The sequence below is a fragment of the Monodelphis domestica genome, chromosome 3 (assembly GCF_027887165.1).
Source record: "Monodelphis domestica isolate mMonDom1 chromosome 3, mMonDom1.pri, whole genome shotgun sequence".
Lineage (NCBI taxonomy): Eukaryota > Metazoa > Chordata > Mammalia > Didelphimorphia > Didelphidae > Monodelphis > Monodelphis domestica.
In genome coordinates this window covers 495,675,892-495,964,249 of record NC_077229.1, presented here as the reverse complement: position 1 = coordinate 495,964,249, position 288,358 = coordinate 495,675,892, and the positions used below count along the sequence as shown (strand labels likewise).

The 288,358-nt window shown below is 38.4% G+C and overlaps 5 protein-coding genes, 2 long non-coding RNA genes and 1 pseudogene across 10 annotated transcripts; 7 read left to right on the top strand and 1 right to left on the bottom strand.

Moving 5' to 3' along the window:
• The first annotated feature begins 24,845 nt into the window (after positions 1–24,845).
• On the top strand, positions 24,846–25,802 carry LOC130458133 (60S ribosomal protein L32-like; annotated as a pseudogene).
• A 24,424-nt stretch (positions 25,803–50,226) lies between these two features.
• On the top strand, positions 50,227–106,536 carry SLC30A5 (solute carrier family 30 member 5). The gene is made up of 16 exons (XM_007486415.3): positions 50,227–50,707; positions 68,265–68,387; positions 69,816–69,882; positions 72,698–72,783; positions 73,928–74,015; positions 79,711–79,798; positions 82,501–82,577; positions 84,528–84,698; positions 85,324–85,612; positions 86,008–86,216; positions 89,369–89,526; positions 91,045–91,174; positions 98,044–98,275; positions 101,062–101,288; positions 101,948–102,076; positions 105,843–106,536. The coding sequence occupies exons 1-16, from the start codon at positions 50,634–50,636 to the stop codon at positions 106,011–106,013; spliced, it is 2,319 nt and encodes a 772-aa protein (XP_007486477.2). The 5' UTR covers positions 50,227–50,633; the 3' UTR covers positions 106,014–106,536.
• Positions 106,537–125,464: 18,928 nt separating this feature from the next.
• Positions 125,465–134,145, top strand: LOC103103375 (uncharacterized). Its single transcript, XR_463825.2, has 3 exons — positions 125,465–125,673; positions 128,266–128,442; positions 133,698–134,145. It is a non-coding gene; the product is annotated as an uncharacterized LOC103103375 (long non-coding RNA).
• A 563-nt stretch (positions 134,146–134,708) lies between these two features.
• Positions 134,709–143,880, top strand: CCNB1 (cyclin B1). The gene is made up of 9 exons (XM_001367252.4): positions 134,709–135,334; positions 136,110–136,280; positions 136,368–136,481; positions 138,926–139,108; positions 139,421–139,579; positions 140,966–141,202; positions 142,707–142,847; positions 143,323–143,433; positions 143,657–143,880. Exons 1-9 carry the CDS (start codon positions 135,314–135,316, stop codon positions 143,762–143,764), a joined length of 1,245 nt encoding a protein of 414 aa, XP_001367289.1. The 5' UTR covers positions 134,709–135,313; the 3' UTR covers positions 143,765–143,880.
• A 13,190-nt stretch (positions 143,881–157,070) lies between these two features.
• CENPH (centromere protein H) lies at positions 157,071–180,301 on the top strand. Its single transcript, XM_007486417.3, has 9 exons — positions 157,071–158,375; positions 160,685–160,740; positions 161,979–162,027; positions 163,302–163,373; positions 164,415–164,471; positions 166,556–166,619; positions 171,454–171,505; positions 174,656–174,819; positions 178,975–180,301. Exons 1-9 carry the CDS (start codon positions 157,165–157,167, stop codon positions 179,065–179,067), a joined length of 1,818 nt encoding a protein of 605 aa, XP_007486479.2. The 5' UTR covers positions 157,071–157,164; the 3' UTR covers positions 179,068–180,301.
• Positions 180,302–185,233: 4,932 nt separating this feature from the next.
• Positions 185,234–200,593, top strand: MRPS36 (mitochondrial ribosomal protein S36). 2 transcript variants are annotated; one of them, XM_007486416.3, is made up of 4 exons: positions 185,234–185,360; positions 195,922–195,985; positions 199,607–199,794; positions 199,879–200,593. In XM_007486416.3, the coding sequence occupies exons 1-4, from the start codon at positions 185,322–185,324 to the stop codon at positions 199,894–199,896; spliced, it is 309 nt and encodes a 102-aa protein (XP_007486478.1). In that variant the 5' UTR covers positions 185,234–185,321; the 3' UTR covers positions 199,897–200,593. The 2 variants fall into 2 exon arrangements, with proteins under 2 accessions (XP_007486478.1, XP_056680801.1); XM_056824823.1 differs by having other exon boundaries at positions 199,607–200,593.
• Positions 196,156–205,182, bottom strand: LOC103103838 (uncharacterized). The gene is made up of 3 exons (XR_001628493.2): positions 204,956–205,182; positions 202,018–202,169; positions 196,156–196,949 (listed from the first exon to the last, which is right to left on the bottom strand). It is a non-coding gene; the product is annotated as an uncharacterized LOC103103838 (long non-coding RNA).
• A 50-nt stretch (positions 205,183–205,232) lies between these two features.
• CDK7 (cyclin dependent kinase 7) lies at positions 205,233–240,393 on the top strand. Of its 3 annotated transcripts, none has more exons than XM_001367303.3 (12): positions 205,233–205,459; positions 205,706–205,765; positions 213,858–213,891; positions 217,627–217,694; positions 218,273–218,341; positions 218,755–218,865; positions 221,814–221,932; positions 225,390–225,489; positions 226,750–226,836; positions 232,766–232,915; positions 235,149–235,296; positions 240,243–240,393. In XM_001367303.3, exons 1-12 carry the CDS (start codon positions 205,394–205,396, stop codon positions 240,269–240,271), a joined length of 1,041 nt encoding a protein of 346 aa, XP_001367340.1. In that variant the 5' UTR covers positions 205,233–205,393; the 3' UTR covers positions 240,272–240,393. The 3 variants fall into 3 exon arrangements, with proteins under 3 accessions (XP_001367340.1, XP_056680799.1, XP_056680800.1); XM_056824821.1 differs by lacking the exon at positions 205,233–205,459 and adding an exon at positions 213,331–213,436; XM_056824822.1 differs by lacking the exons at positions 205,233–205,459; positions 213,858–213,891 and having other exon boundaries at positions 205,716–205,765.
• Positions 240,394–288,358: the final 47,965 nt, after the last annotated feature.

The window sequence follows — 288,358 nt, the reverse complement described above, 5'->3', positions numbered from 1 at the left end:
AAAGCATAATATTTTTCACTTTATTGTGTTTTTATTTGGGCTTTTGGTTTTAGATGAATATCCTCTCTTAAAACAGTGACCAATATGGAATTAAGCTTTGCATGATAATACATATATAACCTAGATCAAATTGCTCACCATCTCCAGGAGGAAGGAAATAGACAATTTGAATTTTATAATTTCAGAAAATGTGTATTGAAATGCATATTTTTAATCATTCAACAAATTAAAAAAAAATCTGCTCTTTGGTTTCCTGTACTGGTGCATTATCTGTATCATAAGCCTAACTATAGGTATACCCCAATGTTCTGCCTCATTTTTTCTTCTCTCTCTCTCTCTCTCTCTCTTTCTCTCTCTCTCTCTCTCTCTCTCTCTCTCTCTCTCTCTCTCTCTCTCTCTCTCTCTCTCTCTTTCTCTCTCTCTCTCTCTCTCTCTCTCTCTTTCTCTCTTGATCCCATGTGCTTTACTATCATCTTTTTTCAGATGATCCATAACTTTCAGATCCATGTAGCCAACCCAAATTCATCTCCTGAGCTCTCTCCCATTCCATAAGTATCTCAAACTCAACACATCCAATAGAGTATTTACTATTTTTCCAAAAAAATCTTCTCAATCACCTAAATTAGCCATTTCTATCAAGGACATCATCAACCTTCTAGTCTTTCAGATTTATAACATCAACATTATCCTTGATTCCTTATTCTCAGTCACTCTGAGTACCTAATCAGTTGACAAATCCTAAATCCTCTCCATTCATGTAGTCACTCTTCAAGACTTCAACCCCTAGCTTCTAGACTATTGGTCTGAAGGTCTCTCTACCTCAAATCTTTTCCCACTCCATTCCATTCCCCATAGAGTTACTATCGTTTTGTTTTGTTTCTAACTCTTGCCTTCCATCTTAGAATCAATACTGTGTATTGGCTCCAAGGCAGAAGAGTGGAAAGAACTAGGCAATAGGAGTTAAGTGACTTGCCCAGGGTCACATAGCTAGGAAGTATAGACCTCCCATCTCTAAACCTGACTCTCAATCCACTGAACCACCTCAATGCCCCCTACAGTGTTTTTTTCATAAACAAGGATCTGACCATGTCATTCCCCTACTGTAAAGATTATATTAGAAAATAAGTATAGTTTTATTAGTTTAGAGATAAGAAGTAAAGCGGCTGGCTTGAGAAAAGAACTGGAGTTTGAAGCAGAACTGAGAGAGCATGTTAATTTCAACTGCTGCCAGTTATAAACATTTTTCTGTGTCAGTTACTCTCTCTGGCAGAGTTGGTCTTTGGGAGTTAGTCTCTGGCAGTTGGCAGAGACACACTCAGAGACTCTCATGGCTCATCTTTGCCTCTGTCTGAGGGAAAGATCTGAAGGAGCTCAGTGTTTTCCTTTTCCAACTTGGAAAACACTATTAAATAACTATTATGATTTTTAGAGATTGTTTAACTCTGAGAAGACCAAAGAAAAACCTGGTCTTTGGTTTGGACTCTGAGTCTCTTAAGACTCAGAGTCCTAACTTGATTCTTGTTGAGACTCAACCAGTTGACCTTTGCTCTTTCATAATTTGAAGGCAAGTTTAAGAATTATAAGGATAATAGAGGTAGTTTTTATTTAGATAGTATAATTTTGGGTTAGTCAGATCAGGGAGGAGTAGTGTAGCCTATGAAACACAGATGAACCAGGGAGTTTATTTGGGTGGATTTAGAATCCCTTAGAATTAGAAATCCTTCTTTATCCTTATATATTTCAATAATTTTTTTAATAATAAGAGTCTCTTTAGAGTCCTTGAACCTGGCCCAGAAGGGAAGTTCACATTTGAGTTTCACTTCATCACTGAGGATACTTTTGATTACATCTATGAAAAGTATCTGAACAGTTTTGAACCTGTATTGAACAGTTTTTCCATCTAAATATTTTATTTTTATAACTTGCCAATTTATTTTTACACTACTCAATGAACTCCAGTGGCTCCCAGACTCCCAAACTTCAGCCAAACTAGCCTTTTCTCTTCTCCTCATATACATAGTACTTTATTTCCCCCTACCTTTTTACTGATCATCCCCATGTTTGAAATGTCCCCTTTTCCTAATCTAAGCCCCATAAAATTCCTCTCTTCCTTCAACACACTGCTTAAGTCCCACTTTCTACCATCATGTAGACTTTCTTGGTCCCTACCCCCCAGCTGCTAATGGCCTCCCTCTTTAATTATCTTGTTAAGATAGATGTATTTAATATTATTATTCTACCCTGTGGAATGCATTTTTATATATGTCCTTCCACATGTACATGAGGTCTCCCCTCATCTTTAAAGCATCTTTAAAACCTTTTAGGTTTCTCTAAAAAAATGTTAACAAAGAGATATTTTCTCCAGTCTCAAACCCTTTCTAGACTTTTTCCTTTAGGCCTAAAAATGGGTTGAGATTAAGAATCAAAGTTTTCTCTAGTTCTATCCTTGCCTGCCCCATCCCCTGAAGCAATTGATTTGCAAATGACCCACCCAATGGAATCATTTCCTCTGTTACTCAGAAGGAATTTGTATTGGTGGTACTAATGGAAGGAAGAAATCCTTTTCTTTCAATCCTTGAGAGGGTAATGATCCTGGAAGAAAGAAGTAGTGACTACTCTTCTGAAACATTGTTTTATTATATTTTTCCTAATCAGTATTTCTTAAATGTTACCTCTAAGCATCTTGAGGTTATTGTTGTTGTTTTTCTTCTTACCATCAAGAGGTCCAAAATGACATCATTGGGGTCAATGTATGTCTGACTACCACTGATCAGACCAATACCATCTTAGAAGGCTCTACCTCTGGTCAGGCACAAATAGTCTAAATAAACATTTGTAGTGGAGATATCTCTAAATTTGGCCCATCACATATTTATTTTGAGCTACTACAATTCTACTTTACCCCTAGAGCACAGTACCTTCTTTAAAGTGGGAATACTGTTGGTCTTGTGGCAATGGCTTCCATGTCTCACAATCAATACCAAAGTTCTTCAAAGAGATCTTGAGAATATCCTTGTTTCACTTCTTTTGATCTCCATGTAAGCCCTTGCCTTGTGTGAGTTCTCTATAAAATATCTTTTAGGCAAATGTATGTTTGGCATTCAAATCACCAGTCCATCAGAGATGCACTCCAGTAAAATTTGAATGTTTTGCAGTTCAGCTCAAGAAATGACCTAAGTGTCTGGTATCTTATCTTCCCAGAAGCTCTTCAGAATCTTCCTGAGGCAATTAAAAAAAATAAATTATATGTTCTGGCTTGGAGCTACAGACTATCCAGATTTCACAGGCAAGCAATAATGAGGTCAACACAGCAGCTCTTTAGACCTTCAGTTTGTAAGCAGTCTAATACCTCTTCTCTTCCACACTTTCCTTTGGAGTTTCCCAAACACTGAGGTAACTCTGGCAGTGTGTATGCAAACCTCCTCATCTATGTATACATCCCTGGAAAGTATACTGACAAAGTAAGTGAACCTATCCCCAGCATTCAAAATTTTTCCGTTTGCTATAATCAACAGCTCCATGTTTGGATGGTGCAGTACTAGTTGGTAGAGAACCTCTGCATTCTTGGTATGAATTGTTAAGTTACACAAGTGGCAGATAATCAATTCATATTCTGTTGCATCTCAGCCTCGAGGCTGCATGTTGATGTAGAAAGAAGTAAAAGGACATAGTCGTTTGGACCATGCCAATTTGGATATTTTTCTCTTGACTCTAGAATGATAATTTGGTAAAAATTGTTTCTTGCAGACATGATCAAGATGCTGAGTTTAGTTTTAATACCTTTTCTTCAACAACAAGGAGTTTGGGATTGTCTCATTTGTACAGAAAAAAAAAATAGCCTAAAGCAAAATCTCAATGAAATAAGGAAGTAGTGCTACTCTTCAACTATAGATGGAGTAGTATCATTTGAGAGACGCCAGGAAAGTCCTACAATTCCCAAGAAATAAGGAAATAAGTCCCCTGCCTGCTGATTAATGTCTGGAATTTTACAATTACATAGAGCTTTATTCCTTTAGATTATCATCTTGTACTTGAAATTCTCATTAGTCATTTATATGGTACTATAAATCCCTTGTTGAGAGCAACTCTTAAATGTGAGTAGATGGTAGGAGAGGGAATGGAAAAAGCATAGAAAACTAGCCAGTGTCTAAGAGAGGGAAGAGAGAGAAAAACACTTCAACAAGTAGGATGAATACTCTGAAGAAAAATTTGATCTCTATAATTTCATTAAAGGCCATAATGGATGAGATAACTTTTACCAGCAATAGATCTCTTTAATAGGAAGTAAATTTTCTCATTCGGTTTAGCAAGCGGAAAAAAGCCATTTGTAAGGCAACTCTATTCTCCGACTTTCACAAATCAAAGATTTTTAGGGCTTTGCCGGGCAGGGTTGTTCTGTATTGTTACAACAAAGTTTCCCTGTCTTGACTAGGTTGGAAACAGGATCTACTTGCAGACCCAATCTCACTACTCATCATCTCAGAAGTTTTGATCTGACCAATTTCCAACCCATCAGTTTACCCCTCCTTAGGCAACCTGGTGCACCTCCATTCCTGAGGGTTCACCATTTTGATGCTTTTCTTAGGGATGATACCTGAATGCCTTAGCCCTTTGCAGCTATGAATTTTAAAACTATTCCACCCTAATCAGACCATTCTTTAGAAGATCTGATTTAGCTATTTCCTGATCAATAACAATGGAGATACTTGAAATAACAGAATCAGGTCTTGGAAACTCCACATTCTCCACCCTACTCAGTTTAACAAGATTTTGAAAGGTCTGCATCAAATTCAAGATTTAATTATCTGAGGAGATGGTCTTCAACAGACATGTGCAGAAAAAAGGACAGACCTCTGGGCTGTCCTAAGTCAAGCTAAGTCCTCATTGGTACAGATGAGACCCAGAAAAGTGATGTAAAAATGTCCATATAAGGAACGTCAGTTTCTGCCTCTTTTTCTTTCCCTGGAGAGCTACTCTGGCTGGCAGAGTGCTAAATCTTCTGACATCTTCGAGTGTTGGGTGGTGAGTTTTGCACTGGAGCTGATTTCAGGTTCAGGCATCTTAGCTAAGCCTCTTTGGAGGTCAGGCTGATTCTTTCCTCCTTCACACTCAAAACCTTACTTTCTAGATCTCCTATCTTCCTGTCCAGTACTAGCCCCTTCCTTCCTCCTTCTTCTTAAAATCTTCTCTACTATATCAATTAAATCACCATAAAATTTGGCAACTGACTTGGGTATTTTATTATTTGGGATTTCCCTTGGTGACCACTTAAATTTAGATTTTTTTCAGTCTCAACCATAATTTCACTCTTTACCCAGCTCAGAATTCAAGAGATCTGCCAGTTTTGGGCTCCGTGGGTATCTAGGAGTACAGGCATATGCCACCATAACTGACTCATGCACCAAGGTCTTAACTTTCTTAGACCACCACAAATTTTAAGGCAAGCTGAGTCTTGAAGGTGCTCAATAACATCATACCATGTGTTCCATAAATGGAACCAATAGAATGTAGCGCCATTCATTAGGCTTCCAATTTAATCCTTCCTGACCAAACTTCTTTGTAAATTTATGATCCATGGAGTAATCCAGGCAGAAAACATTTAAACTGCAGAGAAGCAGCTCCTCCTTCTTTTTGAACATTTTTTTAGCTAAAGGAGTGGCTTTTGGTATAATGCCCCAAAATGGAAATATAAACATTCTGACTCATGAGATAGGCAATATGAAAGGGATTTTTTCAAAGGAATGCAATTCTCCATCCAAAGAGCAAGATATTTATCAAGATCTGGAAATGTTGGACGCTTCCTATTTCCAAATATATCCAGGCGCGAGGCATGAATTCGGTATCATATTCGGTAAGGAGATGTACATATCTACTTCCCTTTAATAGACTCCAAGGTGCAATTCCCGCAAGCGCTCTGTAGATGGCACTGCGGTATAAGAAGATGGAGCAAGACAAAGGCTCCTATGCTTCCTTAGGATGATCTCATCCCCGCTACCCTCCAAGGTCTTTTAATAGTTTCCAAATACGGGTAGGACTTTTTTCACCAAAAGAACTTGTTTAAAATGAAGGATTTCAATGGATTGTGAATTTTGATAAGATAGCACCTAGCTTAAGAGTGTAAAAACAAGCGCTCCTTCCGCCATTTGGGGAACAATTCCAGGCTGTGCCCCGAGGAAGGGGAAGAGTGCCAGATCTGCAGTCATGTGAGATTCCTCTCAACCCAATATCAGCTCAATAGGCATTGAGGCATTCTCTCTCACTAATGGCTCTAAATTTTGCATTAGACAAGAAAGGCATATTAAAGTGTCCCATTAACTTCATGAGCTGACATTTTCATTCTTTTGTCGATGGAGATGCAATCAAAGGGAAAATCACTGAGCCATTTTTTAATATAAATCTAATGCATATCGAGAAATGAGGTTGGAAAATGGATTTTTCACTGATAAGATAGTAAGAAAAATAAGCCATATGTGGTTGTTCTGCCATGTCTGATCCTTCATGACGCCATGGACACCAATACTTTCCATGCAGTTTTCTTGGCAAAGGTCGTTTGCCCAGTTACTTCTCTGGTGGATTAAGGCAAAGCAGAGGGGAAGTGACTTGCCCAGGGTCACACAGCAGGTAAGTCTCTGAAGCCAGATTTGAACTCAGGTCTCCCTAACCCTAGGTCCAGTGTTCTAGCCACTGAGATACCTAGCTATTCTCCACTATTTATCTATTCCTGGAGATCTTTGGAAGCTTGATGTTGGATGGGACAGTCCATAGCTAAATAAGAATCTTCTCTGATTCATTTTATAAATCTAATGTTTGATGAATTCTAAGTCTAAGAGCAGAAGTACATATAATCCAGAACTAAGCAGACCCACATGATAATGAGATTTCAAGTGATCAGCTTATCCTGAGTGGGGCATGATATTGTCCAGAATCCAATCTAAGCAGAGCTGTTGATAGAAAGTAAAGAATGGAAGGCAGCTTGGTGGCTCAGTGGATTGAGAGCCAGGACTAGAGATGGGAGGTTCAAATCTGGCCTCAGACACTTCCTAGCTGTGTGACCCTGGGCAAGTCACTTAACCCCCATTTGTCTAGCCTTTACCTCCTTTTTTACCTTGGAACATTTACACAGTATACAGAGAAGGTAAGAATTTTTTTAAAAAGTAAAAAATAAAGGCCAGTGGATTAAGAGCTTGGCCTGGAGCCCAAAAATCCTGGGTTCAAATTTGGCTTCAGACAATTCCTAGAGGTTGACTCTGGGCAAGTCACTTAATTGGGGGTCCCCAAACTACAGCCTGCAGACCACATGCAGCCCCCTAAGGCCATTTATCCAGCCCCTATCCCACTTCCAGAAGGGGCATACTGTGCTCCTGGAGTATTGTATGTGGCAGAACCACAAAGCATGGCATCACTCACATACAGTACTACTTCTGGTGACATAATCCTTTGCAAGACCCTTTAGAGTGAAGCCTCGCACAAAGGATTATGTGGCTGCACGATGGAAGACAGCAGCATGGTGAGCAGTGATCTGGGGGAGGGGATTCCACACTGTGTATACTGCTGCCCAGTGTAGTGGTGGCGGTGATGGGCCTGTGCAAGGTGTGACGGGCCCATCCCAGCCAGTGCTGCAGCCTCCACTATCCCAGACAGTGCTATACAGTGTCACAGGCTTAGCATCTCCTCCAGCACTGTATACAGGCATCGAATAGCAGTGATCTGGCCTGTGACATCAGCAATGGGCCTCTACTGTGAGAAGCCCACCACTGCCACTGGGTGTTTTATAAGACATCCCCTGTTTTGGGGGGGGGTCAAATTAATATAAGACAGTGTCTTATTTTTGGGGAAACACAGTAGAACAATGGCCCTCCTACTCCCCCAAATGGACAACCTAATGGGCCCTATTATAGGGGCCATTATGTTGTCAGTTTGTTCATTTAAATTTACTTGTTCTTTATTTTAAATATTGTATTTGTTCCCATTTTGTTTTGTTTTGTTTTTTACTTTAAAGTAAGATATGTGCAGTGTGCATAGGGATTTCTTCATAGTTGGTTTTTTTTTATAGTTCAGCCCTCCAATGGTCTGAGGGACAGTGAACTGGCCCTTTGTATAAAAAGTTTGGGGACCCCTTCACTTAATCCTGTTTGTCTAAAGGAACATGAATAGGCAATTTTCAGATAAAGAAATCAAAACTATTAATAAGCACATGAAAAAGTGCTCTAAATCTCTAATAATCAGAGAAATGCAAATCAAAACAACTCTGAGGTATCACCTCACACCTAGCAGATTGGCTAACATGACAGCTATGGAAAGTAATGAATGCTGGAGGGGATGTGGCAGAGTCGGACATTAACGCATTGCTGGTGGAGTTGTGAATTGATCCAACCATTCTGGAGGGCAATTTGGAACTATGCCCAAAGGGCGCTAAAAGACTGTCTGCCCTTTGATCCAGCCATAACACTGCTAGGTTTGTACCCCAAAGAGATAATAAGGAAAAAGACCTGTACAAGAATATTCATAGCTGCGTTCTTTGTGGTGGCCAAAAATTGGAAAATGAGGGGATGCCCTTCAATTGGGGAATGGCTGAACAAATTGTGGTATATGTTGGTGATGGAATACTATTGTGCTCAAAGGAATAATAAACTGGAGGAATTCCATGGGGACTGGAACAATCTCCAAGAATTTATGCAGAGCAAAAGGAGCAGAACTCAGAGGGATCTATGAGAAAGAACACTATCCACATCCAGAGGAATAACTGTGGGAGTAGAAACACAGAAGAAAAACAATTGCTTGATCATATAGGTCAATGGGGATATGATTGGGGATGTAAACTCTTAAAATATGGAAATAGGTTTTTATCAAGGACACACATAAAAACCCAGTGGAATTGCGGGTCAGCTATGGGAGGGGGGGAGGGTGTGGAAAGGAAAGCTGAAGCAAGTTTTGGACTTTCTGCCAATCAGGTGGAACAAACATTAGTTGGAATGTAGGAGATAAGATATTGACAAGAATGACAGTTGGTGGGGGGAGGGGCAACTGGGAGTGGCAGTTGGTCTCCTGAGGCTTTCTTGCTTCCTGGCCCTTGGACTGGAAGGAGCCTCTCTCCCTGTATCTGGATAGAAGTGCCTCTATTCCTGAATTTCCCAACTGTGTGTTCTATCTACATTCCTGTGATCATGTTCATTGAACAAAAGGACTTAAGGGAAGCAGTTTGAACTGTAAGGCCTGTTTTAGGGGCATCAGCCCAAATAGACAGGCCCAACCAGCTCTGAAGGTCAGAAATTTTCTTCCTCTTGCTATCTACTGCTAAGACTTTGAACTTAAGAAAGCTAGCACAGATTAGCATAGACAGGAATAAAAGAAACCCTCCACCAGCCTGCTGAAGCCTGACCTCAGCTCAAAAGCTGAGAAAGACTCAAACCACATCTAGGGAAATCCCAATTCCCTCTTCCTTGATACCTCCCCAATCCAAACTTGTTATTAAAATTTATTTTTATTTAACTAACCGCAGTCAGATAAGAAGACTATCATTTCAGGGGACATAGAGGGAGCTGAACCTCAGGACAGCCATTCAACTAAAAACAGTCCTTTTCAGACCCCTAATAGGAGACTAAGTCTGGGGGGAGGCCAGTCCCTCAGAAGGGTCCATGCTTACCTGCTCCAGGGTATCTTCAACATCAATCCATAGAGAAAGCAGCAAGCTGGTTTTATTTCTCTTCCAGAAGAGGGCATCCATTTGCAACAGAGATGTCATTCTGTTGGGAGACACCTGCTGAACTTGAAGCAGGTGTTTAAGTATAGTTTCCAAAGTAGGGATTTTCTTTGTGCACCAGAGGGGCTCACAATCTAACAACCAATCCTGTCCTCCTCCTCACTCATAATCACCCTCATAAGCCCAATTCCCACTCTCTTCCTTCCTCGAGGACACCTGGTTCTGTTGCAGAGCAAACTTAGCCTACATGGCAGGGTGGGAGGGGGATTGTACCTATTCTATGTGGAGCTAGGGATTTTCTGCCCTAGTGTTTTCTGGCCTATTCCATGTGGCATGTGTAAAAGAAGAGAAGAAAAGAAAAAGAAATGGAGGGGAAGTGTGGTTAGTACTTTCTTCCCTGTTCTAGCTGGTGCACCCAGCATGAGTCCCCTTCAATACAGTAATATAATATAAGCTATGGCCCTTGGTGCCAGGAAGGCCAGTTACGTTAGATTTCATTCTCCTAGGGCCATGATGGCAAGCTTATGATATGGGTGCCAGCAAGGGCACACAGAGTCTTCTCTGTGGGAACACCTGCTATCACCCTCCAGAGTCACCCTCCAGAGTTCATAACTAGAAAGACAGAGAGACTTAGGCCAGAGTTGTGCCCTCCCCCTTCAATCTAGGTAGAACAGTGAACAGAATGTGGGACTTAAAATCAGGAAGACTTGAGGCCAAATACTACCCCAGACACTAAGCTCCCTGATCCTCAGTTTCTTTATCTATAAAATAAGAAGAGGAGGAAGGTAATAACCATTTATATAGTCCCTACTATCTGCCAAGCACTTTGTGCCAAACACTTTTTATAAATTTTATCTCATTTTATCCTGAAAGGTAGGTTTGGTTATTATCCCTCCTTTTCTTTAATCCTTATTTTCTGTCATAGTAACAACTCTAAGACAGAGGGGCAAGGGCTAGGTAATTGAGGTTAAGTGACTTGCTCAGGGTCACACAGCTAGAAAATATCTGAGGCCAGATTTAAACCCAGGTCCTCCGAACTCTCAATCTGTCTCTTTATCCACTGTGCCACCTATCTATCCCCTATCATTCCCATTTTATAACTGAAGAACCTGAGACAGAGGTTAAATAACTTGCCCAGGATCACACAGCTAATAAGTGTTTGAGTAAAGATTTGAACTCAGGTCTCCCTGACTCCAGGTCTCATGTTCTATCCATTGTGCCATCCAACTGCTTCTAATATACTTATAACAACTACCACATAGGGTTGTTATGGGAATAAAATGAAATAATAAATATACAACACTTGAGACAGACCTAGTGTCCAGGCCCAAAAAGATGACATTCCTCTGTACTGGCCTATGGTCAGACAACATTTGGAGTATTAAATTCCATTGTAAGTGCCACATTTTTAAAAAGATATTTTTTTTATTTTTATCTTCATTTTATTAACAAATGTCTACATAAGTTTTCCAAAGTTATATGATCCATATTGTCTCCCTCCTCCTCCCAGAGCTGACAAAGCAATTCAATCTGGGTTATACATGTATTATCATGCAAAATTTGTTTCCATATTATTCATTTTTGTAAGTGAATAATCTTATAAAACCAAAACCCCAAATCATATACCCACATAATCAAGTGATAAATCATGTTTTCATCTGCATTTCTACTCCCACAGTTCTTTCTCTAGATGTGGATAGCATTCTTTGTCATAAGTACCTCAGTATTGTCCTGGATCGTTATGTTGCTGTTAGAAGCTAAGTCAATCACATTTTATCATTCCACAATAATGCTGTTACTGTAGACAATGTTCTCCTGATTCTGCTTATTTCTCTCTGCATCAGTTCATGAAGCTCTTTCCAACTCTCTCTGAAATCATCCCATTCATCATTCCTTTATAGCACAATAGTATTCCATCATGACCAGATACCACAATTTGTTCAGCCATTCCCCAATTGAGAGGCATCCCTTTAGTTTCCAATTTTTGTCACCACAAAAAGCATAGCTATAAATAGAAAAAAAGATATTCTTAAGCTGACCACTGTGAGAGAGTCAAATCCAGAGACTTTTGGAAATGGAAAATCCTGGAGAAAATGCAAAGATTCCAGCAGCAGCAGGGGGGATGAGCTGAGAAGATTTGGAATCTTGGGAAAGGAACAACCCAGAAGGAGTCAGTTGGTCTGCTCTCTCTTGACTGGAGACCTCCTGAGAAGGTCAATATCTGACTGGATCCCAAAATCTCAGAAATCTTTCTTTCCCTGAACCTGATCATCATCCTCCCAACCCAGCAAGTAGACAGAGAATTGGAGAGAAAAGGAGTTCACAAGATTTATCCCAATCTCCTTTTAACCTGAACTTGAGGACACCTGCTGTGTGGAGTCAAAAGCCAGGGTTCAACACTCTGAACCTCTCAGGAACTCAGGCCACCAAACCTTGGTTAACTAACTTTGAGGGGAAGAGTTAGCTAGCTAGGGATCTCTTTTCCCTCTTCCCTCCTGACCCCAATTTACCAGCCATTCAACCTTATCCTTCATCCCTGTTGTTTAGAATAAACTTATTAACAAACTTAACTGACTCAAGACTAAGGGAAGAGCAATTACAACTGAGGAGGGAAGAGAGAAGTGATCTCTTCCCCAGATAAAAGAAGCTTGCCATTTAGAAGGAGCCAAACAGTGGGGAGTGAACAGGCAGGCTTAGTGAGGAGCCATAACTAAAGAGGACTGGAAGAGAGGAACAACAGACTCACCCTCCTTCTGCAAAACCAACATCAACTCCTCCTCCTTTTGTTCTGGCCTTGAGGGAGAGAATATTCCACTTCTCCCTCTCCTCTCTCCCCACATAAAAAAACCCCTCTATTCACTGTCCTGAGGAGGGGGATCAAGATGGTAAATGACCTCTTAAACATGCATGTAAGACATGGCTAGTGTGCACTCTTTATGGTGGCAAAAAACTGGAAAATGAAGGGGTGACCAATTGATTGGGGAATGGCTGAAGAAATTGTGGTATCTGATGGTGATAGAATATTATGGGGCTGAAATAAACTGGAGGAATTCCATGTGAAATGGAATGACCTTCAGGAACTGATGCAGAGTGAAAGGAGAAGAACTAAGAGAACATCATACACAGAGATGGATACACTCTGGTACAATCAAATGTAATGGACTTCTCTACTAGCAGCAATGCAATGATCTAGGACAATTCTGAGGGACTTATGAGAAAGAATGCTATCCACATTCAGAGGAAGAACTGTGGGAGGAGAAATGCAGAAGAAAAACATATGATCGATCACATGGTTCGATGGGGATGTGATTGGGGTTTTGGCATTAAAGGATCCCTCTACTGCAAAAAAGAATAACATGGAAATAGGTTTTGAACAAGGATACATGTATAACCCAGTGGAATTGTTTGTCAGCTCCAAGAGGGAGGAGGGAGTAGGGGAGGAAAAGACCATATAACCATGGGAAAATATTCTAAATTAATTAATTTTTTTTAAAAAGACTTGGCTAATGAACTGGGGACATTTAGCCTGGAGAAGAGAGCTCTCTTAGAGAAAACAATTCAGCTTCAAGTATTTAAAGGGTTATGAGAGGTGGAGGGTTAATTAGTCTAGTTCCATTTAACCCCAATGAGCAAAACTAGTAGAAGTGGGTAAAAATTACAGATAAAGAGAGATTTGGGCTTAATTTAAGTTTAAAAATTATTTTATTTAAATTTTTAAAATTTATCTCAATTTAATTTAATTTAAAATTTTTTAATTTTTAAAATGTCCGAATTTTTAAATTTAAGTTTTAAAAAATTCCTAACAGAGCTACTCAAACATGGAATGAACTACCTCCAGTGAGTGTGTTTCCCTTCCTTGGGGATCTTCAAACAAGAGATAGATGACTACTTATTGAATTTATTTCGGGGAGATTTTGGTCAGGTCAAGATTAGCCTAGATGGTCACTGAATTCTCTTATAATTCCAAGATTACATGATATTCAATGTCCAATTGGTTTCAGGGGGAAAAAAGGCCTATGCTGTACAGTCTTAATGGCCCTGTAAGAAGGTGAGATCCTCTTTAGAAAAGAGACTGACAACTTACAATAAAAATAATCAAACTGGCCATACCTTTGATTCAGTCATCCCTCTAATAACTATGCTTTGGTTTATGTTTTTTTTAACTCTTTCCTTCCATCTTAGAATCAATACTATGTATCTGAGTATCTGAGGCCAAATTTGAACCCATGACCTCCCATTTCTAGGTCTGGCTCCCATCCACTGAGCTTCCTAGCTGCCATATAACTATGGTTTGAAAGACAATGATTAGAAGAAGGGTAGTGAAGTGGGAAGATATATCTATACAAAGATGATGAATTTTTTTGTTTAAAATTGTGAAAAACTAGAAATAAAATACATGTCAAATGATTGGGGGATGGCTAAATTGTGGCATATTGATGTAATAGAATATTGTTTTTCTATAAAAATGTAAATATGGAAAGATCTATAATACAGTGATATAGGGAGAAGAAAACAGAAGTAGATTAAAGACTGACTACAAATATATAAAGAAAATAGCACCAAAATCCATAAGAAAGAGATCAAATAAAATGTCATTTTTATTATTTTGTTCACATTTACCCATATAGTTCTATTTTTCTAGCAAACAATAAATGTTTTGGAATTTAACATTTCATGTATCATATTCCTTATCTATTTCATTTCTATGATTGCTTATCTTTGACCCAGTCATGAAGATCATAATCTTAAAATTATTCAAAAGCAGTCGTCTACAGCATCTTTCTGAAGAGTGCTCACACAACTTTCAATTTAAAATCTCCACTAATGGAGAGCTCATTACATGCCTAGAGAACCCATTTCACCTTTGGACAATTCTAACTATTAGGAAAGCTTTTTTCTTAAATTGAGCTAAAATCTGCTTCAGCAGCTTCCATCCACCTCCTAGTTCTTAAACCTGCAAAACAAGTCTAATCCTATTTCCTCATGGCAAACTTTAAAATACTTGAAGTCAGCTTTCATATTGCTATTGTTTTCTCTTTCCAAAGCATCCCCAGTTCCTATATGGCACAGTTTCTGGGCCCCTTAGAATCCTGACACTCCCACTTCTCGATGCACTCTTTTATCAATGTCCCTCCTAAAATGTGGCACCAAACCTGAATACCATATTCCATATGTAGTTTGAGGAGAGCAGGGTACAAAAGGACTGTCAGCTCCCTCATACAAGATACTGTGACTTTATTAATCCAGCCTAAGGATCCCTTTAGCCTTTTTGCTTATCCTGATTATACTCTTTGTGCATGTTGAGCTCAATATCTTATACATCATCAGGTCTTTTATACTATTATCTAGCTACATCCCACCCACTTATCCTATTCTGGGCAATTGTTGTTGTTTTTTTAATCCAAGCACAGAACTTCCTTGTTGTTCAGTCATTTTTCATTAGTGTCTGACTTTTCATGACTCCAGTTGGTTTCCTTGGCAAAAATACTAGAGTGGTTTGCCATTTCCTTCTCCAGTTCATTTTACAGATAAGGAAACTGAGGCAAACAGGATGAAGTAAGTTGCCCAAGATCACACATCTAGTAAATGTCTGAGGCAAGATCTGAACTCATAAAGATTTTACATTTAACCTCATTAAATTCTATCTTATTTCACTGATCTAACCAATCAAGATCTTTTTGATCCTGATACAATCCATCCTTTGTGCTAACTCTTGATGAAGACTGATTGGACTTGGTTCTTCCCTGAGATTGGGATCTGGAAACTGGGGAAGAACATATTGACAGTCAGAATGACTGATGAATACATCAGGTGGAATCACTAGGCACCAAAAAAATTCCATCAACCTGCTGAGCTTTCTTATGTGAGTTATTATTCGTCTATTAAAGGATAAGATTTCTAATCCTGAACTGATGCATTTTGTAAAGCACATCTCAGTCAATCAATTAGTAAGGATTTATTTCTCAGTGATGAGGAAATATACTCTCTGGTAAGTAGGCTTCTCACAACCAGTTTGCATTCCTGTACAGAGCTAACCATTCCTCAGGTAGATCTTATTCCTTATTTTTTCTTCTGAGAATTATTTAAAATCTTTATTTCTTGTTCTGTTCATCTAAACATCTTATACTTTTTTTTTAACACCCTTACCTTCCGTCTTGGAGTCAATACTGTGTATTGGCTCCAAGGCAGAAGAGTGGTAAGGGCTAGGCAATGGGGGTCAAGTGACTTGCCCAGGGTCACACAGACATCTTATACTTTTTAAGTATTCATCCATTTCATTTACATTATCAGTCTTATTGGCACATAGTTGGAAACATTGTCTCTAATAATTTTCTTTATTTCTTCTTTGTTGTTAATTCACCTTTTCTTAGTTGGTTCTTATTTGAGCCATAATATATTCAGGGTTAGAGAAAAACACTAGAACCCAGGGTAGAAACTGCCAGATATTTCATTGGATTCTTTGATTTTTCTTTTTAATCAAGAAATTGTCTTTGAATATAACCAATGCTTCTTTTCCTGGAATTTATTATCAAACCATAAGGGTCATCCTTCCTAGTTTTGGGCCATCATCAGTTTTGATAAGCATCTCGGCTTTATCCAAGTCTACAAGACAAATGTTGAACAATAGAGTCAAAGATATATCCCTTGGACACAACTCCAGGGCTGACATTGACTCCAAAATCACCACTCTATTAGCCTAATCATCTAACATATTCCAAATTCATTTAATTATGCTACCTCCCAGTATACTGTATATCTCTCTGATCTTGTCACTAGGAATATCATGACCAACTTTGCCAAGTGCCTTATGGAAATCTAGGAAAGCCTGTCCGTAGCATTTCCTGATCTACCAATCAGGTAGTTCAAGGATGTTTTCTTTTATAGATGAGAATATTCTTTTTACCAAAACAGATAACAATCTCCCTGCATTTTTGAGGTCAAAAAAAATTATGACCAGTCTTCTTGTATCACCAGTCCACTAACTCCATTTTTAAAAGGAAATGAGCTTAGCTTTGGCTTGAAAACTAAAGAAAAGGAAAGGAATAAAAGTTGATAAACTGATGAAAGATCATGCTGAGTAAGGATGTGTTTGATATTGCTACTCCTGTAGACTTAAAAGCAATAGGAAAAGCTGCTCCTCAGGATGGTCAGAGCTTAAAGTTTTACTCAGTTTGTTCTGAGTCCTAAATGTGGTTCAATCAAATGCAATCAAAATTTGTTGTTGTTCTTCAATCATTTGAGCTGTGTCCAACTGTTTATAATCCCATTTGGGGTTTTCTTGGCAAAGATACTAGAGTGGTTTGCTATTTCTTTGACTAGCTCATTTCACAGATGAGGAACTGAGGCAGCCAGGGTTAAGTGACTTACCCAAGATCACACAGCTAGTATGTGTCTGAGACCAGATTTAAATTCATGAGGATGAGACTCAGTACTCTACCTACTATACCACCTAGCTGCCCCCATGGTTTGAAATACCTTAAGTTAAAATAAAGGAAACTCAAAATGGATATGGAAACAATACTAACAGTCATGATATATTTTTAAAAATTAGAAGAGAACCAGATAATCATACCTATTATAGATATGGATTAGGGGAAAATTATTAAGCAAAAAAGAAAGATGGAATAAAATAATAATCATTTTGGTTACATCAAATCAAAAAACTTTTGCTTTAATAAAAATCAGTGCAGGGGGCAGCTGGATGGCTCAGTGGATTGAGAGCCAGGCCTGTAGACAAGAGGTCCTTGGTTCAAATCTGACCTCTGCAATAGTTATAGGGATTGTTTAGGATTACAGGGGGTAAGGAAGGTTTTGTAACAGGGAATGGAGGAGTTGAAGGGAGAGAGGGAATATGGCTGCCGGTGAGGTAAAAGGAGAGAAATGTCCCTGCTGAGAAGCTATCTTTGAAAATTTGGGTTCCTGAGAAATGGGTGACCTCTGATAGCCTGAGGGGATGTCTTCTCTATTGATTGATGTTGGAGATACCCTGAGCAGGTAAGCACAGACCCCCCTGAGGGACATGCCTTTCCCCAGACCAAGATTTCCCAGCAGAGGTCCAATAAGGACTGTTTAGGGTTGAATGGCTGTCCTAAGGTTCACCTCCCTCTATGTCCCTTGAAATGATAATCCTCTTACCTCACTGCAGTTATTTAAATAAAGATGAATTTAATAATAAGTTTGGATTGGGAGGTATCATGGAAGAGGGAAGAGGGGTTCCCTAGATTGGATTTGAGTCTCTCTCAGCTTCTGAGCTGAGGTCAGGCCTCAGCAGGATGGTGGAGGGTTTCTATTATTCCTATCTATGCTCATCTGTACTAGCTTTCTTAAGTTCAAAGTCTTTAGCAGTAGACAGTAAGAGGAAGAAAAGGTTCTGACTTTCAGAGCTGATTGGGCCTGTCTCTTTAGACTGATGCCCTAAAGACCCTAAAGTTCAAACTGCTTCCATTAAGTCCTTTTGTTCGATGACACAATCACAGGAATCCATATAGAGCACACAGTTGGGAAAAGTCCATGAATAGAGGAACTCCTATCCCAAGACAGGGAGAGAGACTCCTTCCTGTCCAAAGGCTAAGAAAAAGAGTACTCTTCAAGAGAAACTGTCACTCTTCAAATTCCCCTCCCACCACCAACTGTCATTCTTGTCAATATCTTCTCTCTAACATTCCAACTGCTATTTGTTCCACCTGAGAGGCAGACAGTCCAGAATTTGCTTCAGTTTTCCTTTCCACACCTCAGACACTTCCTAGCTATATTACCCTGGGCAAATCACCCCCATTGTCTAGCCCTTACCACTCTTATACCTTGGCACCACAGTATTGATTCTAAGACAGAAGGTAAGGATTTAATTTTTAAAAATCAGTGCAATGAAGAAAAATCTGTCAAGCAAATATTTGGGTACAGTTGGTGGCTCAGTGGATTGAGAGTCAAGACTAGCAATGGGAGGTCCCAGTTTCAGATCTGGTCTCTGATACTTCCTAGTTATGTGATCCTAGGCAAGTCACTTAACCTCCATTGTCTAGCCCTTACTGCTCTTCTGTCTTAGAACCATAACACAGTATGAATTCTAAGGCAGAAGGTAAGGGTTTTTTAAATAAATTAATAATAATAATAGTATTTATTATCCAAAATATCTAGACAAATAATACAAAAATAAATAACCAAGAGCTATTTCCCAATAGATAAGTGGTAAAAAAAATATGAACAATAGTTCTCAAAAGAATTTCAAGCTATCGTATAACTATTACATGACATAACATATTGTAGCATTGTGAATTTCAAAACTACTCCACCCTATTCAGACCATTCTTTAGAAGATCTGATTTAGCTATTTCCTGATCAATAACACTGGAGATACTTGGAATAACAGAATCAGATCTTGGAAACTATATTCTCCACCCTACTCAGTGTAACAAGATTAGGAAGGGCTGCAGCAACTCAAGATTTAATTATTTGAGAATATGGCCTTCAACAGACATGTGCAAAAAAGGACAGACCTCTGGGCGGTCCTAGGTCAAGCTAGAGCCACCATTGGCACATGTGAGATGCAGGAAGTGAGATAGAAAACAGCCTCTGGAGTTCTCAGGACTTCCTGGGAGGAGGGCTAGAGTCAGTTCGAGGCTGGTGCTTGGAGCTGGAGGAGCCCTGCAGACTGCTTTCCTTCAGATTGGTCACATCACATGAGTGATAAGGACTGATCCCTTTCCCTGCCTTGGCTATCCAAGGCCTTAAAGCCCTATTTGGCTCAGCCTGAGCCAGAGTGGGTCTGAGTTAAACTTTTTTCCTTCTCTCCCTTTTCTTTCTCTCTCTCTCTCTCTCTCTCTCTCTCTCTCTCTCTCTCTCTCTCTCTCTCTCTCTCTCTCTCTCGTTCTCTCTCTCCCTCTAATACTTTCTTCCTCCTGTTGTAATTAAAACACCATAAAAAATTTGGCAGCTGACTTGAGTGTTTCATTTAGGAATTACATAAGTGAATTCCTTGGCGACCTTAAATTAATATATATCAGTCTTTTAAAGTGATTTCAATATCACTGCATATAGCTATCATATGAAAGATTGCCTCAAATAGCCAATAATAAGAGAAATGCAAATAAAAACAAGCCAAAAAAATCTGAAATTTCATCTTTTACCCACCAAAATGGCAAAGATATGTAATAATAGTGGTTTTTAGGATAATAATAAAGGCCCTTTGCACTATCTTTGATGGTGTTTTAGTGGAGTTCACAAGGAATTTATGGAGAAGGTACTAAGTGTGGAGAAGAGTAGGGGTGTAGATGGATTGGATCCTACTCTCCTTTTACCTCCCTTGAGTGAGGCTGATGATAGCTGTTGCACAGGTAAATTGGGGTTCTCTGATAAGAATGGGTGATGGAAAGTTGAAGAAAGGTCTCTCCAAAAAAACAAACCCTGGAGTAACCTCAGTTTCCCTGGCACAGAGAGGATCCAGAGACAAGCCTCAGTTGAGGCCTTGTCTCAGTGGGGGAGAGTCTCGATGGCTCTCTGTTGAATCTTGACTCAGATACCCTCTCAAGTTCAAATCAAGGTGCTTGACAAATATGTCTGCGGTTGAGCTAATTATTGATGAAACCAAAGGCATGTTGGGAGATGGGAAGTGGGAACTGGTATCACTAATTATTTTCCTAATACAATCCTTTGCCTAGGCAGCTTTTTATAGCCGACCTGAGTTTCTCCAACCTGATTCCCAACTAAATTATCCTTTATTTCTATATAAGATATCTAAATATCTCTAGTCTAAGGAAATTATAAAGCAAGTGCAAGAGGGCTGGAGGGGAAAGAGAGCCAGGCTTCCCTTCAGTGAATCCATGGCCCCTCCCCTTCCGGGTTTGAGGGATCTGCTCCTCAGTAAGGATGTTGTTAGAGATGTCAGTTAGATAATAGCTCTACAAAAGAAACTTGGATGTAGAAACAGAATAAATCTCCTGACTCTTGGTGAGACTCTCAGCTCGGAAAACATGTTCTGCTTGGTCAAGGTCTCAGCTCAAAAAGCCAAAAATACCATATGGATCTTTCCCAAGTCTGACACCTTTCCCATGTTACTTTGCTCTCCAACCAATGTTCTCTGCCACTCAAGCCCCTCATGCAAAATTCCAATTTCCTCTCTTGCACTTGATGATTACAGATAGCAAAAGAGAGGAATAGTCAGTTTTGGTGGAGTGGTAGAAAGATACGTACCTAAGTAAACTGGGGTAAAGTCAATCATTCTGTAAAGTAATTCAGAATTATTCTTTTTTTTAAGTATGTAAATGTCTATATCCTTTTAACAAGAGATCCTACTAAAGGCAACAAGAAGACCAAAAATAGAAAGGAAAGTTCCATATGCCCCAAAATATTCATAGCAACACTTGATAGTAAAGGACTGGCTAAATTATGTGAATGTGATTGAATATTACTGAACTGATTTATATGATTTATATGAACTAATGAATAGTGTAGTAAACAGAACCAGGAAACAATATACACAATGACTACAAGATAAATGGAAAGTGTAACAACAATAGCAAAAAGAAACAGAACACTGTTTAATTACAATGATGAAGCTTGTCCTCCAAGAAGAGATGGAGAGATTATATTTCCCCCCTTCTTTGCAGAGATGGGTCATTATAGGTATGGAACTTATGCTAATGTATTGGTTAGTCTTTGTGAACTTTTTTCTCCTTTCTTCTCTTTCTTTTTTTAATTTTTTGTTATAATGGATAGATTTCTGCAGAAGGGCGTGATATATTTGGAAATAAAGGGAACATAAAAACAAAAATAAATAAAATTCTGACCTTAAAAACACAAAATGTAGCTATCCCTTCAGAATAAAGTATCCAGAATAAAGGTTCAATTTTTTTAAAGTCTTACAACAGAAAAGCCAAGCATAGCTGTGATTTGGTGAACCTGCCCTACTCCACCCACTCCCTCAAAAAAACTTTCATTTGGGGCAAAAGGAATTCCTTTGCTTACAATTAGCATCTGTGTAAAAGCTGCTGCTTTTAATATTCATATTTTTGCCTTGTTCAGAACACAAAGGCTCATTTGCTATCAATTTGGGAAAATAACCAAGTTTTAAATTTAAGTAATGTCTTTTTGATGCCTCGTTGACTGCTAAAACCCTGAAGTTAGTCAGTATTTTGTCATTCTCAGAGGAGAAGAAAGAAGAGGAGAAACCACCCCGAAACCGACAATATGTCAGAATTCTGTGGCTTCAATATCACTTTAATGTGGGTACATTATGAAATTGGCATTTTATTACACTTGATCAAATCCACATCTTATGGGTATGGGGCTTGAATCTGTTCCCTAGAGCCTGATAATTCCTGGTTGATGGACAATACAAAGTTTCTGAACTTTGGAGATTCAACCCCAACTTTGAATAATCACCCCGGCTTTGCTTCAGTTAGCATCGATGTAAAGAGGCAGGGCCTCCGGAAAACGTGACTACCTCCCTCTTCTGCAAAATTCAGGGCCACCTTCTTTAAGGAGGCTTTCCGGATCCCACCAACCGCTCAGGCCCTTCCCCACCCCCCTAAAAAGGAATTACCTACATTCCTTTTGCATTTGTTTAGATAATGAGGCCCTTCCCACGTCATGGAGCAAACACGGATACTCTCTATCTGATTCCAGTGGACCATGTGGGAGCTGTAGGAGGCCAGTTTCTTGCCAGGTATGACTAATTGCTGAGAGTCCCTGACTGACTGCTGAGCTGGAACAGCTAATGGCACAGAGTGCTATACCTGGTAAAGAAGAGGATCCTTCTGGCTGGTGACCCTCTTCCATGCAGTTCTCCAGGTAAAAAGATATGATTTCAGCAAAGGTTAGGGGAAGGGTGGTCCCTGTCTTCCTCAAGAAAATAACAGGGAAGACTGCTGCTCCCCAGGTGGAGTCTTGACTCAACTGGCTGGTCCTGTACCAGGGCCTCTGACTACCTTTGCTTCTCTTACATGTTTCCTTCCTTTAGCCTGGATCTTGTGAATTAATGAAAAAGCATTTGAGCACTTCTTATGGGTCAAGTATTATGCTAAATACTAGGGATAAAAATACAAGCTAAAAAGATCTTATCCTCAAGGAATTCCTATTCTAATGGAGGAAGACGACATAGAAAAATGAGCTCCTTCACCATGGGTTATTCATCCTTTTTTTTCTTACTTTTTTTTAAACCTTTGCCTTCGATTTAGAATCAATACTAAGTATTGGTTCCAAGGCAAAAGAAATGAGCAGTTGGGATTAAGTGACTTGCCCAGGGTCACCTGGCTAGGAAGTGTCTGAGGCCATATTTGAACCCAGGACCTCCCAATTCCAAACCTGGCTCTGTATCCACTGTGCCACCTATCTCCCCCTCATCCTTTGTTTTCTTAAAGGACCAATGTCCTCATGATTAGAGATGTCTTTTTTTTTTTAACCCTTACCTTCCATTTTAGAATCTATACTAAGTACTGGTTCCAAGGCAGAAGAGTAGTAAGGGCTAGGCAATGGGGGTTAAGTGACTTGCCCAGAGTCACACAGCTAGGAAATATATGAGGCCAGATTTGAACCCAGGTCCTCTAGGCCTAGATCTCAATACACTGAGTCACTCAGCTGCCCCCTAGGGATGTCTTGATTCACTTGTGAATTGGATTTAAATGAGCCAGAATTGCACAAAGTCATGGGTCTCATTCTTTCTTACAGTCATTGAAGTCTAGGATAAGATAGAATCAGGATGACTGGTCAGGGCCCAGGATACAGTGGATATCCTTGGCATCTTCACTGTTGGACCAAGCTCTACAAGCTCCTGGTCATTGGAACAAATTGTTCTTGTCCATCCATCCTACCAGGACAAGTCTTCACATCTTTGTGGTAGACATTCCCCTATTTCATGAATTGGTTTGAGGTCTATCAGTTACCCTTACCTGTCTGCAGAGATGGTTTATCAGAGTTTGGCCACTGCACATGATACAGTTTCTTGGAGCAACAGGTAAGAGTTAAGTGGAAGGTAGACACCAAGGCAGATAAAGCTTGCCAAGCCCTCAAACCAGAAATGCTAGTCCTACCTAAACACCTCATAGGAGAAGGGGAAATGCTAACTATCACATAGTTTAGGAATGGCTGGAAAGTAATGTGGATGGCTGGTTCTAGGCAAAATAAGGTGAAAACTCACCTATTAGAGCTAAACAATTTAAGAGTAGGTGAAATCCAGGTAGATAACAAAGGGCTGGAGAGACTGCAATTGCAACAACTGGCATCATTTCCTTCCCTGGTACCTTTGCAGAAAGCAGAAAGAATGACTGTGTGAGAGTGGCAGGAATGAGCTACCACCGAAGAAAGAGTCATCATTGAAAAGAGTCCAATGGGAAACATCAAGCTTGACCAGTACTGATGTGAAATGGCTAATTAGCAGCATTGTCAAAATTGTTTTATGTCCCACTAGGCTTTGAATATCCATCTCCCAGCTAACTGTACTAGGAGTAATCAGTCAAGATAACCAAATCCTATTTAAATAGTTCTCTCTGTGTGTGTGTGTGTGTGTGTACATACATATGCTGGTTCTTGTACTTAGCATTACTTTTTGTATAAAACTAAGAATAAATTACCTATGCCCAATTGGGAACATTTCAGACTAAAGTCAAAGGTAGACTTGTCCCTGAAGAAGTCAGGGTGTGGTTTTGAAGAGCCAGTAAATGTGAGAAGGGGCATCTGCTCTCCCTACTGAAAAGTCAAGCTTCTACAGAGCTGAACATAGGCAGACTGCAAAATCAAGGTAAAAGACAGGATTGGTGCAGGTCACCAGTCCTGGAACCTCACTTAAGCAATCGCCTCTAGCCTCTATCTAGAGTTGCATTTGCACATGCTGTCTACACCAATAGAAGGTATGCTTCTTGAAGGCAGGGACTTCTTTATTTTTGTTTGTATATCCCCAGTGCCTAGCATGCAGTAAGTGCCCAATAAATGCTTGTTGATTGATTGAGCACTTTCAAGAAAGACATTGCCCCTTCATTATCCAAACCTAACCCAACAAGACTAGTATTTCCAAGAAAAATTAAAATGGGGAAATGACACCCACAGGATCCTTTCATGAACTTTTTTGAAATATAGTCATCTCTCTCTCTCTCTCTCTCTCTCTCTCTCTCTCTCTCTCTCTCTCTTTCTTTCTCTCTCTCCCTCTCTGTGCAACATGCTCACCCTTAAACCGCTCAAGGATCCTCGAATAGTCAAAAAGAAAACCAAAAAGTTCATCCTAGACTATTCAAGCAAAATTGGTAAGGAATCAAGAGGCACTGACTATAGATTACAAAGACAATTCAAGAACCAGATCTTTTGATCCTGAACAACCCAGAGGGATCTACAAGAAAGAAGACTATCCACATTCAGAGGGAAAACTATGGGAGTAGAAACACAGAAGAAAAACAACTGCTTGAATACATGGGTGGAAGGGATATGATTGGGGATATAGACTCTAAATGAACATCCTAATGCAAACACCAAACATGGAAATGGGTTCTAATCAAGGACACATGTAAAACCCAGGGGAATTGCATGTTTGCTACAGGAAGGATTGGGGGGAGGGATAGAATATGATTCTTGTAACCAAGGAATAATGTTCTAAATTGACTAAATAAAATGTTTTAAAAAGAAACAGATCTTTTTTTTGTTATTTATTTTAAACCCTTACCTTCTACCTTATAATCAATATTATATATTGATTCCAAAACAGAAGAGTGGTAAGGGATAGGTAAGGGTGGGGGGTTAAGTGACTTGCCTAGGGTCACACAGCTAGGAAGTGTCTGAGGTGAGGCCAGATTTGGATCCAGGACCTCCCATCTCTAGGCCTGGCTCTCAATTCTCTGAGCTATCCAGCTGCCCCCAAAGAGCCAGATCTTAATACCCAATATTGGCAATGGAAGCAAAAAGAAAACAAAGCACATGCTACCCAGTGGATTCAGGATATTGTTGATAGACAATGTCAAAGAGCTAGAAGTCCTCCTGGTATGCAAAAAAATTCTGATCATGCAGAGATTGCTCACAATATCTCCCCTAGAATTGCAAAGTGATTGTTCAGAGAACAACTCAATTGGCCATGAAGCTCATTAATCCAAATGCTAGGCTAAAGACAAGTAAAACAGAGTGGTAAAGTACTTCAGATATTTTTATTTATGTTGAATAAAACTTTAAACTACAAAAAAGGAAAGTAATGCAGTCATTTACTTCTTTTCATATGTTATAGAGAACATATCCTTGTAAGCAATACAAAGGAGATCTGCTATATTAAAATCTGTTATAGGAAAGGTTTTAGGGAAAGGTTTCAGGGAAGGATGACAAAAGATAACACTAATAACATAAATAACAGAGGTATATTTAATTAAAAGGATAAAGGGAATTGAAGGGGATTCCAGGAAGTCCTACTTCTATTAACCCACCCAGGTACTAAACTTAATTAAACCGTAGCTTAACTAAAACTAAACTACAAGGGGTTAGTAATGTCCACAGGGCCAGATTCTCACAAACTCCAGTTGGTTGGGTCAGACAGCAGACTCGAGATGTAGTGTCCTCACAAGGTCCAAAAAGGGTTCTCACCAATCACAACGTCCACCAATGTGAAGGGGAACACTCCCTCAACCCTATTGATAATCCAAAGTCCTTGGCAGCTCCTCAGTTGGTTCTTCAGGGAGACCACTAGACACACCTTCAAGTCTGACCAGCTTGAGAGAAAAGGCCTCTTCAATGCCCTTAGAATCCTGACCTGGTCCGTGGAATTTTGATCTTGCACCATCCCAGGCTGCCAGCCTGCATTGCTATGCCCAGCTGGAAATCCTTTCCTACAGATCTCAGTGAAGAGCCTCAATTTAGGGTGGGGTGAATTATGAGAGGATGAGGAGAGGAGAGTGGAAGGAAAGAAATAAACATTCATTGCCTATTAGTACAAGTGCTTTACTAATATCTCATATGATCCTCACAACAACCCTGGGAAGGGGGTAGCATTATGATCTCCATTTTATAGTTGAGGAAACTGAGGCAGACAGAGGCTAAGTGACTTACCCAAGGTCACATAACTAGTAGTGCCTGATGTCAAATTTGAACACAAGGCTTTCTGACTCAAAGTCCAGTGCTCTCCCCAATGTATCACCTAACTGCCTTTACTGAAGAGAGATGGGAAAGTTTGGAATAGCTGCTCAGGAGAACAGTAAATCAATTAGGGAAGAACAGGATTTCCTTGCTGCTCTGAGAGCCCCCTTGAGTTTGATAGAATAAATACTCAGTTGTCCCAGCCACCATTGTTTGTATTTTCTCCAGCTCTATTCAGCAACCGTAAATTAAAGCAAAGGATATGACTGGTGAATGCAATCTAGGGTTGGAGTTCGCCAAGGTGTGGTCATCAATAGCTCAAGGAGGCAAAGAATAAAACAATACAAGACAACATAGACTTGAACTGGTTTACCAAGGAAGAGACAGGGAAGGGAGGAAAGTGACTTGCTTGATCATAGAGTGTCAACCTCGTGCCTAACTAGCAATCCCGAAAACCCCTTAACTTTTTCTTTTTTTTCTTTCTTTAAGGAAACCCCTTAACCTTCTGATGGAATTTTGGAATCAGCATCCCCACGGATTGTAACAGTAATTATAAGGTAGATTCCTAGATCCTGGTTTAAGTTTTGTTTTTATTATTTTTAAAACCTTTGTCGAACTTGGAGCTGAATGGTTCACAGCTGACCACCAGTTAAGTTTTGAGATTATTTGACATTGTGACATAACAGTTTGTCAAAGAATAAAAGGATAAAAAAATCTCTGTGAATAAGCATTGATTCAATGCATTTTAAAGTTAAGCATAGCATGCATATGATCAGGATGCAAGGTAAAGTCACCAGGACAAATGAAATGGCAGCTCAGATGCAGTAGAACCATCAACAAATCAGTATCTAGCAATTACTAAACACTCATTAAGTGGGAGGCATTATGCTAAGCACTGGGGATGTACAAAGAAAGGCAAACACAGTCCCTACACTCAAAGACTTGGGGGTAACAAAGTGGCATAGTAGAAAGAGCACTAGGCCTAGAGTCAGGAAGACCTGAGTTCAAATGTGACCTTCGACACTTATTAGTTATATGATTCTGAGAAAATCACTTAACCCCTGTTTGCTACTATTTCCTTATCTATATAATAGGATTAATAATAAATAATAATAATAAACTTTTGAAGGTTGTTATGAGGTTCAAATTACATAATTAATAAAAATTAAAAAGTGCTTAGGGGGACACCTGGGTAGTTCAGTGGATTGAGAGCCAGGCCTAGAGACAGGAGGTCCTAAGTTCAAATCTGGTCTCAGATACTTCCTAGCTGTGTGACCCTGGACAAGTCACTTGACCCCCAAGCCCTTACCACTCTTCTGTCTCAGAGTCAATACACAGTATTGATTCCAAGACGGAAAGTAAGGGCTTTAAAAAAAAAAAAGTGCTTAGCACATTGCCTGGCACATAGTAAACACTATGTAACTTTTTTCCAACAATTCAGTCTCTAATGTTTATAATCACTAATGCTAATAAACAGTACATTTTCTACCTCCATACTTTTACATATGTAATTCTCCTATGCCTGGGTAATGATGGGGAGTAGGAAAGAGAGAACTGTTGGGGGTGAATGGAATGTTGAGGATCTACAGTTGCATGAGGCAAGAACGACAGTTGGGAACCGAACAAGCACTTCTGGGAAATTCTCCTGAGGAGAGGGTTCTTGAGGGCTGAGACACAGAAGGGAGTGGAAGGAGGAACTCTTTCTCCGAGCCATTCAAATCCTAATATGGAGGGTTCCTGTTTAAACATTGCTGGTTCCTGTTAAGAAACCTAATTTCTTCAAAGACATTCATTTCCATGAATTATTGAGATACTGGACTCTAAATCAGTGAGTAGTTTTCTTTCCCCTTTTTTTTCTACCTCTCCCCTGGGTATGAGAAAAGCTTGTACTTCAGTAATTAGTTTTATTTAGAAAAGAGATTTAGGGCAACCAGAACCCCTCTACCCTCCACTCTTTGCCCCAATCAACAATTAAATCAAACAAGCTGTCAGATAGTGAATTCAATCTCGTTTATTTATATCTAGAGAGTAAGCCCATTGGCAGACTCCATCTTGTTGCCTGTTTTCATGAAGACACAAGGGGGAGACTTGTGAGCACCCTAAAGCAGTGCATAGCTGAATAGGGGTCCCTCAGACCTCTCCTTGTAGAGAAGACTTCCCCACTGCCTTTGAGGGCCAGCAGGACCATCAAGGGGCAAGTCTTCACTGAGGGAGAGATCTCCATTTTGTCTCCCTCAAGTAATTCAGGGACTCAGGGAGGGAGTAGTGAGGGAAGCCATTTTCATCAACCCTTTCCTCACTGCCCTCAACCCTCTGTTCTCAATCTAAAGTGTGTGAGTTCCCCTCCCCCCCCCAAATTATACCTGGAATGCTTTATTCTTCTTGCAATCTCTAGTTCTCTTCAGTACTAAGCCCAAGAATAGCCTTTTGCAAGAGACCTTTCCAGAGACCCTTATTGTTAGTGCCCCTAACATATGGCTCTCTATCCACTGAGCCACCTGGCTGTCCCCCAAAACATTTTTATTAAGTACTTACTGTGTGCCAGGCACTCTGCCAAACCTTGGAGATATAAGGACAAAAATGAAAAACAGTCCCTTATTTATTTAAATAAATAAATAAAATAAATTTAGATAAATATATATGTTGGGGGACAGCTAGGTGGCTCAGTGGATAGAGAGCCAGGTCTAGAGATGGGAGGTCCAAGGGTTCAAATCTGACCTCAGACCCTACTAGCTTTGAGTCACTTAATCCCCATTGTCTAGCCCTTAGTGCCATTCTTCCTTAGAATCAATACTTAGTATCATTCTAAAACAGATGGCAAGGGTTTTAAAAGAAAAAAAAAGGTTGATGAGTTGAATTGATTTGAATCCTGGGTAGTCTTCACTTTGTCTTACTTACTCATGAGATGTTAAATAGTACTTGAAGGACATTTTGCAAGTTAGACTATGAATGATATACAGTAAATCTTTTATTTTGTTTTATCCCTAAATGATTTTCTATCATATTTTCCATAGTGCTTGATTCAAACATCTTCTCATCTTCTATCCAATTTCCTACCCCACCCCCTCTCTCAGGCAAGAACATTGTCCTATTCTGTGTATTGTTCCCAAGGCAGAAGAGCAGGAAGGGTTTGGCAATGGGGCTTAAGTGTCACAGAACAAGGAAGTATCTGAGGTTAGATTTGAATGTATTGTAAAAGGGTTATTGACCCTTATTAGTTATTGGTATACTGATGATACCAATTGTTGTTGTATCTGGGGTGAACAGGTTCTCAAATTTGACCATTGAAAAAATATGGCCACCAGGTAGTTGTAGAAAAGCCTTTTTCAGGCCAGTTATAAAAAAAAATCTTATTTATTATAACTATTAAATAATTATATAAAGGGAAAGTAAAAGAAAGTAAAAAAAAAGTATATATAAAAGATTCCCTATTAACTAATTATTCTATATAAATTTCCCACCAAATCTTTCCCTTATGGGAATTCTTAGATGATTACCAAATGGCAATCTTTCTTATGTGACTAACTAAATTATAATTCTATCTTACTAAACCTATTTCCAAAAACAAAATACTAGCTTAACCTTATAGAGATCCTCCTTTCCCTCCAGCCAAAGATCAGCTCTGATAATCTGAGTTGGAAGTTGTTTCTCCAAGCAGCTGTTCTCTGATAGGCCCAGAGGAATTACTGAGTAGCAGCTCAGGAAGCTCTCCTGCTCTCTGATCCAAAGAGCTCTTCAATTTTAGACCAGATTTAGATGTAAATCTTCCACAAACTCTCCAAGGCTGATTTGAGAGGAAAGTCAGGAACACCCCTCTCAGTCTCTCTCCCAGAAGAAGCAGAGCTGCTGTTACTCAACTGACTTCCTCAAGCACCCTCCAAAATTCTCTATCTCTGACCTCTTTAGTGTTCCTCTTAAAGCATCCTCGTACCTCGAATCTCTTCTTTAAACTCTCTATCTGACTACACTGTATTTCTAACTAAGCTAATTACCCCCTACATCACAATTATTACAAATGCATGGTCTCCCATCTCTAGGACTCTAGGCCTGGCTCTCAACCCACTAAGCCACATAGCTTTTCCCTTTGTCCCATTCTTTATTTAAAAAACAAGGGCCTTCCATTATCAGCTCTGGCATGGAATGTGACAGCCAAAAAATCTAATGAGGTCCTGGGCTGCTTCCAGAATAAAGAAATGATGACAGTTCCTCTGATATCTGCCCTAGTCAGACCACTTCTCAAATATTAAGTTCTTGGTGACCCAGTTTTAAAAGACCATTGATAAGCTATAGAGTAACCAGAGGAGGGTAAACAAGATGGTAAAGGGCCTTGAGGCCATGTTAGATGAGGACCAGTTGAAGGAACCGGAAATCTTTATTTTGGAGAATAGACTCAAAGGCTAACTACTAGTTGGGCTTCAAGGATTTGAAGGACTGTCCTTTGGAAGAGGGATTGGATTTGTTCTGTTTGGCCCCATAAGGCCACACTAGGAAAGACAGAGGAAATTACAAAGAGGAAAATTAGAATTTGATTTCAGGAAAAAACTTTCTAGCAATTAGAGTGGTCTAAAAGAGAGTGGGCTGCCTAGGCAAGGAATGGGTTTGTCCTCTTTGAAACTCTCTTATCAGAAGCATTCCCTTTGGAAAGAGGTAGACTAAGTGGCTACTGAGTTTCTTTCCAGTTTTGAAATTCTGTGATTCTCCCCTCTTCTACACCTGAAATCATCCCTCATTTTGTCCTCCTTTGCATCTCTGCTGCAGAGGTGCCCTTTCTCTTTACTAAAGCTAATGCTTCTTCTTGTGCTTTTGATCCTCTCCCTTCCTCTCCCCATTGATTCAAACATGTTTCTCTTCAATAATGCCTTCTCTAATATTTTCAGGATTTTAATTTAAATTATTTTACCCTGAACTTGTAAACATGATCATTTCTATACACAAATGTGACACCCCTTCTGAATCACTCGACCATCTTGCACTCACACTCATAATTGGCATCCCAGTAGGATCAATTTCTTAGAAAAAGCCTTCTTTACTAATTTGCCTCTACTTGTCTGTTGGGAAGGAATGTAACCCTGATAATGTAAATAATCTGATAAGATTTGAATAATTTTGATTCACAACAACTTGTTCAGGACTGCCTGTAATGAAATATGGCTTAGAGTTTGAACAACAATAACAAAGTAAGAAAAATGTAAAGTAGAATTCTGAGGATACGTTTTTTCCAGGGTTGTTCTCTCTAGTGCTAGCTGGCATCTCAGAACCATACTCTCAAGTTTAAATCTGTAACAGCTAGGTGTTTCAGTGGATAGAGGACTTTCTGTGATAGTTATTAAACTTGAGATCCTATTTTCAGGACCATACCTCTAAGTGAGAAAGTGATGGAGAACTTGTTAGGATTTATTTTTTCTTTATATATATATATTTTTTTGTTTTCCCCCAATTATATGTAAAAAACAATTTTTTAAAGTTTGTTTTTAAATCTTTGAGTTTCAAACTCTTTTCTTCCTTCTCACTGTCATTCCCTCCACTCCTCATCCCTCCCAAAGACAGTAAGAAATCTGATATAGATTTTACAAGTGCAATCACATAAAATGTTTTTCTATATTAGTCCTTTTGTAGAAGAGATCTCAAATTTTTTAAAAAGTGAAATGTAGTATGTTTTGGTCTGCATTCAGAATCTATCAGTTCTTTCTCTGTGTAGAGATGACCTTTGTCATCATTAGTCTCTGGGATTATCTTACTGTATTGTTCACTGTATTGTTGAGAACTAAGTCATTCACAGTTGTTCATCAAAAAATACTGCTGTCACTGTGTACAATGTTCATCTGATTCTGCTAACTTCACTTTGCATCAGTTTAGGTAAGTCTTTCCAGATTATTCTAAAATCATCCTGTTTGTCATTTCTTATTGCACAACAGTATTCCATCATAATCATATATCACAATGTGTCCAGTCATTCCTCAATTGATGGACAACCTTTTAATGTCCAATTCTTTGCTATCACAAAAAAGAACTGCAATATTTTTGCATAAAGGTCCTTTTCCCTTTTTTTAAAACTCTCTTTAGGATACAGAGACAGAGGTATTATTGCTGGATCAAAGGGTATGTACACTTTTCTTTTTATTTTAAAATTTTTATTTAATTAATTAATTTTGCATATTTTCCCATGGTTACATGAGTCATGTTCTTTTTTTTTTTTTGAAATTTTTATTTAAGTAATCAATTTAGAATACTTTTCCATGGTTACAAGAATCATGTTCTTCCCCTTCCATAACCAACCCGCAATTCCACTGGGTTTTACATGTGTCCTTGATCAAAACTTATTTTTACATTGTTAATGTGTGCACTAGGGTGATCATTTAGAGTCTACATCCCCAATCATATCCCCTTTGACCCATGTAATCAAGCAGTTGTTTTTCTTTTGTGTTTCTACTCCCACAGTTTTTCCTCTGAAAGTGGATAGTGTTCTTTCTCATAGATCCCTCAGAATTGACCTGGATACTAGCATTGCTGCTAGTAGAGAAGTCCATTACTTTCGATTGTGCCACAGTGTATCAGTCTCTGTGTACAATGTTTTCCTGGTTCTGCTCCTTTCGCTCTGCATCACTTCCTGGAGGTTGTTCCAGTCTCCATGGAATTCCTCCACTTTATTATTCCTTTTAGCACAACAATCCATCACCAACATATACCACAACTTGTTCAGCTATTCCCCAAGTGAAGGGCATCCCCTCATTTTCCAATTTTTTGCCACCACAAAGAGCGCAGCTATGAATATTCTTGTACGAGTCTTTTTCCTTATTATCTCTTTGGGGTATAAACCCAGTCGTGCTATGGCTGGATCAAAGGGCAGACAGTCTTTTATAGCCCTTTGTGCACAGTTTCAAATTGCCCTCCAGAGTGGATGGATCAATTCACAACTCCACCAGCAATGGGTATGCATGCTTTTAAAGTCATTTGGGAATAGATATAAATTGCTCTCCAGGATGGCTGGATCAGATCACAATTCCACCAAAAGTGGATTAGTGTCCCAATTTTCCCACATCCCCTCCAACATTTATCATTTTTCTTTTCTGTCATATTGGCCAGTCTGATAGGTGTGAAGTGGTACCTTTGAGGTGTTTTAATTTGCATTTCTCTAATCAAGAGTGATTTAGAGCATTTTTCCATATGACTACTGATGGTTTTGATTTCTTCATCTAAAAACTGTCTGTTCATATCCTTTGACCATTTATAAATTGAAGAATAACTTGTATTTTTATAAATTTGACTCAGTTCCAATATATTTGAGAAATGAGACTTTTATAAAAGATACTTGTTGTAAAATTTTTTTCCCAGCTTTCTGCTTTTCTTCTAGTCGTTTCTCTCATCTTCACTTATCCTTAGATCTAACAGGTAAGCTGCTCTATGCTCCCCTAATTTGCTTATGATATCATCTTTTATATGTAAATCATCTATCCATGTTGACCTTATCTTGGCATGTGGTATGAGATGTTGGTTTGTTCCCGGTCTCTGCCATATGATTTTCCAATTATCCCAACAGCATTTTGTCAAATAGTGAATTTCTTGTCCCAAAACTTGGACATTTTGACTTGTCATACACTAAATTACTGGTCATTTGTTAATAGATATTGTGTACCTAATCTATTCCATTGATCCACCACTCTATTTCTTAATACCAGATTATTTTGATGATAACCACTTTATAATAGAGTTTGAGATTTAGTACTACTAGACTACCTTCCTTCACCTTTTTAATTCATTGTTTCCCTTGATATTCTTGACCCTTTTTTCTTCCAGATGAATTTTATTATTTTTCCTAGCTCTAGAAAATAATTTTTGGACAGTTTGGTATGGCACTTAATAAGTAAATTAATTTAGGTGATATTGTCATTTTTATTATATTTGCTCAGCCTGCCCATGAGTAACTAGTGTTTTCCCAATTATTTAGATCTGACTTTGTGTGAACAGTATTTTGTAATTGAAATCATAGTTTCTGGGCTTATCTTGGTAGGCAGAATCCAAATATTTCATATTATCTACTGTTAATTTATATGGAATTTTTTTCTATCTCTTGCTGCTGGACTTTGTGCATAACATATAAAAATGATGATTATTTATATGAGGTTACTTTATATCCTGTAATTTTGCTAAAATTATTATTTCAACTAATTTTTAACTGATTCTCTAAATATATCACCACATCATCTGCAGAATGATAATTCTGTTTCTTTGTTGCCTATCCTAATTCCTTCAATTTCTTTTGCTTTGCAATAGCTAATTGCAATAGCTAGCATTTCTAGTACAATATTGAATAATAATGGTGATAATGGGCACCCTCTTTCACTCCTGATCTCATTGGGAAGGTTCATAGCTCATTTCCATTACAGATAATGTTTGCTGATGGTCTTAGATCTACATCTAATAAAATAAGCATATAATTTTTGTTGCTTTTTTGTTGATAGGGTCAATTATGCTAATTGTTTGACTAATATTGAACCAGCCCTCTATTTCTGGTATAAATACCTCCTGGTCATAGTGAATGATCCTTGTGATATATTGCTATAATCTCCTTGCTGGTATTTTATTCAAAAATTTTGCATCAATATTCATTAGTAAGATTGGTCTGTAGTTTTCTGTTTTTGTTCTTCCAATATCATTTGGTGGGGGACTTCTTTGCCTATTTTTCCAAATGGTTCATATAATATTGGGGTTGTTCTTTAAATGTTTGTTAGAATTCACTTGTGAAGGATTCATTTCTGGCGGGAACTACATTTCTGTAGTGTTCAGTGATTAGGCCTCCATTTCTTTCCATTGAGATTTTGTGGTTTTCCTTGTAAGATAGCATCCTAGGCATTGTCCAGAATAATATTTTGAGTTTCCAACATAAAACTGATGATCAGGTAGTGGGTGCCCTCCCCAATATGAGAATTTGAAATTCACATTGAGTCTGGATTCAATGCTAGAAGACTCTGACTGCAAAGAAGGGAGGTCAATCTCTTTTGCTATCTGTCACATTATGTATGCCTCCACTACAGAGTTCCACTCTGCAAAGCTCTCTTAAATAAAGCTTAGGTATGGCTCATGGCTAGGGTTTATTAATATGATACTTTCTAAAAAATTATTCCCCTTACAAAGTAATAGAAATCAGGTGTAGAATATCTATTTCCTTCTTTCAACACAAAAGAAATTCTTAAAACACAAAGATTCTTAAGAGGAATAAACATATCCTTGAAAGCTACAACTCATCACTGCACTCTTCTGGGAGAGTAGAAAGACTATCAGGAGATTTGTGGGATTGCTAAGTAAATATTTCATATTCACCACAAGTCTGTACTGTACACAAGCAGCATATCTTCTGGCTTGCCAGGTATACATGGTTCATACATGGTTTTGGTCTTCTCCTCTTAGAAGAACATAGTTTCAGGGGACACTGTTTAATAAACTATCATCAAACTCATGAGGCTGCATCAAGTTTTCAGATTTAGATATTCAGATTTAGAAAATCCTAAAAAGTCAACGAAAAATTAGTTGAACAAATAACTTTAGAAAAGTTGCAAGATATAAAATAAACCCACATAAATCATCAGAATTTCTATATATTACCAACAAAGCCCAGATAGCTATTTAGTCACCTTTGCTTAGGAAAACAAACACAAGAAATACTGAGCAACTTGAGATCCAGTTCATCTAGCTTCCATGTGTTCATGGAAGCTATGCCTGCCTTTGGGAAAGAAAGGGGAGAGAAAGCCCATCTCCACCCCCACCTCCCTATCGCCTCACTGGAAGTTTATGGGAGAGCATACTTCAAAGAGACAAAGAAAGAAAAGACAGTCCCATGTCCCTTCCTTTTAAAGACTAATGAGTAGGTAGGTAGTTCTTCCTGGTGCGATGGCCAGTTCTCTTTGACATAGTCCCCAATTTCAGAAGTCTTTTAAGGGATTGCACTGTCACCTGAAGACTCAAGTCACTGGAGACCAAAAAAAGATTGCTACATTTATGCCAAGGTCACATCCTTCAGCAAAGAGTCGGAACACATGTGCCCCACCAGCAGAAGTCGGGGAACAATAAGTAAAACCAGTTTGACTGGAATATAGAGAACATAAGTTGAAATAATGTGAAATCACTCTGGAAAGATGGGTTGGCGCCAGGTTTCAAAGGCTTTTAAATGCCAATCAGAAGAGTTTGTCATTTATCCTAGAGACAATGGAAAGCCAATGACATTTTTCAAGTGAGGGAATGGCTTAAGGGAAACTAACTAGGAAGCTCTTGAAGAGATGATGAGTTCTGAACTGAAGTGATGACTGTGTGAATATATGAGATGTCATGAAAGTAGAATTAGCAAGACTTGACAACTCATTGGCTATAGAGGAGTGAAAGCTAAGAGTTGAGGATAACTCTCAGTTTTGAACCTGGGACTGGAATAATAGTGGTGCCTTCAGTAGAATTAGGGAAGTTCAAAGGTGAGGTGGGTTTAGGGAGAAAGGAAATTAGTTGTTTTGTACACAGATTGGGGTTTGGCAAGGAGCAAGCCAAAAGAGGATGCGGGGCAAGAGATTTGAGAGTTGAGGACAAGTTTTATGTCTTACATATGTATGGAATATTGGTGTATTATTTTCCATGTATTTTTGGTTAACAGTAGTAACAATATTAGATCAATATCCCTAAAATTCCAAGTACAGGTTAAGTTTAAATCATTATCTTAATTAGATATAACTTCACTCTCCCTTTACCCTTACCCTTTCCAGTCTTTCACATAAACCTCTTCTTGGGACTCTATTACACAGATGGAAGGTATTGTATTAGTTTCCCATAAATTAGGGAATTCGGTTGTATCTTTGGGTGTCTGACGTAAGCACAATGTCCCTGTCCTTTGCTGCGATAAGCAATAAAGTCACATATGTCTACATGTTATCCTGGCCTCTCTGATTATTTGAGTGATTAAAGGGAATACATCTTGCTACATCAAGACTCTCCCAAATTCCCACTTCAGACACATACATACACATACACATATGTATACATAGAAAAACATATATCTGCCTACATATGCATATTTTCTCCCTTATTAGTAAGATCCTTAAGGATAGAGACTGTTTTGCTTTTATCTTTGTAACCTCAGCATTGAGCTCAGTGCCTGGCATATGGTATAGACTTATCTAAGAAATCATTGTTGATTGATTAAGTATATACATGAACTAGTTTGACTAATGGGCCAAGATTGGGAAGAGAGGAAAGTGAGATTAGAGCAAGGGTAATGGCCCAAGAAAGGGTTTAGAAGGAATGAGGCACAAGAAGAGATAAAAGAATCAACATAGGAGAATTCTGAAACATGAAAGTGGGACACCTATGAGCGATGGTATGGTTATGGTTATGGTCGTCCTTGTATATGGCTGAGGTGGAGAGAATATGTAGACCATCAGAGCTGAGGAAGTTGATGAAATGGAAGACCAGGGTTTTTGAGGAGATATAAATATATATTAAAGCCTTCCAATAAAAAGGTTGCATTGAAAAGGAAGACTACAGGCCTAGAGATGGGAGGTCGTAGGTTCAAATCTGGCCTCAGACACTTCCCAGCTGTGTGACCCTGGGCAAGTCACTTAGCCCCCATTGCCTAGCTCTTACCACTCTCCTGCCTTGGAGCCAATACACAGTATTGATTCCAAGACAGAAGGTAAGGGTTTAAAAAAGAGAGAGTGAGAAAGAAAAGGAAGACTAAGTCTGGTTGGAAAAAAGAAGAATGACCTGAGGTTTGGTAAATAAGTGCTATGGATGGGATGATATATTTACATAGCATGGTATTAAAAGGAAGAGAGGTTGCTAACTGGGCCCCCTGAAGCTGTGTTTTGTTTTTCATTGCCCAAAGTCTACATCTTTACAGTTATTTTCTGCCTCCTTTCTCTAACTTTGCTTCTCTCCTCCTCAAAGACTGTCTCCCAATCCAAAATGGTGGATTATTTTTCAAGAGACCACCAAACCTACCTAGGGTAGAACTAAGGTTATATTCAAATATACCATAATTCCCTAAAAGACTAAGCTTTATTTCCCTACTATAATGTTCTGCATACAGTAGAGCCTTGATAAAGGTTGTTGAATTGTATACATCTGATTCCCTCCTAGATCTAAGATGGTATATTGACCCTTAGATAAGGTTGGTAATATAACAAGATTGTTGTAGCTGCCTCTCCTTGGCCCAAGGGGCAAGATGGCTACCCTCAAGCCTGGAGCTCTGAGAAACACAGATCTGCCTTCTTGATCTGGAACAACAGATTTATCAAAGGTGAAAATTAGTATTTGGGTAAGGAATGGAGGGTTAAGGAAGTCCCTAGGTTAGTAAATTTCTATCTATCCCAGAAACCTCTGACCTGCAAGGGTCTCTTCAGCCTCCAACAAAGTTGGAGCTACTCTGTCTTCCTCTCTGTCAAATTACCCCAAAATTTCTAACTAACTGTCCTAACCATGAGCCCATCCAAATTAGTCTTTGACAAGGTTGCTGATCAAGCAGCTGGATCAGGAGTCAGGTGACAGGAGTGGTCTAGTCACCAAGTAGTCCCAGATGACACTGCAGAGGTAAATTAGCAGCTCAACTCAGTTAAGTTGGTATCTTCTCTTCTGAGGAGTTCAATAGATGTGAATATAATAAGGAACTTGCTGGCTGTCATCTTGAAGGGATGACCAGGAACCAAATAGGAGATTTGAAAGGATCACAAGCTAGGTAAGGAGAGCCAAGTCCAGAAGCTGTGTCTCTCTCACTGCTTCCACGCTCTCTCCTCCCAGGCTGACAGTTTTACCAGCACGGTACACATTCAGAATTCCAAGAGTCCCCTCTACATTCTGTCCTCTGCAATCCAGCAAAACTCTTGCATCTTCACTCTGCCAATTTTATTCATTCCTTCTTTCATAAAGTATAAACTTGAAAACAAGGACCCTATTGTTGTCTATCCTTGTATCACTGGGGTCTGCTGACAATTCATCACATATAGTTCTTACCTGATGAATATAATTGAATTGAGGTGCAGAAAGAGGAATGAATTAACTCTGGTGGGACAAACAGGAAAAGGTATATCTTATAAGGCTTTAATACAGCTTCACTGAAACTTGCTCTGGATCTGTTTTCATTCAAAATAGATTCATAACTAAGAAAAGGTCTGATGCTCCTAGCCATTTTTTTTTTTGCATCTTGGAATTTCTAACCTACTGAAAGTCAACACAGAGTTGATTATATTATCATCATCTGAGAAGCATCATGGAATGCTAGGCTTAGATCTGAAAGATCTAGATTCAAGTCCTGCCTCTGATACAGCTAAGGCAGCTAAATGGCCTAGGTTGTCAGAAAGTTCACTGGACATTTAAGGACTAGAAGGATTTTGTTTTAAATCAGAGCCAGGAACCAGAAAGCAAGTTCTAGAACTTCATAAATGCCTGTTTTTGTTTTTTTATTTTGTACTTGCATCACAGTGTCAAATTCTTTTTGACCCTATTTTAGGTTTTCTTGGCAAAAATACTGACATGGTTTGGTTTTCCATTTCTTTCTCCAACTCACCTGACAGATGAGGAAACTGAGGCAAAATGAGTTAAGTGACTAGCTAGAGTCTGAGGCTGGAATTGAACTCAGGAAGATGAGTCTTCTGGATTCCAAGTCCTATGTTCCATTGTGATAGAGGCTGGCACTAGAGAAAAAGTGCCAGTCTGAAGAGTGTATGAAATCGATCACCTTGATGGGGGAGGGGCCCCAGAAAGTGCATTTCCTGAGGGGAGAAGACTCTGGCTGGAGAGCAGTGAGGGTCTCTTGGTCTTGAGACCTCGAAGAGAGAAGGTGGATAAAGACTTTCTCCTGAGGGTTACCCACTTTTCCTGCTGGTGACTGGAAATCTTTCCCCCCAACACTTCCCAATTGAAGGGACTTTCTGAAGAAAAACCTGAGCAGACTTTACCTCAGCTCCTGTTGCCCAGGGATGAGTCAACCTGACTTTCTCTCAAGGGGCTCAGGCTGCCAAGGCCTGAGTTCCCCCCAAACTTGAGGAGGGAGGAAAAGGGTTTAGATAGAGACAGGGACCCCTTTTCCCCACTTTCTTTTTCCCATTCTTCCCTGCCTGTTATTTCTTTTGTATTACCTGATTGGGTTAACATTAAAGTTATCTGTTCCCCAAGCTGAGTGTGAGTGAACGGATCAAAGGGAGACCTTTTGGGTCTCAAGTAGTGGAGGGGAGACAAGAGGGACAAGAGCGAATTGAGGACAGCAGCATTGGCTAAGGAGGGAAGGCAGAAGGGGAAAAAATCTTCAAAGCCCCTCTCCTCTCTCTGAGCCAACCGGTTACAGCTGCTGTCTCCCCTGAACCCCGCTTTGTGGGAAAAAGGGGGTTCTCTCTCCATACCAAAAGGCCCAAGCCTCCCTTTAGGACTACATCCCTTCTTTCTTTTTATTTTTTTAAAACACTTGGTACCCCAGATTTAAAAGGATCCCATTTATTTAAAAAAAAAATTTAGTGACTAACTGTCATCAACTGCCATCAACTGTCAGTTGTGAAGTTTGTCAATTACAACTCCTGAGGCAAGCAGCCTTTGTCACTCACTCTGACTAGCAGTTTCCACACAGGATCAAAAACATCTTGATTCCTTGGGGGGGGGGGGGTTGAAAAGAGAACAAGTCAGTTACCAACTGCCACTCTGGTCAGTTACAATACTGAGGAAGAGAGGCTATTGTAAAAGGGAGCCTCTACTAGGGCTGTCAGTGAGATAGGATCGAGCCATCTTGGATCCTATCTAGCTAGAAGCAAAGCTTGTGGGGACTACAACCATTTTCTAACTGTTAACTCCTGACAGTTAAGAGCCTAGAAAACATCTACTGGGAAACATTTTACAACTGATACTTTGGTTGACTGTGCTAGGAATAATTGCCATTTATTGGGGCTACTGTATCATTTATAATACAGTGTCAGGGATGATAGAAAATGTTCTGGAGACATTAATTAATATGACTATGGAATGGACACAGTTGACAATGAATTATCTAGATGTGAATTACCTCTGCTAAATCATACTCTAAGTCTATGTTGTGTTCATGGTAGTGACTAACATCTTAAAGAATATCAAAGCTGGTGCCAACCTGATCTTCCCAAAGAAAACTGTACATGCTCTAGTCATTGATAAAAGATTAGAGGCATTATTTGGTCAGATCCCTCTTATAACTGAGATGTACCAGGATTACATGCAGAGAAAGCAAGGCATGGGGAAGGGAACCAACAAGGAGACTGGGGATGTGACAGGACAGACTAATAAGGATGATGTAGTTACTAATACTAATACTGGGACACTATTAGGTGCAGTATGGGGAAATGACCTTGCCAATAACATACAGGCACCAATGAATGCATCTGCTAACAATCTTGCAAATGCATCAAAGACTCAAAAGATGATGCCTTTGCGTGATGTAGCTAAGGTCACTGATAACTCTGGCATTTTACATGCAAAGGTTCATAAGTCATTCACCACCCATGACTTAGAGTCTTTACATAAACATATGCCTAAATTTTTATTAGAGCTGCATCTCACAATTAAAGAACTGAAAAGAGCATTTCATCTCTATGAACCAGATTTTGAGGATGTAGAAATTCTTTTATTTGAACTTTTTGTACCCCAGGAACATAAAAGTTTTATTGAACAAACTAGAAAAGATTCTTCTCTCACAAGCTGGCCAGAAGTTTTTGAGGATCTGGATTTTTCTAATCCAAGATCAATGGCTTATCTAAGAAAATGCCGTGAGGATCTATTGCAGGGAATGAAGCAGTTGTCAGAAAGACCCAATGCATGGGGAAAATTTGACAGATTATCCCAAGAAAAACATGAACATCCAAGCTCATTTATTGATCACCTTATTGAAAAAACTGAGGGACTGTTAGATTTTAGCCCTGATTCAAAAAAAACAGAAGTACACGTGAGGAGACAATTTCTCAAGGGCTGTGATAAGCACTTGAGGGATTTCTTCAGGAACTATTGCCCTAAGTTTGACACCATCTCACTTAATGAACTTAGAGACATTGCCACCTATCTTCATGATAACTAAGTAGATCAAGATAAAGAAAAGAACGAACTAAAGAAAAAGCTCTAAGAGACCTCTGAAATATTAAGGCAGAAAGAATTAGAGGAGGTTAAGAACCTAGCTACAATTCAGACATTTAACAGACAAACCACACAGTATAGACAGACACCCCAAAGTCAACAGAGGGTGCAAAAAGATACCAGGACTTGCTTTTTGTGTTCTTGTCAAGGACACATAGTAAGAAACTGCCCAATGAAATATCACTATGAACAGGGCCAAAACAATAGAGATGGGAAAGGTCAAAATGAATATTATCAGGGGAAAGTATATAATAACAAAAACTATGGGAGACAGGACTCTAATAGCAAGCAGTGTTGCTCTCACTGCAGACTTAGAGAACAGGAGACTCCAGAACTGAAATCTATGGAAGCAGCAATAGCTTCTGGAGCAAAACCCCATTATTCAGAAATTGTGGTGAGAAATAAGCATTATACTGCATGATGCCAGGACCTAGCATTATCTAGTAAAAAAGAGATTAATTTGGAGGGTACCCCAGCGTGGAAACATGAGGGCATAAGCATAAAGGGGAAAAAAGGAAGATGGTAGAAAGGAAAATGAAAACTTTAAAATTTTAGTGGTGGAGAAACATATAGTTGGGCAAGATGCCAAGGGAAGCAACTTAAGTACAAAACAAAAAGCTATAATTGAGATGGAGAGTGAAATTGTACAGATAATAGCAGACATGAAGCATGACATTTCTGATTCACAATACATGAGTACACAAAACTGCATGGAGAAAAGCAAGGAACAGATTAAATCCTTTTTGGAAAATTTTTTAGCTTGCAGAATGGATCTAGACAGTAGAAAATCAAATGGAGCTAACAAATCTTTCAAACAGCAACTTAAGTATGCAGACCATTCTGACAAGATAGCTAAATGAGACACTGTTACAAGAGACTTTGGAGTTGATACATTTATACACCTAAGAGGGGAAAGAAAGGAAACTGAGGGGAGAACTAACTTAAATCCAAAAGCCAAAGACTTTTACCAATGAAATCCTGTAACACTCAAAGATAGTAGTCCTGGGGATGGGTTTAGCACAGATCAATACCAAACTTCCAATGATTTTCTATTTCCTGAACCAGAGACTGCAAAACAATGTATGGAAGTGGGAACAGAAGAGTCTTTGATAGTGAAACCTCATCCAAGCAGTTCTCAAACTGAAATTAATATAAACACAAACCTTTCCTCTGAGCAAGCTGTCAGCTCACAGATAGCAGTGGTCCAAAGTGATACAGAGCTAGTTAATAATAGTGGACTGAATGGGGTTGGAATACCTGAAGAGGGGATGGTAGATGGCACTATAACATCTACAAAACCTGAAACATCTACTTGTTATACAAGTGCATTACAAACCCTGGGGCAAGAAAGTAAAAATGATAATAGGAAATCTGTGCATGTAAACGCCATAATAGCTAATTTACAAAAAATTCCAGAACCATATCTTGGGACAGAAGTGGGAGAACAAAAGCACAAACCTCTCACTGATATAAGGGAAAGTGGATCTGTATTGAAGTCATTCCCAGAAGATACCACCATAGAGGGAATGGTTTCTTTGTCAATAGATTCACAACAGGGATTAGATTCACAAGAACCTGATCCAAAAGATATGGTAGAACCTGTGTACTCCAGTAACATGATAGCAGATCTGCAGGAAGCAGTAAACCCACAAGAATCAAATTTGTCACCACAGAACTCAGAATTAGAGCATATTACTGGTCAACAGCTGGAAAAAGAATTGGGAAATATAGAAATCACTGAAATAGGGTCAGACCGAGAAACAAAACCTGATTTAACAACACCTGTCACAGAATTACATCTGGTCACTGAACGAAAGCTAATGAAAGACCTGGAGAGTACAGAAATCAGTGACCAAGAGTCAGACTCAGACCCAAATGATATAATACCAAATGGTACAATAATCATTGAACAAAATGGTGATGAAGAACAGGAACTTTATGAGTACATTAAACTTTATGATAAAGCTCATAAAGATTTAGATGCATGGGACACAAATTGGCATAGTGTACACCTGAATTCAGAACAAACAAGCTTTTCTGATTCTGATTCTGATTCTGATTCAGCAATTGAAAACATGGGTAACTCATTATCAGTATAGGAAATACTGTATATTACAGGAGTCAGTAGTTTTGAAGAATTTTGTAAGAAATATGACTTAGGGGGGCAGCTGGGTAGCACAGTGGATTGAGAACCAGTCCTAGAGACGGGAGGTCCTAGGTTCAAATCTGGCTTCAGCCACTTCCCAGCTGTGTGACCCTGGGCAAGTCACTTGACCCCCATTGCCTAGCCCTTACCACTCTTCTGCCTTGGAGCCAATACACAGTATTGACTCCAAGACGGAAGGTAAGGGTTTTATTAAAAAAAAGAAAGAAAGAAAGAAATATGACTTAGGGGACAGTGACACTGAATTGGAAGTAATATGATAGAGAACTTGGTACCAGGACTGGTTTGAGTTCTATAGGGTAGCAAACAACACAAAACCTTATAAGAACCCAGGCTAGTACTAGGCATAAGATCTGACACATGATCCACAAAGAAACCTTATTCAAATCAGGAAAATCCCTAAGCCCATAATGACAAGCCCTGGCTGAAAAAAAAAAAAAACTTAGACAAGTCCATGAACCCCAGTAAATGTAGATGAAAAACATCCAGGATGCTATTGGAGCATCTTACCCAAACAAAAATTATTACATGAAACTGAAATAGAATAATGCCCAAGACAGATAGTATAAATTTGGGTTAGTTAGATTAAGAAGGATTAGTGTAGCCTGTGAAACACAGGAGAAGTGGTTCCTTGCAGAACCTGGGAGTTTATTTGGGTGGATTTAGAATCTCTTAGAATTATTAAACCTATATATGAATTTCAATCTCAAGTCTAGACTAAAATATCCTTAACCTCTACAATCAACCACATAGGAATAGAATAATTGCCTTACTATCACACATTAAGAAAGATACCTACATTCATTACATAAAAAAAAAATCTCACTTGCACACATGAGAATGGTACAAACATCCTGTATACAGTTTCACTCACATGCATCAAAATGTTCACTCTTACATGCACGCACACATTAATCTTACACACACGCATGATCCTATAGTTCTGGATACCTGAGATCATCTTTCAAGGTGAGACGACAGGCAAGTAAGTATCCTGTAAAGGAGAAGACACCCCAGACCTGTGACAAACTTCAAGCAACACCAAAGGATGGAAGATACCTGGACAACTGAAAAGAACTTTGAATCAAAGACACCATGGGGAATGAGCTTCAGGAAAATGGGTCATGTAAGATTAATCATCGATCATATTAACTTCACATATAGGAAGTACATCCACATATATATTGGAATAAATATGCATCCACCACGACATATTTAGAACAAGAACAAATTTCACATTGACATTAGGGACTGTGCCATAAATAAGGACAGCCCATAAATTGTATATTTGTAAATAAATCTCTACTACCTAAAGATATATATGTATATATGTATTTAAATAATATGTGGCATATGTAAATGTATAAAAATAGCAGATGTATATATATGTGTATATATATATATATATATATATATAGCATAATAATGATCTAATCCAGTAATATAGATAGAAAGGAGAGTTAAAATACTAACTGTTAATAGACAGGGACAGAGTAGCTTCGGGTAGAAAAAGGAATATTATAACTAGAGAGGTAAAGTAGGGACAGAATAAATCAAATTTCATTAGATACAAGTTAATATATATGTATATATCTATAAATGTTGTGAATTGTTACATTGGAATTAGAATTATATAAGGCATAGGATACTTCAATTTTACTTAAGATTTAAATTTTATATTAATTACAATATGAATGACTTTTGTATTAAGAAATTGTTATATTGTACAAATTTTGTTGGTACATAATCCTAACCCTCTTCCTACAACTAAGTCTTAGCATAAGATAGGAACTTAGATTAGCAAATAGACAGATTGGGATAAGATTTATTATTTTGGGAGGGGGGAGGTTAGATGGGAACAATAAGTAGCATAGATAGATTAGAATAGACATAGAAGATAAGTACCTGGCATGGGCCAGGGTGGCACCACGTGAACAACAGGAAATGGAGGATTTATGATAGAGGCTGGCACTAGAGAAAAAGTGCCAGTCTGAAGAGTGTATGAAATTGATCACCTCGATGGGGGAGGGGCCCCAAAAAGTGCATTTCCTGAGGGGAGAAGACTCTGACTGAGAGAGCAGTGAGGGTCTCTTGGTCTTGAGACCTCGAAGAGAGAAGGTGGATAAAGACTTTCTCCTGAGGGTTACCCACTTTTCCTGCTGGTGACTGGAAATCTTTTCCCCCAACACTTCCCAATTGAAGGGACCTTCTGAAGAAAAATCTGAGCAGACTTTACCTCAGCTCCTGTTGCCCAGGGATGAGTCAACCTGACTTTCTCTCAAGGGGCTCAGGCTGCCAAGGCCTGAGTTCCCCCCAAACTTGAGGAGGGAGGAAAAGGATTTAGATAGAGACAGGGACCCCTTTTCCCCACTTTCTTTTTCCCATTCTTCCCTGCCTGTTATTTCTTTTGTATTACCTGATTGGGTTAACATTAAAGTTATCTGTTCCCCAAGCTGAGTGTGAGTGAATGGATCAAGGGGAGACCTTTTGGGTCTCGAGTAGTGGAGGGGGGACAAGAGGGACAAGAGTGAATTGAGGACAGTAGCGTTGGCTAAGGAGGGAAGGCAGAAGGGGAAAAATCTTCAAAGCCCCTCTCCTCTCTCTGAGCCAACCGGTTACAGCTGCTGTCTCCCCTGAACCCCGCTTTGTGGGAAAAGGGGGGTTCTCCTCTCTTCCCCTCTCTCCATACCGAAAGGCCCAAGCCTCCCTATAGGACTACATCCCTTCTTTCTTTTTATTTTTTTTAAACACTATCCATTGAACCACTCCTAATAAATTCTTAGCTATGTGGCTGAAGGGGTTGGAATAGAGGAGACAGAACGTTTCTTCTCCTTTCTTCCGGCAGCTTCTAGGTTGAACCCTCCCACTTTTGAATTTCAGAAATTTGTCCAGGGCTTAGCAAGTAAAATCCCCTAGACATATGGCTAATTTGTTTGCTAAACCTGGACTCAATCTGACAGGGATTCAAACTTCTTAAAGGCATCAGGAAGATTACACTTGTTAAGACATTAAAATCTTGCTATGTGTGACTTTATTCTAAGACTACATCAAATGATATGAGTTTGGGGTAGGGAATTGAAGGGAAAGGGGAAGAATCACATCCTATACTCTTCTCCCTATTAAGCATTTTCTGTGCCCTGGAAATCAGCTGAATGATTACATGAGGGTTCTACAGAGCATGCACTGATGTTCCTAGTCTGCTTCTAACCAATTAATACGGGTGACTTGGCACTTGAGTCCTTTGGAGGTGACAAACTTCTTGGATGCTTTCAGTGATATGATGGGTCAGTATTAAAACACTTGTTTCTTTGATATGGCAAAGAAACCCTGAATGGTTCCTTGCTCATCTCTCATCTCAACACATTGACAGGGGATGAGGTACTGCTCATATTTAAAGGAGAATCAACTTCCAGCTCACTTCCTTCAACTCTCCAGGTTATATCATATAAATCCAAAACTTCCAGTATAAGTTAGGGAGATGCTGGCTTTTGTGGTTGCATCATGGCAACCCTGTCCATTTGGCAGCTAGAGTAGCAGACTAAACTAGTGAGATTACAACTGCATTCTTTGGTTACCTTTTCTGCTTTTTGTGGCCAAACATCAACCCCAAGATAGATGTTTCCAGGCTTGGAGATAACCTTGTGAAGAGCTCCTGAGGTCCATTTTTGTCTCTGGGGTGATGTAAACTGGTGGCCAGGAGAGTTTCTTTCTCAGAGAAGATGACTGGGAGTAGTTTGGATAGTACAGAAGCTGTGTAAAATGTGACCATGACTTGGGGGGTCTTGAACACTGCCCTATTTTCTGATGAGATTTAAGGATCAAATATTCCAGAAAGCATCAAAGCACTTAAATTACTGGATTCTGTTTTAAGTTGTGTTGCCAACAAATGTTATAAGTTTGTTTGGTTTTTTAATCAAGCAATTTGTGTGTGTGTGGAGGAAATAAATACTTGTCCCCAAAATGACTCAAATTGCACATTGAGTAACTTTTTAACTGTACCTTTTTGGGAAGGTCCTAGGCATAAACCAATTTAAGCTTACAAAAATGTGTTCTCAAGGCACTGGGTTATAGGTTTAACAAATCTCAGAGTTGGAGAGAAAAGGGGCCTTCAAGTTTCGGTTTTATCTTCAATCCAGCCAAGTCAGTATGTTTGTTTACTTTGTCCTACCAGCACCCATTTGTTAATTTCTACCTCTATTTTTTTGTTATTTCTCCTATCTGAAATGTTCTTCTACATCCTTCCACCTTTTTGTGTACAGAACTTCATTCAAGATTCAGGTCCATTTTTCTCTTCCCCAAAGGAAGGACAAGAAGGCATGGAGAAAAAGAAGTCACTGTGCAAATATGATGCAATAAATTCACCATCCCAGGTTAGAAGATTACTTGGTAGGGATAACAGAAAGGGAGAAGGGTTCTATTTAATTATAACTTGGATTAGATGGTTTCTAAAGTGTAACTAGATATCTCAGTGATTAGAGTGCTGGACCTGGAATCATATCTCAGTTATTAGCTTCATGTCTCTTGGTTAAATCACTTAATCTTTATCAGTTTCCATCTCCTCAACTGTAAAATGGGGATAATAAAAGTATGTTCCTCCCAGGGTTGTTCTAAAGACCAAATAGTATAATAATTGTAAAGCACTTAGCACAGTGCCTGACACATAGTAAGTGCTTTATAAATATTAGCAATTAACATTATTTTAGAAATACTAGCTATCATCATCACTATAAAGATAATAATTGTCATCATTATTATAGAAATATTGTCTATTATTATTATAGAAATACTAGCTGTTATCATCACCATCATCATTTTTGTAAATATTGGCAATTATTATTGTTATTATTAGAAATACTATCATCATAAAATACTAGCTATTATCAGTATTGTCATCACCATCATCATTATTTTATAAATATTAGCAATTGTTATTATCGCTAGTATTACGGAAATAGCTATTATTATCATTACAGAAATATGAGCTACTATTATTAAAATTATCATTATTATTAATTTGAAGGTCCTTCCAACTCAGAGATGTGATTGCATACAGTTGCTCTGCAGTCATCACGTCATCAACCAACCATCCACCCATTTTTCCCGGTTATTTGCTCACACTGGGTCTTTACTAGAACAGAAGAGGGAAATAAGGAGAGGGGCGGGGCGGGAAGCGCAGGTAGCGCTACATCTCCTCCAAAGAGTAGGAGCCCGAAGGAGAAGAGGAAAGGTTGAAGGAGAGGGAAGTGGGTGGCCCTTGGCGCAGGCGCACTGAAAGGAAGCCGCCCCGGCCCCGGCCGGATGACGTGGCTTGGCAACGTTCACGCCGCTGCGGCCGCCCCCGGGGTAACCCCGCGCTTCCCGAGCCAGAGCCGCTTCCTCAGCGGGAGCTTGAACCCGAGCCGGAGCCAGAGCTGAATCCTGAGCCTCCCGCTCGCGGCCTAGTGAGGCCGGACTCCGAGGACGCGCGTGGGAAAGGCCTGTGAAGCCTGCGTCTCTAGCGAGGCTAGAGGCCCGCTGCCATGGACAAGTGAAAGACCGGGCCCGGCGGCGGCGGGAGATGTGGAGAGGCCGCGGCGGGGCCGGCGACGGCGGCGGCCGCGGCGGCTCCTGAGACCCTCCGGGATGGAGGAGAAATACAGCAGCCACGCGCTCTCCGGCGGCGGGAGCCTCGGGCCCGTGGACGTGCCCAGCGCTAGGTAAGTGCGACCCGCCCGCGTTCACCCTGCCTGCAGCGGAGTCCCCAGGAGGACTCTTCCCCAGATCTCGACGTCTTCATCCGGGAAAACCTGGTGTTAACCACACCAAACGCCTCTACTTTCCCACCTTCTGCCTCCCCCTTCCCCGCGCCCCCCCCCCCCCCAACCAAACCGGCCTTAGCGCTGTGCATCCCAGCTGTGCGAACCATGTTTCACTTTCTCCTGGTCGAGATTTATTATTTTTTAATTACTTTAGCACAAAATTATTCATTCCATACCAGTTTCCCACTTGATCTCCCCCTCCGTTTCCAGATTTTTGACTCCTCAAAAAAAAATAAATAAATAAAAGCTCTACATGTTGGATCCTTTTCCTCTTCCTTTGATCTATTTGGGTTAAAGACCTAATTGTGGTATTGCAGAGTCAAAGGGTATGCACAGGGTAATAACTTTTGGGGAGTAGGGCCAAATTGCTTTCCAGGTGAGTTAGACTTATTCGCAATTCCAGTAATAATGCATTAAGGGACTCTTTTCTCAAGCCTTTCCCCCACCCACCTCTGGCGTTTCTCATTTACCTTTTGGGGAGTCAGTTTTGTCCAAGCAGAGATTTATCCTAAATACTGCCAGGGCAAATCCACCTGTTTGGAGATTTATTCCTGAAATACTGTAAAATATTTCCGCACTTACATATCAAACTGTTATATAGACAAATGTTTATATAATGTAATTAATCCTCATATAACTTCTCTTTAAGAGAGATTTGGGGGAAGGTATGATTATCTTCATTCAGATGTAGGGACCATAGTAAAAAAAGATGAATTGAATTCCCCAAGGCCATAAAACCAGGACAGTTTTGGCAACAATTCATTAGCTATATTCATATGATTATATGGTGAAGGTAGTTTGGGGTTGAACCCCATTTATATCGAACTCTTGCCAAAAAAAAAAAAAAACCTTTGCATAATTCTCTAGTAGTACAACGAATTGCTCCATCAAGGCCCTTATTTCTGTGCATCCTTGTGGTATAGATGTGATCCAAAGTTTTCAAGAGCTGGGATAGCTATGTGCAAATTCTATTAAGTCCTCTTAAATTTGAATAGGGGTTGGGGACCAACTTTGATTCTGTCAGAAGAACTGTGTAGCTAATTTGAGAGCTACCAGGTGGTGAGTAGGGGAAGGGATGGCACAAAACAACTCATGAAGATAGCTATGACATTTTTGACAATGATTTTTTTTAATTATCTCTACTTCATGAGATTTTTAATTCAGTAAGGATTTTATAACTTTATTTTTGAAAAAAGCAGTACAACTGTAAGATAAATAAATAATATAGTATGCTAAATACCCAATATTTACCAAGTAATCAATAACAAATCACCTGCTTAAGGTGTATATTTAAGCTGTAAGGTTGCCAAGAGATGGAATCTATGCAGTTATAGAACTTATGAAACTACTAAGAAATTGGAAGATTAAAAGTTAGAGAGGGACACAAAAGAGTGATTATAAAAAGATAAGAAGAGAACTAGGAGTATCTTTAAGTCTGAAGTCAGAAAAGAACAGAGCAGAAATTACTATTAGAGGCAGAATTTGCAGAGAAGTCCGTAAGGGCAGGGAAAGACCATTGGATTTAATGAGAAGAAGATTGTTCCCAACCTGAAAGTTGGATTTGGAAGAGTGATTAAGATAGAGATATGGCAAGGGATTGAGTTGTAGGGACACTGAGAAGATAGAGGCATCAAGAATAAAGACAATTTTTTCCCAGAAATATAGTAAAGAAGAGAAGGCTAGGATTAAGGAATTGGGCTCTCTGACATGCTAGCTTGGTATGAAGGACTGTAAGGACATACCACCCCCACTAATATTCCTCTCAGAAATCCTGCTATATAAAGCCCACAAGCTGAAATCTCAATATTTCTATAAGTCTATAGTCTCGTAAGGGACTTTGAAATCTGCCTCACTTACTCTTCGGTTTGAAGAAATCCCTGGCTTTCCCACCAGAGATTCTAATTGGCCACAACATATTTGGGACTGTAGAAGTCAAGCATAGAATTCTTGATATCACAGGGGAATGGACTTGGAGGAGGGGGAACAACTCAACTATCTTCCCATCAGATTGAGAAGTATTGAACCTGGTAGATAGTTTAGAGGGGACCATTAATGTGCCATTCTCTTTTTTCTGCCTTTCACTTCCTGGTTTTCTTTGTTCCACCATGTCTTTTTCTTCTTCCAAGTCATTCCAAACTGTGCTGCCTGCACACAGGTTATCCTTATCCCTTTTCCACTAAAACCTGGACTCTTCCCCAAAACTCTAGGCTCTGATCCACCTATTAATTCTCATTCTATCTTGCCTAGAACTAGTCTATTACATTGTATCCTAACCATCTCCAAACCATGATACTTCCTACATTCACCTGCCTCCCATTCTACTGTATTAGCCTGAATATAGTGTGACCCAAAATGTATCTTTGAAAGTTGCATTTGTACTATATTTGAGCACTTCCAGCTTTGAAATCATACATTGTGTATTGTGCACCTCAGCATAGGTAAAAAACATGGCTACCTCCTGGGGCAGATGGAAAATGCCAACCAAACACCTGTTTGTTTTGATACTCCGTCAAATGTCACCATTAATACTAAAGGCACTAAATCAGTGTTGATTAAAACTACCGGAAATGAGAAAACTAGAATGACAATGGTGCTTGCAGAAACAGCTGACAAGCAAAAACTGACTCCTTACATAATTTTAAGGCGTAAAACATTACCTAAGGAAAAGTTACCATCGAGAGTAATCTTTCATAGGCAGGAAAAGGAATGGCTGAATGAAGAACTTATGTTAGATTGGGCGAATGTGGTCTGGGATAGATGTCCTGGTGTGTTACTGTGTCAAAGGAAATGCTTGTACTTGACCCATTCAAGAGCCAGCTGACTGAAAATGTGAAGAAGAGAATTGCTGAAATGCACAAGGACCTAGTTGTTATTCTGGGAGGAATGATGTCATAATTACAAGTATTAAATGTAGTAATTAATAAACAAGTCAAAGATCATTTGAGGAAAGAATATAACAAGTGGATGTTGGCCAGAATCCATGCATTTACTCCATCAGGAAAAATAAAGAAATTGATAGTCTGTATTAGGGAACTGGATCAAAACCACTTGGGACAAAATCTCCACTGAGTCCATTGTGCTTGGATTTTTTAAATGTTTTATATCAAACAGTATGAATGGTAGTGAAGATGGTGTTTTGTGGGAAGAAGAGGGTGATGGCAATGACTCAAATGATGTTTCCACTTTGGGAGATGAGGAATGAAAACATGATTAAATATTAGAAGGTAGTGTCTCACAAGTGTCTATAAAAGTAATACATATTAATTATTATTAAATATTAATTGAAAGTGTTGGCATTAAAACTTCTTTAACTTGTTTTAGGGACCTTGAAAAAACTTCAAATATAAAGTGCCTAGCGATTCAGTAGTTAAGAGAATGTTATAATTTAAAAGAAGAAAATAAAATGGGTGTTTCCTCTTTCTGAGTTAGCTTTCAAAATGCTTGGGGTCACACTATATTTAGGAGAGTATTATATTGGGGCTAATACAGTAGTAGTTCCTTTAATATATTGTCTCCCATTGGAATGTTACAACTATGAGGGTAGCGACTATATTGTTTTTATTTGTATTCCAGTGCTTAGAACAGTGTGTTGTGCATATAAGGTATTCAGTAAGTGCTTAGTTTGTCCACTTACCTAGCACTTTACCATGGGAGAGACACTGCTGAGTGCTGAGGGCACAAACACAAGCAAGCAAAAACAGTTCCTGCCTTTAAGGAACTTCTATACTAATGAAGGTGGCTGTTGTGAAGGTGAACTCCAGAGAATAATTTGAACTAGAAGTGAAGAAATGATGGTCCTGGCTAAGGAGTCACCATCATCTGGAACATGGTCCTCAGGACAGATGTTTCTTCAAGATAGAAAGAGGTGAGTGCTAAGAAGGTAAAGAAGTAAAGGGAGTGAGTTAAGTCAGGAATAAATATTTAATTAGTGGCCTTTGTTTCTATTTTGATTTGGTTCTACTGCCATACTTGGATCCCTTTGTAAAGGATAATTTTAGCGTTGTGACCTAAACTATATTAATTATTTGGTTGCCATGGATATCCCCCAAAAAATACCCATCAGCTGGAAATTTATGGTGATTTAATTAATATAGTGGAAAGAAATTTAAGAAGAAGGGAGAAGTAAAGGGTATAGGATTTCTCCCACCTAGCTTGTGCCAGGCGGGAAGATTAGTGGCTCTTGAAGGTAAGGTTTTGGAGAGTAAAAGAGGAAGGAATCAGCCTGAACTCCAAGAGGGCTCAGCCAAGATGCCTGAACCCGAATTAGCTCAAGGGCAAACTCACCGCCAAAACCCAGACAAATAGCTGCCACCATGCCAAGATGTCAGAATGCTTAGCACGCTGCCAGCCAGAGACACCTCTCCAGAAAAAGAGACCAAAGAGAGGAAGTGATGTGCCCTATATAGACGGTTTTACATCACTTTCCTGCGTCTTATCTGTACCAATGATAGCTTAGCTTGACTTAGGGACAGCCCGGGGGTCTGTCCGCTGTTTCTGCACATGTCTGTTGAAGGCCATTTTCTCAGATACTTAATTCTTGAGTATGGTGCAGACATTCCTGACCTTGTTAAACTAAGAAGGGTGGAGAAATGTAGAGTTCCCAAGACTTGATTCTGTTAGACCAGGTATCTCCATTGTCACTAATCAGGAAATATCTAAATCAATAGACCGGTCTGAGTAGGGTGGGGTAGTTTTAAAATTCACACCTTTATGATGCTGAGTATCTTTGAGAAGGCAACCTGGTACAGTGAGAAAAGCACTGGATTTGAAGTTAGAGTGATTGAGTCAAAGGACCTGTATTTGAATTACATCTCTGATACTTTACCTGTATGACCTTGAGCAAGTTGCTGTTCCTCTTTAAAAAAAAAAAAGCAACCTTATATTGGTTCTAAGGCTGTCTCATGTTCCATTGCATTGGTAGATGACGGTTCCTTACCAGGAGCGATGTGAATAAAAATCATAGGTCCATCCTCTCCCAAAATACTCCCAAATTCTTCTGATGTTATTACATGGATCAAAGTAGACATATGGATCATTAGTCTTTTTAGGATAATATTAAAGTCCAATAATTTTCCATGCCTTTGCCATCTTCTACTCTTAAAGGATAAATAACTCAAAACACTTCCAGAATTGTCACCTCCAGCATGAACCTGCACTGACTTGATCTTACCTGTTTTCCCTAGCTTCATTTTCTTCAGTACCATTTCTGTGTCCTTATACAGAACATCCAAGTCTGTCAGTTTATTGACAGCTCCCCTGCCTTTGATGAAGACAAATGTTACATAAATTGGGGTTGGGGGAGCATGAGGGACATAGGTAGGTAGCTCAGTGTATTGAGAACCAGGCCTAGAGACAGGAGGGCCTGGGTTCAAATATGGCCTCAAACATTTCCTAGCTATTTACCCTGGGCAAGTAACTTAGCCCCCATTGCCTAACCCTTACTGCACTTTTGCCTTGGAACTAATACACAGTATTGATGGCAGGTAAGGGTTTTAAAAAATAAAAATAAATTTCAATGGATATTTTACATGTTTTGTCTTCTTCCCATTTTATCTTTAAATGACCTTAAGATGGCTTGCTTAGTTGAATCTCAGCTTTCTGTAAACTTTTTTCACCTACTACTTTTATTGTTTATAAATCAGTACTATTCATAATCTTCTGCCATTCTTTATATTTTACACATGAATTGATCTTCTAAACTGCCTTTGGATTTCCTATCCTTCCACTTGGCAAGTAGATCATGTTTACTGTTAGAGATGGTTTCTAGGCTCTTCTGGTCTCCTTGTTAATGGCTATTGATGTGTGTCCATGAAACTTCTTTAGGAAATGATTACAGTTGGCATTTATATCTGTTCCTCCAGTCATTTTCTACTTTCTGTGTGGTATTAATAACTAATTTAAATAAGTCATGTTTTAGTTAGATGTCATATCTTTTTATTCATTTGTATGTTTTGATCTTTGTCCCTAGAAAGTTAATAGTTAAGCCATATATAGATGGCTTATTCAAGGATGATTCCCATATGAGTAATAAGTAATTTTTTTAAAAAATCAAGACCTAAAATACGGGACATGGATGTGTTATCTCATTGAGTTCCCTTTAGCAATGCAGAATGCAACCTATCTATGGCGTCTCCCTCCAACTCTTGTCCATATTCTTTCATTTTATCAGTTCATCAAATATGTTGAGCACTTTCTCTACTTTCTTCTAACATTTCAAAGGTGCCAGTGGAGTAGGCAGGCTGGCTATCATCCCTTGTTCTTGCCATGTGACCAACCCATCGTTTCTTTATCTTGGCATATTTTATACCTTCAGAATTTTTCATTGTTTATACATTGCAACCCACTGGCAACCACCACATGCATCTCTATTACCTTCTGTTCAATACTCAGTTTTATTATTTAGACACATCTTTCTGCCATTTAACAGCACCAGGAGAATGTTTAGTATTAGAAAGATTGACCTTTGCTTTCATAGGAAACTTGGGAGCATTGCAGTTTCTTAAAATCAATTTAACTCATTCTTTCTTCCTTTCCCATTCAATTCTGGGCCCAATTTGTCAATCTGTACTTTCTATCCTATATATACATACTGATGAACAAATTTTGTAAGCTGTCCACCCAAATGGTGTTGAAATCTGGATAATAGACATTCTCCCTTCACTTAGTCTTTCTTTTGTGGCTGGACAGGCCAAACTCCTTTAAGGAGCTTTGTTTGGGGGGGAAGGGGATTTCTCCTGCTATTTATTATCAAAAGGACATTGAACTCCAGGAGTATTTTTACTGTCATGTTTTCAATAGAATCTTGAATGAATTTGATGTCTGGATGAGGGACACCTTGTAAAAGAACCTGTAAGGTGGAATTTGTTTTGCAAAATCAAGTTATCTTTCATGATCAGCAAGCAGAACACATAACAAGATCTTAAATTTTTTTATATCTTTTAGTTGTTAAATATTGATACAAATATTCCCCATAAATACACTCATTAAGGATGTTTTCATGTGTGGATGGCTTTTAAAAATAATTAATATAAATAAGAGTAGGCATATAAGTTGGTTATTTGTGATATTTGCTGAGCTTTTTGTTGTTGTTGTCATTGTTATTAATATGGTCTGAGACTTGTTTGTTGTCTTTCTCTCATTCAGATATATTTTATTCCTTAATACTCTCAAAACTGTCACCTCCAGCACAAAACTCCTATGTTTATCCTTCATCTATTGCAGATGATATCCCCATCATTGTTGTCTTTTGTGCCATTTCTGACTCCTATGAGTATTCTCAGTACTACAATTTTAGGGTCTAAGTTCATGGGGGAGAAAATAATTTATTAAAATGGTTTTTTTTTAATCTTTTCCATTTTTATTCTGTTTATATAGCCTTTTCATTGCCCTTGAGTTTTAATTTGTTTGGTTAGATATCGGGCCGACAAGTTTTCTTTAAACAAATTTCAACCCTACATTTCTTCTTTCTGTTCTGTGAGATAATATTGCTTATAATTGTCCCATTCTCCTTGTTCCTAAGATATTACAGACAAGTTTATATTCTATTTTGTTGTTGCCTTTGGCAGCCATCCCTGGGGTTTGATAAAAAATAGATAGATCATTAGAACAGATAAGACATGGAAGAATCAGAAACCATGCAACTCAGATAAACTAGTGTTTTATAAATCTGAAAACATAAATTGCTTAGGAAAGAACCTGATAAAAACTGTTGGGAAAACTGGAAAGCAGAATGGTAGAAATTAGGCTTAGACAAATACCTTACTCCATATTTCACAAAACACTACAAATGGACATATAGTCTTAATGTTAAAGATCAGACCATTTTTAAAAAATTAGAAAAGAAATGCATCATCTATCTTTTGTAACCCAGTCAGATCAGTATTTATTAAGCACCTGCCATGTACAAGACATAGTGCTAAGCCTTGGGGGTACAGAGAAAGGCAGAAAACAGTCCCTACCCCCCAAGGAGCATAAACTAGTCTAATAGAGGAAGAAGACACAGAAAAATAAGCTAGAGATGGGGCAGCATGTACCTGCCTTTAGGGTATGAGGGGAAAATTCAAAAGCTATCGGATTGGGAAATGAAGAGGTGGCTGGCCTAGGTACCTTCCTTAAATGAAAGTTCTGGGCTCTCTCCAAGTAAAAGGGGTGGAAAGACCCCAGGAGCAAAGGAGGGTACTAGAGGTGGGTTCCAGAGCTGAAATGATCTTGCAGGATGGCGTGGTTCCTGGGACATAACAGAAGTCCAGAGGATTGAGCTAGGTGAGAAATGAAGCTATGGGTAGAAATGTAGAAGAAATGATTACCAAAATAGATAGTTTTACAAAGCTTCAACAGGTTTTGAAAATAATCATAAAAAGTAAAGTAGACAACTTTGATTGCATCTAACTAAAATGCTTCTACACAAACAATGCACAATCAAATTCCTCTGTAAGAGTTTGGTATTCAAGGTATATAAACAGTTTTATTTGCATATATACACTTGAAAAAGCCAGTAAATAGTCAAAGGATATGGACAAATAGTTTAAGAGATTTACAAGCTATTAACTATATAAAAATGTTCTAAATCATTAATAATAAAAGAAATGCAAATCAAAACAACCCTGAGGAAAAATGAGTGGGAACATAGGAATACTAGAACTTTGTTGTAGTTATATATTATATAGTTGTTTTAGAAAGCTGTTTGGATAAATAAAGTGACTAAAATGTTCATACCCTTTGAGAGATTCCTCTACTAGCCTGAAATAGGCCACTGATAAGAAGAAAGCCCTCATATACACTAAGATATTTATAGTAGCATTTATTGTAATAGTAATATTGGGGTTGAACAATTCGTGGTACACAATTACACTATGCTAAGCACTGAGGATACAAAGAATGACCCCAAAACAGTCCCTGCTGTTATGGAGCTCACACTCTAATGAGACAACATGCAATTATGTATAAACAAGCTGTATTCACTATAAATTGGAAATAACCCATAGATGGAAGGTACTAGCATTAGGAGCTTCAGAAAAGGCTTCCCATATATGGTATGTTTTTAACTGGGACTTGAAGGAAACCAGAAATTGGAAATTCCAACATTCCAGGCAAATGTCTGAAGTTGGGAGTTGGAGGATCCCTTGCAAAGGAGCAGCCAGGAGGCCATTGTCACTGGATCAGAAAGTACATGGTAGGATGTAAGGTGTAAAAAAGACTAAAAAGGTAGATGTGAGCCTGGTTATGAAGCACTTTGTACTATGAACAAGATTTTAGATTTGATCCTGGAGGTGACAGGGAACTATTTCATTGAATGACTAGGCCAGACCTGTGCTTTAAGAAGATCATTCTGATAGTTAAGTGGAGAATGGACAGGAGTGGGGAGAGATTGGGAGCAAACGGACCAACCTACATACTGCTGCAGTAGTCTAGGCCTGATACAATGAGGGCCTGAACCAGAGTGGTAGCAGTGTTCGGAGAGAAGGGCGTGTATGCAAGAGGTATTACCAATCTAAAGGTTTTGGCAACAGATTGGGGCAGGGGGGAGATCCAAGATGACACCTAAATTTTTATCCTGGGCCCCTTAAGAGTAATAGAGAAGTTAGAAAAGAAGAGAGTTTGGGGGTAGAGGTGATAAGTTCGGTTTTGACCATACTGAGTTTAAGGTGTCTACAAAATATCCAGTTTGAAATGTCCCAAAGGCAGTTGAAGATGCTACTGTAGATGTTAGGAGAGAGTGTAGGGTTGCGTTAGTGATGTGAGAACCATCACAGAGTATCATAATTGAGTCCATGGAAGCTGAAGAGATCACGAAGTGAAATAATATAGAAGAGGCCCCTGGCCTGAACCCTGTGCAACACCCATGGTTAACACCCATTACCTGGATGGAGAATCCAGCAAAGAAGATGGAATGGGAGTGGACGGATAGGTAGGAAGATATCTGGGAGATCACTGTGTCGTGGAAACCTAGAGAAAAGAATATCAAAGAGATAAGAGGGTGAACAACGGTGTTAGAGGCTGCAGAGACGGCAAGAAGGTGAGACTGTAGTCTCTCGGTGACCGAGAATGACGATTGTCTTTGTGCAGTTTCATCTACGGTGTACCCTCGTGTGGCTTTGCAGTCCAAAGGCTGAGGCGCAGAGTTTATGGCACATGGGGCCTGGGACGCCAGTTGTTACGGGAGGTGCGGCTGTGGCCTGGTGTCAGCGTTCACCCGCAGCGGCAAGACGTTGACATCGTTCATCTTCAAAGGTAATGACGGCGCCATGGTTAATGTGGGCTCGCCAGCTGCTTCTGTCAGTGAGTTCTAGTTGCTTTGGTGTAATGCCAGCCCACTTCAAGTTGGACTTGAGCTGATCCTTGAATCTTTTCTTTGGTCGGCCTTGTTTCCTGAGTCCAGCTGACAGTTCACCGTAGAATACCTGTCTTGGTATTCGCTGTGGGTCCATGCGGATGACGTGTCCAGACCATCGTAGCTGGGCTTTGAGGACCAGGACTTCGATGCTGGTGGAGTTGGCTCTGTCGAGGACTTCCTGGTTGTTGATTCGGTCCTGCCATCGGATCCTCATGATTGACCGGAGAGAGCGTTGGTGGAATTGCTCCAGCTGTTTCATGTGCTTCCGGTACAGTGTCCATGTCTCGCAACTGTACAGGAGCGAGCTGAGGACCACTGTGTTGTACACTTTGAGCTTCGTCGCAGTGCTTACACCGCTGTGTTGGAGAACTTTGCAGCGCAGCCACCCAAGTGCCTGGCTGGCCTTTTGGATCCTGGCATTAATCTCGGGGTCTAAGGACCCATCGTTGGAGATGGTGCTGCCCAGGTACTTGAAAGTGTTGACGTTAGAAAGCTGCGTGCCGTCGATTGTAATGCACGGCTGGTTCGTTGGCCTTCCTGGTGCAGGTTAGAACAGCACCTCTGTTTTGCTGAGGCTGATAGTCAGGCCAAACAGTTTTGTTGCGGTGGAGAACCTGTCCACAATGGTTTGGAGATGATTTTCTTGGTGGGCCATGAGAGCACAGTCATCTGCAAAGAGAGCTTCCAGGATGAGTCTCTCTGTTGTCTTTGTTTTTGCAGTCAGGCGGCGAAGGTCGAATAGTGAGCCATCCAGTCGGTATTTGATATAGACGCCCAGGTCTAGATCCATCACAGCATGTCGTAATACTTGGGTGAAAAATAGGTTGAATAGCACCGGAGCGAGGACACAGCCTTGTTTCACGCCATTGGAGATGTTGAAGCGATCAGAAGTCTCTCCACCAGATAGGACTTCCCCGTCATGTCAACATGAAAGAGCTGGATCAGTTTGACGAATTTTGCTGAGCAACCGAGTTTGCTGAGGATCACCCACAATGCGTCCCTGTTCACTGTGTCGAATGCCTTTGTCAGGTCTATGAAGACAATGTAGAGACTTAGGTTCTGCTCAAGGCATTTTTCCTGCATTTGCCTCACCGTGAAGACCATGTCGATGGTGCTGCAATCTGGTCAGAAGCCACATTGTGATTCAGGCAGGTTCTGCTCTGAAACAGATGACAGGAGTCTGTTGAGTATACACGGGCGAGGATCTTTCCAGCAGTGGAGAGTAGTGAGATGCCTCTGTAGTTGTCACAGGCTGCTCATGAGCCTTTGTTCTTGTATAGGGCTACGATGAAGGCATCTCTGAGTTCTGGGGGCATGTCTTCCTCTTCCCATATGCTGGTCAGCACTATGTGGAATGCCTGGAGCGCCTTTCCATTTAAGGCCTTGTACACCTCGGTTGGGATCCCGTCTTTACCGGGTGCCTTGCCTGCACTCATTTGTTTAATGGCTTTTTGGACTTCCTCTATTGAAGGAGGGACGTCAAGTTGTTCAATGGTGCGGTTTTGGGGGATCTGGTCAAGGGCGCTTTGTGGTCGACTGAGGAGGGTAGGTTGAAGAGCTGGCTGAGGTGTTCTTTCCACCTGTTGCTGATGCCTTTTTTATCTTTTATGAGAGTGTCACCGTCAGAGGATAGCAAGGGAGTGGTGGTGGGTTTTAATGGCCCATAGACAGTCTTGAGGGCACTGAAAAATTGTAGTTTTTTGTATCAGCAAAGCGCTGGATTTCTTCTGCCTTTTTTTCCCACCATCGGTCTTGCATCTTCCTGATCTCACACTGCGTCATGGCTTGGAGAGACTTGAATCTGTTGTAAAATGCGCGAACTGTCTGGGCGCGTTTTGGATGGCGAGCCACAATGCGTATCTGAAGAGTCGCTCTAACCAATTGGTGGTCTGTCCAGCATTCAGCTCCCCTCATGGCTCTGGTGATCTTTACATCCTGGATGTCTCGCCGGCGTACCATGATGTAGTCAATGAGATGCCACTGTTTCGATCGTGGGTGCATCCACGTTGTTTTATATTTGTTCGCCATTCTGAACACAGTGTTCGTGATGGTGAGTTCGAACTCTGAGCATTTGCTGAGTAGCAGTAGGCTGTTGTTGTTCATTTTGCCCACGCCGTGTTTGCCGAGCACTCCTTTCCATTTTTCATGGTCCTGGCCAACATGGGCGTTGAAGTCTCCCAGTAGTATCAGCTTGTCATTTGTGGGCACTGAGTGCAGGACGGCACTCAGGTCAGAGTAGAACTGCTCGATGGTCTCCTCTGTGCTGGTCAGTGTTGGGGCATATGTGCTGATGATTGTGGCACACCGGTCTTTGCTGAGAGGCAAACGGATCTTCATGAGCCTCTCGCTGATGCCCACAGGCAAGTCTGGCAGCTGTTTGAGCAAACTGGTCTTGATGGCCAGGCCAACACTGTAGATTCTGTCTTCATTTGAGGCTCTACCTTTCCAGAAGAAGGTGTATCCAGTGTTGGGTTCGCTGAGTGATCCCTCTTCTGGTAAGCGTGTTTCGCTTAGGGCTGCGATGTCGATGTTATATCGCGCCAGTTCTTTACTGATTAGAGCTGTTCTTCTCTCAGGTCTTGGGGTGTTCTCTCTGTCAAGTAATGTCCTGATGTTCCATGCTCCTAGTAGGAGTTTCTTTGTATTTTTTCTTTGATTTCGACCGCTTAAAGGGATGACCAGCCAGCCGCGGTGTGCTGACCAGGTGTATGTAGGGCAAGCAATGTTTGGGACACCTTTTCTAGTCCCCTCCCTTGATTAGGGTGAGCAGTGCAGGATATAACAATTAAAGAGAACCCTTTAGAGGGAGTTGTTTCAGTTGAATGATTAGATCTGAAGCCAAGAATGTGAAGAATTAAGAAGTGAATGAAAGGAAAGGAGATAGGTGCATTTTTTGTAAATGGCCTCTTGGTGAGGTTAGCCACAAAATTGGAACAATAGTTAGTAGGGATGGACACATCAGGTGATGGTTTGGTTTGGTTTGGTTTTTAAGAAAAGTAGAGACATGAGCTTGATCTTAGGCATCAGGGAAGCAGGCAGGAAGTGATTGATGTTTAAAGAGTAGGAGTGATAATGGGGACTGTCTGCTGGAAATATGATGGAAGGAGACCCCTTAGGGCATAAAGAGTTTTCCTTGGCAAGGAGAAAGGTTTACCTTTATGTGAGACAGGGTCAAAGGAAAACATAGCAGTGGCAAAAGGCAATTTTTTTTTTCAGTAAAATATGAGGCAAAATTCTTAAGCTGAAAAGGTGTATGGGGAGAGGGAAGAGAGGGAAAAGGTTTGGAAGAGTTGCTAAAGTTAAATCCTCCAGAACTATACTACTTAGTCAAAGTAAACTTTTCTTGGCCATAAGACTCTGAGGACTTGTTGGCCTACATCTTCAAAGGATCAAACAAAACCTGGGCATGCCAAGGTTGTTTTCATATGATCTCATCAGGCCAGCTGTACATTCACCATTTGCAATGAACCCAGTTTCTTCTGCATGGGTTTCAGCTTCCCTAGATAACTACATGAGCCTAAAGCATTTATTCCTGCAATAGAAGTCTTCAAAATTGTTAATTGCTTTAATATTCTAATATACCAAACAACATTCCTTCCAATATCATGACCAGTATTCTATTATAATTGATAGCTTTATAATTTACTACACTTTACTAATTGAGTCTAACTTTTTCTAGAAATCATAGTTGCCATTACTTACCTAAAGGATTATATGTGATCACTTGGTTTATGATCAATAATCATAAATATCAATAATATAAAACAATTTTAAACAATTTTCCTTTCAGGTGCTCTAAGGCACTTTGGGGAAAGAATGGAAAATTACAGTAACAAATAAAAAAAGTAACAGTAGCATAAGTTACAAAGTTTCCTATAACTCAGTCTTAGTCTTCCATAACAACTAAAGGATACTTACTCATTTGTGTAGGCCAATTTAAGAAGGAACACATAAAGTAGACCTTTCCTTACTCAGATTAGCAAATCAGAATGTTTCCCTTCTTTGAAGAAATAGGAGACTATCAGTGAAATGTTCTGTACTTTCAGATGTGGCATATGTGGCATATGGCATCATTTAGTTTTTTTCTTTATAAAACAAGAATGATGTCTGGGAATGGGGAACAAGCATATTCAGAAATTACTGTTATATAAAAGTAAACAAAAGCCTCAACAAATTTTTCCTTGAAAAAACAAAATGTCCTTCCCTAACATACTGCCAAACCACCCTGATATAATTTGATCATCTCTGTAGTAACTTAATCACTTAAGTAACCTGTCTTGGTACTTTCAGTATCTCTGACCTATAGTTGCCAATACATGGCCTTTACTATTCTGGAATCATGTCTAATTTTTCTGCTTCCCTGTGTTCACAAGGCAATGTATTTCTCAGGAAACTCCTTGAGAAAAAAAGCTTCTATTTGGCTTCCCATGGTCATTGTTACTATTCATTTGTTTTAGTAGTGTCCAACTCTTTATGAGCCCATTTGGGGTTTTCTTGGCACAGATACTGGAATGATTTGCCATTTCCTTCTCCAGCTCATTTTTCAGATGAAGAAACAATGGACAAACAGGGTTTAAGTGACTTGCCCAGGGTCACACAGCTGGTAAATGTATGGATTCTGATTCGAAGTCATGAATATGGGGGCTGAGTCAAGATGGCAGCTTAGAAACAGTGAAAGTCAAGTCCTCTATGAAAACCCTTCCACACCTGTCAAAAACAAAACTCTTTGAGGGGGATAAAAAAAACAAATACAAAACAGGACAGAGCCGAGGGACCCTCCTGCTGGATTCAACTTAAAAGGTATGCAGAGAAAGTTGAATTTGGGGTTTAATGAAAAGAAAGACAGAAGGTTCTGGGACCCTTCCCCTACCTACTGTGCTGAGATTCAAGTGGTTGCTGTGATCTCCAGCCCAGAGGGAGTACCTTGCTACCACAGATAGGCAAGGCTCAGGACTCTGACCACAGCTGGCAAGGAGGAAGCTGGAGGAGAGGGGGAAGATAGGTCAGCTTGGTCACAACCTTCAGCCATTACTCTCCATCTTGGGCCTCTGCCTCTGGAGGTTTTGGCCTTAGGGTACATCCAGCTCTGCAGATCAGATCAGCCCAGCTTTATCCTTTCTATCAATAGTACAGATTAAAAGCCTTCAGAGGGCAGGGAAGTCCAATCTCCAATACCCCTCCCCCACCTACTGCACTGAGACCCGCCATAAGAATCCAACTGACTGGGATCCCAGGGTTAGAAGGCTGCAACCTCAGCAGAGTACCTTGGTACCACAGTGGGAAGCTCACAACTCTGACCTGGCAGCTGGCAGGGAGGTGGCTGGCAGAGAAGAAGAGGAGGAGGAGGGTAACTACCTTCAGACTCCACACCTTCACCTTCCACTGACAGCTGGGAAAAATCTAGTCTCAGGGTTCATTAATACAACAGGTCAGCTTCATTATACTAATCCAGTTAATCAGCAGAGCAGAGAAGTCCCTTCAGGACAGAATAGCCCAAACCCATAGATCCAGCAGATAAACAGAGGAGCAAGAATACAGCCAATGACTGGGGGAAAGAAGGGGAAAAAACAACAAAAAGAAAAAAATTACAATCAACAGTTTCTATCCAAGTAATGAACAAAGAACAAATGGAACAGAGGACCAAGGAACACCAAGCAAAAACAGAACAAAAGGAAAAGGATGACCAAAAAGCCAAGGATGAAATCTGACCTTTAAAAATCAGAATCCAGAAGGTAATGAACTTCTCCATTAGGGTCAATGCAATGTCCCTGAACAATCTGCAGGGATATAAAAAACACTATCCACAAGCAGAGGATAAACTGTGGGAGTAAAAACGCCAAGGAAAAGCGACTGCTTGACTACAGGGGTGGAGGGGATATGACTGAAGTGAGACTCTAAATGAACACTCTAATACAAATACCAACAACACAGAAATGGATTCAAATCAAGAACACATGTGATACTCAGTGGAATCATGCATCGGCTATGAGAGTGGGGGGAGGGGGGAGGAAAAGAAAATGATCTTTGTTTCCAGTGAATAATGTTTGGAAATGACCAAAAAAATAATGTTTAAAAAAAAATTAGAATCCACAGGGCAGCTGGGTGACTCAATGGATTGAGAGCCAGGCCTAGAGATGAGAGGTCCTAGGTTCAAATCTGATCTCAGATACTTCCTAGCTATGTGACCCTGGGCAAGTCACTTAACCCCCATTGCCTAGCCCTTACCACCAATACAGAGAATTCATTCTAAGGTGGAAGGTAAGGGTTTAAAAAAAAAATTAGAATCCAGCAACTAGAAGCAAATGACTTCACAAGGCAGCAGGAATATATGAAACTAAATCAAAAGAACAAAGTCGTGAATATGAATCTTCCCTGACTCCAAGTCCAACAGTCTATCCACGATGTCACCTAGCTGCCCTTTTTTGTATCATGTTACATATAAATGCATAAGGGACAATTTAATTTTGTTCAGCTATTTGACCCTGAACTCAATGCCTGGAGACTACTGTTTCTTTTTTTATTGTTCTTGCTGCACTCTGTATGTCTACCTGTAATATCCTCTTTGCATCTTTCCGATTTTCAGCTTTTAATTTTGTTATAAGTTTAAAAGTCTGATACAAGTCATTAAAAAAATATGTGTAAAGAGTAAATGGATTTTGAATTCATGGCCTAGGGGACTTCTTTGTGATTAAAGTGAATAAAATATATGACTGCTTAAAGACCTGTTTTGCTCATTTGTTCTCACCTGTATGTGCTGGATCACTTAATCAAAAGGCATTTTTTAAGTGCCTTGATGTACCTGCTAAACAGTAAAACTACAAAGACATAAATAAAAGTCTCTTCTATTAAAGGGATTACATTCTATCCAATAAGTATGGTATCTCTAATCCCTTTTTTATAATGGGAAGGAGTTGGGGATTTTGCTTTTGAAAATTAATGTTTTTGAAATATTTCAAAGGATGCTAAGATGTAATAGGTACATTTTGAATACATCAGAAAAATATGAGATTACAACTACTGATAAAATGCCTTTGTTTTTTGTTGATTTCTCACATCTGTTATTCTAAAACTGCTAATAATTTTAATAAAACTAAAACTTATGTATTCCTCTTTCGTTTTCAGATTCACTAAATACATTGTATTGCTATGTTTCACTAAGTTTCTAAAGGCTTTGGGACTTTTTGAATCATATGATCTCTTGAAAGTAGTTCACATTGTACAGTTCATCTTTATATTAAAACTTGGGTAAGTTTTCAGAATTTTCTCCAAGTTTTTTATTTTATTTTTCACCTTGATAAAAGTTATATTTTCATGCATTATCTTTATTAGATTCAGAATAAACTATGTTATTCATCTAGCAAAACTGTTAAATACCTCTTTAAAAAGTAATTGACAAAGTTCAAAAAGTCTTATACCTAAATTAATATTAGATTGAGAAATCCCTTCCTCCCCCTTCCAAAAAAGAAAAACTCTTATTTTTTGTTTAAAGAAAAGAGTTATTTTACCAAAAGTCTTGCCAAAATGATCATCATTTTGTGCCATCATACAAATGCCAAGTCTCTTAATGTTATTGATGATAGAATTCATAGAAAATACCTTTGCTAGGGGGCCGGATAGTAAGATTTTTTTAGACATAACCAATATAAGAACTTATTTTTCTTGAAATAAAAAAGCATATGTATTATAATTATATATTTATAACAAATCATATGTTATTATGTTATATATTTATTATGTCTTATGGATATAAATAGAAATAATGGTAACTCAAAAAAAAGAAAATAATATAAATCCATTTTATCATTTCCCAGGAAAGAAACCAATCTAATTATACTATTTACATGGAAATTATGTCAATCTGGAAATCTAGAGAACCCCAGTTTATTTAGTTAGGAGGTAGAAACCCCAGGTTTTTACCTTGTCACAGGAGAGTTTCCCCCTGAGGGAAGTTCCTACTTCACCAGGCAATGGACAATCTGCTTCAGGTGGGAGATAAACCCCATCCAAGGTAAAGTGACTGGCAGCTACAGGCAGTGCGTCAGTGTCACCAGCTAAAGTTCCCAAGTTCGATCCTCAGAAGGAGGGTGTGATAAACTGGGAAAGGCTTCTGGAGACTAGAAGAGTCACTGGACTTTGAATGGAATTTATCTCCCACCTGAAGCAGATTGTCCATTGTCTGGTGAAGTAGGACCTTCCTTCAGGGGGAAACTCTCCTGTGACAAGGTCAAAACCTGGGGTTTCTACCTCCCAACTAAATAAATTGGGGATCTCTAGATTTCCAAGTTGACAGTATAATTATATCTCTTTATAGATTCATTCTGTATTTTAATTGAATCACTGTATTATTCTCAGAGTATCTCTGCCTTAATTAAATAATAGATTCCTATGTTCATTCCTACCTTCTGTTATATGCAGACTATAATGCATGAATTGATTTAGATTCTATTTGTTAAGAGTTGAGTACAAAATATATTTATAAAGTAGTGGCTGATTAAACTAGTGACTTCAATATCTTATAAACTGATTTTTAAAGCTATTCCAAAAAATAAAATGCAAAAATATTTTGAGTAATAATTGATTTGTTTTTGCTTTTTTTGTTTAAAACCTATTCTAATTTTTTAATGATACCTATTATATTTACTGTGCTAATATTTTTGTATTTGATTCAACTAGGTCTGCATTTTTCATGGTTTTGTTTCAAAAGCCATTTTCCTCTGGGAAAACTATTACAAAACACCAGGTGAGTTGCTTGCAAAATCATTTACTCTTGGCTATAAGGACAAAGGTGCTGGGAAAAGTAAAAGAAATAAGAAATGGGATAAATACAAATATGAAAAGGAATATAAAAGTTTAATAAGATATACAAACCAGTTTATTCTCTTTCAGTTGCAGTATTTACAAGTTTTATTATTTTATTATTTATTTTTATTTTATTATATATAATAAAATATATTTTTATTATTATATTACAAAATATACATTTGACATTTTAGAACCCATCATACAATGTCTTTAAACATCTCTTTCTTCATTGGGATATAGCTAGGTGGCAAGCATTGGGCTTGGAATCAGGAAGACTCATCTTCATGAGTTCAGGTCCAACCTCAGACACTTAATCAGAGGACACTCTTGGCCTCGGTTTCTCATCTATAAAATAAGCTAGAACAGAAAAAAATGGCAAACCACTGTGGTATCTTTGCCAAGAAAACCCCAAGATGGGGTCATAAAGAATTGAGCACAACTTCAAAAACAACTATAAGTGAAGCAATTATCTTTTGGGAGAAGCAGCAGATAGAGCACCAAACTTGGAGTCAGGAAGACCTGAGTTCAAATCCAGCTCTCCGGTGCTTGCTTTCTCTCTTTTTTTTTTCTTTTCAATTACATATAGAAACAATTTTTAGCGATTTTTATCTGACATTTTGCGATTCAGATATTCTCCCTGCCCACTCTGCAAGGCGCTAAATAGTGTGATATAGGTTATACTAGTGTTGTCAGACACTTTCTAGTTGTGTGACCCTGGGCAAGACACTTAACCCTGTTGGTCTCACTTTCCTCATCTGTAAAGTGAGCTAGAGAAGGAAATAGCAAACCATTCCAGTATCTTTGCCAAGAAAACCCCAAATGGAGTCATGAAGAGTCAGACATGAATGAAAAAGAACAAAATTTTCATTGTATTCTGGTGGGAAAATCTAGTTTTAAATCCTAGTTCTTCTGCCTTCTACTACCTATGTAACTTAGGGCAAAGAACTATCTGGACTTTTTTTTTTTTAATTTTTCAAACAAGAGCAGCCTTTTCTCTCCCTTCCCCTTCTCCTACCCCCTTGCCCCCCACCCAAAACCTCTGTTACAAACATATCCAGTCAAGAAAATAAAGTCTCAGTGAGAGGTCTGAGTTTATCACCTCCCTCATGAGTCCTGAGGGATTGTACTTGATCAGAGTTCCCAGGCTGTGTGTTTGTGTTTGTCTATGTCCATCCATGTATGTATTTGATTTAGTCAGCTCTGCAAGTTACTTACCTGAGTGTGGGTCTGAGCAAGAGTATTCTTTTTCTGGACTCCACCCTATCAGCCAGTGGGAAAACTCTATTGGCTTAGAATGGCAGAGTTGTACGTGTGTAAAAGTTAAATTTAGTCTCTACTGATAAAAATATTATAATTTATGAGATTTATTAAGATTATTAGAAATCAAGGAAATAAGAAAATACAAAATAAGAAAAGCACGTGCCTAGGACTGATTAGCCCATTCACAATTCACTTACATCATGTTGCAATCTCTGAGTAGAGGAAGAGAGCTCTTGAGAGGCAGAGAGCCCTTTAAATAATAAATTGTGATCTCGTCCAGGTGGAGACTCAGGTGAGATTATAGGGAATTCTGGGAAGTACCAAGGACTTCTGGGGATTGAAGTCTGGGGTTCAAATCTCCATTTTTTTACAGTGCCCTTTGGTCTGAGATTTCTGCCCTGCTTGTTTTTCCTTTGCTGGCTGGGCTACTTTGTTCTTAAGGTTTGGGATACCACAGTGCTGCTGCTGATTTCTAAACTTCCTCCATTCTCAGTCCAGGCCCTCCTCACCAGCAAATTCCACTTCCCTCTGTAGATTCTCTTCTCACTCTACCCAGAATCTATGACCCAGAACTGGATGGTTCACAACAAAGATGCTAGTTCATATCTGTCCCCATTACAGTAACTTAGTATTGGTCTGACAGTGCTCCAGGTTCAGTTTGGAATCTTATTGCCTTAATGAAAAGCTTTTCCCTCGGTGCTTATGGACTTCATTTAAATAATAATAACTGTAACAGTAATAACTGACCTTTATATAGTGCTTACTATATATACCAGGCATGATGCTAAGCATTTACAATTATTATCTCATTTGAGCCTCACAACAACTGTGGAAGGTGCCATTATCCTATTTTATTTTATAGGATACTGAGGCAAACATCAGATAAGGAATTTACCCAGATTCACACAACTAATAAATGCCTGTGGCTGGATCTGAACTCAGATATTATGACTCAGAGCCCAATGTGCTTGTGGAACAAGCTCTAAATTCTACTAGAATGTATAGGTACAGAATGTCTACAGCCTAGCATAGATGTTTCCAATTTTTGTTCAACATGTATTTAAGATCATTACCGAAATTCTTTCTCCCCTTCCTCTCTCTTTTTTCTCTTCCTCTCTATCCTCTCTCCTATATCCCACCCCCACTTTGGATACATTTGGACTAACATGGTAATCACTAGAAAAGAAAGAAGTCCTTAAAAGTAGAATATTAAATGTTAACACACTTAACATTTGAAGATCATGGAAGTTTTAACCATTCAAAATTCATAAGTATTCAAAAGAAAACTTTTGATCTCTAACCAGAAATTATAAAAATGAGGCAATATAGAACTCTAAAATATACTTAACTAAACAGATGAACCTAATATTTTTATTTTCCTGTGAAAATGTTATATTTTACCCATTTTAACTTTTTCACTACTCATTATTTTCCTGTAGATATTGTATTATCTTCATTTCTATAACTAAAAATATTATCACTTCTTTTTACAGTGGATCAAAATATTTAAACATGCTGTTGCTGGGTGTATCATTTCACTTTTATGGTTTTTTGGCCTCACTCTCTGTGGACCATTAAGGTAAATATAGATTTTTTTTTTTTTACAATTTTATTACATTAAGCAACATTGCTTGTTGCTTGTTTTGTATTTCAGTTTTATTCATCAGTTTGATGTCAAACAATGATAAAGAAGTTTAGCTTTATATAAAAAGTCCTAACACTTCTTGCACTAAGTTCAGTAACCACACAAAGATTTTTTAATTGGCACACAGTATTTAAGACCTTGTTGAAAGCAAATGAATCAAGGACCCCCAGACTTCAGTTTATATGGTAAGGAAATTATTCCTCATTTTTCAAATATTCTCAATTCAATATTCAAATTCCTCAAATTTAAACCATGCTTGATGGAGGAATAAAATAAAGGAGAGAAAAAGAAATCAAAGATTAACTCCTGAGTCTTTATTGCATTTTCTTTCACTTCCTTAAAGGGATACATGCAAATTATCAAAAAATTAACTGGAAGCTAAGTTTTTTGTTTTGTTTTTTAAGAAACAGCAACAAAAAAAATTTAAGTGCACAGAAAAAGATCATGAAAAGGAATGGCTACTGTTCTAAAAAATTAATATACTTTTTTCCTCTTATCAAATGTAAATAGTTGGGAGTTTCAAGTTTTATGATTTTATTCCTCATATTTGTTTATTTGAGCATCCATATTTGGGTTGTTTGTTTGGTTTTTTTAAGCCTTACCTTCTGACTTGAGAATCAGTACTCAATATGGATGCTAAGACTGGGTGGGTAAGGTGGTAAAAGCTGGACAGTTAAGGTTAAGTGACTTACCCGGGGTCACACAGCTAGGAAGTATCTGAGGCCAGATTTGAACCCAGGTCCTCTCAACTCCAGGCCTATATTATAAAATAATATAGCAACTTATGTTAAATGGTTTCTTATTCTCAAATAGAAACAAAATGATATTATTACCATGAAGCCTTTGGGGTCTAAGCACAAATTCCATTGTTTGTAGAAAGAAAATTAGTGAATAATTAAGAATCTGCTTTACTAATTATTTCTATATGGTTTCTATAATTTTGAGAAGTTCCTTTTTCACATCAATTTATGAAAGCCAAAGAAAACAACCTGATCTCTTTTCTCAGTTTACCTCAATTCCTGTGTGTGGAAGTAGTATAAAAAGCCGTTTGAATTGCTACCTCTTTTTGTTTTCTTAGGACTTTGCTGCTCTTTGAACACAGTGACATTGTTGTCATCTCACTACTAACTGTTTTGTTCACTAGTTCTGGAGGAGGACCAGCAAAGGTATTTTCCCCCCAGTTATCCCTTAATCTAAAATTGAAATCCTAAGTGTTCGTTTTCTCATTCAAAAGAGTAAAATAGATGCAATTGTCTTTTCACCATCTAGAAAAACTGTAGCTAATTTATTAATGGTTTAAGTAATAATAAGTGATATACATTTTACTGTCACTATTACAAATCTCTTGCTTCATATTTTTTAATTATCTTTTCCAGTTTCCATATTCTTTCCCTCTACCCTTCTCCCATTTAATGAGAAAGCAAAATATATGGTACCTATTAAAATCATGCAAAATATATTTCTATATTAGCCATGTTCAAAAAATTACGAGAAAAGTAGAGAAAGTGAAAAGAATTTTGCATCTCCGAAACCTCCGAATCCATCAGTTCTTTATCTGGAGTTGGATAGCATATAGCATTTTATGTCTTGAGTCCTTTAGAGGTCATTATGTGCTACCAAAGTTGCTAAATCTTTCACTGTTAAATGTCTTTATAATATTGCTGTTACTGTGAAGGTTGCATCATTTCATACAGATCTTCCAGGTTTTTCCGAAAAAACCAATCTGCTTCATTTATTGCTGTTTTTTAGGTGTGTCAGACTCATTTTGGGATTTTCTTGGCAATGATACTTTATGACTTACCATTTCCTTCTCCAGCTCATTTTACCCATGAGGAAACTGAGGCAAACAAGGTTAAGTGATTTGCCCAGGGTTGTTTGAACTTGGGTCTTTCTGACTTCAGGTCTAGTGCTCTATCCACTTAGCCACTCAGCTGCCCTCATCATATTCTGCAACTTTGCTAAAGTTGTTATTCGCTCATCATTTTCTACAGCATAAAATTATTCTTTCACATTTGAATATCATAAATTGTTCAGCCATTCCTCAATTGATGGGCATGCCTCAGTTTATAAAGACAGTTCGTGTTTGAAAAATATTTGATAGCTTTAATACTTCAAACAAAGCTATTCAATATACAAGCAACTTTCTGCTTTCTAACAGTCTATCATTTGAATGTTTATTCTTCATAATAGATATTATTCCCCCCATTTCACTGACTTCCCAGCTCCAATAGGATCGTATTGTTAATTGTCATAATTTTGACTGCAGAGATCCTAAAATACCTTCTGAATCATAAAAGAAATTAAATAATTTGTATATCATTCACATTGTCTCCTTAGATTTTATTATTTTTTTAAATTGTCACTATTCAATCCATTTCTTTGGTGTATGTGGGTAATTCCACTGTTATACCTCACCTCCACTGTTATACCTCACCCTGTCAAATTTAAATCTATCAATAATCTGGAGGCTTTCTCTTTAACATCTCAGGGTTTACAGATGAATTATTAAGGCTTTTGATTTGTTGCTTCTCAGTCCTATTACTTGTTCAATTCATCTCCCTCTCTAATCCTGTCCTGTATTGTGTCCTTTAGGCCACTTCTTGCTAACAGCTCATCAGATGCTACATAGTCAGCTTAAACCAACCTTGTATCTTTTTGTTGACCCTTGGGTTACTTTTTATTTTTAGTAGTTATGAGATGATCATGTTCCATCATTTTCATCCACTTAGTATTTTTTTCTTATTCATATGGATCCATGATCTCATTAATGTGGATATTCCCTCCAGCAATGCCGATCACAAACCATGTCTTCTTTCTCATTCCCTGGTTCTCTGATCAGTCTTCCATAAGAAAGTCACCCAGTGTGCTACAGGCTCCCTCGGAGTCCATCAGTGTTAAGTTTGTATTCTTACAGACTCAGGCCATCTGTAAAGGATTTGATTTAATATCCAAGACAACCATAAAGCAATATTGTTGGGATCATTTTGAAACTAAGATGTTCAATTTATTATATTGTCAAATGAGAAAATAGGCTGTGTATAATGGATATTCATGGTTTCAAATGCAGTCCTCTTTTTTCGTGGAAAGGAAACTAAAACAAGTTCTGGACTTTCTGCCACTGTGTTGGAATAAGCAACAGTGGGAATATTAGAGAGAGATAAGAAAGTGACAAGACTAATAGTTGGTGGGGGAAGGGGCACCTGGGAGTGGCAGTTGGTCTTGTGACTAGCACTTCCTTCCTGACATTGGAAGTGGGAGGAGTTTTGACTTCTTCATCTCTGGATAGAAGTTCCTCTGTTTTCTTCAGCTTGAAGAGACAAACCCAACCAGCTCTTCAGGTCAGAACTTTCTTGTTGCTTGCTGTCTACTGCTAAGATTTTGAAATTAAGAAAACTAGCACAGATATAGCATAGACAGGAATAAGAGAAACCCTCCACCAGCCTGTGAGGCCTGGCCTCAGCTCCAAAGCTGAGAAAGACTCCCATTTTATCTAGGGAAATTCCTCTTCCTTGATACCTCTATAATCCAAACTGGTTATTAAAATTTTTATTTGAATATCGCAATCAGATAAGAGGACTATCTTTTCAAGGGGCATAGAGGGAGCTGAACCTCAGAATAGTCACTCAACTACAAATGGTCCTTATCAGACCCCTGCTGGGCAACCAAAGTCTGGGGAAAGGCTTGTGCCTCAGGAGGGTCTGTGTTTTCCTGCTCTGGGGCATCTTCAGCATCAATCCATAGAGAAGACATTCCCACAGGCTATTATAAGTGGCCCATTTCTCAGGAACCCCATTTTGTTCAAAACTAGCCTCTCGGCAGGGGGCATCTCTCTCCTTTTCCCTCACTGGCAGCCATATTCCCTCTCTCCTTTCAACTCCTCCATTCTCTGCTACAAACCTTCTGTATTCCCTATTCTTCTTATCCACCCATCTTTCCCTATAAATATTACATTTTTCAGTGTACATGGAAATCTTTGATTGTCTAGTGTTTTTCAAGTACAGAATAAACAAAACAAATGTTATTTAAAAAAAAATAAAACATGGGGGCAGCTGGGTAGCTCAGTGGATTGAGAACCAGGCCTAGAGACGGGAGGTCCTAGGTTCAAATCCGGCCTCAGCCACTTCCTAGCTGTGTGACCCTGGGCAAGTCACTTGACCCCCATTGCCTAGCCCTTACCAAGACAGAAGGTAAGGGTTAAAAAAAAAACAGTATTGTTGAAAATCTGGAAAAAATATCAACATTACCAGTTAGTTACCAGTTAACATTAGTGTTAAAAGCTTAGCTATTTTTACAGTAGCTTTTGGGGGATCATTGAAATCACTGTGCAATTTCCTAAATGCAATTCAGACCAATGTCTTCCTCCCTGATTCTGAGTCTCGATTATTGCCTATCTTTGATTAGAGATAGATATATTGATAAACTAGCTATGAGCTACCAATCCAGCTGCATGAGAAATTGTGTGCAATAGGCACTTGTTACCAACTTTATTTTTCATTCTAGACAGTTATGACTCCTTCACACTTTCACTGAGGAAAAATTTTAAATATATTCTGAGACTCAGTGGAAATTGGCTGAGGGTCATTCACAAATAACAGCATTTGGAAAATGTCACCATTAATTAAGACTTGAAGTTTTATTTGGACATTACAAAAGATGTCTTCTGACAGTGTCCTTAAGTGAATACACTTCTCCTTAATACCTTATTTGGTGTTATCCAGGATGTTACTGAACAAAGTACATATCCTATTTTATGGTATGTTATTTGGCTGAGAAAAAATCCTGTTGAGTTCTTCATTTTCATCCTTTGCAATGGTCATTGATGTACAGGATGAAGTGATCTTCATATTAGTCTATTTATTTGCATTGATTGCAGGCATTACAAATTTGGTAAAATTTTAAGTTGTGTGTGTATATATGTGATAATTCTTATTCATATTAGTCAGATGAATCCATTTCCTATTTTTGTTAGAATCCAATTTCTAGAACAATCATGACTTAGTAATTGATCTTATGGTGCAACTCTGACTGTAGGCAGCCTTTTATAGTGAGTAGAATGTTAGGCTTGGAGTCAAGAAGAGTTCAATTCTAATCTGCCTCTAACACTTAGTGGCTTTTTGATCATAGACAAATTACTTCAGCTCTCTGAGGCTCAGTTTCATTAGCTGTAAAATGAAGATAGTATCTATAGTACTTAAAGAGTTACATGGTTCCAAGGAGATACTGCACATTAAGTGCTTGGCAAATTATAAAGCATTCAAGAAATGTCTGTTTATAATTAACTCAGCTGGTCCTCTGACAAGCACAGTTCTTTGCTAGCCCTATAATTTTGAAGTCTTTACATCTTGCTAATGCTTACAGTCCTCATGGCTCTGCTTCTAACTTTCTGGGCTTTGCCACCATGCATCATTTGCTACCTCACCTTGCAGTTTCCCTTAGTGCCTGGGACCTCCCTATCTTGTAATATCCATCCACCTCTGCACTCTTATGAACCTAGAATATCTCCCTCCTCTTTCTCCATTAACTTCTTCTAAGACCTACATTTTGCACAGGGGCCCGGCCCAGCCAGCTCTTGACTGCACTTTGGACTTCTAAACTTTAACGCTATGCCCTCATGGGGGTGTTCCCGTCTCCCCACCTTTTCAGCTCCTTTTTTTTTTTTAAACTCCTTTTGCTTGATTTTGTTTCTCTAACACATAGCACAGTACCTAGCACATAGTAAAGATTTAAATGCATCTTGCTTGGTCTTGCCTTTGCATCCTTAACAAGGGTACCTTCTTGTCAAAATCAATCTCTGGAACAGGAATTGAGTAGAGGATCTGGAATAAGAGGCTGAATTATCACTAGTTTTACCTGCTTTACCTCCTAACAGTTGATTAAAATTGAATTTGCAACTTGGTGAGCTATGTGTTTCTTAGATCCAGGCTTTATATATATATAAAATAAAAGTTTATTTAACTAAAAGGAGGAGGGAAGGGAAGGGAATCAGGGACTACCTTACTTCTAACCCCACCAAAAATATTAAAACCCTAAACTTTCTAAAATTATCCTAAACTAACTAATTAAAAGAGTAATTAAAGTTAGAGGGGGATTTGTAGACAACAGGGGCCCAAAGAAATCTCACAACCAAGAGTCCTTCTTTGCTCCAGATAGCAGTCCCAGAAAGATGTCACCAGCACTAGCAAAAATCCACTTTCTCTGTAGCATCAGCAGTAGGAACAGGAAGAAATATCAAGACAGCCAAAGGAAAGGAACCACTGGTTTTCTGCGTCCACCCCAGAAATAACAGACAGTTTATCCTGACAGCAAGGGAGAAACAGCTTCTCCTTCCTATGGAGTTTACCAACTGTCAACAACTTCCTCAGTCTCCAGTCCCAGCTCCTTGGAGTTCTGAGTAGAATGTTGGTCCTATTATTGCCCTGTGGGTTCTCTTTGCTTCTTGCTTTTGGCAACTTGCTTCTTGCTTTTTGCAAAGCTAATCCTTTACAACACTACTTGACAGTCTTTACCAGGTTTGGTAGGATTTCCAATTATCAGCTGTATACCAACTAGAAATTTTTGCTTACTCTCATTAAAGTATAATAATATAATGCCATGGCAATAAGGAAAAGAAAATTTATGTTTTTCAATATTATGTTTTAAATGTTTTCAAAATATTCTTCAGGACACAATTAGACCATTTGCTTTTATATATTAGTATTGAAGATATAATTTTAGGTCATCATATACTTATTTTCTTTTCAAATATGAATTTTCTTTAGAAATTTGAGAATCTATAATTTGTGTGTCTTCAGAATAATTTTACCATTAAATTTGATAATCTTGGAGAGTCTTCTAAGACCAGATAATCTTATTTCTTTTCAGACAAGAGGAGCTGCTTTTTTCATCATTGCTGTGATCTGTTTATTGTTTTTTGATAATGATGATCTTATGGCTAAAATTGCAGAACACCGTATCCTTTTGTAAAAGAGCAAAATCAAAGCTAGATATTTTTAATACTACAGCAACAGTAGAGTGGCAGTGAAAAAGGAAAAGTGGAATGTGATTAAATAGCACTTGTCATATTCAAAAATAGAAAAGAATAAAATTGTTGAAGATTTAAAGTTGTTTAATAAAAGTAATAGGTTTATTTTAAAACGGTAATTTTCCAGAATTACAGAGAACCTTCCATATTAGCTATATATTCTGAAATTTGGTGGTGGGGAGGTTGAAATATGAAATTCTATTCTCAAATAATAAAAGGTGATAGATCTACATCTAACAAGAAATACACCACTAGACCCTCTTAAATTAGGATGACAAACAACATGTCTTCAATTCAGCAAGCCTATATTAAGTGTCTAGGATACTCTAAGAGTTGATGTAAACAGTAAACACAAAAGCTACACAGTTCTTTCCCTGAAGAAGTTTGTATTTCATGAGGAAGGATGGAGATATGTAAAAATGGGGCAGCTAGATAACATGGGGGATAGAGTACTAGGCCTTGAGTGGGAAGGACCTGGGTTCAAATGTGACCTTGGGCAAGTCACTTAATCCCCATTGCCTAGTCCTTGCCACTATTGTGTCTTAGAATTGATACTGTGATAGAAAATAAAGGTGGTGGGTTTTGTGTTTTTTTTTTTTTTTTAGATATCTAAAGGCAATGTACAAAATAACTTCCTGGGGGAGAAAATAGGAATCATGATGTGGTACAGTGTAGAGAGTGCTAAATTTTGAGTGAGAAAACCTGGGTACAATGCGACTTTTGCCTTGAGCAAGTTACTTAATCTCTTTGGCCTTCTGTTTCTCAACTGCAAAGTGAGAAGGTTCCATCTCTAAATATGTAACCCTTTGGGTTTGATTTGATAGTAGTTGGGATGCTTTATGCCTTTTTCTTCCCACGTATCCAGGAATACTTTGCATATTATAGGTATTCATATTTGGTCATTGGTTGAAGTTGAATGCATAGCTACATGTCAACACCCATAAAATGGATTACCATTTTGGCAAATGTTAGAAGGATTTGTGAAAATTTAATCGTGTAAGGGGTAAAAATTATGGCTGAACTGAATATTTGGGAGTTTGGTCACTAGGGATTTAATTGCTAAATCCCAATGAATTACTCAAGTCAGATATGGCTTTTATAGTAGTTTATTTGTAAATAGAGAGAAGAAATTAAGGAAATGAAAGAGCGACAGAGAGACAGACACAGATTGGTCTGAACCAGGCAGGAGTTCAGAGGCTCCAGCAGGAGGGGGGGCCCAGAGGATGAAACTTAATAAGGCTTCCAGCTATGTGGCCTCCTCCAAGATGAGGGACCTCTCCAGAAGCTAGTGTCTCCAGAAAGCCAAGGAAGAGGAGTCAGCCTTTTCATTTCACATGTCAGTCTGAGGTCTCAAGCCTGAGCTCCTCCATGGTCAAGTTCCAAGCAAAGACCTCACAGGAAGGGATCACAAAATTTAAAAGCAGTTCCTTGTGTCACCTCCTGTGCCTTCCTTCCACCTTAATGTTTACCAGTGGTGGTTTAAACTTGGCTCTGGACTGCCCAGGGGGCAGTCAGTTTTTTCTGATTTGTCATTTACACATGGGTCATAGACCATACACACACACACACACACACACACACACACACACACACACACACACACACACACACACACACACACACACACACTCACACTTACACTCACACTCATACTCAATTCTTAAGTGGGGGAAGTATACATTCCTAAAATTCTAAAGAATAAGTAGGGTGGAGTTAATCTCAATTTCACAATAGTTAGTAAATCTTGAATTAATGAGTATTATAATACTCTAATATATATTATATATATATAATATAATAAATACTCTACTATAATAATCTGCTAAAGAGAAGGTTCTTAAAAAAATATTCATCTGGAATGTGGTTATAATCTCTGCTTCTAGGGAGGCTGAGCCTAGTAAAAGGCTTAAACTGGAGAGTTCTTAGCTAAAGTAGAGCTAAAGCCAGTCGGGTGTCTACACAAACCGAACCCCCCAGAAGTTGGAGGCCACCAGCCTGTCTAAGGAGGAGTTAGCCCCCTTAATTTAAAAGTTGAGCAGATCAATGCTTCTGGGCCAATCCGCTGTGAGATCTAACCCATGAAGGAACTCTGTCCTTTCGGCCAAGGCAAGATAAGGAGATCTGGGGGGAGGGCGGGAGTAAACTCAAAATGTTTGTATTTGTTGTAAGAACAATTAAACCGATTCTCAGTGTATAAAAATTGGAATAGTCCTAAAGATTGTATGTCACTTAGTTGTTTTCCCTTTAGTATCAGTGTCGTAGATGATAATTAAATTACAAGGATATTTTAAAACAGTACCAAAAACCTGGTTTGATCCATAATGTCATTGAGCTAACATATACCAAAGTTGCCTATTCGTGGACTGGCCTTGGAGCCAAAAAGCCTGACTTCTAGTGTTGATTGCCATGATTTCTTAGATGCCATGAACTCTCCGTATCTTTGGTACTTCAAGATCTTTCTGAATCTGAGGAGAGGAGACTTTATCTCTAGCAGTTTACTTGGAGAGAAGGAATAATATATCTTCTCTGTTTCAGTTCCCACCAGCTAAGAAAGTATTAGAGCTATCACTAGTAATGAATAAAATATAGTTTGAAGCTGTATCTCATTTTCTTTAACCTGACTTCTTTAGCTGAAGGACATCATGACAGTGCTCTGACCCATATGCTTTACACAGTCATCGCTTTCTTAGGTGTTGCAGATCACAAGGTATGACATTTTCCTTATACCTGAAATACTGGAATTTTTTTAAGATTATGATCTATGAAATGAGTTCATGTATATAAAATTGTCAATATCCAGAATGTACCCTGCCTTTTAGGAATTCAACACTTGTTTAAATGGATTTCTTTAATAGTCAGGGACTTAGGCAATTTGATATTTATTTCTTTTGGACAACTTGAGATTATCTTTTTCTTCATATTTCTCTTTTTTCCCTCCTAAATACCTTACCTGAGACTAGTTATTTCTTTACCTATAAAAGTTAATTGGATGGGGGCAGCTGGGTGGCTCAGTGGATTGAGAGCCAGTCCTAGAGATGGGAGGTCCTAGGTTCAAATCTGGTCTCACACACTTCCCAGCTGTGTGACCCTGGGCAAGTCACTTGACCCCCATTGCCTAGCCCTTACCACTCTTCTGCCTTAGAACCAGTACACAGTATTGATTCTAAGATGGAAGCTAAGGATTTTTTTTTAAAAAGTTAATCAGATAATCTTGAAAATGATAAAGCAAGTTATGTGTTGAACAGAGCCCAGTTTGATTAGGCATATTTTTTTGTTTACAAGTCAAGTTTGAAGAAGATAAATTGATGCTATGTTATTAAGAGGATAAATAGCCCTAATTCTATATAAGAAAAATCATTCCACTTAGATTTTTCAAAATGAAATTCTTTTATTATAAGTGCTATGACAATTTTTAAAAATAAAGGCAATCTGCTAAGTAAAATGAAACTCAGGGGAAGCTGGGTGGTTCAGTGGATTGAGAGTCAGGCCTAGAGACGGGAGGTCCTAGGTTCAAATCTGGCCTCCGACACTTCCTAGCTGGGTGACCTTGGGCAAGTCACTTGACCCCCATTGCCTAGCCCTTACTACTCTTCTGCCTTGGAGCCAATACACCGTAAGGTAAGGGAGAGAGGGAGGGAGATGGATGGATGGATAGATAGATAGATAGATAGATAGATAGATAGATAGATAGATAGATAGATAGATAGATAGATAGATAGATAGATAGATAGATAGATGGCTGGATGGATGGATAGATGGATAGATGGATAGGCAGGCAGGCAGGCAGATAGAGAGAGAGAGATGGATAGATAGATAGATAGATAGATAGATAGATAGATAGATAGATAGATAGATAGATGCATAGATGGATAGATAGGCAGGCAGAGAAAGAGAGATGGATAGATAGATAGATGGATAGATAGATAGGCAGGCAGAGAGATGGATGGATGGATAGGCAGGCAGAGAGATAGATGGATAGATAGATAGATAAATAGATAGATAGATAGATAGATAGATAGATAGATAGATAGATAGATAGATAGATAGATGGATGGATGGATGGATAGATGGATAGGCAGGCAGGCAGATAGAGAGAGAGAGATGGATAGATAGATAGATAGATAGATAGATAGATAGATAGATAGATGCATAGATGGATAGATAGGCAGGCAGAGAAAGAGAGATGGATAGATAGATAGATGGATAGATAGATAGGCAGGCAGAGAGATGGATGGATGGATAGGCAGGCAGAGAGATAGATGGATAGATAGATAGATAGATAGATAGATAGATAGATAGATAGATAGATAGATAGATAGATAGATAGATAGATAGATAGATAGATAGATAGATAGATGGATGGATGGATGGATAGGCAGGCAGATAGATAGAGAGAGAGATGGATGGATAGATAGATGGATGGATAGATAGATAGATGGATAGATAGATAGGCAGGCAGAGAGAGAGAGATGGATAGATAGATGGATAGATAGATAGATAGATAGATAGATGAAATGGAACTCAGAGCATTTTCTTCTAAGCAATAGATTTGGGGATGGCATTAAAGTTTACAAGAACAGTTTACCATTTCCTTCAAATATAATTTATTATATATGTAAGCACTGGATCCTTGAAATTTTTATTATTTTATTACCAGGGTGGAGTATTATTGCTCGTGTTGGCCTTATGCTGTAAGGTTGGCTTTCATACAGCTTCCAGAAAGCTCTCTTTAGATGTGGGTGGAGCCAAACGTCTTCAAGCCTTATCTCATCTTGTTTCTGTGCTTCTTTTTTGCCCATGGGTCATCATCCTTTCTGTGACAACTGAGGTAATAACAAAAAATATTTTAGCAGTAATTGAAAAACTGAATTACTCTTCACTTATAAATTTGTCGTTTTAACTATATCCAAATAGCTTAAACTTTGCCTCTCTAGATGTTCATATATAGAGACTTAGAAAGTGCTGTGTATGTATATATATATATATATATATATATATATATATATATATATATATATATATATATATATATATATATATATATGTTCTCATCTGTTTACATAATATTCTCTATATATGTCCAAAATGATTGAATCCTTATTTGATTTTGGGCCTTTTAGCATCATCTTCTTTCAGGTGGTAGAATTCTATTTTCTAGAAATAGAATTTGACACTATATTTAAAAAATGCATTGAGAATCAAAGATAGTACTTATCTCTCATTCTTTTGGCCTAGGAGATTGTGGGATATATTTAAATTGTGAGTTTGAAAACAACTAGTAATGTGATTTTGGGTAGAAATGTGCAAAATGCATTACATCTTAACATTCATATCTGTGTCTTCCTGCTTGAACCAAAGGATGTTAAGATATTATACACAAAGAACTGTTAGCACATTTTAAAATGCCTGCATAATATATCCTCATTTGTAATAATTTAATTTCTTTTTTCTAGAGTAAAGTAGAATCTTGGTCCGCTCTCATCATGCCTTTCACAACAGTTATTTTTTTTGTTGTGGTCTTGGATTTCTATGTGGATTCAATCTGTTCCGTCAAAATGGAAGTTTCCAAGAGTGCCCGCTATGTATCTTTTCTTATTTGCATTAGCGCTCTGCTTTTTGGAAATTTTTGGACCCATCCAATAACTGACCAACTTCGAGCTATGAATAAACCAGCACATCAGGAGAGCACTGAACATGTCCTTTCTGGAGGAGTGGTAGTGAGTGCTGTATTCTTCATTTTGTGTAAGCATTTTGTTTTGTTCCTTAATTTTCTACCCATTTAAGATGAGAAAGATTCATTTGTAATTGAGAAAACTAGAGAAGAAAATACCAATTAAAAGTATAAAATCAAAATTAGGAACTGCTATGAAGTATTGATTTTTGTTCTATTTGCACCATTAAGTGATTTTTATATAATACTATTTTGCTTTGTAGTTTTATTGATTGTGGCGATCACCTTATTTTATACCAAATTTTTGAAGTTTTTATTATTCTCATTTAATGTTACCTATTCACTTTGATATGCTTTGACCTTTTGAAAATTTTAATGGGGGAAATTACAATGATTTTAAAAAGCATAATATTTCACTAAAAACTGAAAAAAAAATTATTCTAAGCTATTTTGTTTTTCCTTGTAGCTGCTAACATCCTAGCTTCTCCCTCTAAGAGAGGACAGAAGGGTACTCTTGTTGGCTATTCTCCTGAAGGAACTCCTCTGTATAACTTCATGGGTGATGCTTTACAACACAGCTCTCAGTCGGTCCCTAGGTTTATTAAAGAATCACTGAAGCAGATACTTGAGGAGAGTGATTCTAGACACATCTTTTACTTCTTGTGCCTGAATTTGGTAAGATTTTTAAGTAGAATGCTCTAACTAATATTAACAGCTTTTAACATAAGTTCTTATTTAATTGCCAGTTTTAACACATTTACAACTTCAAAAAGAAAAATTGTATAATATAAGCTTGATGTTAGAATTTAGTATATCTAAAGTTTTCTTTAAACCCAATTTGACATTTCTAGTTAAAGTGACTTTTAAAAAATACTTTAAAATTTCTTATCACTAAAAAAAGTTTCCAAACAGTTGAAGAGCATAAAGAAGATTTCAGGGGATATATTCAACTCACTTACAGGGATATTCCTCAAGATTTTTTGGAAATACCTATTTAGAATGTTAATTATAAATTGATTTGTTTTAAAAGTTTACAAATTATGTGCATGTGTGGATGCACATGGGTAAATCTATTTGTATGTGCACCTATATAATTATGTGTAATGTATGCCAGGGTGTGTATACATATATGTATAGTATTGTTGGATAAATTTATGAGCCTATATTGAACATTTACTATATGCAAAGCATTGTGATAAACCCTGAAAATATAAAGAAAATATACCCCCAAAATTATTTTTTATCTTCAAAAAAGTTATTGCACATGGTAGCTATTCTTTATTTTTATTAGTTTTTAAAACACTTACCTTCTGTCTTTTTTTTTTTAATCTTCTGTCTTAAGTAGTAGTTCCAAGACCAAAGAGCAGTAAGGGCTAGGCAATGGAAGTTAAGTGACTTGCCCAAGGTCACATAGCTAGGAAATGTCAATGACTAAATATGAACCCAGAACCTCCTGGCTCTCTAGCCACTGAGCCATCTAGCTGCCCCTGTAGCTATTCTTTAAAAGCAGTCCCTGTGAACTATTATTTCTTTGTATTTAATTGGCCTGATCCTAAATTATATAGAATTGTTTAAGTTCACAATTAGAAAACACTTGAAGCTAAGTATATTGGAAAACCAGAATACCTTTGTTAGGCACTTAAAATTGTTATGGCCTTAGAAAGATCACTTCTCTGAACCTCTTTTTGCTCAACTGTAAAATGTAGTGGATTTTGTGAAAAAGGGAATTAGACTTAATATGTATGTTAGTATGTGCCTTGCCACAGTTGAAAAACTAGTTAGTGATGAATGTTTATAAACAAAATATGTTTCTCTTGGAATTTTATGTACTCTTATGTTGCCAAATAAATAAAGTATAAATTATGCAGCCCTAGGAATAATTGGCACTTTTATAGCACTCTTAAGATTGGAAAGAGCTTTATGTTAACCCAATTCCGCATTTTAGTGTTCCGTCTTCAGAATTTCTGTCAACTTTCACTTATTCAGATGAGTGCTAGAGGTTAGAAGTTGTGAGTTTGTGAGTTTTATTCATTTAATATTTTTAATGCCGTTCAATTAAGCAAGTACATCTAGAAACAGAATATTTTAAAATATATCCTTTTGGAGTAGTTTAGAATATATGAAAAGTTATTCTGCTGTGGAGGCTAAACATTCACTGTTTTTCATTACTTGCTAAAGAAACCTTTTACTCATTATATAGACATCATCAGAAATAGTGAGTCAGCATGTATAGAGGATGGTTGGATGGTTTTCCTCTTTAGGGGTTCTCTGTATCGATCAAATCAAAGGTCTAGTCCTAATCCCTGGACCTTATGTGGTCTACGTGATGGGATTCGTTTAGTTCCGAGTTGCCCAACTTTGTGCCTTGACCTGATAGATGCTGAGTGAATAATGTATGCCCTTAGGATCATCTTTTTTTTTTTAACCCTTACCTTCCGTCGGGGAGTCAATGCTGTGTATTGGCTCCAAGGCAGAAGAGTGGTGAGGGCTAGGCAATGGGGGTCAAGTGACTTGCCCAGGGTCACACAGCTAGAAAGTGTCTGAGGTCAGATTTGAACCCGGGACCTCCCGTCTCTAGGCCTGACTCTCTATCCACTGAGCCACCCAGCTGCCCCCTGATCATCTCCATTCAAAATACAGCTCAGGTACCATTGAGTCATTTAGATCTTTTCCTTAAACTGAATGAGTGGATTATATAATTATTTCTGTTGCCTATGAGACTGGCTTAATAACAGTCAAATCACTGTATAAGCCCATTGATTTGTATGTTTCCTCTAATGATGGAATTCAGAACTCTCCTACCTGTCCTGGGCAGTTTCCAGGCGTGTCCGTCCATCAGTTCAACACAGGGGACCTTCCCAACTTACAAAGGGCCTAGCCTCCTTTTTCTCAACTGAAGCAAAGATGGTGGAACTCTGGGGCAGTCTACCTATTTGGTACACTTCTCCCCCTGTGATGAACCCAGTTCTTTTTTTGACCCCTCACCGTCTGTCTTAGAATCGATACACGTGTCCGTGCCTAGGCAGAAGAAAGGGGGGCTAAGGCAATTGGGGTGGCGTGACTTGCCCAGGGTCACACAGCTAGGGGCTCCCCACTCCAGACCTGGCTCTATCCACTGAGCCAGCTAGCGGCTCCATCCCACCCCCCAGCTCCTTTGCCAGTTCTAGATGAACGGTCACTCCTGGGTCCTGTGTTCCAGTCTGTCCACCGCCGGCCATTCCGTATCATGGCATAGCTTTCGCCCTCCTTCAGCAGCACGGGGCATCTGGGCCTTGTTTAGAAGGAGGAGCTTTGTTTCGGGAGATCTCTGGGTGTCGCCGTTCCCGAGTGTAACCGCTGGAAGAGATAGCGATATGCAAATGCTGTTTGGAGAGAGGAACCGTGAAAGCCTCGTGGGTAGGACCAAGAAGGAGGAGCCGCGTTCGAGTCCCCCTTCGGCACGTAGGGCTGGCGAGGCTCTGGGGTCCTGGGTGGCTCTCGCGCCTCTAAACGGCGGCAGAGGGTCGGCACCTCGGAGCTCTCCGAGCCTGCCAAGCCACAAGCCCGGCCTGTTTGAGCCCAGCCGCCAGCCCGTGCTGTCGCCCCTGTTTCACCGCGAGGCCCTGGGGATGGTGGTTGCTTGCCCAGCCCCCACTCGGGTCAGGGGTGAGGCGGGCGGCCCGGGGGGCAGCCAGGCCTGGAAACAAGGTTCTGGGTCCCCCCGTGGCCTCGGGCCCTTCCAGCCAGGCGAGCCTCGTGTCTCGGGCCGGCCCGGCCTGGACGCTGAGGGGCAGCGCACTCCAAGGCACCTCGCCGAGTGGGCGTCTCACCGGCATTGTTGTTGGCAGGTCTTCACCTTCGTGGAGTTGTTCTACGGCGTGCTGACCAACAGCCTGGGCCTGATCTCGGACGGGTTTCACATGCTCTTCGACTGCTCCGCTCTAGTGATGGGGCTTTTTGCAGCGCTCGTAAGCAGGTGGAAAGCGACCCGCATCTTCTCCTATGGGTAAGTGCCCTGAGCAGCGCCGTCAGTGCTGTTGCGTGCACACGGCCCGTCGTTGGGCTCAGATACAAGATCCATCAGGGCAAGCGGCGTCCTCAGCCGTGCTCCGCAGTGGCCGTGTTTTCAGAGAGCTTCCTTTAGTGTACGTGGGCCGGTCGCTCTGCTCCGGCTTTTAAACGCGGCCCTATCAAGAAAGGGCGTCGGGGTGACTTCACGGGCGCCTAAGGAAGGGTTTTAAAAGAGTCAAGTGACAAATAACTGTTGTGATGGGGAAACATGCTTCATTCCCTGCGGCTGAGACTTTATTGCCGTGTTTTCTGGGAACGTTCTGTCCTGACAACCGAACATGAGGGGCCCCCCAGGAGGACCTCCTCGTAATGTTGGTGGTTCCCTCTTAGTTATACAGAATTCGTATCCATATAAAGTATGGAATCACATGAAAAATCAATTCTCACATGAACTATGTGAGGCAGAATTGGGACTGTTACGGCTATTGGGAGAGAACGTTAACAATTATGACGGAAGGCGGCCAGACCACTATAGTGCCACCATTTTACTTTATTCCTTTCAGTGCTAAAATCTTTATCAGCCTATAAAGCTGAAAACATCTCAGTCTGTCTTTCCACCTCATCTTAGTTATTATCTGGAAACGTGAGGATCGCTCTGGGTGACTTCTGGCTTAGAGGTCACCTAAGGAAAGTGAAACGGTACCAAGTGCTGTATGTTTGGCATGGGGATAAGCCCTCTGCAGGGTAATAGCATTTCTACCTAGATTGCAACTCGGCGTGTCATATCTTTTGACACCTCAGACTCAGCATGTCTGCTGAAACCCTGCCCGGGTCCTCGTCACAGCCCTGTCTGCTTCTTTTCAAAGCTTCTCCAAGTGCCTCGGCCGTGGGCAGAAGGAGCCTTAGAGACGCAGCATATTGTCCATTTGTCAGAAAGGGGGCCAGGGGATGAAGAAGCAAATCCTCCGTGCTCAGGAGATGATGAGCTTACCGCTGCTTCAGAATCTCCCTTGGGGATCCTTGGGACTGGGGCTAAAACGAATTAGATATAGCTTATGATAAGGATGCTGCGTTTATGAATGAATATATCATCTTAAATGCTAGTCATCAAACGTTTACAATTGTCTTCATTTTTTTTAGCTAATCTTAATAGGTGCACAGTATGAATCCATGCATGCAATACGTTTTAGACGCCAATATGCACATCAGTGTTATAAGATGATGCTATTCTTGATATACAGAAAAATTTTCAAAATTTGAATATTTTGAATAGGAGAGAAAATGGGCGAGGTATTTTAAATTCTTTTTTCTCATTAATTATAAACTACAGAAATTTGTACAAACCTAGCATTCTCCGTGTTAGTTTCTGTATTTGTCCCAATAAGAATATTCTTGTTAAAGCCCTAAAGCAAAAGTACATTCAAATGTATTGCCAGTTGTTTACATTATTTAAGTTATTTTATGTATTTTTAGTCATTTCCTTTATATTAAAAAATGTACTATTCTCTTTCAGATATGGCAGAATAGAAATTCTCTCTGGTTTCATTAATGGACTTTTTCTAATGGTAATAGCTTTTTTCTTGTTTGTGGAGTCAGTGGCTAGATTGATAGATCCTCCAGAATTAGACACATACATGTTAGCGGTAAGTGGTTTAATTTACAACTGAATTCCTACCTGAATAATTGTAAGAATACTTTTTCATGCTAAAACCAAAAATTAACAGTCATTGGAATGAGAATAGTGTTTTTATTGATTTAATTTTCTATGTTAGCATATATTCGTAACTTTTAAAAGTAATCTTTCTTTGCTAAAATATTTTAGCTGACAAAATAGAATAAATTGATCTGTTTTAAGCACTTTATTCTCCTGACTTATTAAATCTCTAGTTTAAATATATATTTTCAGTTTAATGCTTTAATCTATAATTTAATGTGAGTGAGTATTCACCAGTCCCCAGGAAATAATTTTTTGTCCTTGCTCACAAGTTTTCTTTTTTCTTTGTTTTTTTAAATCCTTTTCTTCTTTCTTAGTATCAATTCTAAGACAGAAGAGGAGCAGCAAAGGTGAGACAATAAGGATTAAATGACTATCCCAGAGGCGCACAGCCAGGAAGAGTCTGAGATTTGAACCCCAGTCCTCCCAACTCCAGGCCTAGAGCTCTATCCACAGTGCTTCCTCTCTGCCCCCATAAGTTTTCTAAAGGGAGTCAAACCAAAGACCTATCAGCTTTTCTATGGATCTTTAGAATATTTTATGCTCACCCAATGCTTTTTCTTACTAAATCATCCGAGGAATGAGAATTAAAGAGTTTGAGTGATATGGCAGGAATTTACTACTCTTGGTTTTTCAGGTACAGTGGGTTTCATGATTTGTGTAGCCATATAGCACCCCTAGAAAAATGTCTAAGTTAAAAAGATGAGAGTTTTGTTTTCTAAAAAAGCTTCATGTCATTGAAAGTTCTGCATAATTTCCTAAATATATCCAGCCCAAGCTCTTCCTTCACTTTAATTCTAGTTCCATTTCATTTTGATCTGGAGGATCTATCCACTTTTAGCATTAGATCATCCAGTTGAATGTCATAATCTAGAAAGAATGTATTCTTTCCTTGATTCTTTTTCCTTGTTGATTCCTAAATAGATCTCCTCTAAGTAACTTGCACTCTCATTATGAGGGGTCCTGTTTTATTCTTGGCATTGATGTAGTTAGTACTCTCATCAGCATATGAGTGCAGTGAGAGAACCATGTCATTTTATAGGGATTCGTTCTTCCATCTTGATCTTGCATGACCCTGGACATGCAATTATATTACTCTCTTTTGATATAATCAAAAGATAATTGAACAAAGGCATCTTTTTGAGCCTATCAAGGAATTTTGTATGACTTTAACATATCCGTGCCTTCCTAGAAGAGAATATTTAAGGCTGCATTTTAATTCTCTTGTAATCAACAAACAATAAACAGTGGAGTCTTGTATTCTCTGTACCTTTCAGTCAGTTATGTGACTTTGTAGATGTGGTGTAAAATCTGCCTTTTCCTTCTTTAGATTTTCATCTAGGAGACCTTATTCTCCCAGAGATTTTAGAAAGATGAAAAAGTAGACATAGACGGGTTAGTCGTACATGATAACTTTTCTAAGTCCTTTATCGTTTCCAGGACAGATTTCTTCTGCATATACTTGCTCAGATTCAGCTACTCTTCCTATTTTTATCTCGAGTTCCGTTTCTACTCCAAGTGTTATAGTGCAAATGTAGTGGGTTCCATTCCCACTGCTGCCATCATCTATCATAATTTGCCAGTTATAGAAACATTTTGCATCTACTTATTTTTCTCCAAGTTTAATCTGTAGATGCTTTTGGAATGATTGAAGTTGAATCTCATGCCAGCCTTACTGCAGATTTATCTTCCCCTCTTAACTCTTTTTCACCATTTTGTAAAGTAATACTTTGTGATCTACCAGCCTTATCTACAGTGTTTTGCAAATGAGCCCTTATTTTATCCTTGGCTACCAAGCCTTTCTACTTGATGATTAGATCAGTTTTTGCTGCCTTAGATAATTTCTGGCCTTCTCACTACAGCAACAAATTTCCAAACCTTAAAATTCTCTTATGAATGGTGACCCTGAGCAAGTTAGTCTTAGGTACCTCTAAGAATCTAAACTGTAAAACTGTTGTTGGTCTGTATTAGTAGAGGGAGTTTTCTAATCAAGAGGAACCTACTCACTAAGAAATTACAGGTCCCATTTTAACAAATGATGAGTTTTTATTCAGTGTCAGTATCTTCTTCATGTGGTAATAAGTGTCTCTTTGTCTTTTTCATTATAAAAACATGGGCATCTATTTCAGTTTATATCTATTTGTCATCTTTCCATTTTCATCTCTAGATGATAAGCTACTGAATTGATCTGGCTTAGTTAGATCTCATTCTATGCTTTCTGTAAACTGTACTAATTTGATATTGATTTTGACATAGGTAAGACACTGACTGAATTGACTCACTACTGATGGCAGACTGCTTAAAGCTGATTCTGAAATGACTCTCATGTCTGTAATAAATGATTTACTTTTTATTATAATATAGTCCACTTGGAGCTTTTTGGTAGTGATATTCATTGACCATAAATTGGCCAAACCTGCCAGAGCTTGTACTCTGCTGGCAAAGCCTGCAAGAAACTGTGGGGTCACCAGCCCGGCATAACTAAGCATGAGAACAAGACTTTTGTGGAAAATAGCCTAACCCTGAATCAGAAGGCCTAAATTCAAACCACAGTTTTGCTAATTACTATAGCAAGTCATTTGTAAAATGAAGGAGTTAAAATAGAGAATCCATACGATCCTTTATACGCCTAAGTCCTATGTTGTTAAGTGCCTAATAAATTTTTAGAAAAATATTGTGTGGTGATCCTTTTTTTGAGAAAAAAGACATTCTAGATACTTTGGCTCTCATTGCCTTAATTCTTTCAATTATCTTACTACATACAATACCTTTTTTAACTTATTTAAAAGGGAAACCTCTTGCCTTTCTTCTCACTTTCTGGGAGCCCACTAGGAAGCCCCTGGGTAGGAGAGATCCTGCTCTATAACTACTTCTTGACTGTTGATTTAGAATAGCAGCTGATGGGGAAGAAAGAAAATTAGTGTAGCCCTCGTATAGATGAGTACCTCCTTACATGTGGGCTTTATCTCTCCTCTTTCTCTGATGAACATTTATTGTCCCCATCTCTTGGAGGTGGGAAAAAAGAAAGTTGTTTTTTGTTTTTTTTTTAATTTTTTGAATGATACCAAAGCGTGCTAAATGCACTGTAGGTTCCTTGTTGGTTTTTTTAGCATTCCAGGTAACCATTTCAGTTCTCATCTAGTTAATAATTAATACTTGGGCAACAAATGGTAGTAGGGTTTTGTTGTTGTTGTTGTTGTTTATCAACCCCTGATACTGGATTTGATGCCCCTGGAAGATATTCTAAAACCTAATGCAGTCTAATAATAGTTTGAGACCTGATACAACATGTGTTAAGTGACAGTCAGGAGCTAGGAATTTAATTTTTCTTATGAATAAGATTCTTTGATGAGCTGTCCTTTACTGAAGACAAAAATGACCTGTGTAACACATTTCTATGACCATATTTTTTTGTTCACTGAAATTGCAAATCACAGTGGCAATGCCAAGTAGGCTTATCAACAAAATGGGGGCCAAAGCACCAGTGACACTCTAGAATTCTGCTATTGCCTTTATTATTTTGACCAAGTCAGTTAAGTTCTATTTCTTAATATATAAAATAGGACCTTTATGGTCCAATCCAGTTCTGCAATCTGTGATCCTATTCTTTTCTGATGTTTTCATGAAACCCTAAAAGCAAAGGTAGTAATCTAATAATTTTTGGTCTTTATTCTCCTGAAATGTAGAATGTAGTCTGAAAAACCATATGGCTCAGATTATCAAATTGAATATAGTGTATTTCTGCCTGACATACATCTTAAAACAGCACCTTCTAAAAATGTACTATGCAAAGCAACAACTTATTCATTTTAGTGGCCATTTATGTGCCCTGTGAAATGATGTTAAAATTAAATCATATTTTAGAGGATTGTTGGAATCTGATACATTCCAGAGCACACTGGGGTGAAAGGACACAAATATGACAAAGGCTAGCCAGAAAATAATTTTTAAACTTTTCCCCACAGCCTGTTAGAAGTTAATATTAGAAGAATTTAGTATATATTCAACATGTTACTGATGACTTTCTTCAACTTACTGCATTCTAACTTCCTTATCTCTTATTACAACTTTCTCCTTGTCTATTCTATTCACCATGTGTCCTCTCATTTATATAATCTAAATAATTCAAGTAGATTTTGTCACACAATTCCTGATTACAAGTGTTAACCAAAGTTAACTTGTAGTCAGGAAGACCTTAGTTCAAATCCAACCTCAAATATTTACCAACTGTGTGGCCCTGAACAAGTCACTTAACCCTGTTTGCCTCAATTTCTTCATCTGTAAAATGAGATAGACAAGGAAATGGCAAAGCACTCCAGTGTCTTTGCCAAGGAAATCCCAAATGGGGTCACAAAAAGTTAGACACAACTGAAATGACTAAACAACAAACACCAGAATGCTGGGAGACTGAGTGTTTAGCTTAATAATTTACTCTTTTTTTCCCCCCAGGATTAATTTAAAAACTTTTATCTTTTGTTGAAAGTCTTTTTTTTTTAATGTAGTATACCATGTTTTTCCTCCTATAGGAACTATAATAAGTATAATTTAATCTTTTTTGATTGAAGGCTTTTTAATGTTTCATAGTAATCATTCTGAATGTCAATTATAAAATATTTTAGTATAATTTAATGTACCATAAATACAGGCCAAAAAATGGTCCTAATGTGTACTATCATACAGTGGTGGGTTTCTTACTTTCGTTTTTTATTTCTACTACTTATTCCAATAGTGAGATCATCAGGATAAAGGGTTTGATGATCTCTTTCAAGGGACAATTAGATGGTGCATTTAATAGAGTACCAGGCCTAGAGTCAGGAAAACTCAACTTCCTGAGTTCAAGTCTGATCTCAGATACTTACTAGCTGTGCGATTTGGGGTAAGTCATTTAACCCTGTTTACCTCAGTTTCCTGATTTGTAAAATGAACTGGAGAAGGCAAACTACTCCAGTATATCTGCTAAGAAAATCCAAATGAGGTCCTAAAGAGTTGGACACAACTAAACAATTCAACAACAAAAATCTCTTCAGCATACATTTTACTATGTAATAGTATATATACTATAAATGCATATATTACATAATGCCAGCTCCTAATTAATTGAAAAAAAGTGTTATTTTCTAAAAACATGACCTTTTTGTCATTATTAAGCACATAAGTATATCCTGCAAAAGATTTCCCCAATTTCATTTATATGTTATTAAAAAAAAATCCCACCTAGTGGTACAAAAGATCCTACTGTAATGTTCATCCATTTGCCCATTTTGAGAATTAACTATCCCCTATGATATCCTTTTTTTAAAGTAATTAATTGTATCAGATAATATGCTAATTCTTTTTAAAAAGAGGGTACACAACTTCATCAGTGTCTCAGAGCTTGAGATGGAATTAAACATGCAACTTCCTCAACATCAAAAAAAATGCAATTTATACCTATAAAATGATAAAAACATGGTGCCAAGTGGCAAAAAAAAATGTTGGTTTTTTTTTTAAGTTTAAATGCTGAAACTTGGTGATTGCTTGTTGTAGAGAAACAGGTTATATATACATAAGTTGCTGCTTTTGAATTGCAAAGTGATAGAATGTTTTAGGCAAAGAATGGAAGTGAAAAAAGCAGAACCAGAAGATCAGTTGATACAGATTGACTGTGACCTTAGAAAGAAAGTATACAGACAGATACAGGGTTAATAGTCAAAGACAATGGAAGAAGGATAGACACATTGTTCTGAATATAAATTGACAGTCCTTTCTTCCAAACAAAGTTTATAATTTTAATTTTGCTTAAAGATGGGTTTTTAACATGAGGTTTTTATGGAACCATAAATACACCAAACTTTTTAAAAAAATTTTACTGATATTTTTCTTTCTTACATCATCATAATTATCCCAAGTATTTCTACCTTGCTCAGAGAGCCATCTTATACAACAAAAATATTTTCAGAGAGGAAAAATCAGCACAACTGATCAGTATGTTGAAAATAACCAAAAACATCCATTATGCAATGCCTGTGGAAAGTACTGTTATAAGTATTTTGGCATATATATAAACTTCTTATTGAGGCATAAGCCCAGTCATGGAGTCTGACTCAGTATCAGCATTTTAATTGTTTTATATTAATAATTCTAAATTGCTTTATGAAATACCATTTTTCACAGTTGCACCAACAAAATATAAGCATACTTATCCTTCCGGATCCCCTTGTAAGATTGACGATTGCCATTTTTGTTATCTTTGCCAATTTTCTATGTGTGAGGTAAAACCTCAGGATTGTTTTGACTTGCATTTCTCTTATTATTAGTGATTTAAAGCACTCTTTTATGTGGTTTTTAATATTTTGTAGTTCTATAAAAATGTTTGCTCATTTATTTATTGGGAAGTGGCTATTAGTCATATATTTTTTATTGTTCATGTATCTTGGAAAGCAATCTCTTATCAAAGCAATTTCGGTATCTTTGTGGATAATGTAACAAGTTTTCTAAAGAAGATACAAGAAAACTTAAGCAATTCCAAATGTACATATATTTTTGAAACAAGTTTAGCTAGAACTCTCTTCCATGACTTTCCAGATTATTACTTTGTTACTTCATTTACTTGAAACAAAATTTCATTTAATTAATTATTTTCTAGAATTAAATATCTTTGCTAATTCAGATTAATCATCTCCAAGGTGGGTTTAGTGAGCTCTTACTGTAAATATTTTTCAAACTGTTAAAAAAATCATGCATATGGTAATTTTATAGTACCAAGTATGATAGGAAAAATGAATGAAGTTAGATTTTTTTTTCCTTCCCTTTTAATAGCCTGTCTCGGTTGGAGGATTGATAGTAAACCTTATTGGTGTGTGTGCCTTTAGCCATGCCCATGGCCATGTCCATGGAGGTTCTCAAGGAGTGTGTCACTCACATGATCACGGCCATTCACATCATGGACACAGTCATGGCCATAATCATTCTCACAGTGACCATGGGCATAGTCATGGCCATGGACACTCCCATGGATCTTCAGGAGGAGGCATGAATGCTAACATGAGAGGTAAGTGCTAGCTAAGTCGTCTATAAATACAATGTTTACTCTATATGAAATGATTATAGAAATAACAGATATCCTGGAATACGCCATCCAGACGTTTTACTAAGAATCTCCAGAACAAAGTGCACACAGTTTTGACTATAACACTTTACACTGAAAAGTTCTAGTAGTTGCATGCAGTCTTAAAACTTAATGAGAGAACAGTTGAGATATTATGCTGTGCAGGGTTGCACAAGAACGCCTTCCCCTCTCATAGGTAGGAAAGAGCACCGTGCTTTCTATAAGGTGTTTGTTTTCTTAATAGGAGAGTTGTATTTATGTCCAATAAAAACCCACACTGTGCTGAGTTCTGTGTTAATATTTGTTATATCAAGATTCTAGTGTCTGAGTAATTTGTATGGATGTGTTTTTCAGAAGAAGGAAGGAAGGAAGGGTAAAAAACTGTTAGCACCTACTATGTGCCAGGCACTGTGCTAAACATTTTACAGATAACTTACTTGATCCTTTCAATAACCTTGGCAGGAAGGAGTGAAAACTGAGGCAGGCAATGGTTAAGTAAATTTTCCAGGGATACACAGCTAGTAAGTATCAGGCTTCATTTGAATTCAAGGTTTCCTGACTCCAGACTCAGTTGTCCATTCACTTGCCACTTCCAGAGAACTTATAAAAAGAGGAAGTACCAAGGATGGTTTAAAAGAAGAATATAAAAGAAAGGAAATGTTAGTGGAGAATCATACCAGTTTCATGTTAGGAATGTCAAAAGAGGAAGTCAAATCAGTCAGCCAATGTCAAACATTGCAGAAAGGTCAAGGAAAATGAACTTTGCAGTCAGTCTAGCTCAGAGCAAAATTTCTCAATCCATTCCATGCAACTTTTGTGTAATATTCTAAGGAGAAATTCCGTAACAGAATTTTCCCTCTAAAATGACAAATGAGAAGTAGCATGGTACATAATGGATAGAGAGCTAGCCTTAGAATCAGAGACACTGGGGTTGAATTCCTGCTTCTGACGCAAACTAATTGCATGACCAAAGACAAATCATTTTAACCACCTGCTCACATGTGTGTATGTGTTGAAATTAGGTGCCAAAAATACTTGTATGGCAGTTATAAAGTATTGTAATAGGTTTATTATTGCCTCAGTTTTGCTTCAGAATTTCAATAGATCCCTTTCATTCTAAGAATATGTATCTTTCTCCCCCCAGTTCCCCTGCCTACTCTAGCACGTAGTCTGTCATTATAAGCCTCAGATTTGAAATTCTAATTATTGTAATGTAGGACCTGAAAGGGAACACTCAGGGAAGATGGCAGGAGAGAGGGAAAGAGTTGAGATGGTGGAAAAGGTGAAGAGATTGACCTTCCCCTCTCCTTTTGGGAGAAGGTAACCAAGTCTTGTCTCCCTGAGAGAGGGAGTATATCTCCTCAGAGAATGGTTCTAGGAGAAGAGAATAAGAATTAGAGGGAAAAGCTTTGGTAAGATGACACACAGCCCCCCAGCTATTCTTGAGAGGCAACTCTTCTGCCTCTGGATCCTTCAGGTACATCAACTATGACACCCCACCCCCGGACCTTGGATTACTCCACAGCCCAGGAGAGATGGCTGCTCCTTGGCTCTGCTTGTTTGGCTCACTGGGATCCTGGGCTAACTCTCCTTTTTGGGAAGAGGTATAGCCCTCCCCAAATTTTCAGTCCCCTTCCCTAGTATCAGACCCAATTCTAAAGTAGTAGACAATTTATTTGGGTTCACATGGGGAAGGAGAGGTAAGGGTGTCAGGCAAGGGAACTGGGTGAGCAGGAAACCCTATTGACTTGTCCCCTCTGGCAGACTGGCCCCCCCAAGGTCTCAGGGTTCAAGGCTCTGAGCCTTGATCCCTCTTCTGGCCAGCTACTAGTTTGGTCCCTATTCCTGAGCTAATTAGCTTGAGTACTAGAGTCCAGGAACAAGTTAGGGAGAGAGATGGAGAATGAGATCCTTGAAAAGGGGATCTCAGTGGGCGGCTTCCTTCAAGTCCCTGTCCACAGTATTCACTGATGGCTCTGTGCTGTTGTTGAGAGCTGAGTAAGAGATATCCAGAGGTTCACGGGGAAACAATTGATCTCCAAAGAGACCCAAGCTTCTGCCTAGCCTGAGAGACATGCTTCTTCTCTCTGGCTCCCAACTGGAAGTGAGGTAAAGAGAGTGATGAGTTGGCATTCCCCCTCCTTCAGATTCCCTCCTGGAACTTTCAGGTTATTTTTCTTCCTTCTTGCACCTCCCCTGCTCTTTCTCTACATCTGATTTTTGTCAGAAATTGCTCCTTGCATAAATTGGATTAATTCCTCTCTTATATGTCTGTTAACTTAAATCTGTGAGGTTAAAACTGATAATCACATCTTGGAATGAATCGTAAATTTAAGAGGTTTTTCCTCATTGCAGTGAAATGAGGGCTTCCTGTGGCCAAAAAAAAAAATGATATGGTTTTTTGGGTTTTACATGAATATAGTATGTGATTGTGGAGAAGAAAGAATTGTATAAGCACATAGGTATCAGGAGAGAACTAGGAAAAATAAATGAATTGTATGACTTCTAATTTTTAGATTTTACAGCTATCTTCATAAAAGAAAAAAACCTGTCTATGCTATTCTCTAGTTTGACTACACATTAAACCATAATATTCCTGAAATTTAGAATTCTGTGATTATGCCTTTAAGTGATTTGAGTAACTGATTGTATATATACATGTGTGTGCCTTTGTATGTGAATATATGTCTGTTAAAGTTGTTTAAAGACTTAATGTGTTTTATTTGCAGGTGTATTTTTACATATTTTGGCAGACACGCTTGGCAGTATTGGGGTGATTGTATCCACAATTCTCATAGAACAGTTTGGCTGGTTCTTTGCTGATCCTCTCTGCTCTCTTTTTATTGCTGTATTAATTTTTCTCAGTGTTATTCCACTGATTAAAGATGCCTGTCAAGTATTACTTCTGAGGTTGCCTCCAGAAAATGAAAAAGAGATAAACATTGCCTTAGAAAAGGTGGGCTTTGAACTTACACATATTATGTATGATTTTACTCCCTTTTTCCCTTTGTATTTTAACAAGGAGCAGTTAAAACTAAATAAATCCTCTTTGTACTGAAATTTTTAAACCTTGTAGTTTTAAAAACCCCATCTATATATGAAAAGGGGCATGGGGGCATTAATTAGGTGGAAGTATATTCATTTATCCCATTGTTTAAGGAGCATATTGGAATTTATCTTGAAATAGGATCAGAAGATGGTCATTAGTATTATGTGTTCAAGTCTCATGACATAGATGCCATTGTGTGTATGCCATCAGAGGTTCAAAAATCTGGCTATGACAGTTACTCTGGCCCTTCCCCCCCCCTCCCCCCCGAATTACTTTTAATGTTTAGGCACTATTTATATGTAAGAATGAAGTTGCAATTTTACATTTGGACCTTTCTCTCTAGCTAGCTGGAGAGAAATTTCCCTTTCTTCTTTCCTCCTCTGAGTTAAAGAATTCCCTGCCTCTCTCCAGAAATATGCAACGGTATTCAAGTGTAGTGATTTTTCCTAGACTAGAAGGAATTACTGCGTGATGGGCAAATTATTAACAAAATTGAGGCATACTACTGCATTTCTTTTCATTTCAGACAGATGAAAATATTTATCACTATCTTTTCAATTTGGCAGATTCAGAAAATTGAAGGTTTAATATCCTACAGAGACCCTCATTTTTGGCGTCATTCTGCCAATATTGTGGCTGGAACAATTCATATACAGGTGATGTCAGATGTACTAGAACAGCGAATTGTACAACAGGTAAGGATTTGTAACTATTCAAAAACTGAATAGCTTTTCAAAGGAGTCACTTGGCCTAGGATTATTTCCATATGACTATAATAATCTAATACTTTTTAAAATTTTTATTTAATTAGTCAATTTAGAACTTTTTTTTTTTTTGGTTATAAGAATCATATTCTTTCCCTCCCTTCCCCTCCCCCTTCCCATACCGACACCCAATTCCACTGGGTTTTACATGTGTCCTTGATCAAAACCTGTATGTTGTTGATGTTTGCACTAGGGTGATCATTTAGAGTCTACATCCCAAATCATATTCCCATTGACCCATGTGATCAAGCAGTTGTTTTTCTTCTGTGTTTCTACTCCCACAGTTTTTCCTCTGAATGTGGATAGTGTTACTAGATAATGTAAAAGTTAAAATTAAACCTCGATAATAAAAATATTATATTTTAAGAGATTTATTAATGATCATTAGAAATCAAGGAATAAAGAAGTTATAAAATAAAGACCACATGCCCATGGCTGATCAGGCAGTTCAAACACCCACCTTTCCACCACCAAGCTCAGGACCAGAAGTAAAGAGGAAGTGGGACCTTCCACAACCCCACCTAATATCCCCTATCTACAGGAAGTAGGTAAGGACAGGAAGTCAGTGGGCTCCTGGGGAAATGTAGTTCTTTTTTAGGATAACAGATTTTCAATTATACAATAAAAAAAAATTGAACATCATCAGCATAGAAATGATCATTGGATCAATTGGAACTGCTGGCATCACCAAGGAAACTTTATGGAGAGGCTCAACAAAGAGAATGCCTGGTCTGGAGATAGGAGGTCCTGGATTCAAATCTGGCCTCAGATATTTCTAGCTCTGTAACTCTGGGCAAGTCATTTAACCCCAGTTGTCTAGTCCTTACCACACTTCTGCTTTGGAACTGGCAATATCGATTCCAAAAAGGTAACGGTTAAAAAAAAGAAAAGAAATTTTATGGAGTTACAATAGACCAATACAAGAATTATCTTTGATTCTGTCAGTAGGCTCAACACCAATAGGCATTATATAAAAGACTAAAGAAGTAAGAGGCAGAGCCCCTCCTTAAAGAAATTTAATGCCTTGTTGGAAAGATGAGAATTAAATATGTAAAATGATTAGAAAACAATGTATTTACTAAGGCATAAGAACTGAAACCAACATTTCTAAGACCCATTTAGTATAGAGATAAGGACTTCACTTCCTAGTGAGTTGATGTTCATAACATTAACATTGTTGTCAAAACAAGTTTAAATTCTATATCCACTAGATTCAAAGCTATATTGTATTTCAGAGTTTTTCATTAAATATTAAAACATTTTGAAAGTTAACATTTAAAAGGACAAAATGTAAATTATCGAGGCTGTTCACCTCAGCGATTAGATAACAAGACGTGACAGTGACACAATGCTAAATTTTTATGAGCTTGTGTAACGACAGTGTGCAGTATAAAAGGGCTACGTCTACAAAATGAGCCAGGCCACGGCTCTTGCTATGTGCCTTTTCCAAATTTGCACCATTAGAGGTTAATAACAGACTCTCCTCCTCTTTAAAAGTGTGTGTCATCAGGATTTCTCCATATGCCTGAACCTACATGGTTTTCTTGAATTAATATTCGAATGAGTCACATTTCAACCAAGATTTTTTTTTTCCTGTTCATGACGGCAGATACTCTGTAAGCACTTGGGTATGTAGTAGGCGGTGCTGGGCACTAGAGAAGGCAGCATTTAGGCAAGATACTTTCTCTGCTTTCCTGAAAGCTTAGCTAAGGAAGCCACAAATAGAGGGCAGGCACGGGAGCAAAGATATGAAAGTAGGCTAATGTTGGGCATCTACGGGAAACAGCAAGCTTTCAGTGAAGATGGGATATAAAGTTCATGGAGGAAATAATAAAAGTCTTTGACAGCCAGAGTTTGAAGGGTTTTCAGCAGAGGCGTTACAGGACTAGACGGTACATAAGAAAATTAGAATAACTTTGGTGTTGGAGAAAGTGAAGGGAGAAGGGCGTTTAGGAGGCATCATGGTACAACAGAAAGAGCACTGGTTCCAGAGTCAGCGGACCGGGTTCAAGCCCCGTCTCTGAGGCTTAGTCCCTGTGGCCTTACTTTGCTCATCTCTAAAATGACAGGCTTAGACTATGACCTCTAGGATTCCTTCCACCTCTATGATACTCGGATCATGGATCACTAGAGGAATGGTTAAAAATAGTCATCCAAAGGAGTCGCAGATTTGAGAGAAAAGATCAAATTTCTTTTAAATACTGAGTTTTTGGTGTTGGTGAAACACTCAATTGGTGACTCCCGCGCCAGAGTTACTGATTTAAGACCATCAGCATGGAGGTGACAGCTGAAACTGTGGGAATAAATGAAATCACCAAGGGAGAGACTGTTGAGAAAAAGGCAGGCCAAGGAGAAAAGTTAAGGTACCATCTGTCTTGACAGGGCCGGGAAAACAAAGCACATAGAGGTAGGAGAAAAATAAGAGGTGCGTGGAATCTTGAAGTCCAAGGGAAAAGAAACTCTCCAGAAGTGATTGCTGCTCACCAGAGGCCAATAGCCACTGGTCAGAGATCTCCAAGGAACTGAGCACTGAAAAAGAGCAGTAATTCTATAGAGGGTCATTTCATTAGAGGGACACGGAAGTGGAGGCCTCAGATGGAAACTATTATTTCAAGAAGTTTTACTGAGGGGGCATCTGGGTGGCTCCATGTATTGAGAGCCAGGCTTAGAAGCAGGAGATCCTGGGTTCAAATCTGGCCTCAGACACTTCCTAGCTGTGTGACCCTGGGCAAGTCACTTAACCCCCATTGCCTTTTAAAAAAAAAAAGAAGTTTTGCTGAAATAGAAGGGAGAGATGAGGATGAGATAGTAGCCAATTGGAATAAAAGGGTCATAGGAATACCCTTTTAGAAGTGAACACATTTGCAGATATGTAGGAAGGAGCCTAGTAGAGAAGAGAATGTATATGCAGAGAAGAAAATGGTTGGAACATAGTCCTGTACAAGTGGAGGAAGTATAGTTTTAAGGGCCCAGATAGGTCAAGTAGTCTTAGTACCTCTTCTATGATAGAGAAGATAGAATAAGTATGATACTACGAAGTTTTAAGGAGTTCTAGTATTATCACCTATTCTTTTTTATTTAAATAATTATATTGATATATTTTGGTTTTATATCACGTTTTCCAATGTATGTTTACCTTTACTGCCTCCCAAAAAGCTCTCCCTTGGAAGAATAAAAAAGAAAGGGAAGGGAGGAAGCTCCATAAAAACTAATCCGTTTGTCCCCAAAACTCTGGGGTGCTGGAGAAATCTTAAATCTCTTCTTTGGGGCCAAACTTTGTCATATTTCCGTTTTAGTGTGTTTGTTTTCCATTTACATTGTTGTGGTCATTGTATATATTGTTTTCTTTCTACTTAATTTATATTGTATCATTTCACCAATTTTCTAAATATAGCCTACCTATCTATATTGTTATCTCACCAGGAAAAGTTCCTTTTTTATAACTTAAACTGAAATTGCTAGGTAGTTTTAGCTCATGACAAGGAAGGAATTGGGGAAGAATCTTCTCCCATATTTCAAAACAGCTACCTTAGTCTAAAAGATATTAAACTACTTAACCACAATTTAATTTAGTTTATTAAACTTTATTGGCAGCCTTAGAAAATACTATCTTGACAATAACCAGGACATAACACTAATATCCTTTTGTATTATCTCCTCATTTAAAACTTGTACAATTTCTTGTAATTGTGATCAGGTTACAGGAGTGCTTAAAGATGCTGGAGTGAACAATTTGACAGTCCAGGTGGAAAAAGAAGCTTACTTTCAACACATGTCTGGGCTAAGCACAGGATTTCATGATGTCCTGGCTATGACAAAACAAATGGAATCCATGAAGTACTACAAAGATGGCACTTACATCATGTGACATGAAATATGATTTGCTTGTTAGCCATGAATGATGAAGATTAAATGACTCACAATTGGTAATTTTGAGGGGAAATGCACATAAATGTACAGAAACAATGGACTGTACTTGAATTTTTTAAAACTCAGTCCTATTGGATCAAGATGTCTTTCTAAAGGAATTTTTGAAATGGACTGATTGTATATGTGAAATATTGCTTGTATATGTGAAAATAATGACAATTTGAATTACTATTTGTGTTTATTAAAAAAGAATCTTACTATGTGTGTCAGCACAATGTGGCATATAGTCTTGGAGATGTACAAACAAATTTTTCGTGTTCAATTAAGAAAAATAGAATTGATGTGACATAGTAAGAAGTCTGAAATTGTTTCAGTGTGCTTATTTTTCAGTCATATTTTCCTTTTGTAAATATGTATTTACACAATTATTACAAGGATCCAAATGAAAGTTTGAACTGTGACACTTTTTTTTTCCAAGTCTAAGCAAAACAAAATAGGAATTAAAGTTCTATATTTATGAATTTTCTGTACATGAGACTTCTTTCTAAATATGTTTTTTTCTACTCAGTGAATTTTGTGTTGCTATTTTAAGCCAATATCCGAATTATCTCACTTAAGAGATATTTGTTAGCCCCTAATTCAGCACAAGAAATGAGAATTAGGAAATTATAGGATTGAAGACCCAGTTACTTAAGAAACTGAAAAACAAAGAAATCAATATATAATATAGTTTTACTTTTAGCAATATTTGCAAAACTATTTATTAAGATCTAAAACTGGCACTCATTTTTTTGTTAATCATTGATTCCTCTCCACAGTAGAATGTTCCATTTCTTGATTTCTCCTCAATGGGTAAGCAGTACTTAGTGCAGTAGACAAATATGTTTATTGGATGATTGTAAAATTTTGTTTTGTTATTCAAAACATTTATGTTTTTTATGTTATTTGTCATTTCAGTCATGTCTGATTCTTCCTGACTCTATTTGGGGTTTTCTTGGCAAAGATACTGGAGTGGTTTACCATTTCCTTCTCCATCTCATTTTATAGATGAGGAACTGAGGCAAATTAGGGCTAAGTGACTTGCCCAGGGTCATGCAGCTAGTAAATGTCTGGGACTCTATTTGAACTCAGGTCTTCCTGATGTGAGGCACAGACCTAGCTGTCCTTAAACAAGGGAACAAGAAGGAAGAGGATGGAAATTAGAAGTAAGATAGAATAAAGGAAAGATTGTTGGTGTTCAGTCATCTCTGAACCTTCAGGAGCCCATGGACCATAGTAAGTCAATACTATCAATGAAATTTTCTTGGCAAAGATAGTGGATTGGCTTGCCATTTCCTCCTCTGAAGGATTAAGGCAAATACAGATTATGTGACTTGATCGAGGATACACCACCAGTAAGTGTCTGAGGCTGAATTTGAACTCTGGTCTTCCCGACTCCAGGCCCACTTATTTACCAGCTGTGCTACCTAAATGCCTATAATTTTGTACAGCAAACCAAAAGAAGTTGCTTGCTCTTCACTATTCTCAATTCACTTTGATAACTCTTCTTTCTGGAACATTTAAACCTTATAAATCATTTACCCCAAGTCCCTCTAAGAGAGGAGCAAACTAAGTTCCAAAGAGGTTAGTGGTTTACCTCGGGCCCTGAGGAGCAGTGCTGAGACTTAACCTCAGGTCAGATCCTGTTCTCTTTTCTTTCATCTCTTAAACATGGAAATCTAAAGGAAGGCTTAACCTGTCAGCTCTACGTAATCAATTTTGTGCTAACTAGTGGGGGGAAATGCTTCATGAGACATACCCAGAGAGTTAAATCATTTATTTTTACAACTATCTACCTCCTTAGCTAACCGTTTAATTTTTTTCATTTTTTTATATTGCTTGTCTTAGAAGGCTCTGCAAATTATTAATGGATAGAGTAAATAATAAAATTACATGAAAACAAGATTTTTTTTTTGTAAAAATATTTTTACTAGCTATCTTTCCACTCCTATGAGGTTTTTTTTTCTTAACAAAGAATTTTCATTTTAAAAAAAATAGTTTATTTTAGTTCAAAGAATATTTTCTTTACTTATCCCCATACATAGTTTGTTTTGTACTATCTCATCCTCTGGATGATGTTAATTTGTATATAAGTAAGTCTTTTTCCCCTTTCTTCGGTTTTTTTCAAATACAAGCCTAATAACAATACTTCTGAGTTGAAGGGTATGCATGGTTCCAAATTTTTTACAGAATGGTTGTGGTCATAGTTGCACCAACAATGTATTAGTGTCCCAGTTTTACCATGTCCTTTCCAACGTTTATCATTTTCCTTTTTTTGTCATATTAGCCTAGATGTGGGTGGTCCCTCTGAATTGTTTTAATTTTTATTTCTCTATTCAATAATTATATGGAGCATTTTTTCATATTGCTATAGATCATTTAAATTTCTTCATCTGTTCATATTTAACTTTTATCAATTGTAGAATGATTTGTATTCATATAAATTTGACTCGGTTCTCAGAATATTTGAGAAATTAGGCCTTTGTCAAAGACGTTTGCTATAAAAAATGCTCCCTATTTGTTGGTTCCCTTCTAAAAATCTTGATTGCATTGGTTTTGTTTTTGCAAAAACTTTAATTTTACATAATCAAAATCCTCCATTTTACATCTCATGTCCTCCATGTCCTGCTTGTTCTTAAATTCTTCACCAATCAATAAGTCTGACTGGTAAATTATTCCATGCTACCCTAATTTGTTTATAGTATTACCTTTTATTGCTTTTTTAAAATATGTATTTATTCTAAATTATGTATCAATTTTGATTTCATCATGGTATATTGTGTGAGATGTTGGTTTATACCTAGCTTCTGCCATACTGTTTTCTAGTTTTCCCAAAGTAGTTTTTGTTGAATACTAAGTTCTTTTCCCAAAAGCTTGGCTCTTTGAGTATATCAAACACTAGGTTATTGTGGTCATTTATTACCGTGTGTTCAGTATCTAATTCATTCCATTTATCTACTATTCTTATTTCTTAGCCAGTACCAGATTGTTTTAAAGGTTGCCATTTTAGATCTGATATAGTGAGATCACCTTTTTTTTCATTAATTCCCTTGATATTTATGAGCTTTTCTTCTAGATGACATTTTAAAATTATTTTCTAGTTTTGTGACAATTGAGTGTGATTGTTTTGGAACTGAATAGGTAAATTAATTTAGATAGAACTGTTATTTTTATTATGTTGGCTTAATATTTTTCCAGTTTTTTAGATCTGACTATTTGTGTGGGAAATGTTTTGTAATTGTATTCATACAGTTTCTCAGTTTGTCTTAGCAGGTAAATCTCCAAATATATTATATACTGTCATTATAAGTAAGATTTCTCTGTCTCTTGCTATTAGATTTTAGTTATACATCAAAATGCTGCTGATTTATTTATTCTTTATCCCGCTAAAGTAGTTAATTGATCATTTAATGGTAATTTAAAGAAAATTCAACAAGATGATGTAGGAAACTAGATTATACATCTGAAGTTTCTTGGGTTGTTTCTCACCACATTTTAGTCCTTATTTTGTCCCTATAAATATTATGTCAGCTAATCCAAACTGCAATTCCCTTATAATTTAGGCAGTTTGTGAATGTATCTATGCAAAAAGTAGAAGTTGAAAAAGTTGGCTCTCTCATGTGCCCAAAGACAACAAGAAACATCATGGGGCATTTATGTAATCCTCTTGTATTGAGGTACTCAATGTGAGTATTTGGAGGGGAAAAAAAAATTCCCTGAAAGTAATCATAGCTGATATATTTTCAAGTGGTAGAAAAATCCTAGGCCTCACTGAGACCCTCCAGCTCAAATCAGTATATACTTGGCTGTTTAGTCCATTCAGTGCCAAGATAGGAATTACTGAACAAGGCATTGGGAAGAATTGATCAGAAATAAGTATTAGCATTTTCATTATATTTTTTTAATTAAGGATTATATTCTCCAAATATGCCATGACTTTTTGGCATATTTGTTTTATTCAAATTGCTTGTCATCATGTTTTAAAATAAGGAATGAGAGAGGCTACCACACAAGACTTGTATCCATATAAACTTTGTTGTTGCTCTTTTAATAAAGTGTCTGTGATTGTGGTCAGTAAGATTGTGATGAGTGCTGCCCCCACACTACCCTGCAGCATGGGACTTGGGTTCCTCCTCCCATAGAATATCAATACTTTATTTGAGAAAATCAAGAGGCACTCGGCATGGGTTACACTTAATAACATCCCAGAAAATTGATATTTCCACCGAAAATATGTTACTAGAGTCAGAGTTCTTCATGAATCACCTCCGTGTGTGATCAGACGACTGACTTGTTAGTGCAAAGGTCAGAATTAGTACAAAGCTAAAAGAGCACAAAAATGATCAAGTTAAGGCATGGGATTAAACCACCCCACCTTGGCCTGGTCATAAATTCTTGATCAAAATGGGATAAAAAAGTAAAAATAATAACTACTAGCATTTCCTCAAACTTGACCCTCCCTAGCTCTTCCCAGTGCCTCTCTGGAATACACTCCCTCCTCATCTCTGATCTCAGAATTCAGAAATAAATCCATCTCTGGGTCCTCCTGATCAGAAGATGCAGACTTTTACTTGTGGAAGTTAAAGGTGGAGGTTGCACCACACCCAGCCTGTGGCAAAGGGCTCATTAGATGCTCTTTTTCATAGGTTTTTGATAGTTAATTGGCATAAATCATTAACAAGGCAGAAGTTTACATAGTATGTTAAGAAACATACTATGTAACATTTGGTAACAAGGTTTTGTAACATTTGATACAAAATAATAAATTCTAGTACAAGATTAAGATAAGAAATTTTAATTAGTTCTCTAGTTACCATACTGGTAACTGGGAAGAGTAGGACAAAGTAATGTCTCTTGGCCATAATACTCCCCGGAGCCTGTAATTGTCATAAATCTTCCCAGGCTCAAATGACACCTGGACATGCCAACATTGTTTTCCTTTCATCTCAGTAGGTCATCTGTACTCTCGCCATTCCCAGTGAGCACAGCTTATTTCCTACTGCATGTGTTTCAACTTTCCTGGATAACTGTACAGGCCCGAAGTTTTTATTCCTTCAACAGAGGCTCCTAATCTAGTTAGTTGCTATATTATTCTAATATATCAAATATGCTAATATATATCCTTTCTAATACTGTGGTTAATTTCTATTATTATAATGGACACCTTACATGCAGTTTACTAACTGGGTCTATTTCTAACTTTTTCTAAAAGTCAGTTGCTGTTATCTACTTAAAGGATTCACTTGATTTATGATCAATAATCTAAAAGCAACTTCCAAAAGTTTGGTGCAGTTAGTATTTACTCCTTGACAACTTCCGTGATTCCGTTAATCATCTCACTTCAATTTTTCTTATACTCTATTTAATTACACAATTATAGGTATCGAACACTGGCTTGAATGTTCCCCAAGGCTCTGTCCTTGGCCCCCTATCTCTGCATTCTCTGCTTGGCTAACTCATCCGTTCCCACAGGTTTCATTATCTGTCTGCTGATGCCCTCCAGATGTGTACCCAGCCCTCATCTTAGCCTTGCTCTTCAGTAATGCACCTACCAGTTGCCTATTAGACTTTATAACTGGATGCCCTGGAGACTTCTCAGACTCACATATCCAACATGATACTCATTATCTTTGCCTCAAAATCACCTCCTCTTTCCAACACTCCTATTTTTCCCAACAACATTACCATATTTCTAGTTCCATACATGATCATTTCTCCTTACTCTGAGAGATTCATTCTCTTGGAACTAAGTAAGTAGTTATGACTGAACCTTGTTTATAAAGCTATAAAGAGAAGTGAATGCAAATATAAGTTTTGTTGACCAGCAATCATGTCTTTTTCTTCTCAGCTTTGGAACTCCCAGCATGGGACTATGCTGTCCCAATTGGTAAGCACTTACTATATTAAGGCCTTCAGCAGACCTTCACATTGGCCAATTTCTTGCCACCTTCTGGATACTTATCTGCCCTCCTTCCACATTTCACCTCTTGCTCTAAGAATAATAATATCAAATCAATACTATCAATGCCTCTGGAAAGAATATCAATTGACAGCTCTACTACATTCACTATCTCTAAGACTTCCCAGACCAAAAGACCCTTCTGATCATCACTCCCCAATCTCATTTTGTTCCCCTCTGTTCCAATTCAAACTTCCTGAAGGCAGGTATTATATTGCTTTTTCTTTGTATCCTCAGCCCTTATAAAATTGCCTTACACATAGTAAACACTTAAATAATTTTTCATCCATTCACCTGAGATACAAAATGGGAATAAGTCAGCTATTAGAAACCTATTTTACCTGATGGGTAAGTAGGACAGATAAAAGGGAGAGGGAATTGGAGAGGCTGTGGGCAGAAGCAAAACATTTGTGAACAGTGAAAGGCTAAAAGAAAAAGAGATAAACAGGGAAAACAAGATGGAAAGAAACAGTAATCATATCTGTGAATGTAAATGAGATGAACTCATCCTTAAAACAGAAACAGCAGAGTGGATTAAAAACCAGAACCCCACAATATGCCATTTATAAGAAACACCTTTAAAGCAGGAAAACCCACATAAGGTAAAAGGGCTGGAGCAGAATTTAAAATGTTTCAGCTAAAGAAAAAGCAGGAGTAGCAATTGGGATCTCAAGCAAAGGAAAAGAAAAAAATTGAAGGAAGTTTAAAAAGATACGGCTTGATAAAAGGAACCATAGATAATGAGACAATATAAGTACTAACCATATGCACCACAGGCAAAGCATCCAAATACTTTTGCAGAAATTAAGTGAGTTATGAGAGGAAAGAGACAGTACTAGAGGGGGACATCAGCCTTCACCTCTCAAAACTATATAAATCAACCAAAAAACAAAAGTTAAGAAGGTAAGTTTAATGATAGACCTCTAGAAAAAACTGAATAGGAGTAGACTGGAATATATCTTTTTCTCAGCAGTACATGGCACCTTCACAAAAATTGCCCATGTAATAGGGTATGAAAACTTCACAGCCAAATGTAGAAAAGCAAAAATACTAAATGCATCTTTTTCAGACTATAATCCAGTAAAAATTATTCAGCAAAGCAGGAGAAAGACTAAAAGTTGGAAACTAATGAATGAGTAGGCCAAAGAACAAATCATAAAAACAATGACTTAATTAAATGACAAATGAGATGGCAACATACCAAAATTTATGGGATGCCACCAAAGCAGTTCTTGAAGGGAAATTTATATCTAAATATTTATGTCAATAAAATAGAGAAAGCAGATCAATGAATTGAATGTACAACTAAAAAAAAATTAAAAGTTCTAGATTCAACAACAAACTAAAAATCATTCTCTTCAGATAAACCTATTTTCTTGATTAATAGAAGACTCCATGAATTTATTTCCTTGACTATGTCAACTTTGCTTGAAAATAGGAAAAATGCACAAGAGACTTATGATCATGACTTGCACCCACATCACACCACTCTCCTCCCAGTCTCATTACATTAATCCCACCCAAAACCTCTTGGAGAAAGTGCAGGGCAACAAATACCATCCAGGCATTTGGGTCTCCCTCATATTTTGGTAAATAAAAATTTTAAGCATGAGCAAAGTCTATAAAAGTTGAAATAATCTACCTGCTTTCTCATCATTTCTTTCACTACCAAAGGGTGAAAAACTGACCAGAAGTGCTTACAAAAATGGCAATGACACTTCCTTCTCTAATATCACTCCATGCTTACTCTCTTCTCTACTCCACTGTCTGTAACAGTAAAGGTTTTTTCTCTATTAGCTCCCTCTCCTGTTCGTATGGAAAAGATATTATACTTGCCACACACAAACTGGAGCAGAATCTAGTCAATATACTAATTAAGATGAATGGGGCCCAAATGTAGAGGTTACCCAAAGATCCCTGATGAAGGATTTGTCATCCAGACTGCCACTGATAAGTTAGCCACTACTACTTTTTCTTACTGTTTAATCAGCACAGCTTTCATTTTCTAAGGCTTTCAGTCACTCAGCAAATCAGTCATTAAATATGTGTTAAGTACCTATTACAGGCAAAAAATAATCCCTGTCTTGAAGGATCGCACAATCTAATGGGGAGTCGACAAACAAGAAAAACAAGATAAATGGGAAATCATAGAGGGAAGGCACTAGAAGTAAGAAAAGGGATTAGGAAAGACTTCCTGTGGAAAATGGGACTTATGTTGGAACTTTAGGGAAGCCAGAATGCGGAGTGAGGGAGGGCCTTCTGGACATAAGAGGACAAGAAGAGTACAGGGCTAGGTTGCTAAGGGCCAGACATTCAATCAAGGCTTTCTTTCATTTGTCCCCATTTACAAGTTTACCCCCAACTTTTCTATGTATGGAATAATGGAATGACTACTGATTTCACAGCCAAAGGACCTGGATTCAGATTATGCTCTATGTGACCTTGGGCAAGTCATCCTCTCTGAACCTTAATTTTCTCATTTCTTTTAAAAAAAAAGTTTTTTTTAGAAAAGCAGGCCTACCTAAGATTTTCAGGTTTTAGTACCCCTTTTCACTCTTAAAAATTGTTCAAATGTCCTCAAAGAACTTTCATTTATGGGGATTGTATCTATATTTACCATATTACAGGTTAAAATGTCTTAGCATTATGAAAATCATTTTAGCCTCAAAGTCCTCCTGAAAGAGTCTTCCAGAATCCCTTGAACATCTGTCCTAGATGATCTCTTCATACATGTTCATTCATTGATCAAGAATTGAAAGTATGAGAGATCAAAAACAATATTTTTGAATTTAGGAACAATACAAAAAACTTCAGCACCCCCTAAAAACACTAATATTTTTGGAGAGAGCAATGTGATTGGATATGCTTCATTTTTTAAAAACTATAGTTTAATGTTTTGATTTTAAATTCAATGTACATTTGTTAATACTTGGTTTTAGTATCTCAGCACAGAGTGGAAAACATACCTCACAAAGATACATAAACGCAAATGGAAGAAGTCTACAATTCGCTTCACTTAACTAAATTATGATACTTTTTTTCAGTATCATATACTAATTAGGCAAAAGTTTTTGTTGAAATTTGGCTAGCAAACATTCTCCTTCCTGGAAGTCAGGAACATCTACTTGTCTCCCTAATGCAGCCTAGGATGGCTGGCAAAAAGCGAATTAAGTAATTCATGAAGAGCAGACCAGAGGACAAAGGTATGTGTGTGCTCCTGCTGCTTTGGTGGGGAAGGAAAGATAAGAGCAAGAAATGATCACCTATTTGATGTCTTCAGTGGCTGATGGCACAGAAAGCAGGGAAAGCTGCTGCTACAAGAATGCTGAACAACTGTGTTGTTCCAGTTTTAACATTGTCTTTTTGTATTCCAGTGCATCATCTTGCACAATCTCTATTGTGTGTGTCCTCCATAGTGGAGACCACTGGTTTATACTCCCCAAATTAACATTTGGTTATATTTGACTTATATTCTCCAGTTGGTCCATATATCTTCTATCTTCCCAACAAAATTTTCCTATCATTACGTCATTGGGGGAAAGAACCATGTCTTCGTTTCTTTATTGCTTCCTTTCTTTCATTATCAACATTATTTTTTTTATTTTAAATTTCAAATTTTGTCTCTCCCCTACCCATTGAGAAGGCAAATGATATGATGTCAATTATATGTACAAAATCATACAAGTATGCTTCACTCTTCATTCAGAGTTCATCAGTTCTCCCTCTGAAGGTGAGTGGCATTTTTCATCATAAATCCTTAGGAATTGTTTTTGATCATCATGTTGATTAAAATGGCCAAATCTTTCACAGTTGATTATCATTACAACATTGCTGTTACTGTGTATGATGTTCTCCTGGTTCTGCCTGCTCTGTATCAGTTTATATAAATCCTTCCAGCTTTTTTCTGAAATCATCCTTCTCATCATTTCTTTTGCACAGTAGTATTCCATCACAATCATATACCACAACTTGTTCAGGTATTCCCCAGTTGATGGGCATCCCTTCAATTTCCAATTCTTTGCCACTACAAAAAGAGTTCCTATAGATGATTTCAGAAAGAGCTGGAAAGACCTCCGTGAACTGATAACAGAGTGAAATGAGCATGAGCAGAACCAGAAGAACACTGTACATAGTAATAGCAATACTGTATGATGATAATCAACTGTGAAAGACTTAGCTATTATCAGCAACACAATGATCCAGGACAATTCTGCAGGACCTATGAAAAGAATGTTATCCACCACCAGAAAAAGAACTGTTGAAGTCAGAATGCAGATGAAAACAGATGATTTGTCACTTGTTTATTTGGGTATATGTTTGGGAGTTTATGTGTTGTTTTTTTTTTTAGTCATTTTAGAACATATTTCCTTGGTTACAAGAATCATACTCCTTTCCTTCCCTACTCCCATCCCTTCCCATAGGTGATGCACAATTCTACAGGTTTTACATCTGTCCTTGATCAAAACCTTTTTCCAGGGGGCAGCTGGGTAGCTCAGTGGATTGAGAGCCAGGCCTAGAGATGGAAGGTCCTAGGTTCAAATCTGGCCTCAGACACTTCCCAGCTGTGTGACCCTGGGAAAGTCACTTAACCCCCATTGCCTAGCACTTACCACTCTTCTGCCTTCGAACCAATACGCAGTATTAATTCCAAGATGGAAGGTGAGGGTTTAAAAAAAAAACTATTTCCATGTTGTTGATGTTTGCACTAGGGTGATCATTTGGAGTCAACATCCCCAATCATATCCCCATTGACCCATGTGATCAAGCAGTTGTTTTTCTTCTGTGTTTCTAATCCAACAGTTTTTCCTCTGAATGTAGATATGTTCTTTCTTGTAAATCCCTCCAGGTTGTTCAGAATCACTGCATTACCACTAAAGGAGAAGTCCATTACATTGGATTGTACCACAGTGTATCAATCTCTGTGTACAATGTTCTCCTGGTTCTGCTCCTCTCACTCTGCATCAATTCCTGGAGATTATTTCAGTTCACATGGAATTCCTCCACTTTATTATTCCTTTGAGCACAATAGTATTCCATCACCAACATATACCACAATTTGTTCAGCCATTCTCCAATTGAAGGGCAGCCCCTCATTTTCCAATTTTGTGCCACCACAAAGAACACAACTATGAATATTCTTGTACAAGTCTTTTTCCTTATTATCTCTTTGGGGTACAAACCCAGAAGTACTATGGCTAAAACAAAGGGCAGACAGGCTTTTAAAGCCCTTTAGGTGTAATTCCAAATTGCCATCCAGAATGGTTAGATCAATTCACAATTCCACCAGCAATGCATTAATGTCCCACCTTTGCCACATCCCCTCTAGCATTCATTACTTTCTTTTGCTGTCATGTTAGCCAATCTGCTAGGTGTGAGGTGGTGATACCTCAGAGTTGTTTTGATTTGCCATTCTCTGATTATAAGAGATTTAGAACACTTTTTCATGTGCTTATTAATAGTTTTGATTTCTTTTATCTGAAAATTGCCTATACATGTCCCTTGCCCATTTATCAATTGGGGAATGGCTTGATTTTTTGTACAATTGATTAAGCTCTTTATAAATTTGAGTAATTAGACCCTTGTCAGAGGTTTTTATTATGAAGATTTTCCCCCAATTTGTTGCTTCCCTTCTAATTTTGGTTGCCTTGGTTTTATTTGTATAAAATCTTTTTAATTTAATGCAATAGAAAAATTTTTTTGGTAATTTTTTTCTAACTCTTGCTTGGTCTTAAAATCTTTCCTTTCCCAAAGATCTGATGAGTATACTATTCTGTGTTCACCTAATTTACTTTTATTTTCCTTCTTTATATTCAAGTCATTCACCCATTCTGAGTTTATTTTGGTGTAGGGTGTGAGATGTTGATCCAAACTAGGGGTTTTGGTTTTAAAAGATTACTCACAAACTTGAACAATATGGAAATGTTTTGTGTGATAATAAATGTATAACCCAGATCGAATTGCCTATGTAACAACTAAATTTAGTTTCTCTGCCAAAAGTATTGTTTTATGGGGTTTATTAAAGATTAAGAAATAAAGAAAATACAAAATAAGAAAAAGCACATGTCTAGGAGGGCTGAAAAGCCCATTCAATTTCACTTACTACAACTTGAGAGATACGTGTGCTTAGCAGCGGAAACAGGGAGAGGGGCGAAGTAGGCAAAGAGTCAGTTTAAATACAAATTGTGTTCTCACACTCAAGTGAGGACTCAGGGTGATATTATAGGGAATTCTGGGAACTACCAAGGACTTCTGGGAATTGAAGTCTGGGGTTCAAATCTCCATTTTACATCTGCCAGAACCAGAAGGGAGAATTGAAGGGAGGGAGGAAGTAAGTTCAATCATATAACTTAGGAAATTTTGTGTGGAAATTTGTTAACACTAATAATATAAAAATAAAATATTCAAACAAAGAGTTCCTATAAATATTTTTTCGTACATATAAGACTTTTTCCTTTTTCTTTGATTTCTTGACCTAGTAGTGATATTGCTGAGTTAAAGGATATGCACAGTTTTATAGCTAGCCCTTTGGGCATAATTCCAAATTGAAGAACCATGTCTTTTTAATGTATAATGGACAGAATCCCTAGAAGAACATTATAAGTTTAATGTGTAGCGAAGTGATTTCTTTCAGTTCCTTAGAAACAAGTAAAGCATGGCCATAATAATTGCCATTGGGGGCAGCTAAGTGGCTCAGTGAATTGAAAGCCAGTCTTTGAGATGGGAGGTTCTAGGTTCAAATTTGACCTTAGACATTTCCTAGGTGTGTGACCCTGGACAAGACCCTGGACTTAACCTCCACTGCCAGCCCTTACCACTCTTCTGCCTTGAATATAGTATTTATTCTAAGACAGAAGGTAAGAGTTTAAAAATAATAATTCCCCATTATTGGAAGAGTGGACTCCTGACTCATTTCTGTTTAGACTACAGAACAAGAGTGAGAACTCTTCAGCAGTGATGCCAATGAGTGGACCAAATTGAACTCACTACCAGCATTTGTTCCTCTTCTATTTCTTACCTTCTTGCCTTGACTCTTCCTTACTCTTCTTCCCTTACTTCTCTGTTTCCCCTTTATTAATTTCTCTTGACTCTTTCCACTTCCCCCACTACTACCTCATGAAAGCCTTCTTTAAACACAAGTCCTGCTTAACTCCTCTGAATCCCTCCCCAGAAACAAGATTCTCTTTTAAGAAAAGAAAAGGGAAGAAGTAATATATTGTAGGTTTTAATAAGACTTCCAAAAGAAAGAATTTGTAAAATGTTGATTAATTACCGCAGGGATCCAGTAGAGGGACACCTGAAGGTCTTTGTAGTGGAATTTGACTTCCCTGAACTAGTGCTCAGAAATGACTGGAACTAAAAGTGTATTCTCAAAGGTGCTGACTCATCTTCTAAATCCAGTGGTCCTGTTTAGGAGATATAAAACTAAAAATGAACTAATGGGAAGCTATGGACAACCAAATGGAATTTTAAAACTATATGGGGAGAACGAGTATCAAAACGGAGTCAGATGGATGGGAATAACAACAGATGCCTGAACTGTTGCAGCAGCCTCCTAATTGGTCTCCCTGTATCCAGCCTCTCTCTTGTTTTATCTATTAACCTAACAGCTGCCCAAATGATATTCCTAAAGCACTGCTCTAGCCATGTCACCCCTCTAAAGACTCAGAAAGCTCAGTTGACTCCCTCTTGCCTCTAGGCTTTTAAACCACTTATGAGTCCACCTACCTTTCCAGTCTTATCTTACCTTTTAGATAGTCTTCATGCAAGTCATACTGGTTTATTTGCTATTTCTCATACATCACATTCTACTTCTATGATTTTGCTCATCTACAGCCCTCTTAAGATCCTCATTTTCCTTTAAAACTCAAGGGCAGAGCAGCTCCGTGACTCAGTGGATATAGAGTACCAGGCCTGGATTTGAGAGGACCTAGGTTGAATCTGTTTTCAGACACTTCCTAGCTGAGTGATCCTGTGTAAGTCACCTAACCCCATGTGCCTAGTCTCTGCCCTTCTGACTAAGAGTTGTTACTAAGACAGAAAGTAAGGATTAAAAAAAAAAAAAAAGCTTAAGGGCCACTTCTTACAGGAGACTTTTACTGATCCCTCTAGAAGCTACTTTTCTTTCCCCTGAGAGATTAACTTTGTTTTTATTTCACATTTGTTCGTGTATATACTTGTTTCCCCCAATTGAATGTACTATAAATTTCTTGAGAGGAGAGATTTGTTTTGCTATCTCCAGCATCTGGCACATGTTAAGCACTAAATAAAAGCTTATTGTTTTGGTATTGGTATTGTTTGGAGGGAGAGGTGATAAAAATCCTCTTGCTTATTTTTTCTGCCAAGAATACTGATCTTTGAACTGGAAAAAAAGCAAAACAACAACGGCTAAAAGGAAGTTGAAATCCAAGATTAATACGTACCTAGGTGTATTCACATTACCAGGTCCAAATTTACTGTGCCACAAAGTTTTTAAATAACTATTAGATATCTGGGTTAATGTCAGTGAATTTTGAAAGGTTGTGTTGTTGGTATTTTGGGATTGTATCTATTTTGTAGTAAGAAGGGCCAGTGGGCTTAACTTTGTAATAAAAGTTAATGTAGTCTGGGAAGAACAGTGGAGCCTCCTTCAGGGAGTTAAACTGACGAAATGTGAAAGCAGTTGTAAAAACAAAAACCTCTATTAAGGTTATTAGGATTAAAGTTTTAACAAAAAGGTAAAGCAGAGAAAATCCTAAAAACTAATGGGCTTCTACTTCTCACGGAACCATTTTCCATCTGGTCAAAACTGGACCTTCTCTATTTCCTTATATCTATCTTACCCAAAATCTATCTAGCTAAGCCAATTTCTAATTATTCTTATATTATTCAGTATAGCCTCCTTGTAGTGTTCAGTTAGATCTCCTCCTTCTGGCCAGTTAGGGTTTTTGGCCTAGTGGTTTCTGACCTGAAAAGACTAGAGCCCAGCTTGCTCACTTTAACCACCGAGGAGCAAAAAACAAGATTTTCTTTTAATTGTAGATCTTCCTTTTACAGCTCTTTCCAAAACCTTCCAACTTCTTCCTCTTTCAACAACAGTCACTCTGGATCAAGGAATTTCCAGCAGCCAGAGTTTTTGCCACCTCTCTGAGCAGGGAACACCAGCAGAGAGAGAGAGAGAGAGAGAGAGAGAGAGAGAGAGAGAGAGAGAGAGAGAAGTAGCCTCCAGCACCTAGCTTAGCCCAAGAAACAAAGTGATGGTTAAAAAGCTCTAACTCCTATCACCACCACGGAATTCCATAGGAACTGGGCTCCAAGTTCTAACCAAGGCAGGCAGTCTGCTCCTGTCACTTACATCTGCTTGACTACAATTCCCTGCAATATTACAGAACATATTATTAAAGGGATAGTTAGTGAATATCTAGAAAAGAAGACAATGACCAGGTACTCTGTTGGTAGAACCCTGTTAGTCAAATCATTTTGGAACACAATTTGAAACTATGTCCAAAAATCATGACCTTTGTTCTAGCAATAGCACCACTAGATCAATATTGTAAGAGTTAAAATTGGTTTTGGTCAAATTAAGAGTTATAAAAAGTTGTGGTAGCTATTTATAATAATTAAAAATTAAACTATGAGTATGTTAGTAGCTTTCGTAGCTTTGTTACATCAAAAGTAGAGATAGTAAAGAGAGGAAAATGTAATAAGGAGGTAGAAAATATTTCCCAGGCTAAATATCCTAAGTCTGGATCTAAGTGACTCATCAAATGTCCCACCAAAGACAGGAGAAGAGCCAAAAGTCAAGTGTCTCAACCAGGGTGTCATCAACCCAAGCAAGTTACCAAAGTCAAACTCCTCAAGCCACCAATGCAGAATGAAATTCAACTCAGAGACACCAACCCAGCAGAATCCCTCCAACACAGAAGTACCTTTTCAGCTCTTCGGTCTCGCCTTTTATAAGCCTTTTCCAAGGTCACTTCCTGTCTGTCTGGTTTCTGCTTCCTTTCACGGTGGGCTGGTCTATCATATCTCAGGAACCAATCATAGTTTCTTAATTTGCCTGGCACTGCCAGGGCGGGCAGTGCTTGTGGGATCCACTTCTGGTCTTTGAAGGTGTGAATTTCCTTTTCTAGTAAAAGGTTCTTCAATTGTTTGGCTAAGTGTGAAAGGAGGGGCACTCCAAGTTCTTGATTGATTAAGTTAAAATAAACATTTACAGAATCCAGAAATGCTCCCAGTAGCACTTTTCTATATAAAAACTAAATCTCTTGCTGATTTACATATATGACCTTATGAAATCCTATTTGGACATCCACCTTTGCAAGTCAAAACTTGCAAAACTGCTTATGCTTCAATGTTAGGAGAGGATACACAGGTCTACATTCCTACATAGTTGCTTTGCAAGACAGAATGAAAGAACTACATAATATGGGAGTGTTACTCCACTCTGGTCCTCTGGACTATTCTTTGCACAATATAAAACCAGGAGATTCAGTCTATATTATGAACTTTGCAAAACCATCTTTCACACAAGAAAATTGGGTTGGCCCATTCAACATTTTAGTTTCACCTTCAGCAGTAAAGATCTTAGAGAAAGAATCATGGGTTCATTGCTTGCACATCAAACTTGCACACATAGAAGATAGAGAAGAAAAAATAGATATAGATAAAGAAGGAAAAGAAGAAGAGATAGAAAACAGTTACATAAAAGAGAGCTGACAGATATATCAGGCAAAAGAGTCAGCAGTCAAAAAGTTCAGTAAGGGGGACAGCTGGGTGGCTGAGTGGATTGAGAGTCAGGCCCAGAGATGGGAAGTCCTGGGGTCAAATCTGGCCTCAGACACTTCCCAGCTGTGTGACCCTGAGCAAGTCACTTGGCCCCCACTGCCTAGCCCTTACCAGTCTTGAACATGAAAGCATTGAAGCTCATTAGCCTTGATAAGTAGAAAGCTTGCCTTTTCCTCAGTCTGAACATGATTTCCTGATTTTTCCCTTGATGGTCAGAGATTGATTGCAGCAACTTATAAATATATATTTATATAATTTATATTTATCCCTCTGGAGATGGTTATAGATAAGTGAGATAAACATGATCATGAATTCCCCACTTACTTAAATCAGCAAAACCTGGAATCTCAAAAATAAAAGAAAAAGAGCCAGCATTTTACTTTTTCCTCACAAGAAAAGGTAAATGCCCCAATGCAAAAAACTTCCTGGGTGCAAAAACAGACATTTTATAAATTCCTAACATGTGGCTCCCCACCTCCTCTGTTTGGTCTCATTGTCTGGGAGCCAAGACTTCCAATCTAATCACATGGATTCTAGCCAGGTCAGGGTTTGCTGAGAAACAGTAGAAGTGTCATTTTAACATTTTTCTTTTAAAATTAATTAATTTCTTTATTTAGACCACTTTTCCATGGTTACATGATTCATGTTATTTCTGTCCCCTCTTCTTTCCCCCCTCGCTGAACTGACAAGCAATTCCACTGTATTATACATGTATCGTTGTTGAATCCTATTTCCATATTATTAACATTTGCAATAGAGTCATCTTTTGACATAAAATCTTTTTTGACAAAATAAAAATCACATCTCCATCAAACCATGTGATCAACCATATGTTTTTCTTTTGTGTTTCCTAACATGTATTTCTTAGCAGATAAATTTCTTATATTTGTGTTTTGTTTTGGAATTCAGGGCTTCAAGTGCAAACTTGGATGTTGAAAGAAAGCAGATGAATTTTCAAGGACTCACATTCTCAAATGGAGCTGAAGACTTCATGGTTGGAACATTCCCTCCAAAATACAGTACTGTGGGTTCTCTTTGATTCACTCTTGATGTTCCCCACACACATCAGTGAATAAACTAAAGAAAATTGAAACCTCCTAAGTATATAGCAGTAGAGATTTCTCTAGGTCTGTTTATGCCACCTAAAATTTACAGATTTATGTAAAAAATTAATGAGATCAAAAAAGCATACTAAGTAAAATAAAAAATATTCATCTTTATTTTATTACCTTTAATTTCTACTTTCTATATTTATAATATAAATAATATATTACTATATTGGTAAATTATAACAAAATTTTAGTGAGTTCTCATTGACTGATCATAAATATTTTTTCTTATGAATATATGAACATGAAAGCATTGAAGCTCATTAGCCTTGATAAGTAGAAAGCTTGCCTTTTCCTCAGACTGAACATGATTTCCTGATTTTTCCCTCGATGGTCAGAGATTGATTGCAGCAACTTATATGGATCTCTAATTGGGGTAATTTTTCTTTATGAAGCAATTGGTGAAAATCAGACTATGAAAACCTTCCTACTTGCTGTAATCTCTGGAACTCCCCTCTCAGAATAGTCTAGAATATATGGTTTTGGGGTTCAAACTGGCATGCTTTTCACTGTTCAATAAGGAGAAAGAGCATCACTGGCTTGATTCCTTGCATTCTAGATAGAGATTCCACAATGAACAGACTTTGGAAGTAGAAAAGAATCCCATTAATCCACATTGAGAATAACACAAAAAATCAGAAAGCATACACACGAATGTGCACTAGACAATACAGAATGAAGGTAATTCAGATGAACCGAGAGAATTCTTAGATCTCAGCCTGCAGTTTTTAGGGTAGCAAGTTGGATATATGGATATTGATTCTAAGACAGAAGGTAAGGGTTAAAAAAAAAACAGTTCAGTAAGGAGAGGACAAATCCAGTGGAAGAGGATATTCAAGGAGGAAGAGGATAGCAGCATAGGAGCCAGATGACAACAGAAGCCTAGCCAGACCAAAAGCAGCTAACTTGAAGCCAACAGGACAACAGACAGTACAAGATTTCTACAAAGAAAAGGAACCGACGAATGGACAGAAGACTGAGATACTGCATCATTAGACCTGGCACATTTCCACTTTAGTTCATGCAACACTACATAGCTATCAAGAACTATGAAGAGAGAAGGGAAGCAACAGGCAACAAGAGAAGGGAAGCTGAAGACTGGTAGGTCTGGGTACATGCCACCTCCACATAAAGGAATACATTTCTCACTAGATGGTATGAGATCTTTATTAACTACAGTATCCATGTAGATAAATGGATACTTTAGGAAGGGTTTACTCTAGCAGTAGATTAACTGTACACACCCGTTTCAATAAGATCTTGCCTAAATAGAAGATCTGAGTGGAGATATTGTGTTCAGGTAACATCAGAGAACACAGGGAGATGCGTTGAGATTCACGAAAGGGTGGTGCCATGCAGTGCATGCTACTCACATAGGTAAATAGCTGTCGATACAAGTATATACTTGTAACATAGTTTGGGACGACGTAATTGTAATTTCGGGAACGAACGTTGAGAAAGAGAATGTTTTGGAAGAAGAAATGTGTTTGCAAGGAGATGCCATGGAATGCCGCGGAGCAGTGATTGACAGGAGAGAACCTGCTTCGATTCTTGGAATCTCGGGGGAGGGGCGGATCGAGGAAGTTCAGGGAGGTTGCTAGGAAACTCTGAGAAGAGACTTTACTCCAGCCTTCGGAAGGGAACCCTACGTGAGTCCTGCCAAGGATTTCCCTATCGAACCTGAGATCTACAGAGTCCAGAAATCTTTCCTGTCACGTGAAGTAGAACGAGACCAACAAGGGAGCCGATTGGAACGGCTCGTTTACTTCAGGGGTTACTTCCCTGAGGTGGACAGAATCGCTCCTAGTTCCTGCTTCCTCCCCCGCTTCGCCTAATATCTAGAGACTTATTCCTTTCATGAATTAGCCTAGTGAAGACAGCATAGAAAGCCTCTAGGCAGAAAGGAGACCTCAAACTGGCCTCGGCTTTAGCAGAGGGCTGACAAGACTTGCCCTCGATTCTTGCTTCTTTTGCTTAGGGAAACCTACAAACCTCTTTCCGGACCCTATCCTTGTTCACTGTATGCAAATACATTTTAACACCTGAGAGACCGTCAGATTCCCCCCCCCCCCCCCCCATAGAATCATAAAAGGGGAAGAAACGGGCTTTGAGTTTATCCTGGAGAGAGAGTTGCCTTCGATTGGGTTGAGCCAAGTCCCAACCAACTCTCTCACTCTAGCTAGCACTTTGCCCTGGGGAGAACATCTTAATCCAGCGACGTTAGCCAAAGTCTATAGTATAGGCTCTGTACCATCTTTGAAGGGGTTTGGCTCCCTTTGGCTAGTGTGCCTTTAGATCCTCTTTGACAAAATACATGTACATATATATATGTGTGTATATGTGATCTTGTATATTATGTAAGATGAAAATTTAGTGTCCATAGTTGCTATAATGCCAAAAGTTTTTACAAATCTGTACATATATACACATGTAACATACATCTGTGTAAAAATATGTAATATGTGTATATATAGGATTCTGAAAAATAGAAATGTGCATAGTTAAATTGTTGAAAAACGTAGATTCATAAGAGAATACTCAGTTCATAGTTCTATGTAGACATTTTGGTTTTATGTAATAGCAATAACATTTAGCATAGAAAAAGTTTTGTTTTGAATTGTTCAATTTTGAATGCATTTTACATAAGTTTATTTTTAGTCAGATTGTGTTTTTGTAAAAGTTTATGCTACATTGTGTTTTATTGTAATTTTTCTATTTTTTTCTATTTTTATGCATTGCTATAATATTTTTAGATAAGATTGTTTTGTGTATTAGTTTAGCATACTTTTTTTACAAACTTTTTGCAAAAGTCTTTTGTTGTAGCATTTTGAAATTTTTTATTTTGTATTGCATTCTTTTATACTTTGCAGTTTGTATTTGTATTCAGAAATTTTCTTGCTTGTTTTGTTTTTGTAAATGTTTGCATTTTGTTTTGATCTTTGTTACGGTATTGTAAATCCTTTCCCTTTCCTTTCCTTTCCCTAGTTCAGTTCCTTAGAGTAAGATAGTATAGGACTAGGATAAGGTAAGTAAGTGTAAATGTTTTTTACTTGGGGTCAGAATATTAGGATAGGAATATGATAAGGGGATTTAAGTTATATTGGTGCACAGGATCCAAAACATTTTTTTAAGTGAGTTTTGGTCTGTGCAAAAGGGTGGAATGTTATGGGAGAGGGAAGAGAAATAGAGTGCAAGAAGGTAACAGAAAGGAGAGTTTGCAAAGACTGCATGCATGCTGTAAAATGACATGGGCTGTGTTCTGGAATGTGGGGAATGAATAAAAGTAGACACCAGAAGTGACTGAATGGTTTTTGGACTTCCTGTTTCTGGGACAGCCTGAAGCTACAACTTCCTCCTGCTTGAGATCTCTACCAGCCTAGGAGGGGTTTGGTTTCCTTTCCCTTTGAAGCAGAAGCTACCAACTCTGGTGTCCTGTCTGGAGAAATCCTTCAACACTTTGTGATCCACTCGGGTTTCCAACCTACTGAGAGTGTTTCCAGCTACTCTGACGATCTGTGCCTGGCCAGCCAGTGAACCTGTCTGTCATGGGAAGGCCTAGAGTCATCTTAGGCCTAACCAGCCAGGGTTGAACCCTGAGAATCAAGGGTCACCTTGAAATAAATTTAATCTGGAAGGATTATAGTGTCAGATAGTAAGGTAGCTGGAAATTTTTAGACAGTCAGTGTAGGGATCTATAGTAAGGGATTTCTAGCAGGGCATAACAGGGCAAGCTGATAGCATGAGACCCTGCAGACCAACATTACACTCAGAACTCCCAGAAACTGGGACTGGAAACAGAGCATTTGTAGAAAGCAATTGGTGAACTCTGGTAGAGTGAGGCTCCTTTCCTCTAGCAGTCAAGAGAGCCCAGGGGTGCGATCTGGTTATTTCTGGGGTGGACCCAGAGAGCCATTGGTCCCTTTTCCTTTGGTCTACCTTGTTTCCTGCCTGTCCTTGCTACTGGAGCTGGTGCTACTGCTGTGGAGAAGAGTTCATCTGAGCTGTTACTGGGATTGCTGCTTAACCCAAAGAACTCCAGTGTTTTGAGAATTTTTGACCCATTTGTCCCTGGCCCTGTTCCTAACAAAACCCCCTTAACCTTAAGTATTAATTTAGAAATTTAGCTTAGAATAGTTATATAAGTATAAGGGGTTTAATGTCTAAGTGGATTATAAATTAGTTATTCCCTGATCCCTTTTCCCTTTAGACAAACTGTTAATATATATATATATATATATATATATATATATATATATATATATATACACACACACATATATATAGTTTGAACCTCTACTAGCAGGAGGTCAGGAACCAAAGTTAGAAAGGTCTAAGAGAGAGAGGGCACAGATAAAAGAAATCACTATTTCCTCTCTTAGGTAAGACTACACAAGGGCAGGAGGTGGAGTCAAGATGGCAACATAGAAGCAGCAAAAGTTCAGACCTCTGAAAACCCTTCCTTACCAATCACAAACTGAATGCTCCTAGGGGACTGAAAATCAAAACTAACAACAAGACAGAGCCAAGGAATCATCCTGCTAGACTCAGTTTAAAAGGTACACCCCCCCAAAAGCCAGAATTCAAGAACACTCAGGTTTAAGGGGAAGGCAGAAGGAAGGTCCCAGGACCCCTCCCTCCCACCCAGAGCACTAAGCCTCCAGTGGCAGTGGGAACCTCTGGGCAGGCAAAGGCTCTGGTCTGGAGTCTGTACCTTGTGGGTGGGGCTGTGCCAGGCTCAGAGCATTGAACACAGGCAGTGAGGAAGGAGCTGGAGAGGGAGCGCAAAGCAGGTAGACTGGTCACAGTGGTGGAGACCCTCCATATTGCTCCAGCCTTTCAGGAGGTTTTGGTCTCAGAGCACATCCACCCCAACCCAACTGAACTTCATCCCATCAAAAGTCTTCAGAGGTCAGGGAAGCCCAGGCTCCAACACCCTTCCCTCACAGACTGCTGAACTTTAATCCAATCAAAAGCCTTCAGAGGACAGTGAAGCTCAAACTCCAACACCTTTCCCCTACAGACTGCATGGAGAGATCTGACAAAGCTCCAAGAGGGGAGATTGACAGAAAGTCCCCAAACCAAAAAAATGAGAGGAGCAAGAGCACAGACAACTTTGGGAGTAAAGAAGGGGTAAATATGAGCAAACAACAGAAAAAGAAGAAGAAATTAGAATCAACAGCTTCTGTATAGGCAACCAAAAAAGAGCAAATGGAACAGAGGAGGAGGCAAACAATAAAACAGAAATCCCAGCGAATTGGATACAGGCTTTGGAAGAACTCAAAATGCAAATTCAAAACACAATTACGAGAGGCTGAAGACAATTGGGAACAGAATTTAAAAACTAAGATAAGTCATCTGGAAACAGAAAATCGTGTCTTGAAAGCCAAAATCGACCAGCTTAAAAATGAAGCAAAGGAGATGAAAGAAGATAAAAGATGAAGCAAAGGAGATGAGAGGTGAGGTAAAGAGAATGAAAGATGACCTCCAAAGAAAATAAGACCAGAAGGAGAAGGATGACCAAAAAGCCAGGGATGAAATCCAGTCTTTAAGAACCAGAATACAACAACTAGAATTAAGTGACCTCACAAGGCAGCAGGACAAGGAGCGAAACCACGTTATTCACAAGTAGTCTCAGGTGCTGCCAAACAAAGTCAGTTATGAAGCCAGGTGCATGGGGTAACATCAAAAAGGAAAGATGGGAAAGGAAATGGGAAAAATGAAAAGGAAGGAGACTGCATGCAAATAGAACTTGAGGTTCTAAAAGCACAAAATAGAAATAAAGAACAGATAGAAGAAGAAATACAATTAGATAATGATGTAAAGGAGATTAAAGAGTAATTTTTGGAACAGTGGAACAAGCTACAAAGAAAGAGGAAAAAACAGAATTGACAACAGTCTGTAATACACAAATAGTAGAGGGTTATAAAGATTCTAAACATACTGCGAATGAATTAATTGAAGCACAGGAGCAAACAACAAAAGGTTCCAATGTGGAGGAAAATGCAATAACAGAGAACATTCAAATTAGCAGACTTCCTGGAGACAATGACACGGAAAGCAGGGATGATATTACAAAAGAAAATACCAATAATATAATAGAAAAGTCAACCTTAAATCCTTATGCAGAAGAATTCCAACCAATATTAACTGCACAAGAAAAAGCAAACACAAACATTATTATGCTAACCTTAAGACTCCATGATAAGGCAATTCCCTTACAAGCTGATGATGGATTGCAAAATGAATGTTCAAAGCAACAAGAAAAGTCTGTAGCAGAAGAACAAAACTGGGATATGATAGCAGATCCACAGGAAGGAACAAACACACAAGAACCAAATTTATCAACACATGACACAGAGTTACAGCATACTAATAGGCAAGAGCTTGCAAAAGACATGGGGAATATAGAAATCACCAAGCAAGAGTCAGTGCAAGACATGAATCACACAGAAACACTATATTCAATAATGTTTGATTCAGAAAATGAAGAAGACCAAGAACCTTATGAATAGATCAAACTTTACAATCAAGATCACAAAGCTTTACAAGAGGGGGATATAGATGATTTCATTAACAACTCAAATGAAGAACAAACGATCCAGTCAGAAGAGTTAGTTAAGGACATAAACTACACAATCTCATTAGAAGAAATGCTGGCAGCATTGGGAGTCAAGAATTACCAAGAACTTTGTGAAAAGTATGAGGAAGTGGAAAAAGACACTAAATTAGCAGTACAACAAAATCATAAAACTTATAGAAAACAAAGAGAAGAAGCAAATAATGTAATGATCCTATCACATCTTCCTTTCTCTGACGTAGAACTTCTCACAAACTAGACTGTCAATTAACAAAATATATACAAGCTTTACAAACAAGAATAGCAAAGTTGCATGAAATGGGCTTGATACAACAAACAGTACCCCTGGCTTACAATTTGCACAACATCAAACCGGGAGACATAGTATACTTAAACAATTTCAATAAAAAATTGGCTACGGACATAAAATGGACTGGACCACATGAAGTATTGCTTACTATCCCAAAAGCCATAAAAATTGCAGGGAAAGACTCATGGTTTCACTGTTCCCACGTAAAACAAGAAAAGTTCAACATCACTGTAACAGGCATAGAAGATAATTAGACAAAAGATAGTGTTGAGAAATGAAAACAAAAACCGATTAACATTAAAAAAGTACACCACAAAGAAATAATAGTGACACATAATGTTCGAGACAACTTTCCAGCCCAGAGGAAAAGCATCAAGAAAAGCTGCTAGAGAGAAGAAACAAAGAGGGAAAGCTGAAATGGACAGCTAAGACTTTGAACTTTGTAAATTTGTTTATATAAGAAGAGGACAGATGGAAAATGAGACTTATATGTAAGACTGTGTTGAAATAATAAAACAAAAGTAATTTCACATTTTAGGGAAATAGCACACATTACTACATAACATAAGACTACTCTAATCAATACAATGATATAAGACAATTCCAAAGGACCCATGATGAAAATCCATCTTCAGAGAGATTAACTTAATATTTCTTGCTTTTTTTTGTACATAACTAATATTGAAATGTTTTGCCTGACTTTACATATATCGTTTTGTCTTCTCAATGAGATGGGAAACAGGGAGAGAGAATTTGGAACTCACATTTTTAAAAATCAAAGTTAAAAAGAAATTTAAGTTAAAAAAATTTTTTTTAATTTAAATTATGAAAGCTGCTTGAAGCTGGGAAGTTATTCTTTGTTATTGGTCACAAGAATGTGGCAAAGGCAAGATTTGAACTCACTTTCTGACTCCAGATACAGCCTAGTAGCCACTATGCCAAACTGCTTGCTATCTGTGTACATATTTATATATTAAAACAATCTGAGAATTAATTGAATAATACCAGATGGGTACATATTAGAATCTGGCCTTTTCTGCTTATAAATTAGGGAAGAAGCATTAAATGTTAATGCTAATAAATAAATGAAGGATAAATTCAGTTAAGTACAAAAGTGGCGTGGCTAAATTAATGCAAGTTAAACCAGGATGTGACTTATTACTTAAAGGCTGGAGGAAAGGAAGTCTTAAACTATAGGTAGAGTCCCTATACCAGGGGAAAATGCCTCTACAAGAAAAAATCCAGTCTATTGTTTTTAACGACTTTATTTCTAATGTCCACCTCCAGAGAAAGAACTAATGGAGTCTGAATACAGATTGAAGCAGACTTATTTTCACTTCGTTTTCTTTGTGGGTTTTTTAATATGTGTCTTCTACAACATGACTAATATGTAAATATGTTTTGCATGATTGCACATGTATAATGTATAAATTGCTTACCATCTCTGGGAGTTGGGAGAGGAGGAGAGGGAAGGAGGAAGAGAACTTGGAACTCAAAATTTTAGAAAACAAATGTTAAAAAAATTTTACATATAATTGAGGAAAAAAATAAAATATTATTAAAAGACTTCTTTTCTGTCAGTGCGTAGGGCATGTTGTAGTCACTGTAAAGATTTCAATTAAAAATAGGGGCCCATGATTTCATCAGTATGAGGAATTCTAGATTCCTCTTCCAATGATACTGATTGACTTCTGATTTCTATTCTTAGTATAGTGAGTTGCCTTGAGGAACTGAGAAGGGAAGTCAATCAGTAAGCACCTATTCTCTGAAGATTTAGGGTCAATGGCTAGGGATACAAAGACAGAAACAAAATAGACCCTGCCTTTAAGGAGTTTATGTTGCCTCCTCTCATATAACTTCTCTTTAAAAATAATTACACATAGCATATATACCAAATAAATACAAGGCGATTTTTGGAAAGAAAGGCACTAGGACTTCAGAGAACTGGGTTCAGAAAAGGTTTCATGTAGAAGGTGACGTTTGAACTGAGTCTTAAAGGAAACCAGGGATTATAAGAAGTGGAGGTACAGAAGGATTGTATTCTGGGTTTCAGGAGACAGCAGGAGGCAAGGTAGAGAGGGAAAATAGTGTTGTGTGTATGTTTTTGTGAGGAACAAGAAGGCCAGTCTGAAGTGGAGTTTCCTAGGGATAGGGTTGGTCAAGTGTCAGATGTCGCAGAGATCAAGATGAAGATTGTGAAAAGATAATCAAATTTAGAAATTAACAGGCCAACTGTAATTTCATAGAAAGCACTTTTGATTGAGAGATAAAGTAGGAAGACTTATTGCAAAGGTTGGAGAAGTGAAAAGAAGTGGAAATTGCTTTCCTTAGATAACTTTTCTTAATGATTTGGCTGAAACTATAGGATGACATCCTGATGGGTTGGCAGAATGATTTGCTTATTTTTACACAGCATGTATTCTAGAAAGAATAATCTACATTTTATTAAAAATTAATTGGAGCGCCTAAGTGGCCCAGTGGACAGAGTGTCAGGCTTGGAGTCCAGAGGACCTGGGTTCAAATTTGACCTCAGACACCTCCTAGCTGTGTGGCTGTGGGCAAGCCACCTAATTTCAATTGCCTAGTTCTTGCTGCTCTTCTGCCTTGGAACTATTACACATTATTGATTGTAAGGCAAAAGGTAAGGGTTTTTTAAAAACCCAACTAAATCTGTCTTAGTATTCATAGCTACATGGAACAAGCTGAACTAGTATGTCACAAGCAAGAGGTGAATCCTGTCACCACAAACTGTAGCAGAGTAATTCCACAGAAAGAAGTAGGATCATTTTGCAAAATTGAGGGTTGATAAAGTTTTTGGTACTAGGGGGAAGAAAATACTAGTAGCTTCCTTGTTTACGGGCCTTGGGACTGTTCAGAGTTAGGATTTGAATTTTTTCTTCAACCTACCCTCTCACATTTTGCAGATGAGAAAACTGGGACTCGGAGCAATGAAGCAACTTGTCAACATCACAAGCATCCAGAAAGCAGGTTACAATATGTTAGCACTGTGAAAAAGTAAACCTGAAAGTATGTATTTTTTTGTTGTTCATTTGTCTGACTGTTCATGATCCCTTGGGCTGTAATTATCCGTGGGTTTTTTTGGCAAGGATGTGGGAGTGGTTTGTCATTTATTCCTCTAGAAGATCTAATTCATCCTTTTGTCTGGCAATCAGAGGTGAAGTGACGTGCTCAGAGTCACACAGCTCATAAGCATCTGGGGCTGAATTTGAATTCAGGCCTTCTGATTCTGGGTTCATTGCTCTTAACCATTGTGCCACAGTTGCCTCATCCATGTACTAAACCTGGAAATGTGTCTGTGTCTGTCTGTCTATCTATCTATCTACCTATCTATCTATCTAAGAGAAGAGAGAGGGAGGAAGAGCATATAGGCATGTGTATATATAATGGAAAATACTAAATATGAAAAAATACATGTATATAAACCTTGAACCTGGAGATATACATGCACACATATTAAATGTAGAAATATATGTATATATTAAACCTAAATATACATATATATGTACATATATATATATACACACACACACAAATGTAAAAAAACTGGAGAAACACACATCTGGAAATATGTATAAAGTTAAGAAAAAATATATAAAGTATACATATATTATAACCACAGAAAGAAATCCTCCACAGGAAAAATCCACTCTCCTTGATATAACTTGTGGAGAAAGTCAGATTGTTTTTTGTAATTGTTGCTGTTTTTCAAACCCTCACCTTCTTCGTAGGAACAAATCTAAGCTAGAAGAGATACTAGAAATGGGCAACTAGGGCATACGTGATTTGCCCAGGATCACACAGCTAGGAGGTGTGTCCTGACTCCCCAGCTGCCTCCCATCAGGAGGTCTGCAGGCTTCTCCCCCACCCTAGACTGTGGGCTCCCTGGGTGCAAGACCAGTTTTTGCTTTTCTTGGTACTGCCATGCGCTTAGCATAGCGCCCCTTACAGCAAAAGCTTCCTAAATACTAAATGAGACTTGGGGCCCTAAATGTTGGCCACGCCTCTAAAGCCCCTAAATTCCAGGATGGCTGAGAAAGGCCACGCCCTGGACTTTCCTCCGGGGGCCAGGTTCTCCCCAAGCCCACCGAGCGACCTAAATCTAGCCCCGAGCCTCCAGGTGAAAGAACCAAGGGAGGCGCCGGAGAATGGGGGGAGGGTATCGTCATGTAAGTAACGCCGCGTCCTCTACGTTCTCCCGGCGCGTAGCTCCGCCCTCCCTTCGAACATCCTGCTGGGATCGCCTGGGAAACGCATTCTCGGAGGAACACGCAGCCGTCCAATGAGGAGCGAAGGAACACGACGAACTAACCAATGAGCGAGGAGCTGTGCGGGGTTTAAACCTCAGGCTAGGCTGCTGCTAGTCACTGCGTGCTGGGACGAACGGCTGTTAGTTACTTCGTCGGCTTGCTGTCCACTCGCAGGGAGCCAGGGGTGGGGGGGCATCTGTGCTTTTTCTGTGTTTGTATTTGTCTCTTTGTTTCCTTGTTATTATTAGCTGCCGCCTGGAAAGGTGGAAGCCATGGCACTCCGTGTTACCAGGGTGAGTTGCTCAGAGCGGTGGAATGAACCTGCCCCGGACCCATCACTTCGCACCCCCCCTCCAATACCTGGTTTGGGAGTGAACTGGGGGAGCACAGCCAGAAGGGTCATCGGGAGACAAAAGGAGGAGAGGTGGAAGTGGGGCATGGGAGTGTGGGGGCGGCTTGGGGGAGGGGAGAGGGGGCACCCTAAAGGACCCAGGGAAAGGGAATTGGAGAGAGGGGGGAAGACGGTAGAGGCTTCTCCTTCAGAACCTCGTTTCCCCAATTCAAATCCAAAAGATAAAGGAGTTTGGGAAATGAGTGAAACCCTATTGAAAACTCAAAATGGTGTTCAAGCACCACACCCAACCAAATTCACGATCCCCACCCCCACCTTCCTTGTGTCTTTGAGGGAACCAGCTTCAGTGGAGCTTGTAGGCCTCTAGACTGGGCATGGGAAGGTTTAGGGTCTCCTCCCCACTCAAACTGAACTTTGAACCTTTTTATCCTCTCCCAGTCTGTGTTTTTCCCCATCTGTAAGATAGAGGGACAGTAAAAGGGGGGGGGGGGTGAGGGGAAGGGAGAGGGATGGAATTGGATTGATTTCTCTGTAATGAAATAATGGAAAGGGGGTGGGGGGGATCAAATTTGCTTCCTACCTGGAACAGTGCCCTCTACTACTGAGTCTATTGTTTCCAGTCCTGTATTGAACACTGCTAGGGACAGTTAGATTTTCATCACTTAGCCTTTTAGCATTTCTATCTTGTTCTAACATAAAAAGGGGTCCCTTTGTAGAACATGAAGATCAATGCTGAGAATAAACTGAAGACCAATGTTGCAGGCGCCAAAAGGGTGCCTGTACCCACTGCTTCCTCTAAGCCTGGGCTGAGGCCAAGAATGGCCCTGGGTGATATTGGCAACAAAGTGTGTGAGCAACAGCCTGCATCAAAAATACCTCTGAAAAAGGTAATCCTTACTTTGTTTCCCATGAATGAGGCTTCCTCTTTTAACTATAAATCTTTTTTTGATTCGTTAGTTCTCTCTTCTCTGCAGGAAGCTAAAGCTCCCATTGCAAAAGTAGCTGCTAAAAAAGCTTCCAAACCAGTAGAAAAAATGCCTGTGCCTGAACCTGTTAAGGAAGAGAAACTAAGTCCTGAGCCTTTTAAGGTAACCGATCCCTAAACCTTCCATCAACATGTTTCATCCTTATGATTGAAAGATGCTGTTCAAATGAATTGTGTTCACAAGGATTACATTTCATCTGTATGCTTGAATGTTAGAATGTTGGGGACATCTGGGTGGCCCAGTGGATTGAGAGCCAGGCCTAGCGACAGGGGAGGTCCTGGGTTCAAATTTGACCTAGCTGTGTGATCCTGTGCAAGTCACTTAACCCCTATTGCCTAGCCCTTATCACTCTTCTGCCTTGGAACCAATACATAATATTGATTCTAAGATGGATGATAAAGGTGTAAAAAAAGAAAGAAAAAAGAATGTTAGAATGTTTTCTTAAAAGTTCATGAATTTGTGTTGGGTATGCTATATTGAGTGGCAGCTAGCTGAAACAGTGACTAGAGCTCTTAAGCCTGGAGTCTATGATCTAAGATCTATGTTCAACTCCAGTCTCAAGATGCTACCTGTGTGATCTTGGGCAAATCTCTTTACTATGTTTGCCTCAGTTTCCTCATCTGTATAATGAGTGCATACTGAAGAAAGAAATGGCAAACCACTCCAGTATCTTTGCCAAGAAAACCTCAAAAAGAGGTATGGACAATAACATGCTATATTGACTATCCAGTTAATTTCACACTTAAGTGGTTTATAATTCAATTACTGATATATCTTCCAGGTTTTTTGTTTCATTTATTTTGTTTTTGGAAAGTTGTGTTAAGGATAAAATAAATATAAAGATAGTCCTGATAGGAGCAGAAAGAATAAAGGTATTAAATGTTAGGAATTTTGGAATTTTTCCAGTGAATTACAGTGCCCTTTTGTTAAGGAAAGGAGTCAGATGGCACACAAGATGTTTAAGCTATAGCATGGCTACTAATTATTAGCATTTTTAATAATTTGCTTTTTTTTAAACCCTTACCTTCTGTCTTAGAATTAATACTGTGTATTGGTTCCAAGGCCATGTCTTAGAATTAATATTGTGTATTGGTTCCAAGGCCAGAAGAGAGGTACGGGTGAGGCAATGGAGTTTAAGTGATGTACCCAGGGTCACACTGCTAGGAAGTGAATGAGGTCAGATTTGAGGACCTCCAGGCCTGACTCAAAATCTTCCAAGCCACCCATTTGCCCTCAGCAATTTACTTTTAAATGTGATTGGGATTTTTTTTTTTAATTTACCCATTTTGACAGCAAGAAAATATAGCTTTCTAGAGATTCTAGGAGGAAACAATTACTGTCTTTTTTTCTCTGCATCATTCTCCCTTTCTCTTCCCATTCTGCCTTCCACACAAAGACATTACAGCTATAGATAATGGGATGTGAATCTACCTGCATAGTATACTGAATAGAATAATGTGATCAATTTAGTGAGATTAAATTAAAACTATCTCAAACCTTAGCATTCAATAGCTAAGCTGATTATCTCCTCAGTCACTAAGGTTAAGTAAGACATGGGGCAAGTTGAGAAGTCTGGAGCTAATTGGCAGAAAGGAAGAAGGATGAAGAAACTCCAACCCACACTACCTTTTCTTTCTAACACATATCTATACAACCAAATTTACCTTTGATAATGCTGGTCAAATGACACAGTATGCCTTCATTGTGTTAGAGGGGAAAAGCTCGGAATGTTTTATATTTGCTTCTACTGTGTTTAAATTTAAATTTAAAGCCCAGAGCAGGGACGACCTGCGGGCTGAGCTCGGGCTGGCCCCGACCGCCTCGGCCGGCCTGCTCGATGGTCCCGCGGCCCCTCTCGCTGCCTGGGAGGCCCCGGCGATTGAGCACTTTACAGGAGGGGGCTGGGGGTGCCAGGCTGTGCCCGGGTCTCTGGCACGCTCAGGGGTGGGCAGAATTGGACGCTCAGCTCGGGTGGACCTCGGAGGTGGGTCCAGGGTGCCGCGCCGCGCCACGCCCAGGAGATTCCCGCCCTCTTCTCCGGGTGGGCAGGCTGGGCTCCGGGCGGGGACGCAGTGGGGGCCCAGGAGGGACCTCTTCTGTCGCCGGGGCTGGGGGGGCCCCTCATCTCTTCACAGCCCCCCCCCCTTGGCCTCCACTGGCCTGCCCACCCCATGGGGCTTCAGGGACTCTCGGCCATGGGCACCGCGGCCAGCAGCCATCTGTGCCAGGGGACATGCCGCTTCCGTCCTCCCATGAGCTCCAGTGTGTGGCGTGTTGTGATTCCCCGCATCCTTGTGTTGGCTGTCCTTCTTTAAAGGCTTTTTATTTATTTGAAAGAACTAGTCTAGCATTTGATATATTATTTCTCCTAAAAGTTGCAGCCATAGAATACAGATTGAATTTTTTTCCCCAAGGAAAAAATATATAGACATTCTCGTAGTAGTGATCACTTCTTTAAGTGGGTGGATAACCATAATTAGAAGGTCTCTTTGCAGTCTGGTGGTATACCATTACAGTATTGATTCCAGGAACTTTTCTTTTACCAGGCGGATTCACCATCCCCAAGCCCAATGGAAACATCCGGATGTGCACCTGCAGAAGAGTTTCTGTGCCAAGCTTTTTCTGATGTCATACTTGCAGTGAAAGATGTTGATGCAGATGATACAGCTGATCCAAATCTTTGTAGTGAATATGTAAAAGATATTTATTGCTATCTTAGACAACTTGAGGTCAGTTTTCCTCTTGAACTCTTCCTAAATAAACTTCTTATTATTTTAAAGGGTTGGGAAAGGAATGGATGGAGGCAAAAACATTTTTGGTTTGAACTTTTTTTTTCCAGTGACACAAACTTAATAAACTAAGGCTAATAAGTTTGTGGGTGACTAGTATTAGAATAATAAACTTTATATTTTGGACATGCAGAAGAACTTTTAGCCATTTAGCAATAACTGAACTTTCTGGATGCAGTTATTTCCTTGTGTTCAAGATACTCTGCATCATGGAATATAATTTCAAAAGATGATTTACGTTTCTTTGTGCAGGAAGAGCAGGCAGTCAGACCAAAATACCTGGTGGGTCAAGAAGTCACTGGGAACATGAGAGCCATCTTAATTGACTGGTTGGTACAAGTGCAGATGAAGTTCAGGTTGCTTCAGGAGACTATGTACATGACCGTGGCCATTATTGACCGATTTATGCAGGTGAGTATATGTAATGTGGAGGCCCTGGAGAGGTACTGTGGTGTGCTTTCTTGAGGGGATACATGAAATTATCATCTGAGTGGAATTTTTCCTGGAGTTGCCTCTGGCTATATACCATGGAAGGTGATGCAAATAAAGGGTATAGAGGAAGGCTTGGACTGGGCATAGAGTTTGAGTCACCTTGATGCTAGCTGTGAGACTAGCATGAGGGAATGACAATGCCTGCAGTATTATGTAATATAATACAGAAGTCCTCAGGATTTGTTTGTAGTTTTAAGCCATAAAATGTTTCAAGTCAATACTACTACCCCAAACATCAGTGGAAAAATAATTCTAACATTCTTTGTCTTCACTTTTCTTTTTCCTTATTTTTTTTAAACTGTTGCCTTCCATCTTAGAATCAATAGTATGTGTTGGTTCTGAGGCAGAGAAGAATAAAGGCTAAATAGGGATTAAGTGATTTGCTTAGGGTCATATTTCTAGGAAGTGTTCAAGGCAAATTTTGAACTTGGGATCTCCCATCTTCAGGCCCATTTATCACTAAACAACCTAGCTCCTCCCATCCTCATTTTTCTTTCTTTTTTTTTTCCCCAAACTATTACCTTCCATCTTAGAATCAATACTGTGTACTAATTCCAAGCCAGAAGAGTTGCCCAGGGTCACACAGCTAGGAAGGATCTGATGCCAAATTTGAACCTAGGACCTCCCATCTCTAGACCTGGCTCTCAATCCACTGAGCCACTTCATTTCCTCTATCCTCATTTTTTCTGATGAAGAAATTGAAGCTTGGAGGTTGATTGAAGTGACATCCTCACACATCCATAGTCGCACAGCTAGTGACATCCATAGTCACACAGCTAGTGGATCTGAGGGTAGGATTCCAATGTAGGTCTTCCTGAATCCATGTAATCATCATTTTCTCTTCTCATTGCACCACACTGCTGCTCAAACCATAAAATTCCATGCCTCAACTGTGAAGTTTTCTTGATTTTTTTTTTTAGAACCTTTATGAAGCTTAAGCTATTCTTTGCCCCATAATAACGAGGAAGGTGGAACTGGTATCTCCCCAGGATTTGTTGGAGGGCATGTAGGGGAGAAAGTCTATCTGTAGTAGTTAAGAGTATTACTTGTTTTGTCTCTTCAGATGGGTGAGTGACTAAGAACAGCCTCCTAATGACTATTAAAAGCCTGATGTCTGTCAGAAACTGCCAACAGTGTTTTTTCATTTAAGATTCATTTTCTAGTTGGACTGTTTAAGAGGGAAAGGGAAGGTGTTGAGTTCTTCGTCCCTGAAGGAGCTGCCTCTCATGAAGAGAGTTCTGTTTGCATTGCTTCCACTTGGCAGCCATTCTCTTGCCTAAACGTCTACATGGATCATCTTTGCAGGATAACAGTGTACCTAAGAAGCTGCTGCAGCTGGTGGGTGTTACTGCCATGTTCATTGCCAGCAAGTACGAAGAGATGTACCCACCTGAAATTGGGGACTTTGCCTTTGTAACTGACCACACGTACAGTAAGCACCAGATTCGACAGATGGAAATGAAGATTCTCAAAGCTTTAGACTTCAGTCTGGGTCGTCCTTTACCCCTGCACTTCCTACGCCGAGCATCCAAGGTTGGAGAGGTGAGGTGAATCTTTGGTTCCAAGGTGATGTCATTTGGCTAAAATTATGGTCCAGTGTAAACAGGCCTTTATGATCCTTTGTGTTTCGTGTTTCTTAAACTTTGCTGAATCTTGATCGATAGGCAAGTGCCAGTCTGAACAAGGAATGATGAAGCTTATAGTCTACTGGGGAGGTGAGACTGGGTACATAGCCAAGTATGATACAAAGGAGATATCCAGAGCAAATGGAAAAGTTGGAAAGAGAGGAAAGCTTCTTATAGCTGGATCAAGGGAAGGCTTTTAAAGAATAGTAGAAACCTGAGCAAATTCATCAGCACTGAGGATGATTCCAGTGAAGGAGGAGGGGTTTGAGGGCATAATTGGTGGGACGGGTTGCTCCCAAGGGAATGGGAACAATGCAGATGGAGGTCTTGAATATAAAGAGGTCTTCTTTCTGCTCCAAAACTGGAGCAAAGAAGGTTAGAGCATGGGTGAAGCCAAATTTTTGAATGGCTGAGCAAGGGAAATGAGGGAGATCTGCAGCAGTCATTCAGTAAGCTAAGTTATTGTAATAGTTACCATTTCTATAGTTCTTAGAATGTGCCAAAGACTGCAATTATTATGGCATTTAATGCTCACAACAACCCTGGGAGGCAGGTGCTGTTACTATCCCCATTTTACAGATGAGGAACGGAGGCAAATAAATAAGTCACAAAGTGTCTGAGGCCAGATTTGAATGCAGGAAGAAGAGTCTTATTCCAGGCCTGGCACTATCCACTGCACCACCTAGCTGCTTCCTCTAATTAAGAATTGAAGGCTTGAATAGCAATAGGGTGAGAGCTAAGGACAGTAGTATTCTGCTGATTTCAGTTAAATTGAGTAACTGAAGGGTCACAACTGAAGAGAAGAAATCAGGATTAGAAAGGAGGGGGTAATGGTGGCAAAGCAAGAAATGAGAATTCCAGAGTTCAAAGTGAAGACAGATCAGACTTGAGAAGAGTGTAGCATTGGAAGATGTAGAAGGCCAGGGGATTATGGCTAAAGAGGAGAATTTCAGAGTTTATGATCTTAGAGATGAAACATTTTTGGGTGCTCCCTGATAAGGTACGGTCTCTTGATGGCAAGAAGGTGAGTGGATCTATCTGATGGTCTGTTCTAGGGGCAGTGAGATAAAGAGGCCGATAGGATTTTGTTATTTCTCACTGCTCCAAACAACTTAGACTGCTAAATTTCCCAAAATCAACAGATTAAGTCCTCCAGGGCCTAGTTTTAGGAAGCTTTATGGTCCAGAGAGTATACTGGTAAGGCCGATGGCAAGAAGGTACCAGTGTAGCTGATGGTTGAATTGAATGTGAATCTTGGCTTGGTATTGATTGGGTTGGCAGTGGGCTATGATCATGGAAGTTTAAAGTTACAGATTTTGTGGATTTAGTTTTCTTTAGTGAAGTTTGACCATTTTTTTATAGATCAGATGGTTTGCAAACAGAAACTTCTTTGTCAGTGAGAAAATGATTTCTCATTCCAGGTTGACATTGAACAGCACACCTTAGCCAAATATCTGATGGAACTCACAATGGTAGACTATGATATGGTCCACTTCCCTCCTTCCCAGATTGCAGCAAGTGCTTTTTGCTTGGCACTGAAAGTGCTCGATAATGGTGAATGGGTAAGCCCTATGTCTGCTCCAGGTTATACTTATTGACCTTCTAGATAATTATATTTTTGTTGTGACTTTTCAGCCTGTAAGTCTGCTAAGGCCAGTCTGATTTATAAAGCAAATGCAAAGATATTGTTTCTTCTGATTTAACTCCCAAATCAAACAAGAGAGAAGCTTGAACAATTGAGGATTTCTCTAGAGAACTTGAGTAGCAAGTACTCTGAAGTAAGTTCTTATTTGTCCCTTCTTCACTTCAGTACCTCTTTCCTAAAACAATATCAGGTTATAAGCAGCAGTCATCTCTCACACACACATTTATAGGTCATCAATCTAGAGAGGTAGCAATTTATGAAAAGTGTAATTTAGCATTTAAAATCTCTCAATGTTAATCAGAATATCCAAGCTTTATATAATGCTTACTATGTATCAGGCACTGTGCTAAGTGCTTTCCAATTATCATCTCATTTGATATATTAACTCTTAGACTCCAACTCTCCAACACTACATGTCTTATACTGAAGAGGCCCTTCTTCCTGTAATGCAACACATGGCTAAGAATGTGATCCTGGTGAACCGGGGGCTTACAAAACACATGGTAAGTGGAAGAATTGGGTAGAGGGACCATGCTGGAATTTCTAGGTTAAACCAAGGGTAAGTATGTGCTAGATAAAAGAACGGGAGTTTGAGTGTGTGCATGTTTTAAAAGCTTACATTTTTTGTAGCTAGGTACATAAAGTACCGTTGTCTTAACTCCTAAGATCTATATTTGGTGGTTTGTTCTTTCCTTAATGGCTGCCATTTTTTTTTAACTCTTGCAGGCTATCAAGAATAAGTATTCAAGCACTAAGCACGCAAAGATCAGCACTATTGCACAACTGAATTCTGTAGTAATTCAAGATCTAGCCAGGCCACTAACAAAAGTGTAACTCCTGATCTTGCACTGTGTAGTGAAATCTGCAATAAAATTGGCACCATGTGCCTTTTTGTACATATTATAGCTCCCAAATACTTGTCATAATAAAGTTTTCTTTTGTCCCTTTTACTTTTTTATGTGTTAACTTTTTTTGATGTTAATCCTTCAGAAGAATTATAGGGATTTTTTTGGTTCAGTTTAATGCAGATAAAAATTGACCCAACCTGAACTTAAATTCAGTCCAATGAGTGAAAACAAGTCCTATGTGTGCCACATTAAAAATGAGTAGATCTGTATGGGCTGGTATATAAGAAGGCCTCAAGGAAAAGGTTTAACATCTCTCCCCACAACACATATTGAAAAGGTATTTTTTAATGTTGTTATCTTGACAAGTGAAGAGTTTACATTAGCAAGCTGCCAATCTCTTAGTTCTGTGCTGAACAGTCTTTTGTTCTCCTTTCCCATCAGAATTTCCCTCATGGTCTGGCTCAGATCTGCATTATTGCCTTCAAGCCATTTGTTTTCTTCCATTTCAGTATCCATGCCATCTACCCTATCTATGTTCCCTCAACTCTTCATTTCTTTAAAATTACTTTACATCCAGGGTTCTTAACCTATTCTGTCACAGAACCTCTTTAGCAGTCTTTTGAAGCTCATAGATCCTTTCTCAATAATTTCTTAGATGCATAAAATAAAATACATAACATTACAAAAGAAGCCAATTGTGTTGAAATGCGGTTGTCAAGAGGATAGTAGGTTGCTCAGTGGTTTGAGAGCCAGGTCAAGAGATGGGGAGATCCTGGGTTCAATTTCTGTCCCTGACTCTGGGCAAGTCACTTAACCCCCATTGCCTAGCCCTTACTGCTTGGAACCAATACACAGAATGGTTCTAAGACAGTCAGGGATTAAGAAAAAGTTTTCAAGATATTTTTTTAATTCGTAGACTCCAAGCTAAGAACTTATCTCTTATCTTCAGTCATCTCCCAGAGAAGAAATAGTCTTATCTGCTAACATTCATTTTCTACTTTCACCCTTGAGCTAGCTTTTCTGGAGGCCTTACTCTATCAGAATCTTTCATATCCAAATCCTCTTAGGGTCACATTCAGGTCTCTGCCTCCTTTTTTTTCCAACTCAAATTCAAGCTAGGTTTATATCACTAATTGTCAAATCAGAGCGCTCACTTTGAAACTTCCACAGCATCACGTGATCCTAGTTTTTGTCTTGCCTTCTTGAACCTCTCTGATTCATTTTCTTTTGTTTCCTAAAATGTTGGTGCATATTCCCTGAAATTGTTGTTGGCCTTTTTCTCCTCATCCAACTTCAGTTAGCACCTGTTGGTCAACCCTTCATTATTGTCTGATATCATCTGAAGGTTTTGCCTCTTCTATCCTCTAAACCAGGTCCTTCTGATTTTCCTTATTTCTGCTTAAGCAAAAGAACTTGCAATCTGACTGATTTCCTGTCCCACTGTCCATTTAGATTTTGTGAATTCTTATTCACAAATTGACCCTGCTGCTACTGCCACCTTAATTCATCTTCTTAAACCTTTCACTAATCTGATTTCAGATAAGTATCCCTTATTGGTTTCTCTGCTATACCTATGCAATAACACCGAAGTTTGACTGTTAACTCTCTAAAACTTCAATAAGTTTCCCATTATGGCTGCTGTACAGGATTCAACTTACTGCTAAAGCTTTATTCCACATTGATTTCCTGTTTGAATCTCTTAAAAGGTGCCTGGCCTTAATTAATTGTTCTTAATTGTTCTCTTTTCTGTCAAAACCTAAATTCCACTCCTTCCATAAAGCCTTTTCTTAGGAGAATTTTGATCATTTTTTTCAGGGCTTTATGGCATAGGATCAGAATTCTCCTTGGTCAGATTTGAGTTCAAATTCTGCCTTTGACTGTTTTCCTCAGCAAAATGGGGACGGATACTTGTAGTACTTACCTCATAGGCTTGCCATGAGGGACTAGTGAGATAACTGACAAAACATTTGGCAAACCTTCAAATTTTACATATATAAATGTCTTCTACTATTGATCACATTCTTTTTCATTGAGGTAAGGGACTATCATATGATATAGAAAGCACTAGTCTTAGAGATTCAGAGAACTCTGGTTTGAATCCTGGGCTCTGACTTAGTAGCTGTGAAACTTTTGCAATTTTTTCTCCTTTAAGAGAAATCTATTTTCTCTTCCAACTGCATTTTCTCTGTACCACCCCTTCCCCCATACAATAAGGTGCAGGGTGTGGTGGGGTGGAAGGGAATTCCTTGTATAATTAAGCAAAACAAATGCCCTCCTTGGCTGTGTTTGAAAAAAATACATGTCTATTCTGAACCCTAAATCCTATCATCTCTTGTTAGGCATCATCATTGGGACCAGGGATGATCGTTATGTTAAGAATTCATAGTTTTCAAAGTTTGTTTTTATAGGGTTGTAATTGCGGCATTTCTCTATCATTCCCCATCAGTGTGCAAGTCTTCAGAATTGTTTTTTATAATATTGATGTTAATATTTTTGGCTCTACTCTGCATCAGTTCATACAAACCTTTTTGTGTCTCTTTGAAAGTATCTGTTACAGCACAATAGTATTCCATTACATTCATAAACCATGGTTGTTCAGCCATTCCCCAATCAAAGGGCACTACCTTAGTTTTCAGATTTTTTTCCCCCTGAAATAAGAACTGCTAAAAATATTTTTTGTACATATAGTAGGACCCTTTTTTCCCCTTTTTCTGTGCTCTCTGGGGTGCTGGAATTTATTTTAGGTTTATTTTGGGTTTGTGGCAAACTTGCAGAGCTATTTGTTGCATTTCTCTTAATAATTTGGATCATTAAAAATATTTATAGGTAACTTGTTCAAATCATTTGACCATTTATCAGTTGGGGAATGATGGCTCTTTTTATAAATTTGAAATCAGTTCCATATATGTAATATTTGTTTTCTTAAATATAAAATAATAATAATATATATATATAATAATGGTATGGATACTATGTGCTTTGTAAACTCAAACCACTATAGAAATATGAGCTTTTTGTATACTCCCCAGCCCCTCTGATGCTCAATAAATGTCAAGTGAGTGAATTAATAATTTCCTTGTCTTCCTAGAATGGAGAGATAGACAAGTTTTTCTAACCAAGGAAGTATCAGAAATGGATAAAGTTATATGCTCAAAAGAAAATTGCAAACATAAAAGATTGCCTTGGTTTGGAAGGAAAAATTACCTCCTTAGATTTGCGTTATATACTTTGTACATGTACTTTTTTTTTTCTCTTAAGGAACTTTAGCAAGAATAGATGATATGTACATACATGTTTGATTGCATGTACATACATGATTGGAAAAATATATTATTTTTTTGGGTGGGCATGTGAAGTTGAGCCTTGACAGAAGTTAGGAATTCTTTTTTTTTTTTTAAGTTTATTTAGTCAATTTAGAACATTATTCCTTGGCTACAATAATCACATTATTTCCCTCTCTCCCCTCCACCCACCTTTCCCACAGTCCACGCATTGCATTTTAGACAATCCTTTGGGAAAGATTTCTGGTGGTATGACTACTGGATTTGGAATTATTGAAGAGCTAGCAGCTGGCAGCTTCATCACTTTTGACGAAATAAGATCCAGATAAAGAATAGTTTTAGTATTGCCAAGTTCCATGTATACCAGAGCTTTTGCCCATCAACCTTCTTATTAATGATAACAACTTCAGGTTGGCAACCCAAGAAGACCTTGGGTAAGAAAGGGTCCAATTAATTCCTCCATAGGAATTAATATGCCTTTTGACTTGTATTTATGTTCATTTACTTTGCTGCTGCATCCTAAACAATTAAAAAGTGGTCTGTATCTCGGTTTTCAAGAATAGAGGGCCCTGGAGGTAGAGCATGGTGTATTAGATTTTTTTATATGTTCCACTAATATGCAAATAGCCAAGTAAAATCTAACATACCTAGTGCTCAGCAGATTTCTTGGCAGAAGAGTCCCTATAGGTATGACTATCCCTCACACAAAATACCCTTGAACAGACTTTACTGCCTAAAGCCAGTTCCTATGCATTGGGGCATGAACCAACTGCTTGACCCCAACTCCCTTTTTATCTCATTCAAAGGATGCATCTTCTTGACAGAGGACTTGGGAGTATGAAGTTGGGCCTGATCACAAGTCTAACCCCCTTGACATTCCACCTATTAACAATTCCCTTAGGTTGGCCAACTCCTTTAAAAAAAACTGCATACTGAAAGGATTAAGGCTATTCGATCTCTTAGTACACTTAATGATGCTAATAAGTAAGGATCAATAAACACTTTGATGACCCTTATCACCCGGATACCAGATAAGAGAATTTAACTTCAATTTCAAGACTCAGACTTAGCCAATCATACTTCCAAAATTCTGAACTCTGAACTTATCCCCAGTTTTTCTGCTTCTCATCAATTCATAATTCCTGTGTTTTCTTCAACTTCATTGGGACTTTATAGGTCACTTGATCCTAATCTTTGGTTTTTTGATAGATTGATTTCTGAGGTGCAAATTTTTGTGTTTTATATGATTAGCTCCATTTATTTTGTTTAATGTGATTTTTTTCCTCTTTGGAGATAAGCATATTTATACATTTTATGAATTTTGAAAATTATTGAAATGCCAAACAATTCTGAAGTTTTACCTCAGACCCTGCAAATTGACAAAGATCACAAGATGGAGATGACCAATGTGGAAGAGACTGTAGAAAAGGCTCTAGAGTCATGAAAGCAACTTGGAATGTTATTAATAAAATAGTAAGTGTCCGTGCCCTTTGACCCAGAGATTTCATAGCTAGATTTATTTCCCAAGGAGATCAATAATAAAGATTCCATGTATTCCTAAGTGCTTATTTGTGGTACTAACGACCTGGAAACAAAGTAGATACTCATAGAATGGGGAATAGTTAAGCACGTTAAGAATGTAATGAAATATTGTGCTGTAAGAAATAAGATGATATAGAGAAGCGTGAGAGTTAAGTGAAATAAGCAGAACTGGGAAAATTGTACATCAAGACTACACCAAAGCCAACTGAGGGAACACCATTACAACAGACTTCATGCTGTGAAATCACAATGTCTAAACTTGGAACATTGGATATGACACCGAGTCAGTATATTATTTTTGGTTAACTCTTTCTCTCTTTGTTATAAGGGGGGGTCTATAGGTGACATAAAAAAAGAACATATGAGATATTTTTTAAAATATTAGCCACTGATCCAATCGGAATTTTTATTGGCCATGGTGCACTTACTCATTTTCCCAGCAATTTTTCCCGACTCCCAGTATTTTAGAATCTTGGGTAAGCCAGCCAAGTAAGTGACTTTAGACAAAGCACTGGCCATAGCATCAGGAAAGTCTGAATTTGAATCTTCCTGGTTGTGTGGCTTAATCTGGACACGTGACTCAATCTTTTAATTTTTTAAATTTAAATTTATTTGTTTTAAAATACACAGATAACTTCCTCCTTCCCCTACCCTTATTAGAGAATGCATCATTTGACAAAAAAAAAAATGTACGAGTTAAACTATGTCTTGCTTATTTCTATTTATTGTTTCTTTCTCTGGAGGTAAGCATACACAAGTCATTCTTTAAACTTTATTTCTATTGCTGTATCTAATGTTCTCTTGGCCCCACTTGTTTCATTCATCATAACTTCAAGTAGATTTCTCCTTTTTTTGTTTTGAAAATGACAACCTATGTTTCACGTTCTTCATCTCTAAAATGGAGGGGTAGGAATCTGACCTGGGAGGTCCCTTTCAGCTCTTAAGTCAACATGGAATATTTTTGCTCTCTTACAAGATACTGTTATTTCTTTTCCATTCCTTCATCAGATAAATTTGAAAGTTATAATTTCTATAATATATTGTATTTGAAATCTGGCATTTCCCCTCTTGAGAGTCTAACCCAAACTTCAAATTCAATACTCTTCATTACACTACATCTCTGTCTTGCTCTTAAACAGTTCCTGTAAACTTTGGGTAGAATTTGTTAAACATTCACTATTACTCAAATATTTTATCACTTATTTTGTATTAACTACATTGAGATGTTAGTTTCAGTGCCATCACAAAGAGAAATATAGGGGGCAGCTGGGTAGTTCAGTGGATTGAGAGCCAGGCCTAGAGACGGGAGGTACTAGGTTCAAATGTGATCTCAGACACTTCCCAGCTGTGTGACCCTGGGCAAGTCACTTGACCCCCATTGCCTAGCCCTTACCACTCTTCTGCCTTGGAACCAATACACAGTATTGACCTCAAGACTGAAGGTAAGGGTTTTATTAAAAAAAAGAGAGAGAGAAATATAGTCAGAAAAGTGATAGAAGTAAAAATTAAGACTTGGAAGGTTTCAACAGGATGATATAAAACTTGTTCTGCAAACTCAATTTTTTTTTATTCAAATTTTCTTTTCCATTTTGAATTCTCTCCCTCCCCCTTTCCTCTCCCTTACTGAGAAAGTAAGAAAAACAATACCCATTACAAATTATGTAAACCAAGCAAAACAAATTCCCTCATTTAGGCATGTTCAAAACAGAATAAAATGAGCTTCAGTTTGTACTTTGCATCTATCACCTCCCAATTTCTGGAAGTGAATTCTGGGTCCTCTGAACCTGTGCTTGATTTCACGGTGTTGACCAGAGTTCCTAAATCTAAGGTTTTTGTTTTTACAGTACATCTGCATTGATCTGATTCTGCTCACATCAGCTGCATGTCTTCCTAGGTTTTTCTAAAATCATTCTCAGAGTCAATTTCTTTTTTTAACCCTTCCCTTCTGTCTTGGAATCAAAACTATGTATTGGTTCCAAGGCAGAAGAGTGATAAGGGCTAGGCAATGGGGGTCAAGTGACTTGTCCAGCTTCACATAACTAGGAAGTGTTTGAGGCCAGATTCATCTCTAGGCCTGACTCTAAATCCATGGAGCCACCCAGCTGCCCAGGGTCAAATTCTAATGTGACTACAAATAAGAAATTTTAATGTTAAATCCTTTCTGATGCTAATGAGTTTAAGAGTAAGATTCCTTTGAGTAAACTAACAAAACAAACAAACTTCTCTTCAATACAAAGTATTGGTTCCCAGGCAGAGGAGTGGTAAGGGCTAGCCAATGGGGATTAAGTGACTTGCCCAGGTTTCCACAGAAAGTGTGAAGTCAAATTTGAACCCAAGACCTCCTATCTCTAGGACTGCCTCTCCATCCACTGAACCACCCAGCTGCCCCCCAAATTAACATTTCTAACTAATGATGACAAAATTGTTGCTTAAATTATGTTCCTGTTTCATGGATTAATCATTAACAATTCCAACATTTAAAAAAATCTTTTATTCCAATAACAAATTTAAATTTAAGTTTTCCAAAGTTACATGATTCACGTCTTCCTCCCTCTTCCCTCCCTGCTCCTGGAGTTGATAAGCAATTCTATTAATTTATTATTATTAATTTATTCTATTAATACAGGCAATATTACTCAAAGCATATTTCCATAGTATTCGTTTTTTAAAGAGAATAATCTTAGAAAACCAAAACCCCATACGCTATCCTCAAATAAATGTTTGCTTTCATCTGCCATTCTACTCCAGCAGTTCTTTCTCTAGAGGTGGACAGCATTCTTAAGTCCCTCAGAATCATCCTGGATCATTGTATTCCAGTATATTTTCCACATTGTAAGGTAACAAAGAATTTTCTTCATGGCTACGTTGTATATAGAAAATCCAGTGAACAATTCAGTGGAACTCAATTTTTCCCCCATCAGTAATGCTGTTATTATTTACTTTATAAACCTTTGTTGTAATTTCATAGCAAGAACGGCAAAGCCAAAATCCCCACTGATATGTGTCAATTGAGAACATGCAAATAAAGATTTATCAGAAAAACATGTACTTGATTTTAGCCAAGAGCTCTGATAAATGAAGTTAACCAAATTGAGTAAAATCAATAGAAACAAAATAGTAAATTGATTGAACAAATATTCCTGGAGCATCCACTCAGTTGAAGGCACTATGTACTGATGTCAGTAGGGGGATACAATTCATGGCTTCTCTGCTGAGAGAAGAACATCCAAGGAGGTCAAAGCAAAAGAATAAAAGAGGCTCAAAGTGCTATGGGTCTTCATAGGATGTAGAGATTATATAACAGTGTCTGAAGTCAAAAGGCTTCAGAACAACTGACTAATATTCCATATTCAGGGAGAGGAGAAACTAATTTTGTTGTTGTTGCCTGTTTCTAGTTCAATTGTATGTTGTATGTGTGCGTGTGTTTTAGGGTGGGGAGAAGGAATAGGGAATCTAGGGAAAGTGGCGTAGAGAGGGTGTGGTGTAAGGGAAAGTACATGAGTTTTGAATGAAAACCTTAGGGTTCAAGCCTTGACTCTTGACACTAGCTATGATATGGGCAATTTCCTTCTACCCTCTTTTATAAAATGAGTCAGAGGCAGACTGTTATAGTCGAAAGTACTAAGATTTCAAGGTCAAACTACCCACTTCAAGTATGAGTTTAGCAGCTTAATTGTCCTAGTCTCCAGTTTCCCCTGTGTGTAAAATGAGAGTCCTCAGTTGGATTTAAATCAATGACAATTTATTAAGAGCATTCTTTGTACCAGACACTGCTAGGCACTGGGGATACACATATATAAACAGTCCCTGATTTATGATACATTTAATATCAATTTCATTACAGTCCAATGGCCTCCATTCAAGTTAATATTAAAATTCCTTTAAAAAACTTTTTTTCCTCAATTTGTTAAAGTTAAATTTAGTCTCTACTGATAAAAATATATTTTATGAGGTTTATTAAAGATTATAAGAAATCAAGGATAAAGAAATACAAAATTAATCTACTGATAAAAAATATTATTTTTATGAGGTTTATTAAAGATTATAAGAAATCAAGGATAAGGAAACACAAAATAAGAAAAGTATGTGCCTAGGGCACATTAGCCCATTCACAACCTACTCACTATATCTTGCCTTCCAGGTAGAGAGAGACAAGTGTGCTTAGAAGAGGAAGAAGAGCTCTTGGGAGGCCTAGAGCCCTTTAAATACTAAATTGTGTTCTCCCACTCAGGTGAGATTATAGGGAATTCTGGGAAGTACCAAGGACTTCTGGGGATTGAAGTCTGGGATTGAAATCTCCATTTTTACAAATTACATGCAAAAACAATTTTTAAGCTTTTTAAAAAACTTTGAGCCAAATTCTCCCTGAAATGGCAAGCAATCTGATATAGATTTTACATGTGCAATAACATAGTTTTTTCCATATTAGTCATTTTGTGAAAAAGAACTTTTAACAACAAAGAAAAGAAAGTGAAATATAGTATGTTTCCATCTGTATTCAGACTCTACTTGATCTTTCTCAGGAAGTAGATGACATTTTTTATCTTGAGTCCTTAAGGATGGTCTTGGATCAATGTTTTGCTAAATACATTCTGTGAATTTTAAAATTACTCCACCCTAATTAGACATACTTTAGGGGAAGATAAAGTTGTAAACTCCTGATTGAACAATGAAGGTACTTAACTCATACCTTATAGTGAAGCTAGAACTTTAAGATAAGTCTATTTTTAGATCTAATACAAAAGGGTGTTAAGTACCTATGAAGGTTAAATTAATCACAAAAGGTCAAGTAACTCAACAAAGAAGTGTGAAGTACCTCAGAAGATATAATCTAACCAGAGAAGGTGAGAACTAAATAGTGGATACTCCTGGAGAAAATCTAATCAAAGAAGGTGAAAACTAAAGAATGGGTAGTCCTGGAGAAAAGCATCTACTGTGATTGGTAGCCATGAAAATTTTCTTTAAAAGGCTCGAAAAGCCAGTTCAGGGAATTGAATTCAGTTTAGGACTGGAACTCAGCCTGGAGGATCTCCCTCAGACAGCTTCCTTGAGACAGTCTCGTGGTGAGTGATAAGACTGACTCCCTTTCCCTTGGGCTCAGGGAGGCCACTTTGGCCAAGGTCTTTAACTACTGCCTGGTTCAGCCTGAGCCGGAGCAGTTTAACTCTTTTCTCTCTCTCTCTTTTCCTTAATTTCTTCTCTCTATATTAATTAAATCACCATAATTTCCAGCTAACTTGGGTATTTTATTATTTGGGAATTTTCCCTGGTAACCAAATTAATTTAGATTTTTTAAGTCAAAACACTAAAATTATCCTTTACAGTTCACAATTGTTCATCATATTGCTGTTACTGTGTACAATGTCCTGGTTCTGCTCACTTCACTGAATGTTCATATTGATCTTTTCCAGGTTTTTCTAAAATCATAATTTTTTACAGCACAATTCTAATCCAATCATATACCACAACTTCTTTAGCCATTTCTGAATTTATGGACAATCCCCTCAATTTGCAATGTTTGCCACCACAAAAAAAAACCAAACTGTTAAAAATATTGTTGTAGGGGGCAGCTGAGTAGCTCAGTGGATTGAGAGCTAGGCCTAGAGATGGGAGGTCCTAGGTTCAAATGTGGCCTCAGACACTTCCCAGTTGTGTGACCCTGGGCAAGTCACTTGACCCCCATTGGCTAGCCCTTACCACTCTTCTGCCTTGGAACCAATACACAGTATTAATTCCAAGACAGAAGGTAAGGGTTTATAAAAAAAAAATATTGTTGTACAAAAAGATCCTTTTCCATTTTTTAAAAAAATCTTTTTGAGATACAGACCTGGCAATGGTATTGCTGTATCAAAAGGTATGCACAATTTTAAATCCCTAGGTGGGGGGCAGTAGGGTAACTCAGTGGATTGAGAGCCAGGCATAGAGACAGGCCTAGGATGCTTCCTAGCTATGTGACCCTGAGCAAGTCTCTTAACCCCCATTGGCTAGCCCTTACCATTCTTCTGCCTTGGAACCAATACACAGTATTGATTTTTTAAAAAATTTAATCAACTTGGGATATTTTTCCTTGGTTACAAGAATCATGTTCTTTCCCTCCCCTCCCCCCCATACCCTCCTGTAGCCCACGTGCATTTCCACTGGGTTTTACATGTATCCTTGATCAAGACCTATTTCCATGCTGTTGATATTTGCACTAGTGTGATCAATTAAGAATCTACATCCCCAATCAATGTGATCAAGCAGTTGTTTTCCTTCAGTGTTTTTACTCCCACAGTTTTTCCTCTGAATGTGGATAGTGGTTTTTCTCGTAGATTCCTCCAAGTTGTTCAGGATCACTGCATGGCCACTAATGGAGAAGTCCATTACATTTGATTGTACCACAGTGTATCAGTCTCTATGTACAATGTTCTCCTGGTTCTGTTCCTTTCGCTCTTCATCACTTCCTGGAGGTCGTTCCAGTTCCCATGGAATTCCTCTACTTCATTATTCCTTTGAGCACAGTAGTATTCCATCACCAACATATACCACAATTTTTTCAGCCATTCCCCAATTGAAGGGCATCCCCTCATTTTCCAATTTTTTTGCCACCACAAAGAGTGCATCTATGAATATTCTTGTACATGTCTTTTTCCTTATTATCTCTTTGGGACACAAACCCAGCAGTGCTATGGCTGGATCAAAGGGCAGACAGTCTTTTAGCGAGCGCCCTTTGGGCATAGTTCCAAATTGCCCTCCAGAATGGTTGGATTAATTCACAACTCCACCAGCAATGAATTAATGTCCCTACTTTGCCATATCCCCTCCAGCATTCATTACTTTCCTTTGCTATCATGTTAGCCAATCTGCTGGGTGTCACAGTATTGATTTTAAGATGTAAGGTATAGGTTTAAAAAGAAAATTGCTTTCTAGATGGTTGGAACAATTCACAATTGTATCAACAGTACATTAGTGTCTCAATTTTCCCACACCCTCTTAAACACTTATTAGTTTCCTTTTATGTCATATTAGTCAATCTAATAGGTGTGAGGTATCTCAGACTTTTAAAAATTTGCATTTTTCTAGATTGAGAGCATTTTTTCACCTGACTATAGTCAGCCTTGATTTCTTCATCTGAAAGCTGCCTGTATCCTCTGACCATTTATCAATTAGACTTACAATCTTATAAATATGATAGTTCTCTGCTGTAAAAATCTGCTCCTCCCCCCATCCACCTTTCTGCTTTTCTCCTAATCTTAGTTGCTTAGTTTTGTTTATGCAAAACCTTTTAAACTTAATACCAAAATCATCCATTTTACAGTTTATAAAGTTCACTTGTCTCATTTGGTCATAAATTCTTCCCCATCGATTTGACAGGTAAACTATTCCCTAATTTGCTTATAACAGGCCTTGAGCTGATGTGCAAATGTATATTTTGTTGTGTGTATAGCATTCCAAATATCTATACATAGGTGTATATATACTTTTTTTTATTTTTCCACTCTAATGTGCATTAATTTAAAATGTCAGGGGGAAAGGGTAGTTCTTAACAGTTCCTTAAACCATTTCTCAATGTACAATTTGCTGACCTCAAACACTTCTCAGCTGTGTGACCCTGTGTGACCCTGGACAAGTCATTTAGTCCCTATTGCCAAACCAATACACAGTACTGACTCCAAGATGGAAGGTAAGGGTTAAAAAAAAAAGTACAATTGGTGCAATTCTATACAGTATCAACTTTAGGATGTCTTTGTCTAAATCATGTATCCATTTTGACTTTATTTTGGGATATGGTGTAAGATATAGGTCTAAGCTCAGTCTCTTCTATACCTTTTCCTAGTTTTCCCAGCATTTTTTGTCAAATAGTGATTTTTTACCCCCAAACCTTGGATCTTTGGATTCATCAAACATTAACTATGGTCATTTGCGACTCCTTATTGTTTAGCTAATCTATTTCACTAAATCCCCATTCTATTTCTGAGCCAGTACCAGATTATTTTTGATTACAGTCTTGTAATATACTCTCTTTTTTAAAAGAAGCCTTTCTTTGGGTTCATTAATGTGTGATGATAGACGTGATGCCCTAAATTTGTCCTATTCGGCACCTATGCAGCAGGAGGGAGGATAAAAGGTGTGGGGTGGAGCTCTCGCTCTCTCTCTGTCTCTCTGTCTCTCTCTGTCTCTCTCTGTCTCTCTCTGTCTCTCTCTGTCTCTCTCTGTCTCTGTCTCTGTCTCTGTCTCTGTCTCTCTCCCTCCCTCCCTCCACCTGTCCCACAATTTTCTCTCTTCTCTTCTCAGATCAGAGGAAAAAGGGAATAAAATCTGTTAGGTACTGCCTGTGTAACCTTGGATTGGGATAAGCTGGAAAAGAGAAAGACACAGAACACTGAACTGGAGAGTAAGGTGTAGTTAAGGAAGCTTCCTTGGTGTACGGAGAGGGCAGCACTGAGTAGTACTTCCGAAGCCCGCCCCTAGCCGGGAAACCCCGCCCCTATCCCCTGCCTCCTGACCCGTGACCCCGTAAATTTCAAACGCAGCAAAACGCGGGAATCTTAGTGACTCCCTCCCGGTAGTCCCGGGTCCCGGTATGGAAGCGCGGTATGCCAGAACCCGGCAGGCCACGCGCCGCTCCAACAGAGCCAGGGTCGGAAATGCACAAGAGGAAGTCGAAGAGGTATGGAGTTCTGTGCGGCGGCGTGCCAGGAGCACCCCAGGCAGGAATGTATCCAAAGAAGAGGAGGAGGCACGGAACGCGCTGTCTCGCTCCTGTCCCAGACCCAAGCGTGTCCTGCGCAGCTTGAGTGTGAACGCTCGTGGGGAGGAGAAGGAAGAGGTAGAGAAAGAGGAGGCGGCGGCGGTGGCGGGACTAGGTGCCACGCCCAGCCTAGTTCGGTACAGCCGGGGAGTGGAGGAAGAGAAAGCACGGAATATCAGGCTTCTGCGCAGCTCTAAGAAACTTATGGAGTACGAAGAAGTTGGGGCGCCGGGCACCCAGTTTCAGCGCCTCACGCGCAGCTCTACCAAGTCCACCGGGGAGGAGGAGAAAGAACCGTGGAGCACCCAGTTCCGACGCGCCCCTGGCAGTGTCCGCCGGAATGCGGGAGGAGACGAGGATAATGTGAGGAGCTCTGTGTCCCAGAGGGCCAAGTCCTACGCCCTCGGCCAGAAGGATCGGGAGGAGAAAGAGGTGGAGGTAAGGAGGTCTCTGCGCCCCAAGCGCAGCACTGGTGGGGATTTAAAGTGGCGAAAAGAAGAGGAGGAGATGCAGAGTACCAGGTCCCTGCGTTTCAGGCGCAACACGACCGGAGGCGCGAAAGCTGTGAGCGCGGAAGGCATCACCGGTAAGAACGTACAGGAGGCGCTAGCGCTGGCGCCCAGCACTGGGTCCCGGCCTGCCAAGAGCAGCACTAGCGGGGATGTGAAAGCGCGGGAGAAAGAGAAGCACGGATTGAGCACCCCGTTCCTGAAGCAGGTGTCTGCCAGAGTCCAGAAAGTGGTTGGAGGAGAGGATGAGGCTGTGCTACACTATGAGACCCTGGAGGCTATTTCCCGCGCACGTGCAGGAGACGAAGTATCTTCTGGCACGCCCCACTACTCTGAGGAGGAGTCGGTACTCCAGCCTCCGGAGCCCAACCGGGACCAGGACTGTGGAAACAATGCGCTGGCCGCTTTGGCACAATGCGCCGTGCCCAGTAGGAGCGGAGAGGTGACTCCTCCAACTGCTTCCCATTGGAGAGAGATTGGAAAAGAGAGAACACAGGAAGATGAAGACTTGGACTTGATCGGGCCGCTGCTCAGGTTCCTGCCCCTTCCCCCACCCAATTTAGCCCCACTCCCAGCTCCAGGATCGTAGACTTTAGTTGTTCGCAGGTTTCTATTACAGAATCCAAAACCCTCACTTTACAACCGAGAAAAGGTTGTGAGGCCCCAAGATTGATAGTGATGTATGTACAGCAGCCACTTTGGTAGGAGCCGAATAGGCTTTAGGGCCATAATAACCCCCAAGTGGGAGGAGTCATCTGTAATTCCAAACTTCACTTTTCCACCATTGTAAGGTTTTATCTGATCCTTGCCGGAAAAGTGTTTTTTTTTTTAAACTCTACCTTCCCTCCTGGAATCAATACTGTGTAATGGTTCCAAGGCAGAAGAATGTTAAGGGCTAGGCAATGGGGGTCAAGTGACTTGCCCAGGGTCACACAGCTGGGAAGTGTCTGAGGCCAGATTTGAATCTAGGCATGGCTCTCAATCCACTGAGCTACCCAGCTGCCCCCAGGAAAGGTGTTTCTTACTTTGACCTAGTGGCCAAAATTTAGGATTTAGTTAGGGCACACACTCTTTTGAAGATAAGGGATTCTTCACAGAACTTAATGTTCCACCCTTTTTGCCTGTTTTTGTTGGGGTTTTTGCTACCATTTTCCTTGGGTAAGTATGCTGGGGTATTTTGGCAAATAGATTTTCCTTTGGTTAGCTATGTTTGACTACTGGAGCAGTCACTCCTCCTTTTAAAGCAATAAAGGAACAAAAAGGTTAATATAAACAGTAATTCCCTGCTTTTAGAAGGATTGAAATCATGTAACAGTTTCATACTGCTAACTGAGAATTTTTGGTTGCTTTCCGTCTAAAATGTTACTTTTAGCTTTTAAAACCTCTAAAAGGGTCTTTTTATTTTGAAAGTTCCATCCCCAGGTCACAGAGTGACATTGGATTAATCATCAAACTTCTTCTGGCAGCTTTTGAAAAATCTGTAACAGTTGTCCCAAACTGTTTACCTCCAGGACCTGTTAAATGATAAGCAAAAGATTGATAACCTTGCCAAAGGGAGCACTATATTTGAAACTGGTACTATGCACATGTGAATGCGTCATAAAACTGTTTGCTGATTATTTACCATTATGTGCATGATTCCGGTTTTCTGCTGTTTTGAATTACTTAGAATCTTTGACTGTTCACTTTTAAATATCTGGAAAGGAGGGGATTTGACCTTATTTTGGTTGTTCATTCCTGTCTTTTAGTAACTGCCCCCAAGCATGCCTGCCTGCCTGCCTCCCTCCCTCCCTCCCTTCCTTCCTTCCTTCCTTCCTTCCTTCCTTCCTTCCTTCCTTCCTTCCTTCCTTCCTTCCTTCCTTCCTCCCTCCCTCCCTCCCTCCCTCCCTCCCTCCCTCCCTCCCTCCCTCCCTCCCTCCCTCCCTCCTTCCTTCCTTCCTTCCTTCCTTCCTTCCTTCCTTCCTTCCTTCCTTCCTTCCTTCCTTCCTTCCTTCCTTCCTTCCTTCCTTCCTTCCTTCCTTCCTTCCTTCCTTCCTTCCTTCCTTCCCTCCTTCCTTCCTTCCCTCCTTCCTTCCCTCCTTCCTTCCTTCCCTCCTTCCTTCCCTCCCTCCTTCCTTCCCTCCCTCCTTCCCTCCCTCCTTCCCTCCCTCTTTCCTTCCTTCCTTCCTTCCTTCCTTCCTTCCTTCCTTCCTTCCTTCCTTCCTTCCTTCCTTCCTTCCTTCCTTCCTTCCTTCCTTCCTTCCTTCCTTCCTTCCTTCCTTCCTTCCTCCCTCCCTCCCTCCTTTCCCTCCCTCCCTCCCTCCCTCCCTCCCTCCCTCCCTCCCTCCCTCCCTCCCTCCCTCCCTTCCTTCCTTCCTTCCTTCCTTCCTTCCTTCCTTCCTTCCTTCCTTCCTTCCTTCCTTCCTTCCTTCCTTCCTTCCTTCCTTCCTTCCTTCCTTCCTTCCTTCCTTCCTTCCTTCCTTCCCTCCTTCCTTCCTTCCCTCCTTCCCTCTTTCCCTCTTTCCCTCTTTCCCTCTTTCCCTCTTTCCCTCTTTCCCTCTTTCCCTCCTTCCTTCCTTCCCTCCCTTCCTCCCTCTCCTGTCTTTCTTTCCACTGCAGTGGAGACAATGGGCAACAGATAGCTTCACTAGCTTCTACAGGTTCTTGGCCTTCAGGAGCCAGTTTTCTGTTAGGTAAACCAAAAAGCCTAAGTTCCTTGACTATTTTCATTTACTGCATTTTTGTTCTTTTCCTGTCAGCCTGTGGGAAATTGGGAAAGTTTCAGCTGTCTGGTCAGAAACTGAGCAGACTAATTGAGTAAGTGGAAATTATCTTGTTTCTAACTTCTTTTCTTGTCTTAATAGAATAAAGGATCAGATTAAACAACAGTTATTGGAATATAAAGCAAAAATTGAAGCAAGTAAGTCTTCATTTAGCTTTTGCTGTTGTCAGCTTTGATTGTGGAAAGAATAATAGGAAACTGATCAATTGTTTAGGGAAAAGGAAACCTGCTTTACAGAAAACTGCTTGTTCAAATATTCAATCTCTACTTTGGGCATATCTTTTCTGTGCATAATTGTGCTACAAAATAAAGTTTAGACTTAGTCTCTGCCCTTCAAGAAGGGGTATGGCTAGGTAGCACAATGGGTAGAGCTCCAGGTCTGGGAGACCTGGGTTCAGATTAGACCTCAGACACTTCCTAGCTGTGTGACCCTAGACAAGTCATTTAACCCTGTTTTGTCTAGTTCTTGCCCTTTTCTTTTAAGAATCGTTACAAAGTAAAGGCAAATAAACCAATCAAACAAAAAAAAACTTTCCAGGAGTATGGTATAATAGGGTACTAGATTTGAGTGAGACCTTTGCTTGAATTTTAGTTCTGCCATTTATTTATTTATTTATTTATTTATTTATTTTTTAATGAACCCTTACTTTCTGTTTTGGAATCAGAACTAAGTATTGGTTCCAAGACAGAAGAGCAATACAGACTAGGCAATTGGGACAAGTTTAAGACTAGATTATGAAATATGTACAGTGCCTGTGGGAGTCTTCGATACCAGCTATTTAAAAGTGATTCTTTTATTGTTTCTTTTTTTTTAGCTTGTTTATCTCCTGCTGTTACTGATTCTGCAAATTTTCATATTTAAAACTTGAGCAACTTGTAATACTCCTCCATTATAAACCAATATGTTAGGTATAATCATAAGAATAATTATTTAGGGGGCCTGGTGAGTCACAATAATAGTATCCCAATTCTTTTCAAGAAAGCTAGATTCTCATTTTCTGTGGCTTTTGGGGTGTTTTTCTTTTCTGCCCCCCTTTTTTTAAACCATTACCTTCCATCTTAGAATCAATACCATATATTGGTTCCAAGGCAGAAGAGCAGTAGGAGCTAGGCAATGGGGGTTAAGTGACTTGCCCATATCAGATTTGAACCCAGGATTTCCCATCTCTAGGCCTGACTCTCAGTTCACTGAGCCACCCAGCTGCCCCTTCTTTTCTGCCTTTTTCACCTAGAACCTCTAGACCAGGCTGTACTGCAGCCTTAGCCTGGTGAGGACTGGGTATTTTTAAAAAGACCTTCTGGTTCATATGTATGTTTCTCAGAAGAAACTATATTTTTCTATCTTGTTAATTTGAATAATATTGCTTATTTTGTAGGTAAAGAGCGTCTTCCAGAAGAATCCACAGAAGAAGGCTTACTTCAAATGTATGGCTTCTCAGTTTTCTTTTGTGTAGTTTTTCTGGATTAGGTACATTTCCCCTTAGCTTCCTCACAGAGTTGTGCTGGAACTCAGATGAGAGAATACCAGTAAAGCTTCTAACACAGTGCTTGGTCCATAGGAGGCATTTCGTAAAGTTTGTTCCCTTCCATTCGCTTTATCTTGGGCTTTGGGCTCAGTGATGCTTAGTCTTTTTCCCCCCAGTTTTTTAAGAATTTATATTTTAATTAATTTATTAATTTAGAATACTTTTCCTTGCTTACATGACTCATCTTTTTTCCCTCCTTTTCTCCCTCCCCCTCCCAAAGCCAAGGAGAAAGATGCCTGAGTGGGTTCAGGTTTCCTGGGGGATGAGTACATATTCATGTTCCCAGTCTTTGGAATGCCCTTCCTTCCTTTCTAATTATTGAAATTCCTATCCAAAGACTAGCTTTGGTCTTTTCCTTGGAAATCTCTAATCCTCCTTACCCACTCGCTTTCCTGAATTCCTAGAGTACAAATAGAAGGATGCATAATTAATTGGCAGTAAAAAGAGTCTGGAACTTGGAGGCGGAAGACCTGGGTTCCAACCCCTACCCTGACCTGTGTGGCCATGGGCAAATCTCTTTGGGCTTCTTTCTTTCTCTGGAAAGTGGAGATACCTACTTCTCAGGGTGCTCGTGAAGCTCTAATGAGGGGGCAACATTCATAATATTTCTGCAACGTTTAAGGTGCTAATTTATACATGCCAGTTATAATTAAAATAATCATTGGTGAATAGTTGTCTTTAATGAAGTGCTCTCCTAGGTACTGTGGGAGAATAGAGGAATAAGAAGCAGTCACTTAATACTGAAGTTTATGGTTCAATTTGGTAGACAAGATGAATATGAGTGAAATAATGGGGAGCACTAGGTATAACTACAATTATGCTAAATGTTATGAGAAGTACAGCAGTCAAAATAATAATAGGGCCATCACTGAGGACTAAATTGGCCAGAAGAGACTTCTACAGGAGTCAGAACTTAAGTTCAGGTCTAAAGAGTGGCCAAGATGTAGAAATTTGACTGAAGTGATTATAAGTATTTGTTTAAAATCTAATTAAACTGGAAATGATTCATTCTCTTTTGCTTTTATTATGATATAAGAGTACATTTTTATCATTCACAGAATGAAATTTCTTTCTGCTAGTCATCATAGCATATTTGAAACTTAGCAAAAATACAAAACAGTTTCCTGAAGTTCTTACATACTTCCATTAACTTGAGTTTTTTTGGCTCAATAGGACTGAAGATCTAGAAAAAAAGTTGGAAGGGGTGAAGATCAATGTTGAAATGAAAACTCTAGCTTTAAAAAGGTAACTTGGGATTTTAAAGATATCTATAGAAGATGTTATTGTCTGAATGTATTCATTTGACGTCACATCTGGACGGCACAGTGGATAGAATGTGGAACTTGGAGTGAAGAAGATGGGAGTTTAAACCTGGCTTCGGACTAATTCTGTGTCTCCCTCGGGGCAAGGCTTTGAACCTTCCTAAGCCTCATTTTTCCTGTCTATAAAACGAGGATGATAATAGTACTTGGCTCCCAGGGTTGTTATGAGGATCACGTGAGATAATATTTATAAAGTGCTCTGTAAACTTTAAAGCACTGTATAAATCCTGTCTTCTATTCTAATAAGTACAAATCATTCTCAAATAATGAAAAAGAATCGGAAACTCTTATCAAGGCAACATTGTCTAGAAGTGTGCAGACCAAATCCCATTACCAACGAAAAAGTTGTGTTATTGGAATGTTGTTATTGATCCTGCTCTAAAGTCTCACCCATCTCCTTGTGCTAAATTACTTGTAGATTCAGTGCAATACCAGTCAGAACCCAATGGAGTAATTTGTGAAACTGGAGGAAATGATCAATCGTGACAGTTTCCCAGTACCATATTGTGATGTGGAGGTGATATTGCCAACAGCATAAGCTGGGGCAGATTCTTTCAGGCCAAGGACAGGACTATTTATGAACTGTGCCTTTCCTCTCTGGAGTGAGCCTAGGTGTATTTGGAGAGGCTCCTCAGGGTGGGGGCATGAAGTACTCCTGAAGATCTTCTACTAAAAAGCAAAATTATCAAAACACCAAAGCAGAATTAGAAGGAAAGTAAGCAATGATTGACATGCGGTTTCTAATGGCATCTGTAGTTTGTCTTTTATTTATCACATAGCCTCGGTTTTGGTAGCATGAAAGTTTGTATAGGATCGAAGCATTTGCCACATCATTTAAAGAAACAACAGAAAGATGGATCTTCTATTCGAGGGAGAATTCACAATCCATAATGCTGTTTTCTCTAGTTGATTTGTTGAAAATGTTTTTCTTTATTGTGTCATAAAACATTTTTCATCCTTCCAGGGTCCAGATGGCAAATGCCCTTCAGAAAAAACTGGAATCAAAGGACAGTGAATCTCAGTAAGATTTTCCTTTTTCCTTGACTAGATGAGGATAAAAATAAACTTGTATAAAATCTGTTCAAGTACAGTACTTTGGTTTCACGTTAAAATGAAATGTCTTTCTTTTATGGTGAGTGGGTAGCAGATCTAAAAAGGAATGGCATTCAAAGATGTGCTCTAAGCTTTGAAGGAAAAATACTAGCTTATGGGTTTTGTTTCAAAGTATATGATTAGTAAATGAGAAAGTTTCTGGGGGTAGTGATGTTACTTCTTTGCCTACACCCAAGATTGGCACAAACTTGATTGACAGATTGACATAGGCATTCCACAGAAAGAGCCATTACACACATGGCATTAGCAGACCATATGACAGGATCCTTTATCTAAATGGTAGGACTCCCTGGTTGCCCCCTTGAGTGTCAGGAGGAAGATGAGGAAAGACATTTGGCAGTTCAGTTCCTCTGAGCCTTAATTTCCTTATTTGTAAAATGGGAGAATTAGACTGGAGTGGTGAAGTGAGTTTGAAGCTAAATTTGAAGGTACTTCTGAAGGATTTGAGTTTAAAGAGCAGACAACTAGACAAGAAGAACCAGAAAAGATTTTCCATGGGCTACATTCATTTGCTAAGGGATAAATTTAATCCCAAACAATCAATAACTTTGTATGAATAAACGTTAAAAAAATATCGTAGAGATTAACAAACCACCTGGTTTCTTGTGGCCTTATTCCCCAACCATCTTAAATTCAGTTTGGCGAAAGGCAAATTCATTAGGTTCTCTGATCCTTACAGTGGAAAAAAAGTACCCTGGGTGAACCTTAAAAATTCCCAGACCCTACTTCATAAGGTTGGGTTAAGACCATTCCCCATTTGGGCAGTGAAGCTACTTAGATCAGGAATGTGAGAACGCTACTTCACCATACTTAAGCATGCCCTAGGGGAAGATAAAGTTGTAAACTCCTTGCCAAACAATGAAAGTACTTAAAACCCATATTTATAGTAGGACAAAAGTTCTTAAGCTATGCTTATTTTAGGACTAATTCAAAAGGGTGCTAAGTACCTATAAAGGTCAGGCAACTTGTGAACTTACAAGGAGCAAAGAGGTGGGAACTTACTCAGAGATTCTAGTCTACTCAGGTGTGAATTACTCAAGGGATTAGTCTACTCAGGTGTGAACTAAGAATGGTCTGTCCTTTGAAAAACGTCTACTGTGATTGGTAGATATAAGGACTTGGGGAGGTGACATAGGAGAAAATTCCCTTTAAATAGGAGCTCAGATACATTCAGATTCAGGATTGAGCTGGTGGAGGCAGCTGAGATGAAGCTGGCCTGGTGTCACTAGAATCCTTGCTTGGACAGATCTTGTGGTGAGTGATTAAGGACTGACTGATCTTTCTCTTAAGGCTCAGGCCTGGGTTGGCCAGGGCTGCCCTGGGCCGGCCTATCTTTTTCTCATTATTTCCTTTTTCTCTCTTTCTTTAATTCCTCACTGTATTAATTAAAAATCTCTATAAAACCCAGTTGACTTGGGTATATTTTAATAATTGGGAATATTTCCCTGGTGACCACCTTATATATTTGATTTTAAACAAGACACTGTCTTAAAACCATATTTTCTGCGGTCACAACTTACTCATCCATTCTTATCTACTACAATTTATATCTTCCACTATTTTAACTCTTACAGTTTATGCCCTCAACTATTTTAATCATTACACCTGTCAGTGGAAATAAGCCAGAAATGATGGCTGATTTTATTTCAAATCCAGATAGACATTTAAGATTTAGATTGTCAGGAATTTCCCCTTAAATATGACATTTTAGAAGACATATATTGTATGACTTTCATTATTGGTTCAGTGACCAGCATTTTTTTTCTGGTGAAATGCATCTAATAGTTAAGATAAAAGTCAAATGTCATTTAGTAGAAATTTGCTTTTTTGAAATTAAACTTTTGTAGAGCGTAATTCTCCTTAAGTGAAGGATTTCTGTCATAGTAAATAGCATATTTGATGAACATTAATATATCCCCTTCTCCCAACTGGTTCTTTTGTGAATGAGAAGTTAATTTGTTGTAATTGACATTTTTCTTGTTTCTTGTTCAGATTCCTCCTGGCAATTTTGAAGAAAATTTTAACTCTCAATAGTTCAATACTGAAAGCCCAGCAGGTAAATATCTTCCATATTATATAACTTCTCTCCCCATGATTTCAAAAGTCACTTTTTTAGTAGTGATTGAGCTTTATGTCTAGTCCTGACCAAAGACTAACTAAACTCATCATTATTTCTCTTAAGCCTCCCCCTCCTTCCCAATTTTTTTAAACCCTTACCTTCTATCTTAGATTTGATACTAAGAGTGGTAAGGGCTAGGCAAGTGGGGTTAAGTGAGTAATGCAGGGTGACACTAATTCAGTGTCTGAGTCTGCAATTGAACCCAAGACCTCCCATATCCAGACTTTCTATCCACTAAGGCACTCAGCTACCCCTTCTTTCATTCTTAAAAATTATTGTCCTCTAAAAAGCTTTGGTTTATGTGGATTATGTATTTATTATATATTGTTATGTATGTTATTATAAACCAAATGGTTTGTGTAGGTTGTATATTAGAAATTAGATCATGTTACTATTATCATTAAAAAAAGGTTTTGATTTTGTAGATTCCCTAAAAAGGTCTCAGGATGCCTAGAATTCCCCAGACCGTATCTCCTATGTTTTAGCAAATTCTCTGCGCTGTTGAATCTAGTCTTATTGGATTTCTCCAATCTTTCCTTGTCTCTGAACCTTTGTATAACTTGCCTCTCCACATATGGAATGCTAGGGTCTCTTCTCCACCCTTTAAAATCCTATTTATCCTTCAGGCCCATTTTAAGTACCCCCTCAATTAGTCATTTATTTAGCATTTACTACACTTCTTCCTTAGTAACTCAAGCCAGTTAGCCCTGAAGTTTCTCCTTTTTCTGATTACATCATTACTCATAGCACTAATTGCATCTCCTTTGCTGGTACTCAGTTGTATGAAATCTAACACTTTTATTGTCTTAATGGAAACTGATTTCTTCACACACAAAAATCTTCTCTCTTGGCCTTGGGGTTTACAACTTTATTGCAAACAATGTTCCATACTTCAGTTATCTTGTACAGTAATAGGCACATAGACCTTCAATGCATTTTTAAAAAAAAAACAACCTTTACCTTCTGCCTAAGAATAAATACTGTGTATTAGTTCCAGGGCAGAAGAGCAGTAAGGCCTAGGCCAATGATGGCAAAACTATGGCACAGGTGCCAAAGATGGCACACAGCACTCTCTGTGGGCACTTGGCCAACCTCCCTCTCTACCCAGTTCTTTACTAGAAAGGCAGAGGGTCTTGGGCAGAGCTGCTCCCCTCTCCCTCTCTACCATGCCTGATGACATTTTTTCCCCATCTCTCACCCCTCTGTTCAGCAGCCAGTGGGAGTGCACAGGGGGCAAGGTGGTGGCTCACAGGTGGCACAGCTGGAGGGGAGCAGAGCACTCAGGCCACTCCCCTCCCCCTCTTTACATTTACTGAGGACATTCCTCACTTTAGCAGCCCAATGGGAGTGCTTCCTCCCTCCCCTGTGGAGGGGTAAGGGGGAGAAGAGGTGGTGTACACCTGGCACTCAGGGGGGAGGGGCATAGCATTTGGCCTGGGAGGCCAGGTTGGTTTGGGGCCAGCACTCTATTTCTTAAAGGTTTGCCATCACTGGGCAAGGCAGTGGGGGTTAAGTGACTTTCTAGGAGGTATCTGAGGCCAGATTTGAACCCAGGACCTCCTATATCTAGGCCTGAGTTTTAATCACTGAGCCACCTCTCTAACCCTTCAATGCATTTTTAGTTGAAAAAAGTAATTGTGAAGATTAATTTTAAGTGGGATATTTGCTGAAAGGAATGAATTCGTGTGAAGCATACCACTTTACCATATTTTATGTAGTCAAACATACTTGCAGTATCCTGGTAGGGTAGGAACTTACTGCAGAACTGCAGTTCCAAACACAAATTTCCTGATGATCATTTGGGTGAAGATCCATTCATAATCCACATACATTTCTAGTATGTGGAATTCCTTGGACTACTTAGATTATTTTATTATATTAAAAGTTTGTTAAAATGAATGTTTCCATGGATGGAGATATACGAACTGATGCTAGTGAAGTAAACAGAACTAGAAAAACATTATACATGATGATAATGGTATGCTATTAAGAACAGAAGCACTTGATTGGTTGGTTAATTGGTGTGTGGGTGGAAGTAACCAAGCTCAGGCTCAGAGAAGAGATCGGTCATATTTGCAGAGACAGCAGGTGCTTTTGGGTTTGTCAAAGGGACACATTTCGGAATGGAAGGTGATGTAAAAACAAAATAAAAATAAGTGTTGTTAGGAATCGCATTCCCATTATGCAAGACTTCAGATGGAACCAGTGGCTGGGCTTTTCTGTAGTCTGCTTTGCTAATTAATTAGCAAGGTAAGAGGAAATACTTTGAGACTCAATTGAAGCAAGGAGCAAGTATCAACCATAGCTCCGTTCCTTCTTAGAGTTGGTCTTTTTGTGTTAGTATTTATTTCGTTGGGTGATTTGGGTTTTTTTTTTTTTAAACCCTTATCTTCTGTCTTAGAATCAGTACTGTGTATCCGTTCCATGGCGGAAGAGTGGTAAGGGCTAGACAGTGGGGGTGACTTGCCCCGGTTCACACACCTAGGAAGAATCTGGGGGCGATTAGCTTTTTAGCTGTTCTAGTCTTTGAGATGAGTAAAGGCTTGTTTTGGACTAAGTAGAACCTCCTCTGAAATCTTCATCTGTAAAAACGTATATTTTAATTGTATTTGCTGGAATTGTAGTCAGTCAGATCTAGAATTTCAGATTTCCTTTCTGTGTGCCTTAAAATAGTTGGGGGAAAAGGCAGCTAGGTGGCACAATGGATTGAAAGCCAGACCCAGAGTTGGGAGGTCCTCAATTCAAATTTGCCCTCAGCTAGTTGTGTGACCCTGGGCAAGTCATTTAACCCTCATTGCTTAACCCTTGTCACTCTTATGCCTTAGAACCAATACCCAGTATTCTAAGACAGAAGGTAAGGGTTTAAAAAAATATTTGAGGAAAGAGCAGCTTAGGTGGCCCAGTGGATAGAGTGCCAGGCCTGGAGACAGAAGGTCCCAAGTCCAAATTCAAGCTCACATACTTCCTAGCTGTGTGACCCTGAGCAGGTCATTTTATCCCAATTTCCTGTGCCTTACCTCTCTTCTGCCTTAGAACTGATACTTATCAGAATAGATATGTATCTATTCTGAGGCAGAAGGGTTTTTAAAAAAAAATAGGTGGGGATCTGAAATGAATTTGTTTTGCTTATTTAATGATGTGTATCAGTGGTGGCACTAAGTGATGTCCTAAAATTAAGCATCCTTTTAACATTTACTCTTTTAAACTTCAAATTAAAATCTAGTTTGTTTTTTAAAATGCTAAATAATGTTGGTTTTCCTTTATTAAGAGATTTGTTAGTCAATTTAATTTCTAGTTTGATCTTTAGTCAGAATTAGTTCTGTTGGAGTGGCAACGAATGTATAAGCAGTGGGGATTAAATATACAACTGGATTTCTGGAGATTTTTTAATGACCATTGGGATAGGACTTATTTTTTAAAGCCCTTTGAATCAATTCTAGGTATCAGTTCAAAGTCCAGAGAGGGTTAAGGGACAGGCAATTGGGGTTAAGTGATGTACCCAGGGTCACACAGCTAGAAAGTAGCAAATCACACAGATTTAAATCCAGGACCTCCCATCTTAAGGTTTGGCTCTCTATCCACAGAGCTACTAGCTTGTCCCAGGACATAGGATGAAGGTATTAAACATGTATCCAGCACGTCTTCCTGACGGCTCTTCCCAGCCTGTACTCCATTGCAATCTCTTTACTCAGTGAGCTATTTAAAATACTTAACATAAAAAAAAATACTTAACATGTTCCCTTGTAAGTTGATAAAGTGAAGGGAAAGTGGTAGGCAGATAGCAAAATGAATGACAAAAGCGACTAAAAGTTTACTCTGTAGAGCACTGTGCTACATGCTGAGGATACAAATGGAAAACTTAGTATTCTTTCAAGGAGCTCCCATTTCTTTTTTTTTAAAACCCTTATCTTCCGTCTTGAAGTCAATACTGTGTATTGGCTCCAAGGCAGAAGGTAAGGGCTAGGCAATGGGGGTCAAGTGACTTGCCCAGGGTCACACAGCTAGGAAGTGGCTGAGGCCGGATTTGAACCCAGGACCTCCCATCTCTAGGCCTGGTTCTCAATCCACTGAGCTACCCAGCTGCCCCCAAGGAGCTCCCATTTCTAATGGGAAAGACAAGATATAGAAAGTTTAAGCTGTAAGTCAGATGGAAAGATCCAGCCAAGCAGATAGTGTTGCATCTTCCTTCGTTCTGCTGAGGGATAATCAGTTACTGATACTGAATCATTTGAGAGCGCCAAGGACTTGAGTGGTGACAACTCAATTTTCTGTATCTGAGATGGCTGTGACTGCAGAAGCTGCAGAAAGTTGTGGGGCCTCATCTTTGCTGGGGTCACTACTCAGGATGGTGGCTGTGTCTCCCTTCCTCAGTCTATCCCCGCCTGGAAACTAGTCTGGTGGTTGGGGAGGCCTTGGTCCATTCCCAAGACTCTTTGAGCTCTGGGTCCTGAGCTGTTGCACTCAGATAAGTAAGATGAAATAGTTGCCCCCTAATGGTAACTTGAAATTCTCTGGATTTTAGAAATGAGTACCCTGCTCTTTCTTAATTTGAGTGTTTCCCCTATTGATTATTTCCATTTTACCCTGTATATCTCTTGTTTGCTCATGGTTGTCTGCATGTTGTCTCTTCTGTTTGACTATTAGTCCCTCAAGAGCAGAGACTTTTTTCTTTCATGGTGCCTGACATACAGGAGGTACTTGTTCAATGCCTATGGATTACATCGTTTGCTGGCACGATGCTTATTTTTCTTTTTTTCCATTTGAATAACAGGAAACTCATGACCTGGAGGAGAAACTGCTTGAAGTTAAGAAGAAGAGATTACGTATGTAAAATTCCTATAATTTACTTCTTGCTTTCTGTGTGTAGAAATGAATGAGTTTTTTAAAATTGGTGTAGTTATTCCCTCCAGTGATACCAGAGAAGCAATTCATCCTGGCCTGTCCTTAAGGGAATTCATGTCTCTTTCCAAGTTCACCTTAGGAAACTACTCATCTCCTTCCCTCTCTCTCCCTTCTTCTTCTCCTCCTCTCTCTCCCCCCTTCCTTCTTCTCCCTCACTCCTCTTTCCCTCCCCTTCTTCTCTTCCTCTCTCTTCCCACTTCCCTTCCTCCTTCCTCTCCCTCAGATTTTATTTGTTGGACCGAATAATTAAATTGGTGGTCTCCAGGGATTTAATTTCTAAATCCCACAGTGAATTATTAAAGTAGAATGGAATTTATGGTTATTTACAAATAGAGGGAAGATATTAAGGAATGAGAGAGAGAAAAAACTCCAGCTTCCTCTGAGCCAGGTAGAAATTCTAAGGCCCTAATCAGGGAAAGGCATCTCAAGATGATGGGCTTTTCTCAGAGGTTCACACCTCCAGAAAGGCAGGGAACTAAGTCAGCCTTTCACTCACTAAGGTGACCATCTGAAGGGAAAGCAGTCTGAGGTCTCCTGTACAAGTTCCTCCAGGGGTCCAGTTTCCCAGCCAAGACCAAGTATCTGTCTTTCAGTCTCTCCTCCTCCTCCTCCAAGTGACTCTTCTTTACTCCAAGCTTGAGAGACTGAGCTTCCAGTCTAACTCTGAGTCAGAGTTCTTCGATCTATCTCTGTGGTCTTTCACACATGGTGTGATCTCCCACTCAGTGCGTGAAATGGGTGTTCACACCTTTGTCGTTAGATCACACTTGTAGTAGTTATTTCATACCTTTAGTAGTGAGTTCACACCTTTAGTAGTTAGTTCACACTTTTTTGTAGTTAAAATGGGTAGCTCTACTTCAAATACTGAGTTAACACTTTTAGGGATTTAAATCTAAACATAGACGGGGATTACAATTCTATCTTCATTATAAAGGAAGAGAGCTAAATACCTTCATTGTTATTGTCAGGGGAGAGCTAAATCCAATCTTCACATCTCACTCCCTCCCTCTCTCTCCCCCTCTCCTCCTTCTTCCTCTCCCTCACTTCGCCTCTCTCCCTCCCCTCCTTCTTCCTTTCCCTCCCCTTCTCTCTCTCTCCCTTCCCTCCTTCTCCCTCACTCCTCTCTCTCTCCCCTTCTCTCTCCCTCTCCTGCCTCTCTTTCTCCCTCTCCCTCCCTTCCTCCTCCTTCTTCCCCCTCCTTTTCCCTCCCTCTCCTTCCACTCACTCTCTCCCCTTCCCTCTTTTCTCTCCCTCTCCTTCCACTCACTTTCTCCCCTTTCCTCTTTTCCCTCCCTCTCCTTCCACTCTCTCCCCTTCCCTCTTTTCTCTCCCTCTCCCCTCTGACTCTACTCCCACTTTTCCTCTCCCCCTTCCTCACCCCCCCCTCCTTTCTCTCTCCTTCACAAATTGTTTTCCTTTATTTCAGTGCTACCAAGTATACATATTCCTCCATACTATTAAAAACAATGTTAACAGAGAGCCAGGATAGAGATAAACAAAGCCAGTCTTGGAGTCAGCAGGACCGGGGTTCAAATATGGCTTTAGATGCTTCTTAGCTATGTAGCCCCAGACAAGTCACTTAAACCCAGTTAGCTTGACCCTTCCCAATCTTCTGCCTTCTAACCTATAAATGTATCCATTCCAAGACAAAAAAATAAAGATTTTTAAATAAATAAAAACAAAATTGTTGTCTATAGTCATATCTTTATAAATCATATTAAATTATTATTGGAAATGGCCAAATACACAATCACTCACCTGTTCTGCATTATATTTATGTCTTTGTGTATCCAGTATTATGCTGCCAGACATCCTAAACTGATAATAAACGAAGATACAAGTTCTTTTATTTATTTCAATAAATAAAAATTTGTTTTCCTACCACTCTCCTTCCCCCTTGAAAAATAAAAACAAAATTCTTATAACCAGATATGCACACGCAAAATGATTTTTTGAATCTTGTCATATCCAAAAAATAGACGACCCTGTGTCTTGAACCCATTACCTCTGACAGGAGATGGGGGGTCATCGTTGGTCCTTGGGAAACCAGTGGATGGAGACTCTAAATGTCAGCATTAACATGTTACGAGATTTAAAGTCTGCAAGCTTTTGGCGCTGGGTTTACTGCCAGCTGGGAGGAGCCAAAGTATTGCTTTCTTTTTTTTTCTGGATCAAATGAGATAACATGATAGGTGCTCATTCCCTTCCCCTCCTGTTGAAATCTGTGTGCCAGACCTGCCAGAGAGATAGCTAGATGCACAAAGCTCTGTTTTAGGACAATAACTGATCAGTAGCAGTTCTCATATTTTTTTATCCACCTTCTGAAAGACTGGAGGTGATGTTAAAAGTGAGAGACTGAGGCCAGATAGGTGGCCCAGTGAATTGAGAGCCAGCCCTAGAGAGGGGAGGTCCTAGGTTCAAATCTGGCCTCAGATACTTCCCAGCTGTGTGACCCTGGGCAAGTCACTTAATCCTCAATACCATGGGACAGGGAAGAGTGTGAGATTAAGTGGATTTTGAGCACCCAATAAATTTGCCGACTGATGTGGGGGTTGTACTGGTAGATGCTTCTATGGGAGAAAAATGTAAAAGCAATATGAACCTGGATAGAAATCATTTTTAGATGGCAAATTACTAGGTAATTAAAATGAGTCTTTTGCCGTCGTGAAAAAATTTATGAATGAAAACATCTTGAGAATGACTGCCATTTTGCTGACAAAAATTTCCTTTCTCTCTTTTTTTTTAAACCCTTACCTTCCGTCTTGGAGTCAATACTGTGTATTGGTTCCAAGGCAGAAGAGCGGTAAGGGCTAGGCAATGGGGGTCAAGTGACTTGCCCAGGGTCACACAGCTAGGAAGTGTCTGAGGCCAGATTTGAACCTAGGACCTCCCATCTCTAAGCCTGGCTCTCAATCCACTGAGCTACCCAGCTGCCCCCTGAAAATTTCCTTTCTCTTGCCTAAAATGTACCTAAGATTTCACTACTGTAAATGTACCTTGATGTATGTATAGATTATGCTTTGCTATATTTCATAGTTGTGATATTTCATCTGCTCTTTTAAATTTAACAGGGCTTAAACAAGCTGGAGAGGAAAAGCTACTAGAAATACAGGCTGAGGATAAAAAGAAAAAAGAAAAATTAGAACTCTTGGAAGATAGTGCCCTGTTAAGTAAACTGAAGAAAAACCTGCAAAGGGAAATAGAATCAACTACCGTTATTCAAAATGTTTTTCAGGTAAGATATATATGTATATGTATATAGTATATATGTATATATATATTTAATGGAATCCCAGAATTTCGGCATTAGAAACCTTAGCAGTCATCAGGTCCAAATTACAGCTAAAAAATGCTTTTTCCCCATTACAGAATACCTGACAAGTAGCCATCTGTTTTTGTTTTTTTTCTTGAAGCTCTCACGTGATAGGAAACCTACCATGGTAACCCATTCCACTTTTTAAAAAAATTTAATGTGAATTTTGTTAATTTTTAAAAAATCTTATTTTCTTTCTTTCAACTCCTCCAATTGGGGTGTGTGAAAGGTGGGGGTGGGGATGACCCTCATAACAAATTCCTACCTTGGCTTTGTCCAAAATTATTTGACTTCTGAATAACACTAAAATTTCCAGACATCAAGGCTAAATTTGCCTCTGAAATTTCTACCCATCATTCTGTGTTCTACCCTTTGGGACCAAATAAAACAAATCTAGTTTCTCTTTTATAAAATATTTATTCAAATATTGGAAGACAGTTTTATCTCTCTCCTATTCCTTCTTATCTGGGGGCTAAATACACCCCCTCTTCTATCCTTAAGTCACCACATGGCATGCACTCTAGGCTTTTTTATCATTCAGGTTGCCATGACTCAATGTTTGTCCCAGAACCAAACATAATATTCCATATGTTGTCTGACCAGGGCAGACAAGGCTTATTCCTTGAATCGATCCTTTCCAGTGAAGCTCAAGGTTCCATTATCCTTTTTTGTTCCCATTCCCAAGTCTGAAGCCACCAAATCCCTCATTTTTTTTTAGACTCTATAACCTTAATTTTTAATTTTTTTAATTAAAAAAAATTTCTAAGCCCTCACCTTCCATCTTGTAATCAATACTGTGTATTGATTCCAAGGCAGAAGAGTGGTAAGGCCTAGACAAAGGGTTAAGTGACTTGCCCAGGGTCACACAGCTGGGAAAGCATCTGAGGTCAGATTTGAACTCAGGACCTCCTGTCTCTAGGCCTGGCTCTCTCTCCACTAGCTGCCCCCCTCAATTTTTATTTTTAATTCAAGTATAGGACTTTATACTTGCCTCTTTAAATTCTTATTATATTCAGCCAAATTGGCTAATCTGCCAAGATCTTTTTTGAGTCCCATTAAAATTATTAGTGTGTTAGCTATCACTCATCGACCGGCTCAGTAATCTGTTAAGAAAACAAATAATGAGGTTGGTCTGGGGAAGCTCTGCTTGTTTTCCGCTCATTGTTTAATCTTCTCTCTTTTTTTTTTAAGTGTGCCTCCCCCTCCCCCCCCATAGTCACTTCCCACTTACCCTCCCTTCTAACAGACTTCTTTGCAACCCACACTGGCCAGGAACATCTGGGGTACAGGGTGTTGCCGGTGCCTGCCAGGACTAGCCCTCTGGAAGGCTGCAGCTTGATTCTCTGATGCTTTCCCTGGCCGCCTTCTTTGGCTTTTCCAGTTAGTTGAAAGACACGTGAAATATCTGATTAGATGTAGACAAGTGCATAGATTATCTTAACCGCATTGTCTGCTTGTGGTATTGCTTTCTAATTATTGCCTTAGACTTATGCAGCATCGAGGCTTGGCTCCAACGAGACAACTTCTGCGGTTCCTCCTTTCAGTTTTTCAGTTTTGTATGTCTGTTTTCTTTTGTTTTTTAACCCTTCCCTGCCATCTGAGAATCAGTATTGGTTCCAAGGCAGAAGAATGGTAAAGGCTGAGCTATGAGGGTTAAATGACTTGCTCAGGGTCATACAATCAGGAAGTATCAGAGACTAGATTTGAACTCAGGACCTCTCCTCTCTAGGCCTGGCTCTTAATTTGCCAAGCCACCTATTTACCCCACTCCTTTCAGTTTTAAAGTGGGATATTTTTCATGAAGATCTTAAAAGCAGTATAAAAATCTTTTTTTTTTTGGTTATTTATTTTTTTTGCAACAGAGGAAGGAAAAGTTAATATGTTTTTCTTTTAAAAAGTAAAAAACATTAAACTGCTAAAAAAAATTATAGTTAGACAAAACAGACCCAGCTCATCAGCCATGTGAGAGAGCACATCTTTCTGGTCCTGCACCAGTTTCCCCTTCCCTATTTGCTTAGAAGAGAGGGCATTCTTGGCCATCATCTCTCCAAAGGTACAGGCAGCAGGTACTGCTTTGATCAAGCTTTTGGTACCTTTCACTGTTGTTTTCCTTTATGTGTTTGGAGAGGCAGAGCAAAATGTCAGATTTGGAGTCAGGACCTAGATACATATCCTGGCTTTGCCATTTTACTAGATTTGGGACCATAGCCAACGCATTAACTTCTCTGGACCTCAGTTTCCTTATTGATAACCTGAGAGGGTTGGATTTAGGTGACTCCTAAGTCTCTTCCAACTATAAGTCTACAATTGTGATCTTTGTGTAAATTGTCTTTATTGATATCACATTGAGGCAAGTCTTCCCAAGTTCTTCTAAATTCTGCATCTTATTTTTTTAGGGGAAGGGAATAAGCATTTATTTTTAATTTTTTTTTCCCTTTTAAACATTATTTTACTTGGTCATTTTCAAACATTATTCATTGGAAAAAAAAAGATCATTTTCTTTTCCTCCTCCCTCCCAACACCCCTCCCATAGCTGACGCACGATTCCACTGGGCATCACATGTGTCCTTGATTCGAACTCATTTCCCTGTTGTTGGTATTTGCATTAGAGTGTTCATTTAGAGTCTCTCCTCAGTCATATCCCTTCCACCCCTGTAGTCAAGCAGTTGCTTTTCATCAGTGTTTCTACTCTCACAGTTTATCCTCTGCTTGTGGATAGTATTTTTTAGATCCCTGCAGATTGTTCATGATCACTGCATTGCCACTAATGGAGAAGTCCATCACCTTCGATTGTACCACAGTGTATTAGTCTCTGTGTACAATGTTTTCCTGGTTCTGCTCCTCTCGCTCTGCATCACTTCCTGGAGGTTGTTCCAGTCTCCATGGAACTTCTCCACTTTATTATTCCTTTGAGCACAATAGTATTCCATCACCAACATATACCACAGTTTGTTCAGCCATTCCCCAATTGAGGGGCATCCCCTCGTTTTACAATTTTTTGCCACCACAAAGAACGCAGCTATGAATATTCTTGTACAAGTCTTTTTCCTTATTATCTCTTTGGGTTATAAGCCCAGCAGTGCTATGGCTGGATCAAAGGGCAGACAGTCTTTTATCGCCCTTTGTGCATAGTTCCAAATTGCCCTCCAGAATGGCTGGATCAGTTCACAACTCCACCAGCAATGAATTAATGTCCCTACTTTGCCACATCCCCTCCAGCATTCATTACTTTCCTTTGCTGTCATGTTAGCCAATCTGCTAGGTGTGAGGTGATACCTCAGAGTTGTTTTGATTTGCATCTCTCTGATTATAAGAGATTTAGAACACTTTTTCATGTGCTTATTAATAGTTTTGATTTCTTTATCTGAAAACTGCCTATTCTGCATCTTTTTTATAGCGCCATAATATTCTGTTACATTCGTATTCTCTCGTTTGTTCAGCCATTCCCCTTGATTAGCACTTAGTTTGCTTCCAATTCTTTAATTATCACAAAAATTTCTCCTTTACATGTTGTAGTCTATGGGACATTTCTGTCTTTGACCTGTTGTGTGTGTTTATAATTTAATGGTTTTTCAAATAAAATTCTAAATTGGTTTCCAAACTGATCAGACCAAGTCCTAGTTCCTGCAGTTGTGCATTACGTTGCTTGGCTTCCGTCAGCTCCACCATGCACCATTTTTATCTTTTGTAACATGACTGTTACAGTTGTGAGGTGGAATCTCAGAGATGTTTTAATTTACATTTCTCTTCAGTGATTTGGGAACATTAGTTATTTTTTGCTGTTCCTCAGTAGTGTTTTTTGAAAAATTTCTAATCCCACTCTACCTTTTTATTTTCCATAAATTTTTAAATCAGAAAACACCCTATTAGGAACAGATTTGTAAACATTTAGATTTCCCACAAATAGAAGGTTCATGACTTCATCTTCTGTCTGTTAATTTCAGACCCCATAATCAAGATAAGCACTGAGAGAATCTGCAGTATAACTGGGATGATAATAGAAAGTATTCTTATATTAAAATCTCAGCTTTCATTTTCCAAGAATATTCAACATACCTATTTTTGTTTTCATCATAGCACATCATTATAGCAACGAAGATCGACTGGGCATCGGATCCAGACTTAAAGGTCCTTGTTTTACAGCTTGAGAACAATTTAAGTTTGGTTTGAACAATTCTTGTTTACACGCAATTAAATAAGCAAATTTCAAAAGAAATTCCATATTTTTGGATCTGTTTGAATAATTCAGACTGTTTAATACATTTATTTCAGTAACACTAACTTCAGAGTCATTCTGTATCAATTGTTAAAACTACATTATGTCATAGAATTTGGAATATTTGAGTTAGAAAGGCTCCTAGGGGTCACTTCCAACTTTCCACCTAATATGGGAATCTTTTCTTAAAATCTACCACAGATGGTAATCTAATGATTATTTAAACTCTTTCTAGCAACTAAGCACTCACTACCTCATTAGATAACCTATCCCATATCTAAATAACCCAGATTGTTACTTCTGAATATATTTTTTATTATTAGTATTCTAAAAAACAGTGGTTATATCCCACTTTAAAAGCACTGTATTTATTCAAATACTGATCTTTTTATGGTATTTCAAATTTCAATCGTTATAAATTATTACCTTTTAATTTATATTTTTATATCATATTTTTGAATTCTATGTAAAAACATTTTTAACATTCATTTTATTTTATTTTTACATTTTCATTTTTATTTAGTCAATTTAGAACCTTATTCCTTGGTTACAAGAATCATATTATTTCCCTCCCTCCTCTCCTCCTTCCACCGCTTCCCGTAGCCGACATGCAATTCCTCTGGGTTTTACATGTGTCCTTGATCAGAACCTGTTTCCATGTAGTTGATGTTTGCACTAGGATGATCTTAACATTCATTTTAAAAAATCATGAGTTCCACATTTTCTCCTTCCCTCTCTTGCCTGAGATGGTAAGCATTTTGAAAAGGTTATTATAGATGTGTGATCCTATAAAACATTTCCATAGTAACCATGATGTGGAAGAGAATACTGACTGAAAAAAAAGACCACGAAGAAAATCAAGTGAAAAATAGTATATTTTAATCTGCATTCGGACTCCATCAGTTCTTTTTCTGGAGGTGCAATAACCTTTTTCATCATGAGTGATTTCTGTATTGCTAAAAACAGCCAAGTCCTTCACAGTTGATACATTAATATTTTTAGAACAATGTATTTTTTTGGTAATTAAATTAGCTAAATTAGTGCAGTTGGCTCTCCCAGGGGTCAGTGTCCAGAGCATCCAGAATTCAATCCTCAGACTCTGTGCGGGTATTAGTTTGCAGCTCTGTGTGAAGGCCTACTATTACACTGCACCCCTTTTCCTTGATTAAAGAATGATTTTTTTTCTGACTAATACTTGTGTGTTTTTTCCAAGTCAACAGCCCACATGTTGAACTACCTGCAACTTATCCTATAGAAAACACTGCTTAGAGCCACTAAGGTAATCTATATCCATTATTTCCATCTTGTAAATCATTACCAACCTTTGTTCCTGCAAAAGGCTTACCTAATCCCTTAGACTACATCATTTTCCCTAAAGTGTGTACCCCAGCTTATTAAATTGTCACTACCCAGCAAGAGGATGTCTGCATGTCTGATCTGTCAGTCTGGCTGTTCAACCCTCCAGTAATCCTACAACTTATTTTTCTCATCCTGGTTCGATGACCCATGAATAATTTGTCATTATCATATGACAAATATATGGTTCCATTCTCACTGAAAGAATTAAATTTAAGAGACTGGTCCTTAAAATTTTATGAAGTTATTAGAATCACTTGAATAGGTAAAAGATGAGAAATAGGTAGAAAGATAAAAGTAGCCTAATCTAGCTCCCACATGGGTGCTTCTCAGCCTGACCTCTAGCAGCAGTTTTCCTGGCCAGTCCCCAGAGACAGAGCAAACACTTCCTTGTTTGTCCCTTTTATCCTCTTTCTCACTTCTGAGTCAAATTCAGTCATATCCAGATCAAGCTCGGAGTACCCTGTGTAGGTCACCTAGACTCACGCCACCTGCATTGACCCAGAAAGGAGAGGGGGGTAGAACTTCCTTCACGCAATCCTCCCTTTAATTCTTTGGAAGACCATCATGTTAAAATCTTCTCACTTGGGGGTTTCTGTGAGATTGACATGCCAGGTCTCTCCAGTGAATCATTCCACATATGTAGCCTATACATTTAAAGATTCTCTTACTAGAGGCGTATTAAATATTGCACCGTGCATAATGTGACTGCCAGCAGCCACAAATTTATATATTTGTGGGTGAACACTCAGAAGGGAGGCTGAAGACTGAGGGAGAATGGGTGATAAGGGAAAGGGAGAGGGGAAACAATAAAGGAAGAGAGACTCAGAGTTTAAGGATTAAACAACCTGAGCTCCAGCATGCTTGCTCCTCTGATGGTGATTAGAACAACACAATAAAGACTTGGAGACATGAGAATAGTAGCAAAAAAGTAATTCTTACAGCGAGCAAGCTCTAGGTGGAATTGAGCTCTGATGGTGACCTACCGTGGTCAAGACCTTGGTGGAGAAGAGATTTGATGGAGCAGACTTTCCTTGTGTTCAGACATACTCATTTTTATTGGGGTTACAAAAAGGAAGAGGGGAAGGGACAAAGGTGGTCTGACAAGTGTACTAGTGGGGGATTAGGAACTGAAGTTTGACAAGTAGCTGAGAGGGAGGGAACAGATAAAGAGGAACACCGCTTCCCTCTCACGCAGAGCTGTCTAGAGAAATGGAGTTGGATCTGACCAGAGCTAAAGGGCAAGAGAAAATCCCCTACAATCTCTGTTCCTATTTTCTTCTTTAGTTGATTGTATCTATGATCCCCTTTAGTACATTGAAGATATCTATTTATTAGATAAAGGGTTTGGTATAATAGGTTAGGAAAGAAGGAACAGGAATTCCCTGAACTGTCTTCCTCCTATAGTTTCTTCAGGGTTTGAAACTCAAGTCTAGGGACTAAGTCCCAGACTATCTTAGTATCCTTGTAGGTTCAAGATAATTGTATTTCTTGGCATAGAGATATAGCTTTGAAGTAGTCTTCTGAAGGATAGGCTATTTCCCTCCCCAAAGGGAAAAAGTCTATCCCATCACTATGAGACAGCTGGTTAGTCTGGATCTTTTTCTGTTGAATGAGGGATTTGTAGCTAGATCGGCTCAGTAGAAATTGCTCCTTCCTCTTCTCAGTTCAGAAGGGAAGAAGCTGGATCCTCAATTGCTCCTCTCCTTTTCTTAGCTGGAGGTTCCATTCCCATCCCCCATTGGCATCCAGAGTTCTATCTCCTTTTTTCCATGAGATAATATTGCAAAATCCAGTCCTTGTATTTCCTTCAAAATTTTTCTCTCTCACACAAGTTAGGTAATCATCACCAGATGCAAACTGAGGGATCTTACAACAATGGATGTAGCTAAAGCCCAAATCAGTTCATGTGGCCAAAGGCATCTAAGCTTGTTTGATGTAGTGCTCTAGGTAACTCTTAAGATTTTGCAGAAAAAGTGATGAAGCTTTGGTAGAGGTTGAGTCCTCATTCAAGAGTTTCCTGTATGATTGAAATAAAAAATCCTACTAGAAAACTTCTTATTCTGTTACATGTTTGAAACATGGAGATTTAGAAAGGACACTCAACTTTGGACTGAATTTGGTAGAAATTAGAAGGTGTATTAAAGATATCTTTTCTGAATTTAAACACCCAAATAAAGTGGACATGTATTTCTAAATACAAAGTAGATGAGAAAGATAGGATTGCACATGAAACTGCAGGACTATATTATGTACAGCTTGCTTTTGTTTCTAAGGATATAATAAATTCTCCAACCAACTTTCAAAGCAATCTTGCTTTTCTGTGCTTCTGACTGGTGATCCTTTTCTACCTGCATTTTGTTTTATTTTTTTAACCCCCTTAACTTCTGTCTTATATTGATAAGATAAATGATACCAAGTGTCATTTTCAAGACCAAACAACAGTTAGAACCAGGCAATTGGGATTAAGAGGCTTGCCAGGGTTCACACAGCTAGGAAGTGTCTGAAGTCACATTTGAACCCAGGACCTCCTGTATCTATGTCTGGTTTTCTATCCACTGAGCTGCCCCTTCCTGCATTTTAAATAAAGGTACGTGTGATTCTTTACTTTGTTATGATATCTTTTCCCTTTTACTCCCCCCACCATTGGAAAAGAAGATTTATAGAGTCTTTGTAAAAAAACAAACAAACAAACAAACAAAAAAAAAATATATATATACACAATTCCTACATTAGCTGTGTCTAAAAATGTGTGTCTTGGGGGCAGCTAGGTAGGTCAGTGGATTGAAAGCCAGACCTAGAGGTGGGAGGTCCTAGGTTCAAATCTGGACTCAGACATTTTCCAGCTGTGTGACCCTGGGCAAGTCACTTAACCCCCATTGCCTAGCCCTTACCACTCCTACCTTGGAACCAATACACAGTATTGATTCCAAGATGGAAGGTGAGAGTTTTTAAAAAAAAATGTGTCTTTCCCCTTCCACCTCTTTGTCAGGAGGTAGATATCATTTGTCAACATGGAATCTAGAAACCCCAAACTTGTAGTCTATTAAGCTCTGATGAACCCCAAGTTTTAGGACTAGCTTATAAGTTGGAGGCCCCAAACTTGTACTTGTTCCTTGTTCCTGTGAGAATCCATCCTAAAGGGAATCTCAGGCTAGCAGTTTCAGACTGAATAATGGACCCTAAGGTAAATCGACTTGAGGTGGAGGCAGTTGGCAGCATGTTATTCTCTATCCTTGGAAGTAGGGTATGATATACTGGGAGAGACTTCTGGAGAGAAGAGACACAAACGAGACAAAAAACAATACAATGTAAAATGGATAATTTTTATTACATTAAATTAAATAGGAATCACAAATAAAACCAATGCAGCTGACATGAGAAGAAATGGAGAAGACTGGGGGTGGGGTGGGGTGGTATAGCAAGTTACTGATAAAGACCTCATTTCTAAAATATTTGGAGACCTGAGTCAGATTTATAAGAATAAATCATCCCCCAATTGATAAATGGTCAAAGGATATGAGCAGGCAGTTTTCAGATGAAGAAATCAAAGCCATCTATAGACATAAAAATGTTCTAAGTCAGTGTTAATTAGAGACATGCCAATTAAAACAACAGGTACCACCTCACTTATCAGATTGGTTAATATATGACAGAACAGGTAAATGACAAATGTTGGGAGGGGATGTGGAAAAATTGGGAAATTAATGCAATCCTGATGGAGTTGTGAACTGAATCAACTGTTCTGGAGAACAATTTGGAACCATGTTCAAAAGATAAAATTGCATACCTTTTTTTATCTAGCAATACCTCTATTAGGTCTGTCTTTCAGATATAAAAAAAAGGCCTATATGGACAAATATGTTTACTGCAGCTCCCCTGCCCTTTTTTTTTTTTTTAAATAGTGGCAAAGAATTGGAATTTGAGGGCAGGCTCATTAATCTGGGAATGCCTGAACAAATGGTATAGGATTGTGATGGAATACTATTCTGCTATAAGAAATGAGAAGGGGATGCTTTCAGAAAAACCTGGAAAACCGTGAACGTAGAGTGAAATAAGCAGAACTAGAACATTGTGCACAGTAATAGCAACAATGTACAATGATCCAACTGTGAATGGCATAGCTATTCTTAGTAATACGGTGATCCCAGACAATTCTGAAGGACTTTTGAAAAATGCTATTCACCCCCAGTCTGAATGCAGATCTAAGCATACTTTTGAAAAACTCTTTGTTTTTGGTCTGTGTTTTCTTTTGCAACATGGCCAATATGTGTTTTGCATGCTTGAAATATATAATCTATATCTGCTTGCTGACACTGGGAGGGAGGGAAGGAGAGAATTTGGAAATTTTAAAAGATGTTTTTGAACCACCAAATTATGTACCTTAGTTTTAAGTTTTTTTGATATTTTCTATCTCATGTAAGAAAATAGTATCCTTCATAGTATCCCAAGGATCCTTTCTTTTTCCACTCCTAGAAAGCTATCCCATATGACAAATCTTTTTGAAATTCCTACCTTCTGTCTTATAATCGATTGTATCGGTTTCAAGGCAGAGGAGTGGTAATGGTTAGGTAACTGGGGTTTAAGTGATTTGTCCACGGTCACACAGCTAAGAATTTTCTAAGGCCACATTACAAGTCATAGAGATATGTACCAAAGTAACCCAGGGAAGAGAGGAAGGGCATGGTCTAAGCGTGCACAGTCGAGGGGCGGAGTAAGGGCGTGGTCTAAGCGTACACCGAGATCACGCCTCCTCTTGATGACGTCACAGAACCCCCCGCCGTAGCCGGCGCCGCCGAATCCCATTAGTTCTCGGTTCTGCCCCGGAAACGGTACATCCCTGGGTGTCGCCATGGGCAGCAAGATGGCCGCCGCCACTCGGGTCGTGCAGGTAAAACAGTTGGGGTTGCTTTTCTTGACTTTCTAGCGGGCTAATAGGCTCGGTCAAAGGCAGTCACCTCTGGGGAGGTAAAGGGGCTTGTGGCGGCGCTGGGACTGTCCCCCAAGGGACCAAAGGGGTGAGGAAACGCTGCTGGGGGCTGTATGGAAGTGGACGTTGGACCCAGTGCCCGGCTGCCCTTGCAGTGGGACGTGGTATATGCGGGTGTGCGGCCCCCGTGCGGCCGTGACGACGGACGAGGAGAGCTGATTGGTTTTAGGATGATGGCCTGTCCTCACCTAGCCCAAGCCTGGGGTCCTCTCGGTCCCAGGGTCCCCTTTGAGTGGCTGGTAGTTCTACCTCAGGGAATTGACGGGGAGAGGAAGGGCTTCACTGTCCTAGTACTTGCCTGGCCAATCACAGTGCAGATCATGCCCTGGCATAGCCAATAGGGAAGAGGGAGGGGCGGGGAGGAAACGAGGGGCCGAGTCCGAGAGGACACTGCCTGAGTGCGCTCAAGGACTCAGGGAGTGCCCCTAGCGAGCGCCCTGTAGGCATCCCTGCGGTCTTAATGGGCCTAAGACTGTTACCCAGAAAACATTTAAGCATCTACCATGTACCGGGCATTTGCTAAGCCCTGAAGAATACAAAGAAAGCCCACAGTTTGACAATGGAAACATTATGCAAACTCAAATGTGATCCCAGACATAGAGCTAGATTTTACCTAGGGTGAAAATATGAACAAAAGATTGATGACTTTAACTTTTATCTGCTGTGTTAGACACAGCTAAGTGGCACGGTAGGGCTAGTGCTGCACCTGGATTTAGAAAGACCCAAGTTCACATTCCCAGCCTTCAATATGTAATAGCCATGTGGTTCCTGGGCAAGTCATGTAACCCCCCTCAGACTCAGTTTCCTCTTCTGTAAAATGGAGAGTGTACCTTGTAGGGCTGGTGTGAGGATAAAATGAGATAACATTTAAATGCTAACTATTTTTATTACTGTGTATAAGACACTGGGGTTCCTCAAAATTTTCAGTTTAGTCTATGTGTTAGGAGTTGTGTGAGTAAGAATTCAGATCCTGACCTCAATGGAGTAACCAAGGAGGTAAAAGGCTCTAAATTTAGGAGAATTGGCTAGAATCCTTTTAAAAACCTGTTTTATTAAGGTATTAACTATGCATTTTGCCCCTCAACCTCATTGTCTTCTTTGGTAAAATGAAAGTAATACTTGCTTTACACTCCTATAGTAGTATTGTTCAGTCCTATTGGACACTTCATGACCTCATTTAGGGATTTCTTAGTAAAGATGCTGGAGCAGTTTGCCATTTCTTTCTCCAGCTCATTTTACAGGTGAGAAAACTGAAGCAAACAAGGGTTAAGTGACTTTCTCAGGTCACACAGGGGCACACAGAACTCAGGAAGATCCTGATTTCAAACCCAGTGTTCTATCTCCTGTGCCATCTAGCTGCCCCATAGTCCCATAGTGGTTGTGTTTTGTAAGCCTTAAGATGGGGTGTGGCCTATGTTTGTACAACACTGTTCTTTCTCTTAGATTCTCTTTCAGCCTGTTTCTTCTCTTCTAGCCTTCTCTGTCCCCTTGCTGACCATCACCAATTTCTTCCCAAATGAGAGTGTCCAAAAACTCTCGTGTCCCTTCTTTTCCTTTCTTACACTTTCTTCATAGATGATCTAATTTCCTCTGAGTTCAGTTATTATCCACTATATCACCCAGCTGACCTATTTATTAGTAGAGATAATAATTGATTATATATTATGTAATTTATTGTTAAAGATAACGAGGATAGCTAGGTGGTACAGTAGATAGAATACTGGTCTTTGAATTAGGAAGACCTGAGTTCTAATCTTATCTCAGATATTTATTAACTTTGTGAACTTTATTAACTTTGTGAATTTCTTAATCTCTAAAACAGGGATGCTAATAGTATCCACCTCACAAGATCAAAGGAGATAACACAGATGATGAACTTTCTAGAATTTAAAGTTATTAATAAAGTCACTTCTGTAGATGATTTTTTAAAATTCTTACCTTCCGTCTTGGAATCAATACTGTATATTGGTTCCAAGGCAGTAGAGTGGTAATGGGGGTTAAGTGACTTGCCTAGGGTCACATAGCTGGGAAGTGTCTGAGGTCACATTTGAACCCAGGGCCTCCCATCTCTACACCTGGCTCTCAATCCACTGAGCTACCTAGCTGCTCCCCTGTAGATGGTCTTAATCTATATCTAGACTTAGTTTTCTTAAGTATCAGATCACTGACTTTCACTTAGACATTGTCTTTTGGATTTTCCATAGGCATTTCAGACTTGACATATATGACTTATTTCTCCCCAAAACTCACCCCTTTTCTGAACTTTTCCTATTTCTGCATCGATACCAACATCTTTTCAGTCATTCAAGTTACCAATCTTAGAATCTTCCTCAACTCTTATACTCCATTGTGGAATGTTATCAATTGACCTGTACAACAGCTTAAAAAAAATCTTAACTTCCATCTTAGGCTCAATACTGTGTATTTCTTCTGACGCAGAAGAGCATAAGGACTCAGCTATGGGGGTTAAGCTAAGGGTCATACAGCTAGAAAGTATGTGAGGCTAGATTTGAACCTAGGACCTTCTATCTCTGGAACTGGCTCTCAATCCACCTAAACACTTAGCATCCCCTTACAAGAGTCTTTGAATCTTTCCTCTCACACAGTCACCACTATAGTTCACTTATCTCTGCCTTTTCACTCAGATTATTAGCAACCAATTCCTAATTGATCTTCCTGCCTCTCTTCTCCCTTCTCTAAGTTAGTCTCTTCATAGTTACCAAAGTTATTCCTTCAACACAAGTCTGACCGCAATACACTCTGCTCAGAAAAACTCCTCTTGCTCCCTACATTATTGCCTCATTTAAAATACAAACTCTTATTTGGCATTTAATGCTCTTCCCAATCTGGCTCCAGTCTACCTTTAGACTTATACATTATTGCTCTTCACACATTTGAATTTTGCCAAAAAATATGGCCTGATTAGCTGTTACATTTGACCTCCACTTTAATGACACTGTATAGGCTGTCCTTCAAGGTTAGAATATACTCCCTCCTCAATTTTGCCTTTTTGAATCTCTAGCTATCTTTGAAGTAGGGCTCAAGAGCCACCTCCTTTGGTACACCTTTCCTAATTCCTTGCCTTCCTTTTGAAATGACCTTGTATTAAATTTGTATATATTTTGTATTTACTTATATTTGTGTTTTCTTCCCACAACAGAATGGAAGCTTCTTCATAGCAAGGATTCTGTTATTGTCTTTGTATCCCTAGCCCCTAGTACAGGTTTATATCAAGCACTTATAAATGCTTATTGATTTGTTAACAATGAAACAATTTGCATTCAGATATAATGTAGCATAGACTATGAAAGTGCATTGAAACAAAAAGTACTATGAACATTTGGAGGATGAGGTAGCATCTAGGAAAAAAGGTAAGTAGTATTTGATCTGAGTCTTAAAAGATGCTTAGAATGATCTTGGGCAATTCTTTTAACTCCCAGTTGGTTAGCCTACCACTCTTCTGCCTTGGAATTGACACTTGTTATCCATTCTAAAAAGGTAAGAATTTTAAAAAGAAAAAAGATGCTTAAAATTTCAAATGGCTAAATTGTATATAGAAAGAAAGATATTTTGGAGGAGGGAATAGTGTGCTTCACTGTTTTCTGGGTTTCAGTAACGTGATTTTTTCTTCTACATTATCAGTTGTTAAATTTTGTATCCATATTTTGATATACTTCTTTCATCCATCCTTGTGCTCTTTGCCTTTTGGTTTTGCTAACAAATGCATTTCTGCCTGTAGCAGATGTCTCTTAGAATAACTTATGTGACATTTTTCTTGTACTTAAACTTTTATCTTAAGGGCTGATTTTTGGTTCCTTCTCTAATAATGATAATAATTGACATTTATAGAAAAGCTTTAAGGTTTTTAGGAAACTTCATTAAAGTTAGTGATGAAACTAAGACTTAATGAAACTTCTATCTTTGAAGATTCAAAAATAATTATTTTATGACTACTTTGTGCAAGGAACTCTACTAGGCATTGTTGATGTATGAAACCTGTTTTCTTGCTTACAGTTTTGTAGGCAAAATATGACATATGCAAATAGCTACAGTATAAGGCATTTTATAGGAGAGATCAAAGGCAAAATTTTATGGAGAGGGTGGCATTTGAGTTGTACTTATAGAATTTTACCATAAGAGAATGGAGAAAGGATATTATAGGCAGTGAAAATTGCATATACAAAGTTATGGAAACATTCAAGGACCTATGAGTTAGCCAGTTTGGATGGTTATGGGTGTATGTTGGGAAGTAATGGGGTTATTAGCCTGAAAGGAGAAGTTGGGCATAGTTGATGAAGGGCAATTATATTGGATTCTGGATTTTTTTTTAATGCTATTGAAGGTTTTTGAATAGTGATCAACATGATGTGAGGGGTACTTTAGAAAAAAGACCAGTAGATAAGAATATGGTGTAAAAGTGGAAAAGAGCACTGGATTTAATCTCTAAAGACTGGGGATCAAATAATGGCTCTTTAGTTAATATCTAGGGTTACTTAAGCACTATTATGCCCCAGTTTTCTCATCTACAAAATTAAGTGGTCCTATGATTCTTTTTTTTTTAAGCCCTTAACTTCCATCTTAGAATCAGTACTATGTATTGGTTCCATGGCAGAAGAGTGGTAAGGGCTAAGCAGTGGGGGTTAAATGACTTGCCCAGGCACACCTAGCTAGAAGTATCTGAGGCCAGATTTATACCCCTCTCATTTCTATTCCTGGCTCTCAATCCACTGAGTCACCTAGCTGTTCCCCCCAAATTCCCCAAGGATCCTATGATTCTTGTATGAAGTAATAATCAGAAATGAAGAAACCAGTTAGGAAGCTATTATTATATTAGGCAAAAGATAAGTTTATGTATAACTAAAATTTGGGTAACAAAGTAGAATTGGAAGGAAAGATATAAGAAATTTATGAAAAAAGAATCAGAATTTGATGACTTATTTAGATGTTAATAATGAATAAAAGGGAAGAATTCAGGCAATGATGACTTGGATAGTTTGATTCTGGGTGAATGAGAATTGAGATATCTTTATTAGAAATAGGGAAGTTTGAAGAAATTGGTTGGCATGGTGGGAATGTGGGACTGAATCGGTTTAGGATAAAAATAGAGACTAAAATATACATTTTAAAGTAGCGAGTTAGTAAAGAAAAGAATGAGAAAACTCCATATATTACAGGTTGTTTATTCATGTCTGACTCTTTGTGACCCCATTTGGGGTTTTCTTGGCAAAGATATTGGAGCAATTTGCCATTTCCTTCTCCAGCTGATTTTACAGATGAGGAAATGGAGACAAATGGGTTTAAGTGACTTGCCTAGGGTCACACAGTAAATACTTCTGAGGTTATATTTGAACTCTGGGCTCAGCACTTTGCTTTGTCACCTAACTGTCAATGCATGTTTTCCACATGTGAAGTAGGCACTGTTCTTGGGGCTGGCAGTACAAATGCAGGAGTGAGGCAGTCTCTTGCCTTGAAGGACTTTACAGTCTAACAGGGAAAGACAATACATATAGGGGAATGGGGATTAGGGAAGGTACTTTTGGGTTTCATAGAGACGTTGAATTGATTAATTGATCAACTCATTGATATAACCTTTCCAGAAGAAATGATAATATTGGTTTGATGTGCTTGCAGAGAACAAGTGAGAGCTAGGGTGCTGGGGCAGATGGGGATTGGATGGGTAGAATGAATAGATCCATTTGGTACACAGATGTTTAAGGAAATGAAGTATTGTCTGTTCTGGAGCCAGCAAGGTAGAATGGGCCAAATAAATTTACATTCATTCACCAATCAAGAAGAGGGTGGACATCACAAAACTAACTGCACTTAACTGCTCTAGGGATTGAGGCATGATTTCTGTGGGTCCTGTCCAGAGGGTATAGTTCCAGGTATGAAGAAACAGGAGGGCAGTGGGATCATGATGACAAGATGGCCCAAGAGAATGACTGAGGCCCATGTGTTATGATTACCCTCCTGGGATGTGTTGTAGCTTGTCACTACCCTTCCAAAAATATGCTCAGAACTGAATAGAATATTCCAAATGTTGGAGCTCACCTGGGAAGAGTGGGACAGGACTATCATCTCCTTCACTATGGAAACTATCTATTTTAATATCTATTGTGTGAAACAGGGATTGGATTTGCTATACCTTAGTTAAGATAAGTAGGATCAATAAATTAAAGTTTCATAGGCGTAGGTTTCAGCTTGATGTTAAAAAAAGCATCCTAATAATTACAGAATCTCAGATCATAGGTTTAGAGCTAGAAGAAAACTCAAAAGCTAATTCAACTTCCTCATTTTGCAGATGAGAAAGCTGAAGCCCAAAGAGATTTAAGTGATTTGTCCAAAGTCAGGTAGGTAGGTAGGCAGGCATTAAAATAGTGAAGCTCATTTTTATTCAGATTATCTCACTCCAAAACTAGTGTTCTTTCTACTGCACATGATGCCTCAGAAATGATCCAAACACAGAATGGGAGTGAGTGAAGGCTTGAATGACCCCTTTTCAGCAATGCCATCTAAAGGCCTAGGGTTTTCTGAGATTAGTTACCTACAATGAGAGCAGCTGACATTTAATGTTTTAAGATTTGCAAAAAGCTTTGCATGAAAGCAGGGCAGCTTTGGAAGTTCCATGCCACATACACCAAGATAAAGTCAAAATGGACACTTGATCTAGAAATAAATGGGGATACTATGAACAAATTAGAGGAACATGGAAGAGTTTAGCTGACAGACTTATGGATAAGGGACAACTTTATGATCAAATAAGACAGAGCATGATGAAAAATTGATCATTTTGACTACATTAAATTAAATTTTTTTTCTGTACAAAAGGGGGAAAAAAGTAATTGGGGGAAAATTTTATAGCAAAATTTCTGATAAAGGCCTCAGTTCTCAACTATATAGAGAACTGAACCAAATTTATAAGAACACAAAGCATTCCCCAATTAATAAATGGTCAAAGGATACAAACAGGCATTTCTTAGATGAAGACAATCCAATAATCATATGAGGAAATGCTCCAAATCACCAAAAACAAAACCAAACAATTTTTGAAATACCACCTCACACTTAACAGATTGGGTAACATGCCCAAAAAGGAAAATGATGAGTGTTAGAGGGGATGTGTGAAAATTGGAACACTAATGGTTGGTGGAACTGTGAATTGATTCAACCATTCTGCCAAAAGTTCCATATCAAATTTGTTATTTGATATGGAAAACAAACCTCTACATACCAGATTTCTTTTTATGCACTGAATTATCTTGGATCCTACAACAAAAATATGTAAAATACTCTAGATATTGTTGAGCCCATTTTATAACTGAAAAAATGGGTTTAGAATAGTTACATGAGGCAGCTAGGTGTTTCAGTGAATTGAGAGGCAGACCCAGAGATGGGAGGTCCTGGGTTCAAATGTGACCTCAGACACTTCCTACCTGTGTGACTCTGGGCAAGTCACTTAATCCCAGTTGCATAACCCTTTCTACTCTTCTGCCTTAGAACCGTACACAGAATTGATTCCAAGACGGAAGTTAAGGGTTTAAAAAAAAAAGAATAGTTACATGATTTTGCTTATGTTCTCACAGCTAGTACAATGTGGGAAGAATTCAATTTCAAGTCTTCCTGAACTCAAGTCCAACATTTTTTCACTATGTTATTATATTGCTACTCTGAGGACTCTTCAACTCTGAAATTCTAGTATTTTGTGAAGTCGCCAATATTTCCTCTTCAATTCTACTCAACAGTTGAATTTTACTCTGATTTTTAGGAAAGCCATACAGTGTAAGTTTCCTTAACTTTCTTCCTTTTCACCTCAAAATTCCTCTATGTCATTGCCCATCCTGTCCTCAATTGTTCTTATCTTTGAGGATGTGAGTATTCCTCCTCCTTTTTCCTAAGATTATCTCTTCCATTCATCTGCTTCACGTGTGTTCTTGACCTAATCTCTTAGCACTTTGCTCAAACAATTTCCTTCTCAGTTGTGTTAAAACAGATTTCTTACTTTGTGACTGTGAATGGGCCAATCACACTGGTAAACTGATGGAAATTATGGGGGGAAAGTCATTATATTGTTCATGCTATTTGAGCTCTACAGCTGAGCATATACCTTAGGGATTACAGTAAAAGACAGAAGAGTGTTTATAAACATGTTTAGTTGTTTCAGTTGTGTCTAACTCTCTATGATCCTATTTGGGGTTTTCTTGGCAGAGATACTGGAATGGTTTGCCATTTTCATCTCCAGCTTATTTTACAGAGGAGGAAACTGAGGCAAACAGGGTTCAGTGACTTGCCCAGGTCCACACAACTATCAAGTGTCTGAGGCCACATTTGAACTCAGTTCTTCCTGACTCTAGGCCTGGCACTATATCCATTGTATCATCTAGGGGCTCAATTAATATGCTACTTTGATTTTAAAAAAACAGAGCTTCTTGGATTAAATTGAATAGAACTTGGAAAGGGAATCATTGTTCATGGTAGGGCTATGCCAATATAACATGAACTACTTACTTTGCAGACTTAGTGGAATAGTAATTAATCATATTAAAAAATAATAGATTTATTTTGAGGAATAAAATGTCAATAAAATCAAGGAAAACTAGTAATGAAGGGGATGCCTTACCTTTGCTAGGTTTCATACTGTATCATAAAGTAGTAATCTTCAAAATTATTTAGTACTGATTAAAAACATGTAAGTCAGCAAAATGATTAAATTAGTAAGACCTAGAAACAGGAACTTAGTAGACAATGTTTGTAATACTCAAGAACACAAACTACTGAGGGACTTTCTCTGTGATAACTTTTGCGGAAACTGGGTGATTATTTGGCAAATAACATGTTTGGATTAGCATTTTATATTCCAAAAGATGCTCCAAATGGATTTAGTGATTTAATCATTGCAGATAGAATAAAGTATAACATGGGGGAAATTCCTTGCTTTTGACAAATCAGATAAAATTTATCTGACATCTCTAGGGGAATTGATTCAGTTATATGATAATTCTCATTCCCCAATATATTTGTTATTGGTACAAAGATATGAAGAAAGTTTTTAGAAGAAGAAATGGTAGTTACCAACAACCATAAGGGGGGAAAAACCCCTCTCACTGAGAGAAATGCAAATTAAAATGAGGAATCACCCATTAAATTGACAAAGGTGACCAAAGTATTGGAGGGGTTTTGGAAGTCAGGACACATATATAAGCTCTGAATGATCAAACCATTCAGGAAACCAATTTGAGATTAAGAAACATTAAAACTGATTATGCCCTTTGACTCATTGAACCTACAACTGATCAATGACAGTTTCATACATGCTAACATATTCATGATGACATTTTTCATAGTTTTAAAAAACAAAGTAGGTATCCATCCTTTTTTAGGTGATGACTGAACTAATTGGTATGAATATATATATATATATACATATATATATATATAATGCAATGCTATAGTTCCATAAGTTATTAATGTATGAGAAATCGGTATGAACTGATACAGAATGAAGAAAGGGAAACTATACAAATGATTGTTGATAATGTAATTGAAGACAGTACTAGGGGGCAGCATAATCATCTCAAATGCAATGATCAATCTTGGTTTTAGATTTGGGTAACAGTTATTCTTTTCAATAAACCATAAACTATAGGTGAATGCCGCAAATTTGTTGATTGGAAGCTTTTTCTTAACTATTTTTGTTGCTTTGGGGGAGGGTACAACAGTGAAAGGAATAAAAAAAACCTCAGTAATAAAGCATTTTTAAAAAATAGAACTTTTAAATTAGAATTTTATTATACTGGGGGGGCAGCTGGGTAACTCAATTGATTGAGAGTCAGGCCTAGAGATGGGAGGTCCTAAGTTCAAATGTGGCCTCAGACACTTCCCAGCTGTGTGACCCTGGGCAAGTCACTTGACCCCCCTTTGCATGTGTATGTAAACATAGTAGCGTTGTTTAATCAACCTAACAAGGATTTTATAAGGTTCAAATGAAATAATATCAAAATGCTCTTAAAAGTATAAAATATTACATAAGTATACATACTTAGAGATAAGGTACATCATATATCCTGAAATTTCTGAAATGCTAATATATACTGTATTATTTCTGTTGATAAAGTGAATAATTTCCTATGATCATAGAAACATGAATAGTCTTGCAAAGGAAATATGTTAACACCATTGTTTGCTTTTATTTTATGGGGATTTTGCGGGGGGAAGAAGGGATGGAATAAGACAGTTAAATGGAAACTAGGTTGCCTTCAAGGCCTCTTGGTTTTTTTACTTATGCAAATTTAGTAACTAGAAACACTGTAGGTTTATATTAGATGCAAGGCAATAAATAATTTATAAGGCTTTTTTAACAGATAATTTCTTAATCATGGTACACTTTTGTAATAACCATTCTGAGTTTACTAATCATATTTATCTTTCTATTCTTTCTCATATTTTATTTTTTTTTTCCATTTAGGTAGTTAAACCACATATTCCACTAATAAGGTTCCCTGACAGAAAAGACAACCCCAAACTGAGTGGTAAGTACCTTCTTCCCTTAAATATATACTCATTCACTCATCACTTAAACTGGGTAGCCTTTTTTTAAAGCTACTAATAGTACCTTAGAGGGTGTTATTGGAATAGAGTGAATTTAGTTCATCATGTATTTATTAATCAACTACTCAAAGACAAAGAAATCTAGAACAAATTTTTCTATCACATAGCTTCTAATTTTTAATTATTGTGTTAAAATCAATGCTAGACATAAAAGCATTTATTAAGTGTGGAAATAACTGGGAGGTAACAAGAAGACGATGATAGAGTAGTATTTTTTTCTTTTCAATGATGAGTTTATATGCCAGAAATTAGGGTCAGGGTGGAGAGGCAAGGGAGAAGGAACTTAGAATATAATTTTCTTCTAGATAAACTTTTTCTTTTCTCATAAATTCTGTACTTCTTTCACATTTTCCTCCTTCCTCTTCTGTCCTGTTTTCTTTTTCTATTGTACCTTTCAATGAGGAAGATTCCAGATCCTTCACTGTGCTTCTCATAATCTTACCCTTACCAATGGATGTAGGGCATGATGGCCTCCCTAATAATTTTGGGCTATGGAAACTATCTTGGCAATAACTGTCACTGAGAGAAGGCCCTAAGAGCCATATAGGTGAAGGCGTTGCACCTGTGTCCTGGTGTGCCTGGGGGAGCTGCTCCATTCCCCCTCTCCATCTCACCTGAGGACATTTCCCACATGCCCCTGCCCCTTTGCCCAGTTACCCAATGCGAACACTTCTTCTACTCTCTGGGGTAATGTGGGTGGGGGGTGAGGATCATAGGTGGCTGTGCAGTTTGGACATGTGATCTCTAAAAGGTTCACCAACACTGCCCTAGAGGTTTCTCTGTCCCGCTTCACCTTTTGTCTTCCTCTTGCCTTCTTCACTATCTCCTTTATTTCCAGTTAGACGGGCTTGATACATTAATTCAAGTAGTATTCCATCATATTTGCTATGGGTATGTGATAAATAATAGTTATTTGTGACTAATGAAGTATAACAAATTATGCACAAACAAATTATGCACAAGAGTTGATTTCTAATAGCATATTTTCTTGCAAATAATTTTATAAGAAAGTAATTAAAGTAAGGTAACTATGATGACAAAGAATGTGTGATTTCTTTAGCTGAGAGATCTCCTATCTAAACCTTGTAGTCAATAAATCTAAGGGAATTCCCTGCCTGAGAAAGTAGAGATTTAAGTGGCTTTCCAAGGGTTACAGTAGCTAGTAAGCATTATTTAAGAATAACTTATACCTAGGCAGCAATGATACAAAAACAAAATAGAAATGAAACAATTCCAATTCTCAAGTATCTTTTGTCTTATCCAGGGAAACATTTGCACATATAAATACAAAATGCAAAATAAAAATCAACTACAACGTAACTTTATATACAAAAAAGAGCAGGTTAGCAAGTGTGGCTGGAACCACCAAGTGTGTAAAGAATAAGTAATGCATGGTAAGCCTGGGAAGGTTAGCTCCTTCCAGAATAAGAAGGGTTTTAAGTGTCAAGTAAAAGACTTTGTACAGGCAAGAGACTTTAAAACCATTTGGGCATGGGTCTGATATGTTCAAAATGTGCTTTAGAAATATTCCTTGAAAGCTACATAGAGGATGAATCAAATAGAGGAAAGACTTGAGGCAGTAAGGCCAATTGGGAAATTTTTGCAATAGTCCAGTCTGTCAAAAAGCATTTATGAAGCACCTCTTATGTGCCGGGTACTCTGCTAAGTGCTGAGGGTTCAATGAAAGACAAAAAGACAGTGTAAGAGGGGCAGCGAGATGGCTCAGAGGCTAGTGTACCAGGCCTGGAGATGGGAAGTCCTGGGATCAAATCTGGCCTCGGATGTTTCCTAGCTGTGTGATCATGGGGCAAGTCACTTAAACTCTGTTTGGCTGGCCCTTGTCTTTCTGTCTTAGAATTGTTCCTGGGACATAAAGTAAGGGTTTTTGTTTTTTATCTTTAATGACAGTGTGAAAGGTATGGAAAGATTGAACTAGGGTAGGAGCCATATGAGTGGAGAGATATAGGGATATATTTGTGAGATGTAGATGGAGTGATGACAAGATTTGCATATGAGGGAGGTGAAAAATTGAGAATCATTATGAGGTTGGGGATCTAAATAACTAGAACAATGGTGTTGCCATTAACAGGGAAATTAGGAATGTGCATTTAGAAGAAAATATATTGAATTGTTTTGACCATAATAAATTCCAAATATATTTCTAGTGGGAATTGCCCAATAGGAGGAAACTGATGATCTGTGGTGCTAGATGTAATAATAATAGTGATAATAGTTAACATTTATTTAGGTTTACTGTGTTCCAGGGATTGTGCTAAGTTTGTTATATTATTATACAATTATTAACTCATTTGGTCCTTACAACAACTTTGGAAGGTAAGTACTATTATTGTCCCCATTTTACGGATTAGGAAACTGAGGCAACAAGATTATGTGACTTGCCCAGGGTCATATAGCTAGTAAGTGTCTGAGATGATTTAAACTCATGTCTTCTTGACTCCAGGACCAGTCCTCTAAGATTTGGGAGCTATCTACATGAAAATGATTACTGATCCCATGAGAAGAGTCTAGGTCACTTAAAGAGATGAGGGTCCAGGACAGAGCCATGAGGTACACCCACAATTTGGGAGCAGAGCACAAGAATGATTCAGTGAATGAGACTGAGAAGAAGCTGTTATATTAAAAGAAGGAAAACCAAGAGGACAGTGTCATGAAAATCTAAGGAAGAAAAAATTTTCCATGGAAGATAGTTAGCTGTGTCCAGTGCTGCACAGAGGGAGATCAACTTTTTGTGTGTAACTTGTTACTATGTAAAAGTGACAAACCTGCATTGTTTATCAAATATCCTTTTTTAAATATGGTGAAATATTGCTTGAATGAAGGTATTAAGTGCATCTAACAAAATAAAGGTGACAGTGAAGAAAGCAAGAGGAAGAGAAAAGGCTCTTTTCTCAGCAGTTTAGTGTTTGAAGCATGATTTGAGCTGAGGTCTTTCCCGAATTCTATATCCAACATCCTAGCTGCTAGATCATGCTGCCTCAGCTAATAAATACTACCACATTTAGTTTATTTTAAAAACATAATAATGGTGAATTAACCCTACCCAATTATTGGGGAGAGCTTAATGTGGAATTATTGTACAACAAAACAATGGAAGAAAGCCCTACAGAAAGTCCTTCAGCCTTCCCACTTCCTATATTATTCCCCCTTCACTAATGATTTTAAATGATAAGAGCCTAGAAAAACCTGAAAAGGTGGCAGTACTGAAACCTTAGTGTTGCCCAGCAGCCATCGAGGCCTTGACTAGCACTGAAAAAGTGAAGAAAGATTCCATAAAGCACTGGGAGGAGGGTGGGGTTACTGTATGGGAGGCAAGAAAGCCACCCATACCCCAGGTTGGAAGTGGGGGGCACACAGCATGGCAATAATAGTTTATTTAATTTTCCCAAAACCTGTTACATGTTATTTTTGTACAACATTTGTACCTGTAAGTGCATTGTAGCTGCAAGAATAGATTGGTTTGTATAGTACTGTATTATAAAGTTCCTAACTAATTTCTCTGATTTTTAAATTCTTAATTTCAGTACCAGAATCGTTTAAGTCATCAGTGCTTCCATCTCACTCTTCTGCAATGTCACAGCATTCTGTGGGTGGTAAATCACCAGGTTTGCCAATGAATCGTGGTCCACCAGACACTGCTGATATAGTAAAAACATTACCTCAGAAATACAGGAGGAAACACTTGTCTCCAGAAGAGATTGAATTTATTCAAGTATGTTGTTTCCTTCAGTTAATCTCATAAAAATGTGGTAGCATTTTTTGAAACATTATGTAATCTTTTTTTTTTTTCTTGCAGCGTGGAGGTCCAGAGTAATCACTGACAAGCCTATTATTTATGATTGTCAGACATAGAGTGGTTGTCTTCACAATAAAGGCCTTCAAAAATGACAAATGTTAAATTGTATATGAAGCCAATAATATAAGATTCTGTATAAAATGAAGGGTAGAAAATTTAGATAGATAGATGTTTATATCTTCCAATTTGTTTCTAAGTCAGCTTGTCTATAAGCTAACCTGAGGGTTTGAGAGTTGCTATTTCATAAAGTATAGGAACTTGTAATTTAGTTAGCTAATTTACTTTTGATTTTTAGTTATCTCTAATAGTTAACTGTTAAAAGTTCAGATTTAATTTCTAGTGACATCAGATTCCCTTAATTTTTCATTGTTTTTATTTTTCTTTAGTATTGGAAAGTACTGGTCAGGTAAAATTGTTGTTTTTGGAGAGATACCAAAGCCTTTAGAATTCTGAGAATCAGTGTTATCCATTCTGAAGGATAAAATTCAGCCAGAACAGATCACTGTGTTGCTGAGAGTAGGACAATAACTCAAAAAATGTATTTTATAGAGAAGTTTCTCAGAAACCGTAAAATGGAAAATTTAAAAATGGAAATAAGAGGGATTTTTTTAAAAGGTACGTCTTGAGAAGAAAACATTTTGCCCTTTGAATTTGTTAAGTTTTGAATCATGTATTATCTTGTGAGCAGAAATTGAATTAAATATTTATTTTCCCACTTGTCCCTGTCACATATTGGTTAGTGTCTTAAAGCATTGACATAATTTTTTCTACCCTAGCAAAGTTCCTTAATTGGCCATAATAGATTTTTTTTTCCCACTGAAGTCAAATCTTGATAAATATCTCACTGTTGGGGATGTAGACCCATAAAACTAAGTAAATTCCAATCTAATATTACAACTTTAGGAAACTAAAATGGTAAAACTATTTTGTATTGGTAAAGATTTTGATTTATTGGTTTCCATGTAATTTATGAGCAATAGTAGTGCTATATTACTGTTGAGTAATTTTGCATTTACCAGTGGTTTTGGACATTTAGGTGGCACAGTGAATAAGAGTGCCAGGCCTGAAGTCAGGAAGGCTCATCTTCAAAACTGAGCTTAGATACTTACTGGCTATGTAACCCTGGAAAGTCACTTACCCTAGTTTACCTCCATTCCTCATCTGTAAAATTAGCTGAAGGAAATGGCAAACCACTATAGTATTTTTACCAAGAAAACCCCGCATATGTTCACAAAGAATTGGTCATACCTGAAAAGGACTGACCAACAATTTGAGACTTTTTAAATACTGTATGTCACTATAGGAAACTGACTTTGAAGGATAGGTTTCCTCTTCTGTTGAGCATCTATTTTAGTGGAAAAAATATAGTCCAGGAAATAGCAAAAAGGGTAAAGAATTACCTCTCTATTACTGTTCTGTACTGGATTGGGTTGGAATAAAGCTGTGGATCAGCAATAGAGATTGTATAGGCAGGGCACAACTTAAAAGTCAGACCCTTAACTACAGATTGATGCCCTGTGATCATTTTGCCAAACAATAAAAACTTGATCTTTTTAGAGAATTTGGGTGTTCAAAGAATGAAGTTGTGAAAAGCAGAAACAATTATTGTAGGGGCAGGCTCCGAGGCAGGTTTGTTTGCCTGCATGTTAAGTGAAATTCAGTTATTTCACTGCCTGAAATTGTGGTTAACATACCTTCTCTTTTCAAAATGTGTCTCTGAGTTTTGAGTCATTCACATAATATGAATCAGTCAGAATGCTTGCTTTCTTTCTCTAACACTTATCACTAATAACCTGAATGGTTGTTTTGAAAAATGATAGATAATTTAGAGCCTTAAGTTCTTTGGGGATGAGGCAGGCTTGGGGGCTTATTTCAGTGAAGGCCTTAGAGCAGCAATGTAAGAGCAGGGTACAAAAAGTGAGAAACAAAGATCCCACCTAAAGCTTTGTCCATTTAGAAATTTTTCCTAGTGGGAAGAAAGTCCCTTCTGCTTTACATTGCTCTTGTGATCTTTAAATGCCTGTTAGCCCTGTGGAGTAATCAAGCCAAACTTCATAGTACCTGGCATTCAGGGAAGTCACAGTCTTTCTGCATGTCCTTATCTATAAAAGAGGTGTAATCGTTATCTATTGTGCCTACCTCATAAGAAGCAGTGTGATGGTATGAAAAAGCAACAACTCCCACCATGAATTTGAAGTTAGGATAATGAGGCTTAAGTCCCTGCTGCAACACAACAGCTTTATGACCATGGGGCAGATCAGTTAGCTTCTCAGAACTTCAGTTTTCCTCCTCTGTAAAAGAGATCACAGTTGTACTTTTTACCTCACACAGTGGTTGTTAAGACTAATCGAGATTTATAAGCTCCTTGTAAATATTTCACAAGACACTCCATAAATATAAATTGTTTCTATGATTATTGCTCAGTATTCCAGTATGTCCTCATTAACTTGGTTATTTCTTTTAGCAGTGCACATTGTAACTCATCCATGGCTGCTTGCTGCAACTCCTATCCATATCTCCCCATAAATCTGTCACTGAAGGCTCACCCAACATGCTGGAGACCTTTCTATAGATTTCTTGATTTCTTGAGGTTGTAAGAATACCAATGGGACTATGTGACTAAGCCCAATTTTTAAAAATGGACACATATTTCTCTATTCTTGGAGGTTGTTCCAGTTCCCGTGGAATTCCTCCACTTTATCATTCCTTTGAGCACAACAGTATTCCATCACCAACATGTACCACAATTTGTTCAGCCATTCCCCAATTGAAGGGCAGCCCCTCATTTTCAAATTTTTTGCCACCACAAAGAGCGCAGCTATGAATATTCTTGTACAAGTCTTTTTCCTTATTATCTCTTTGGGGTACAAACCCAGCAGTGCTGTAGCTGGATCAAAGGGCAGACAGTCTTTTAGCGCCCTTTGGGCATAGTTCCAAATTGCCCTCCAGAATAGTTGGATATAGATGGGTTTTGAACTCAGATCTAAATTCAGAATTTTCCCCACCATATCCTACAATCTTACTCTTTTAAGCTTCTCCAAAGCTTTGTTTAAAAACAAAACTTTTCTTGAAATCCCAGACAATAGAAGCATTGCACTCATGCCTCCTACATCCCCTCCCCCCCATCAGCTCTGTTGCCTGAATTGCTTGGAACCTGAGGAGAACCCCTGAGTTCAAATCCTATGATACTATTATAGTGTGACCCTGAGCAAATTACCACCTTTCTGAGCTTCATTTTCCTCACCTATAAAAGATATATTGCCTATACTACCTCATCTTGTGAAGCTCAAATGTAAAGCCCCTTGTAAAATGATGCAATATTCTCTAGCATCCTCATTTCCATCAGTTTTCTTTGTTATCTTCTCTCATCTTCACCTTCATTTGGGTGAAGAGTCTAGTTGTCAACTCATCCTATTCTCCTTACTCTGGCTACTCAACCCCATTCCTGCCCCTTATTCCCTCCACATCATTCTTCCTTACCATCTTTCCTCCTTTGCCCCCCTACATTTTGCTTCCTTATTGCTTCAGCTTTCTCTTTCCCTCAAATCCTCAACTACCTCCCTTTCCTCATCTATAGTTTTTTTTTTTTTTAACTCTTACCTTCCTTCTTAGAATCAATATCATGTATTAGTTTCAAGACAGAAAAGACTAGCAGTCGATAGGGATTAAATGACTTGCCCAGGGTCACACGGCTAGGAAGTATCCAAGGCCAATTTTTAACTCAGACCTACTATCTTTAGGCCTAGCATTCTATCCACTGAGCCACCCAACTGTTCCCTCCTACCAATAGTTATAATATAGCTTAACCATCCCCAGGTCCTAACTGTAATAGATAATATTGCAGGGGGTATATTTGATACTTGATAACTAATAGATCAGGTAGCTATCTTCCTTTTGCCTACCCTCCTCCCTCTATACTTCCCTTTTTCTCCCTCTTCCTCCCTTTTCTTCAGTCTCCCTCTCCTTCCCCTCCCCCCTTCAGCCTCTTTCTATGTCACTCAGGGTGAGCTATGATGTTTCAAATGATATGGTCTTTATCTTTTATCTCAAGTAAGGGGTTTATTTGGGGAAGACAGGAAAGGGTAGAGAATGGAGGCATTGAGAGAAATGGCAATTCAGTCACTACCATGAAACAGAGCAAATCAGAGAGAGAGAGATATGGACTATTGTCCTGCCTTCAAATCAGCCAGGCCACTTCCAACTTGATTATCCTAAGTCCCAGAGATGAACCCAGCTTCCTCCTTCAAAGTCACCACCATCAGCCAAGAAGGCCAGTAATTGGTCAGCAGTTGTTTCTTGCCTTCAACTGTTTCCCGGGTAACATTCCTTTGATTGATAGCTGATCAACCTGTCCTTTTGCATGCCTTATAATTTCTCTCATAGCTTACATCCCCAGGTCCTAACCAAATGAATAAAGCTGTGAAGATTAAAGAGTAAATACTTCTTTCCACCACACAAAATCATAGAATTATCGATTCAGGGTTTTAAGGAACTCAAGTTTGGCCAACTAAAAAACCCTCTCTTTTTTACACATGAGAACTGAGGTCCAGAGAAGTTGTCACTTGCCTAAGGTCAGTCACACAGATGCAGCCAGCATTCAGACATGTTCAAGTTCAAAACTTTACCATTCCTCGAAAAAGTTTTTTTTTTCCTCAAATTCTTCCAGGTATGGAGGCTAAAGATCTGAGTCCTGTGAGTCCAAAATTTGGCTAGCTGTGTGGCCCTAGGCAATTTGTCTCCTGAGATTTATATGTAATCCGAGAATAATTCTTGGCACTGTGTACCTCGGCAGGGTGTGTATAAAGTGTTATATACATATATTTGAGTTATTGCGGACAATTTTTTGATCAAACAGTGCCTCTCTTTATAGCATGCGGGGAGTGAGGTATGCAAAGGCAGTTGGTCTGTAGAACCTCAGGTCAAACTATAGCGTCCCTCGTTACTATGGCAACAAGAATGGCTGAATGAGCCTTTATGAAAGTTCCATGGTGGTAGGCGCTGAAGAGCAATAGTCCGCACTATGGAGCCGAAATCAAGAAAGGCTTGAAATCTACAGAGAGAACCTGGAACTGCCTACCCTTTCCCTCATTCCCCTCATTCCCCGTTTCCTGTTTTCGGCAGAACACGTCAATTCGCCCCAGCCCAGAATAAAATGACGGGGGCCGTCAAGTTGGCTTCCTTTGGCAACTTTTTGTCATCTTCACTTCCTTCAGTGGGCGGGGCAGCCAAGACGAATCACTAGAGAAGCCACGGCGGTTGCTAGGGTCGGGGGAAGTGGGGATTCGCTAGATATGCACCCGGAAGCAGTTCTTTCGTCGCGTCCCGGCAGAGGCGGATGTAGCGTACATCCAATGAGATGGCGGGATCTATAATCGCTCCACCCATCGCGGAAGTCGGGGGCCGAAAGCTTTAAGAATCTTGGGGAAATTAGAGGACGGAAGTGACTGTTGGGCCGGCTGAGGTCGCTTTAAATTCCCTTCTCCCCTCCCCCCTCCTGGGTTCCGCGCGGGCGTCAATGGCGTTAGACGTGAAGTCTCGAGCGAAGCGTTACGAAAAACTCGACTTCCTCGGGGAGGGACAGGTATCCGCGCTCGGGCCGTCCATGGTCTGGGGGTGGCTCGGGAGCCTTGCGTTCGGGGCACCCACAGTCTAGGGGTTTGGCTCAGGAGCCCCGCGCCCGGCCAGCCCGGGCTGAGAATAGGCGAACCGCGGGCGTCGGACGCTGGGTCCAGGGCCTTGGCCTGGTCATTCGCGATCCCTTCCCCTTCCCCCCCCCCACTCGCGACGCGTGGGGAAAATAACCTTCTATGCTTTTCTTCCCTTCTAGTTCGCTACGGTTTATAAAGCCAGGGATAAGAACACCGGTCAGATCGTCGCTATTAAAAAAGTGAGTTCTGCCGTTTCCCATGTTTTTCTCTACTGGCGCCACGCAATTTTAAATTGGAGGGGGGAGCATCGGTCTGACACTGATCCTTAACTGCTCCATAAGTTGCCGTGGCTCTACAGTACCACGGGAATCATGGAATCCACCGTTGCTATTTAAAGCATTAAACAACTGGGTTCTCCCTTGCTTTTACAGTGTAGGTCACAGCATTGTTTGATCCTGCCGACTGGCGTAATTGCTATTTCTCAGGCTTGACATTACATCTCCAGTTCTTAATACCTGGCATGCCTTCCATCCCTACTTCATCTTCAGGCTTCTAGTTTACTTAAGGGGTCAACTCAAGGTTCTCTTTTCCACTCGAAGAACCTTTCTTCATTCACATCACCTGCTTTAGGCTAGTGCCTTCCTAGCCTTTTCTTTTAAAAAAAATTTTACTTTGTATCTATTTGTATATTCTTGAAGAGTTGCTACTATACTATACAAACCACATATCCAATAAATACAAGGTAATGGGGTGGGATTAGCAAATTTCAAGGAAGAAAACCATCTGCTTTCAGAAGCAGCGTGGCAGAGTGGCTAGAGAGCTTGCTTGGAAGTCTAGAAGTCCTGGATTCAAGTTCCATCTGAAAAATACTTTGATTTTGTGACCCATGTCAAGTTATTTAACCTCTCAAAGGTAACTGGAGAATGATTTGCTTAGGTGCCAACAGTTGTTGGTGAAGGGAGTTAACACTGAGGAGCTACACAGAGGAAATCACTTATGAAATAGATCTAGGGCTAGCCATCTTTACATATACACATATATAAAGGTATATATAAATATTTTATATGAACTTTTATGTGTAGGTATTGCTAACCTTTATTTGTATCTTCAACCTAGTAGTTTCTGGCACAAAAGATGACCTTTATTTTAATGCTTGTTGATTGAGATAGAGCACTTTATATTGTAAACAGAATTAGAATAACTTGGGTTCATATCATTTCCTTTTTTTTTTTAATCCTTTAAGTCTTGGAATCAATGCTGTGTACTGGTTCCAAGGCAGGCAGTGAAGGTTAAGTGACTTGCCCAGGGTCACATAGCTGGAAGTGTGAGGTCAGATTTGAACCTAGAACCTCCCTTCTCTAGGCCCGGCTCTCAATCCACTGCCCCTTCATATCACTTCTGATACATATTATTATTGCCTCTGTGATTTGTGCAAGTCATTTAGTGTCTCAATGCCCCAGGCATATCTATAAAACTATAACATTCTAGATAAATTGCATAGGTAAAGGAGCTCCTACCATTGAGGAAAATACAACTCCAGTCAATATAAGTCATTAGCCAAAACAACATCTGGTTAAATTATTTAACTTTCTAACAGGGTGTAGACCTAGAACAATGGTATTTATATTTACTTATAGTATAATGTAGGCATCTTTATGATCATACAGTTTAAAAAAATTAAATATAAAGCCTTTTTACTCATTTTGATCCCTGAGCTACAGATACTATCAAACACTAAGCATTCTGTTATCTTGCTCATCTCAGAGACTTCAGAACTCATTTAAAGCATTATTTTCTGGTTTGGACTTTTCCCCCCCAGCATATTATTTTGTATCTAGATTTTGCTTTTGTAGCTAACCTGTTTTTTTCTTCCAGAAACTCAGTACTTTGATCCCATTATCCCTTGTCATGTAAATGTCTTTCCTTATAACATGTAATTTAAAGCCTCTTCACTTTACTCAGCTTTTATGGCTTTGGTCAACTCAGTATTTTTTCCCTTTTAATATTTTATTTTCCATTTTTTCTAAAATTTCAAGTTCCAGAATCTTTCCTCCTCCTCTGAGATGTTAAGCAATTTCTCTCATAATTTTTTATCACCAAAATGAGACTTGACTAGGTTTATTGTGTAGGCATATTTCTAGGTTGGGGAATTCCACTACCATTTTTTCTAGTCTGGCTGGCAGGTAGTCTGGGAATCATAATGGACTCATCATTGTCTCTCCACCCCCATTTCCAGTCAGTTGCCTGGCACTGTTAATTTTACCTCCACCCTTTTCTCTTGCATTTGTTACCTCCTCACTACACTAGGTCTGCCCCTCATCAATTTTTCTCCTGGGTTATTACCAAAAAAAGGGCAAAAAGCCCTCCTAATTGGTCTTTCCATTACAGGCTTTCCCTACTCCACACCACCCAAAAGTCTTAAATCAGAGATCTGAACCTATTTAAGAAAGGTTAACTTCCCTCTACAAAATTTGGACTCTAGGCATTTGCAGTCTGCTTTCTTGGTGTGGCTCAAGGCAGGTGTTTTAGACTTCATTCACATTCCTTGCCTTTTCTAATTCAAACAGGTTTACGTGCAGTTCCCTAAATTTAATATTTTTGCTCTTATCTCAATGCCTCTGGCTGGCCTGCACAGCTGAATTCCTCTCTATCCTAATCTCTTGCCTCTTAGCTTTTTTCTAGGTTTAGCTCTGTTGCTACTACCACAAGAATCCTTCCTTCTTAAATTGTCTTTTATTTACTCAACTGTGTAACTTGTATCCCTCAGAAGAGTGTAAGTTCCTTGAAAGCAAAAAGTATTTGTTTTGTATCTATATTGGGGCGATCTGCAAGGGTCATCAAACTAAATGATTTAAATTAACAATGAAATGTGACTCTGCAGTCTGTTTACTTGACTGCTTCTACCAAGAATCAAGAGTTCTCACAGACGGGGATGCTAGAACCAGAGAACAAATTAATTCATTTTCACCCTGAGCATTTACACCTGAGCAAATGCTACAAAGGGCTTGAAGTATTGTTTTATTGATTGTCCAAATTTTAAAAGTGATGAATAATATGTTAAGAATGTAAAAAAAATTAAAAGTCTGATGGTGGCTCAGTGGATAGAGAGCCAAACACAGATTGAGGTTGTGGGTTCAAATGTAGGCTTACACACTTTCTAGCTTTTTGACCTCTGGCAAGCCTAGCCCTTATTGTTATATGATTCTCATATAATACTTATTATATATATATGAATATATATATAAATAAAAAATATATATTATTATAATATATATAGTCCCTATCCCTGTGTAATATATGCTCAAATTATATCTTCTGGTTTAGGGGTTTGACAGAAATAAAGGCATGTTTTTTTTCCCTAAAACCCTTACCTTCCATCTTAGAATCAATACTATGAATTGGTTCTAAGGCAGAAATGTGGTAAGGGCTAGGCAATGGGGGTTAAGTGACTTGCCCAAGGTCATACAGCTAGGAAGTGTCTGAGGCCAGATTTGAACCCAGGACCTCTTATCTCTGGGCCTGACTCAATCCACTGAGCCACCCAGTTGCCCCCAAAGACATGATTTTTGAAGGGGATATGGATTTTCCTGAATGTAAACACATTTATGTTCATATAAATTATTTGTACATCTCTCATCTTGCTTTGGGGGCAGGGGGAGTATGAGTATTATGTCTTTATATTCATCCCTTTAACTGATATTATGTTATTCCTTAATACTTTGTAGAAAAGCTGCTCTTCTGCATTGGAACTGAGAGTTAAAAAACAAACAAACTAACATATGAGTTGGATTTTTTGATGGAGGTTTTTTCCCTTGGAGAGTGAGTTGTTAAACATATACCATTCCTTCCTCAGCATAGGACCCTAAAGTTGAAATGAATTTTCTTCAAGCCTTCTTCTAACCTTCTACCCAATGAAGAAATCTTTCCTACAAAATCTTAGGCATTCATCTATTTTGAACACTTCTACTGAAGGGAAACTTTGACAGCTGGACTTTTGTCCAGTCCTCTCTGTTTAGTTGTTATCAGTAAAGGCATCTAGGTAGTACAGTGGATAGCACAGGTCTTCAAGTCAAGAATCCTGTCTCCACTTATTACCAGTATGATCCCGGGGAATTAATTAACTTAAATTCTCCTCTTCAGTTTTCTCATGTTTAATTGAAAGGATTAAATTTAGTACCTTCTAGTGTTCTTCCAGTTCTAAATCTGTGATTTTATTATCAGTTTTATTCATTTTTATAACTTATTATTCATCATATTTGAGTCAAACATATCTTCTCACTTCACTTTGTCTTATAGCATTGTGAATAGATCTTTTACAACATCTATTGGCCTTTAGTTTGTACCACACCTAAAGCTATATATTATAAAATATTATCTGACCAGCAAAAACTATATGGTAAGATTTATTCCAGTGATTTATACATATCTAGGATAGAACAAACAAATTGAATTACAAGTTAAACTTTCTGTACTTTAGCAGAGTAGAAACCACTGAATTTAGCACCTCTTTAGGAATTATAATTAGGTAAACAGGAAGTTACCAAATGGGAAGAGAGGTTTTGGGGTAGGCAGGATGAGTGCCAGGCTTCCTCTTTTCCCCCATAAGAAGATATTTCTCTGACCTACCCTTCCCCAACCCAACTGAAGGAACATCCTATTCATGATTCCAATTATATTTTATAATGTTTGTCCCAGGTCCTAAAATAACTAGTTTTAGCTCTAAGCTGAATGTTGCTTCTAAAGATTCAGCCTAAGGTTGCATTCACTTTTTTAGTAACCTGTTAGATTATATTGAATTTTCCTGTTTAAAACCTCAGATTTTTAAAGTTTTTTTTTTCATTCCCCTTCCCTTTCTCTATTGGCCCCTTCCCAAATATACTTTTAGGTCTTTTTTTTTAACCCTTACCGTCTGTCTTAGAATCAGTCAATACTAAGTATCAGTTCCAAGACAGAAGAGTGGTAAGGACTGGTAAATGACTTGTCTAGGATCACTTAGCTAGGAAGTGTCTGAGGCCAGATCAAGTGATCTCTTGAGGCAGATCCCCTCTCCCCCAAACTCCCCAGCCTTTACTTATTTTAACCCTAAATTAGGATCTTTGTTCCTGCTAAATTTCTTCTTCTGAGACTGCTTGACATAATAGAGAAGTCCTGCCTCTGACGCTAGTTATGTAACAATTAGCAAGTGATGTGAGCTGCCAGGGCCCCAGAGAAGACCTTCAATTGAGTTGTTGAGGAGGGGTCACCCAGCAAATCAAATCCTCAAAAATGTTTCTTATTGATTTCAACCTATTATTTTCCTAGTAGGCTTTTGTGAAGATGTTTCATTGTTTATCATAATAATTCTGTATTTCAACTTTGTATCACCTGCAAATTGATTAAATTATGATACCACTGTTTGGTGTGTCAGCAGCTATACTAGACTACTGACTATTTTCCATATGTAACCTGTACTGTCTAGCCTCTGAAGCTTAGTAATAAGATTCATTACAGACTTCATTTGATTTTATTTGAGTTTACTGCTTGATATAGTGAAAATAGCAGTGGATATGGAATCAGGGGAATCTGAGTTCAAATCCAGACTAATATATCAGTTATATTATAGATAAATCACGATTTCTAAAGTCTACAAATTTAGAGACCTCTCTATCCCAAATGGTTATGTGGGCTATTTGTGGCCAAACTATAGTAGAGCTTTCCAAGTGCCATTTGGTGTGATAAGATACAGTTGGACACACTGTATATTGAAATGAGAGATTGGACTAGATCCAGGATCTTAACCTAGTCTGTGAACTTTTTATTTTGATAACTGTTTCACGATAATTGTTTCCCCTTACAATTCTGTGTGTTTTATGCATTTAAAAACATTGTTCTAAGAAGAGGTTCATAAACGTTGCCAGACTACCAGAAGGGTCCTTAATACAAAAAAAAAATTAAGAACCCCTGGACTAGATGATTTCTTAAGGCCACCTTCATCTTTAAATCTTTGGTCTAATGTTGCTTCCTCCACAACCATCTTCTGAGGCTTATTTGAAATATTCTTCCATGAAGGTTTTTTATTTTATCTCCCCAAGCCCTCCTGTGAGCTCCTTTAGCACTTCATTAGTAATTGCACAAGTACCACACTCTGATTCTACCTTGTGGTATAATTATTGTTTATATAAACTCTTAGATTTTAATGCCCTTAAAGACAGAGTATGCCATTTCTTGATCTGTTATGATGACCTACAGCGTACTCTATTAATGTTTAAATGAGAAGAACAAGTTGAAAATCATATACGTTACCAGAGCCCTTTGTCATTTATATCTTAATGATTGTTATTTGGCTATGATTATTCAGGAACCTTAGATTTCACTATCTGTATAGTTTCTTATCCCACATGTGCTTATAATGTGCACAAAAATATGAAAGACTATGAAAAATGACTTGATCAAATCAAAGTATACAATGACATTCCCAAGATTTACCTGTTTAGTAACTATCAAAAGAACCAGTTCATTGAGCTAGACCTTTGAATTTTGTTTAACTTTTAAAAATAATTTTTTTAGTTAACAAGTATTTTTTTCTTTTTTCCTCTTCAAAAAGGAAACCAGAATGCTTGTAAGAAGTCTGCATGTAGTTATAATAAATTTCCACATTGTCCATATAAAAAATCAAATGTGTTCTTTTTTTTTTTTTTACCCTTACCTTCTGTCTTGGAACCGTTGGTTCCAATGGCTGGGCCATGGGGTTAAGTGACTTGCTTGGGGTCACTTAGCTAGAAAGTGTCTGAGGCCACATTTAAACCTAGGACCTCCTGTCTCTAGGCTTGACTCTAAATGCACTGATCCACCCAGCTGCCCCCAAATGTATTATTCTACATATTTAGTCCAACCCTCCTCTCTGTCTGCATATGGGAAGCACAGTCCATCATTAGTCTTCTGGAATAACAATGGTTCATTATTACATTGTTCAGAGTTCTTATATCTCAAAGTTGTTCTTACAGTGTTGTTAATAGTATAAATCGCTCTCCTGGTTCTGCTTAATTCACCCAATATCTGTTTATTCATCAAGATCAAGTCTTCTCAGTCTTCTCTAAAACCATCTTTTTATCATTTCTTATAGCACAATGGTACTCCATTCTGTTCATATGCCATATTTGTTCAGTCATTTTCCAACTAATGGGCACTGCTTTAATTCCCAGTTCCTTGCCTCCATGAAAAGATCTGCTATAAATATTTTTGTACATGAGTCCTTTATCTCTTTTCTTTTATCCTTTTGGAATAGGGGAGAGTTTAGTAACTTTGGGGCTTAGTTCCAAATTACTTGCCAGAACAGCCAGACCAATTTGCAGGTCAATCAACAGTGCATTAGTAGTCCCTTTTTTCTCAAATGCTACACCATTTTCATTTTCATATTTTATTATTTTTTCCATCTATCAAGTAGGAGTTGGAACATCAGAGTTGGTCTAATTTGAATTTCCCTAATTATTAGTAATTTCAAGAATTCTTTTCATAGGGCTTTTGATAGCTTACATTTCTTACTTTGAAAACTGTTCATATCTCTTAACCATTTATCCATTGGGATGTAGCTTTTGTTTTTATATACTTAATTAGCTACAAATGAATACATTTTGGAAATGAGACTTTTATCAGAGAAATTCAGTGTAAAGATGTCTTCTCAGTTAATTCCTTTCCCCTCTAATATTAACTCCACTGCACTTGTTTGTGCAAAAGCTTTTTAATTTTATATAATAAAAAATTACACATTTTATCTTTTGATCCTCTAACCCTTGTTTAGTCATAAACTTTTTCCTTCTATCCACAGATGTAGTGATAAACCATTTGCTTTTTAAGAACTTTTGTTCCAAGTAGACTTCTAACTCTCCAGCTTGAACTTTGCAGGATCTACATTTTCTCTTTTCTGAAAAAGGGTCAGTATTTGCCTATCTTCAGTCTTTTGGCCCTTTCCCTGTTTCCCATGATTTCTTAGATTATTAATAATGGTTTTGTGGTTATTTCTGTAAGTATTCTAGGATACATTTATCTGAATGAAGATGGGCTTGGGTTGATTGAAAAAAATCCCTTATTTTCTGTCTTAGAGTCAATACTAAGTATAGGTTTCAGAGTAGTAAGGGCTAGGCAGTTGGGGTTAAGTGACTTGCCCAGAGTCACACAACTAAGAAGTCCTGGGTTGATTTTTAAAGTTCCTTCCATCTTTAGAAATCTGTAAGTCAAGTCTGGCTCTAATGCTCTCTAGAAATGGTGCTTGATTGCAGGTTGGTTAGGTTTTAGAATTGTTGAAATCTGTTCAATATGGTGTTAAATTTTTGTGCACTTTTTTTCCCCCTCCAGATCAAACTTGGACATAGATCGGAAGCAAAAGATGGTAATTATTTTACATAAATATTTACTGAATAAATAAATTAAGACCATTGGCATGTTGTGAAAAGCCTTTGTTCTTATGTAAGGGGAAGACTTAAAATGATTGAAGTATAGACATCATAAAATATGTATGGCCTTGCAACCTAAATGTAGCAGAGATAAAGCCCATGAAACTTCTTCTGTGTGGGACCTTTGAGCTTTCTAAAAGAGCCCCTTCTAGAACCTGCCCTTCTTAGAACATGTTTCTATCCATTATGTTTTCCTTCAAACTACATTTGCCTGCCTGCCAGTATAGTATTGGGGTTTTTTCCCTCCTTTTAGAGAAAGAATTAATAATAATAATTCTGTTTGGAATTTTAAAAAATATTTAATTAATTTAGAATATTTTTCCATAGTTACATAATTCATGTTTTTTCCCTCCTCTCCTCCCTCCCCCATCCCATAGCCTATAAGCAATTCCACTGGGTTTTACATTTATCATTGATCAAGACCGATTTCCTTATTATTAATGTTTGCAAAAGGTGATCATTTAGAGTCTACATCCCCAATCATATCCCCAACAAGCCACATGACCAAGCAAATGTTTTTTTTTTCTTCTGTATTTCTACTCCCACAGTTTCTCTGGATGTGGATAGCATTCTTTCTCATTAGTTCCTCTGGATTGTCCTGGATCATTGTATTGCTGGTAGTAGAGAAGTCTATTACATTCAGTTGTGCCGCAGTGTTTCAGTCTTTGTATATAATGGTCTCCTGGTTCTTTTTTTTTTTTAAACCTTTACCTTCCTTCTTGGAGTCAATACTGTGTATTGGCTCCAAGGCAGAAGAGGGGTAAGGGCTAGGCAATGGGGGTCAAGTGACTTGCCTAGGGTCACACAGCTGGGAAGTGTCTGAGGCCAGATTTGAACCTAGGTCCTCCCATCTCTAGTCCTGGCTCTCAATCCACTGAGCTACCCAGCTGCCCCCTGGTCTCCTGGTTCTGCTCCTTTCACTCTGTGTCAGTTCCTAGAGATCATTCCAGTTCACTATTCCCTTGAGCACGATAGTATTCCATCACCAACAGATACCACAATTTGTTCAGCCATTCCCCAATAAAGGGCTTCCCCTTGTTTTCCAATTTTTGGCCACCACAAAGAGAGCATCTATGAATATTCTTGCACAAATCTTTTTCCTTATTATCTCTTTGGGGTACAAACCCAGCAGCGCTATGGGTGGATCAAAGGGCAGACAGTCTTTTAGCACCTTTTGGGCATAATTCCAAATTGCCCTCCAGAATGATTGGATCAATTCACAACTCCACCAGCAATGAATTAATGTCCCTACTTTGCCACAACCCCTCCAGCATTCATGACTTTCCTTTGCTGTTATGTTAGCCAATCTGCTAGGTGTGAGGTGATACCTCAGAGTTGTTTTGATTTGCATCTCTCTAATTATGAGAGATTAAAACACTTCTTCATGTGCTTATTGATAGTTTTGATTCCTTTATCTGAAAATTGCCTATTCATGTCCCTTGCCCATTTATCAATTGGGGAATGGCTTGGTTTTTTATACAATTGATTTAGTTACTTATAAATTTGAGTAATTAGACCTTTGTCAGAAGTTTTTTGTTATAAATATTTTTTCCCCAATTTGTTGCTTCCCTTCTAATTTTGGTTGTGCTGTTTGGAATTTAATTAAGCTTTGATTTGGAAAGAAACAACCCAGAATACTTTCACCAGGATGACTTTAAACATGGCAACTTAGGAACAGTTTTGCGGAGTGAGAAAACTTAATTTAGCTAAAGATTGGAGAAAGGGGCATGGTTAGCATTAATGATTACTTTAAAACTGTTCCCTTCTGAGGGTGAAGATGCCAGAAATGAGTCACCTCTGGGAAGGTTCTTAGAGCTTTGGATTTGCTTTCTCTCTGTATAGTGATTCCACTTGGCATGATATGCCAGGGGTGAATGCAAAGCCCTGCAAATAAATAATGCTATTTTTTTCTTTTCTACCTTTCACACTGCTTTGAATTGAATTGATTGCCAGTGAATCTATAATATAGTCCTCTACTGGGTACTGTGAAAAATGCTTACTAAAATATTAGTGTGTGTGCCCACAATGAATGTATAATTTAAAATTCTATTCAATACAAATGAAGCATCTTAAATAACCATGTTTAATTTCCCTCATCTCATCGAGGCAAAAAACTACTAAGCCAGAATACCATATGCATTATCAGTTGCAGACACTTAACAGTTTGGAGTTTTTTTGTTTGTTTGTTTAATTCTTTTTCTCTATTACAAGGGAAGGGTCAGTTTTGAAGGGGAAGGGAAGTATTTCTAGAACTCACTGTTTTCAGACTTTTAGGTTTGATTTACTTTATGGGGAAGAGCGACATAGTAAGAGTATAGTGAGGTGAGGGACTAACAGAAAGGAAGAATGGAAGGCTTTGGGGTAGAGGGTGTGGTTGGGAGGAGAGCAAAGGAGCAAATCTGCTCAAGTCTCAGGAAAGGGGCACTTCCCCCTAAGAAAGTATCCAGGATTTGGGGGGGAAAATTTCTCCAGAATCATCCTGATAAAACAAAGAGGCTGATGTTGCTTCTATTACTCTTTTTTAAGTTTTAAGAGTTTTCCATTGTTGTATTTTTCACCTCTCTTTTTCTTGGGTGTGCCTCAGTGGCTGAATGAAAAAATGCATTACAGGGAAGAAAGTATGGGAGGAAAAGTTCCTTGATCTCCCTTTGTACACACCATCCTTTCCCAAAGTAATAAGGTATGACTGGCCACTAATAAAACTGACTGCCACAAAGAGAACCCTATCCCAATAGCTGCTGTGACTGGACCTCTTTATTTTGGATTTCTGCTTTTTGCACCAAAGAGATTGAATCTCTTTTTATCCATTTGGCTTCCAATTTCCAGCAGGGGCCTTTTATCTTACATGCAACAAATGGAATTAATACAATTGTTTTTCTTCACTTTTTTAGTTCTCTGTTGATTATTTTATTTGGAAGTAGAGAAAAAAAAAGTGAGTGCAGCTTTTGGTCAGAATTGAAACATCCACAGGGGTGGCAGCTAGGTGGGTTGAGGTCTAACCTCAGATACTTCCTAACTGTGTGACCCTGGGCAATTCACTTAATCTCCATTGCCTAGCTCTTACCATTCTTATGCCTTGGAATCAATACAGGGAATTGATTCTGGGATGCAATGCACGAGTTTAAAAAAATGTAAAGGTCCACATTGTACTCATTGAACTTTTTAAAAATGCCACTTCTTAGATGTCAGGAAAGATGCTTGTTTTTCTTGCTCATGAGAAAGTCTGAGGGTAAAATTGCTTGTTAACTCTTGGGTTGGGGGGAGTAAAGAGAGGAGGGAAACAACAAGAATCATGTAACCATGGGGAAAAAAACTAAAAACTAAAATTTTTAAAAATAAAGAAGATAATATTGTGAAAAAATGTAAAAAAAATATTCATTTTGTTCCTATGGGGGAAAAAAAGAAGAAAGAAACTCTTAAGGGGCAGCTAGGTGGTTCAGTGGAGTGAGCCAGGACTGTAGTGAGGAAGACTTGAACTCCAGGCTGACCTCAGACACTTCCTAGCTGTGTGACCCTGGGAAAGTCACTTTACTTCTATTAACTAGCCCTTGCTACTCTTCTGCCTTGGAACTGATACTAAGTATCGATTCTAAGATGAAAGGTAAGGATTAAAAAAAGAAAAAATGATAGCTCAGAAATGTTAGATCTCACTTTGCTTTGCTTTTTTGCAGGTATAAACAGAACAGCTTTGAGAGAGATAAAATTATTACAGGAACTAAGCCATCCAAATATTATTGGTGTGAGTACAACCTCAGTGAAACTTGGAATTCGGGTGCTTGATCTTCTCTGAATGAATTTGGGAAGGATGGGTAGACATTCTTTTGTATGACAAATTGTTGTCATCTTGAAAAACATTAAATGTTCACCAGTCCATAAAATATCATTCATTTTGCTATAGGCTTCATTTCTTTTACTTCATGGTTAATGAAAGAAAAAACATTTTTGGCTCTGTGCAGGTGATTAAATGTTGGTTTCAGTGGCTTTTTAGAGAAAGTGGAAGAGGGGTGAGGGGGAGAGACAGCATCCATCTTGGTACCAGTAATTCCTTCATAGTAATTTTCTACTTTGTACTAAAATATTTTTCAGAATGGGAACCTAAAAAGTCAGTTCAATTTTTAACTCTTATATGTGGGGAGGGGTGGGTATAGCATAAGAACTAGAGTTTAATAACTTTGTTTATATAATAGCTCTATAAATTATAACATTTGAAGCCAGATAAATAATTCAATAAGATGAACAAAGTCTCAATATTAGTATATGTAGTATATTGATGAGAGCATAGGAATAAAAAAGATCTTTTTTGTTGTTTCCAAACAGCTCCTTGATGCTTTTGGTCATAAGTCAAATATTAGTCTTGTCTTTGACTTTATGGAAACTGATCTAGAGGTAAGGATAGCTCAAGACTTCTGGAGGAAACTTAATTATCTGATGATAAAAAGAGATATAAATGTTCCCTTTATGCTTATGGATATGCTGATGAAGGAATGATGATTTCTTTCATGATTTCACATACTCTAAATCTGTAACATATCCAATCCCACACTCATTTCATCCTTTACCTGCTTTAAGTCATAATACAAGCCAAAAATTTGCTTAGAATATTTTCATTCTGCCATATTTATATAGTTTAATGTCCTTTTTTAAAAAGTAGAATACAAATCTTACCTTTTGCTAAAAGCTCAAAGCTTTTTTTTGGTCAAATCCTGTAGTAAATGGTCATGCAAACTTCATGACATTTGAAGAAAAATTATTTATATTATTAAAATGTAATTAGTATATACTATGAAATTGTTTCATAGGTAATAATAAAGGATAATAGTCTTGTGCTGACACCTTCACATATCAAAGCCTATATGCTGATGACTCTTCAAGGATTAGAATATTTACATCAACATTGGATTCTCCATCGGGTAAGATAAACACTCTTGGCCAATATGATTTTCTGGATGTAGTGGCTTTGTTAATCATGGCAAATGATTAACCAGTAATTAGCAACCAACTTTATCATTTGAGTGCTGTCCATTAGACAATCATTCAAGACCTAGACTCTTAGTCCTCCTTATTATTCAATGATTTCTGCCAATTCACATTTGAATTTCTGAGAAGTACAATACAAAGATCTCTTAACTCTGAAAGTATAGCCTAGAGCCAGCTAGGTGGCTCAGGGGATAGAGTACCAGGCCTAGAGACAGAAGTTTCCTAGTTATGTGACTCTGCCTAACTCTTACCGCTCTGTTTCTTTGGAACTGATACTTAGCATCGATTCCAAGACAGAAGGTAAGGGTTTAAAAGGCTGTGGGGGGGGGGGGGGGGGGAAAGAGGGTGGCCTAAACTTCTAATTGGGGACAGTTATAGGATATTCACTTCTTGTAAGGTACCTTATTATATTGTTAGACAATTCTAGGGTTCCCTCCATATACTGAACCAAAATCTGCCTTCATGTAACTTTCACCTCTAGTAACTGGTTTCTTTTGGCTTACAGAATATCAGAGTTAGAAGGGTCCTCAAAAACTATGTAAAGGATAATTTTAGTGTTGTGACTTAATAGCTAAATTAATTGGTCTCCCCGGAAAATCCCAAATAATAAAATACCCAAGTCAGCTGGAAATTATGGTGATTTTAATTAATATAGAGAGAAGGAATTAGGAAGAAGAGAGAGAGAGAGGAAAGAGTTAATTTAAATTGTTCTGGCTCAGGCTGAGCCAGGCAGGAGTTAAAGGCCTTGGCCAAGGGCCTCCCTTGAGAGTCAAAGGAAAGTCAGTCTTAATCACTCACCACGTGAGTGCCTCAAGGAAGCTGTCTGAGGGAGCTCCTTCAGGCTGAGTTCCAGGATTGAACTGGCGCCTAGCCTCCTCACAGGAAGTGATCAGCCAGAGCCACCTCTCTGAGGAAAAGAGCCTGAAGAGAGGAAGTGACGCACCCTATATAGATGGTTTTATGTCACTTTCCTGTGTCTTATCTGTACCAATGGTAGCTTAGCTTGACTTAGGACAGTCCAGGCGCCTGTCAACTGTTTCTGCACATGTCTGTTGAAGGCCATCCTCCTAGATACTTAATCCTTGAGTATGGGTGCAGACATTCCTGACCTTGTTAGACTAAGTAGGGTGGAGCAATGTAGAGTTCCCAAGACATTCCTGATTCTGTTAGACCAAGTATCTCCATTGTTACAATTAGGAAATAGCTAAATCAGATCTTCTAAAGTAGAGTCTGAATAGGGTGGAGTAGTTTTGAAGTTCACAACCATTTAGTCCACTCTGTACCTCAACAACAATCCCTTAACATTCCCAACAAGTTGTTATCCATTCTTTACCTGAAGACCTCCAGTAAAGGAGAACCTTTGGTCCCCTATCCTTTAGAAGGCAAGCTTATTGAGGGCAAGTCCTATTTTGTTTTTGTTTGCATCACCAATGCTCAAGGCAATGTCTGACAAAACAGCAAATACCCAATTTATGATTGTTGAATTGTGTTGAATTGAATGGAATCTCCTCTATCACTTCAGAACAATTTAAATTGTTAGGAAGATTTTCCCCATATCAAGCCTAAGTCTGCCTCTGTAACTTTTTTTTTTCCCCAATTGCTCCTGATTCTGTTATATGGAGCCAAGCAGTATAGGTCTATGCCCTCTTCCCTGTGAGAATTAATCATATATTTGAAGGCAGCTATATGTCCCCATCAAGTCTTCTTTTCCAGATTAAACACCTCCAGTTCATCCAACTAAGAACAATTCTAATCCTTCTCTATTGAGGAACTTCAGGTATCTGAAGTGAGTGTACCATTCTAAGTCCTTCTCTGATCTAAATATTACTAGTTCATTTAGTTCAAAAAAGAAAGAAACCAGTATAGGGAGAGGAACAGGGCTTATGATTTCATTATTTTAGGACATCCCACTAACAGTATCAGTTGGCATCTTCTCTGCAACATAGAGCCTTAGAAGATTGCCAAGAGCACTGAGAAGTCACTTTCCCAGGGCTACACCGATTACAGTATGTGTCAAAGTCAGGACTTGGGCTCAGGGCTTCCTGGCTTTGAGGCCTGTTTTCTACCCATTACTCCGTGTTACTCTAGGATATGTGTAAATAATCACCTACTCAGTCAACAACCATTTATTAAATGTTTGTTTTGTGTGGCACTGTGCTAAGCACTAGAAATAAAGAAAAGCTGGAAAAGGACTCTGTCCCAAAGGAGCTTGCATTTTAATGGGGAAGTCTGAAAAGTTTGTGAGGAAAAACTGAAGGGAAGGTACCCTCTGAGAGGGAGGAGACAGTGACATGGTAAAGAAAGGCCTGTGGAGGCTAGTGTAATCTAGGAAGGAATGAAGGCAGAATTGTCCTGGGCTCCTTCCTTAAATTGCAGTTTCTGGAAGGAAGCAGTCAGTCATGGGGAAAGGCACCCTGGAAGAGATGATACTTGCATTGGGACAAGTAGGCCGGGGGTGGAGTGAGCATCTTGGGGGATAAAAGTTTCCATCCATGGAGTGATAGACTAAGGTCTTTGGAGATGAGTCTGGGAGCATTTTTCTGGGTGCTGAGAATTAAAAAGCTTAGATTAAGATTGTGTCTGCCCTAATGGAGCTTGTTCCTTGAAAACTATTCCTTGCTATCTTTTTTATAGTATTGAGCTACTTAGCACTTTTAGCATAGATACCAAAATGTTACCTTGCTGCTTATCCAAAGCATCTCATGAAATTGGGCATTCTCTACTAATTTTACTTTTAATGACGACAAATATTGTTGTGGAAGTATAGTGTTTTGTTTCTTTTAGAAGTATATCATTCTAGTGTTTTGGTTCTTTTAGAAGTCAAGTTAAGCCTATTAAATTTATTATTATAAAATTTAATTTTCCCTCTTTTTCTTTATAGGATCTAAAACCAAACAACTTACTGTTGGATGAAAATGGAGTTTTAAAACTGGCCGATTTTGGCCTAGCTAAGTCATTTGGGAGCCCCAACAGAGCATATACACATCAAGTTGTGACCCGGTAAGTTAAAGTAAGCGACTGTGGGATTAAAAATTGGTCACTGATTCCACATCATGGACAATACAGAGATGGTAATGCCCCTGGTGATTTAAGGAAAGCTATACAAACCTTTTTTCCCTTTCATACTGGAAGACTTGACAAAATTCTAAAGGGTAATCATTCTTTTCTGGTGCTCTGGGAACAGGTTACACCAGATAAGAGAGAGTGAAAAAAGTGATGATGAGGCTTAAAGCCGCTGCTAAGAGATAAAAGGAAGTCTGGAATATCAGTAATGGCCATTAACCACACTTAGAGGGTGATAGTAACCTTCAAGCTTAGTCCAAAGCTGTGGTAATAGGGATTGCCCCTGACATGTAATATGAGTCTTGAGGAGGGACAAGAAGAGTTGTGGTTCCTGCACATGTTATGGGGACAGTAAAAGTTCTTTATGACCACCAGCAACTTAGTCTTGAGTGAAAGGTACGCTCTGCTTTTGTGACTGAACCAGGTGATGTGAGACAAAAATACAAAGGATTTTAAAGAACCCATCTGTGCCCACCGACCCTCTGTGGGACTGATGAAGAGGAAGCCCATGACTGGCTTTTGCTGTTTAAGATAATTGCTATTTGAAGACAGCTAGCTGCTCATCTTTTCTGTAATACCTGGGAAAGTATCAGAAGCATTGCTTTTGGATACTGTCAGAAAATGTGTTCCTCCTTAGAGTGTGTTAGATACCTTCAGAATTTCTCCCCAAAGACTGTTTTATCTTGTATGGGCAGATACTCAGGTTATAGCAACAGTCTTTGGATCAGATCTCAGTGGATTGAGAAACAGGCCTGGAGACTGGGGGTCCTGGGTTCAAATTTGGTCTCAAGATATTTCCTAGCTGCATAATACTGGGCAAATCACTTGACCCCCATTGCCTAGCCCTTACCACTCTTCTGCTTTGGAGCCAATACATGGTATTGATTCTAAGACAAAAGGTAAGGGTTTAAAAACAGAAAGGATGAGCAGGTTAATTTAAAAAAATAAGGATTTAAAAGAGTTTAAGAAAAATCTGTCATGTAGAGAGAGCAGTGATGTCACAGACATGGAAATGTGCTGGGTGGCTCCATGGATTGAGAGCCAGGCCTAGAGACGAGGTTCTGGGTTCAAATTTGACCTCAGACACTTCCTAGTGTGACCCTGGGCAAGTCACTTGACCCTCATTGCCTAGCCCTTAACCACTTACCAGAAGGTAAGGGTTTTAAAAAAATAAAGAATGAGCAGGTTAATTTAAAAAAATAAAAAGCACTACATGAAATGATGAAGAGCAAAATGAGCAAAACCAAGAGAACCTTACAGCAACAGAAATATTGTTTGAAGGATGACATATATGTCCACCTCCAGAGAAAGAACTGAGAAATAAAAACAAGCAAGACATAGTTTTATATACACATTTTATTGGTGAAATGATGCCTCTCTAATATAAGGAAGAAGGGAGGGAAATAACCTGGGAACTTTAATGTAACATTTTTTTTAATTGAAAAAGATTTTAAAAATAAAAAATCTACTAAGATTAAAAAAAAAAAGCAAGGGTCATTAATTGGTATATCAGGATCTTTGCAGGCCACATCTTGATTTAATTTTAAAATGTAATGTTATTTTTTATTGTATTTTTATTTATTTTGTTAAATGTTTCCAATAGTATTTTCATCTGATTTGGGCTGCACACAAGAGTGTTATGGTCTTGTATGAGCCATCATGTTTTTAGCCCAGTAAGATCCCCTTACATCAAGGCACCACAGTTTGTTTAGCTGCTGTAAATATTTCTGAGTTAAATGGAGGCATCTCTTTTTGTCCCTGTCCTCTTTTTGTATATCCTAATAGCTGATAAAGTATTCTTGATCTAATTAATGCTGGTTATTCACTTTCAAAGTGTCTTATGTCTTTTGGCAAAATGCTAATTCATTGTTCATTTGTATTCTCAAGTCTTTTCTAAATTTGTCTCAGGACACTAATTGGGTTGTTGTTCCCAGTACCTAAGTAAATTCATATATTTAAAAAGTGGAGTTAAAAAGGATTTGTGATACAGTTCGTTAAGATGGCCTATTAGCCAGCCTCATGTCAGAGAAAGCGTTCTGACAACATTGATTGCTTATAGATTAAATACTACTGATGAAGAATATTTTTCCATTTTGGACAAATCTGTAAATTACATCTTTGTTTATAGGAAAAAACTTAAAATAGTCACTGTAATATTTAGCTGTGGATAAAAATTTGTGGAAATAAATGCTTTTGAATAAAAAAACCTCTTCTGTATATTTTTACAGCTTACAATTAGAATATGTTCCTTATCTTAAGTAAAAAATCAATATGTAAGATTTATAACTTGCACAGTTGAAAAACTGGAAAAATAGTTCATTCAAGATGATCAGGGTGGCTTGGTTCTCCTGGTCATTGTCATACTCCAAAAAAAGGAGTGAAGCAAAGTAGTGTAGTGGAAAGACAGCTTACATAGTCATCACAGGTTCTAGGTTCCAATTTTAACCCTGATACTAATTAGTTGCTTAATTATGAACAATTCAAGGGAGATTAAGACTGAGACCATGTAAGGGCAGTTAGATGGTACAGTGGATAGAGCACCAGACCTGAAGGCAGGAACACTCATCTCAGAAACTTATTAGGTATGTGACCCTGGACTTAACTATTGTTTACCTCAGTTTCTTCATCTGCAAAATGAGCTAGCAAAGGAAATGGCAAACCACTCCAGTTACTTTTGCTTAGAAAGCCCCAAATGGGGACACAGAAAGGTAGATGTGACTAAAAATGAGTCTTTTCACTATGATTTAAACATTCTAGCTGGTACAGTAAATAGAGGACTAGGCATGGCATCAGCAAGACCCAAGTTTATATCTGGACTCTGATACTAGCCATGTGACCTTGGTTAAATCACTTAACCTTTGTCTGTATCAGTTTCCTTATCTGTAAAATAAAGATAATGATAGCATCTACCTCTCGGTGTTATAGCAAATTATATAATATTTGTAAACCTTAAAACACTACTAAGCATGGAGTGAGGGCATTTTCCCAGGTAAAGGAAACATTACTAGGGTTGCAGGAAGGGGTGATTTTTGGGACTAAGATGCCAGAGTCACAGAAATACTACAATTTTCATGACTTTCCTGTTCAACAAAATGCCCAACATGCCACATATCTATCCCTTGCTGCGCCTCTCCCCCCACTTCCCCGCAGCCCTTGATAACTCTTGGGAATCCATTGCTCATCATATTTACAATAGACATTAGTGGCAAAATTGTATATATTTTACAGAAATTTCTTTATGACCTACTTTTCCAAAATGCATCTATTCTGTATAAAGTAAATATGACCTATGATGTTATAATGTAACTAGGGAAATCACCTATAAATTTTTTTCTCTGGTAGCTTTTCTGTTACTTTTATTGTAAAATGGCAATATTTCTAATTCTTTCTTCAGATGGTATCGAGCCCCTGAGCTACTCTTTGGAGCTAGAATGTATGGTGTAGGAGTTGATATGTGGGCTGTTGGCTGTATATTAGCAGAGTTGCTTCTGAGGGTAAGCCTTGAATTTACACACAAATTTTGCTGTCTTGTAGATGCCTTTCTTTAATATAAAGTTGATGTGCTTTTGTTGGGATCAGAAATGTAGAAATTTTTCCTTTTTAAAAAAATGAAATTTCTAACTTTTTAAAAATTAGAGATCCCGGGTAACTTTTATTTTAATAAATTTCCGCATACATTGTCTCCCTCCTTTCTTCCCTCCCCACTACCTGAGCTGGCAAGCAATGCAATCTGGGTTATACATGTATCATCACACAAAATATTTTCATATTGTTCATTTTTGTAAGCAAGTCATCTTATAAAACCAAAACCCCAAAACATATACACAAATAAACAAGTGAAAAATCGTATTCTTTGATCTGCATTTCTATTCCAACAGTTCTTTCTCTGGAGGTGGATAGTATTCTCTTCATAAGTCCCTCAGAATTATCCTGAACTGTTATATTGCTGTTAGTTGCAAAGGGTCACATTTAATCGTTCCACAACATTGCAGTTACTATGTATAATGATCTGGTTCTACTCATGAAATGACTAACTTAAAGGATTAATAAGCTAGGAGAAATGTTTCATAGAAGTGTAATCCGGGTTTAACACCTGAGCCATTTAGTTTTTGTGATATATACTGTTCTTCTGTCCTTCTTACTGTTATTCTTAGTAATGTTTTATAGTAGTTGCTTAGCTTATCTCCTTAGTTTTTATCTTTATTAATAGCGGTCTCATAGGGTCAGCTAGGTAGTACAGTATATAAATAATCAGTTACTTAGCAACATTTGCAATTTTTTTAGCTCATTTACACTCTAGAAGCTATTATATTAAAAAGAAAGAGCTCACTTTAATTTCAGTTAAGTGACTTTCTGTAATGTAACTGATGGCTGTGATGTATGTCAGAGTCTGGTATGATCATCTAATAAAAATTTGAAATGATGTAGTATCAGCCCTGAGATTGCATGTAATAACATATAGCACAAAGGAGACAGAACCCTCCTCCTCCTCCTTAACTGTCAATATATGGAATGAGCTGGATTTTGAGCACCAGACATTTGAATCCAAATCCAGGACTTGTCCACTAAACTGTTCTTGATTAGACTAGAATAACTCATTGATAATACTGATCCAGTTAAGAATTTAGGTCTGGGGTAATAGTTTTCAGGAAAAGTTTCAAAAGTTTGGGGAACTTATTGGAATCTGGTACCTTTTGGGAATATGTTACAAAATCTTTTTATGGGAAATTTACCATGTCCCTTATTTCTTACAGGTTCCTTTTTTGCCAGGAGATTCTGATCTTGATCAGCTAACGAGAATATTTGAAACTTTAGGGACACCAACAGAAGAGCAGTGGCCTGTAAGCCTTCCTACCTTCTCTTTGACTTTGCTGTCTTTGTTGATGTCATGTCTTTACTGATCTCAGATGAATTTCACTGAAGGTACTGTATTAGGTGGTTTTCTTACTGGGTCCTTTTCTTTGCCATTTTCTTGAGCTCCTGTCTTATTTTTTTCCCTTAGTTTTCTTGTTATCTTTTCCTTTGTCATCTGTATCTTTAAGCCCAGTATCTTCCTGCCCACTTCCAACTTTAGCCTGGTCTAATCCCTGTTTTTCAGAAACTCCTCACACATATTTTTCACTAGTTGTTCTAGGTTTGTATCAATAACCATGATCTGAACTGCCTTTTTTGGTGTTAAGAACTTGAAAATATTTCTTAGATAAGTGAAGGTTTGTATGACAGCCATGGTGAAAACATACATCTGGGTAAGGATTTGCCATATCACGGTGTCAGCAGTAAAAGGCACGTTCATTATAAATGAGGTCGAATTGGATATAAAGCCTATTGTATCCATCATGATGTTAGTCACTGTACTGTACATAATATTGTAAATCCAATAGCAGGCAATGATTGAAAGTACCACCATACCACAGGCTACTTGTAGAAACATCTTTTTTTTTTCCCCCCCTCTATTTAGCCTTCACTGTTTAGGGAGAGGGTAAGATCTTTTCCAGGGTGCCAAATTGTATTAGGTGGTTTCTTTACTCGGGTTTTTATGATAATTGGAGGTGCTGGGCAAAACACAGAGAAATAAGGTAGTGGGAAGACAATTCTTTCCTTCCTCCTCCCCCCACCAACTTCTGCCGTCTTTTTCAGTTGGAATTTAGCTGGGATCAGAATGGGTAAGTTGACTGAAATTTAACAGATAACTCACTCTCTAAAACACCAGAAACAGGGATTTATTTTAAGGAAGGAAGGGTAAAGGGAATTTGGATAGGAGAGAGGGAATTCAGGATTTCCCTAATCTATTATAAATTTTAAGATGAATAAGAAAAGTTGTATAGTCTTTAAAAGGAATATTATTAACAGCTTTCAAAGATCTTCAGAGTCAAACTCCCAAGTCTATCAGAGAGAAAGGCAGAGAAAATCTCCTTTAGCTCTTTCTCCTAAAGTCTCAGGAAAAAGAGTGACCAAGAAACAGTTTGTGTCTCCTTGTTAACTGCCTTCTCCATGTCACATTCTTCTCTGGAATTTTCCTTGATGGACAGATCTTCAAGCTTCCATTCAGTGCATCTGCTTTTCTGGGTTTTCTTCTCTTAAAGTACCTAGTTTTTTTCACTAGGACAACTCACATTTTTAAAAAGAAATTTTCCCAATTACATGTAATAGCAATTTTCCATCAACTGTTTTCTGAAATTATAAGATCCAAATTGTCTCCTACCTTCCCTTCCCCCCCTGAAATGGTACAGTTTGATCTGGATATACATGCATTAACATGCAAAACATTTCCATATTGGTCATTGTTGTAAGAGAATATGCATATAAAATAAAAACACAAATAAATTAAAGTGAAAAAATAGTATGCTTTGATATGCATTCATAATTTTTATTATACTAAACCTTTTTAATTTAGTATAATAAAAATTATTTGCTGTACATCTTATAGTGTTCTCTGTCTCTTGTTTGGTCATAGATTCTTCCCTTCATAGACCTGACAGATAAATTATTCTATATTCCCCTCATTTACTTATGGTATCACTCTTTTGTCTAAATTATATCCCCATTTTGATCTTATCTTGTTATAGGGTATGAGATATTGGTCTATATATCTAGTTTCTGCCATACTGTTTTCCAGTTTTCCCAGCAGTTTTTATCAAATAGTGAATTCTTATCCCATAAGCTGGGATCTTTGGGTTTATCAAATATTAGATTGACTAGGTCATTTACCCCTGTATATTGTGTATCTAATTTACTCCACTGATCCACCATTCTCTTTCTTAACCAGATTATGTTGTTTTGAGGACCACTGTTTTATAGTATAGTCTGAGATCTGTACTGCTAGACCTTCTTCCTTGATATTTAAAAAAAATTAATTCCCTTGATATTCCTGATCTTTTGTTCTTCCCAGATGAATTTTGTTATTTTTTCTAGTTCTTTAAAATAATTTTTTTTGGTAGTTTGATTGGTATTTGTAAATGAAATTGCCTTTTATTGCTTTATATATCAGTGATATAGAAAAAAGGAGTCACATGTAATCCATTAGGCAGCTGCAACTATGAGTTTAGATATACACCACTTAAATTAATTATAACAAATTAATTACAATAAGAGTTAAGGAGGATATTAATTGCATTAGTGTATTGGAATTTAATAGCAGCTAACAATGTTGAGAGCTTCTGCTGGAGTCATAAAACTTCAGATCTTTTAGTAATCTAGGAGAGCTGTAATTTATGCAGCAGGAGATATTCTGTGTTCATTTGGAATGCACCGTTTGGATCGTTTGAGTTAATGAGATAACAGGAAGACAATCTTGACAGTCTAAGATGATATTTGTTTTTGTAAAGATTTATACTCTCTCCAGGCTTCTCAGAGTTTTATGACCAAAACATCTTTAAGTCTCCTTCCCAGAGTTAAATCTGATTATGTCAGTCTATCAATTAGATGACAGAAAATTGTATCCCAATCAGATGTTTATCTTACATTTACTGTTATTGTTACTTCCACATTGCAGTGAGGGATAGAGGTTGTAATACCTTGAGCCATATATATTCTAGAGATTGGGACATTTAAAAGAGCCCCTGCCTTATCTTGCAATTCCTAATGAGGTGTAAAGAAGAAGTCTTAATTGGTGCTAACTCATCAGAAGAACAAGGTCACATGGGGACCTGTCTTAAACCTTTTATTGGCATTTATTAACTCTCTTAGCAAATATTTCTCTAATTTTAGTAACATAATCTGAACATTTGGTCTTATTAATCATTTGTTAATTAACTGTCAAAAGCCTTTTAAAACAGGGAGCAGCTAGGTGGCTCAATGGGTTCAGAGCCAGGTATAGAGATAGGAAGTCATAGGTTTAAATCTGGCCTCAGACACTTCCTAGCTGTGTGACCCTGGGCAAGTCAGTTAACCTCCATTGCCTAGCTCTTACTGCTCTTCTGCCTTATTGGTTCTAAGATAGAATGTAAGGGTTGTTTTTTTTTTAAGCCTATAAAACAAATTGTTGACCATCTAAACAAGGTCTTTGCCATAGGCTGGGCCTGCTGAGATTACTGACTATTTGCTCACAAATAAAGTGAGATGTTCATTTTGGGATTATGGCCCCAAATATTTTTATTTCTTATATATGGCAAAAAGTGTTTTGTAATTGTTTTCATATAATTTCTGTGTTGTCTTGGCACTAGATAGATTCCTAATTATTTTATATTGTCTAGAGTAATTTTAAATTGAATTTCTATTCCTGTCTCAGGCTACTGGACTTTTCTGATAATATATAGAAATGCTGATTTATGTGGGTTTATTTTGTATCCTGCAACTTTGCTAAGGTTATTAATTATTTCAACTAGTTTTTTAGTTGATTCTCTTAAGTATTAAGTATAGGTAAGAGCATTTTAATTGATCATATTCCCTGTAGTTCTGGGAATGCCAAGACTGCTACAAATTTTACAAGGTTTTTTTTTTAGTGAAGTCATTTGATGGCCCAGTAAAGTACAGTAAAATCATCAGTCAACATCTGAAAAAAAAATGCTTTGTTGGAATTATGGGTTTTTCATATGAAGCCACAAAGCTAAAAGAAATTTAAAAGATAGATCATGTATTGGAAATAGTTCCTCCCTCAGTGGTTCAAAATGGACTTTACGCAGATCCACAGATTAACTATTAGTGCCTTTAATCTTGGCTCTTTTTAAACCATCATTAAAGGGTTAAAATTATTTTATTCCTAGAAAGTCTCGGCCCCCTGAAAATAATTTTTTTCTCTTAGATTTGTGCTTCTATTTTGGATTATTTTTTTCTTCTAGTTGCCTCAGTGACTCAGAATGTTAGACCTTTAAAACACCTTTTAGTGGCATACTTCATTGCTTCATTCTCTTTCAAAGCAGTGTGGGGTAGTGGATAGAGAACTAGGATTTGACCTAGAAGACTTGGATTCATTCAGGTTCTTTTCTATATTGCCTTCTGATCCTAGATTAATCACTTAACCTCTCAGTAGTAAGTAGTATGTAGATTTTTAAAAAACTCTTACCTTCTGTCCTATAGGCAATAGTAAATATTACTTCCAAAGCAAAAGAATGGTAAGATCTAGGCCAGTGATGGTAAATTTTTAGAGACCTTAGAGACCCATTGCCCAAATTGCACATTTGAGCCCCCTGCCTCTCCCTGCCTTATTTCCAGAGAGGGAAGGGAAGAAATGTTCCCATTGACTACTGGGCAGTGGGGTCGAAGAAGGGAGCAGCCTCTTCTGGCAGGCTGTAGCATGTGTGCCATAGGTTCACCAACATGGATCTAGACAATTGGGGTTACATGTCTTGGCTAAGGTCATCCAACTAGGAAGTGTTTGAGGTCAGATTTCAACCCATCTTCAGAGAGTCTCCCTGACTTTTATTTACTAAACCACTTAGCTGCTCCCAAAGACAAAAGTTTTAATTAAGATCTTAACTTCAGGGTCAACTCCCTACACACTAGACCAGGCTACCTCTCTCTGTTTTTAAGAATTATTTAGAGTGGGGGTAGCTAAGTGGTATAGTAAAAGACCTCAATTCTTATTTGCCCTCAGGTATTCCTAGCTATGTGACACTGGACAAGTCACTTAACTCCATTTGCCTAGCCCTTGCTCTTCTGTTTTAGAGTTGTTATTTGCTGTGGGGTGAGCCAGCCTCCCACAGGAAATGGGGTCTTGGAGGTGGGACGGTGTCATTAAAATGATGGATGGGACACAACTTTTGCATTTAACCCACAGCACAGGTTTCACAGGATAAACTGCTCCATCTTGACTGAGGCCTGGCTTTATTTTTATACACATCTACTTGGCACACAGTTTCATTCTCAACATACATGTTTCCATAGAATCTAACAGCAGACAGGAAGCCTAGGGAGATAGCCAATGAAACTTTGTTGCTAAGTGCAGGATCAGAGGATAGAATCAACATGACCCAGATATAGGTTAGGGAATTCAGAGCACAGATTTGCCAGAAGCTTTTATGCCTAGAAAAGAGGGACCTATCTACGTGGATATATAAGAATCCTTAGGTTTAATTTTGTAAGTGCTCTCCTGGTAATATCCTAAGGGGATAGAATGGGGCATCTGTAATTAACCCTGCAAGCATGTTGCTCTAATTTATTTTTCCTGTGGCTAAGTAAGATTAATAATCATAGCAATTCCAATAAGGGAATGTTAATAATGAAGTTCACTTAGGGGGGTTTCAGTGGGTGTTTCTATTCTTCCTGGGGGCTGCTTTGTAGTCCCCAGTTTCCACGTGGACCGTGTCATACAATGTGGTCTTTGATGGCTCCTGGCAGTTTTTGAAACTGAAAATAAGAGGTTTTATTTTAAAAAATAATAATTATAACTAGAAACAAATTATTTGCCCAGGCATTGGGAAGTGTCTTAACATTGTGAAATATGAATATAATGGAGTATCATTGCATCATAAGCAATGAGGACTATGAAGAATTCAGAGAAACATGAAAAGACTTGTGGGAAAGGTTTTGGGGGGGAAAAAAAGCAGAACCGGATTACACAGCATGATTGCTAATGTAAAAGAAAGTCAACATGGAGAGGCAGTAGTAGAAAGTTATAGTCAGATACAGAGAATAATATTGGTACCCACTGTACCATCAAAGTTGAAGGACATATTCCTTTACTATCTTATAAACTGTTGATTTACTTTGTATAGGTAGGTTGATTGTATGTTTGCTGGCAGGTATCTTTTGTATCAGATTCAGGGGGTTTTGTTGTTGTTAATGCATTGTTTTCCCTGTCCTTGAATTTAATAATTTAAAAAATCTCTCCAGGGTATGTGTAGTCTTCCAGATTATGTGACATTTAAGAGCTTCCCTGGAATCCCGTTACAACATATCTTCAGTGCTGCGGGAGATGACTTACTAGACCTCATACAGGGTTTATTCACATTTAATCCTTGTACACGCCTCACAGCTACTCAGGTATTTAAACATATCTTTTAAAAAACATGTTAAATAATCTGAAGATCTTAAGAGTGTTTCATGTAATAAAAATGTTCTTTAATGTAATGGTAGTTATTACACCTTGAAAGTAAAGTTGCTCTTTGCAGCATCCCAATAATACTTTTAAGTGTCTTATTTTGAAACTAGGAAAAATAAGGAACTGGGTTTCATTTATATATCTTTTGTGACCTAAATTAGAGGAATGCTTGAAATTAAATTGAAATTAAAATAAAAAAATTTAGACCATGATTACCAAAACTTGGCAAGTTATAATACCTGGAAAAAGTTTGTTGAAATTGAAGGGTATATTCTTTCAAGCTTGTGTCATCGTATGAAAAGTTTGACTTTTATTTTGGATTTAGGCCTAGAGTATAAAATACAATAGATGGCATAGTTAGAAAGCCCCAAACCAGAATTCTAGTCCCAGCCCTGATAGAGTTTAGCTGGGAGATCCTCAGAAAGTCACTGAGCCTCTGTTTCCTCATGTGAACTGAAGAAGTTATATTAGATGACCTTAAAGGTTTCTTCCAGATTTGTGGTCCTGTCCTACTTAAAATGGCCATTATTTGACGATTTCTGGATAGTAATATATTTGTTCAATTTTTAGCACCATTCGAAACCCTAAATTTTTCAGATTCATTTTTTGAAATATTTTTTGTTGTTGAGAAGTTTCTCTTGCGTCTGACTTTTTGTGACCCCATTTAGGGTTTTCTTGCAAAGGTACTGGAGTGGTTTGCCATTTCCTTCTTCAGCTCATTTTATAGATGAAGAAACTGAGGTCAACAAGGTTAAGTGCCTTGCGCAGGGTCACACAACTAGGAAGTGTCTGAAGCTAGATTTGAACTCTGAAAGATAAGTTCTTCTGATGTCAGGTCTGGCACTGTCCACTTTTCCACTCTGCTGCCCATATTGAAATATTTAGAATTACACTAAAAGTAGAAATAAAGGTATTATAATAGCAAGGCCATTTCTAGTGCAGAAATAATGCTTTGTTAATGCAGTGTAAGTACAAAGCAAAGTAAATAAGGCCAAGAAAACAACATGCATAATTACAACAACAAATGGCAGGAAAAAATGAAAATTATAAAGAATAAACATGATTTGAAAGAGATATAAGAAGATATTCTCCACCCAGTTCCTCTGTCTGTAGATGCTATACATTGTATGTAACTTTTTCAATATTGGTCAGTTATGCTGACTTTTTTCCTCCCTCTTTTTCTTTTTTTGTCATTGTTAAATAGGATAGGGAGAGGGAGAAACTATGGTGTTGCAAAAGACAGCAATAAAAACATTTTTTAAACAAGAAGACACAGACTTCTTTTAAAAAAAAATGAATATTAAGGGGGCAACTGAGTGACTCAGTGGATTGAGAGCCAGACCTAGATATGGAGATCCTGGGTTCAAAATCTGGCCTCACACACTTCCTATTGTGTGACCCTGGGCAAGTCACTTAACCCCCATTGCCTTGCCCTTACCACTTTTCTGCCTTGGAACCAATATATGGTATTAGAAAAGAAAGAAATGAAATTAATATTTAGAAGCTGTTTACTAAGCTCTAGTAGACCTATTTTTCCTATTTGAATTATAATTAATCCTTTAACCTTCAAATAAAACACCTACTAAGAAGGAGGGGGAGTGCAATACAAAATCTTTAAACCGAGATGTAAAGTATAACAGAATATGCTTTTCAGAGAAAAGCCAACAAGTTCTTCCACTGCCACCCATGGTGTTTAGTGCTTTGTGGCTATAATGAGCAATCAAAGAAGAACATTTTCCCCTTCTCTTATTAATGGAATTGCCTAAACTTGGGCTATGCTTTTAGTTTGGGCATTTCTTATACAACTTGCATTTTTAGGACTACTAGTAACTTGGGAAATTTTTATGCCCCTATTAGATATGCTTCGTTCTTACTGAATAAACAACTGGGAATTCTGTCATGTTACTAAGCATACACTTTGTTCAGTCTAGAGAAAAGAGGGAATAAGAGCAGCTATGTGACTCAGGCTGGGAGTCCGAAGGTCCTGGGTTCAAATGTGGCTTCAAGATATATCCTAGTTTTTGTTAATTTTCTGTCTTAGAATTGATACTAACACCAGAAGGTAAAGAGTTTAAAGAAGAGAAGGAAAAAAGGAATATATTGAAAAGTTGAGGTGCTCATTGAAAACTATCTTGGTACTTTGGCTTTCTTTTCTTTCTGTCTTTTTTTTTTAAGGCTTTGAAAACTAAGTATTTCAGCAATCGACCAGGGCCTACTCCTGGGTGCCATCTGCCAAGACCAAACTGCCCTGTAGATGCCATGAAGGAGCAGCCAAATCCAGCTGTGGCAGCAAAACGAAAGCGGACAGATGCGTTGGAACAAGGTAGAATGCCTAGGTTCTTAAGAAATAAACAACTCAATAGACTATAGATCCAGATATTAATAATGATAATAATAGTTTGCATTTATATAGTGCTTTGAAATATAAGCACTTTATAACTTATCTCATTTAATCCTTACTGCAGCCCTAGGAGCTAAGTGCTATTCTTATCTTCCTTTAGCTATGAGGAAACTGAAGCAAACAAAAGTTAAATGACTTGCCCAGGTGTAAAAATTTAAATTAAATCTTAATAGTAAAGATATTATATTTTAAGGGATTTATTAAATGATCATTAGAAATCAAGGAATAAGGAGTATACAAAATAAAAACCATGTGCCCATGGTTGATTAGCCATTTTCAAAATCCCCACTCATCACCATCACCATGCTGGCTACACGCCAAAGAGGCTGAGCAGGACTGCCTACTGAATATTCATTCCCTGTCTACAGAAAATATATAATGACAGGAAGTCGGTGGGTTCCCAGGAAATGTAGTTCTTTTTTAGGATAACAGATTTTCAATTATACATTCCCCCCTGATGACTAATTTCAGGGGCTAGTCTCTCCAATTTGATCATTTAACATAATCAACTTTTATACTACAGTAATTTGGGGATAAAAGGGAAAAGAACAAAACCAATGATTTCTAGGCACATTGACAAAAAGCCAGTCAGGGGTCAGTCCCCTTCGGCATAAGAGTATACATACAAAACAAATGCATTCAACCCCACACAGTTCTAATCACCATATCCCAAAAGTTCACTCTGGATCTTTTGGTGCAGTGTGTTGTCTGTGTAGGCATCTTCATGGTGCCTTTTCCAAACAGTTCACTTTCTGGATTCAGAGAGGTAGCATGTTTCTTAACCTAAAATTACTCTCAAAAAAAATTTACACTTTGTATTTTAGAATAATAATAATAATAATACATTCCCCCATGAAGAGGGTATTAAAAACACAGGGATCAATTAGGAATGCATGGCTGAGTTATGAGGTATATGAATCATTTGGCAAGAGAAACAAAAAAATTCCAATAAAAGAGAAAAGATAACTTCTGGATGAAATATGGACCATCAGTCTTATGTGTAAAAATTCTAAGTAAAAGAAAAATAAATTTATAACAGGTCCTTGAATCAGTGCCCAAATAAAGTAAATTTCTATCCCACAAGTCTGTAGGACAAAATACAGTAATATTTCATTTACCCATTTTCAGCCAAGACTACAGGAAGTTGCCATACTATGAAAGACAGAATAGGGACTAGATTATAGGAACCAGGTAGGAGCCAAATTTGAGATACTTGGTAGAATGTGGGACAAGGAAGACCCGTCTCTGACATGTGTCAAAATAGCTGCAACCTCAAACCCCAAACAAGTTCAAGTCCTCTTATCTTGGCTCAAAATTTCATCAATCCCATTGGGATTGGTTGGTCTCTTTGACCTTGTGATTGATTGGCACTATGCAGTTTAGCTTTGTATTTCTTTGGCATCATGCAATGTTTCTTTTTGTATTCTCTTGCCCTGGAATCAGACAGAATCATTAAACAAAGTCCCATAATTTTTTAAAACAAATCAGTGGCATCATTTTTATAGTCTAAAGATTTTGGGGTATATTTTGACATTAGGGCAAATGGATCTTAAACTTATATTACTTCAAAATCAAAAAAGTTAAAGAAAATCTTAATCCTGGTGACATGTGCTTCAAATACAAAAAGGAGAGAAAAAATTAAACTGAAATAGCATATTGCACATGCAAGCAAAACAATAATAAAAAATTTTAAAAAATAAAAAATATATAGCTTACAATCATTGATACAGTGTATCAGGTAAGAAAAGGTAGAATACGGGGGCAGCTGGGTAGCTCAGTGGATTGAGAGCTAGGCCTAGAGATGGGAGGTCCTAGGTTCAAATCTGGCCTCAGACACTTCCCAGCTGTGTGACCCTGGGCAAGTCACTTGACCCCCATTGCCTAGCCCTTACCACTCTTCTGCCTTGGAGCCAATACACAGTATTGACTCCAAGACGGAAGGTAAGGGTTTAAAAAAAAAGAAAAGGTAGAATACAAAGATTTCTCACCCCAAAAATGCAATGTATTTCCTTTTTCAAACCTGGCCATGATCCACTCTGAATGCAAGTGATTTTCACAAAGTAATAGTTTTTCATAAAGAACAGTAATACAACAGGTAATGCACATTCAAAAAGTATCAAAATCCCCAAAGTTATAATAGCCCATTTAATGACAATAGCAAACAAACCCACTATCATATTTTACATGAATCTGCTATATGACATTTAACAGATCTTTGTCACAAGTTTTTCAGGTGTAGTAATGTTTCAACCTTGGTTGAGATGTGTATATATATATTTTAATCTATTACTGCCATCATTATAAAAATGTGGCAGAGGAGTTTAGAAAAAACCAAACCTCTGTACTGTTGATGTTGGGTCTAAACATGTCACTAAGAATCTAGATCATTCTGGTGGAAGGGTATAGTAAGCTGAGGAGTTATAAATGAGTGACACTCCCCTCTTGGGAGCCATCCAGGGGTAACATGCCCTGGGATCAACTTTCTGGCTCCTTTGGTATGAGACTGTAATGTCCCATTCATTTGCATTTTACAAATGTGGGTGGTGGGGATTATAATTGTATTTCACTTCAGCTACTAAAATGGACCCTTTCCTTTTATTACAAATAACTCAGAGGCAGGCAAAATGACCAGTCAGAGTTGAGGGGAAAAAAATCTAAAATTCATGTTTGAAGACCCCTTAAAATCATTTTGAGGTACTTAGCTTATTAAATTTTCCAAAGGTTGTTACACAGTTGTAACCAGTTTTGATGAAGTCCATCCATCCTCTATATGACAATATACAATGGAAGGAAACGCTGTTTTTATATGGGCTTATTCAATAATATTTGTGCAGTATAGTTATAGGGGAAAGGTAACAGAATATGTCAGTAGTTAAAACACAGTAGATTAAACTGATTCAGTGTAACAGAATAGTATTGAATACATAAGACCATGAACTTAAAACCAACCAAATTAAATCTTAAACAAAACAATCAGCAAAATACAGTAAAATACAGAGGCTTTCATTTAAAAAAAAATGGGGTCTGAAAAGGCTTAAAATTTCACCTTCAGACTCTTTAAAGTTCCTTCTTCTATCCATTCAGATCCCTGTCGTCAGTACTGTGGGATTTCCAATATCGAGGGAGAACTTGGGTTTCAGGAGTCTCAAACTGGGCGGGCCCAAATGCCAAAAGGTTGTAGGGAGGTGAATTCCTCCCCTGAAGCTCAGGCAAGATAAGTGAAAGGATCAGTGCACTCATGAACTGTTCTTTCATAGAGTACACCATGCTTGTAATTAACTTCTGTTTGGAAGAGTAAAAACTTCTCCCGGTCCCCCCAGGGTAAAACACCAGTTTCCCCAGAGGGAGTTAGGAGGCTAATCAGTGCCCAAGGACAAACACACCCTGGTTTATTTGACCATCTGCCCAGGGGTCCGGGTCCAAGGACTCTTAGCTTCTTTGTGGAAGTAATTAGCCCATCAGGATCAGCAACAGCAGTTGGGGTGGAGGCATTTAGATATTTAGGAGTGGAGCCTGAGATTAGGAGGAGGATTTCTGGGGGCCAGGGACTGGAGGAAGCAGTATCAGCAATGCCAGAGGAGTCCTCAAAATGAAAACAGCCAGACCCATAGGGAGGGCGACCCGGCAAAAAAAAAACAAAACACAAACTGGCAGGAGCAGGGCAGCAGCTCAGGTAGACAGTTTGGAGTCCTCTCAGAGTTCATGGTGGGGGTGGGGGTGGGGGGGATGGGCGAAAAGCCTTGGCAGGAGAAACATGGCTTAAAAATTTATCTAGGCTATCTTAAAAAATATTGAGAGTTTTTCTCATCCCTTCTGGTTGCCAACTGTAAAATTTTAAATTAAATCTTAATAGTAAAAATATTATATTTTAAAGAGATTTATTAAATGATCATTAGAAATCAAAGAATAAAGAGGATACAAAATAAAGACCATGTGCCCGTGGCTGATTAGCCATCTTCAAAATCCTTGCTCACCACCATCACCATGTTGGCTACACACCAAAGAGGCTGAGCAGGACTGCCCACTGAATATTTATTTCCTGTCTATAGGAAATATGTAATGGCAGGAAGTCAGTGGGCTCCTGGGAAATGTAGTTCTTTTTTAGGGTAATAAATTTTCAATTATACACAGGGTCACATAACTAGAAAGTATCTTGAGAACAGATTTGAACTCATTCATTCTGATTCAGTGCTCTAGTCACTGTATCACCTAGCTGCTAATGTTTAAGAGACACAAATATTCTAAAATTTCATAAGAGGCATCTTATTAGATAATTACAGTATTTTTAAATCACCAGCAGATAGATTTAATCTATAGAATTTTTAGTTGAGTGTTATGTTTGAACTTTAATAAAATAGTTTATCTTTAAACTTTCCCCTTAATCTCTTATAGTAAAATAATGTGAGAATGTCTGCTAGAGTTAAGCATCTACTAATGTGCTAGTAGGCACTTTATAAATATTAGTTCATTTGATCTTCAGATTAACTATGAGAGGTAGGTGTTTTTATTATCCCTATTTTACAACTGTGGAAACTGAGGCAAACTAGGATTAAGTAACTTGCCAATGGTCACATAGTAATAACTGTGAGACCAGGTAGGAATTCTGATCTTCCTAACTCCAGGCATCCACTTTATTACCTGCCTGTGTAAAATATTTTTATAGGTATTTGGCTTCTCTAGTAATGTTCATTACTATGCTAATGTATTGTTAATGTATATTAAAATGAAATTCTAATGTATTATTAATGTATATTAATGAAATGTGGCAGAAATTTTCAAGTAAGATGTAACTTTAACTATACTTTAGTATTTTATTGATGCCTTTAAAAATCCTTTCTAACAAATGGATTTTTTTTTCTATTTCTTAGGAGGATTACCTAAAAAGCTGATTTTTTAATTACTGTGAGTACTGAACAGTATTGTGCTGACGGAAATAGCAAAAAAAGAGAGAGAGAAAAGGAATAATAATGGGGAAAATACTAAACATTAAATGAATGTTATAAAAAGTGAATTTGTAAATATTCTACACTTGTAAGATATGTAAAACTCTTGGTGGTTATTTTATTAAACCTATTTTTTTTTGAATAAAATTCTTTTGTAAAAAATCTCTTGTTCCTTAGTTATTCCTTAGCTAATTATGTCTTGATATTCTGATTCATGAAAACATTGGCGCCCATATCCCTGAAACTGGGCCATGTAGGGAATTGATACAAAGACAGAGGGGTGATGGTTTGGTGGCAGGGGATGGGGGAGGGGAGAAGAGGGAAATATGGAGGAGTGACTATGGAATCATCTCAGACAGAATGACCGAGTTCAAGTCCTACCTCCAACACATCAGATGGCATGACCCTAGGCAAGTCGCTTAAATTTCTCAGTGCAATTCTGGAAGATTATCAGTTGCCAATCCAATGGTCGAGGTCGTTTTCTCAGCAGAGAACTCAACTGGTGGAATCACTGCTTTAGATATTTTTAATACTCATCTATCAAGAAGATGGGACATCAGACATTCATAAAGTGATTTGTCCTTCTAAATGCTAGTACTGCAGTTGTGAAGGCCTTATGACAGAGAAAGCTCTCCACCTCCAGAGAAAGAACTCTCGGAGTCGGAATGAAAATCAACGCACATGTTTTTCCATTTTAGTTTATTTGGGGGCTTTGGCTTTATAGGATTATTCTCTTACAAAAATGAAAAATAGGGAAATATGTTTTGCATGATAATACATGTATAACCCAGATTGAATTGCCTGCCAGTACTTCGATGGGGAGGGATAGGAGGGAGGGACACAATTTGAATCATATAACTTAAGAAGGCTTATGTGGAAATTTATTATTATATGTAATTGATTAAATAAAATAACTTTACCATAAAAAACATTGCTAGTCCAGCTTTCCCAAAGTCAGCATCTACTCCTTAATGTGACTTATTGTCTAGCTGTGCTATTAACAAGTGTTTTCACAAGATAGATTTGATCTTAATTCTTTAAGGAAATGGTTGTCAAATGCAGTTTGTATGTGTTTTCTAGTTTTTAAAAAATCCTTACGTTCTGTTTTAGAATCAATTCTAAGACAAAAAGGGCTAGGCAAATGGGAATTAAGTGAGCTGCCCAGGGTCACACAGCTAGGAAACATCTGGGGTCAGATTTGAACCCAGGACCTCCTGACTCCAGGCTTCATGGTCTATCCACTGTACTACCGAACTGCCCAACTTTAATTTGTTTTTAATCTATCCAGAGACATTTATTTTCCTAAAAGTAATCACAAATAGTTATAGCCTCTGAAAGTTTGGTTCTAGTGTTACCTACACCTTTGTGGATATTTGTTTATGCATAAATGAAAGCCATAAGGAACATTAATCAATCTCTGGCTTAGATTGTATATTTAGAACTGGAAGGGACCTTAGAGGGCAGAGAAGCCAACATTTCCATTTTCAGATAAGGAAAATGAAGCCCAAAGAAGCAGTGACTTGTCTTTGGTTATGTACAAAGGAAGTAGCAGAGTTAGGATTGGACCTGTGTCCAAGTTCAAATCCAGCACTTGTTCCACCGAATCACACTTGCTTATAGTCAGGCTGCCATTTTTAATAGGAAATGGGACAAAAAAACTTAGGAATTCAGCTACCTACCCCTGAAGAATTTTCTACAAATTCTTTTCTTTTCCCCTTGAGGGCATCTAACATGTTGGGAAAAAAAGACTTTCATGTTTTAGGAATTGTATATTTAAAACCGAGATCAGCTAATCCAAATCCCTCATTTTACAGAGGAGAAAAAAAGACCACAAAAAGTTTAGATTCTTGTCCAAAGTTACCAGAATTTCATGCAAAATCTAGATACTTTCCTAATTTCACTGGACAACACCTTACTCCCAAAGAATCTTGGGATGAGTAGAGAACAGAATAAAAAGATGATAATGGGCAGCAAAACCCATATTGGCAATACAAGAATTTTTTAAATCTAGTTGTTCTAACTACATTAGCAAAATTGCTGAAGACTTTGAATGACATAAATAATTCATTTTCCTTTACTATTGATCTTTCTTGGCCATCTGCTTTATTGCACAATTTCTGGAAATATGTTTGAACCATTGGAAGGCAAAGAATGAGACTGGAGAATGAATGAGTCTTGAAGAACCATGACTTTCGCCATCTATCTGGATGTTATTCAGTCAGTGAGAGTTCTGACTACCAAAAAGGTTACCTTTCTTCCCCTGGGGGTTGAAATATCACATTCCCCCCTCCCAAAAGAAGCTCTAGAATCTTCTTATTCCTCAATGTTTTGTCCTCTTGGTGAGGTTTTAGGGTTTTGAGAAGAGTTGTCACCACACTAAACTTCCAGTTTCACACTGTCTCCCTGGACCTTATGGTGCTCAAGGATGCCTGTCAGAGAACAGAATGGCTTCTACATCTATCTAATCACCCCAAACACTCTGAATGCCAGCTAGTTAAAATTGAGCATGAGGAAATATTCATAGGATCAACTAACCCTCAGTATAGCTTCTTTTTTTAGATTTTTCTCCTCTTCAACAGAATTGTAGTTGAATGATAGTTCTGCTGCTAGCCACGCTGCATTTAAAGAAGTAAATTGTCCCCAAACTTCTTTTTTTTTTTAAACTCACCCTTTCCTTCTAAAGAATGCATACTAAGTATCAATTTAAAAGTAGGAAGAATGGCAGTTGAGGTACGTTGCCCAGGGTTACACAGTTAGGAAGAGTGAGGCCATATCTGAATGGTGTGAAGGAAATTATTAGGGGGGGAATTAGATCATCAGAATAGAATGGAAACTATGGTGCCCCCTGTAGTCAGCCAGAAGAGCCAGCAATTGAGATATGGGATGGCCCAGGCAAGAGTAAGACCACAGTTGGCTCATGAGGCATGATGTGTGAGAATCAGTGGATAGAGAGAAAATTTGGTAAACTGAGGCAAGACTGGATTTTTGGTCTCATGACTTCCTCCATGCTGACTGGGTGGCTCATATGGTTGTTGTGGAACAGCAAGCTTAATGAAGAAGCTAAAAAAGTAATCTGTCTGTCTGTCTGTCTGTCTGTCTGTCTCCTCTCTCATCCTTTCCCCCCTACTCCTTTCTGATTAATTACAATCATTAAATTCATGGCCAGTCTTACAATTTTAATCTTACAGAACCCAGAACCTCCCATCTCCAGGCTTGGCTCTATCCACTGAGCCACCTAGCAACCCCTTCCCCAAACTCCTTAATCTTTTTTTTTTAATTTTATAGTATTTTATTTGATCATTTCCATGCATTATTCATTAAAGACAAAGATCATTTTCTTTTTCTCCCCCCCCCACCATAGCCGACGCGTGATTCCACTGGGTATCACGTGTTCTTGATTCGAACCCATTGCCATGTTGTTAATATTTGCATTAGAGTGTTCGTTTAGAGTCTCTCCTCTGTCATGTCCCCTCAACCGCTGTAGTCAGGCAGTTGCTTTTCCTCGGTGTTTCTACTCCCACAGTTTGTCCTCTGCTTATGGATAGTTTTTTTTCTCCTAGATCCCTGCAGATTGTGCAGGGACATTACACTGCCACTAATGGAGAAGTCCATTACATTTGATTATCCAAACTCCTTAATCTTAATCCTGGATGAAGTTTGGTCTGTCTTCATGTTGAATATAGTGGTTCATGTCAGCAAAGTTTTCTGGCTTTTGAGCCTGGACTTTCTGTGCATTCTAACAACTTTGTACCTCTCCCTCCTTACTGCCTTCTTTCTTCCTGGCCTGAGGCTGTAAGAGTGAATTGACCCCATTGTCCAAGTCACTAATGACCTTGTCCTTTAGCTGTCACATAGTACTTTTGTTTTGAACCTCTCTAAGTGTCTCTAGAATGGGTGGTCTAAGAATTCACGCAATAAAAAGGTGTTGCATCCTGCTAAAATGATGTATTCTGGTCATCTGGTGTTTGTGTCTTATTCCTCTCCATGAAGGCTGGGGCCGTGCCATATCTAAACTTTTTATCACCTCCAGCACCTACCATAGTGCTTTGCACACATTGAATTAATGAAGTATTGCATTTAGGACCGTTGAATCCCTTTAAAATTATAATAAAAAACATCCTTGAGGCTACCAAATAGAGAAAAAAAAATCACATTTTTAAAATAGCAATTAAGAATTCATCAGACTGAGCCATAAGAAACGACGAGTAAACTAATTAAAAACACTGGAAAAAACTATGTGGGACAACGAACAGTAAAATCCAAGAGAACATTATATACAACTACAGATTTCTACTGGAGGAATAACTTGTGAATGTCAATTTCAGAGAATGGACTGAAAAATGGGAACATGAAGATATAGTCCATCTATCCCGATCTGCCTCCTGGATGGTGCCTTCTATGATGCAGGCAGGGGAGGGAGGGTCTGAGATACTTCTAAATAAAATCTATTAATTAAACAAAAGAACTCATGAGATTATTTTATGAAAAGAAAGCAAACCTAGACATGAACATGACATAAAATAATAACAAGGGCTTTGATCCCAGTATCAGTATTGTTTCCAAATAGTCATTTTGTTTGAAGTCAAAAGTCGGACTTTAAAAAGCTAAATTAACTTAAAGAATTCACGCTTCAAAATAACCTTCAGAACTGGAGTACCACCCATTTCAAATATTGCACATGAAGGATAATTATGAGGAACAGCTGGGTAGCTCAGTGGATTGAGAGCCAGGCCTAGAGATGGGAGGTCCTGGGTTCAAATATGGCCTCAGACACTTCCCAGCTGTGTGACCCTGGGCAAGTCACTTAACCCCCACTGCCTAGCTCTTACCACTCTTCTGGCTGGGAACCAATACACAGTATTGATTCTAAGGCAGAAGGTAAGGGTTTAAAAAATAATAAGATTAATAATGTGACAGCATAGCAAGCTGGTCAGCTATGAGTGATTCAGCAAGTCTGTTGGGGCAGTGGTTTTAAAACTTGAACATGCCCATCTGGCCCCTGAATGTAACAGTGAGTCCACGATTTTTGTCCAAGTTCCCCTCTTTATTTATGGTCTTGTAGACTGGCTCTTGCAGCCTAAAACATGAGTCTTACCTCTCACCTGTCCATCATCCCTCTGCCTTCTGCTGCCTCTTTTTGCATTGTAGGCTTCTCTACCCAGTTCCTATTTCAAGTCTGAAGTATTTTGTTCAGGTAGTCTATTTACATTAGAATTTCTCTCTGGTTAATAAGGAAAAAGACTTGTACAAGAATATTCATAGATGCGCTCTTTGTGGTGGCCAAAAATTGGAAAATGAGGGGATATCCTTCAATTGGGGAATGGCTGAACACATTGTGGTATATGTTGGTGATGGAATACTACTGTGCTAAAAGGAATAATAAAGTGGAGGAATTCCATTGGGACCGGAACAACCTCCAGGAATTGATGCAGAGTGAGAGGAGCAGAACCAGGAGAACATTGTACACAGAGACTGATACACTGTGGCATGATCAAATGTAATAATCTTTTCTACTACTAGCAGCAATGCAATGACCCAGGACAATTCTGAGGGACTTATGAGAAAGAACACTATCTGCATCCAGAGAAAGAACTGTGGGAGTAGAAAGGCAGAAGGGTTCAACTGGCCCCAGGAACTTAGGCTGATACTATGTATCCTTACAATGAGATGGGGGAATATCCTAAAGAATTAAATATTCAAAACTAATACTTTCCTTTTAAGTACCGTCCTATGAATTTTCAACTAGCTAATAGCCAAGTAAGCCAGAAGAAATCAGAAAACAGATTCTCTACGAGCAGTTGACAGGAACCGTGCCATTTGTAATTCAGCAGGCAATATTTATACATTATGTGAAAGGGAAAGAAAGAGGGTTATTCATTAAAATGCAGATTTTACAAAGAAAAAACAGTATACTTATCTGTTTTTTTGAACCTTCACCTTCTGTCTGAGAATCTACTGTGTATTGGTTCCAAGGCAGAAGAGCAGTAAGAACTAGGCAACAGGAGTTAAATGACTTGCCCAGGGCCACACAGCTAGGAAGTGTCTGAAGGCAAATTTGAACACAGGATCTCTCATCTCTAAGCCTGGCTCTAAGTCACCTTGCTACCTCCAAGAGTATACTTGTTTTATTTTAACACCCCCCCCCCCCCCCCGCCCATGGTTACATGATTCTTGTTGTCTCCCTCCCCTCTTTTCTCCCCCCTCCTGGAGCTGACAAGCAATTCCACTGGGTTAAACATATAATATCCCCAATAGTATACTTGTTAAAGAAAACTGTGTATCATTTGCCACATGAGATAGATAAAGGAGTTATTTTCTTAGTGAAGCTGGTTTCACTAAATCAAAGAGAACTGCCTAACAGGCCACCGGACAAGGGAAGAGGATGTTTCAAGGACTCTGGTACCCTCCACCTTCAGCAACTACAAAGTTTTTATACTGATAAGAGGAACCAAGAAGATACTGAAGGACACCAGCTGCTGCAGCTGATCTTACAGCAGCAATTAAGGGTCCCCTAGAGAAAAATGGTTTATGCACAATAAGATGGAATCCATTTGTTGTTTGTGCATGCCGGACTATATGAGCCCATTTGGGGTTTTCTTGGCAAAGATACTGGAGTGGTTTGCCACTTTATTCTCCAGTTCATTTTACAGATGAGGAAACTGAGGCAAAAAGGGCAGCATGACTTGCCCAGGTACACACAGCTAGCAAGTGTCTGAGGTCAAATTTGAACCCAGGACCTCCCATCTCTAAGCTTGGCTCTCAATCCACTGAACTACCCAGCTGCCCCCAATCTAAGTACATTTTAACCATACTAGATACCCAAAACAAAACTTAGAGATAATTGCTGAAATAAAGACATTTGTGTTACAAGGGAACAGCAATAAGAAAATCAGTATCTACGTATCACACCTCAACTTGATTTTTTCCCTATAGAACTTCTCTTATACATAAAAAATAGGAAGATAAAAACCATGCTTAAATAATAAATTAAAGACCTTATTCTTAAATGTGATTGCCCACACTAACCAGGTATCAGTAATGCTACAGGAATGTAACCTTATCATTAAGCAACTTATGCTTTAACAAAATATAGGTAATATATGGTACAGACTGTTAAAGCAATCTACAAGTGATATACAGTTTACATATCATTTTAACTTATTGAGTCTTTTATAAAATTTTTGTTGTTGTTTTGTTTGTTTTTTCCTCTCTTTTTAAATTACCTTTTGATGATTCTCTTGAGTTCTGTGGTTGGACATCAAATTTTCTGTTCAGGTCTGGTCTTTTATTTATGAATGCTTGGAACTCTTCTGTTGTGTTGAATGACCATACTTTCCCCTGTAAGAATATAGTCAGTTTTGATGGGTAGTTGATTCTTGGTTGTCGATCTAGTTCCCTTGCTTTCCGGAATATCGTATTCCATGCCTTTCGGTCCTTCAGTGTGGATGCAGACAGATCCTGTGTTATCCTCACCATGTTTCCATGGTATCTGAATGGCTTCTTCTTGGCAGCTTGTAATATCTTTTCTTTCATCTGATTGTTTTTGAATTTGGCTATAACATTTCTTGGTGTTGTCAGTTGGGGATTAAATACAGGGGGTGATCTGTGGATTCTTTCAATCTCCACTTTCCTCTCTTGTTCTAGGATCTCGGGACAGTTTTCCTGGATAATTTCTTCTAGTATTATGTCCAGGCTTTTTCTTTTGTCGTGGTCTTCTGGTAGTCCAATTATTCTTAAATTGTCTCTTCTTGAACGATTTTCTAAATCATCTGTTTTGTGAATGAGATGCTTCACATTTTCCTCAATTTTTTTATTCTTTTTGTTTTGTTTTATAGTGTCCTGCTGCCTTGTGAGGTCACTTGATTCTAGTTGTTGTATTCTGGTTCTTAAAGATTGGATTTCATCTCTGACTTTTTGGTCGTCTTTTTCCTTCTGGTCTGATTTTCTTTGAAGATTGTCTTTCATCCTCTTTACCTCATCTTTCATCTCCTTTGCCTCATTTTCCAGCTGGTTGATTTTGGCTTTCAAGACACTATTTTCTTGTTTTAGTTCAAGTGCCTCTGTTTCCTGATGACTTATCTTAATTTGATATACAGTTTAGTCAAAGCAACGTATAGATAGTATATTATGTAGACAATTAGCTGTAGTTAAGAAGCATCTGTTCCAAGACATGATATATAGGGAGTTTTTCCACAGACAAGTATCATGATCTTCCTTCCTTCCTCCCTTCCATCCTCCCTTCCATCCTCCCTTCCATCCTCCCTTCTTCCTTCCTTCCTTCCTTCCTTCCTTCCTTCCTTCCTTCCTTCCTTCCTTCCTTCCTTCCTTCCTTCCTTCCTTCCTTCCTTCCTTCCTTCCTTCCTTCCTTCCTTCCTTCCTTCTTTCCTTCCTTCCCTCCCTCTCTCCTCCCCTCCTCTCTATCTCTCTCCTTTCTTTTTTGAAATGGCTTAAAATAAAGATCAAGTTAGGTTCAACTAGGTGGCTCAGTGGATGGTGCCAGATTGGAGACCACAGGTCCTTGCTGCAAATATGACTTAAGAATACTGGGCAGCTCACTTAACCTAAATTCCTTAGCCCTTATTGCTCTACTGCCTCAGTACCTAGTATTAATTCTAAGATGAAAGATAAGGGCTTAAAAAAATATTGAGTTACTTAGGTTCAAAGCTACTTAGGCCACTTTATAACTGATTAATGATTTTTTAAAATTATATAATTGTTTATAACATTGTATATAACATTGGTTAAATTATTAAATAATATGATTGTGCTTGGGGGAAAAAAGAAGGAGAAAAGGGGTGTGTGGTAAAATGAGTATAAAGTTAACAAGACATTTCAAATAAACAGAAAAAGGAAAAGGCTTGAGAAAGCATGTTAAAAGTAAAGGCAACAGAGTAGATAGATGCCCATCAATTGGAGAGTGGCTAAACAAATTATGTCATCTGAATAATTCTGTAAGAAACAAAAAAACATGATGACTGCTAGAAGCACTGAAAGATTTATGAAGTACAGAAATCAAAGCTAGAAAATAATTGCTACATTGTAATTAGAAGAAAAAAATTACAAAGTGATCAATGTGAATGCTACAAAATGACAAAGAACAAGCATAGCTTCAAAGAACAGATATAGAAAAGATCCCTAGCCCACGCCATAGGGAAGGCACACTACACATATTTTTAGACTTTTTCTATATTATTATCAATTTTCCTCATTTTTTCTCTTCTTTCTTTAATAAACATAATTTGTCATGTGGCATGGAGATCTGGGAGAGAGTAGAGGATGTTAGAAGCAAGTTCAGGGATGTTAAAAATAAATAAAAAAAATAAAATGGGCAGTTAGGTGGTTCAGTGAATAGAATATCAGGCTTGGAGTCAGGAAGACTCACCTTCCCAAGTTCAAATCTGGCCTCAGACACTTACTGGCTGTACAACCCAGGGAAAGCCACTTGACTTTATTTGCCTCAATTTCCCAATCTGTATAATGAGCTGGAGAAGGAAATGACAAACTACTTCCAGTATCTTTGCTAAAAAAACTCAAAATGTGGTCATGCAAAGTTGGACGTGACTAAGAATGAATGAACAACAACAACTGAAACTAAATAAGACCCAAATAAAATAAAACAAACAAACAACATAAAATGGGGAAGGTAGCTAGAGATGCTAAAGTAAGGTTTCTCCTTTTGACAAAAAGAGAGACAAATTTTAGATATACTTCTAAAGTTAATATTATAAAATATCAGAATTGTTTTCAGTGTTGTAACATTGATTCTATGAGAGAAATTTTAAAATTAGACGATTAGTGTTCCCTTTCTAATTTAGCTAACACAGATATTGTGTAATTAGAATTTGCTCCCCAGGACTCTCTTTCCTTAGAATCCCATTTGTGTATTACACTAACATACTGGTATAGGGAAGATATAAGTTTTGTGTATCTCCTCCCTCACTCTTTGCTCCCAAGCAGACAGTTGTTGAAGATGGGTGAGAGCCAGGCAGGAGAATTTTACTCACATGGTTTAACTTAGGCTAATACTTTTGTTCTTTTGTTTCTTCTACTTCATGTGATTACTAATAAATCTTATAAAATATAATACTTGGAGTCATTGGACATTAATTTAAATCTTATAATATGGAGCTTACTACTTTGCTAAATGTTTTACAAATATGTCACTTGATCTTCACAACAATCCTGGGAGATAGGTACTATTATTATCCCTTCTATATGAGGAAGCAAAAGAGAAAATTAAGTGACTTCTTGAAGGTCATGCAGCTAATACATATTTGAGGCTACATTTGAACTCAGATCTTCTTGACTCCAAACTAAGCACTCTATCCTTTGTACCACTGAGCTGCCTTTGGCTTTTTGGCAAAACAATAATCATTTAATAAGCATAGTGGAAGATAATTAAAATTAAACAAATCTAAATGAAATAAACTTTCCTGTAAATAAAAATGAATGTTATGGAAGGTGGTTTTTTTTTTAATCATACTGAATTCAGCAATATTTTCTTTGATTGTGGGGCAATCAAATATGATTGACTTTGCTACTCTTAAGAAAGTTTATATTTTCTCCTTTTTTATATTTAGGAGAAAAAGGAGTGATAATATTTTTCAGTAATAGACCCCCTGCTGTGCCACTTGTCAGTTGGTGACAGAAGGGTGTGGCTAAGTGTGGTTTTTGTAAGCTGCAGACCATTGGAAAGGGCTTTGGTCTCTGAGTCTTCTGGGGAGAGGTTGTGCTGCTAGCAATCTTTCTGGTTGGATCCAGAGAACTGAATTAAGGCCTTAATAGTTTTATTGATTATTAATTAACTTGGGTAGATAAAGTAGATAAATAGTGGTTATATTATCAGATAGAGAGAGTAGTGAGAGTAGGTGAGGGTTTTGGCCTTGCAGAAGATACTGCACTCTGAAGCAGATAGATGTAGGGTTTTCTAGAAAAATGTAGTTAGGATTGGGATCTTGGGTATAGTTATAATCTATTATAAGATTACTTTCACTTTCCTCCTACCTATTTCTTATCCATATTTTCTAATAATAAACTAAGTGTTTTGCATTTAATAAACTGCACATTGGCTTTTGATCAAACTCCCCCCCCCATTTAACCCTTCATACTACTAAAAGCAATGTAAATGACCCAGCACAACTCTGAGGGACTTATGAGAAAGAATGCTGTCCACATCAAGAGAAAGAACTATGGGAGTAGAAACACAGAAGAAAACATATGATTTATCACTTGCTTTTATGGGTAGATGATTTGGGGGTTTTGGTTTTAAAATATTATTATGAAATGAATAATATGGAAATGTGTTTTGAGTAATAATATATGTATAACCCAGTGGAATTGCTTGTTAACTCTGGGAGTGTGGAGGGAAGAGGGGAGGGAGACAGCAACAATCATGTAACCATGGAAAAATTTTTAAAAATTAAAAAAAAATTGTTATTGAGAAATGCATCTAATACAGAAAAGATAGGCATAGCTTAAATGGAAAGGTTTTAATTAAACACTATTATTTCAGCTGGATCCTTGGCTGTGTCAATATCTAAGTTGATATCACACTTTGAGACACTCAATACTTCTTTCATTGAATGCTATCTTATCTTAATGATAATCAGGAGAGCCTTTTCTCCAAACCATAGAGCACCTACTATCCATGCTTTCTCATCCCATGGGATTTTTGTCGATGTCCTCCCATTAAGCTTTCATAGAGGACCCATACAACATATTAGATGCTTTCCTTTAGGTTTTTTAACAGTTTTTTTTTTACATTTGATGGGTGACAATGAGAATTTTTGGCTATTTTTTATTGGTTTTCAGTCGTTTTCAGTCGTGTCTGACTCTGTGATCCCATCTGGGGCTTTCTTGGCAAAGATACTGAAGACGTTTGCCATTTCCTTCTCCAAATCATTTTACAGATGAGGAACTGAGGCAACCAAAGTTAAGTGACTTGCCCAGGGTTACACAACGAATAAATCTGAAACTAGATTTGAATTTGGGTATATGAGCCTTTCTGATTCCAGGGATGGCACGCTGCCCACTGTGCCACCTGCCCTTTGTTGGCACATTAGATGAATGTTTACTGAATAACTGACTCCTGAGCCTAACTTTTCATTTATAAAATGGGGATTCAGTCTTCTTTACTTTCCTTACTGGGTGGTTGAGAATAAAATGCTATATATGTGTGTTATTTTACACTTACAAAATGTGAGTATTATGATAGCGATTTTAAAAAAAGCTCATAGATTTTCAAGAAATGGATAGAAAATGTATAATGAGGGATTTCAGTACTCACCACAATATGTCACATCAAACAAAAAGATAAATAAAAAGTTATATGAGCAGAATGTTAAAGTGAATTTAGGAGATAAATAAAACAATCTACTTGAAAAGCAAGAATGCACTTTCTTTTTTCTTTCTTTTTTTTAAGTGCTTATATTAGTCTAGCCAGTCCTCCTCACATAAAAGCATCCAAGCTAAGGAAGATGCTGCCATAGTAGATCAAGTCAAGAGATGTATTATATGAAGGATACAAATTAGGAACAAGCACATCAACAGGCCCGCTGTCAGAGTCTCATAATTACTCCAACACTGGCACAGATATAGTGTCAAAGCATTCATCAACCAAGAGATTGCCTAGTATGGCTCAGGATCAACTCCAGGTTAAGGTGGCCTAAGGGATTGGCTTTGGTACTGAACTGTTTTTATTGTTTCAAACAAAATCAGCAAAAATCATAAATCTCCCACAAAACATTTTCAAGCATTAAGGGACGATCCAATGGGGAATTAGGCATTAAACTATGATCGATCGTGGCTAAGCATTACATCAAGACTTTTCCAACAGCATCTGATAAGGATTGTATGAAGACATACCTGAGTCATAGCATATATTTGCTCAGGAAAACAAGCACCAATTCTCTTGAGACAGAGACCCTTATATAGACCAGATATAGATGTACCATACTAGGAATACAAGATGGATTGGGTATATCAAGACACAAGAGAATTCATAGTCACAATATAAATAGTCTGCCAAATGCAAATCCCTACAGCATACAGAGAATGTTTGCCCAAAAGATCATGCTTTCTAACACAGAGAATGGTGGGTAAATTTGGAATTTTAGATGTTATAAAGTCTAAGATGAAAGAGAACAACAGAGATGATAATATGATCTAAAAGTATAGATCTGAATAGACAGGACAATAATTAAAATTTAAAACAATTTTTCACTAATCTCATTTGTTTTGACTTTGACTAAAATTTCCCTGTTATTCCACCCTTTTGCCTCTCCCAGAGATCCAGCTCATATAAAAAAGGATTTAATTTAAACGGGGGAAAAAAGAGGAAGACGAGACAAAAAACAGTCATCTACCAATACACACATACTGGAGAATATTTTTGAGAGTTCCTCAGACAGCCAGGAGATCAAATCCATCAATATTTAGAGAAATTAAATCAGACTTTTTATTGCAAGGACAAATACGGAAGCTGAAGCTTAAATACTTTTGCCATATAATGAGAAGACAGGACTTTTTGGAAAAGACCTTGATATTGTGAAAGATTGAAGGCAAAAGAGGAAGGGGATGACAGAGGATGAGATGGAGACAGAGTGTCATGGAAACAACAAATGTGAATTGGGATAGACTTCAAAAGATGATGGAGGGTGGAAGAGCCTGGTTATACGGTAGTATAGGGGGTCATGAAGAGTCCAACATGACTTAACAATAACACTAATACATCCAAAGTGGGGGAAATCCTCATTCCCTTCTGGCATCTCATTTGTTCATTCTGATAATTTTTTTTTTAAACCCTTACCTTCCGTCTTGGAGTCAATACTGTGTATTGGCTCCAAGGCAGAAGAGTGGTAAGGGCTAGGCAATGGGGGTCAAGTGACTTGCCCAGGGTCACACAGCTGGGAAGTGGCTGAAGCCAGATTTGAACCTAGGACCTCCCGTCTCTAGGTCATTCTGATAATTTTGAAGTTCTTCCTAAATTTGTCTCTTTGCAACTTCCACTTGTTGTGCCATGTTCTGTCCTCTGGGACCAAACATAACAAATATGATCTCTTCAAGACATCTTTCAAGTGCTTGAAGGTAAGCCTTTTCTCCAGGCTGTCTGCCATTTCTTTCAACTTATCAGATCAGGACATAATCTCAAGACCCTTCACCACCACCAAGTTACCCTCTTTTGGACATTCTTCAACTTATTAATGTCCTCTTTGAATTGAATGTAATATTCTAGACGAGTTCTGAAAAGAGGAGAGATTAGTGGAATTGCACTGCTTGGTGGCATATGGAATTAGGCAGCTTCCCCTTCTTGAGTTCAAATCCTGACTCAGACACTTGCTAGTTATGTGACTCTGGGCAAGTCAATTCACCCTGTGGTCTAAGTTTTCTCATCTATAAAATGACCAGGAGAAGGGAATGACAAACCACTCCAGTATCTTTGCCAAGAAAACCAGAAATGGGACCGTAAAGAATCAGACAAGACTGAATGATGGAACTATCACCTCTTCATTCCTGAAAACTTTGCTTTTTTTTTTTAAACTCTCACCCTCCATCTTAGAATTGCTATTGCACATTGGTTCCAAGGCAGAAGAGTGGTAAAAGCTGGGCAATTGGAGTTAAAGTGACTTGCCCAGGGTGACACAGATAGAAAGTATCTGAGGTCAAATTTGAACCTAGGACTTCCTTTCTCTAGGCCTGGCTCTCTTTCCACTGAGCTACCTAGTTGCCCCCAAACTTTGCTTCTTTTAATGCAGACTTGACCTGTTGTCATCATTATCATCCTTGTCCCATTATAGTCCAGACTCACTGAGCTTGCAGGCCACTAAAATTCCCAACTTTTTTCTAGAACAGCTGTTGTTTAACCATGCCTCCCCAATCTTGTACTTGTAAAGTTGACTTTTTTGTGTGTGTCCAAGGATTAGCCATCATATTTAGTCTTATTGAATTCCATTTTATAGATTCATTCCAATGCATTAGCCTAAGATTATTTTAGATCCTGTCACCCACAGCACGTAGCACAGTGTCTGGCACATAGTAAGCACTTAATGAAAATGTTTTTTGGCTGTCTGACTCTGTTAGCTATCCCTCCCAGCTTTGAGTCTTTTGCAAATTTGATGACCATGCTATCTATGTGATTGTAGAAATTTGGGCACAGACAGAAGACATGGCATACAAAGCAAAGAGAGCAAAGACACATGGACCCCAGATCATCGGGGGAGGTGAGAGAGAGATAATTCCATGGAAGTTTGAAGAAGGGACAGTTGGACCACCAGCTGGCTGGACTTCACTTTTGCTTGAAGGTGGTTTGAAGTCAGACCACTTTACCTTCTCTCTGGTCATTACCTTTTCTACCTCTAACTGGAGCTGAAAAAGATATTCTTGCCCAGAAAAGACTTCTAGCAATGTTGATATTATCTTCCCTTAGGGGAACATATTTTTGTCCTTTTGAAAAGACTTATTTCAAAGCCTTCAACCAATATTACAACTTAGAATTAAGGAAACCCTTTCCCTCTTTCCTAGCCTCATCCTTATTTCCTTCTCCCCAAAAGAAAAAAAGATCCTTTAACTAAAGAAATTAGTTTGAAGAATTTTCTTATTAGAGAGAAGAATTTGACTTACTATCCATGAAGAAAACCTCCATTGGACTACTTGGTGAGAAAGAACAGGAAGTAGAGAGGGGGGAGCTCTGGATTCAGCTTCTTTCATTCAACTACTTCCTGGTGTGATGTCTTCTGATTTCCCCAATTATATCTCACCAATTCCCCTCTCTAGCACATATTTCTTCATCTAAGTCATTAATAAAGATGTTAGAGCACAAAGCCAAGAGAAATCTCTAGGATCCTCTATTAGAAATTATCTTCTGCCATGAAATCACTGAACTATTAATAATTATCCTCTCAGTCCAATCATCCTACCAGTTATGAATGCATCTAATTGCATGAGCAAAGGCCATATCTTTCCATCTTCTTCAAAAAAGTATGGAAGGCTCTGCTAAAATCTAGGTAAATTTTATTTAAGTATTTTGCTCATCAACTAGTTTGGCAATCCCATCCAAAAAGAAGTGGGAAATGAGATTTGTCTCATGACTTTTCATTAATGAAATCAAATTGCTTCCTTTTAAGCACCACTTCCTTTTTTGGATTTTCACCAACAATTTCTGTAATGGTCTGTTCTAGAATTATCCCAAGAATTGAAGTCATGACCTGTAAAGATAATTTTAGGGTTGTGATTTAAAACTAGATTTAATTGGTCACCAAGGGAAATCTCAAATAAAATGCCCAAGTCAGTCTAGAAATTTATGGTAATTTAATATAGAGGGAAGGAATTTAAGGAGAAGGAGGGAAGAGGATATAGGATTTCGCCTGCCTGTCCTGTGCCAGGAGGAGTTTAAAATCCCTGCCTCTAGGTCTTTGAAAAATATTAGAGGCTTCTAAGAGGATAAAGTTGGAAAAGTAAAGGAGGGAAACTCAGCCAGAAACTCACCACCGAACCAGACAATATCTTGTAGCCACGCTAAGATGCCTAAAGGCCCAGCTGCTATCAGCCAATTCTTTGCCTCAAAAGGTGCCAGAGAGAGGAAGTGATCCAAATATATAGATCTTTCACCTTTGTGTCTCCTCCTCTAAATTTTCATGTCTACCAATCACATCAAAGGCTTTTCTCCAGGACTGCCCATACTTTTAGTTCTCATCTTCTTTTGATTAGATTATATCTTTAGAGTTACTTAACACTTCTTTAAGTTCACCTTTTGTGAGTTACTTAACCTTTTTGTGATTAATTTAACCTTTATAGTTACTTAACATCTTTTTGTATTAAGATCTTAAAATAGACTTAGCTTAAAGTTCTAGCTTCACTATAAGGTAAGAGTTAAGTACCTTCATTTTTCAATCAGGAGATTACAACTTTATCTTCCCCTAAAGTAGGCTGGAGTAATTTCAAGTTCCCAAGACATTCCTGATTTTGTTAAACTAAGTATCTTCATTGTTACAATCAGGAAATAACTAAATCCAATCTTCAAAGACCCCAGAATTCCCTAGAATTTTCTGATTATTCTCTCCATCTTTTTAAAAAAAATTGGTACATTTGCCTGTATTCAGTTGTGTGGGACCTCTCAAATTTTCTGTGGTCTTTCAAATATCACAGATAGCAGTCTCAGTAATCACATGGGCCACTTTTTTCACTACATAAGGATGTGGTTCATGTGGACCAAGTGACTTGAATTCATGAATAATCTAGCACTCTCTTACTGTCATCCTACTTATTCCAATTGGGCAGCAAGTCTCTTTACATCATTTTTTCTTTGTCATTTTAAGTGCAAGGGTCACTTTTGGCAGGGAAAGATAAACTAAAGAAAATTGGAATAGCTCGATCCTCTGTTGTTGATAATCATTGTCTTGTCCTACTCCAGCAAAGATTCTTTCTTTCTTAATCCTTATCTTCTATTTTAGAATTCATACTAAGTATTGATTCCAAGACAGAAGAGTGATAAGGGTGAGGCAATTGAGTTAAGTGACTTACCCAGGGTCACACAACTAGGTAGTGTCTGAGGCCAGATTTGCTTCAGCTCATTCTTAACTTTATCATTCTCCACATTATTTTTCTAGAACCATGCCATACTCCTATCCATCCTCTGTTACCTAACCTTAGATTTTACGTTCTTTGTTGTTGTTAAGTTGTTCTCAATCATGCCTGACTCTTTGTGACCCAATTTAGGGTTTTCTTGGCAGAGATTCTAGAATGACTTGCCATTTCCTTCTCCAGTTCATTTTGTAATTGAGGAAACTGAGGCCAACAGGGCTAAATGACTTTTCCAGAGTCACACAGCCAGTAAGTGTCTGGGATCAGATTTGAACTCAGAAAGATGAGTCTTCATGAGTCCATATCTAGTACTTTATCCACTGCATTAAAAAAAAATCTAAGTGGGTGAGTTCCCCAAACATTCACTTTACCCTTAAATCTCAAACACCTCTCCCTGTTGGAACTGTTTTCCTTTATGTTTTCAGAATTTCATTCTTGAAGATCTCTAGTCTTGGGGCAGCTATATAGCAGAATAGATGAAGTGCCAGTCCTGTGATCTCAGACACCTCCTAGCTATGTGACCCTGGGCAAGTAACCCCAATTGCCTAGTTCTTGCTGCTTTTCTGTCTTATAATTGATACTAAGACACAAGGTAAGGGTTTCTAAAAAATCTCTTTCTCTTGGGCTAGCTTCCTCCATAGCACTTTAGACACTGGGATCCTACCAGTATTTTCTATGAACACTTTGAAGTCTGCCTTCTAAAATCTAGACTGTCCAACAACCAAAACTGAATGTTTTTGCCTTTATCATAAACTCTAGGAAGGAGTGATCACTTCCCCATAGGTTCCCATCATTTCAACCTCAGAAACCAATTCCTTCTTGTTACTGAGAATTATATGCAGAATGGAATTTCTTCTTGTTGGTTCCTCCTCCTTTAGGACAAAATGATCACTAAGATAACACAAGAAGTTGTTTGCTAGAATAACCATTAGCAAAGAGGAAACAAAATTATTGTTGTTATTTTAGAGGAAATGATAACATACACAGAGAACGCTAGAGAATCAATTAAAATGTATTGAAATAATAACTTTCAGCAAAGTTGCATAATAAAAAAATAAATCCCCATCAATCATCAGTCTTCTTATATATTACCAATGAAATCCAGTAAGAAGAGCTAGAAAGAGAAATTCCATCCAAAATAACTAAAGGAGTTATCACATTTTAGGGACTGATTGAGCAAGAGTCACCCAAGAACCATATGAATCTAACTACAAAACACTGCAGAAATAAAGGCAGACCTAAATAATTGGAGAAACATTAATTGCTCACAGATAAATAAAGCTAATTTAATAAAAATGACAATACCATCTAATTTATTTAGTGCTATCACAATTGAACTACCAAAAGAACATTTTAAATAACAGAGGTTCATATGGAGAAATAAAAAATAAAAAATTTCAAAGATGATAACAACAACAACAACAACAACAAAAAACAGCAGAAAAAAATGAGGACTTTCTCAGTTCCCGATCTCAAATTGTACTATAGAATAGTAATTGACAAAATGATTTTTTTCTTTTTCTTTTTAAAATTATTTATTTAGGATATTTTTCCATGGTTATATGATTCATGTTCTTTCCCTTCCCTCTTTCCTCCCCACTCCCTGACTGATGAACAATTCCACTGGGTTATATGTGTATCATTGTTCAAAACCTATTTATATAGTATTATGTGCAATAGAGTGATCATTTAAAGCCCAAATCCCCAATCATGTATCCATCAAACCATGTGATCAATCTTATGTTTTTCTTCTGTGTTTTTACTTCCACAGTTCTTTCTCTGAATGTGAACCATTCTTTTTCATAAGTCCCTCAGGATTGTCCTAGTAGAAAAGTCTGTTACATTTGGTTGTGCCACACAGTGTATCATTTTCTGTGTACAATGTTCTCCTGGTTCTGCTCCTTTCACTCTGCATCAATTCCTGTAGTCGACAAAATTATTTTTAAAAAGAATCAATCAGGGGCACCTAGGTGGCTCAGTGGATTGAGAGTCAAGTCTAGAGAAGAGAGGTCCTAGGTTCAAATCTGACCTCTGACACTTCCTAGCTGTGTGACTCTGGGCAAGCCACTTAATCCCCAATTGCCTAGCCCTTACCACTCCTCTGCCTTGGAACTAATACACAGTATTGATTCTAAGATAGAAAGTAAGGATTAAAAAAAGAAAGAAGCAATTAATTAGTGGAATAGAATGGGCATTCAATGTACAGAAGTAAATAAACAAAGTAGTATAGTATTTGAGAAACTCAAAGATTCCAATTACTAGAGAAAGGACTATTTAGCAGAAAAAGTATGGGGAAATCTGGACAGTAGCCTCAGAGAAATTAGGTTTTGATCAATATCTCAAATCATACACCAAGATAAATACTCTGTGGATTCATGGCCTACATATAAAAAGTCACATCATAAACAAATTAGAGGGGCAGGGAAGAAATTACCTTTCAGATCTATGGACAGGAGAAGTTATGTCTAAACAAGTGATAGAGAGGATTCTTCAAGGTGAAATCTTATTTATCTATTTTAATTTTATTTTAATTTAATCTATTTAATTTTAATTTAATTTTTAATTTTAATTATCTAAATTAAAAAGGTTTTGTAAAAACAAACCTCACATGGTAAATTAGAAGGGAAATAGGTAATAAGGTGAGGTAAATCTTTAGATATCTCTGATAAAAGTCTTATATCTGAGATATATAGCAGTGATGGCAAACCTAGGGTACATGTGCCGAAAAGGGCACACAGAGCTCTCTCTGTGGGCATACCTGCAGTTGCCCTCCTCCCCAAGTTCCTTACTAGAAAGCGGGAGGGACTCAGAGCAGAACTGTTCTCCTCCCCCTCTCCAAGCACCTGAGGACATTCCTCACTTCCCTCACCCCTCTGCCCAGCAGCCAATGGAAGTGCTTCCTCCCTCATGGCATGTCACATAGCTGGAGGGAAGCAGAGTACTGGGCCACTCTCCTCCTGCTCTCCATGGGTGCTTCTCATCATCTATCCCTCTGCCCAGTAGCCCAATGGGATTGCTCCTTCCCTCTCCTGTCTTGATTAATCAGGGTGGGGGTTGAGTGGGGAAGAGGTGGAGGTGGGGTAGGGGCAGGGCACAGCACTTGGTCTCTGGGGGTGTAGGCACAGCATTCAATTTGGAGAGGTGGGATGAGGGGAGGGCCCAGAACTCCATCTCTAAAAGGTTCACCATCAGTGATATATAGGGAACTCTCTCCTGAAGGAGGAAATTAAGGAATCCAAAGAATATCTGTCTACACTATAAATTGTTAGGGTGAATACTACCTGTCCTTTTTATTTTCCATAAGGTATGCCCATCCAGAATCCAGGTCTAGTCATAGATTTTTTTTTTCCCCACCAAGCCTCAGAGATACATTTCAGATCAAACTTGCCTTATTGTTTTAGAAATTCCAGTTCTTGTTTATTACCTCAACTTTTGGCATTTGTGTATAGACAGAATTTGAGGCCATGAGCTTTACTATTGACTCTTTTCTTAGGTTTTGTCCCCTGTGAGCTTCTGGGTGTCTCAATTGGTCTTCCTTCTTTGCAATTATTTGCTATGGTATCCAAATTGCTATATACATAAGGCAGCCTTTTCTCTCTCCCATCCCTTTTAGTTTAAAGTCCTTTTAATTAGATCTGCAAGACACCTGGAAAATTCTTACTGGCCTTTGATAGGTATATTCTATGTCTGGTCAAGAATCTGTGATTCCCATATTTAATGTGTTCCAGAAGTCCAAATTCCACTCTTCTTTTTAAAATATATTTTTATTTATTTCATTAATATTTTGTTAGTTATATGTAAATTTTTAACATTCATTTTTTAAAATTTTGAGTTCTAAATTCTCTCTCTTCCCTCCTTTGAGAAGGCAAGCAATGTGATATTGATTATATATGTGAAGTCATGAAAAACATACTTCTATATTAACTGTTTCAAAAGAAAGCACCTGCACACAAAAACCCCAAGAAAAATAAAGAAAAACCAAATAGGCTTCAATCTGTACTCGGTACTCATCAGTTCTTTCCCTGAATGTAGACAGCTTTTTTTTTTTTTAATCAGGTGTGCTTTGGGATTTTTTTAGATCACCCTCTTGATCAGAGTAGCTAAGTTTTTCATAGTTGATCATCATTACAATATTACTATTATGGAATACAATGTTTTTCTGCTTTTGTTCACTTCACTTTGCATCAATTCATATCTATCTTCTCAGGTTTTTCTGAAACAATCCTGCTGGTCATTTCTTATAGCACAATAGGATTTCATCACGATCATATACCACAACTTGTTTGGCCATTCTACATTTAATGGGCATCACCTCAATTTCCAATTCTTTGCCACCACAAAAAGAACTATTATAAATAGTTTTGTACAAATAGGACCTTTTCCTTTTCCTTTGATATTTTTGAGATATAGACCTAGATATAGACAAAGGGTCTGCACGGTTTTATAATCCTTTGGGTATGGTTCCAGATTGTTCTCCAGAATAGTTATATCAGTTAACATATCCAGTGCATTAATGTCCCAAATTTTCCATATCTCCTCCAGTATTTGTCAGGCACTATCTTCTTAGTTCTTCACTTCCCAAATAAATTCCCAAATAAATTTCTTTTTTTTTTCTGCATCCCTTTACTTTTAGTAGGTGACAGTGAGAAAAATTCCAACTATGCCTCTTATGTCTTTAGTTTCTTTCTCAAGATTTCATGACCTTTCACAACACTAGTGTAAAAAATAGACTCGAATACAGGACCTTAATCCCCACAAGCCTTTGCTCCACTTCCCCAGAATGCCTTGTAATCTCACCTGGGCCGAGATCGAGAAGGTATTTAAGCTGATTCAAAGGCTTTTGAGGCTCACTCAGGCTCTTGGACTTCCGTTTGGGGCAGATGTGGCTTTTTTTCATAATGTAGGTGAGGTTGTGTCTAGGCCTCTCTATGGCCTGGACACGTGTCTCTTATGCTGTATTTTCTTTAATCCTTAATCTTCAATAAACCTCTAAAAAATATAATACTCCTTGCAGAGAGAAACTAATTTCTACCTGCCTCAGATGCCTCAGTCTCCCCGTCTCTCCTAATTTTAATCTTTACACTAGATAGATTTTTTTTTCTCTGTGTGAATTAGCAAAAGTGGGCAGTTGTCATCCATTTTGCTAAATCTTGGGAAGTTCTCTGTTATATCCTGGTTATATACCATTAAATTTCAAATTACATCTCTATTAATATTATTATATTTTGAAGAGGTTTATTAAGGATTATTAGAAAATCAAGGATACAAAATAACCACATTTGTGCCCATGGCTGATTAGCCCATTCATAATCCCTGCACTTAGCTTGCTTACTATATCATTGCAATGGAAGAGCAGAGAGAGCAAGGTAGGCTAAATACTAATTGTGATCTCGCCCAGGTGGAGACTCAGTGAGATTATAGGGAATTCTGGGAAATACCAAGAACTTCTGGGGATTGGAGTCTAGGGTTCAAATCTCCATTTTTACAATACTCCAGGAAAACAATATGTCTCTTTATTGTTGTTAGCAGGTTGAAAAAAACTGCCTCGGTATCCCTGAACAGAAAATCACCAATGATCCTCACTATTCTCTTTCTTCCTGACTCTTACTTTATGATTTCCCACTAAATACTTTCTGCGGCTCTACTATATCATTTGGTGATGGTGTTGTTGTTATTGTTGAGTCATATCTGATTTTTTTATGACACTATTTGGGATTTTCTTTTTTTTTTTAAGCCCTTACCTTCCATCTTGGAGTCAATACTATCCAAGGCAGAAGAGTGGTAAGGGCTAGTCAATGGGGGTTCAGTGACTTGCCCAGGGTCACACAGCTAGGAAGTATCTGAGGCCAAATTTGAACCCAGGACCTCCCATCTCTAGGCCTGGCTCTCAATCTGAGAGCCTCAATCTCCAACTGAGCCACCCAGCTACCCCCTTGGGATTTTCTTGGCAAAGATACTGGATTGGTTTGCAATTTCCTTCAGCTCATTTTCCAGTTGAGGAAACCGAGGCCAACAGGGTTAAGTGATTTGCGCAGGATTATATAGCTAGTAAGTGCTGGGGCCAGATTTTAATTGAGTAAGATGAGTCTTCTTGACTACAGACCCAGCACTCTATCCACTGCTGCCCTAAAGCTTTGTAAAGATTAAATTAAATCTCTCCCCTGATTGTAAAAATGAAATTAACCCCCCTGCCCATTTTTAGATGGAATCACCAGAAGTGTAAAGGCCTAATTTAGTGGGGGAAGGTCTGTGACAGAGTCAAACTGCCTGCGCCCTGGGCAGTCCTGAAGCAACGCTTCAACAGTCGTTGGTTGGTAAGTGCGGGGGATTCCAAGAGAGAGAAAACCTAGTCTCTGCCCTCGGGAAGCTCACAGTCTAATGGGAAGACAACATATAGAAAGGGATGAGGGGAGCATCGGGACACGATGAGTCCTTCAGCCTCGGGTGTCCTCCTTCGCGGAGAAGCTCTCCAATGCCCACCCTCCGCCCTCTCCACTTAGGAGGAGGGAAGGGTCCCAGAGGGGAGGCTTTTTCAACCAGGCTGTGTCTCCCGAGAGACGGAGGGGTAGAATTTGTGTCCTTCTAAAACGTTATCACCAGCTTGACCACCAGGTGGAGGTGTTTCGGCGATAGTGATTTATGACAGCCCCAAAGCAAGGTGTGAGCAAGTTGCTGTCTGTATCTCAATAGGCACAAAGATGGAATTACAATTCTTTTGAAGCATTGAAAGAAATCAAAACAATAATTCTCTTTTCACACTTTTTTTTTTGGGGGGGGAAGGACTTAATGGTATAAAAACGATTGTGGCTACCATGAAAATAATCTATTTACTGATCAGGGAATGGCCAAATAAAGGGCAGTATATGAATGTGATAGGAGATATGCAGAAGAAAGCAGAATGAGAACATCTCATATGTGGACTTTAATTATTTCAAAAGCAATACAACTTTATAAGCATATAGAGAGAGTATATTAAAAACCATTATCTTGTCATTGTTACAGTGTCCAACTTTGTTCTGTTGTTTTAGAAGAGGACTAGTGAAGGGGCAGCTGGGTGGCTCAGTGGATTGAGAGTCAGGCCTAGAGATTGGAGGTCCTGGGTTCAAATCTGGCCTCAGACACTTCCCAGCTGTGCTACCCTGGACAAGTCACTTAACCCTCATTGCATAGCCCTTACCCCTCTTCATTCTTGGAACTGATACACAGTATTACTCCAAGAGAGAAGGTGAGGGTTAAAAAAAAAAAGAGGACTAATTAATGACATATCAGTGTTGGGATATAGGTTATATGGAATGTTGGGATAATTTAAATGACTGTGAAAATTCATATTTTTATGAACATAATTGTCTTTGCTCGTATTTAATATTTGATTCCTTATTTTGTTTTCTGTTTTTTTTTTATTATTTGATGAGATATACTTGAGGTTTAGAGTACTCTAAATGATTAATTTTAAAACCAAAGATTGAGGGTTCTTTGTTCTTCCCCTATGCCGGTAAAGCATCGCTAACTCCAGCTCTTTGGAAGCTTTTGTTCTCGCTTGCTTTTGAAATTGGATTTTTGCTTTCTTTACAGCTTGCTGATGAAATGTGAACTCTTTCCCTTTATCTTCACTGACCCTGGCAAGGCCCCTGCTATTGGCACCCCACAGGGTCAATTTCTAGCATGAGCATGCTTATGTGAAAATGTATATGAAAAGGCCACTGCTGATATCCAAGACTTAAAAACACGATCTTATGTCTTCATCCTCCCATAAACCAAAGGCAATATTTTTCCTGTTCAGATTTATTGTGCATTTTACTTTCCTAATCACCCATCTCTATTTATTCAGTGGCTGCTCTATAATAGATAGAAATTCGCAGACATAGACTTTTGCCAAATCTGGGAGAACTATCGTGGCATTCTTTGACTACAGAAATAGCATTTCTAAACATTTTTGGCTGCTAAAATTTTAGTAGAAAGACTATTAACTGGGGGGAAGGAAGCATCAAGAGATCTATATTCTAGTCCTAGGTCTCCCTCTGGTCTCTGGGTGTCCTCTGCCAGTAAATTCAAGCTCTCTGTACTTAAGGCTGAGGGTGTTGGCCTATGTGGTCACTTAGGTTCTTTCCACATTCGTATGAAATGCTCGTTAGAATAGTTCAAAATGTTTATCATTAGCTCCACACAAAACCGAGTGTGAGAAATAGAATGTCGGTTGCTTGAGGGCAGGGACCGTATCATCAATTCCCATCTTAATATACTGCCTTGCAAGTCTCATAATGCTTGGTGAATAATTGAATGGATCAAGAATTGGGGAGGCATTTTATTTGGAAAGACCTAAGATGGAATATTTTGGCCTCTTATAGATAGCATCATGTTATTAGTTCTTCATTTCTAAGAGGACTATGTATGAATTAGATTGAAGTGAGGAAGAACTGCACAAAGTCATCAGCCTCACTTTCTCATCCAGCAAGTCCAGGAACAAGACAAAAGTCAGGATGAGCAGTGATGACTCAGGATGTAGAGGAAGACCTTGGCAATTTTCAATACCTGCCTTCGTGGCCATGGCCATGAGGTTAAACCTGAGGTGTTCAGGAAGGACCAATACCTCTGGGGAGAGGGATTGCTGAGCCCTTTCCACGGCTGCTCCTCCATCTTTGAAGTCTACCTGTCACCCAACTCTTGAGCAGTAGCCACGTTCTAGTAAAACTGGGGGAAAAAATAAAGTAGTAACACCTGTATGAACTGAGACAAAGTGAAGTGAAAAGAACCAGGACAACATTTTGCACAGGAATAGCAATGTGGTAATGATGAAAGACTTGGCTACTCTGCTTAATACAATGATCCAAGACAATGCCAAAGGATGGGCAGGATGAAAATAATGCCTTCCACCTCCAAAGACAGACCTCTGATGAACTCTGAATGCAAACTGAAGCATGATTTTCTCATTGTCTATTTTTCATACTTTTTGTGATATGGCTAACATGGAAATGTGTTTAATTGATATCATTTTGCTTGCTTTCTCATTGAATGGGGGAGGGCTGGGAGGAAAGGAGCGAGAAAATTTAGAACTCAAAATTTCAAGAGAAAAAATGTTAAAAAAATAAATTACTTTAAAAAAAAAGAAAAAATGTCTCTAAACTGGTTGACAGGTCTCAGACACATCATTGAGTTAGGGTGATGTCTGTCCCGAGCATCTGAAGACTTCTCCTGCAGAATGGGTGAATGAAAATAGCATCTTCTATACCAAGAAGGGAGCAGATGGCTGCATTAGCTAGTTTCTTTTATATAATTAGGGCCAGTTATAGAATTCTTGATTGATTGCAGTATGAAAGACAGCTGCACAGAACTCAGCAGCTGCTCGAGTTGTTTTGGAGATTTGAAAGTTAAAGCCCTACTGATTCTTCCCCTCTTGTGGGATAGTTGTAGCTAGCAGTAGGGTATTGAGAGCCAGGCCTAGAGATGAGAGGTCCTGGGTTCAAATCTGGCCTCAGATACTTTCTAGCTGTGACCCTGGACAAGTCACTAAACTCCCATTGCCCAACCCTTACCACTCTTCTGCCTTGGAACTAATACTTAAGGACTTTTTAAAAATTATATATATATTTATATATATATATATGTATATATATATATACACACACACACACATATATATACACTCTTTACTAATGGTTTGCTATCATCAGCAGGGGTTTTCTTCCTCAAATGTACAAATTATTCCTGTAACTAACTCGGGGAACTACACTTCTCAGACCTCAGTTTAGTCACCACTAACATGAGGGGGTTGGATACTGGATCATCTCTTTCCTTCCAAAACTCTATTTTAATTATATTTCCTATTCAAACATAAGTTCCTTAAGAGCAGGAATGGTTTTATTCTTTATATTTCTATCTCCAGCACCTATTACAGTGCATACTTGGCACATAGTAGGTACTTAATAAACGCCTGTTGATTGATTGATTGGTATCACTGATTTTTGTTGAGTCTCAGTCCAGTGCAGAGGAGGTTGAAAGGAGCTGTCAAGAAAATGAATGCAGATATAACCATACCACTTTTTTCTTTTAAACCCTTACCTTCCGTCTTGGAGTCAATACTGTGTATTGGCTCCAAGGCAGAAGAGTGGTAAAGGCTAGGCAATGGGGGTCAAGTGACTTGCCCAGGGTCACAGAGCTAGGAAGTGGCTGAAGCTGGATTTGAACCTAGGACCTCCCATCTCTAGGACTGGTTCTCAATCCACTGTGCTACCCAGCTGCCCCCTTAACCATACCACTTCTTGCCCAATTTCCATCATGAATTTTTTTTGATGTGCTATATATGTCTTCTTTCTCAACATGCAGAATAGGGAAATTTAGATTGCATGACAACACTGGAATAACCATATCGGATTGTTTACTGCCTGGAGAGTTGGAAGTAAAGGGAGAAAGGAAGAAAACTTGAATTGCAAAAGGTCAGAAAACAACTATTAGAAAATTGTTTCTATGTGTAATTAAAAAAAAAAAGAATTGACTTGGTAAAATTAAAACAAATACTCTAGCCAGTTCCTTCTATGGATATTCTCACCCCTCACCAGAATTCTTTCTTGAAACAAAGAAAAACACTTGACCAGCAAAATAGATCGAAACAGTGCCTATTAAAAAAAAAAGAAGAAAAGAAAGGGGCTAGTCATTAAAGGCAAAAAAGAGTGTCCACATTGCCCTGAGGAAACAGGGCAAAGTCCAGGTCATGATCAGGTAGAATAAGCTTGAATCTGGTGAAGGGACCTGGAGGTCACCAGAATATCAAACTTTCTTCCTATCCAATATCTATTTGTATAGTAAGCCTTTTAGAAAAGTCAACTTGGTTCTCTAGTGGACTGAAACCATTGCAAGACACTCCATGGGAGATGCTATTTCGTTTTTTTTTTCTTTCACTTTTCTTATGTCCTTGTCTTCCTTTCTCTTAACCCATTCTTTCTTCTCTTATCCCCCTCAGATCCCCAAGGGGAATCCCAGTCCTTCCTTTATCCCATCTCCCTTCCCTCCTGTTTCTCTGTAGTGTAAGAACATTTTACTCATCTAATTGTGTATTTATTTTTCTCTTTTTCCCAGGTCTGATAAGAGTTGGGTTCTAGGGGGCAGCTGGGTAGCTCAGTGGATTGAGAGACAGGCCTAGAGATGGGAGGTCCTAAGTTAAAATCTGGCCTCAGACATTTCCCAGCTGTGTGACCCTGGGCAAGTCACTTGACCCCCATTGCCTAGTCCTTACCACTCTTCTGCCTTGGAGCCAATACACAGTATTGACTCCAAGATGGAAGGTAAGGGTTAAAAAAAAAAAAGAGTTGGGTTCTAATACTTCCAGCCCTCCACCCTGTTGTCCCCTTCTCAGGGGCAGTTCTTCTAAGGGAGATCCCATTCCTCATTAAAACAAATACTTAAAAATTTTTTTATATCTCTGACTCTTTCCAAAGACTCTCATCTCCTTTCCTGCCAGAACTCTCTCCTATAACAAATGCATCCAGTTAAACAAAACAAATCAACTCTTTAGCCATGTGAGATGATATCGCTTCACTCCACCCCTATGGTTCACTTCTCTTTTTTCAGTTTGTATCCATCTCTTCATGACCTGTTAGACCATAGTGTGCTGATGCTGTTCGTGGGGTTTTCTTGGTGAAGATACTGGAGTGGTTTGCCATGATTTAACTACGTCTCTGCTCTGAGGTAACCTAATTTCTCCAAGAATGTTAAACTTTTCAGCCCATACCCTTGGTTCCTGAAGCAAGGCCACAAAGAACGTGTCTGGAACTTAGTCTTACTATCCCTTGTCTATGTATAAAATCGCCATCCTCTTTCCACTGACCTAGGAGAATTATGACTGAAGCAGAGCCTTGAGGAATCATTATTGGAGGAGGGTGATAAAGATCAAATTAAACAGGAGGAGCAGCTATGGCAGGATTCTTGGAATGAGGCTACCTTGACTCAATGCTCCCCCAGAGTCATCAGGCAGAAGCAAGAAGAAAACTGATGGGCGACCCTTTGCCAAGCCCAGGAGGTGACAAATATATTCTCTTTGGGAGTGGTGGCATGGGATGCAGTGGATGACCTTGGCTTGTTTCAATGTCTGACCAAGCTCCAAGCACTCTTCAGTGCCTACTGCCACCTTCATGGCTTTGAGAACCAAGGGTTCTTATCCATCCCTTCTGCCACAGGAAGTCTTCACATGCCTGGGATAAACACCTCCCTCACTCACCATCATTGGTTGCCCTCAACCTGGGTAAGCCTGCTTGCCAAGACAGTTCCTGGAGTGTAGCTGCTGTGTACGCTACAGCTCCTTAGAGCCAGGAGTGAGAGCTGGGTGCTAGGGGAACCCCAAAGGAAGAAAGTGGCCCCCAAAAGGCTTGTTAAGCCCTCACACTCAAGGGACTCTTCCCTGGACATCCCACTATTGGCTAACTGACAATTCAGACAATCATACCTGAAATAAAAACTCAGAATAATATCAAATGACAGTTTCAAGAGATTTTACCTCAAATGGCAAAAACTCAATAATTACAGCTTAGGGCTAGCTTATTATTATTTTTCTCCTGTTGCAATAGCAGGATTTCTTATCTCTCTTTCACTTACAAATTAAGAATAATAATGTTTAGAAGTTTTGCATATATAATGAATACATGTTAGTTGACCCAAACCCCCAGGGAAAATGCTGGCTACAGTAAGTATCCAGTCTGTATGGCCTCTGCCTATATTAAAGCAATATTAAATCTCTGACTCTGAGGTTCATCATTATTATTACTAAGGTGGCTCAAAGATGGAACCTCAACACATACTATTTATTAACAGGTATAGGGGACAGTTGGGTGGCTCAATTGCTTGAGAGCCAGGCCTAGAGATAGGAGGTCCTAGGTTCAAATCTGGCCTCAGACACTTCCTAGCTGTATGACCCTGGGCAAGTCACTTAACCCCCATTGCCTAGCCCTTATCACTCTTCTATCTTGGAACTGGTACATAGTATTGGTTCTAAGACAGAAAGAAAAAGTTTAAAATAAACAGGTATGATTTCATAATTTTCATAAGTGAAACTAAATAATCTATCAGAGAAAACGCACTTTGTCATTAGCAAACATATAATTTCCCTGCCTGGACTGAGAAATATTACTTTAGAATTTTCCAACTTGTGGTCTAAGAAGATTTTATGACCTTGCCAGAAAATTATAATAACTTCATGGATAAAGATAATCTAAGAGGTTTTTGCCTCTTCACAAATAGTAAGTTATTATTATTACCCGTTCTAAAATAAAATCTATCCAGTTAAATACATATTTTCAAAATTTTTCTCTTATACAGTAGTTTCCCAAAATGTATAACATAAGAAAATTACATAAATAACATTATGGATTTTTGAAAAATAGCACAAAATTTTTTTGTCAATCAAATAATACCAATTTAGCTTGTTGGGTTTGCAAAGTCGAAATCAAACCCTCTCTTCTACTGTAAGCCAACTTGTCAGGGAAGTATCTTGTCTGGTTTTATCTACAAACTGCCTGTGTTCATGAGGGCTAAATACTTCAGATAAGAAAAGGTCAGTATCTTCAAAATTGGGTTCAAATATCTTAAAGGCTCTTTTCAGCTCTTTTAAGGCCCTATAAGGTTCTGAGAGAAATTTTGGGAATCTCCATTTGATTGAGTCCAATTCCTGGGTTGAAAATGGTTTGCGTACTTTTGAGTAGAGAACATCAGCTGTATCTGAAATTTTTGCTATTTCTCTTAATAGCAGGATCTTCTGGATTTCTGTATCATTCTTATCTTTTCTCTCTGCCCCATTCTTATCTTGGTCTTTTGTTTTCTTATCTTTGTCCTTATTCTCTGCATCTGCAACTATTTTTGTCTTTTTCCCTTTCTCTTCCTTGACCTGTCCTTTTCCCTGTTTTTCTAAGTATTCAGCACACTTCTTTTTAACTAGTTGCTCCAAGTGTTATGGTAGGATTTGGGATGAGGAAAGAACAAGAGGAAAATATATAAATAAATTCTGATTTATTGTTTGGGAAGGATAGGAAGGAATAAGGGTTTAGGAATAAACTTATAATTAATTTAAAAGCTAATATCTATAACTAACTAAACTATATTACTAAGCTAAACGTTAATTTCCCAATATCCAAGTCTCAACCAGGAGTCCAATTCAAATAGGGCCAGGATCTCAAGTTGGTAGATGTTCAAGTAGGTCCAGAAATCTTCTCACTGATGCTGCCAGCAGAACAGATCCAGAAAATCTCTTTCCTCTGTGGGTCACAGGAGAAAAATCTTCTTCCAACCTTAATCTCAAATCCTTCAGGAGAGAAGACAGTTGGGCATATAGAATCTTCTCCCAGATCCCTCAGGCTCCCATGTGACCCTTGATCATATGCTCCTGTCAATCATTCTCTAAGGTTTGCAACTCTCAGTTTTTGTAACAGTTTTTGCAAACCTTTCATCCTTTATCACACAAGGTATCATCCAGCACTAAGATTTGAGCCGCCTTCTTAGGTGTAAAAAAATTGAGAACATTCCTGATATAGGCAAAGGATTGAATAGCCGTCATTGTAAATACATAAAATTGTGTGATCACTTGCCTCACAACTTTGTTATCAGTAAAAGGTATTGTTGTCATGAATGCGGTGGAGTTGGCTATAAGACCTATAGTTTCCATTACAACTCCTGTCAAAGTATTAGATATGAGGTAATATATCCAATAACACGCTATATAATTGCCAGCACTGAAGTCCAAAATATTATTTGCAACATCGTTTTCTTTTTTCACTCCTACTTATCCCTTCCCTGTTTGATTTATGTCCAGTAGCCTGGGGTGGGTACAGGCTTTTCCTGGGGTGCCAAATTGTACTAGAGAGGGGAATTGGTGAGATATAATTGGGGAAATCAGAAGATGTTACACCAGGAAGTAGTTGAATGAAAGAAGCTGAATCCTGAGCTCCCCCCTTCTCTACTTCCTGTTCTTTCTCACCAAGTAACCTAATGGAGGTTTTCTTCACTGATGGAAAGTCAAATTCCTCTCTCTAGTAACACAATCCTTCAAACTAATTTCTTTAGTTAAAGGATCTTTTATTCTTTTGGGGTGAAGGAAATAAGGATGAGGCTGGGAAAGAGGGAAAGGTTTTCCTTAATTCTAAGTTGTAATATTGGTTGAAGGCTGTGAAATGTCTCTTAAAAAAAAAAAGGAAATGAAATATCTTCCTCTGAGGGAAAATGGCGATAACCCTGCCGGGGTCTTTTCTGGGCAAGACTACCTGTTTCTTCAGCTCACAATAGAAGTAGGAAGGTAATGGCCAGAGAGAAGATGAAGGGGTCTGTCTTCAAACCACCTTCAAGCAGAAGTGAAGTCCAGCCAGCTGGGGGGTCCAACTGTCCCTTCGTCAAACTTCCATGGAATTCTTACCTTCTCCTCTCTCTCTCCTCCCCTGACGACCCGTGTTCCATGTGTCTTTGCTCTGCATGTCATGTCTTCTGTCTGTGCCCAAATTTCTTCAATCACACAATCAAATAATACCAATTTACTTGAATGGTTTTCTGAATCCCCTTATGAAGCTATCAATTTTGGCATTCTATCCAGACTCCTTCAAAATTCAGTGGAGGGTAATTACACAATATCATAATAGCTAACATTTAGATAGTCCTTATGGACCAGCACTGTGTTAGACACTTTATGATGATGGTTATCTTTTTGTAAACCCTCCCCTTCTATCTTAGAATTAATACTAAATATTGGTTCTGAGGCAGAAGAACAGTAATGGGGCGGGTAATGGGGGTTAAGTGACTTGTCCAGGATGTCACACAGAAAGTTTCTGAGGTCAAATTTGAACCCAGGACCTCTCATCTTTAGACCTGGTTCTCAAGCCACTGAGCCACCTAGGTACCCTGAACACTATTATTATGTCTTTTGATCCTTACAACCACCCTGTAGTAAGTAGATGCTACAGTGAGAAAACTGGGCAAACAGGTGTAATGATTTGTCTGAAGGTCACACAGCTAACCAGTCTCCTAGATCAGATTTGAACTCAGCTTTTCCTGATGTATGCAGTTTTCCAAGCATATCTCCTTAATACCAATTATCAAATGTATTTTGCATTAAATTCTAATTTATCACAACATCTCACTTTAAATGAGGCGACACTGTGATTTAATTGCAGGACAAACTTCAACCAAATTAAATTTGCATTTACAATCACTAATGGTAACATTCAAAATCTCAGTTTTCCCAAGGTCATTAGCAACGTGCATCTCAAATATCAGACCACACAGCTTTCTGTTAGTACACTGTCAGAGATTTTTGGTGGCAGTTTCACATTCACATCCCCCTATTTTAGGAGCCCTTGAGACTCTAGGGATTGAGGAATGCCCTTTTAATGGTCCTGGAAGGATAAAATTTTAGTAAGCTCTCCTGGAATAATTTCATGCTTCAACTTCCTTCCTTCCTTCCTTCCTTCCTTCCTTCCTTCCTTCCTTCCTTCCTTCCTTCCTTCCTTCCTTCCTTCCTTCCTTCCTTCCTTCCTTCCTTCCTTCCTTCCTTCCTTCCTTCCTTCCTTCCTTCCTCCCTCCCTTCCTTCCTTCCTTCCTTCCTTCCTTCCTTCCTTCCTTCCTTCCTTCCTTCCTTCCTTCCTTCCTTCCTTCCTTCCTTCCTTCCTTCCTTCCTTCCTTCCTTCCTTCCTTCCTTCCTTCCTCCCTCCCTCCCTCCCTCCCTCCCTCCTTTCCTTCCTCCCTTCCTTCCTTCCTTCCTTCCTTCCTCCCTCCCTCCCTCCCTTCCTTCCTTCCTTCCTTCCTTCCTTCCTTCCTTCCTTCCTTCCTTCCTTCCTTCCTTCCTTCCTTCCTTCCTTCCTTCCTTCCTTCCTCCCTCCCTCCCTCCCTCCCTCCCTCCCTCCCTCCCTTCCTTCCTTCCTTCCTTCCTTCCTTCCTTCCTTCCTTCCTTCCTTCCTTCCTTCCTTCCTTCCTTCCTCCCTCCCTCCCTCCCTCCCTCCCTCCCTCCCTCCCTCCCTTCCTTCCTTCCTCCCTCCCTCCCTCCCTCCCTCCCTCCCTCCCTCCCTCCCTTCCTTCCTTCCTTCCTTCCTTCCTTCCTTCCTTCCTTCCTTCCTTCCTTCCTTCCTTCCTTCCTTCCTTCCTTCCTTCCTTCCTTCTTTCCTTCCTTCCTTCCTTCCTTTCTCCCTCACCTTCTGTGTTACTATCAGTTCTAAGATAGAAGAGCAGCAAGGGCTAGATAATCAGAGTTAAGCGACTTGCCCAGGATCATACATACAGCTAGGAAGCGTCTGAAGCAAGATTGGTATCCAGGTCTTCCTTACTTTAGGTCTGGCACTCTATTCACTGTGCAACTTAGCTGTCCATTTTTTAATATTTTCCATATCATAAAGACTAATCATATGTATCTCATATCCTTCTCCTTATATGAGATTGCCCAGGATCACACAGCTATAAAACACCTTTTTAAATAGTGTCTTTGTTTTACTATCAACTTCATTTTTGAATATCTCTCCCCACTCTCACCCCCTCACCTCCAACTGTCATTCAGTCAAAACACAATTGTTTTCTATTTCTGGGCTAATTCTATATTGAATTCTTTTAACTCTGAGATATCCATCGATGTTTTAAACTCTTCTTTCAACAATACTGATTGAGTCTAGATAGTACAATTACCCCTTCTACATCGCCAGCACTCCGGGATCTGGAAAGTCAATATAAAATTATTTGGCCCTCCCTTTGTACCAGAGAAGAAACCTGATTTTTTATGGGGTAAACACAGCAACTTATTGCAAAACTTGGGTAAAGTATTTGTTAATGGGCTATACGTAGATCAATGCTAATATTTCTAGCTCATGTGTGTTATCTGCTGTCTTCCATGTTCTTTTGTAAACTTTGACTTTTTAAATTCTTAACTTCTATCTTATAATCAATACTGAGTATCAGCTCCAAGGCAGAAGAGTGGTAAGGGCTAGACAATGGGGGTTAAGTGACTTGCCCAGGGTCACACAGCTAGGAAGTGTCTGAAGTCAGATTTGAACCTAGGTCTCTAGGCCTGGCTCTATCCACTGAGATACCCAGCTGCCTCCACAAACTTTAACTTTTTTATTTTTTATTAATTTTTTTTTTAAAACCCTTACCTTCCATCTTAGAGTCAATACTGTGTATTGGCTCCAAGGCAGAAGAGTGGTAAGGGCTAGGCAATGGGGGTCAAGTGACTTGCCCAGGGTCACACAGCTAGGAAGTGGCTGAGGCCAGATTTGAACCTAGGACCTCCCGTCTCTAGGGCTGACTCTTAATCCACTGAGCTACCCAGCTGCCCCCAAACTTTAACTTTTTAAAGAGAAATTGTATATGCTTATTGTATTAAAAGAGAAAATGTGCTGATATTCTACAATACATATATTTTATGTATTTCTGAGTTTCTAAACATTTTCTGTGTCATCTGCTGGCCTTCACATGTTGTCTGCAGTTTCTGCACCCCCCCCCCATCCCCATTTAATTTCTTATGCTGACCCACAATATAGTAAAATCCAATGGGGAAAGTTGCAATGTGGAAAGGACACTTGAATATGCCAAAGCCAGAGAGGGTCTGTGACCTTCAATGGCTGTCAAATTTATGAAGAGAAGAGCTTAGATTTGGAGAAAGGCTCTTCTGCAGATATAAGCCCGTATTCCTCAGGATATCAATTAAGTTAATTTGCAGGCTCTAGTCCCAGAGGAAACTGCAGGCTTTAGTCCTTGCTGGGGAATAGGGGACAGCTTAGGGATCCAGCATCTCTCACATGATCAAGTGCTAAATAAGATAAGAAATGGATGGCTCCACGATTGCTGGATAGGAAATAGAGTTCTGGATGCATTGCTGGGGATCCTGGGTCAAGACCAGCCTTCTTTCCTTGAAGAGATCTCTCCAGATTTAAACTAGAGTTGAAGATCAACAGAGCTTTCACTAGGAATTCTGGTATCTGGGGGCAATTCAGGGAAGTGGGGAGGGATGGGAGGAGAGACAGAAATTAGAGGCCATTGCTTGGGAGGTAGCCTTGAGGCTTTAGTCACTGGTTCTGCTGGTCTTCCCTGGGTGACTGTGGGAAGCAGGTCCACAGATCCCACAGTAAAAGGCAGGTAGTCCAACCCAGCCAGGTACAGATCTACTGGCCTCGGGTGGGGACAGAAGAGTCCCCAAGAGAAAGCTGTGACAGAGGCGGGACCTTTGGGAGGGGAGCAGCTACATGTGGGAGGCCACTAGTGGACAGCCACAGGGAAGAACAGGGAGGACAGCCATGCCAGTTACAGCTCTGCAAATGAGGAATGGCACTAAGCAGAGTCACGTGCTCTATTTTCTTTTTTTTTCTTTCATTTAAAATTTTTATTTATTGTTGAATTAACAAACATTTATTCTCTCTTTCTCTCATCTTCCCTTCTCCATAAAGGGGGAAAAGAAAAGAAAAAGAAAAGCCTTTAAACAAATTCGCATAGTTGAAAAAAGCAAATTCTCATATTGCATATATCTAAAAATGTTTGCCTTAAACCTCAACAGAAGTGCCTTATCTCTGTGGCAAGAGGTGAGCAGCATGCCTCATCTTCAGTTTGGAACTGTGGTTGGTCATTGCATTGATGAGAGCCCTTAAGGTTTTCAAAGGTGCTTTTTCTTTATAATGTAGTCATCGTTATGTTCTCCTTGGGGACAGCAAGGTGGTTCAGTGGAAAGAGAGCCAAGCTTGGAATAGGGAGGTCCTGGGTTCAAATCTGACCGCAGACACTTCCTAGCTGGGAAAGTCACTTAACCCCTATTGCCTAGCTCTTACTGCTCTTCTGCCTTAGAAGTGACATGTAGTTTCTTTCTTTTTTTTTTTAAACCCTTACTTTCCATCTTGGAGTCAATACTGTGTATTGATTGGCTCCAAGGCAGAAGAGTGGTAAGGGCTAGGCAATGGGGGTCAAGTGACTTGCCCAGGGTCACACAGCGACATGTAGTTTCTAAGACAGAAGGGGAGGGTTTAAAAAATAAAATAAATGTTCTGGTTCTTCTTACTTCTCTGTGAGGTTCTAAATTATTTAATTGATACTAAACTCTTAGGCCTAGAACTAATATATTTTAACTCATGACTTTCTCTTCCCTTTGAGCCTAAGCATACATATATGTGCCTGTTAGTATATGTGACTTTGAAAGGTAAGTCTATACCCTTGTTTTTACATCTAGGCTGGGGTTTTCCAGTGACCAGAAGGAGAAAGAAGATGCAGGGGGTGGGGGTCTGCTAGTGTGGTAAAGATGCAATGATAGGACACAGATGCTGGTGATGGCATTATGATCCACATGGCATTCATTTAGATCTGGAAATGGACCTTAGAGGTCATCTAAGCCAACTTCCCATTATATTGATCAGGAAACTGAGGTCCGGAAAAGTAACTTGTCCAAAACTATATTTTGTTAGTGGCAGAGCTGGGACTAGACCCCAGGTTACCTAACTCCCAAGACAGTGTTCTTCAGAAGGTAGCAAGAGAGACAGTTAGGTGGCTCAGTGGCTGGAGAGCCAGATCTGGAAATAGGAGGTCTTGCGTTCAAGTCTGGCCTCAGACACTTTCTAGCTGTGTAATCAATAGGAAGTCGCTTTAACCCTAACTGCCTAATCCTTACTACTCTTCTGCCTTGGAAATGATAATATTGATTTTAAGACAGAAGGCATGGGTTAAAAAAAATAAAGATGAGGAAGGAAGCAGGAATGGGGAATAGGTTTTAAAAATATATGTATGTATATATTTTTCCTCAATTTTGTGTGATAACAATTTTAAACAATTTTCCAAATTTTCTCTCTCTTTCCCAGATCCCTCAAGAGGGTAAGCAATTTGATCTAGGTTATTATACCTGTGTGATCATGTAAAACATATTTCCATATTGGCCATATTATGAAAGAAGACATATATAACAAAAAACTAAAAACACACATACACAAAATAAAGTGAACAACAGTGTGCTTTGATCTGCAGTCAGACCACATCAGTTCTTTTTTTTTTTTGAGGTCCCTCAGAATTGTCTTGGTTCATTGTATTACTAAAAATAACTAAGTCATTCACAGTTGGCAATATTGCTGTTACATTGTACATTGTTCTCCTGGTTCTGCTAACTTCACTTTGCATCAGTTCATGCAAATCATGAAATCTTCCCTTTTGTCACTTCTTATAGGACAATAATATTCCATTATAATTATATACTACATCTTGTTCAGCCATTCTCAAATTGATGGACATCTCTCAATTTTCAATTCTTTGCCACCACAAAAAGAACAACTATAAAAATTTCTGTACAAATAGATCACTGCCATCTTTTTAAAAACCTCTTCGTGATACAGACCCTGGGAGAGGTATTGCTGGGTCAAAGGACATGAACAATTTTATAACCCTTTGGGCTTAGTTCCAAATTGCCCTCTAGAATGGTTGGATCAATTCAGAACTCTACCAACAATGCGTCTGTGTACAAATTTTCCCATATCCTCTTCCACATTTATCATTTTCTTTACTGTCATATTAGCTAATTCAATTGATGTGAGGTGGTACCTCAGAGTTGTTTTCATTTGCATTTCTCTAATCTATAGTGATTTAGGATATTTTTTCATATGATTATTAGCTTTGATTTCTTCATCTGAAAACTACCCTTTCATATCATTTGACTATTTATTGGGGAATGATTTGTATTCTTTTTTAAATAAAAAAATAACAATTTATTTATTTTCCATTTTAAAATGTTAATTAATTAACTTAGAATATTTTTCCAAGGTTACATGGTTCATGTTCTTTCCCTCCAGGAGCTGATAAGCAATTCCACTGGGTTTTACATGTAAATGATTTATATTCCTATACATTTGATGCAGTCATGTATATATTTGAGAAATGAGACCTTTATCAGAGAAACTGCTTGTAAAACTTTTTGGTTGAAAGGAGTTCTTGGAAGAAAAAAGCACTGGGAATCACTGGTATAAAGGAACTCTCTCTTCTTTTATCTTAAGAATGATTCTCTCTCCTTAATTCTTGTTGATTCATGATAACTAACAAACAGTTTTCTCCTCACTCCCTCAGGGATCTTAGGGGTGCAACACCTGCTTGGTCAGAACTTTTCTTGGGCCTGAAAGGAACATTCTACTCTCATTTCTCTCTCAATTCACAATTCCCACAAAGTATCTGGATGGGGTTATTCAAATGACTTAGGATTGCTTCTTTAAGCACCTTGGAAAGGGATAGAAGAGGAAACTTGGCTTCCTCTGAGAATTAACACACTAAGGATGGAAAGATGTGTAACTCTGCTATATATTGATTCCCAGAAGAAAAAAAAGCAGAAATAGGGAACTTTAGAGTAAGAGGATCATGACCTGATTCTTCTGCAACTAATTTTATTTTTGTTGTCATGCACAACACACTTCCATATTGGTTATTGTTGTTAGAGCACATTCATATAAAACCAAAGTTCCAAAATAAAACCAAAGAAACACTGATGAAAGCTGACTCCAACAGTTCTTTCTCTGGAGGTGGAGAGCATTTCCCATCATAAGTCTTTCAGTTTTGCTCCAGATCATTGCATTGCTGAGAGTAGCCAAGTTTTTACAGATAATTATCATCCAATATTGTTGTTATCCATATAGACTTTTAAAATAATGGTGTGAGGAGTTGTTTTGTTTTGATAAGTGACTCATTCTCAGCAATGAGAGAACCAACTATAAAATAACTCTGGATGAAGCCTGAGCCTTTTTTTTTTTAATGTTTCTTTTTATCAATGCGAACCAGACAAACATCAATAAACAGGATGCACTCTATTATGACCTCCATCCCACCCCCCCAAAAAAAAACACAGAAAGAGATGGCATACAAGACTTCAAATATCTATTTTTTACACTTTTTAAAATATATACAATATATTTAAAATGATATTTCCAAAACTATCTTGCTTAGCAGCATCTCTTTCTGAATTTTACAGAATCATAGCTCTAGAGATGAAAGGGACCTCAAGAGGCCATCTGGTCCAACCCTTTCATTGGATAACTGAGTTAAAACAGGAAGGTTAAGTGGTTTGTCTAAGGTAGGAAGCATTAAAGAAGGGATTTGAAACCAGGTCCTCTGATTCCAGCAGTGCTCTTTCTCCTGTACTATACTCTTTTCTCCATCTAAAAAAAATGTTTCTTTAATGTTATTTCCCTTCTATTTTTTTTTGTTCATTGATATGACTCTTTCCCCTTTCCCCTCAAAAAAGCTCTCCCTTGTAATAAATAAATGAAGTCAAAACAAACTCATGCATTAGAACCTTCTGAAAATATATATTTACTTTAAATTTTTTTAAATTTAATTGATTAAGAGAATTTTTCCATTGTTACATGATTCATGTTCTTTCCCTCCCCTCCTCTCACCCCCCTCCTGTAGCCAACAAGCAATTCCACTGGGTTTTACATGTGTCATTGATCAAGGCCTATTCCCATATAATTGATATTTGCACTGGGGTGATCATTTAGAGTCTACATCCCCAAACATATCCCCATCAAACCATGTGATCAAGCAGTTGTTTTTCTTCTGTGTTTCTACTCCCACAGTTCTTCCTCTGAATGTGGATAGTGTTCTTTCTCATAAGTCCCTCAGAAATGTCCTGGATCATTGCATTGCTGCTGGTAGAGAAGTTCATTACATTCGATTGTACCACAGTGTATCAGTCTCTGTGTATAAGGTTCTCCTGGTTCTTCTTTCACTCTGTGTCACTTCCTGGAAGTCGTTCCAGTTCATTATTTCTTTCAGCACAATAGAATTCCATCACCATCATACATCACAATTTGATCAGCCGTTCTCCAATCGAAGGGCATCCCCTCATTTTCCAATTTTTTTGTGACCACAAAGAGTGCAGCTATATATATTTTTTGTACATTTATTTTTTTAAACCCTTACCTTCTGTCTTACCTCTCACCCCTCAACTTGGTTCTCTAATGAGCCACCAAACTGCCCCTTAATGTACATTTAATTCTGTACTTCTAGTCATAGGATCATAGACTTGGAAGTGGAAGGGATCTCAGAGATGGGAAGCATGGTACATCATTGGTTTCCGGGGATTGAGGTTGTTCATTACATTGATCAGAGTTTTGCTGGGAGCCATCAGACACGACGCCTTGACAGAGTCACCAGTGGTAGCTGGGGAGACCACAGAGTGGTCTTTGTTGAGATGTGATTGCCTAACCAACCCCCTTTACATGACCTCTTTCATAAATGCCCCTTGCCTATGAATTGACATGATTATTATTCTCCCTAGTCTCAACAGAAATAATGCAAGAGCAAAACATCTGTACCCTAATTCTCTAAAACATCACCAAAAGATCAGACCCTTAGACCCAATCCCAAAAAAGACTATCATGGGATAACTTTTACTTAGGTACATAATTCCCAGCAAAACCACAGCTACAGGCCAAGCCCAAGAACTTTTCCCACTCACAGAAGCCTATTCTCATGAAGTCAGCACACAAATCAATCAAAGAGGCCCAAGCGATAAGTACAAGTACATCAAACTTCAGCATGCCTCAGTGACTCGATTACACAAATCAGTAACTCAGAAGCCCCAGTCTAAATTTGAATCATGTTCCCAGTACCCCTCAGCCCTTATGATATGATTGTTGAATTGTCTTCTAAGAACTGCTGATTAATTACTCCATTTTATTAAAAGCAATATGTAATTTTCCTTAATTATGTGTAAGCTCAAAACTTCTCACAGGGTAATGAAAAAATCAAGCCACCTGTAACGAAATCATTTATCTTGTGTGCAACCTTTATTCTGTCTTTAATCACAATGCAAAAATATAGAATGTTAATCAAGTGATTTGTTAAAAGTTAATGTATCACTTTTCCAATTATCTCTCTTTGATTTTGTGTATCTGCATGCCAAGAAAATAAAATGGGTATACAAATAAAGATCAGACACCAGGATAGCGGAGCAGCTCGGAGATGCAAAGCAATCCCATGGCTGTAATGATTGAGCTGTCTTCCGTTTGTTATTTTTGTTGACTGATGGTTCGCCATCAGTCGGGATACCCTGGAGTTGTGGACAAGGGTGGACTTTGCCCATGGCAGAGTTCCTAAGTTTTTCAAAACTACTTTTCTTTACAATGTTCATGCAATTATATAAATAGTTTTCTTGGTTCTGTTCACTTCATTCTGCATTAGTTCACTCTAGTTTTCCCAAGTTTCATCAAATTTGTCCCTTTTGAATTTCTTATATTAAAATACTATTTTATTACATTCATATGTTTGCTTAGCCATTGCCCAACTGAAGTTACCTCTTTTGTTTGCAGTTCTTTGCTATGAATTTTTTTGTACTTATAAGTCATTTCCCTCTTCTTTTTATTTTTTATTTTATTTCTTTTTTAATTTTACTTTTATAAGTCTTGAGGTGTTATTATTGGCCCATACTTCCATATGGCTTTCCAATGTCCTTCTATGGCCTTTCCAATAATTGTCATTTTCTGATTTTGCCATCTTTAATAATATCATCATTGCACAGGAACTTCAGAGTTTTTTTGGTTTTATTTTTCTCTAATTATTAGCAATCTGTTGCATTTTCTTATGATTACTGATAGCTGTTATGACTTCTTTAGAGAATTGCTTGTATGTTGCTCTTATACAGTTAAATCAATTCCCTAATATCTTGGCTATCATATAGCAGCAGAGAAGTTTGTTACAAAGATTTTTTCTTTTTTTTCTTTTTCTTTTTTTTAATTTTTATTTGGTCATTTCCAAACACTATTCATTGGAAACAGAGATCATTTTCTTTTCTTCCCTCCCCTCTCCCACCACCTCTCCCATAGCTCACATGTGATTCCATTGGGTATCACATGTGTTCTTGATTCAAACCCATTTCCATGTTGTTGGTATTTGCATTAGAGTGTTCATTTAGAGTCTCTCCTCAGTCATATCCCCTCCACCCCTGCAGTCAAGCAGTTGCTTTTCATCGGTGTTTTTACTCCCACAGTTTATCCTCTGTACAAAGATTTTTCTCAGTTAATGGCTTCTCTTTTATCTGCTTTGATTTTATTTCTGCAAGCACTTTTAGCTTTATATAATCAAAATTATCTTGCTTTATCTCCTGGGATGCTCTCTCTCCCTTGTTTAGTCAAGAACAGTCATAGGGTACTGATGTGATATCTCTTTCTCTAATCATCTAATTTCTTAATGATATGAACTTTTATGCCATGTATCTATTTGTGGTATATGGTATGAGATACTGGTCTAATTTTAATTTATGTCAGATTGCTTTTCCAGAGGTTTATATCAAATAGTGATTTTTTACCCCAATATTTAAGGGCCTTGGGTATATTGAACACCATACCTCTCTCTTTCTAGCCTCATTATACAGCATATCCCCCAAGGACTCATATCCCCAACCTGATCTTTTCTCTATTCCTCACACCTAGTATTGCATATCCCATCTTCATGCCTCATGCTAGCCATTCCCCATTTGGAGAATACATTCTCTTCCTCTTGGAATTTTTCTTTTCCTTAAGAGGAACCTCAAAATCTGATCTCAGACACTTCCTAGCTGTGTGACCTTGGCCAAGTCACATAACCCCCATTACCTAGCTCTTACTACTCTTCTGCTTTAGAACCAAAACACAGTATTGATTCCAACATGGAAGGTAAGGGTTAAAAAAGAAAAAAAGATGAAGCTCAAGTACCATATTCAAGTTGTTCTCAGAGGATCAATTAATAATAATAATACATATGTAATACAGCAACATAAATAATTATGGTATTTTCCCCCTCTTTCTTTTGGATTATGGTAACACAATCCCATGGAAGTTTCATTTCTTCCCTCTGGGAAACCAGTCTGGCATATTTTTCTTTTTTCCTTCTATTTCCCCTTTTCTCCCTCTTTAATGTACTAGGGATTGAAGCCATCTCTCCTCATTGAAATTTCATTGGAAAGTAAACCAGATTGTTAGCCTGCTCACTCTAGGGGAGCCATCTTTACATCCTTCCTGGTGTTCACAAAATAATGTAAACTTTTTTTTTTTCAAATGGAATCCACTCATGGTGACCTTTACTGATTTAAATGTTTTTTTTTTTTTTTTATTAAATCATAAGGCAGCACAGGCAGCCACCTGGTAGTGTACTTAGAGTTCATCTCCTTTAAATTGGAACTATTTTAAATTCCTTCAAGTAAAGTAAATTATGAGCAACAAATGGGGATATCGCGTTTAAATTGGAAGTTAAATCTATATAGACATATGTGTATATGTTTTACATAACAATGCAATATTTTCTATATACATGTGTATGCACTAGTAGGTTTGTTTTTAAAATGTTTTCTTGCTATCCATTGTTTTTCTATCAGCCTCATTTTGAAAACATTCCTTCCCTTTCTCTCTCTGTTTCAGAATATAATCAGTGCTCTGTTCATTGACCAAATATCTATCCTTTCTTTTTACTCTTCGGGAGAGGAAAGTTTGATTGAAGCTTTGAAGCTTATTGGACTAGATTCCTTCAGGGAGTAAGCCTGGCAAGAGTTCTGTAGTCTCTTCTTGTCTCCCTCTCCCCACAAAGTCAAATATATCTTAATTTGTTTACTTGAACTTGTAGAGATGCCTTTTCAAGCCAAAGCAACATGGGCGATTTTCATTGGCAAGTCTTCGCAGGAGAGCCAGATTTGTTGCTTGTATATATGACTGTTTCTTTTCCTGAGAAATTGAATATAGCAGTTATTCCAATTACTGGCTGCTTGATTTGTCCAAAGATTTCTTTCATTGAAGAGAGGGGTGGAGTCATTATTTTCCATTCCTTCAAATCCTTCCCAGGCTTTCATTAAGTTCAGTCTAAAGAAACGGTCAGAAAACTGTTCAGTATGACTTGGCTAAGAGGACCATGATCTCTAATGACGGGACTTCAAATTAAAACTTGGTGGCTGAGGTGAGCTAGCCACTATATCTTTCCCTCTTCTCAGGATGTCTGGGTATTAGTCTAGGTGGACTGTTTTTTTTTTCTTGCTATGTTCTATAACATTGTTGTTACCATTATAATTATCCAGTAGTGGTAGAACAAGGTTCAAAAATAAGGGCTTTTCAAGGTTAATGATTTATTCAGACCTTTTGACCTGAGGTTGTACCTATAGACATACACCTCCAAAAGAGATAAAAGACAGAAAGATATGTCCCAAAGATACCAAACTACTCCTATCAGCGTACAGAGAACTGGCAACAAAGTAGTTGTCCACTTTGGGGAAATGTCTCAACAAATTGTGGTCTGTGAATGTGATGGAATATTTCTGTGCTATAAGAAACTATCTATGACTATGAAGGATATGAATTAATGGAGACTAAAGTGATCAGGAAGAACTGGGCTAATAATACATACGGGGTCTCCAAAGGAGGAATTGAAATGTAAGAGTAGGGGTTGATTGACTAAATCAATGAGGTCATCCTACTCTACTAAGCACAGCTACAAAGTTCACTAGGGTGACAAGATCTGGATATTTACTTCAGTTTGGTTAGCCAAGAGATCTGTTCTGATGGGGCGAGTGACTTGATAGTAGTAGCATTTAAGCCTATCACACCTATAAAACCAGGGAGTTAGCTCAGAATCCAAGAAACAAGAGCAATGGAAAAGACAGAGCTTTCCAGCAAACTTCTGAGAAGGTGTCAATTGTGGGAGGAAGGGGAAGAAGGAAAGGGCAGTGGCCTAGTACTTGCTCTCAACCTTGGTTTCCTACCCACCTTTGATCAGAAGAGGATACTATAGACTTCAGAGGTCTAGAGACTTCCCATCTTTCCCTCTAGTCCTAGCAACATCCCCAGCCTAGCTAATGGCAGTATCTACACCAGAAGCCAAAAATATACAAAATGAGGTGAAGAAAGCAGATTCAAGCTTCCAGAGTTCAGTAGAAAAGCTGTACCATATTGATAGGGACTATCTTGAGGACTCCAACCAAAGGACTTCTACAAGGAACTGTGAGTTTTCCTTTTGGCACATATACCTTCTAAGCTTGAGTCACAGTTTAAGTCCTGGGGAGAGTGTCATATCTTTTCTTAAAAAAAACAAAAACAAAAACAAAAACCTTTACCTTCTGAATTAGAATCAATACTGTGTATTGGTTCCAAGACATGAGTGGCAAAGGGGCTAAATGACTTGTTCAGGGTCACATAACTAGGAAATGTATGAGGTCAAATTTGAACCCAGGACCTCCTGTCTCTCAATTCTTTGAGTCATCTAGCAAGAAATGTCATAGCATTTCAGGGAGGATCTTTTGTACCAGCTGTTCTTATACCACCTGAGTAAACTCTTTTCTGATATTTAATTCAGTCCTTCAAGCTAATTAATATTAAATGTTAATCACAGTAGAAAGCATACCAATGGAATTAATATTAACTGATAACCAAGGTGGAAAGCACAACAGTGGGGGTTCAATGACAGTGAGATTGGGAACTATGATAACTGCTATATATCTGCCCCAGAAAGAGCAAGAACAAAACAATCAAAACTAAATGCTGTGAAATTATGGTGACCAAGAAGCAAGGTCCTACTGAAGAGTTAGAAAACCCCCCAAAACATCTTGATCCCTTCTTTGTAGAATTGGGGGCTATGGCAATGGGACAGAGCAGACACTGCCTGCAGGCTTTATTTTTTATTTTTATTTTTTAAACCCTTACCTTCCATCTTGGAGTCAATACTGTATATTGGCTCCAAGGCAGAAAGGTGGTAAGGGCTAGGCAATGGGGGTCAAGTGACTTGCCCAGGGTCACACAGCTGGGAAATGTCTGAGGCCAGATTTGAACCTAGGACCTCCTGTCTCTAGGCCTGGCTCTCAATCCACTGAGCTACCCAGCTGCCCCCAGGCTTTATTTTTTGAAAAGTTTCATATTGTGAAGATGGGATTAACCCTCCCCTGCCCATTTTTTAGATTTAATCACCAGAAGCATGTATATACCCCACTTTGCCTTAAGTTACACTTGGGTCACAGACCTCCTCATACTTAAGGATAAGTGGGATGTATACACTTCTGGTGATTAAATCTAAAAAATGGGCAGGGGAGAGTTAAATCCATCTTCACAATATCCTTTGTTTTTAAAATATTTTTTCTCCTCTCCTACCCCACAAGACCTTGTTTGTAACAAATAAACTTTAAAAAAAAGAGAAAGAATAAGCAGTTATTTGATGTATCCATTGGTTTTACTGAACTATTTTTTCTTTCTCTTGTTAAAACATTCTTTGTTACAAATAATGTCCAGTTGAGTAGGGAAAAAGGAAGGAATCTTTTCAAAATGAAGATAAGTTTGGGGGCAGCTGGGTGGCTCAGTGGATTGAGAGCCAGACCTAGTGATGGGAGGTCCTGGGTTCAAATGTGGTCTCAGACACTGCTTAACTGTGTGACTTTGGACAAGTCACTTAACCCCCATTGCCTAGCCCTTACCATTCTTCTGCCTTGGAACCAATTCACAATATTGATTCTAAGATGGAAGGCAAGGGTTTAAAAAAAATAGCTTTAAACAAAATGAGGACAA

Excerpts from the sequence above, each read along its gene's own strand:
- SLC30A5 (XM_007486415.3), top strand. The coding sequence starts at position 50,634 with ATGGAGGAGAAATACAGCAGCCACGCGCTCTCCGGCGGCGGGAGCCTC. Across the intron at positions 79,799-82,500 it reads GGCTAAAATTGCAGAACACC|CTGAAGGACATCATGACAGT; the intron begins GTATCCTTTTGT and ends TGACTTCTTTAG. Across the intron at positions 101,289-101,947 it reads TAAACATTGCCTTAGAAAAG|ATTCAGAAAATTGAAGGTTT; the intron begins GTGGGCTTTGAA and ends TCAATTTGGCAG.
- CCNB1 (XM_001367252.4), top strand. The coding sequence starts at position 135,314 with ATGGCACTCCGTGTTACCAGG. Across the intron at positions 141,203-142,706 it reads GAGCATCCAAGGTTGGAGAG|GTTGACATTGAACAGCACAC; the intron begins GTGAGGTGAATC and ends TTCTCATTCCAG. Across the intron at positions 143,434-143,656 it reads GGGGGCTTACAAAACACATG|GCTATCAAGAATAAGTATTC; the intron begins GTAAGTGGAAGA and ends TAACTCTTGCAG.
- CENPH (XM_007486417.3), top strand. The coding sequence starts at position 157,165 with ATGGAAGCGCGGTATGCCAGAACCCGGCAGGCCACGCGCCGCTCCAAC. Across the intron at positions 163,374-164,414 it reads AAAACTCTAGCTTTAAAAAG|GGTCCAGATGGCAAATGCCC; the intron begins GTAACTTGGGAT and ends TCATCCTTCCAG. Across the intron at positions 164,472-166,555 it reads TCAAAGGACAGTGAATCTCA|ATTCCTCCTGGCAATTTTGA; the intron begins GTAAGATTTTCC and ends TTTCTTGTTCAG.
- MRPS36 (XM_056824823.1), top strand. The coding sequence starts at position 185,322 with ATGGGCAGCAAGATGGCCGCCGCCACTCGGGTCGTGCAG. Across the intron at positions 185,361-195,921 it reads CCGCCACTCGGGTCGTGCAG|GTAGTTAAACCACATATTCC; the intron begins GTAAAACAGTTG and ends TTTTCCATTTAG. Across the intron at positions 195,986-199,606 it reads AGACAACCCCAAACTGAGTG|TACCAGAATCGTTTAAGTCA; the intron begins GTAAGTACCTTC and ends TCTTAATTTCAG.
- CDK7 (XM_001367303.3), top strand. The coding sequence starts at position 205,394 with ATGGCGTTAGACGTGAAGTCTCGAGCGAAGCGTTACGAAAAACTCGAC. Across the intron at positions 226,837-232,765 it reads CAACAGAAGAGCAGTGGCCT|GGTATGTGTAGTCTTCCAGA; the intron begins GTAAGCCTTCCT and ends AAATCTCTCCAG. Across the intron at positions 232,916-235,148 it reads CACGCCTCACAGCTACTCAG|GCTTTGAAAACTAAGTATTT; the intron begins GTATTTAAACAT and ends TTTTTTTTTAAG.